The sequence below is a fragment of the Dama dama genome, chromosome 18 (genome assembly GCF_033118175.1).
Source record: "Dama dama isolate Ldn47 chromosome 18, ASM3311817v1, whole genome shotgun sequence".
NCBI lineage: Eukaryota > Metazoa > Chordata > Mammalia > Artiodactyla > Cervidae > Dama > Dama dama.
Window position 1 is genome coordinate 106,211,056 of NC_083698.1, and position 288,358 is coordinate 106,499,413.

The window sequence follows — 288,358 nt, forward strand, 5'->3', positions numbered from 1 at the left end:
TTAGTTTTTTAAAGAACCTCCATACTGTTCTCCATAGTGACTGTATTCTGCCCATTTTTTGATTGGACTGTTTGGTATTTCTGATATTGAGTGGTGTGAGCTGTTTGTATATTTTAGAGATTGAGCCCTTGTTGATGACCTTGTTTGCAAATATGTTGTTTTTTCATCTTGTTTATCCTGAGATAAACCCATTCTTACCTCCAAGATATTTTGCTCAGTGAAAAATGCAATTTGCAGAATAATGCATTCGTGTAAAGTACAATGTGCTTACAAAAGGCTGGACAGGACATGCATCAACAGTTGATGGTGGTTACCTAAGGCAGAGGAAGCAGAATGGGGGAAGTGGAAGAAGATAAGAGTGGGAAGAGGAGAGCTTTCCGTTTCATTCTATACTTACACGTGTCCAGAGCCATTTATAATGGAGACTGATTGTTTATACAGTGTTAAAAAAAATAATTAGTGGTCAGAGTTCAAGAAGAATAACTTGCTAGAGATTATCCACCTAGTAAAAGCAATTTAATGAAATGTTGAAATGTTAGTCACTCAGTCGTGTCCAACTCTTTGCGACCCCATGGACTATAGCCCGCCAGGTTCCTGTGTCCATGGAATTCTCCAGGTAAGAATACTGGAGTGGGCTGCCATTCCCTTCTCCAGGGGACCTTCCCAATCTAGGGATCAAACCCAGGTCTCCTGCATTGCAGGCAGATTCTTTACTGTCTAAGCCACCAGGGAAGCAATTTAAGTTACAATTTCAAACTCAGGTCTGGCTGGCTTAAAAGCTATAGACTTTAATAAGTTGTTCACCCAGCTGACCACCATGGCTGCATCTACTCAGGGCTATTCTTGAGGACTTGTCTACCATGTCAGTCAGGGAGAGATTTCCTTGAGACAAAGGATTAGGACCTGCTTTGCTTTTCCCAAGATACTGGTGGCATTTCTTTTCTTCTGAAACAATGAGAATTCTGGAACAGAACATAACAGGTTTTTATTTTGATCACCAAGAAACTCAACATCAAATCCAGCGTCTAAATCCCATATTATGGTGAGCCCTGGCGTCTCAGACAGTAAAGAATCTGCCTGCAATGCAGGAGACCCAAGTTTGATCCCTGGGTCAAGAAGATCCCTGGAGAAGGGAGTGGCTACCCACTCCTTTATTCTTGCCTGGAGAATCCCATGGACAGAGGAGCCTGGCAGACTACAGTCCATGGAGTTGCAAAGAGTCAGACATGACTGAGCGACTAACACCACTACTACCTTCAAGGTAGACATTCAGTTTCAGGCACAAAAGTTGGTTACACTGGGGTCCAGACTCACACCAAAATATGGCTACTGAATCAGACTCCCCAGGTGGGGCTAGATCTCCTTCAGTTGCCTCAGCATAAAGTCAGGGTTCATCCTAACAGGCAAATGATCAAACTTTAGTGTACCTGAGAATCACCTGGAGGAGAAGGGGACAACAGAGGATGAGATGGTTGGATGGCATCACCAACTCGATGGCCATGAGTTTAAGTAAGCTCCAGGAGTTGGTGATGGACAAGGAAGCCTGCAGCCTTGCTGCAGTCCATGGGGTCTCAAAGAGTCGGACACAACCGAGTGACTGAACTGAACTGAACTCACGATACAGATTCCCAAGCCTCATTCCCACAAAAAGACCTGTACATGGATGTTCATGATGGTTTCCCCAAAGCAAACTACCTAAATGTCTGTCCACAGAAGAACAGATAAATAGATTAATTTGTAGAATGGAATACTAAATTAAACAGGAGTAATAAAATAAACAATAGAACTGCTGATATACCCAACAGCTTTGTCACTAAGCCAACTCTTATATGAAGGTCAGAGAACCAATATGAGTCCTGCACATTCGTGGAGCCCACTCACCCTGGCTGAGTCAGCTGCTGCCATGCTGGAAGGCCAGTCTGCCAGCCCTGGTGTGGCACTAGCCTTTGAAGAGACCAGCCACTTGGTAACAGGTTGACCACGCTGGACCATTTCCCCCTGGAAAGACAGAAATTCATCTTGCCTGGGATTCCACGTATGGATGTTCCTCCCCAGCCCTCAGTGCCTCAGGGTAGCACTATTATTCAAGGATTTAGAGGGCTTAATCCTCTGAAATAAAATCTCTCCAAACAGAATAGAATCTAGGGATCCACTTGACAGCAAAGGAAATGCAAATGACCATGAGAACCAATGAGACTCCCCCACGACCAAGAAGCCACTGGCTTGGCACTTCCCTGGTGGCACAATGGCTAAGATTCTGTACTCCCAATGCAGGAAGCCCAGGTTCAATCCCTGGTCCTAGAACTAGATCTCACATGCCACAGTTCAGTTCATTTCAGTTCAGTCACTCAGTCGTGTCCGACTCTTCACGATACCATGGACTGCAGCACACCAGACTTCCCTATCCATCACCAACTCCAGGAGCTTACTCAAACTCATGTCCATTGAGTCGGTGATGCCATCCAGCCATCTCATCCTCTGTCGTCCCCTTCTCCTCCTGCCTTCAATCTTTCCCAGCATCAGAGTCTTTTCCAATGAATCTGTTCTTTGCATCACATGGCCAAGGAATTAGAGCTTCAGCTTCAGCATCAGTCCTTCCCATGAATATTCAGGATTGACTTTCTTCAGGATTGACTGGTTTTATCCCCTTGCAGTCCAAGGGTCTCTCAAGAGTCTTCTCCGGCACTAGTTAGAAAGCACCAATTCTTCAGCGCTCAACCTTTGTTATGGTCCAACTCTCAGATCCATATATGACTACTGCAAGTAGGAGTAGACAGACTACCTGACTAGACAGACCATTGTTGGTAAGGTAATGTCTCTGCTTTTTAATATGCTGCCTAGGTATGTCATAACTTTTCTTCCAAGGAGCAAGTGTTTTTAATTTCCTAGCTGCAGTCACCATCTGTGGCGACTTTGGAGGCAATAAAATAACATCTGTCACTGTTTCCTTGTTTTTCCATCTATTTGCCATGAAGTGATGGGAACGGATGCCATGATCTTACTTTTTTGAATGTTGAGTTTTTAAGCCAGCTTTTTCACTCTCCTTGTTCACTTTCATCAAGAGCCTCTTTAGATACTGTTTGCTCTCTGCTATAAAGGTGGTGTCATCTGCATATCTGAGGTTATTGATATTTCTCCCAGCAATCTTGATTCCAGCTTGTGCTTCATCCTTCCTGGCATTTCGCATGATGTTCTCTTCATATAAGTTAAATAAGCAGGGTAACAATATACAGCCTTGACATACTTCTTTCCCAATTTGGAACCAGTCTGTTTTTCCATGTCTGGTTCTAACTGTTGCTTCTTGACCTGCATACAGATTTCTCAAGTGGCAGGTAAGGTGGTCTGGTATTCCCATCTCTTGAAGAATTTTCCACAGTTTGTTGTGATCCACAAAGTCAAAGGCTTTGGCATAGTCAATAAAGCAGAAGTAGATGTTTTTCTGGAACTCTCTTGCTTTTTCAGTGATCCAATGGATGTTGGCAATTTGATCTCTAATTCCTCTGCCTTTTCTTAATCCAGCTTGAACATCTGGAAGTTTGTAGTTCACGTACTGTTGAAGCCTAGCTTGGAGAATTTTGAGCATTACTTTACTAGCGTGTGAGATGAGTGCAGTTGTGTGGTGGTTTGAACATTCTTTGACATTGCCCTTCTTTGAAATTGAAATGAAAACTGACCTTTTCCAGTCCTGTGGCCCCTGCTGTGTTTTCCAAATTTGTTGGCATATTGAGTGCAGTACTTTCACAGCATCATCTTTTAGGATTTGAAATAGTTCAACTGGAATTCCATCATCTCCACTAGCTTTGTTCATAGTGATGCTTCCTAAGGCCCACTTGACTTCACATTCCAGGATGTCTGGCTCTAGGTGAGTGATCACACCATCCTGGTTATCTGGGTCATGAAGATCTTATTTGTATAGTTCTTCTGTGTATTCTTGCCACCTCTTCTTAATATCTTTTGCTTCTGTTAGGTCCATACCATTTCTGTCCTTTATTGTGCCCATCTTTGCATGAAATGTTCCCTTGGTATCTCTAATTTTCTTGAAGAGATCTCTAGTCTTTCCCATTCTGTTGTTTTCCTCTATTTCTTTGCATTGATTGCTGAGGAATCTCCTTGCTGTTGCTTATCTCTCCTTGCTATTCTTTGAAACTCTGCATTCAAATGGATATATCTTTCCTTTTCTCCTTTGCCTTTCTCTTCCCAGGTATTTGTAATGCCTTCTCAGACAACCTTTTGCTTTTTTGCATTTCTTCTTCTTGGGGATGGTTTTGATCACTGCCTCCTGTACAATGTCACGAACCTCCATCCATAGTTCTTCAGGCACTCTATCAGTTCTAATCCCTTGAATCTGTTTGTCATTTCTACTGTATAATCGTAAGGGATTTGATTTAGGTCATACCATTGAATGGTCTAGTGGTTTTCCCTACTTTCTTCAATTTAAGTTTGAATTTTGCAATAAGGAGTTCATGAACTGAGCCACAGTCAGCTCCTGGTCTTGTTTTTTGCTGACTGTATAGAGCTTCTTCATCTTTGGCTGCAAAGAATATAATTAATCTGATTTCAGTATTGATCATCTGGTGATGTCCATGTGTAGAGTCTTCTCTTGTGTTGTTGGAAGAGGGTGTTTGCTATGACCAGTGAGTTCTCTTGGCAGAACTCTGTTATCCTTTGCCCTGCTTCCTTTTGTACTCCAAGGCCAAATTTGCCTGTTACTCCAGGTGTTTCTTGACTTCCTACTTTTGCATTCCAGTCCCCTATGATGAGAAGGACGTCTTTTGGGGGGTGTTAGTTCTAGAAGGTCTTGTAGGTCTTCACAGAACCATTCAACTTCAGCTTCTTCAGCATTACTGGTTGAGGTATAGACTTGGATTACAGTGATGTTGAACGGTTTGCCTTGGAAACGAACAGACATCATTCTGTTGTTTTTGAGACAGAAAATGCCACATGTCACAACTAGAAATTCCACTTACCGCAAGTAAAAGATCCCACATGTCCCCTCCCTCTTGACCCTGCCTCCCATACCTGTGGCTGATTCACACTGATGTAGGGCAGAAGCCCACACAACTCTGTAAAGCAGTTATCCTCCACTTCAAAATAAAAAAGATCCCACATGCCGTAACAAAGATTGAAGGTCTCATGTGCCGCAAGTAAGACCCAGCACAATCAAAGAAATGAATATGAAAATCAAACAAACAAGCAGAGAGGATAGAACCAGTGCTACTGGAAAGGACAGCCACGGAAGATTTACAGCTGTGTCCCTCACTGGGCCCTGCTCTTGGCTACAGGCAGCCAGCTCTTCCCAGGGGCAGCCCATGTCAGAAATGTGACTAGTCCATAGCTGTCAGTCTTTTAAAAATGGAAAACTTCCCTTTAAAAAAAATAAATTTATAAAGCCCTTCTTCAAACAGATTTCTGGGTAGACATCCTCAGGGTTCAGCAAAGACGTGAGCTAACGTGTAATTGTGGTGGAGCGTAGTGGGGGAAGTGGTTCTCCCCGAACCCAGGCTGGAGTTGAAAGGCCACAGTGGCAGGTGTTTCCCACTTTTTAAGATTCTCTTAACCCCCCTGGGCAGCTGCACAACCTGCCGCCCAGTCTGGGGCCTCACTTGTTTGGATTCTGAAAACAACATGCTCTGCCCTCTTCCCCTTCCTCTCCTCATACCCAGATCCTGACTCTGAGGGTTGTTTTTTGGTTTTTTTTTTAAATCCTGACCCCATCTATCTGATCTTCCTCCTTATCTCAAGTCACAATCTCTTCAGTTTGCAAAGTTATTTGCTCGCCGAGTCTTCTGAAGGCTTGTTTTCTAAGGAGTTAAACATCAAGTATATAGTCAAAGCTATGGTTTTTCCAGTAGTCATGTACGGATGTGAGAGTTGGCCCATAAAGAAAGCTGAGCACCAAAGAATTGATGATGCTTTTGAACTGTGGTGTTGGAGGAGACTCTTGAGAGTCCCTTGGTCTGCAAGGAGGTCCAACCAGTCAATCCTAAAGGAAATCAACCCTGAATATTAATTGCAAGGACAGATGCTGAAGCTTCAATACTTTGGCCACCTGATGCCAAGAGCCAACTCATTGTAAAAGCCCCTGATGCTGGGAAGGACTGAGGGCAGGAGGAGAAGGGGACGACAGAGGATGATGGTTGGATGGCATCACTGACTCGGTGGATGTGAGTCTGAGCAAACTCTGGGAGATAGTGAAGGACAGGGGAACCTGGCGTGCTGCAGTCCATGGGGTTGCAGAGTCAGACATGCTTAGTGACTGAACAACAAAAGGTCAGGTGGCTCCTCAATATTCCTGGAGCGGGGAGTTAGGATTTAGATGACAAGAAGAGGGAACAGAATAACTTCCCGCTGTGGTGGGGCCTCTTTTCAAAGCGTGTGTGTTCTCCGGTTCCCACAGGTGCCTGCCTCTGGGTCTTAAAGTCACATTGCTCTTAGCTGTGTCTGAGAAGGAGGACGATTAGAACTGTCTGAAAGCCTTTTTTCTTTTTCTGTAAGTGACTCTTCAGATTCAATTCCATAACATAGGAAACTGAAGAGCCCCAACCTCAGAAAGATAATTACGTAAAAGCTAGAGCTCATGCCATCTCTATGCATGTTATGATTCCCTTATCTCTGAGTGAAGTAACTTAATTAGTAACTCAATGAGCTTAATTGGTGTGTATTAGAAACAGAAAAAATAATCACTAATATGATTGCTTGGAGCTTAAATGAAAGCCTAGCTCTGCTCTTTTTTGAGCTACAATTAATTTGTGTTTGTTGTGAAATATGAGTACCTTTTGAGTGCATCAAAATACAGAAGGGGTTTGAATGTGCAGAACTGTACTTGCAGTTAGGTATGCCAGGGGGCGCCATGGCCCAAGATTTACATTTTACTCTTGAATCCTCTGGTTTTGCGTAAAGCAATTTTAAATAGTATTAGCCCAGAATGTTTTTAATAAAAATAATAATAATAAAATGTTGTCTTCTAAGGGCTTTCTGTTTTCTTTGTACACATCCCCCTTTGTTTTTCTATCTCCTATTCACAATTGTCCCATCTTTCCCCTCTCTTTCATTCTATATTATCTCCCTTTTCTAAAAAATTACGTTATCTCCCTCTTTTATTAGTAGTTTGTCCCTTTACTTAACCTTTCTGTAAATCCAGTACCGGGGGCTGTAACTCTTCCTTTGTGAGATAACATATGTGCTAATTATATGCTAATTATTAACCAGCAGAGACTGCCCACAAGAGCACACATCCTGAAAATGGTATCAATCAGCACGCCCGGAAACAGAGTTTGTGAGCCAGAGGTTGGAATATGTGTTCTGTTAAGTGTAGGGGTACATTTGAGAGCAGTCAGATGAAGCTTTTGGAATTGAGGCCACACAATAAAATTCAGGTCACATAGTTTGTATGGTTGGATCTCAAATGCCCAGCCTCTTGTGCTCAAGAGGAACTCCCCAAAGGCTGACATGGTGTCACCTCACTTCTTGGACCTGCATCTCCTAACTTTGGATTATATGATAAAAATGAGTGCTGTCGCATCCACAAAGCCTAGGTTAAATTGCAAATTTTACCGGGGCAAGAAAGGACCTTTTTTGGTTTCTTCATTGGTTCATTGGCATAAATTAGCATATCATGACGTCTCAAAGAGCTTCCCTGATGGCTCAGCCGGCAAAAAAAATCCACCTGCAATGCAGGAGACACGTGGAGAATCCCATGGACAGAGGAGCCTGGCGGGCTACAGGCCAAAGGGTTGCAAAGAGTTCAACATGACTGAGCGAATACACACACACGCTGCCACCTCAAAAGGCAGTGGGCTTCCCTGGAGCACAGAGCTTCCCTGGAGCACAGAACAAACAGATTAATGGGGAAACAGAGACGGTGGGAGCTTCCGGCAGGAGAGGAAACGCTTAATCAGGTGGCGTGCCTGATCCCAAAACTAGGAGTAAGAAGAGAAACCTGGTTACAGGATGGGACTGTCCTGATCCCAGAGAATGTGCCACTATTTTCCTGGTCAAGAAGCAGGGAAGAGGTTTATTTTTCTATTTTCCCTTCTCCACCTCTACCCTGATATCCTCATCTTCTGTCCTCCTTTTCTCTTGGCTCTCTGCTCTATTTTTGTCTTAGAAATAGAGGTTCACAGAACAATAGATTCATCATGGATTCACAGAACAAGAGATCTGGAAATGGGACTTCAGAGTCACCTCTTTCAACCTCTTGAATAAATGATCCATGAGCCCAGAAAGGTAGTGACTTGCCATGCTAAGTAGTGGCAGGGGTGTATTTTGAATATAGCCCAAAAAACTGGGGCTTTTTCCATCAACATTATGCTGCCTCCCTCTGGAAGAATTTTTAGGACAACGAAAAAAATGGTAATAAAATATTATACCCTATCAGGAAAAGAGACAAGAGGTAGGAGAAGGTGATCAGGAAAATAGGAAGGAGAAAAGGAGAGAAAATCAGATGGATGGAGGGATAGAGACAGGGGATGTACTGAGCTACAATTATTACACCACCTAGTACTAAACTAAACCAGTTAAAATAATGCTGGGGATTCTATTCACCCCAGAAAAGCGAGAAATGTCCACAAAACGATTTGCACAAGAATGTCCATAGCAGCTTTATATATAATATTCAAAATCTGAAAACAAACCAGGTGTCCATTAATAGGAGAAGGAACAAACAAACTATGATATAGATGTTCAGTGGGATGCTGATATTCATATGAACAAGGATGAATCTGGCAGATATTATACAGAGCAAAGGAAACTAGACCCCAAAGAATGTGTACTCTATGATTCCACTCATATGAAGCTCTAGAACAGACAAAACTAATCAGTAGTGGAAAAAAATCAGAAGAATAATTGGCTGCTTTTGTGGGGGAGGCATGACAGTGGTGGGGAAGAGACTTGAAGGGAGCTTTTTGATGTAATGTTCTGCTGTATATCTTGCCAAGGGTTTGCGTTACATAGGTGTACGTATTTGTCAAAACTCGTGGAAAAATGTACTGAAGATCTGTGCATTTCATTAAGTATAAATTTTATCTCAAGAGAAAGAAAACAATACTAAGTTAATGTTATGCATGCAAAGTGTTTGGGGGAAGGAATATGGCAATTTGCTTTGAAATGTATAAGAATAAGATGAATTGATAGATCAGTTCAGTTCAGATGCTCAGTCGTGTCCGACTCTTTGTGACCCCATGAACTGCAGCACACCAGGCCTCCCTGTTCATCACCAACTTCCAGAGTTTACCCAAATTCATGTCCATTGAGTCAGTGATGCCATCTAATCATCTCATCCTCTGTCATCCCTTTCTCCTCCTGCCCTCAATCTTTCCCAGCATCAGGGTCTTTTCAAATGAGTCAGCTCTCTGCATCAGGTGGCCAAAATATTAGAGTTTTAGCTTCAACATCAGTCCTTCCAATGAACACCCAGGACTGATCTTTAGGATGGACTGGTTGGATCTCCTTGCAGTTCAAGGGACTCTCAAGAGTCTTCTCCAACACCACAGTTCAAAAACATCAATTCTACGCTCTGCTTTCTTTATAGTTCAACTCTTGCGTCCATACATGACTACTGGAAAAACCATATCCTTGACTAGACAGACCTTTGTTGACAGAGTAATGTCTCTGCTTTGTAATATGCTGTCTAGGTTGGTCATAATTTTCCTTCCAAGGAGTAAACATCTTTTAATTTCATGGCTGCAATCACCATCTGCAGTGGTTTTGGAGCCCAAAAAAATAGTTAGCCACTGTTTCCACTGTTTGCCCATCTATTTGCCATGAAGTGATGGGACCAGATGCCATGATCTTAGTTTTCTGAATGTTGCTGGAGAGATAAAAAATATGTGATAAAGCAAGTATATAGTAAAATGGTCTTTGTGCAATACAGGTGGTGGGTGTCTAGGTGTTCACTGTAAAATTTTTGCAACTTTTCTGCATGTTTGAAATTTTTCATTAAAAAATGGTAAGGAAAGCTCACTTAAGGACATAGTACATTTTTTTTTTAAAAAGGAAGATTAAAATGCTGCACATGAGGATTTTTATCTGGATTTTCCCTGAACATAGGCATGTGGAGGGGCAGTGAGGAGAGAAACAACATTCCTTGATGAATATTTCTGGACGAGGCTTGTGAGCTAGTGAGCCAAGCTTTCCTAAGTTTCTCTCCAGCCTGTTGGCACTCCTTCCTTCCTGCCTACATTTTCTGTCTTTCTCATATTCCCCATCACTTGTAGTCAGATTTGTGACAGTACAACCTTAGTATTTTATCACTTGTCACAACCCTGGGTCATTGATTTTCAAGCAGTCCACATGCCACCAGCCAGCTCTGCTCCAGCCAGATACTAAGTCCTTCAAGTTGCTTTCAGAACACGAGTCAGCATGCAGATCTGAGCCTGGACTGGGCGGTGCTGGTTTCAATGGGCAGAATTACCTCATGGTCTGGGGCCCTGGGAGTCAGGACCTTCAGGGCTGCAACGAAGATGAGATGATCACCCTGGCATTGGCAGTTGCCAGCTCACATTCACAAAAGTTCATTTTTTTAAGCTATGATAGTAAATCAATTCAATGGATTTTACATTCTACTTAGTATGTAATTGTCTTTATTTGTAAATATTAATAATGTTAAAGTCAAATTCCACAGATAAAATCCTCTGAAACACTTTGTCTTTTAACAAAAATTGGCTGGAAACCCACATATATTTAATATATAGTTCATGATAACTATACATGTGTAAAAGAAGCAAAAATCACATTGGCTAAACTCCAACCTGTGACCTTCATGGGTGGGAAGGTCATGATGCCATTGAGCATCATGATGAGCATGATGAGCATCATGATGTCTCAGGGTATGGACCAAGACATTTTCCTTGGATTGTGATACTGTCTTTCTGAACATTTCTGCTGAGGAAGGAACTGTACCTTTCCTTTGATTGGTATTTTTCTTTTTCACTGTGAATTAAGGTAGTGATACTGATTATACAAACCAGATGTAAAAAGCATCCTCTTGTCTTTACAGGCTCATACAGCTACCTAGTAGTGTGTGTGAAAGTGTTAACAACAGTCGTGTCTGACTCTTTGCAATCCCATGGACTGTAACCTGCCAGGCTCCTCTGTCCATGGGGTTCTCCAGGAAAGAATACCGGAATGGGTAGCCATTCCCTTCTCCAGGAGATATTTCCTAATACAGGGATCAAACCCAGGTCTCCTGCATTGCAGGCAAATTCTTTACCATATGAGCCACCAGGGAAGCCCATAGCTACCTATGTGTGTTATACATATTCAATAATCTCCTGAATGACAAAATTCAATGTAAGTAGATAATAGATCTTACCATTAAATCCCCATTTAAACCATAACCCTGCCATCTAAGGAAACAGAACCACTAATTCCACAGTAATATAGGACAATTATGGATTATGGTAACTAGTAATGCTCATTTTTAAATATTTGGTCTCTTGACTCTAGATACCAGAAGTGAAATAAATACTCTGAAGTAATTTGTAGAAGCTACTGTTCTCCCAAGATATGATGACATAAATGGCTTCTTTCCAGTAAGAATTCCAATAAAATTCTCATGTGTAGAGTGTATAAGGCAAGTCCCAAACTACCTGAATGTCTGGCATGCCCAAAACATTCCCCTGCCCTGACTCATTTTACACAGAACAATAGAATCATGATGTAAATGAGAATCATGAAGCTCTTTGCTTGTAGTTTCCCAAGGAACTTGCCACATCTGATTTCTCACTCATCACACCCTAAACATGTGATGTTCCTTTGTGCCTGCATTTTGAACATGCTGTGCCCTCTGCCTAGAAAGCCTATCCACCCTTAATCTGTTTTGCAAATCCTCGTCATCCTTAGGAACGCATCGTAAATGTTACCTCCTCCGTGAAACCTATCCTGGCTCATACAAACAGATTTAGGTCATTCTCCTCTGTTCCTCTATAGTTTCCTTCTTTTATTATTAATTTATTTTCCTATTTATCTGTTTCTTTGGCTGCACCGGGTCTTAGTTGCAGCACATGGGATCTTCTAGGTGTAGCAGTATGTAGAATCTAGTTCCCTGACCTGGGATTGAACCCAGAACCCTACATCGGGAGCATGGAATCTTAACCACTGGACCACCAGGGAAGTCCCCTCTATAGTTTCTTGATCATACTGTTGTTATAACACATACACAAGCCTATTATTTGTTTACATATGTAATTATTTGTCATTATTTGTTTATATCTCTCTTTACATTAAACTCTGAGTCCACGAACATGTCCTATTTTACTTTGTCCTCAATAATAATGTGGTACAAGGAACACATGATGGTTGGGAGACTGTAAGAACCAATGACATTCTGATTCCTCAGTTATAAACTTCAAGAGCATGGATGCATCTGATCCTTGTTCATTTCTTATACCTTCCAAGGTAGAACTCATTTCCTTGCACATAGCAGGGAAAAAAAAAAAAGATTGAAGGAAAGATATGACTGCAAAATTGGCAAAATCTTTTTTTCAGCTTGTCCTATACTATTTTAATCCAGATTACATAGTATTTTCACTATATATCTATCTATATCTCCATATTTTATAGCATTTTCACCAAAAAGGAAAGAATAACTAAAAATTTTTCCAGATGTATATAAAAGATAAGAGGAGATTTAAAATCTAGATCATGGATGGCTTTGAAAGTCCCACACTCTGTCCTGTCTTACTAGAGGTGTCCAGATTTTCAGGATCACAGAAGCCATTTTCCCACCAGTGTCTCTGGTAAAAGTAAGTTGGAGGTGAATGCTGTTTGTATCATCTCTCCTCCACATCTTGGCCTCTTTTTTTTTCCCTATCCCCAAGGTGTAGAGCCAAAATCATAAACTGGCAGCCCAACCACAAACCTGTTTTGCTCACACAGTGTTTTTATGTTTTTAAGTTAGCTGCCAACATGAAAACTCAGATACCAGCTTCTCTCAGAAAATCCTATCTGGACGATTCCCACCCCTTGTCCCATGTGGCAGTGATCAGCTGAGCTGAGTAATAGGGGTCCCCGTTAATGGGGACAGCTTCACTCATTTGCTGAGGGCTTCCCATGTGGCACTGTGATAAAGAATCCACCTGCCAATGCAAGAGACCCAGGAGATACGGGTTTGAACCCTGGGCAGGAAAGATCCCCTGGAGGAGGAAGTAGCAGCCCACTCCAGTATTCTTGCCTGAAAAGTCCCATGGATAGAAGAGCCTGGTGAGCTAGAGTCCTTGGGCTCACACAGAGTCAGACGTAACTGAGTGACTGAGCATGTGCTGGCGCCCCAGAGCATCTGAGGGTGCCTCTTGGTGTAGGGGAAGCTGCAGGCTGACACCAGACAGCAGACCTAGCGTTGAATACCAACCCAGAGTCAAGGCTTTGGTTAACCATCCTCATTCTTCTATAAGACCCCATGGGGAACTCGTACAAGTCATGGCCCTCTTGGGGCCTCAGTTTCCTCATCAACCACCTGAGGGTACACCACCCCTCCCCCAGACCTCACAATTATAACAGCTACTAAATTCCATTGTTCCTTAAGCTTATTTGAATTGGATTTTCCTCATTCATTATCAGAAATCCTCTTTTATGACCCATTCTCCTAGGGAACTGGTTAGAAAAAATCTAAGACATCTTTAACTCGGTTTTCCTAGCATTCAGTTCATGACCAACCTAGTGAATCCTATTTCCATCATAGTCACCATCTTTTCTTCACTGTCCAAGCTAATATCATCCTCTACCTTTCTCAAGCATTTGTGGTAGCCTTCTAACTGGTCTCCCAGCCTCCAGACTTTACCCATTCCCCTCACTTATATACCACTGTTAGACCTATTTTCCTGCAGAATAAATCTCAGTATGTAAGTTCCCTCTTTACAAAGTTTCCACAGGTACCCAGGGCTTCCAAAATAAGAAATAAAAATTCTTTATTAGTTTGGCAGGTCTATCATAACAAAGTACTACAGACCAAGTGACTTGAACAACAGAAATTTATTTTCTCACATTTCGGAAGCCTGGAAATCCAAGATTTGCATGCTGGCAGGGTTGATTTCTTCTGAGGCCTCTTTTCTTGGCTTGTAAGTGGCCATCTTCTCCCTATGTCTTCATATGGTCCTCCCTCTGCATGTCTGTGTCCTAATCTCTTCCTGAGATAAGATTGTATTGCTATAAATTTCCCTCTTAGAGCTGCTTTTGCCTCATCCCATAGGTTTTGGATCATTGTGTTTTCATTATCATTTATCCCAAGGCATTTTGTGATTTCCTCTTTGATTTCTTCAATGATCTCTTGGTTGTTTAGTAACATATTGGTTAGCCTCCACATGCCTGTTTTTTACAGTTTTTCTTTCCTTATAGTTGATCTCTAATCTCATAGCATTGTATGCAGGAAAGATACTTGATATGATTTCAATTTTCTTAAATTTACTGATGCTTGCTTTGTGGCCCAGTATGTGCTCTATCCTGGAGAATGTTCCAGGTGCACTTGAGAAGAATGTGTATTCTGCTACTTTGGGATGGAATACTCTGTAAGTATCAGTTATGTCCATCTGTTCTAACATGTCATTTAAGGCCTGTGTTTCCTTATTGATTTTCTTTCTGGATGATCTGTCCTTTGATGTAAGTGGCATATTAAAATCTCTCACTATTATTGTGCTACTATCAATTTCTCTTTTTTATAGGGGTTAGCACTTGCCATATGTACTAAGGTGCTCCTCTTCTTGTAAGGACACCAGTTGTATTGGATTAAAGCCCACCCAAACAATCTCATCAATCTCATCTTCATGTTCAACCAGATATCCCTATTGATATAGTTTAATCCTCAGAGCACAAAGTTTGTACCTCTCATAATGCACCCTATTTCTGCCTTGTATGAAATTAGCTTCCAGATTTTTTCCCCCACATTTCTTTTTTTCCCCCTTTCTCTTCTCCACATGCAAGCAGATAATCCATTCTGTGTTCATTGCCTTAAAAGAATGTGATAAAGCAGAAAAGCGAGAGGAAAAAGGTTTCCAGTATAACATAAATGGCTCACAGTAAAAACAAAAGATTTAGAAGGAAACATTACTTGTCATAGTAAGATTCCCCACCTCACCTGCTTAGTCTTCCCATATCAGAGGGTTCTCAGGGCTAAAAGTAAAGATGGCAGGGGGACCAAATGAGGAGAACCAACATGTCAATTGATTCTAGAGAAAGGAGGCATTTTATACACACATAGAACCTTGGGAACACAGAGTAAGAAAATGAATGAAAAAAGAAAGAAAGAATGAATGAATGGTGTGTGTCTTACTCAATTCAGGCTGCTATAGCAAAATATCATAGACTGGGTGGCTTATAAACAATAGGAATTTATTGCTGACAGTTCTGAAAGCTGGGGTGTCCAAGTACTGATAGATCTAGTACCTGATAAGAGCCCAAACTCCTCTTACATGGTCCTTACATGGTGGAAGGGGCGTGGGATCTCTCAGTGGTCTGTTTTATAAGGGCACTAATCCTGTTCATGAGAGCTCTTCCCTCATGACTTAAAGACCCTACCTCCTAACACCATCACCTCGGGGGTTAGAATTTCAACACGTGAATTTGGGGGAGACACAGACAGACCATCGTGGTGTGTTTAAGCATGCTGGGAAGGGGCACACTGATTACTAGGCAGCCTAGAAAGGCCTAGAGTAGTAGAGAATCAAAATGTTCTAAAGGGACCATGCCAAGCAAATGAGCATGTCTCTGAGGCTGCTGGCATGAACTGGTGATGCAGAACTATGGGGCCTGTGGATGTCTCTATCTGCTGACAGATGACCTGGAGGACCATAAAGACAGCCCCTCCTGATGCCTTAGGATTATGTAAGCCCTGAGAATTATTGTGACCAAAAAATGGTGAAAGCCTCACTGAGTTTATTCCAACTTGGTAAAAAGTAGGCTCAGAACCGAAATCAAGTTAAGGAAAACTAAAGAAATTGTCCTTTCTTCCCTGAATTGAATATGAATACTTATACCCCCAAACATTTATTTATGTTTCAGTCTGATCCTTCTGACTAGACTATAACAGAACAGTGACTGAAGCTCTGTTACCTTCCCATCCCCTGCCATTGCTGTCTCAGTAACTTACCCAGAGTCAGTACTCAATAAATATATTTTTAAGCTGATTGAACTGATCAAGTATAGGTTCAGAAGTGTACAACAGGGTTGGATAGCCAATGGCAAGAAGACAATTATTTTTGCTTTATGGGGAGGGCCCCAAATGTTTTTCATATTTTCATGAGAAAATGAAAGAGTTGCATCAGTGGTCTGGAAACATCAATGGAATTTGTTTCTCTGGCATACAGAAGGTTGTTTGACCCCAGTGATTGGAAGGAGTTGGCAGGGTCTGTCACTCATGGTCAGAGAATACTTACATTTTTGGAAAATTGAACCACAGAGTTTTAGAACTGGAAGGGATATTAGTCGAGTGAGCCAACACCCTCTCTTATAAGTGGGAAAAAACTGAAGCCCAGAGATATGTGGCAAATGGCCCAAAGTAACAGAGTCAAAGTGAGAGCCAGATAGGAATCTACCCCCTCCTTCTCCCCATTTCCCATTCAGCTGAGCCTCCACGACCTGCCCCTTCACCCAGTCTCTTGCAGCCCCTCAGCTCCCTTGCTCCAGTGTCTCCATAGTTCACCCTCCCCAGCCACCTGGAAACACCTCAACTTTGACCGAGCCAAGGTTTCTGGGCTCTTGGTACACTAGGCTGCCAAACTCTGCTTGAGAACACCAGACAACCTCACAGACTGGTGCCACCATAAATTCATGGCTACCAGACCCTATCAGGTTCTTCAGTGCTCCCAGCAACCTGTGAGTCCTGCCCTGATCCACCCTCACAGTCTCCACTCTCATTATTTCAATGTTTCTACTCTCCTCAAACTTCTGGCCACACGACATCTCCCCTTTACACGCAGTCCTACTAAAATGAATTCCTATAACAAGAAACCCTTGATCCCTGTATGATTAGACCATTTAAGACAGCTTTTCTCTTGGTTTCTCTACACGTCCTGCTCTACCAGTCCCAGCTTCACTCACATGACTACCGCATCCTCTTAATTATAGGACTTCATTAGTCCCTGGTGACTGGTGAGCCTACCCTTATAAACGGTCGCCTCCCTCTCCCCTGAGGAGGAAAGACTGTTGCCATGTCCCGCTCTCCATCTGCCATGCAAGGTGGAGTGTCGCTCCAGGGCCCATTGCATAAGATCCCCTGTGCAGGAAGCCACTGATGTCTCTGTTGCTGTCTCTAGGCTCTTCACTCTTGAGTCTGGGCAGCCGTGGGGTTTGCACAACCATGGAGTAGGCAGCCCAACAATCTCCCACCACCAAACCCACATAAACATCAGCATCCACACCCTCCCTTCCCCCCCACCCACCCCCCTCCCCCAGTCTGAAGTCAACTCTTCCACCCATTTCTGCTCTAAGAACACATTCCTCGCTTTGTCCTGCCTCTGCTCCATCTCTCACTTCTTTTTCTGAACTACTTCCTTATCATCAGCATGTGGGAGATGCTCACAGATAGTTCCTTTATTTAAAAATCAAGCTTCCTCAGTCCCTGTTCCCTATGTTCTTTTCCCGCAACCGCCTACCTCCCTTCTCCCTTCTTGAGTTATCCTCACTCACCGTCTCATTGACCAGCACCATCTGGCTGTTACTCTCATCAACTCCAACTGTTTCCACCAGGAACATCCTCACTGTCAGATCCAATGGAGCGTCCAGCCCTCCCCCTCTCAGATAGCGTGATGAGGCTCAGTCCCTCCTGCTCTGGAAGAGCCTCTTAGTTCTTGCTCAGCCCATTTCTCTGCTTTCCTCACACTTCTCAATCCACATCCTGTCAGCCTTTTACTTTCTTTTAATATTTACTTTTATTTATTTAGCTGCATCAAGTCTTAGTTGTGTCACACAGGGCCTTGTGGTGGTGGTGGTGATGCATGGGTTGTCTAGTTGTGGCGTGTGGGCTTACTTGCTCCCCAGCATGTGGGATCTTAGTTCCCCAACCAAGAATCAAGCCCGTGTTCCCTTCATTGTAAGGCAGATTCCTAAACCGCTGGACCACTAGGGAAGTCCCCGTCAGTCTCTTCTTCAAGTTTTCTGTGTCTGTTCTTTGGGGGTGCTAAGCTATCCTCTCCAAACACCCTAAACATTGTACCAAGGCAGTTGTATCTACCTCAATTATAATCTAGATTGTGCTTCTGTGTGCTTAGTCGCATGTCCGATTCTTTGTGACCCCTTGGACTGTAGCCCACTCGGCTCCTCTGTCCAAGGGGATTCTCCAAGCAAGAATCCTGGAGTGGGCTGCCATGCCATCCTCCAGGGGATCTTCCCGACCCAGGGATCGAACCCAGGTCTCTCCCATTGCAGGCGGATTCTTTACTGTCTGAGCCACCAGCGAAGCCCAAAGATATTCAGCAGGTCGCCAGTTATACAAATTGGGAACACAGAGCTGAAGATGTAAATTTGTGTTTCATGTACATAGAATTATATATGTAACCATACTGACATAATTATATCTATATACAAAATCAATGAAATCAAATATGGCTTTTTTTTGTTTTTTCCTGCCTTCACACTAGAGTATGAGGTCTTCGGGAGCAGGGATCTTATTCTGTTCACTGCTGGATCCCAAGAGCCTAGAAGAGTATCTGGCATATGGGACCGTCTCCATAAATATTTGTTGAATGAACTCATTGGTGCCAAGGCTATCATTTTCTCACCACAGGTATCAGTTTTCTAGGTAGCAGGAAATATTACAATTCATTTTGGAAATTGGACACCCAGCAAATCTTCTTAAAATAACATAATCTGTTCTTGTTCAAAGACCTCTCACCTTGAGAAACCTTGTATAATCTTCCTAGAAGACTTCTATACATTCTATCCTCTCTGCTGTAATATATCTTCATGGAAAAGTCTCCAGAGGCCCTTAACCTTGGAGAAACCTTACTTGTTCTTTTTATGGAAAGAGCTCTGACATAAGAAACGCCTGTGGGCTACTTTAACCCAAAATAATGACCTTAATCAAGCTTGACAACCCATTCTACTTAAAGTTATATATGAGGTTCAAGTGAGTAGTTAGTAAATTAATTACAGATTTAACTTGAAATGGTCCTTCCTAATGCTTTTGCTATAATGGCTTGGGATATTACATAGCCTTCATTGGTTTTAGAAAGTAGAAAAAGAGAGTTTCTTCCATTTTAGAATGTTCTTTTAAAATTTCTTTCCTTAGGCTAGAACAGATGAGAGCCAAAAAGGGCATGTGTCACTAATTATTATGATTTAAGCATTCATTCTTTTCCTATTAGTGTTTGCACATCTTTTTGTCACCCAATTCTGTTCTCTTTAATTCTTCCCTTCTTTTCTCTTCCCTCCGTCTTCTTGGAGGGAAAATAAAAAGGAATAGTAAAGAGAAAAGTGAGGACTTTCCTAGTGGTCCACTGGCTAAGACTCCGTGCATCCATGCAGGGGGCCTGGTTTCGATTCCTGGTTGGGGAACTAGACCCCACATGCTGCAACTAAGACCTGGTGTGACCAAACAAATAAATAAAATATTTTTTTAAAAAAAGAGAAAAGTGTAAAGTATATCCATATATACAGATGTGGAGGGAGAGAGCTCTCACAATATATTCATATATGGAGAAAGATGAGTTAGCATATATATGTATATAATCCATTACTATAAATGTATATTGTGTGTTTATATGTGTACATGTGTATGTATGTGTATGTATATACATAAATACTTATTGTGTCCTAATATGTTTATTACTTAATTTCCAGGGTCATCATCATAAATGGGTAAAATTTCTGTAGATCAATATGAATATATGGATGTATATATGTACATGTAGGGCTTCCCAGAAGCACTAGTGTTAGAGAACCAGTGCAGGAGACATTAAAGACGCGGGTTTGATCCCTGGGTCAGGAAGATCCCCTGGAGAAGGGCACGGCAACCCACTTGCCTAAAGAATCCCTTGGACAGAGGAGCCTAGCAGACTACAGTCCTGGCAGCTACAGTCCATAGGGTCACAAACAGTTGGACAGAACTGAAGCAACTTAGCAAGCACACACGCACGTATACACATATGTACATTATGCACGTTGCACAATATATACATGTAATATAGGCATAAGTAAATAACATTACATAATAACGTGTGTGAATACATTTATATATATATATGCACATATAAGTATATTCTATATGTATTATGTGTGTATATTATGTGTATGTACATAATGCATGTGTATCTTACATATGTATATTATGTATACATAATATGAATATATATCCATATGTTCATATGAATCTATGAAAATTTTACCCATTTGTGAAGATGACCCTGGAAATTAATACACATGCTAGGAGCTACTAAGTATTTATGTCCCTAACAATATCACCATACATATTCATTTGAATTTTTTTAATATATAATTTTGTTTATTTATTTTTGGCTGTGCTGGGCCTTCATTGCTGCACAGGCTTTTCTCAAGTTGTGGCGAGCGGGGACCATTCTTTAGCTGTGGTGACAGGCTTCTCATTGCTGTGGCTTCTCTTGTTGCAGAGCACTGGTTCTAGGGCGTGCAGGCTTCAGTCGTTGCAGCTCCTGGGCTCTAAAGCACAGGCCCAGTAGTTGTGGCCCACGGGCTTAGTTGCTCCGCGGCATGTGGGACCTTCCTGGGTCAGGGATTGAACTCGGGTCTGCTGCATTGGGAAGCGGATTCTTTACCGCTGAGACACTATGGAAGCCCTGAATTTTTTTCCCAAAAGATCTCCAACCTTTTGGGAAATGTTGGTAACCTTTTTGTTTGGTGTAAAGTTGACACATTCCCAAAAACTGTCCTACTGGGGCCAAAGTGAGTTAAAATCCAGATTTGAGGATAATTCTTTCAGACCACCCTAAAAACCTAGAGGCACCTGAGAATACTACAAAGACAGGCCCAGACATCCTAGGGAGGGGACATCTGGTCCGTCTTGCCTAGTATACCCTCATGTGTCCCCAACAGATCTCCATGCAGCCACCACTCTGAGGACAGAAGCAGCTCATTTATTGCCATTGTGGGAAGAAATGGAGAAGCCATACATCTTAACCTCCTACTGGCCAGTGCCCCTCAGGCAGCAGGCTGTGTCTGCCTGCCCCTCACCTGCAGGAAGGGCTATACTCCCTCTGCGAGTTCAGCCCACTAGCAAGGAGGGTAGAATGTTTAAGTGTTTCTGTGAAGCAGAAGACCCAAGTTTCTACGGAATTTTATTATTAATTAGCTGTGCAATCCAGGGCACATCACTTTCCTTCTGTGAACCTCAGTTCCCCTCAGTCAGTGAAGAGATTTGGACTAAATTATCTCTAAGCTTCGTCTTAACTCTCCCATTCTGTTCTAACTTTCTAGGTTGTCATTCATAAATGGGAAAATATAAGGTTACCATCCGTCTAGTTTCTAATTCATGTGGTAAAAATGTCTGACCAGTTTAATTAAAGATAAGTATCTTTTGTACTGAATACAAAATTAGGACTCTGGGAGATGTGAAAGTAGCTTCAAACCAAAAGGAGATCAAACCAGTCAATCCTAAAGGAAATCAACCTTGAATATTCATTGGAAGGACTGAAGCTGAAGCTTCAGTACTTTGGCCACCTGAAGCGAAGAACTGACTCATTGGAAAAGACGCTGATGCTGGGAAAGATTGAAGGCAAGAGGAGAATGGGACGACAGAGGATGAGATGGTTGGATGGCATAACTGACTCAACAGACATGAATTTGAGCAAACTCTGGGAGATAATGGAGGACAGATGAATCTGGCAGGCTAGTCTATGGGGTCACAAAGAGTCAGACATGACCGAGCAATGACTAAACAACAACAAAAAGTAACTTCAACAGTAGTCAACATTATGAAAAGGGAAAATCCTGGAGCTTAATATTCCTCTACTAATGAGATCTTAAGTGGAGGAAAAGGAACCAAGGGAGTGGTGTGTAGAACAGCTTTCCTCACCTCAGGAGTGGCGAAAGTGACAGAAATGAGTGTAACCTGGCATTCCTGGAACTGTTAGGACAGGCATATAAAAAAGTCTGGGAGAAACTTGGTGGGGGATATTGTGGAAGACTGTCAATTCAATATTGATCTATGTTTGACTTATTAAACCATGTGCTCCCTTTGCATTTGGGGAAAAAGATAAATAGTTAATGAAATAGTAAGTAAAAATGACTGATAAAAGTCATTACCACTATCAGTTTTGGTCACACTCCTACAGGGTTTATTTTGCTCGAGTGAGAACTACCTAGCATAATCTCATGTCTCTTCTCCCCTGACCACCAGGAAGGAAAAAAAGATCTTAGAGTAAGACATAACTAAATGAAATCCTGGGCTTGTCCCACCCTGCCGAGAAGAGGGGAAAGCCATCATCATTTTCTCAGTGTCTCCTCTGCATTCCCTTCATAGTACTCAAGTCATAGAATCGTGTACCTCCCGAGCACTGGATTGAGAAAATCATTCTCTTACCAAGGTGAGGAACAAGAGTTTTTGCCAAAGTAAAAGAAGCATCAGCATGACAAAAACATAGCTGAAATTCACTAACTAGTCTTTCAAAGAGAGCCTTAAATAAATTTCCATCCACTATATTTTTTTTTGCTGATTTTAATTAATTATTGGCAATGTTGCTGGCCACTAACTATTAAAATAGGGGGAGGGGGTGCAGAAGGACGGTACCAAAGTTAATATCCCTAATAGTTCTATCACCTGGTGTAGAAGTACTAGTTATCTCCAGCATCTGTTTTACCCATCTGCTAACAGGAGTCAGCTTGTAGGTCAAATCCAGCCAGCCACCTGTTCTTGTAAATAAAGTTTAATTGGCACACAGCCATGAGCATTCATATCCGTATTGTCTGTGGCTGCTTTCCCACTGCAATGGCAGAGTTAAGTAGTTGAGACAGAGATCATGTAGCTCAGAAAGCCTGAAATATTTACTACCTGGCCCTTGAGAGAAAGAGAAGTTTGTCAACCCTTGTTCTATAATACTAGATCATGCAATTTTAACCTCGGTACATGGCTGCTTGGAATAGAGACTTTATTTTTGTACCACACTGCAGTTATGTCTGATGTCTAAGGGTTGCAATAAGAGGTAAGAGCAAGTTGGGCACGATTTCATCTTAAACCATGAGAAAAGCTTGAACACAGAGGCCACGCACAGCAGAGCACCAAGGTTCCTGGTCCTGACACCAGGGAACAGCATTCTGAACTTGGACGTTCGGCCCAGATTTCTAGAAGAGAGAGAAAGAAATTCTTACTTAGGGTTTTTGTCTCTCATAGAATCTGATCCTAATATATGGAGCATGACAATTTTAAACATAAAATGTAGCTAAAGTTAAAATTTTTTAATTTATTTTTAATTGAAGTATAGTTGATTTACAATGTTGTGTTAGTTTCTGGTATAAAGCAGCGATTCAGTTACATATATGTATATATACATACACATACACACACTCTTTTATAGATTCTTTTCCATTATGGTTTGTTAGAATATTGAATATAGTTCCCTGTACTATATGGTCAGAACTTGTTGCTTATACATCGTAGATATAACAGTTTGAATTTACTAATCCCAAACTCCTACTTTACTCCTCCCCATCCTTTTCCCCGCTGGGTAATCATAAGTTTGTTTTCTATGTCTGTCTGTCTTTTTCTGAAATTTATTTTATTTTTTTAAATTGAAGTAAAGTTGGCCTTCCCTGCTGGCTCAGACAGTAAAGAATCTGCTTGCAATGCAGGAGACCCAGGTTTAATCCCTGGGTCAGGAAGATCCCCTGGAGAAGGGAGTAACTACCCACTCCAGTATTCTTGCCTGAAGAATTCTGTGGACAGAGGACCCTGGCGGGCTACAGTCCGTAGGGTCACAGAAAGCCAGACGCGACTGAGGGACTAACAGGTACATAGTTGATTTACATGTTGTGTTAGTTTTGGGTGTGCAGTGATTCAGTCACACATGTACATACATCTTTTTTTTTTTTTTTTTGATAGATAAGAAGTGGATTTATTTAGAGAGAAAAACACAGGAGCCATCTCAGGAGAGAGTGCCCTGAAATATATGGCGTGGTTAGTTTTTATGGGCTGGGTAATTTCATAGGCTAATAAGTGGGAGGATTATTCCAACCATTTCAGGGAAGGAGTGGGGATTTCCATGAACTGGGCCACAACCTGCTTTTTGATCTTTGGTCAGCCTTGGAACTGTCACGGAGCTGGCAGACGTGTCACTTAGCTTGCTGATATGTTTCAGTGAGCGTATACTGAGACTCAAGGTCTAGTGGAAGTCAACTCCTCCACCACCTTGGACCTAGTTGGTTCTAATCAATTTATGTCATGTCCTTGGGCTATGTCTGTGTACTTTTATATCTCTATTTTATGTCTGTGTGCTATGTGCTCGGTCATGTCTGACTCTTTGCAACCCCATGGGTTATAGCTTGCCAAGCTCCTCTCTCCATGGAATTTTCCAGGCAAGATACTGGAGTAGGTTGCTATTTCCTTCTCCAGGGGAGCTTCCCGACCCAGGAATCAAAACTTCGTCTCTTGTGTCTCGTGCGTTGGCAGGCAGAGTCTTTACCACTGTGCCACCTGGTAAGCCCATATTTTATGTCTATATGCTTTTAACATTTCTGCCCTGCACCCTTCCCTCCTGTCACGTTCCCCACTCAGAGATTTTACTCCCATAGTCTTATAGGAAGCCTAGTGGTGGTGGTCGGTCTTCTATAGCTGCTTCAAGGCTGAGTAGGGGCATCAACCCACCTGTCTGGGAGTAAAATCTCTGGATGCCTGATCCAAGGGCTCCAGGAGCAAGACAGCTCCTTGTTTTAATCTGTGTGGGCTGGAATCCCCAAATGAGCCATCATCTTGTTGTGGAAATGTTATAACTGCTTCCTTAGCTTTCCTATGAATCTTCTTAATGAAGCACTTCTTGTAACAGCATCAGAGTACAAAAATAACTATCTATGATTGACAAAAGACTTAAAAGACACAGTTAAACATCTGATTACTCGATAAAGATGCGTGGTTACTGTTGTGACATACAACATTTTAAGATAACTAGAACCATAGCCTTATACCAGAGCATATTGAAGAGCTGACTCATTGGAAAAGACCCTGAAGCTGGGAAAGATTGAAAGCAACAGGAGAAAGGGGCAGCAGAAAATGAGATGATTAGATAGCATCACCAACTCAATGGCATGAGTTTGGGCCTGTCCTTCACCATCTCCCAGAGTTTGCTCAAACTCATACCATTGAGTCAGTGATGCCATCCAACCATTTCATCCTCTGTCACCCTCTTCTCCTTCTGCCCTCAATCTTACCCAGCATCAGGGTCTTTTCCAATGTCAGTTGGCTCTTCGAATCAGGTGGCCAAAGTATTGGAGCTTCAGCTTCAGCATCAGTCCTTCCAGTGAATATTCAGGGTTGATTTCCTTTAGAATTGACTGGTTTGATCTCCTTGCTGTCTAAGTGACTCTTGAGAGTCTTCTCCAGCACCACAGGGGAACTTGCCAGGCTGCAATCCATGGAGTCGCCATGAGATGGCAAAGAATCAGACATGAGTTAGTGAGTAAACAACACTATCCAAATTTTAGAAACTTTATATAATTCTTAGGATTAGAATTATATCAATAGCATTCATCCATACAGTATATTTTTAAATAAGTTTATTGTTTATATGGTAATGCTCTCTATGCAATTTAACATACTAAATAATGCTGCTGCTACTGCTAAGTCACTTCAGTCGTGTCCGACTCTGTGCGACCCCATTCCCTGGGATTCTCCAGGCAAGAACACTGGAGTGGGTTGCCATTTCCTTCTCCAATGCAGAAAAGTGAAAAGTGAAAGTGAAGTCGCTCAGTCATGTCTGACTCTTCGCGACCCCATGGACTGCAGCCTACCAGGCTCCTCCGTCCATGGGATTTTCCAGGCAAGAGTACTGGAGTGGGGTGCCATTGCCTTCTCCGATACTAAATAATACTAGTTAAATATTTCTCTGAGATGCCTCAGGGGCCCTCTGACATCCCAAAGTTAGCTGAAAGTCCAAAGAACCTTAATTAAAAGTTGATATTTGGGACGTTTGTCAAAAAGTTTTAAAACACTTAGTCAAATAAGATCATAGTTCACTGTAAGACGATACTTATTCCTTTACAGAAGTTATAAAAGACCGAGCAAATACAGATCACTTAAACGCAAAGAAACTCATACTATGTTATTAAAAGAAACATTTCAAGAAAATTTTGGAGGAGAAGCCAAATCCAGTCTGGCCCCATCCCACTCCCAACAAAATCCATTTATCCAACTTAATTTCATCTAGTCTGAGAAAATCCTGATCATGTACAACTCTATTTTTTGTTATTCCTTTCATTTTCTTTTACTGAAAACATACATCTTACTTTCCTCAAAAGGTCTTTTTTCCACTTCAAGTTGCTTTTCTTGCTGACACATTTGTTGCAGATATAATAAGGTCTTGTTTGATCTCTGGTAAGCCTCAGTACCACAGAAGTATTATACTTATCATTTATGACTCTAAAACATGTCTGTATTAATCAAACCAATAAGCTTAAGCCACCTTCAATACCAGTTATCAGTGTAGTACTGAATATTTTCCAGGTGACATGAGCCTGAAATTCATTTTGACCTGATTATTTTCTACTTCTGAATTTACTTTCTTTTTTTATTGAAGTGTAGTTGATGTACATTAGCTTCTGGCGTACAGCAAAGTGATTAAGTTATACATGTACATACATCTTCTTTTAGATATTAAAAAGATTTTTAAAATTCATCTTCCCCAAGCAAAACACACATGGATCTGCATTCAAGTCAAGAGAGATGATACTCGAGCTTCTGAAAATGATTCCAGGTAAGTGATCTCCAGACCATTCAGTAAGAGCATCATGATGGAGAGATGGCGGTGCCCATTGTAGGCATCTAAGGTTTTATTTTTATAAGCTGTAATTTCTCAGTTTATCATCCTCATCCTTAATTGGGTGAGGACAGGATGTTATTTCTTGTCATTATAATAGCTATTAAGCAAAGTTGTCACGCCCTAAGTAATTGAGAATGTCAGATGCAAAACATGGGCTTTTGAATGTGTGTCACTGCAAATTAACACACATTGGTGGTGGGAAATCAAGGAAATATTGGCTCCAATTTGACGTCCCCCTCTTGCTGTTTTTTGCCTTTGCATCTTCATTGTCTAGTGGAAAAGCTGTTCCATCACGACAGGCAAGACACCTGTGGTGACACAGCGGGTATGCAACACATGTTTTAGCAAAATGCCTTTTTATTAATTTAATTAGCACCTCTGATCACAGGCTGGTGATGCAAGAGCTAGAAGCTGGGGCATGAACTCTACAAAATTGCCCCTCCTCCATGGTAAATGTCTCTGTGGGTCCCAGTGGCCTGTGTCTTCTTACAGTGAAAAGTCACCTGTCGTTTGCCTCTTTTGTCACCTCCTGGCCTTACCACTGTCTCTCACGCTTTCAAAAATGAAAATAAAAGCCCTTCTAAAATGTGGCAATTTATCTACATCGTTGTTTGTTTTTTTTTAATTTGATCAGAAAATGTTTGAGAATTAGAGAACACTGGGAAGATGAAGGTTTAACGTAGAACCACAGGAACTGGGACCATGGATGATACCAATGCAATTGCCTTTCTTTTTTTGAAGGTAATTTTATTTTTCATAATGATGCAACATATTTGACACAGGATATGTATATTTTTATTTATTTATCTGTGACTACTCTGGGTCTTCGTTGTTGTGAGCGGGCTTTCTCTGGCTTCAGCAAGCGGGGTCCACACACTAGTTGCAGTGCACAAGCTCTATGGTGCTGAGGCTTAGTAGTTGTGGCACACAGGTTTAGTTGCCCCTTGACTTGTGGAATCTTCCTGCACCAGGGATCAAACCAGTGTCCACTTCATTGCAAGGCGGATTCTTAACCACTGGACCACCAGGGGAGCCCAGGATGTGTATATTTGATATAGCAGTTATCTATAGATACCTAATATCACCATCTACCTACAGTCACACTCTAGGAAGGTAAGGGGGGGACTTCCCTGATGGTCCAGTGGTTAAGACTTCATGTTTCCACTGCAGCAGGTGCAAGTTCAATCCTTTGTCAGGGAACTAAGAATCCACATAGTGCAACAAATGCTGCCGCTGCTGCTGCTAAGTCACTTCAGTCGTGTCCGACTCTGTGCGACCCCATAGACGGCGCCCACCAGGCTCCCCCGTCCCTGGGATTCTCCAGGCAAGAACACAGGAGTGGGTTGCCAGTTCCTTCTCCAGTGCATGAAAGTGAAAAGTGAAAGTGAAGTCGCTCAGTCATGTCCGACTCTTAGCGACCCCATGGACTGCAGCCTACCAGGCTCCTCCGTCCATAGGATTTTCCAGGCAAGAGTACTGGAGCGGGGTGCCATTGCCTTCCCCGAGTGCAACAAATAAACAACTAAAAAACAAACAAATAAATATATGTATATAAGGTTTAAAAAGAAAAAAATATAATGGGAGACCCAAAGACACCCTGGGCCAGAGCATTCCGAGGGGATTGTGTTGAATAGTCTCTTACAATAAATCAAAGCCAGAATCATGAAGCCAAACTTGAAGGCTCACTAACTCATGGAAAAGATCCCAGCAGTACAGAAGGAACTGTCCAGGATTAAAATACTAAATGCCCCCTGTATTACAGGTGAGGAGCTTACCTGTGACCGAACTCATCGTAGATTTGGGTGGGGTCATTGCAGCAACCCCTCAAACTCTCCGAAAGAGGAAGCTGAGACCCAGAGAAGGGAAGCGTTTTGTCCAAAATTGTGGGAACGTCTGAATTTGAAAGCAAAACCTTGATTTCTAATACAGGGCTCTTCTCACAAATTGGGCATATTCTTCTAGCCTGGAGTTTTGTAACCGTTTGAGGACCCTGAGTTTGACTAGGGTTATGTGATGGGTTTTCACAGCACGGAGAACATCCCCGGAGAACACAGACCACCTCCTTTCGTGGCGTGTGGACAAGGGTTAGGACAGTCACAGCCAAAGCCTGGTCATCAACACAGTGGGCTTCAGGATTCACAGATCTGCCATTCAGAGATTCAGTCATCCAAGGGCAATCAGAGAAGTCTATTCACTTAGTGATTTTGCTAACACAGGAATTTGAATCATGTGCTCTGCCAGGAAAATCTCTTGGAATGAGTCTGCATTCACTCCCAGCATCAACCCATCACCAGATATGACTTTGTTACTCTCTTATTGTACATGAGGGCTCAGAAACAATCCTGGAGTGATTCTGAGAAATTATTTTCACTGTAGAAAACTGCTCTTTAAAGGGATAGAAAGTCAGTTCAGAATGACTCAGGTGAAAAAAATAGGAGAGAAATGATCGATTCCTATAACTGAGAAGTCTAGGCTATCATAGTATCAGACCAGGTAGATTTTGATGTTGAAAGACGATGTCATTAAGAATCTTTTTCTAGGGACTTCCCTGGCAGTCCAGTGGTTAAGACTCTGCACTTCCAGTGCAGGGGCGCAGGTTTGATCCCTGGTCAGGAAACTAAGATCCCACATTCACGGTGTGCCCCCCAAATTTTAAATATATATGAGCAATGAGGATTTACTATATAGCACAGGGAACTAGATTAAATGTCTAAGAATATCGTCCATTTCTGTCTTTCCATTTTGCTGTCTTCTGTGTTAGCTTCCTCCCCCAGCAGTCTCTGTGTTTGTGATGACGAAGAGGCTATCTGTCGCCAGCTACTAACTTACTTCCTGCTAATGCAGGGACCCCAGAGGTGTTACTGTCACTCACTGTTTGCAGCATGTTCCCACTGCTGGGGTTGGAGCAGGTGCTCACATGACTTGAGCCATGTGAACCAGGATGGGGAGAGATGGGTACAGTGGGGGATGCCCAGCAGTGCTCTGAAAAATATTTAATGATGAGCCCTGAGGGAGGGAGGCAGGGGGTCTTCATTTGTACTGTTTGCCGATTTCCACGGTGAGAGAGCAGACACTCTCACCAGAGCAGATTTCAAGCTGCCCAAGTGGTCCCTGAACGAAGAGTTGGGAAGAGAGATACAGGAGCACCCAGGACATAATGTTTCTACCCTACAGAGAAAATAAATGTAAGTGACCTCAAGGCCATCAGTAACATGTAGTAAAATAATTAGGAAGTGACGTGTCTTGAGTATGCATGACCTTTGTTTTTATTTAATCAGAAAGTTATAAAATCTAATGTTAAGTAGTGATGGTTTTCCTAAAGGAAACCAACCCTGGATAATCATTGGAAGCACTGATACTGAAGCACCAATACTTTGGCCACCTGATGCGAAGAGCCAGCTAATTTGAAAAGACCCTGATGCTGGCAAAGATTGAAGGCAAAAGGAGAAGGGGGTGGCAGAGGATGAGATGGTTAGATGGCATCACCAAATCAAGGACATGAGTCTGAGCAAACTCCAGGAGATAGTGAAGGACAGGGAAGCCTGGTGTGCTGCAGTCCATGGACTCGCAAAGAGTCAGACACAACTGAGTGACTGAACAACAAATAGCAAATTGACAGTTTATGACAGTTGACAAGCCACCCTCTTGAAGCTTTGATGATTCGTTCTTGTGAGCCAGCTTTAGCACACCAATGCAAATGCTCCAAAAGGAGAAGCTGTCTGTTCCCATAAGGGAGAATGGATGCTGAGACAAGAAGGATGCCTGTCACATATATTAATAAATGAGAGAGAAGATTTCAAGCGAAAGTTGAAAATGGGCTCTACTGGACCTTGAGATGCAGAAGAAAAATTTTAATTCTTATCAGAAACATATTTTGAGAGAAAATCTTGGAGAATTAAGGAGGCCCAAAGATCTCGTGTGTGTCTACCCTCATAATGTCAGGAGGTATTAGGTCATGAGTTGTTCTGCAGCCTCAGTCCTAAGGGTTGGTGGTTTGGAGCAGGGGGCAGACCCAAGACTGAATTGTTGCAGAGATGGGGTTGGGCGGGGCGGAGTAGCTGGAAAAAGAACTTCTCAGTATAATGCTCCCATCTATATCCTCCTTAAAGGTTGAAGTTAGCAACTGAAATGAAATGCAGGAAAGTCCTTTGGAAATTTGTGGGAGTCTGGATTGTAATTTTTCAGAAAAAGGCTTCCCAGGTGGTAAAGAACCCACCATCCAATGCAGGAGACACAGGAGATACGGGTTCAATCCCTGGGTTGAGAAGACCCCCTAGAGGAGAGCATGGCAACCCACTCCAGTATTCTTGCCTGGAGACTCCTCATGGACAGAGAACCTGGCGGGGTACAATCCATGGGGTCACAAAGAGTTGGATGCGACTGAAGTGACTGAGCACCCACTATATGACAAACATCCTCTGTAAAGCCGGTCCTCACTAACTCAGAATGCACTGATCTCACCTCTCTGAACTTCTGTAATACTTAACTATGATATAGTCTACATTGTGATTATATACGCTCTCATTTTCTTATAAAAATAATTGTGGGGGAAATCTTTATCTTGCCAAGTGTATTATTGCCGCCTTAACATTTATTCTTATCGCCAACAATGCTAAGCACAAAAATTAAACACATAGATTATGTTTGATAAAAGTGGATAGGAAAACTGGACTGTCTACTAAATTGCTGCTTACAAAAAGATCTTGTTTTATGAAAAGGCAACACTGACTTTGGTAACCAGGATAGTAAGTTATGTGTAAATGGTGCTTCTAAACCCTTGAGGGTGCCTGAAAAATAACTTATTCACTTTGAAATTTTATCAAAAATGCTAACTTGGTTTCAAACATATTTTACAGAGATGGTGTCATGGTAAAAAGACAAATTGGACCCTGTCTGAATTAACTCAAATTTTGTATTGGACCTGATTAGGTCCAAGAGGTTACACCGTAAATAAGAATTCACAGTAACAATTCTTTTAAAAAAATAGTTTTACTTATTATTTTTGTCTGTGCTGGGTCTTCGCTGCCGTGCGGGCAATCTCTAGTTGTGGCGTGTGGGTTTCTCATTGCAGTGGTTTCTCCTGATGCGGAGCACGGGTTCTAGGGCGCTTGGGCTTCAGTAGTTGGCAACACATGGGCTCAGCAGTGGTAGTTCCCTGGCTCTAGAGCACAGGTTCAGTAGTTGTGGCACATGGGCTTAGTTGCTCCGGGGCAGGTGGGATCTTCCCGGCCCAGCGATCGAACCCGTGTCTCCTATGTTGGCAGGCGGATTCTTCACCACTGAGCCACGAGGGCAGCCTCCACCTTAACAATTCTCTCTTAGCCGGTCCCTTGTGCTTGCTGTCTACAGTGGAAAGCTGATCAAACTTGATACAGTCACAGAATTACACAAAGGTCCCTTCCAATAAGGTGGCATCAATTATTAAGAGATCACTCACTTCTGGGGGGAGAGTTTAAGGTGGGATGTTAATTCCAAATGGAATTTCCAAGTTGAATGGTGGGGATCAGCAACGAAGCAGTTGACACCATTTTACATACCTTTAGAGGCAAAGTCATTTTTTCTGGTAGGAAAACAGAGATAATTATCAGTTAATCATCTTAACTGTTCATACTACCTATTAGAAAAATCGTAGCGCCTCAAATGCTATAATTATAATGTCTTATTCAGCCTTCTGACTACATCGGCTCCCCAGACTCTCCCCCACCCCTCACTAAAATTGCTTCTTCAAATTATGCTTCTCAGCTCCTGGATGATGAAGTTTCCTAGTTTAAATTAGACTTATACCATGTATCTGAAGCCCTCTCTGCTTGGTTTTTATTTCCCAGTCTTGGTTTGCCAGCTGCCTTCAACAGATGGAAATTTGGCCCCTTAAGAAGACTGCATCTGCTGTGGTACCGTTAGCATCATTTCTTCCGACAGCCTGTTGAATCACATACATCCTTGTCTATAGACTGCTCAAGCCACACTTTAAACCTAAGTGTAATTTTAACTCCAAACACCATGTCTCAGAGAAGCAAATAAAAACAAGTAATTAGAAGTTAGCAACTGTTTCTGATAAGACAATAATTTGAAGGAACAGGGGGGAAAATGGTATAAATATGAAATTTAAGAAAGTTTATGTCAAACTCACAAATGTTGCTAAGCCTCCCCCATCCCACCCCACCCCACCCTCAGGGAAGCACAATATTATTAAATCATAGTCAAATAGTCCCAATAATCCAAGGACTCACAGAATATGTTTTTGCATATCTGACTCTCTGACACAGTTGAACCACTATGCCTTTAAATCAAAACTTTAAAATCATAATCATCCTCATTTGACATCTTTGCAAGATGTAGCGTATTAAGTTTAATTCAATCCATTTCTTAATGACTACTGTCATTCTGCAGTAAACCATCTTCACTGTACTGCACTGTTGTGACTGCTAGCACACCAGAACAAAAAATAAGTCTTGTTCATTTCCATTCAGTACCACAAACATTTGTGCATTTCACTCTCCAAGCCAGACATGATGCTGAGTTCTAAAAATAGAGTCGATGAAATCTGGGCCCTACTATATCCAGGGTTGCTCATTCTCACTAAAGGAATACGAGAGCATGTGGGATGTACCATGAATGGCCACAGACAACTGGCCTTGGAAATGAGCAAGAACCAGATCAGGAGAGAATTTGAACTTGACCCTGCAGTACTTTACACAGGGGACTAACCTGGTCAGGTTCAGAGTGCAGAATGAACCAAGTAAATTCAAACCTGGAGATGAGACAACTATGGAGAAGTCTGCTCCAGTCCCAACAAGAAATGAGCTGAGGTAGCAACAGATTTCAGAAGGTAGAACCAATAGGATATGACATCCATCTTAATGATGGAATAAAGGAGGAATCTAGGATGATTTCCCAATCCTTTGCTATGGCAACTAGGTAGATATGCCATAAGCCAAAATGGGAAATTCAGAAAGAAAAGGTTTGAGAGGAGATGAACTGAGTTTGGCTTTTCTTATTACTATTATTATTACTTTATTGAAGCATAGTTGATTTACAGTTCAGTCAGTTCAGTTCAGTTGCTCAGTCATGTTCAACTCTTTGTGACCCCATGGACTGCAGCATGCCAGGCCTCCCTGTCCATCACCAATTCCCGGAGTTTACTCAAACTCATGTCCATTGAGTCAGTGATGCCATCCAACCATCTCATCCTCTGTCATCCCTTTCTCCTCCCGCCTTCAATCTTTCCCAGCATCAGGGTCTTTTCCAGTGAGTGAGTCAGTTCTTCACATCAGGTGGCCAAAGTATTGGTGTTTCAGCCTCAGCATCAGTCCTTCCAAGGAACACTCAGGACTGATCTCCTTTAGTATGGACTGGTTGGATCTCCTTGCAGTCCAAGGGACTCTCAAGAGTCTTCTCCAACACCACAGTTCAAAAGCATCAATTCTTCAGCGTTCAGTTTTCTTTATGGTCCAACTCTCACATCCATACATGACTACTGGAAAAACCATAGCTTTGACTAGAGGGACCTTTGTTGGCAAAGAAATGTCTCTGCTTTTTAATATGCTGTCTCGGTTGGTCATAGCTTTTCTTCCAAGGAGTAAGCGTCTTTTAATTTCGTGGCTGCAGCTGATTTACAAGGACGAGGTATATAGCAAAGTGATTCAGTTTTATATATATATATATATATGCAAATTCTTTTCCATATCCTTTTTTATTACATTATTACAAGATATTGAGTATAGTTTTCGGTGCTATACACTAGGTTCTAGGGTTTGTTTGTTTGGTCTTTACGTGTGTCTTTATCTGGCCGTGTTGGGTCTTAGTTGCAACATGCAGGCTCTTGCATGAGACATGTGGGCTTCTCTCTAGTGTGGTGCACAGGCTTAGTTGCCCCAAGGCACATGGGATCTTAATTCCCTGACCAGGGATCAAACCTGCATCCCCTGCATTGGAAGGTGGATTCTTAATCACTGGACCGCCAGGGAAGCCCCAGTAGGTCCTTATTGTTTATCTGTTTTATATAGAGTAGTGCATATCTGTTAATCCCAAACTCCCAGTTTATTCTTCCTCCTTTTTTCCCTTGGGTCACCATAAGTTTGTTTTCTATGTCTGTGAGTCTGTTTATGTTTTGAAAATAAATTCATTTGTATCTCTTTTGTTTTGGATTCTGCATATGAATGATATCCTATGATATTTATTTTCCTCTGAGTTGGGTTTTTGGCTGCCCAGTGTGCAGGATCTTAGTTCCCAACCAGGGATCAAACCTGTGCCTCCTGTAGTGGAAGCACAGAGTCTTAACCACTGGAGCATCAGGGAATTCCCTGAGTTGGCTTTTTAATTCATTTTTTTGACAAATGTTTATCGGTCACCTGGCACCCAGCAGGTGCCAGGCACTGGGTTGGAGCTATGGACATGATAGTAGAGAAAAGAAGGCATGATCCCTGCCCTCTTGGAGCTTAGGAGAGAGGCTTACCTGAGTAAGCAGGTAAAGATATTTATAACTTCAAGTGTGACGACTTCAAGAACAGGGAAGAACATGGCGCCATGAGGGACGGTTACTGGGGAGTCTCACCTCTCCAGGGAAGTCAGAGCAGCTTCCTGAGGAATCTGAGTTAAAGAGTCGAGACAGGGAGCATGGGTGAGAGTTTGCTAAGTGAGGGAGGGAAGAAGGATGTTTTCGGAGGGAACAATGCCTGGGGACTCTTGGGTGGCTGTGTGGTAGGTATTTTCAAGCGACTCAAAGAAGACAGTGTGACTCAAGCAGGGAGGGCAGGAGATAAAACCAGAAGAGTGGGTCAACGCCAGGCCACAGAAGGCCCTGGAAGCAGGCCTGGTGTTCAGCCAATCTGCTCCAATGTAACACTCTTCTGAAAAGTGTGAAAGTGTTAGTCGCTCTTGTGTTTGACTCTTTGAGACCCCATGGACTGTGGCCCACCAGGCTCCTCTGTCTATGGGATTCTCCAGGCATGAATACTGCAGTGGGTTGCCATTCCCTCCTCTAGGGGATCCTCCTGACCCAGGGATCGAACCTGGGTCTCCCGCATTTTGTGCAGATTCTTTACCCTCTGAACCAGTAGGGAAGCCCAACACTCTTCTGAAGTGGATGGTAAATAGCTCCTGCGCTAAGCTCATAAGTACCGCTCCAAGATGCTGGCGTCTGTTCTGATGGTCAGTAACTGCACAGTGTTGGTTGCTAAATATTTAGATTTTTTTTTTTTTTTTTTGACTGCACCAGGTCTTTTAGTTGTAGCATGCAGGATCTTCGATCTCTGGTTGCAGCATGCAGGACCTTTCACTGTTCTTTATGAACTCTTAGTTGTGCCATGTGTGATCCAGTTCCCTGGCCAGGGATTAAACCAAGGCCCCCTGCATTGGGAATGCAGAGTTTTAACCACTGGACCACCAGGGATGTCCCTATTTAGACTATTTTGAATACAACCCCTGCTTATAGGGCATGTAAGAGGTTAGTGTTTATTCCGAGAATAATGGGATATCTTTGAAGATGGTGGCATGATCAGATACATGTTTCGAAAACACCAGTTCAATTGCAGTGTGAATAACAGATTGAGAAAGTGGCAAAGTAGAGACGGGGGACCAGTTAGTAGTCTTTTTTTTTATTTTTTTTAAAAGACGTAGAGTTGATTTCCAATGTTATGTAAGCTTCAGGTATACAGCAAAATGATTCAGCTATATATATTATATATTTTCAGATTCTTTTCCCTTATAGGTTATTACAAAATATAAAGGATAGTTCCCTATGCTATACAGTAGGTCCTTATTGATTATCTATTTTATATATTAGTATATTAATTAATATATATTAATTAGTATATATTAATCCCAAACCCCTAACTTATCCTTCCTCCCAGTTAATAGAGGGCTTCACAGGTGAATCAGTGGTAAAGAACCTGCCTGCCAATGCAGGAGACACAGGTCTGATCCCTGGGTTGGGTTGATACTCCAGAGGATGAAATGGCAACCCATTCCAGTATTCTTGCCTGGGAAATCCCTTGAACAGAGGTGCCTGGAAGGCTACAGTCCACAGGGTCATAAAGAGTCAGACACAGCTGAAGTGACTGATGATGCCTGCATGCCAGTTAACAGACTCTTGTTCACCCGGTCGTGTGTTAGGGTGGTAACTGGGGTTAAGATGGAGAGAAACAGGTTCAAGAGATAAAGATATCCCAGTCAAAATCCCAGCAGGCTTTCTTACAGAAATTGACAAACTGATTCTAAAATCTATAAGGAGACATAAAAGGTCTCAGATCACCAGAATGATTTTCAGAAAGAACAAAGTTGAAGGACTTACACTACCTGATTGCAAATCTTTCCATAAAGGTACATCAATTAATTCAGTGTTATATTGGCAGAAGGATAAACATGGATTTATGTATTGACGTTTTCTGAATTTCATTTTCCAGATTGTTCACGGCTAGTATGTTGAAGTACACCTGATTTTTGCATGTTGATTTTATATCCTTAAAATTTGTCAAATTCATTTATTAGCTCTAAACTTTTTTTGTGGATTCCTCAGAGTTTCTACATAAAACACCATGCCGTCCTTGAAGGGAGATAGCTTTACTTCTTTCTTTCCAATTTGGAGGTATTTTATTTCTCTTTATTGTCTGACTTCTCTTGGTTAAAATTTCCAGTACTGTGTTGAATGGAAGTGGTGAGAGTGGGCATCCTTGTCTTGTTCTTGATCTTGGGAGAAAAGCTTTCAGTGTTTCACCATTGACTATGTTGTTGTTTAGTCTATAAGTTATGTCCCACTCTGCGACCCCATGGACTATAGCCCCCCAGGCTCCTCTGTCCGTAGGATTTCCCAGGCAAGAACACTGGAGTGGGTCGCCATTTCCTTCTTCAGCGGATCTTCCCAACCCAGGGCTCAAAACTGCATCTCCTGCGGCTCCTGCATTAGCAGGAGGATTCTTTACTGCTGAGCCACCAGGGAAACCCCACTGGGTATGTTAGCTGTGGGCTTGTAATATATGGCCTTTATCCTGTTTATTTCTAGTTTATGAGGTGTTTTGTTTTTTTTTAATCATAGAAGGTATTGGAATTTGCCAAATGCTTTTCCTCATTTGTGTGTATGATGTTATGTTGTATAGGAGATGATCATGTTTTTTTTTTTTCCTTCATTCTATCACTGTGGTGTACTACACTGATTGATGTTCTTATGTTGACCTATTCTGGCATTCCTCGGGTAAATCCCACTGACCAACTGATCTTTGACAAAGGCCCCAAGGTAATTCAGTGGAGACAGGATAATTGTTCAATGAATGGTGCTCACAAAGTTGGACATGCTTGTGGAATAAAAAGAAACCTTGACCCTAACCTCACACCATAATAAAAAAAAAAAATATGTCAGATTTTCTGTGGGGCAGGAATTTAAGAGTGGCTTAGCTGAGTGGCTCTGGTTCAGGGTCTGTTGTGTGGTTCCAATCAGGAAGTCAGCTGAGGCTGCAGTCATCTGAAGGCTTGATTGGGGTTGGAGGATGCCCTTCAGAGATGGTGAACTCACGTGGCTGTTGGCAGGAGGCCTCAGGTTCCCACTCAAGGAGATTTCCTTGCAGCATGGCAGCTGCCTCCCCGCAGAGTACTGTCCATAAGAGGGAACAAGGAAGAACACAGCGTCTGTCACAGCCAGGTCTCCTATCATCACTTCCCATTTAGTCTGTCTGTTAGAAGCCAGTCACTGAGTTCGGCACACATTCCAGGCGAGAGGAATCTGACCCCGCCTCGTAGGGGGAGGGGCTTCCCTCGTGACTCAGCTGGCAACGGATCCGCCTGCAATGCCGGAGACCTGGGTTCGATCCCTGGGTGGGGAAGATCCCCTGGCGAAGGGAAAGGCTACCCACTCCAGTATTCTGGCCTAGAGAATTCCATGGACTGTATAGTCCATGGGGTTGCAAAGAGTTGGACATGACTGAGCGACTTTCACTTTCACTTAATGAGAGGAGCACAAAACCTTTATGGACATATATGAAAGCTACCACATGGAATATTACCTCCAGGGATGACTACAGTTCAGAGGTTGCCATCTCTCTGGGTAGAGAGAAGTGAGATACAGCACATAAACTATTGTACAGTTTTACCTATGTGAATAACATGTTTTAAAGAATGACAGCTGATTTTGGTAGCACCCATATCATTACTGACTTTAAAATTAGACAAAGAAGCAAAACTCTTTGTATCTTATTATTTTCTTTGAGGCTATCAATCAGGATAAAAAACTGACATACTCAGAAAATTCATCTCTCAACAAGGTGATACTTTCAGATAAACTTACTGAAAATAATCTTAATATACTTTATGTAATGAGCAGCGCCCTAACATACTGATTATCCATTATAGTTGCAATTGGAAATGTTTTAACATTATTCATTAGCATATTGAACTCCCTGTGTGTTAAGTGTGTATATATAAGGTAAAAGTTTTGAGAACTTTAAATCCAGGCTAAAGAAATTCTTGAGAAATCCTTTTCAGAACAATTTGTTTTGCATTCTTTTTTGACATCTATTTCAGTCCCCAGTTTCTGTTACTAAAAAGTATTCATTGAGTTCTGATTTGATATCATGCTTTTCCTACAATAACTATTCCATATTCAAATGTTTTGGCTAAAAAATTGCCCCAAAAAAGGCACCTGTTTTTTCACATGCATATAGCCTTAACCATTTCTTCTCTCTAAACAGCAAGAAATCCTAATTAATGTGAACATAATAATTTTTCTTCTACAATATTTCCATTATATTTAACTTCTTTTTCCCTGTCTCTAACATAGGATCAAGAATCTTTATTTTACCACAGGAGAAAATCTTCAGGATCTAGGACTGAAGGGTTCCTCGACTTGACATCAGAAGCACCATGCACAGAGTAAATCTGATAAACTGGAAATCATCAACATGAAAACCATTTGCTTTTTGAAAGACAAGAGGATGAAAAGACAAGAAGCCTAGAATTGAATGCAGCAGTGATACAAACCATAAGAATCTGTGCTTACCTTGGAGGTCCAAACAAAGTACTATGAGAATACAAAGGACAATGAGATTAATTTCAGCCAAGGAAATCTGGAAAGTCTGATGAAGTGAGAACCAAGCTAGGAATCAAAAGACAAGTCAGTAGGATTGTAACAGATGGACCCAAGAGTGAGAAAAGCATCTAAGATAGAATCAGCAAAAGCTAGAAGGAAGGAAGGGCTTCCCTGGTGGTTCAGTCAGTAAACAATGTGCCTACAATGCAGGAGACCTGGGTTCGACCCCTGGTTCGGGAAGATCCCTTGGAGAAGGAAATGGAAACCCACTCCAGTATTCTTGCCTGGAGAATCCCATGGACAGAGAAGGTGAAAGGAATGATACAGGTGTGGGAAAACATTGTAGTAAAGGAAAGGATGGGCTTCCCTGGTGGCTCAGATGGTAAAGAATCTGCCTGCAGTGCAGGAGACCTGAGCTCGATCCCTGGGTTGGGAAGATCCGCTGGAGAAGGAAATGGCAATCCAGTCCAGTATTCTTGCCTGGGAAATTCCATGGACAGAGAAGCCTAGTGGGCTATAATGGGGTCGCAAGAGTTGGACACAACTTAGTGACTAAACCATCACCACTACCAGAAGGAAGGAAAGCGCAAGAATGTTGATACCATGAGTGGCCCAGTGTAAATTCCAGGGTATGGGAGGAGCGAAGTGGGGAGTGAGCCTGGATAGGGGATTGGGGACAAATTATGGAAACCAGTGTTGTGGAGACAGAGCCCTGTTCCCAAATAGCTCACAGATAGAAAATGCTGGTTCTGGGAAGAGGTGCAGAGAATGCTCACAGATGTGAACTCTGGATGTCCAGAAAGATGGGATTGTTTGGCCAGGGGCCATCATGCAAGACGCCCATCTGCTCCTGCTGCAGGGGAGCCAGAGGGAGTTATGTGTGACACCTTCTGTGCACGCCCCCTTTTCTGTCTGCTGTCAGGCCCAAGCCTGGGTACCTGAGTCTGTCTGTTCCCCACGGGTGTCTCTTCCTTGCTTCTTCCCATAGTCATTCTCAGACCGAGGGTGGAGCTGGAGAGGCTCCTTACAGCAGCTAGTGGGGTTGACCCACTCAGTGCAAGATAAGAGCCACCCTGTGGCCCATGTCTGAGCTGTGGCATTGTAGCTGCAGGAGGGGAAAGTAAGTCAGTTAGCAAATGGTTTATGAAGTGCTCACTCAAGAAACACAATCACAGTCAATGCTTTATTTTTCCCAACTCTTGATACCCCGGGATTTCAAACAATCACAATATTTTTGACCATTAGAGTGTGTTTATACCTGCTCTTTACACCTCCTCGCCTAATTCTATCAGGTGCTTAAGTATCTGTGGTTCAAAGTAAATTTTACCCCACTGCCCATTTCTTCCACTTGGCCTTGCTGGCATGTTCAGAATAGAAATCAGTTTGCATCGTCCAGGTAGCGTAGGCTAATTTAAAGGCGAGTAAGTCAGCAAACTTAACAACGATAAGGGAACCAGATGGCTGGATATTTACCTAGTTCCAATCTTTAAGTAAAAGGCCAGGGTGGCTGGAAGGGAGAAAGAAAATATCATTGACAAAAGAATGAGAAAGCGGGACTAGCTTCCCACACAGGAGGAAAGTCTGAAGGCTTCCTTGGGATATTTAGTAGCTGGTTTCCCACCTGTCTTCTGTCTCTTACTCACCTACCAAGCTATGGGGCAGCTGGGAGGGCAGGAGGGGGTGTAATTCTTGTTCTCATCATGGTACACTGAACTACTTAAGCTCACAGCAGCAGACTTGAACTCGATGGCGTTGATAGAAAAGCCAAACACCTGCCAATGGCCTTGTCGCTGCTGGGGTGGAACAGTGGCTGATGACATTGACTTCAGTTTCTGGGACATTATCAGCAAAAACAAAATGTAACTCTCATTGTACAAAAAAGTGTTTGGTTCCTGAATTTATTCTGCTCTCAAAGCTAGCCAGGAGCTCCTTATCCAGATTCCAAATCTGAACTGGACTTTTTTAATTTAATTACATACATTTTTTTAAATTAAATTAAAAAGTTAAATACATTTTTTTCAAACAGTCAGAGAAAGTCTGCAAATTTGAGAGAGCTTGCTTCACTTCTCTTCCACAGAAAAAAAAAAACTAATGGAGTGGGAAGTAAAATAATTTCTCTCACAAAATGGTAGTATAATATCTTTTTTGATTATTATCTGTTCATTGAGAACTCAGGCCTACAGTCTCCTTTGGTGTTCATTTCTTTTTTACCACCAAAGTGAATGTTGAGTCATAAAGCAAATGACCTTTCAGACCAAGAAAACCTAGCTCTAAGGTCATTGGAATTTCTTCAATTCTCTGTACACATTCTCAAAATACTATTGCTTTTCTTTAAAAATGTATCATAAACAAATAGTGTTGAAGGGCTATAAAGTTTTTCTTGGCACAAATGTGGTATTGACCTGGAAAACACACTTCATCATTCACAACAAGAATGTCCTCTCCAATTTATGCCAATAAAAACTTGGAATAATCCAAGATATACTTTACATGTATTACATTACATACAAGAATAGTGGCTCTAAATTGGAAACCCCATTTTTGGCAATCGAAAAAGAAAGTTCAAGGTGAAAGGCAATTTCTCAGCGGACTTCTGGCCAGCATTTATGCAAAAATATCAGGATACAGTAGAGTAAGAAGAGGCGGAGGAAACCTCAGAGAGAAGATGACATGGGATTAGGGGTCCGGAGAATGACTCAGGGGGAAAGAAATAGTAAGGAGGACATTCTCAACAGAGGTCTCTACCAGGAGCCCCCACACTTCCTGGGGGGATCCCCTTGGGTTGTCACTGTGGCTGCAACCCAAGGTCCAGGAAGAGATGTGGCTGGAAGGGATACTGGGAAGGGAGGCAGAGGTCACGGTGTGAACATTATCATTGAATATCTTCCTTAGGGATGTGAAACCATTGAGAGTTTTTTGTTGAATAATGACAATAATATGCCAAATGCTGTGTGTCAGGCATCCAACACCATGAAATGCTACAGCCCACCTTTATTTTTTTTTATATTTAAAATAGAATATTTTATTTATTTTTTTCCATTTATTTTTATTAGTTGGAGGCTAATTACTTTACAATATTGTAGTGGTTTTTGCCATACATTGACATGAATCAGCCATGGATTTACATGTGTTCCCCATCCTGATCCCCCCTCCCACCTCCCTCCCCATCCCATCCCTCTGGGTCTTCCCAGTGCACCAGCCCTGAGCACTTGTCTCATGCATCCAACCTGGGCTGGTAATCTGTTTCACCCTTTACAGTATACTTGTTTCAATGCTATTCTTTCAGAACATCTCACCCTTGCCTTTTCCCATAGAGTCCCAAAGTCTGTTCTGTACATGTGTCTCTTTTTCTGTTTTGCATATAGGGTTATTGTTACCATCTTTTTAAATTCCATATATATGCATTAGTATACTGTATTGGTCTTTATTTTTCTGACTTACTTCACTCTGTATAATGGGCTCCAGTTTTATCCATCTCATTAGAACTGATTCAAATGAATTCTTTTTAATGGCTGAGTAATATTCCATTGTGTATATGTACCATAGCTTCCTTATCCATTCGTCTGCTGATGGGCATCTAGGTTGCTTCCATGTCCTGGCTATTACAAACATTGTACAGCCCACCTTTAAAAACCATCCTATACATGTGTACTGTTCCCATTTTACAGGTGAAGAAGTTGAGGCAGAGACCGGGGAAATAACTTTTGCAGGGTCCAACAGCCGTTAAGTGGTGGGGTCAACTCAGATCATCTAACTCCAGAGCCCATGATCTTCTGCTTCTCGAGGAAGTCACTATCATATTCTGGGGTGGTGGTGGGGAACACAACTCCATGGCTACATGGAGGATGAATTAGAAGAGAGACAGGAGGTAGCGAGACCAGCAGAAGGCCATTGCAGCAGCGCAAATGAAAGCTAATACAGGTCTTAATTGGATAGGGTTTAATGAACTAGTGGACGTGAAGGTTGAAAAAGAGGGCAGAATAAATATACCTGAGGCATCAAATTTTATGTATCTCTCTCTCCTGTTGGTTCCGCTTCTATATATTTGTATCTTTGGCGTATCTCCTATTGCTTCTGTTTCTCTGGGGAACCTTGACGAATACAGTCCTATATCACAAACTTGCGTAAGAATGTCTTCTAGAAGCTCATCCAGTGTGTGTGTGTGCGTGGTGGGGGTGGGGAGGGGGGAGGAGTGATGGAGTTGGAATTCACATTAGGCAGAGAAAAAGAAAGGTTTCACTGAGGAAATTCCATTTAAGGTAGACCCAGAAGAATGAATTGTACTGGGGTGAGCAATGATTCTCTTGTCTGTGCTGAGCTCAGTCGTGTCCAACTCTTTGCGACCCCATGGACTGTAGCCCGCCAGGCTCCTCTGTCCATGGGTTTTTCCAGGCAAGAATACTGCAGTGGGTTACCATTTATTTCCTCCTCCAGGGGATCTTACCCAACCAAGGATCAAACCTGCATCTCTTGTGTCTCCTGCCTGGTAGGCGGATTCTTTACCACTGTGCCACCTGGAAGTAAGCAGTGATTGCGGAAGAATAACTGATACAGAAAGTGTGGTTAGAAGAGGAAACACACAGAGACCATTCAGGAGTCCAGTTTGGATTTGGCTTGGTATGTGTAAGAAACCAGAGAGGAATAAGTCCATTGAAGCTGAGGTGTGGAGGGTGTTTTAATACTAGGAATGATGTGTTTGTCATTCTTTTTTGCAGGATATAGGGAGTCATTAAAGACTTTTGAGCAGGAAAGTGGCATCACTGGGTTTCATAGTGTAAACAATCCCCACTAATCCATGAGTTGGGTTCTAACTATTTTTTCAATAGACTATGTACCGGGAACTATGATAAATACTGTACGTATAGTAATAAAAAACACCTTCTCTGTATTCAAGAAGCTTATAACCTATGAGAGAGTGGGAAATAGAGAAAGGAAAATTATAATGCAATATAGACAAACTCTTCAGTAAGTATTAATACATGGTATAAAAGAATCACAAAAAGCAGGCACCTGATCCCCATGTGGGTGTGGGGTTTGGTTGGTGTGTGTAAGGTCAAAGTTTCCTGGGAGAAGAGATTTTAGGGCAATTTCCTGGAACCCAATAATTTTCTCACAGACACAAAGTCGAATCATTAGAAAATGAGTTGCAATTCCATATGGTCCAACCTGATCGAATGTTACCATGGTGTTCAGGTCCCCAAAACTCTAAAGCCTATTTGATTCATGACTGTCTCACAACAGTTTTTTTTCTGTCTTAAGGGTCCTCAAAACAAGAGGCTTAGGCCTTCTCAACGTGCAAAATCTGGACTTGAACAGATTAGACTTTATATGTCCTTCAGTCAGTCTCCTTTCCTCAGTCCCTTCTTTTGCTTATGGCTCTTCTCACCAGAACCTCTGACCCCAAGGCCTTCAGCCTGCCCTAAAGCACTGTCTATCCCCAAAACTTAATATGTCCCAAACCTTCCTTTCTTTGGCTGTTACCCTACACAGGTGAGAAAGAAGGCCATCTGATTAAACTAGTTAGTGCTGACGTGTGAATCACTTTTGATTCACCATGGGATTCCACCATCCCAGAGCTATGTGAGTCTTTAAGAGAGGATACTAGGAATCTTTCTTTGGTGGAATTCCAGACAATAAAAATAAGGCCTTTGTGTATTTGTTTGTATAGGCCATTTATCAGTCAAGAGTTGAGAAGGTGGGACTACCCATTCTGTATTCCCCATTCAGACATAGTTACTTTGTGACTTTGGTTAAGTAAATTTTTGCTTCCTATTTTTATGGCTAGTTACATTTAGTATCATCAAAATATTGTTTGGAATTTGGTGGACTAACATGACCTATGAATTTTTTCTAATGAATTGAAGCTGAAGATTAAAAACCTACTTCTTCAAAAAGAACTTACAACTCATTATCCTAAACAGAAGAAAAAATAGAAGAAATCGTGTATTATTTCATATCTTTCCTGATTGCTTCCTTTGAATGTTAAGCTGGTTGGATTACTCTACTTAGCATAGTACATGGGTAGTTATTTTCCTAAGAGAAACTAGTTTGTTTTTTTAAAGCATGCATAAAGTATACTTCATGATTTGGATTAAATAAGCAAATTTAATTGAAAAATCTGCTTACTTAGCTCCTCTTCCTTGAAATACATGATTTCAAAACAAGTAAGACTTATGTAATATGTCAACAATGCTAACACCAGAAGTTTTAAGATCATAACATTTGAAACTTTAACACAGGAAGGACTAGTCCATTAAATCAGTGGTTCCCAAACTCAGGTCACCAGATTGGCCCCGGATAATTAGATCAGCAACATCATCACTGGCAGTGGTGCTTTAGTCCTAAGTCGTGTCTGACTCTTGCAACCCCATGGACTGTACCCACCAGGCTCCTCTGTCCATGGGATTTCCCAGGCAAGAACACTGGAGTGGGTTGCCACTTCCTCCTCCAGGGGATCTTCCCGACCCAGGGATCGAACCTTATCTCCTGCATTGCAAGCGGATTCTTTACCGCTGAGCAACCAGCAAGAAAGTTCATGTTTAAGTTGTTATGTTCATAACAACCTCATATGAGATACTATTATCATCCCCAGTTCATAGGGGAAGGCACAGAGAGGTTAAGCAACTTGTTCAGAGTTACTCAGATAATAAGTAGTAAAGCCATGATATAAACTCTGACAGTTTCAAATTTCATCCCTTCCCCCTTCCCACCCAGTTTTGACTCAGTAGGTCTGGAATGAGCCCTGGAATCAGTGTTCAAATCCCCAGGTGATTCTGAGGCAAAGACAGGTTTGGGAACTCTCCTGTTAAATGAATTTAATTTGCTCTGGATGGCTAGTTCCTTACTCACATCTTGGAAACAATAGGTCAGATGGCTCATCAAGTGACATGGTACCCTTTCAGATTTGACTAGTAAACAGCTATTTTGGAACACTGTTCCCTGTTCTTCAGGCACAATACTGAGGGGTCTGGTGGAAATAATGCCTGACCCAGGAAGGACTACCTCCTTTAACGGCGCATGTAAGAGGTTGGCAGTTGGAAGAATTCACAAAACCCTGTGCAGAAGGTACAAAGTAGGCTTCCACAAAGTAGGCTTCCAGAAGTGGATGTGAGCTGGACATGAAAAAGTGAGTGTGATTTGCAGATGAAGGAAAGGAGGAGGGACCATTTCTGTTTGTTTCAGGAACAAAGGGAAGGAAGCATTCACAAATGGTGATTCAAGGCAGGTATTTGTGGGCCAACAGTAGGTTTAATAGGACGGGATGAAGTTGAGAGTTCCTTCTGGGAAATGGCTGGAAAAAATTTGGAGAAGTAAGTTAGGACAAGATTATGGCCAACTTTAGGCACGAGGTCAGAGTTTTGACTGAACCCTATAAACAGTGGGGAGCCACTGAAAAGTTTGAAAGGATAAAGATTCAATGATGAAGGCATCAGTTTGGAATGAATCAGTGGGGCTCAGTCACTGTGCAGGCTGGAAGGACAGCAGAGATGAGAACCAGGAAAACCATTCAGAAGGTTACAGGAACGATACAGGTGTGGGGAAACATCGTAGTAAAGGAATGGATTGACTCGCACTTGGGAGTCATTGTGTCAGGTTATGCCACCAATTAAGCTGTGATTCGGGTCAAACTGCTACTGTTGGAGTCTTAAGTTTTTCTTTGGAAAGTGAGTGTGATGATGATAATGTATGTCCCCAGACTGAGCCAAAATAGACAAAAGATTTCTTTAGGATGGTGACTAGCTCTGGGATGCAAGGTTCACGGGTCAATATACTGTTTTCAGGCCTGTACGACTTTGAAACCATGGGGTTGCAGAGTCGGACACAACTGAGCAATTGAACTGAACTGAACTGATGACTTAGAAAATGTCAGCGTTATCAACCACCAAATAGGGCGGTCAGTAAATCTCAACTGCACAGAAGACAAGAAAAAAAGGGGCTAACACTGTTTCAGGAAGTATGCTGGGATTATGAAGGAATTAGGGACTAACACTGTTTCAGGAAGTATGCTGTGACTATGAAGGAATTACTCTTCACAACAACCTAATGAGCTAAGTATTTTAATCCCCTTTAAGTTGGCTTAACCAAGACAAAAGATGGTAGTTTGAGTTTGAATATAAACCCGAGGTCTGCTTAAATTTAAAACGTGGGCTTTTTGAACTTCATCATTTTGTTTTAGGTTTGCAAAGTTATATTTTTCCTAATATTCTAGTCAAGACTATTTTGAATTTTGATTCTAACGTCTATAAGTTAATTACCCCTCCAAATGCTGGGTCATCTGACAGGGGGACAACATCAGTTTTGCTGAGATCGGGGAGAAGATGGAGAAGTTTTGGAGTGGAAAGAGAATAAATGGTTAGATAGGAGGCAAGGTAACCTGTGCAGAGCAGAAGTGGTACAGATGCAACCTGGTTATGAAGTGGACATAAAAGTCAATGGTGTAGCCTTAGAGCTAAGAATAAAAGTGCAGATGAGCGGAGAGTAAAGGCTGGAAGAAGTTAAGAACCGGGAACTGAGGCAATGAGAAGTGCAGAGGAAGGTAGAGATGAACTAAATCCTTCCATTAAGGAAAAACAGAAGTTGGAAGAAACAAACAGCAAAGGGAAAGTTGACCCATTCAATTCAAGTGTTAGCTGTGGTGAGTCACAGACAGGAAGACCATATTGAATGATGAGATGGGAGAGGACAGGTTAGGGAAACGGGAGATGAGCTAGCCTGTCCTCTGCGGAAAGCACACGGAAGTGAGGGTCTCAGAGAAACCATATATGTGCAGTCTCCCATATATGTGTACATATATATGTACAAGCCTTCCATTTTTACCTTCAGTCCTCCCATGTGCCCATGAGAAAGTTAAGTACATCTAAGCTTCAAGTATTTAGAAGTATAGGACATTTGTTGCTGTTCAGTTGCTCAGTCCTGTCCAACTCTTTGCAGCAGCATGGACTACAGCATGCCAGGCTTCTCTGTCCTTCACCATCTCCCGGAGTCTGCTCCAACTCATGTCCACTGAGGATATAAAGCACAAATTTAAAAATCCTTAAATAGGCTGAGATCACATACTCTGTCCTTAAGGAAACTGAGATCACATACTCTGGTGACAGGTACAGACAAATGCCGTACTTTCAAAGATAAAGAGTTGTTGACAGAAGGTCACATTTCAATAGGAGGAACCACATATACAAATATCTCTTTGATATTTCCTCTAAGAGACACCCATATTCCTCAGGAAATAGTGAGGGCTGTAGGAGTAGCCCTAGGCTCTGGGCCTAGCATTTCCACCCCAAGGTGATACTTAATGTTTTAGTTTTGGAGCAAAACAGGAAGTTACACTCATCAAGTCTTTGTCCCAGATAACCTGAAATCCTTCCATGCTGAATTGTTCATGGACCATGGTATTAGAGCAGAAGCCCCTCCATGTCCAAGCTTGCTCACCTGTGTCCCCCCCATAGGAAGCCAGGTGGCCATCTACGCTGCCAAAATTTGTATTTCAGGTACCCACTTGTGAGTTAATTTCAGATGAATGCGACGAACGACTCCGCAGCACTGGTGAAAACAGTCCTATTCAATAGTCATACCTCATCCCATTCATATATGTAAGATCTTCAATTCCATTCTTCATTTATCTTTACAGAGATTAATGGTAAAGTAAGTCTTTGTCGACGTTTGTTCAAAAAAGAGTGGGTTAAAGAGTTTAATGAGGGAAACTAATTTGATTTGATCTCCGAACCGATTTGAGAGAGACAGAGAGGCGCCGAGGAGCTGGGACTTTGAGGCCGATCCACGAGGCCGCAGGTGTCCTGGGGTTCAAGAGAATGGACGAGAATGGACGGCACGTTTCTCTGGAGTCTGCTGCGCCAGCCCTTCAGGGTCACTCGCCCATCTTTGACTTTTATCAGCCGGTCGGGTTATGGCTTTTGGTTATCCTCCCGGCCGGGGAGGTAGCATCCAGCGGGTGTAGTTGTGATCCGCGTCGGTTGAGGGTGTGTGTGTGTGTGTGTGCACGCAGGAGCGGGGGAGGAACGGCGGGCGTGTGAGACCCTCTGCTCCGGGGTGTTTTGGACCGGTTTCTCCTCAGGCTGGGGCCCCGACCTAGGAAGGTGACCACCACCCCCACCCTCGTTCGGCCCAAAGTGGCGGGAAGCCGGGTCCTCAGAGGCGGCCCCCAAGGCCAGGGAGGCTGTAAAACCTGGAGGAGGATCCGGTGCGCCCGTCCGGGGAGGGCGCGGCGTCCACGGCCAGGGGCCCGCGGGCCTTTCAGGTAGAGAGCAGCCCCGCGAGCGGGGCCTCGGCGGCGCGGGGCGGCGGGCGGGGTGGGGAGAACCCGGGGCCGGAGCACGGCGGGCGGGAGCTTTCCGGGCCCCTCCCGCTCCGCGGGGCTGGTGGGGAGATGGCGGCGACGGTTTCCCGGCCCCCCCGCCCCGGACGCCGATGGCGGAGCGTTCCGGCCCTCCCCCACCAGCTTCTCCACCGCGGGAGCCGGAGCCGGTGAGGCCGGGAGGGCGGGGAGCGGCGGAGGGAAGGCGAGAGGGCGGAGGTTGCGTGGTGCAGGCGGCGGCGGCGGCGGCGGCGGCGGGAGGAGGGCCGGCGGGCGGGCCCGGAGGAGGAGGAGGAGGAGGCGGGAGCCGTGTCGCACGCAGCTCCAGGCGGGGCAGCCCCGGCGGCTGAGGGACGCGGCGAGACCTTGGCGGGACGGGGATTTAACCGGGGCCGGGCCCAGCGACCAGGTGGAGACGTCGCCGGAGCCGTTTAGGCAGCCGGGAAATGCGGGTGAGTTGTCGGCGGCGCCGGGGCTGAGGGGAGGCGGCGGCGGCGGCGCAGGCCCGACCCGGAGCCGCGGTGTCGCAGTGACTGGGGCCGCGGCGGCCGAGCTCAGGCGCCGGGCGAGAGGCCTGAGGCGCCGAGCCGCGACCGGGAGGAATGGCGGCGGGGGCCGGGGCACTCGTGGGCAGAGGGCGCCGGGGGCGGGAGGGGAGCGAGCGCGCGCGCGCGCGCGGAGCCCGGCCCTGAGTCACCCCGGCCGGCTCGGGCCTGGCCGGGCCGCGGCCCCGGACGCGGGCTCGGGGCGGCCCAGGCCCGGACTACGCACTGGGGAAAAAAAAAAAAAAAGCCCGATTCATCGCGCCCGAGGCGGCGGCCTGGTGGCGCTCGCCCCTTTCCCAGCGCGACCCGGCTCGGGCCGCGGAGCCGGGCTCCGTGAGCGGCCCCCGGGGCGGTCGGGCGCGCGCGCCTCACCTCGCCTCAGTCGGCGACCCCCCCAACCACTGGGCGCCCGGACCCGCGCCCTCTTTCCCTCGGCCCCCATGGGGACCCACCGCTCCCCCGAGCGTCACTTGCCCCCGACTCGTGCTCTCAAGTAAAGTACTGGGCTCGCGCGCCGGAGGAGCCGCGGAGCCGGGCTCTCTCTGCTTTCCGGTTCCCTTGCCCCGCGGCTCCCGGGTTTCCCCGCCCGCATTGTTGCGACCGTGCAGGGCGCTATTATTGGGTAACAGTCGACCCTTTGCCCGGTTCTCCACGGGGAGCGGGCGCGGGGCGGCGCGCAGGGATGCGAGTGCGGCGGCCGAACCGGACGGAGCGCCCCCCCCGCCCCCCTCCGCGGCGCTCTCTGAGCGCCCGCGAGTCGGGCCGGGCCTGCGCCGCCGCCTCGGCGCGCCCCCGACCCTGCACCCGGCGGGAGCGCGCGCTGACCCCGCAGGTAACCCGGGCGCCGGCCGGCCGGCCGCGTGCAGGGGTCGCCCCACGCGCCCTTCCCGGCCCCCCGTGTGCTGTAGGCCGAGTGCTGGTGGTTCCGGGGAGAAACGCATGGTGAACGTTCCTTGAGCCTAATCCTCCAAAGTTGAGGGTTTTCTCCCTTTAGCGAGCTCTCTGCCAAAAATAGGATCCTCTTTTGGGATTGGATCACTGTCGTTGCTCACAGTTCGCAGCTGGAGTTGGTGGTGAGGGTGCAAATGAGGAATTGCAGTTAAGTATTTATTTGCTCTGTGTAATTGCTCTTCGCGAAGTGGCATTAAAACAGTCCAAGTTAGTGGAGTCAGGGGTCACGCAGTTTTGGAAATGCACTCATTCGAGTGACAGAAGGGAATGAAATTCACTTTTATTTGAAACCCCCAGCTTTTAGACTTCAGCATAGCTTTAGCAGTGTGCAAAAGCATGGCCAGTTGTAAGTTTAACGATTCATTTTGTGGCCACCCTGTCTTACCTGGTTTTCTGAAATCCTGCAGCGTTTATGGATTGTGTAGAAAAAATAGGGAGCATTGTTTAAGAAGCAAAAAAAAAAAAAAAAAAAAAAATTTTTTTTTTAATCTAAAAAATGTACACCTAACGTTCTCTTGATCTAAAAGTGTCCTTGGGTATTGGGGGAAAATTTACTTAAAAGTTCTGTTGCTTTCCCTGGTAAGTTGAAATAGTTGCAACACATTTCAAATTCTGAGGCATGCATACAGCATGCAGGAGACTGGCTTGCTTTAACTCTATTATGCCCATTTTTGGAGGTTTCTAGAGAGAGTGGTCATTAAGCTCTAGAGGGTTGGGTGAAATACTCTCTAAAAATATTTAGCTTTTTTTGTCATTGGAATCATCTTTTAAAAACTTATTTTTTTTAAACTTATTTTAACAAAAGGGGGAAAAAAAACCTTTAGCTCTAGTATTAGGGTTTTTCACCAGTTCGTACTATCCTCTCATCCCGACTCAGTGGACATGAATTTGAGCAAACTCTGGGAGATAGTGAAGGACAGGGAAGCCTGGTGTGCTGCAGTCCGTGTGGTTGCAAAGAGTCGGACACAACTGAGTGACTACAACAGCAGCTCTTAGGGCCACTGATGCAGGTCCTCGGACGCAGGCCCCCCTTTCCTGCTGTGCACCCACCACATGGGTAACTAACAGCCTGCTGATACCGGGTAATATCCTGCAGTTTCCTTGGATGTTACAGCTCTGTCGACTCATAGCTCTAATATACATATATTACAGACATGTTGACTCCTTTGTCTCTTACTGATTATTATCCTCTAGAGATAACTAGCTTAGTCTGGGTTGTCAATGCAGCCTTACTTCCCATACTTTACAGACTGAATTCCTTGAAGGCAGGACATAGTCTTTATTTTTTGCATCCCCAGAGGAGCATAGAACTTGGTCACGGGTACTTCATTTGCTTTCTGAATGAAGAAATCTGGAACAATTCTGATTTACACCCAGTGTCTGACCACCTCGGATTTTGGCTACAGAAGCAGTCACCGCACTTAAATTGGGTAGGAGTGCGAGCTTTTTTAATAAACTGTTCCTACCACATCCCCGGGAACTAACACAGAACTGGACGGAAAAATGTTCAGGCTTTCTTCGGCTCTGAAAGTTCAGGAAAGTGCCAAGAAAGCAATTTGTGAAACTTTAATTTCCTTCTTTTTCTTCAGAACTAGTTTTAAGTACAGATGTTTAAAATTTTTGTGTGTGTGTGTGTGTGTGTGTTTTAAAAACAAGATTGAGGTCTTTGCCTCAGGTTAAATGTTGCCGCCTTAGCTTTGAGGTGAAATCCTTTGGTTGGTTGAGACTCTTCCCTGTTAAGAGAGCTCTGACTCGGTCCTGGAGGCCCAGTGACCTTTCTCACGGGAGAGACCTTTCTTGGGTCCCTGAGTGCCTTTTGATCAGAAGTTCACTCCCAGTTTGCCCAGCAGGCATAGGATGCCTCTCTTTCTGCAAGGAAAGTTCAAACGAACAGGCTTTAGATTGAAGAATAGTTACTTGCCCTCCTTCAAATTTAGGGTGCCAAAAATTGAAGGAGTGTGTTTGTGTTTTAATTTTTGCTGTTTCAGCCCTGCATAGGTTCCAAGGCCATGGGCCTTGGCAGTTGAGTCCAGACTTAGAATGAATTTCGAGCTTTTAGTTACACCTGGAGAAAAGAATGTAATGTTTTAAGGACCAGTTTGAAGTTTATCTTGTTTTGTGTGTGTGCTTGTTTTGGTGGGGTGCTATTGGGTCATTTCTCAACAAATTGTTTTCCTTCATTTGTCTCTCAAAACTGAGACACGAATGTGAAATGAGGAGTAAACTTAAATAAAACCTTAAGGATTTTAAGCTTTGTAATCTGTCCGATTAATAATGCACACTATAAACAGGATTATTGTGATGTTTGGTGGTATTAAAATGTTTTATGCACAAGAGTACAGCTTCTAGAAAAAACATACGTGTGCTTTATTTCTTTCCGCTTGAGTACAGAACGTGTTGCTTGAGACAGAAGATGTAGGATGTTGTTGGATCTAGAGGTAGAAAACTTCTTACTTCCTTGTTTATAAAGTGAGATGGTTTTCAGTTGACTTCAGTTTCCTTCAGGCGTTCAGAGTGTGTGGATTCCATGGGAATGCCATAGCTTTTAATGTTCACAACATTTGGACCGCCCCATAAAGCGTAACCTTCTTCGTGTTTGAAAGCAGGGTTGTGACGCCCTGGCTTGGACCTTGGGGCCCTTGGATCAGGTGAGCGGAGTCTTCGCTGGGCCCCCCGTTGTGGCGGCCCCCTTCCCAGAAGTGGCCCCGCTGCCCTCTGGCTCTCCTTTGGCCTCCAGAACCGTGTCCCCTTCGCGTCACCCAGCAGGCTCCTGCTTCTGTGGAAAGGCCCCACTCAGATCCTGACACGCCATCTGGGCGGGGGGAGCCTTTCCTGGGCTCCCCGAGGCCCCGCCCGGTCACTGTCCGAGCACCTCACCTTGGCCTGGACTTGTGGTTTCTTTCTTGTGGTTTCTTTCTCTCGTTGGACAGACCTCTTGTAGGCGTGGGACCTTGTGACAGGCACGTGGCCCTCGTGCAGGCGCACGAGTTAACTCCAGTAACTCACACTTTGCTCCTAAACATCCTCCCCGCCTCTCGTCTGGGGGCTTCCCTGGTGGCTCAGGTGGTAAAGAATCCACCTGCCATGCAGGAGACTCGGGTTCAATCCCTGGGTTGGGAAGATCCCCTGGAGAAAGAAACGGCAGCCCTCTCCAGTATTCTTGCCTGGAGAATCCCATGGACGGAGGAGCCTGGCGGGCTACAGTCCACCGGGTTGCAGAGTTGGAAATGACTGTAACGACTAATACTTTCACATCTTGACCAAGCCCCTCGGGTTAGAGCTGCTGTTGTTTAATCCTCTGACAGCCTCTTGGGGAAGAAGCCGAGGCTTTGGGTGGTTAAGGTCAGGCCTCCTCGGTGGCCAGTTCAGTTCAGTTCAGTTGCTCAGTCATGTCTGACTCTTTGTGACCCCATGGACTGCAGCACACCAGGCCTCCCTGTCCATCACCAACTCCCAGAGTTTACTCATACTCACGTCCATTGAGTCGGTGATGCCATCCAACCATCTCATCCTCTGTCGTCCCCTTCTCCTCCTGCCCTCAATCTTTCCCAGCATCTGGGTCTTTTCAAATGAGTCAGTTATTTGTGTCAGCTGGCCAGAGTACTAGAGTTTCAACTTCATCAGTCCTTCCACTGAATATTCAGGACTGATCTCCTTTAGGATGGACTGGTTGGATCTCCTTGCAATCCAAGGGACTCTCAAGAGTCTTCTCTAACACCACAGTTCAAAAGCATCAATTCTTCGGTGGCCAGGCCTGAGTTAAAATGAGACGGTGACTCCAGGGCTCCAGCTTTTACCCAGGTATTCTGATTTATATGAAGGTGGAAGAGAAGAAGGAAGCAAGGTAGAAATGCTCTTCAAGATTGATATCTTCCTATTGATAATTAGGACAAAATTCATTATCCAGAACTGGGTTGCCTCCCAAGAATGAGCTTATTCTTCTTAGTCTTTTAGTAATGGGGGGACATTAAAGGAGAGTGATTGGACACTTGTGGGACAGAGGTGAACAGCTCTGGACTTTGGGACTGTCGTGAAGTGGAGTGAGATGTGACTCACTGGCCTTATAAAACCATTGAAGACTGTTCAAATCTAGTAAGCTGTGATTTTTTTAAAAAGGCCTATGGCAGAGAATACTTTGAAAAAGAGATTGTATGAAATGTGTGCATGTGTGTGTGTACTGCTGAAAATATTTAGAGTAATAAAAACGGTTGTGATTTTAGGATGGAGAACTTGTGTGCTTTTAAAGTGTCCCCCCACAACCCAGATTTTTAAGTACCAAAAGATAATGCAATTGATCTCAGGATGGAGGAGTCCCCTCAGCATATAACCCCAAAATCAGGAACCGTGAAGGAAAAGTCTCCATTGATTACTTGAGAATAATTAAACTTCTATATGTTAAAATGCCACAAATAAAATTAAAAACCAAATGACAAACAGAAAGAAATAGTGTACCTTTCAGGTAAATTTGCTTTCCTTACTACAAAAAGAGGGCTTATAGAACTAAGGTAAAAATACTCATCCCACCTCCTTCCCCACTATGGGGGGAAATGAGCAAACTGGTCATCTTTTTAAAGAGGGGTCAAGAAACAAAAATTCAGCTTTACTAGTAGTACTCCTGGGAAAGCAAATCAATGAGATACTGTTTGTTTTAAGTTTTGGCATAGATTGAAAAATAAGCCACTTCTGGTGAGGATATGAAGAAATGAGTCCATTCAGTCATTGCCTGAAAAAGAATAATTTTTTGCAAGAACCAGATTCTGTGTGTGTGTATGCACTTTGAAATATAAATAGCCAATCTACTTTTAGGGATTCAGTCTTAAGAAAATATAAAAAATGATGGGTTAATACTCTGCCACTGGTACACTATTTAATGCCTTCCTGTTGAATGTTTGTTTTCACATTTTGCTGTTAAGGGTTATGATCTCAGCATTTTTAGACAAATCTTTGCATTTCTGTAATTCTGTATTCGGTGAGACCACAGCATGCTATAGAACAATATATGTAATGTCTAAAATTTTCTTTTTTTAATGTGCGTGTACTTTTTTTTTAAATAAAGATAATAAGCCGAAATGTTTATAGTGATTATCTCTGAGTAGTGGAATTATGGGTTATTTTTAGTTTATTCTTTTGGCTTGTGTCTTTTTCCTCCAGTTTTCTACAGTTCACATGTATTTATAATGCAGTGGTTTAGCTTACGAAGACAGAAGACAATAGAAGCAGCGAGCCTGCTCTGAGCAGGATGTTTGTGTTCCCTCAGCCCAGTGCTGGGTCACCTGGGTGTCCACTCTGCTTGCAGCAGGTCCCTCCGCAGGTGTGCTGACGCGGGTGAAGGGTTAAGGGTGAGATATCTGACTGTTGGTTCTCCCTGCAGGGCTCCGCTTCCCATCCTCCCATCTTAGTCCTTCAGCTTCTCTGGATCCCCTCATACTCCATGCCCTGCGTGAAACTGTTTTAATTTCGTGAAATCCATTTATGTTTTATAATTTTGTTGAGTTGTAACTGGATTATGTACTAATGAATTGTCTTCAGTGTGGAAGTTTCTTTTTCTTAGCGATGCTGCGACCTTCCTATCTTTTTTTGTGGACTTCGCAACTCCTAGCCATAGTAGATGGGTGTTGAAACCTATTGTCATCATGCCTAAGAATGTGCATTTGCTACAAATTTTCTTGACACACATCATGCCATGGCTTGGAATATTAAAACGTTATTAGTGATTGAGAAATGTATCCTGAATGACACAAGCTAGGAATGCTCTTGGCCATCTGAGAGAACAGGCTCACAGAAACATGGCCCCGAGTAGCTAACATAGTTAATTAAGCCTGCCGAGGAAGCATTTGAAAGTCAGGATGTGGCAGGGAGGCCTGCTCTGGTTGGACTGGAGGGAAAGGTTTGAAGTGGGGATGAGGCTGAGAAACCGGGGAACGCAGAGTTCAGCCCCAAGTGGTGTCCCAGACATAAGGGCCGGAGGCACTTCCCCACCTTTGGGAACTAGGGAGCTTCGGTATGGGGGAGGGTGGGGAAGAAAAAAAGCCAGAGATTGGTTTCTTCTGACCACTCCACTCCAGTCTTAGCGGATCATCTTGCAATGTGGTAATAACCGCTCTTCCTCAGCACATAGAATGTGCCAGAGACTGGGGGTGAACCCACTCTGGCAGCTTTGAAACTGCCCCCCACCACCAGCCCCAGCTTTCTTCTTCTTGCAAGTAGACACCTTATTATGGACAGAAGTCTTTCTTTCACTTCCCAAGATAAAGGTAGCCTTGCCCACTTGATTCAGGAATGGTTTGCTAGTCAGTCATGGTTCAGAGGGTAAAGAATCTTGTTTGCAATGCAGGAGACCCAGGCTTGATCCCTGGGTCGGGAAGATCCTCAGGATAAAGGAACGGGTACCCACTCCTGTATTCTTGCCTGGAGAACCCCATGGGCAGAGGAGCCTGGCAGGCTACAGTCCACTGGGTCGCAAAGAGTCAGACACGACTGAGCTGAGCGACTCACTTTGCTTGCATCAGATAGAGGCGCCCGAAACCGGAGGGTGAGGACTGCCTGCCCTCAGGGGACGCGGAGTGCTGGCGATGGCGCGGCCTGGAGGCCGTGTCATGGGAGGCGCTCCTCAGCGGTCCGTTTGCAAGTGTCCCGTGTGTCGCTGCCTCTGTCCTGGGCAGGGGATTGTGTTGTGTTTGTGGACGTCTGCGATTTAGCCGGGCATTTATGGTGAAGCCTATCATGCACGTATCACTTGATACTCTGATGCACTGTTCAGTTCCTGTTTTTATAATAAAGCAACTCAGCTTTACCACTCCCTGCATTTTCAGTCATTTGATTTAGAGCAGTGTTTGCCCATCTATGTTCTCTGACATGTAAGATATTAGAATGGAAGTGAAGTGTTTGTGCACTTCAGTCATGTCCAACTGTTTTGCAACCCCATGGGTGGTAGCCCAGGAGGCTCCTCTGTCCATGGGACTCTCCAGGCAAGAAGACTGGAGTGGGTTGCCATACCGTCCTCCAGGGGGTCTTCCCGACCCAGGGATCGAACCTGTGTCTCCTGCATTGGCAGGCAGGTTCTTTACCACTAGTGCCACCTGGGAAGTCTATAGAAGGGAAGATGTGTGAGTAAATGCATTTAGGAAATGCTAGGTTGGATACTGAGGAGCTTTTAATATGCTAATGAACGTTGCTACTCTAATAGGGAGACTTCTATTTTATAGGAAATACATATCTTACAGGGTCTGTGTGCATATATGAGGTGGTGGTGGTGGTATTCAGTTGCCCAGTTGTGTCTGACTCTTTGTGACCCCACAGACTGTAGCATGCCAGGCCTCCCTGTCCCTCACCATCTCCCAGAGTTTGCCCAAGTTCATGTTCATTGCATTGGTGATGTTGTCCAGCCATCTCATCCTCTGACGCCCTCTTTTCCTTCTGCCCTCAATCTTTCCCAGCATCGGGGACTTTTCCAGTGAGTCAGCTGTTTATATCAGATGACCAAAATACTGGAGCTTCAGCATCAGTCCTTCCAGTGAATATTCAGGGCTCATCTCCCTTAAGATTGAGTGGTTTGATCTCCTTGCCGTCCAGGGGACTTTCAGGAGTCTTCTCCAGCACCACAGTTCAAAGGCATTAATTCTTGGGCGTCTGCCTTCTCCACAGTCCCGCTCTCACAATACCACTGAGAAGACCATAGCCTTGACTATACGGACCTTTGTACCCTTGGTTTAATAATAGCATCTGAGGGAAGAAAACCCTACTATCGTGGTAAAGAATATGTGCTGCTTTGTGGAGACATACCGATTTTAGAATCAGATGTGAGAAATGACATGCCTTGCCGCGGAGGGGGGGCCAGGTGTGGAGTAGACGCCGTGTTTGCCTCTTCGCTCTCAGGCAGAGCGTTGAGCGTCTTAAAACACCCGAGTTCTCAGGAGCGGGGCGGGGAACGCGGAGAGCAGGATCCTCCCGAGTCCAGAGTTAGACGCGTACTTGTCTAGAAATGGTTTCTGCCTCACTTTATTCCTTGTCTAAGTATAAACCCGAAGTGCTATTATAGGAAGTGTCTAAACAAAATGTTTTTTAAGCGCATGGGCCAGCGTTAATCCGTCCTCACTACCGAGGAACAACAGCAGGATCTCAGCCGGTGTCGTTCACATTTTCTTGGAGGTGACATACTTGAAAGTACTTTTTAAACCTGGAAAATGCTGGTTTGTAACATTTAACTACAAAGATGTTTCAGAACTTGTTAAAGTTTATAAACTGCAGGAGTTTTCAAAGCTCTCCAGTCCATTGAACACAGACCTGGCTTCTCCTAGGTCAGGTTCCCCGAGCTTGTTTTCTGATATTTACGGGCTCCTTTGTGTTTCTCGTTCGGTGGTTTCCAGGGTGAGAATGGGATGCCCAACCAGGTGTGTTTTTCAGAGCACTTTTGGCCACTTTAAGGAAGGGCTGTAACACGCAGTGTTCCCAAGCTTCTGGACCAGGATCGCATCGTTTTTTCTTGAATCATCTTGGCCTTCGCTTGTTAGATCCTCTTTGAGGAGGTGGCTCTTTGGCTGGGTTCTCTGATCTGGTTCGCTTTGCTGTGGGGTTTTTCAGGTATGTTCTGGCTGGAGCAGTTCTGACCTTTTTCGAGGGTAGCTGGTTGCCTCCTGGCTGAGCCCACCGCACCCCCCCAGCCCTGCGCCCCAGGCTTTCTCACTGCCCGCAGGGTGTCCCCGTGGCCCTCCCTACCCTCCCAGCCTCCCCAGCCACGTTCAGCGTCTCAATTTACAGCGTTGTCTCTGAGAATGTTCCATATTAAGTGATTGCCAAGTCTTATTAGTTCTTCCTTCAGCATGTTCTGTCCTCAGCTCTGCCTTGTTTGGGTCTGTCCCCAGCTCCCCTTGCGTGTGTTCAGGATTTGTCCTGACTCCCTGACTACAGGGTCTGTCCCCAGCAGAGGTTGACATCACCATGACCGGCTGGAGGAGGCCCTGCACTCCATCCTCGCCAGCCCTTCTCCGCTCGTCCGTCTCTCACCTGACGCTCAGAAAATTCCCAAAGTCAGACGTGTGCCCAGTGCGGATCTGCGGCTCTTCTCCCTCGGAAGTGGCTGGTGCGGGGGCTGGCTCTTCGTCTTGTCCTGGTTCTTCACGCCTTCTACCCATGAAACAATGCAGTTTCAGTAGGGCAAACCAGTTTGGGGAAGTTCTATTAATTTTGAGATTTAACCTATAATAAATTACAAATGAGAAATGTCCTTTTGATAGGCTGACTCGTGGAAAATGTCTGTGATTAAAGAATTCACAGGTGTTATAATCAACAAACCGTCTGAAAGTATGGATGTGGTGTAAGGTGAACATCCTCGGCTTTTCCTGGTGGATTTATAGGTGAGTGAGTATGTGTCTAACTAGGACAGTGGATTCCCTTCATAGTTTAAAATAGTTTAAAGCACATTCAGATGACTCCTTGGCAGCAGTGAGTCTAACTGTAGTTCTACATTAAAAAGAGGGTTGCCCCCTGCCCCCAAATGCAGAGGAAGATTTGTGTGTTTTATTAACTGTCTAGTAGAGACTAAGGGTGTGTGATCTGAAAAAATCAGTCCTAAAATGTGCTTCTTTCTCCATAGTTCATTGCATTTGTACTTTGCAGTAAGTTGATGTGTTTGCAAAGTTTTTGTATCATTTTGTGAAGCTCATGTCCTCTAAAGTTCCCTCTCTTATATATGTGAGTACTTGGTAAACTGAAGGAAACCTGCACTCTGTGATTTTGATGTTCTTTTAAAAAGATACTTTATTTTCAACTGGGAACATGATTTGATGGTTTTAAAAATAAGCTATTTGAAGCATAAGCTTGAAAACTTTGCTTGAGAAAATATATACAAGTTCAGTTCGGTTGCTCAGTTGTTTCCGACTCTTTGTGACCCCTTGGACTGCACCACGCCAGACTTCCCTGTCCATCACCAACTCCCGGAGTTTACTCAGACTCATGTCCATTGAGTCGGTGATGCCATCCAACCATCTAATCCTCTGTCATCCCTGTCTCCTCCTGCCTTCAATCTTTTCCAGCATCAGGGTCTTTTCCAATGAGTCAGTTCTTCACATCAGGTGGCCAAAGTATTGGAGTTTCAGCTTCAGCATCAGTCCTTCCAATGACTATTGAGGACTGATTTCCTTTAGGACTGACTGGTTGGATCTCCTTGTTGTCCAGGAGACTCTCAAGTCTTCTCCAACACCACAGTAAATTAGGTGAAATCAAGAATTTTGACAGACATTACTCTGAGGCTTCCTCTGCTAAACTTGAACTTGACTGTAAAGAGGATAGTACCGCCCCCATCACAGGTAGTAGAGATCAATACCAATCTCAATATGTAGGCCGCTCTTTATTCTTACTGTAGAAGTGAAAGGAGCTGCTTTTGTCTCTTCTGTCCCTAAAACAGTAACCTTTAAAAAAATCCAGTACTTCTACAGTGACCATAAAAACAAGTTAGTGCAGATTATGAAGGAAATTGACTACAAGTTTTTGCAACTTAAACATATGACTAGGATCAGTTCAACTAAAAACAAACACAAGTGAAAAATGCCAGAAGCTTCAGTCAGTTTCAGAATCATTTTCTTAGGTGAAGCTGTTACAGGTTTTACCAAATTTTTGCCTTTGTTATAGACATGGCCAGCTTGTTTTGAGTCGGATTGGGGAGCAAGGCTTTTTAAAAATCCCCCACCTGCCACCAAAAAAAGGAAAAAACCTTTATTGAAGGTTATCAAATAGGATGTGTTCAGGAACTCAGAAGACTTACTCAGATAATTGAGAGACTGAATTTAATCTGTTTGTCCTTGATAGGTGGAAAGCCCAGGTTTAAACACAGCACTTTTAGTGTGTTATGTATCTCCTCTTATCCTTTGCCGGATATTTATAAGTCTCTGACTACTTGATGTTGTCATAGCTGGAAAAGATATTTTCAACAGGACACGTTATCATTAAGTCAGGCTCAGACAGTAAAGAATCTGCCTGCGGTGCTGGAGACCCATGTTGGATCCCTAGGTTGGGAAGATCCCCTGGAGGAGGGCATGGCAACCCACTCCTGTTCTTGCCTGGAGAATCTGATGGACAGAGGAGCCTGGTGGGCGACAGTCCATGGGGTCACACAGAGTTGAACACAACTGGGCGGCTTTGACTGCACATGTGCATGGGGTGGGGTGGGGTACAGACCCCTCGGAGCAGTGGGTGCCTCAGGCTCTTCACCACCCTGCGTGGCCAGAGCACTGTCCAGGCCCCTGAAAGATGGCGCCAGCAGATCTCTTGGACCTCAGGAAGGTGAAGGAATGGGTAAACTGTATTCAGAACAAATCAAATGTGAAAGCTCCAAATCAGATTGAGTGTAGAGGAGGGACTGTGTATTCTTTTTGAACCAATTTGTAGTGAAGTGGGAAATGTCTTGAAAATTCACTTAGGTAGAGAGAGCTGCTGGTCATGAGTTTTGAACTTAAGGTTAATGTATTTGGAGTAGGGGAATGAAAAGGCTTGAAACACCCAGATTAGCTGAGTGATCTTGTTCACCTAGTGACGTGGTAACTTTCAAAATCTGCTGACTCAGCAGATGGTATTTCAGGGCCCAGCACTGGCCAAGTACAGGGCGAACCATGTGCCATGTGGGGAAATCTGGCTGTTGGCGGAACAGGATTGTGAGACCTGTGCGTTGAAATGTTTCATGGAGACGAAAGTGACTGTCTGTGTGGTAGCATCCTTTACGGAGGAGGAGAGACCTGTGTCGCCTGGTCGTGACGTGCCATGCTGCCTCCCCGGCCGAAGGCGTCTAGACTTCACCCTCAGTGGCCTGCAGCTGTCCCCCGTGCTGCCAGCGTCCTGGTTGTCTCAGCAGTGACGGCAGCCTGCTGTGTGTTTCTGCCTGTGTTGGTCTGGGTCCCGACGATGCTGTGGCACCAGGACAGCAGTGGGTGGCCGGGGTGCAGACTCAGTGGATCCCTCCCAGCAGCAGCTCACCCACCAGCTGGGGTCAGAAACACTTTGCCAGCTGGTATTTTTAAAGCACTTTTTTTTTTTTTTTTAACGTGCATTTGGTGGTGAAACCAAAGAACCAGCTGAATTTTAAGAGTGAACGAGATTTCAAAGAAAAGCTGAACTTTGAGCAACTGCCTCTGGCTGGATCCCCGGGTCCATCAGAACACGAGGCTCCCTGTCTTCTGATGGTGGGTCCACTTTGGTGGCAATTTGGGGAGATACCCCTGGTGTTCGGTTGTCCAAGAGTATTGTGCAGTTTGCAGGCAACGTTACTTCATTTTGACTTAAAAAATAAGCACTCTAAGTTTGATATTTCCCCCTGAGTTTTTGTTGTTTTATTTAAATACTGTGTTGAGGTTTCAAAGACATCTGATAACCTTTGTTGTTCAGTCGCTAAGTCGTGTCCAGCTCTTTGCGACCCCACAGACTGCAGCACACCAGACTTCCCTGTCCTTCACTATCTCCCAGAGTTTGCTGAAACTCAAGTCCATTGGGTCGATGATGCCACCCAACCGTCTCATCCTCTGTCACCCCCTTCTCCTCCCACCCTCAATCTTTCCCAGCATCATGGTCTTTTCCAATGTTGAAGTTGGAGTGCTAACGTGAAAAGTAGCAGATGCTTACTATGTCTAGTACCCTTAACAGTTTCTTTGCATGACTCATCTGTGCCTCACAACTGCCTTGTGAGATAGGTAATGTAATCACTGCAGGTCATTATAGGCATTATAAGTTAAGGAATCTGCCCAAGCTTATGTGGATTGTAAGTTACAGAGCCAGAAATGTCCCCTCGGACGTCCACGTGCACTTTCGTGTTAACTGTCTCGAAGAGTCTTGTCACCGTGTGCTTTTTGAATTGTTTCTATAGTAAGAAGTACATTTCGTAGGTTAACTCTATACATACACAGACATAACTGAATTAAAGATGCTCTGAGTAATACTTGTTATGTTCTATGAGCTCTTTTCTTTTTCAGTTTTTTGAAAAGTTCCAGTTATCACTGACTAAGCTGGTTTCACGGCCTACACATTAATGGATTGCAATCCTCAAGTTTGAAAAACATGCATGGTGTAGATAATCATTATCATATGTAATACTTTTTTTCCCCTTGTTTTAAAGTGAATGAAAATGCTTGAAAATGAAATACATGCAAGCAGCAAGCTAGATCACTGAATTAATATGCCTATGATAGCATTGTGCTGAAATGGAGAGTCCTGAAACTCGGTCCTTAACAGTTAAAACTAGTTGATGTGGACAAACAAGTCAGTCTGTATAGTCAGTTCAGTCCAGTCTCTCAGCTGTGTCCGACTCGTTGTGACCCCATGGACTGCAGCACAGCGGGCTGCGGTCTGTATAGTACCTGTTGAATATCAAGTGGTTACGGTCATCTTCAAGCTTCCCTGGTGGCTCAGACGGTAAAGCAGCTGCCTACAATGCGGGAGACCTGCGTTTGATCCCTGGGTCAGGAAGATCCCCTGGAGAAGGAAATGGCAACCCACTCCAGTATTCTTGCCTGGAAAATCCCATGGATGGAGGATCCTGTCATGCTACAGTCCATGGGGTCGCAAAGAGTCGGACACGACTGAGCGACCTCACTTCTTCTTCAAGTTTTCCTAAAGTGTATACCAGTCATGCTTGTGTCAGTGCACTGGAAGTCACATAGTCATTAGGGTAGGAAGGATGTATATACCGACTGAATTAAGAATCAGCTTTAACAATACTTAAGGCTTTGAGTGCTTTTGTGTAGATTTTTAGGATTTTAAAAGACCTATTAATTAATTATTCAAGTACCAAAAATAAAAATTCTATCCTAATTCCTACGATGTTCTTAGGACAAAATTCCATACTTGATGACATCCAAAATTTCTCATAGTTATAAAATTGTGCGTGTGTTCTGGGGACTGAGTTGAATTAGCATATTTCTTTATTTGTATAATTAAAAGGGCAGTGATCTCAAGGACAAGGTAGCTATATTCCGTCATTTAGTGTAAGTTTAAGGACCTAGTAATTTCAAAGCTTCTGCTAGTTTTTAGAAAGTAGGAGATCTCATAGAACAAGCCCATGAAGCTTTAAATTCGTTTGCTCACATCCTACCCCAGAATGGCGGCTCCTGGGCGTGGTTCTTCACTTCCCATGCCATCAGTTTTATAGTTTTAATCGCCTATTTGAGTAATTTCTCTTAAATTTTATACATAATGTAAATGGTGTGCCTCCGCTCACCCCCATTTTTCTCAGTACTGTTACTGTGCTGGTAGAAAATGAAATGACATGTAATTAACATGTTCTAGTATGCCTCTCTGTAGTCCTGTATGCTGAAGACCTGGATAGGTTTGGAGGTTTTTTAAAGTATCATCAGTGATTTAGATGAGTCCCCCCAAATATTTGGAGTCACCATTTACCCAGTATTTCTGGAGCACCTCCAGTGTGCCAGGGCACTCACTGTGTTTGGTGCTGAGGATTCAGCTGTGAATTAGACCCCTGCCTTGGAGCCACAGTCTTCCCTGGGGGCTCAGAGGTTAAAGCGTCTGCCTCCAATGTGGGAGACCCAGGTTCGATCCCTGGGTCGGGAAGATCCCCTGGAGACAGAAATGGCAACCCACTGCAGTATTCTTGCCTGGAGAATCCCATGAACAGAGGAGCCTGGTAGGCTACAGTCCACGGGGTCACAAACAGTCGGACACGACTGAGCGACTTCATTATGTATCTATCTATTTGGAGCCGCAGAGCAGAGCCCAGGAATCAGAAGTATTACTTTTATTAAGTCTGAAGGTTCTGGGTGAGAGATTTTGTTTACAAAGAAGAACTTCAGTTATTGATATACTTTCCATTTTTATATTAACAGGTATAAATTTGAAATCCACTTATTAACATATCCATTATTCTAGTAGCAATAATTAGCAAAAGCCTGATTTTCAATTAAGAAAAATGAGCAAATATAGTATTTAATATTCAGCATTAGCTTTTTGTTTACTCAGGTTTTCTAGATTATAAAATGCAGGTTATTTTATGAGCAAAACCTAAAGATCAAAAGTGAGCCTCTACTTTCATTTTTTTGATTTTTTTTTTTAAGACTTTTTTTTTTTTGTTTTTAAAGCAGTTGTAGGTTCCCAGCAAAACTAAGAGGAAGGTGTAGAGATTTCCTGTATCCCCCCTGCCCCCACATACACAGACTCCCCCATTATCAGCATCCCCCACCAGAGTGGTATATTTGTTACAAGCAAACCAACATTAACACATAATCACCCAAAGTCCATAGTTTACATTAGGATTCACTCTTGGTGTTGTATGTTTTATGAGTTTGGACAAGTGTATAATAACATGTATTCATCATTACAGTAGCATACAGAATAGTTACATTGCCCTGAAAATCCTCTGTGCTCTGAGTATTTATCTCCCTGCCCCTACCCTCCACCAAGTTCCTGGCAACCACTGACGACTTCTTGTGATGTGTGGTTTAGTCCCTCAGTCATGTCTGATTTTTTGCGAACCCATGGACTGCAGCCCACCAGGCTCCTCTGTCCATGGGATTTCCCAGGCATAAATAGCTGGACCATTTCCTTTTCCAGGGTGTCTTCCCGACCCAGGGATTGAACCCACCTCTCCTGCGTTTGGGCAGATTCTTTACCACTGAGCCACCTGGGCAACTTCTTACTGTCTCCTTAGTTCTGCCTTTTCCAAAATGTCATAGAGTTGGAGTCACAATATGTATAGTCTATGTATCCTTCTCAGAATGGCTTCTTTCACTTAGTCGTTTGCCTTTAAGGGTCCTCCATGTCTACTCATGGCTTGATGGCTCATTTCTTTTTAATGCTGAATAATATTCCATGGTCTGGAGAGACCACAGTTTTATTTATCCACTCACCTCCTGAGGAACATTTTGCTTGCTTCCAGGTTTTGACTGGAAAAAAGGCACTATATGAATTATGAAGAAAGGCACTATAAACATCTGTGTGAGGGTTTTCATGTGGACATTAGTTTTCAACTCCTTTAGATAAATACAAAGCAGCACAATTAATTGCTGAAATGTACGGTCAGAGCGTGTTTAGTTTTGTCGGAAGCCCAAAGTGGCTGCACCATATTGCTTTCCCACCAGCAGTGAAGGAGCGTTCCTGTTGCTCTTCTCTCTCACCAGCATTTGGTTTTTGTCATTGTTCCGAATTTTGGCCATTGTGATAGGTGTGTGGGCGTCCCACGTGGCACTAGTGAAAAAGAACGCTTCTGCCAATGCAGCAGACATAAGAGACTCGCGTTGGATCCCTGGGTCGGGAAGATCCCCCGGAGAGGGGAATGGCACCCACTCCAGCATTCTTGCCTGGAGAATCCCATGGACAGAGGAGCCTGGCGGGCTGCAGTCCATGCAGTCACAAAGAGTCGGACACGGCTGAAGTGGCTGAGCATGCGGTAGGTGTGTAGGGTGTCTCATTATTTTAATTTGCGTTTTCCTGGTGATGATGTTATGTGGAGCAGCTTCTCATGTGCTTGTTTACCACCTGTATTTCTCCTCTGGTGAAGCCTTTGGCCCATTTTTTAACCAAATGGTTTTCTTACTGAGTCCTAAGAATTTTTGTGTATTTTGATTAACAGTTGTTCATCAGACCTGTCTATTGCCAGTATCCTCTCCCAGCCTGCGGCTTGTCTGCTTGTTCTTTTGACAGTGTCTTGCTCAGAGCAGACCTTTTTCATTTCAGTGAAGTGCAGCTGGTCAGTGATTTCTTTCATGGGCCCTGCCTTTGGTGTTGTGTCTAAAAGGCCACACCTTTACCCTAGCTCATCTAGGGTTTCTCCCACATGATCTAGGAACTTTATAGTTTTACTCTGCTTTTATTTTTAAGGAAGGCTTTGCAAATATTACATGAAAAATGTTCAACATACCAAAAGTGTCCTTGCATTTAATGGATTTTAATCATTTTTCTGACTAAGATCAGATGAATTAGATGGGTTTTTAATGATCATCTCTTACTATGGTTATTTTTTAAGAAGGAAGGAAGATCACCATCAATTGGGGAGTTCCTACTAGGAACCAGCCATAGAAGTAGGCCTTTTTACTTACGATGTCTTATTTAACAACTCTGAGAAGTTGGCATTTGGATCTTTAACTTCAACTGAGTTCTCAGAATTAGCACTGGCATTGAAGGAACCAAGTGTTCCCCTTCTAAGTGAGTCTGACTAGTCATGCTCCTTGGTTTTGGAGTCTCGCGAAGGATTTGTCTCCTTGTTAAGAAAGCTGAGCGACAAAGAATTGATGCTTTTGAACTGTGGTGTTGGAGAAGACTCTTGAGGGTCCCTTGGACTGCAAGGAGATCCAACCAGTCCCTCCTAAAGGAAATCAGTCCTGAATACTCATTGGAAGGACTGATGCTGAAGCTGAAACTCCAATACTTTAGCCACCTGATGCGAAGAACTGACTCATTGGAAAAGACCCTGATGCTGGGAAAGATTGAAGGCAGAAGAAGGGGATGACAGGGGGTGAGATAGTTGGATGGCATCACCGATTGATTGATGAGCAGAAACGATACTGGCAGTAACTGTCGTGGAGTAAGGAGAATATCTCTGATTTCCTGGTGTCAAAGTCAGAGGTGGTCCCAAAACCCCTGTGGTCCGCCACCTGTGCTCCTAACTAGGGGAGTGAGATAGGGTCAGTCTGAGGTTACAAGGATGCTGTGTGCGCTGACGAGCCGTCATTCAGTGCTCCCAGCCTCTCTGGGCGGGCTTCAGGTTGATTTCCTGTCTTCTACCGTGAATAAACTTGAGTTTACAACTTCTTGTCGTTTGGGGCCACTCTATATTGGGGGATAGATTGCTAGAAGTGAGATGACTGGGTGGACAGGTCAGTGCACTGGCGGTGTTTTGGATACAGCCGATTACCGCCTACAGAGTGAACACCTCCACCAGCATCAGTTCCGTCGTTTTGACGTTTGTCATGTAGTGTCTGTCAGATTCTGGAATTCAGAGGTGCATTTTTGGAGATCTCAAAGTCCAAGTCTGAGAGACTCTTCCCCTCCAGGTTCCTCGCTGGCGCCGCCCCTTCCGCCCTGCACGTCTTTAAGTTAATTTCACCGCGCTGAGGCCTCCTTTCGTCCCACCTCCACGGAGCTATCAGCCAAATGTTTCTAACATCACATCCCTGCCCTGGAACCTTGCAGGACTCTGTTGCCCACTCGGAATAAAGGCCTCGCATCCTCTTACTACAGACACCCCCTCCTCTCTCGGAAGCTCTAGCCCGAGCCCCCAGAAACTCAGCATCCTGCCCTTTGCTTTTCTGCCTCCTGCTCTTCCTGGGCAAAAACCCTCAGATCCCACCTGAGAAGCATTCAAAGCACAGACTTTGTAGAGCCTTCTTGGACATTGTAGTCTGGAGTGACTTCTTCCAGACCCTCCAGACTTGTATTGCAGTTTTACTGTATCTTCACTGGGGCAGTAAAACGTCTCTGCCTGGTGACAACTCTTCTGGTACTTCAGCTGTCTTTAAATATTTTATGTTGCAGGAGAACTTGAGCCCCTCTGTTGGTGACATATTAGATGGCAGTTCTTAAAGCTTTCTTTCCAGTGGAACACCCAGTAATACTGCTGTTCATGCTAAGGCTCCCGCATATCCAGAACCTGGTCATTTTGTGAAGATCCATTCCTTGCTGTGAGTGACCTGAATTCGATCCAGAGCGATTTGTGCTTTAAGGCTGTCTTTTTTTTTCCTTAACAGTTTTATTGAGGTATAATTCTCATAACATTCACTTGTTGTAAATGTATAATTCAGTAATATTTAGTAAAATTAGGGTTGCGCAGTCATCACCACAATCCAGTTTTAGAACATTTCCTTTACCCCAGAGGATCCCTTTGGGGCGAGGCCTGTCTCCTGTCACTCTCCACTCCACCCAGTGGCTCCCCCAATTCTCCGCCCCCAACAAGCAGGAGTCCACTTCCTGCCTCTCTTGTTTACCCGTTCTGTACATTTCATGTAATAAATGGGATCATGTAACATGTGTTCTTCTGGGATTACAGAGGATGAGATGGTTGGATGGCATTACTGACTCAATGGACATGAGTTTGAGTCAACTCTGGGAGTTGCTGATGGACAGGGAGGCCTGGCGTGCTGCAGTTCATGGGGTTGCAAAGAGTCGGACGCGACTGAGCGACTGAACTCACTGACTCACTTAGGCTAATGTGTTTGAGGTTCATGCGTGCTGTGGTGTGTATCAGTACTGCATTTTCTATTGCCTAAGTGTATTCTTCTGTACGACTATAGGATATCTTGCTTATCCGTTCACCTGTTGGTGGGCATTTGGGTTGTTCCACTTTTTGGCTTTTATACGTAATGTGCTGTGAACATTCGTGTACAGGTCTTTGGATGGACATATATCTTCTTTTTTAGTGGGGGGTAGATCCCTAGTAGTGAAATTCATGGGTCATGTGGTAGGTAAAGAATCCGCCTGCAATGCAGGAGTCACAGGAGATGGGGGTTCTCTCCATGGGTGGGGAAGTTCCCCTGGAGGAGGGCATAACAACACACTCCAGTATTCTTGCCTGGAGAATCCCGTGAACAGAGGAGCCTGGTGGGCTACAGTCCATAGGGTCACAAAGAATCAGACACTACTGAAATGACTTAGCACAGTGGTAAATTTATGTTAACTGAACCTAGTCTTTAAATGGCCCGAATGTTTAATTACTAGCTTTGAGTAAAGACATAAACAAGACAGTTTGAGCACTTATGATTCAGGCCTTGGGAACTTGACTCTGAAGTGATTGAGAAAAAGCAGAACCCATTTCCCATCTGTGTGTGTATTTAGATTCTCTTTATAGGATTTAATGGTTTTGAATGACTAAGTGGAGACAAAACTCAGCTAATGTTCCTAGAAAGACATCTATTAGGATATTAATTGGAATTTTTTATGCTTTTGTCAACTTTAATTGTTTGAGCTTAATTGTAATTAAGCCCTTAGTTCTATATAGAAATGGAATAATACACATTTACATTTTATAAGTAAGTGTACAAATTTCAATAATGGAGGTCAGGTAGTAAATGCCTTTCCTGGTGATGTACAGATAGAACCCTAAGTACTGAATGTACAAATTGTTGGTCTACATTTACAAGATATTAACCCTTGTTCTGGTATCTTTAAGAATACTTTGATTTAAAACGTTAAACACTTAAATAATTCATATTCAAATACTAATAAATAAATATACAAATAAATAGGGATGTGAATATGAGTAAATATCCAGTTCGTGAATTGGCCAGATCTTCCTTGACCTATTGGTTTGCAGTCCTTTGGGCCCGTCATCACACACTGATATCTTGAAGCTTTCACTTGTGTTTTTGCATGGTTCCTGTTAAGCCATGTTGTAATCTCAAATTAGAGAGTACATCCTAGCAGCACGCTTCTTAAGGAGGTGGGATAGCAAATCTCCGCCTTCCTAAGAAAAGAGCATGGAGGGATGAGTGATGGAAAGAACACGGCTTTGGAATCCAAATATTTGGGTATGAATCCTTGCCACTTGTTACCAGAGTGGTTTTGGGCAAATTATCGAACATCTCCAAGCCTGAGTGGGGCTTCCCTGGTGGCTCAGTGGTAAAAGAATCCGCCAGCAATGCAGGAGACATAGGTTTGATCCCTGAGTCAAGAAGATCCCTTGGAGGAGGAAATGGCAACCTGCTCCAGTATCCTTGAAATCCCATGGCCAGAGGAGCCTGGTGGGCTACACTCCATGGGGTTGCAAAGAGTCGGACACAACTGAGCGCACGCGCACATGCGCGCGCGCGCACACACACACACACACACACACACACACACACACACCTGAGTGTCCTCATTTGTAGGAAATAGTACTATCCAAAGAATATGGTTATTGTAAGGATTCGGTGAGGAAAAAGCATTACAGCTCCTAGTGGCCCGGGGTCTAGCAGTGAGGCCTGCAAGAGAATACTGGGTCCTCTCTTTACACTGCGAGGAAACGGACAGGAAACAAGCAGTCCCACCGCATGGACCCTGTCTGGTCGTGGGTGCGGTAGAGTGTAGACGGTGGTCGTGGAATTACTCACTTAATAGAATGAGAGGCTGCTTGTGTTTTAGAAGTCAGTCTGGGCACCACGGTGGGGGGTGGATTGGAGCAGGTGAGACCAGGGAAGAGACTGATGTTAGTGACCCAGGTGAGATAATAATGACCGCCAGACTCTTAAGGAGCTGTTGGGGATATCATGAGAGGTGGGTGATTCAAGAGAGGAGGAGGGAGTTGATGGAACTGACTTTGCATCAGGGGTGAGAACAGGAGAAACCAAAGCTGACCTCTTACCAAGATAGGGGGATACAGAGGGAGGCTTAGTTGGAACGTGGACCAGTCAAGAGACTAAGCAGTGGCCCTTAATTTAAGGTGAGGGTGGAGGGACTGGGGAGGGAGGGATGGTATATGTGAATTGAGATGGGTCTGCAGCTAGGAGGGGGTGCTTTCATCACCTCCAGGATTTTGAATTGGACAACCAAACCTTCTTTCTGTTCACCAAGGTAAAAGAAAGGTGGAGAGGGAGGTGTTCTGTTTCATTCACGTGAGCGTGTGGCCTCTGGAAGGTCCAGGAAAGGAGAGAAGGAGGGAGAGTTGAGTCAGGAGCAGATTGGCGTGGCCAGTACACAGAGGGTCCACGGCCACGGACCAGGAGGGGAGGGGAGCCTCACCTCGTGTGCTGATGGCTCCTGTGACTCCTGAATTATTGAGTGAGACTGTAAAAGTCTAGTAAAATCCTGCCCACTACTATGCAAAGTTTACAGCCTGGGGGCTCCGCGTTACCTTATCCCAGCTATGCACATCAAACCCAGGTTTCAGATGTTCAGTTCAGTCGCTCAGTCGTGTCCGACTCCTTGCAACCCTGTGGACTGCAGCACGCCAGGCTTCCCTGTACATCACCAACTCCTGAATTTTACTCAAACTCATGTCCATCACATCGGTAATGCCATCCAACCATCTCATCCTCTGTCGTCCCCTTCTCCTCCCGCCTTCAATCTTTCCCAGCATCAGGGTCTTTTCCAATGAGTCAGTTTTTTGCATCAGGTGGCCAGAGTACTGGAGTTTGAGCATCAGTCCTTCCAATGAACATTTAGGACTGATTTCCTTTAGGATGGACTTGGTTGGATCTCCTTGCAGTCCAAGGGACTCTCAAGAGTCTTCTCAATACCACAGTTCAGATGCTGCGTTCATTTAAATCATTAATGGAATTTAAGAATTTCTCAGTTGGTGAGTTTACCAGTCTCAGTTCTAAGTGGCACTGAGATTGCTTGGTATGCACCAACCAGATCACGATCAAATGGCACAGTATTTCCAGGGGTGTAAGTGAGAAGGTACTGTGTTTTGGTCCCATCCCCTCCCACATCCGTGTCCTGAACTTGACCACCTCCCTGCCAGGCCCCATCCTTTTGCTTCTCTTTCTTTTTCTACCACATATGTTGTGTAAAAAGCTGGAATCAAGATTGCTGAAAGAAATATCAATAACCTCACATATGCAGATGACCCCACCCTTATGGCAGAAAGCAAAGAAGAACTAAAGAGCCTCTTGATGGAGGTGAAAGAGGAGAGTGAAAAATCTAGCTTAAAAGTCAACATTCAAAAAACTAGGATCATGGCATCTGGTCCCTTTCATTCATGGCAGATCGATGGGGAAAAAATGGACACAGTGACAGACTTCATTTTCTTTGGCTCCAAAGTCACTGCGGATGGTGACTGCAGCCATGAAATTAAAAGACGCTTGCTCCTTGGAAGAAAAGCTATTACCGACCTAGACAGCATATTAAAAAGCAGAGACATTAATTACTTTGCCAACAAAGGTCTATAAACTTAAAGCTGTGGTTTTTCTGGTAGTCATGTATGGATGTGAGAGTTGGACCATAAAGAAAGCTAAGCGCCAAAGTATTGATGCTTTTGAACTGTGGTGTTGGAGAAGACTCTTGAGAGTCCCCTGGACTGCAAGGAGATCCAACCAGTCCATCCTAAAGGAGATCAGTTCTGAGTATTCATTGGAAGGACTTACGATGAAGTCTCCAATACTTTGGCCACCTGATACAAAGAACTTAGTTGTTGGTTTGTTTTTATTTCTTCTGCAGTATATTTAAGGTAAATCCCAACCATGCTATCATTTCATCCACAAGAGTATTAATCTGGTGAGGCTTGGGGGTTTTGTTTTTAAACAGGAGCCAGTAAACCCCGAGGCCCGGTGCCTCACACAGCTCCGAGCCGGCGTTCCAGGCTGTCAGGGAAGCCTGGACCCTCTGTCCTGTGTTCTGTGTGTTTTTACTCTCAAATATAAAATGGTATCATTTCGTATGTATTCCCCTGTCGCTTTCCCCACGGGACTCTTTCGGAAATTCATCGTGTTGGAAGAAGTGGCCAGAGTGGACAAGCTTGTGTGTGGTGTGCTGTGCGACTGTCCGACAGCTTATTTGTGACTTCTCCTTGTGGTGAACTTTCATGCATTTCCTGGTGGGCACAGGCAAACGTTCTTCTCGGTATAAATCATTGTTTTACCATCTGTTTCATTTCTTACGTGCCATACTGCAGGTGGAAGCCAGGGACTCTGTATACTTTTACTAATTGTTAGAAAATAAGTAATTACTAAGTAATACGCAGGATCATTTCAAATTTTAATCAGATTTAAAATGTTATTAAACTAGAAAAGCCAAATTTAGCCTTGTTTTTTCTTTAACAGTGAATTTTGACTGTATTTTCATTAACTCTAAAAATGACTATTTTTAAAAGATACTGTAACAGCTTAAATCCATGCTTTGTTTTGATTTTTTTTTTTTTTTTAACATTTTTCAAAAGCAGTCACCTAACTGTGGACACAGTTGTGGTCTTTCTGCCCCGTGTCATGTATTCCTGTTACCACTCTGATCTAAATTATTTCTGCTTTGTTATTGAACACTGTTCTACACTGGCTTGTGCAAAAGCATCTGCTAAATGTGTTTGGTCTTAATTTACAGGAACAGAGGCAACTACTAGGACCACCTTAATAGACAAAAGTGGTATCTGGATTTTTTTTTTTTTTTTTTTTAAATATTTGAGGTGAAATTGAGCAGGGGACACAGTTCTTTTATTACTTTTAAATCTGTAGGCTCCTCCCCTAGAGTAGAAATGTAGGTTCATTAAGGTCTGAATCAATGTTCCTGTCTGTTTTGTACTTAGGGCTGGTCGGGGCAGGGGAGTAAGGTGTTCGGAGAAGTCAGGCAGCCCAGCTGGTGAGACGCGGTGAAACGCGTGGCCCTCTTCAGTTCAGGGGCCCGGCCGGCCGGGTAAAGTGGAGGCCACCCCTGAAAGCAGAGAGGAACCCCCGGTCCCCTCCATCGCTGACGCCCCACCCCGTCCCCAGGCACCCAGCCCCCGCCCGGCCTCCCTCCTCTCCCCGCCTCAGTTCTAAGTGCAACCTTCTGGAATCCTGTTCCCGAGAACTCCTCGGACGCCTCTCCAGCCTCCGGCCCCCTGCTCCTCCTCAGAGGCTGCGCTCCGAAAGCCGTGCTGGGGCCGTTGCGGGACCCCTACGTCCCTCCGCGGGCTCCCGTGAAGGCGCGCCGGCTCTGGGTGCTGCCCGCCCGGCCGCCCCGCAGCGGCGCCTCGGTCTCCGCGCCCAGCGCCCTTCCCGGTGATGGTTCCCGGTGCCGCCGCCTCTCACTGCGTCCAGCCCTTCCCGGGCCGCGAGGAACGCGTCCCCGGGCAGCCGCTTCACGCCTTCAGGGCCGGAATGCCTGGAGAGTCTGCGTTTCTTTTTAAGTTGTGATCAGAGAGTAGTTGCTCTGCAGTTTGTGTGACTGCGGTGTGGCACAGTGCCCGCAGTGTACACACACACATGTCCCCTCTGCTGGGATTTCCTTCCCTCTCAGGTCACAGAGCAGCGAGGAGAGCGCCCTGTGTCTTCGGCGGGTTCTCATCAGCTGTCTGTTTTCTGCATAGTCGTGTGTTCTGTTAGTCCCAATCCCCCAGCCCATCTGGCTGCCCCTTTCTCATCTCAGTCGCTCTAAGTATTCTCTAGATCTGTCTCTCTGCTTTGCAAATAAGTTCATCTGTACTGTTTTTTTTTCTGTATTCCACATATAAGCAATATTATATAATATTTGTTTTTCTAACTTCATTCTGTATGGCAGTCTCTAGGTTTTTCCACGTGTCTGCAAATGGCACTGTTTCACTTCTTTTTACGGCTGAGTAATGTTCCATTGTGTATATGTACCACATCTTTATCCGTTCCTCTGTTGACGGACATTTAGGTTGCTTCCATGTCCTGGATGTTGTACATAGTTCTGCAGTGGACGTTGGGGTTCACATGTTTTTGAATGTTGGTTGTCTCCAGGTATGCCTCCAGGAATGGGATTGCTGGGTCATATGGTGGTTCTACTTTTAGTTTTTGAAGGAACCTCCGGTACTGTTTTCCATAGTGGCAGTACCAGTTTACCTTCCCACCAGCAGCGAAGCAGGGTTCCCTTCTCTCCACATTCCCTCTAGCACTTAACTGTTTGTAGATTTTTTGATGATGGCCATTCTGACCAGTGTCAGGTGTATAGTTTTGTTTTGCATTTCCCTCATAATTAGTGATATATTGAGCATCTTTTTATGTGTGTGTTGACCATCTGTGTGTATTCTTTAGAGAAAGGTCTAATGTCTATTTAGGTCTTCTAGTCATTTTTTTATTGGGTTGTTTGTTTTTTTCATATTGAGCTGCATGAGCTGTTTGTGTGTTTTGGAGATTAATCTCACGTCTGTTGCTGTCTCTCTCAACCCACTCCAGTTTGATTCCTCCTGTTAAAACCATGGTAACACCTGCCTTGCTCGGGTCCCCAGTGTCTTAGATAGAACTAAGGTCAGAAGCTACATTTCAGATACTGTCATTAGGATGAAAATAATAGCTCACATTTATCACACACCGTGTTGCCACTTTCAGCCAGGACCCTCATAGATGTTAAGTGATTTACCAAAGATCATACAAGAAGTAAATGCAGCGACTATGTGAGGCCCAGACAGCCGTCCCCTTTTCTGGCCTCCAGCATAGGTCTTGTTGTTTTTGGCTGTGACTTTGCAGGTACAAACTCTGTGGGTTCCCCACCATCTAATCTGTCTCTAAATGTTCCTCAGGCTTCAGGTTGGGCCTCTCTCTGTGATTGATGGTGGTTCCCACTCTCTAGTGCCCGTCAGAGATGAGCCTCCACAGTCCAGCCTCCAAGGACAGGTCACAAGCACCTCAACCTCCCTGGGTCCGAAAGCCAGTCTTTCCACTCTGTTATGTTCTGTCCTCATAGACAGGTCCACGGTCCCTTTATCATGTAGGTGCACGTGAGTGTTTGTTGTACACACATCACCAGAGAAGAATCCATAGGATTCTGTGCTTCCCGTTTTCAGCAGTACAACTGTTAAAAAGTCAGCACCTGGGAGCTCTGATTTGGATGCTAGGGTGATGAACAGTGGAATATTTTACGCTTCCAAACCAGTGAGGCATATTTTGTTAAGCGAGTGAGGTTTATCTCATTATTTAGTGAAGAAAGTTGTAGAACAATGCGTGGTTGATCCCAAGAAAGTTAGGTCTCTGTAGGGATCAGCCTTCCTTTTTTTTTTTTTTTTTTTTTAATGTTGTGTTTTCTTGAAACATTAGTGTTTTCTTGAAAATCCAGACCTGAGGTGTATTCAGGGGAAAAGATGCTCTAGCCAAGTCAGTTTGAGTGGGAGATGTTTTATACTGTTTTTATGACAGGAATTCATAAGACATGTTCACTTATGAAGGCCTCTGAACTCTTGTAGCAAGCAAAATATTTAGCTTCAGTAAAGCTATCATTTCCCCAGATTCGCTGGATGATCTGTTCAGTTGATGCTCCGGTTAGTGTCTACAGACATCTGTCATAAGTGCTCTTTTAAGAAAGCCCTTTCCTTACTAATGAAACTGAGTTACTAATATCAAAGAGGATATAGCTTTTAGGATTCTTGGAGGTTGTTTGGTTAGTTCATGCTTGTATTCAACGAAAAAATCTTATGCACCATTAATCTTGAGAAATAGACTGTTTGATTAGTTCACAGTTTGAAGTGTTAGAACACTTGTTTTAATACTGATTCCATTGGCTTTCGTATCCCTTTGGAACAAGTCTCTTTCATGAGGCAAGTCCTTGAATATCCAACCTCCCTTCTCCTCCTAGACATCTTTATTTTGAGTTCCCCTACTGTATCTTAACTTCGCTGGGAGAGGGAAGGGTGAAGTGAGCAGCGCTGTGACTGGCCCAGGCTTCTGAGGCCAGGGCTGGGGTGGGATGGGACAGCAGGCTCTGCCCACCCATCTCTGCCCTGGGTTGGTTGCATTTTGTGCCTTGGTTTCCTGTGCATCCAGTGAAAGGAGCCAATCTGCAGTTTCTCTGTCTGAAAACTTGAGTGTTCCTCCTGGATGTTCATGACCACAGTTGGAAACCCTGTGATGCCAAGGAGTCACTGTAACAGTGCTTTTGCCCGACTTTCTAAGTATATATTTGGTTTAGTTGTGTTTTTTGTTTTTAGTGTCTCCTGGCTTTTTGGACATCCTAAGTTTTATGGCTGTGGGATGTGAATTATTAGGAAAGTATTTTTATCCCTTACCCCAAAACCATTTCAGCCTCTGACTTTTCATGAGGTCTGCCTGAGGTTATTGATAGTTTTTGATGGCCTGGTTATGGGATGAAGGGCAGGTGGTTTGTAAAGTGGTTTTATTCCTGAAAATTCCATACTGGCAGATAAGTCAATCTTTTATGGACACTCGTGTTATTGAATTTTTATTCCAAACAGTTCACTATCAAACATCGAGGGATGTATCCAGTCAGTTCAGTTCCGTCGCTCAGTCGTGTCCAACTCTTTGTGACCCCATGGTCTGCAGCACACCAGGCTTCCCTGTCCATCACCAACTCCTGGAGCTTGCTCAAACTCATGTCCATCGAGTCGGTGATGCCATCCAACCATCTCATCCTCTCTCGTCCCCTTCTCCTCCCGCCTTCAATCTTCCCCAGCATCAGGGTCTTTTCCAGTGAGTCAGCTCTTTCCATCAGGTGGCCAAAGTATTGGAGTTTCAGCTTCAGCATCAGTCCTTCCAGTGAATATTCAGGAGGGACACATAAGCAGATGAAATCCAAACACAGCCCCTCGAGCCCACCCCAAGGTGGGAACTCTATCACCAGAGCATCCCCTGTGCATTCGGGCCCCACCCACGTGCCCCTTCAGGGAGGGGCTGGGCTCCCAGGGGGCCTCCAGCTGTAGGGCTCTCCCTGGCCTCCCCGCCCGGCGCACTTGCGGGCACTGAGCCCCCGGGAGCAGAAGCACAGACTGTGCCGCCCCGTGTGACAGTCCAGGCAGCGCCGGGCGCCCAGCTGCCTCCCGGGCGGGGGCCACCTCGCCGTCCACCCAGACTCTGTCCCGGCATTTGCTCCAGGGATCCCAGCCTGTGACCAGCAGGTCAGCTGCTGTCAGCACACGGCCTGAGTTTGAAGACATTTCTCTGATGTTCGTATTTTTAACCTTTCCTTTTAGATGTAGTCTTCTTTCTCTGTTGTAGTATAAGTGATAAATGTTAAATATATAAATGGGAGGCTCTCTGGGGGGTATTAAAAATATAAGATAAGGTTAGAATCTTTCAGCTTCTCAGTTAAGTCAGTAACGGCATGTGGATTTTTGTGACCTGTGTAAATTTTGGATACTCAGTGAGGACAACTAGGAAACGGGAATGACTCATTTGAAAGGGAAAACAATAAAGCACCTAAAAGCAGAAGTAAGATACTTTGCTGAATTTTCACCACATGAGCTGAGATTTGGCTGTGGCACCAGATTCCCACGCGTAGAACTAGACAGAAAATGTGTGTAATAAAGTAGACTTGATATTTTAACATGAGAGATTGTGTTTGATCTTGGAATACCAGTTGCTCTGATACAGTAAGACTCATAACTGGAATCAGATGTACAATAGGAGAAAGAAAGAGCACATTGGGGTGCTGATGTTGAATGGGGACAAGGAGGTCATGTGGGGGAACATCACTGACCATTTTATTCGGTGTACCTTATTAAACTTGCCCCTGGGGTGGAAGTGAGGCGGGATGATAAGTGCCTTGTTATTTTTGTTGAGTCTGTCAGTCGTGTCCAACTCTGTGACCCCATGGACTCCAGCACACCAGGCTTCCCTGTCCTTCACTACCTCCAAAAGTTTGCTCAAACTCATGTCTGTTATGTTGGTGATGCCATCCAGCCATCTCATGCTCTGTCACCCCTTTCTCCTCCTGCCTTCAATCTTTCCCAGTATCTGGCCCTTTTCCAACGAGTCAGCTCTTCACATCAGGTAGCCAAAGTATTACAGCTTCAGCATCAGTCCTTCCAATGAACGTTCAGGGTTGATTTCCTTTAGGATTGACTGGTTGGATCTCCTTGCAGTCCCGGGGACTCTCAAGAGTCTTCTCTAACACCACAGTTCAAAAGCATCAATTCTTTGGCGCTTAGCTTTCTTTATGGTCCAACTCTCACATCCATACATGACTACTGGAAAAACCATAGCTTTGACTACAGGGATCTCTGTTGGCAAAGTAATGTCTCTGCTTTTTAATATGCTGTCTAGGTTGGTCATAGCTTTCCTTCCAAGAAGCGTCTTTTAATTTCATGGCTGCAGTCACTGTCCACAGTGATTTTGGAGCCCAAATAATAAAATCTGTCACTGTTTGCATTGTTTCCCCGTCTGTTTACTATGAAGTGATGGGACCAGATGCCATGATTTAGTTTTTTGAAAGTTGAGTTTTAAGCCAGCTTTTCCACCTTCATCAAGAGGCTCTTTAGTTCCTCTTTGCTTTCTGCCATAAGGGTGGGTTTATCTGCATATCTGAGGTTATTGATGTTTCTCCCAGCAATCTTGATTCCAGCTTGAGCTTCATCCAGTCTGGCATTTTGCATGATGTACTCTGCATATAAGTTAAATAAGCAGGGTGACAGTAGACAGCCTTGATATACTCCTTTCCTTCCCAATTTTGAACCAGTTTGTTCCAGGTCCAGTTCTAACTGTTGCTTCTTGACCTGCATACAGGTTTCTCAGGAGGCAGGTAAGGTGGTCTGGTATCCCCATCTCTTTCAGAATTCTCCACAGTTTGTTGTGATTCACACAGTTAAAGGCTTTAGCGTAGTTAATGAAGTAGAAGTAGATGTTTTTCTGGAATTCTCTTGCTTTTTCTATGGTCCAGTGAATGTTGGCAATTTGATCTCTGGTTCCTCTGCCTTTTTGAAATCCAGCTTGTACATCTGGAAGGTCTTGATTCACATATTGTTGAAGCCTACTTTGAAGAATTTTGAGCGTTACCTTGCTAGCATGTGAAATGAGTGCAATTGTGTGGTAGTTTGAACATTCTTTGGCAGTGCCCTTCTTTGGGATTGAAATGAAAACTGATCTTTTCCAGTCCTGTGGCCAATGCTGAGTTTTCTAAATTTGTTGGCCTATTGAGTGCAGCACTTTCACAGCATCATCTTTTAGGATTTGAAATAGCTCAGCTGGAATTCCATCACCTCCACTAGCTTTGTTTGTAGTAATACTTCCTAAGGGCCACTTGACTTCACACTCCATGATGTCTGGCTCTAGGTGAACGATCACACCATCAAGGTTATTTATAAGACCATTTTTGTACAATTCTTCTGTATGTGTGTGTGTGTGTGTGTGTGTGTATATATATATATTTTTTTTTTTAGTTTTTTATTTGGCTGCTCTGGGTTCTAGTGGCACGTGGGATCTAGTTCCCTGGCCAGGGATTGAACCCAGGCCCCCTGCATTCCGAGCTCAGTGTCTTAGCCAGTGGACCACCAGAGGAGTCTATTCTTCTGTGTATTCTTGCCACCTCTTCTTAATATCATCTGCTTCTGTCAGGTCCATACTGTTTCTGTCCTTTATTGTGCCCATCTTTGTATGAAAAGTTCCCTTGGTATCTCTGATTTTCTTGACGAGATCTCTAGTCTTTCCCATTCTATAGTTTTCCTCTATTTCTTTGCATTGTTCATGTAAGAAGGCTTTCTTACCTTTCCTTGCTATTGTTTGGAACTCTGCATTCAGATGGTTGTATCTTTTCTTTTGTCATTTGCCTTTCTCTTCTTTTCTCAGCTATTTGTAAGGCCTCCTCAGACAACCATTTTGCCTTTTTTGCATTTCTTTTTCTTGGGGATGGTCTTGATCACTGCCTCCTATACAGTGTCACAATCATCATCCATAGTTCTTCAGGCATTCTGTCTATCAGATCTAATCCTTTTAATTTCTTTGTCACTTCTGTATAATCGTAAGGGATTTGATTTAGGTCATACCTGAATGGTCTAGTAGTTTTCTCTACTTTCTTCAATTCAAGTCTGTATTTTGCAATAAGGAGTTCATGATCTGAGCCACAGTCAACTCCTGATCTTGTTTTTGCTGACTGTATAGAGCTTTTCCATCTTCAGCTGCAAAAAATAAAATCAGTCTGATTTTGGTATTGACCATCTGGTGATGTCCATGTGTAGAGTCATCTTTTGTGGTGTTGGAAGAGGGTGTTTGCTGTGACTAGAGTGTGTGTTCTCTTAACCTTTCTGGCATGTGACATCTTGTGCACACCAAGACCCAGTGGGAGGAGAAATTCAGCTATTTTGGAGAAAGGATGAGGATTTCCAGGAGCTGGGCTGCCGCCCACTTTTTGGCCTTTTCTGGTGGTCCGTGGATCTGTCTTGGCGCCTGTGGCTGTGTCACGTAGCGTGCTGAGGTGTTGCAGTGAGTGTGCCCCGAGACCCGCGGTCTAGTGGAAGCCAGCCACCCGCCGTCCTGGACCTAGCTGCTGCTAACCAGTTTGTGTCGTGGCCTTGGGCTGGGTCATTCTTTTAAAGGTTGTGTGCCCTGCCCCCCTCAGTCTCACTATGAATCCAGAACACCCCAGTTCCTCTCAAGTGGGGTGATGGCATGTACCACGCAAGGTCGAGAAAAGGCAGATTGAAGTCAGGAAACATTTGCAAAGTGGTTGCTGAGGTGTCAAGTTTCTTAAAACTAAGAGGATTCATGCTTGTGTTAGACATTTTTATGTATCACTTTTGGACGTACCTATTTGGATGTATGACATAAAGTGTTTTTAAGATTAGGAATGATGTTGTGGTTTCATAAAATATTAAGCCCCGTAGCTTAGGTTACAAATATCAGAGTTGATTAGGCTTCAGAAGTTCAGGCACTGTCCACTCATGTGGCTGCCACTGTCCTTAAATGTGCCTTAGCCCGCAGAGAGCTCCGCGCAGCCACTGAGGCGCTGGGTGCACTGAACCCTCGCAGGCCGTGACACCCATTCTTAGTATTCCAGACACCGTGTACCTCCCAGCATTTATTTTCTGGAGCCATTGAAGTAATTCGCTGTTTCCTAGTTTTACACCAGAAGTACTTGTTTAAAAACCACCGCATTTTGATGTAATATGCATAGACATTCCTTGAAGTATGTCTGTAATGTTTTATATTGGAAAGTACTGACTTAACACAATATTGGATAGCTAACATTCTTTATCTGTGGATCCATAATCCTGAGGCATTATAAATTGTATTTTGCAGTCGCTTCATACACTTAGAGATAATAGCCATTACCACTTGTCAACCCTGATAGCTCCGTTGGTAAAGGATCTGTCTGTATTGCAGGAGACCCCGGTTCGATTCCTGGGTCGGGAAGATCCGCTGGAGAAGGGATAGGCTACTTCCCTTCAGTATTCACAGGCTTCCATGGTGGCTCAGCTGGTAAAGAATCTGTCTGCAATGCAGGAGACCTGGGTTCAATTCCTGGGTTGGAGAAGCTATCCTGGAGAAGTGAAAGGCTACCCACTCCAGTATTCTGGCCTAGAGAATTCCATGGGCTGTATAGTCCATGGAGTTGCAAAGAGTCGGACACGACTGAGCGACTTTCACTTCACTTCACTTCGCCCCTTGTCAAGTGTTTACTGTGTGTTGGATAGACCTGCGTCTATTCTGCAGACTAGGAAATTGAGACTTAGAGCAGTGAGAAGTCACTTGCCCACGACCATATATCTGTAGGTGTGGAGCTAAGGTTCAAACCCGGGTCTCCCTAAATTCAGAGTACATTTTAAATGTTGATAGTTCTTGCCCAATTCCCTCCTTAAAAAGGAGTGACTGGGGATCCACTGGCAGTCCAGTGGTTAGGACTGGTGCTTTCACTGTCGGGGTCCAGATTTCAGTCCCTGGTGCAGGAAGTAAGATCTCGCAAGCTGCCCACTGCCCCTCCTCCCCCCAAAAGAAGTGACCATTCCCCCTCACTTTCAGCCTCACCACCATTTGTATTTTTCCAGATGCTAAGTGAATTTTTTTTTTTTTAATTCACAGGTAACTGATGAGATTGAACATTTGGCTTTTTTGTTAGCTGTTTGTGTTGCTCTTTCTGGACGTTTCCTTTGCCTTTTTTCCTTTGAGTTTGTCTAACTGTTATGTAGGTCAAGTAATGTAGTTTAAGTTGTGATGTCTTTTGAAGACCAGCAAAACAGCATGTTAGTTGTGCTTGTGTATAAGTTTTACCAGCTCTTCTCGGCGCACTCTAATAAACATAATGATTTTAAACTAAGCGTCTACGTACGCATATCACACAGACCATGTACTATGAAAGTGTCGTCACACAGAAAGAGAAAGAATCTCTGGATCAGAGTGCAGAGGCATCTGCCAGGGCCTGCAGACCCAGTGTTGCTCTCAGCGTGTGGCCAGCATCCTCTCACACTACCCCCGCCTAATCAGTTCCCTTTATTTCTTCTTCAGGTTGGCCTGCGATGAGATTTCATTCTCTCCATTCAAAGGACATCATTTCTGAGCCGCTGTGAATAACTTTGGAATGATAACTGTATGTTTTCATCTGATGGAGAATTAGCTGAACCTTGACCAAGGATCGCTGCACTGGACGACTTGAGACTCTTACTCACCATGTCATCCAACCGGAGTCAGAACCCGCATGGGCTGAAGCAGATCGGCCTCGACCAGATCTGGGACGACCTCCGAGCCGGCATCCAGCAGGTGTACACCAGGCAGAGTATGGCCAAGTCCAGATACATGGAGCTCTACACGTATCCGCCGCCGCCGCGAGCGCGCCCAGGGCTGGGGGCCTCGCTGGGCCAGCCCGGGGCGCGTTAGGGGTGTTACGGCCTGTTCTCTCTGCAGTCCTCCTAGGATAGAATCAGTAAGGTCGGCTTTTAGCCTTCAGAGTTAACTCATTCACTCTGTCTGCGTTTATGAACAGAGGTGAACGTGGCTGCTTGGTGGTCTAAAGCAGTGCTCTTCAGCCCAGGAGCCTCTCGTGGCTCATGGCTGTTTCCATTTGAAATCATTAGTCGTGGTACCCGTGTTCTAAGCACGCAGTAGGTAATCACTTCTACCAGGGCAGGAAGTTCTGTGGCAGGGCGCTGCTTACTGCTGGGGGCTTGGGTTTCTGTATTGTCTGGGGCTGCCCTCACGCAGCGGGTCAGGGTGGAAGAGCTTGCGTCAGAAGTGGTCTGGTCCACAAAGCCCAAAATATTTACCATCTGGTTCTTCATGGGACAGGCTTGCGACTCCCATGTAAAAGGGTCACCACATGGAGCAAAAGTTGCATTGTTGTGGCCTTGTTTTACAAATACGGTGTCCAGGTGGTTCACTCTGTATGGTCCCTGATAGGTGCAAGGGACTGCCTTGTGCTAGAAGGTTGTGCTGTCTGGTGTATGCAGTTGGCCCTCCTGATCCACGGAGGCAGAACCCCAACTGGACTTGCCATTTTATGTGAGGGACTTGAGCGCCCACAGCTTCTGGCGTGGGAAGGTGGAGTGGTCCTGGAACCTGACCCCCACAGGTACCAAGAGATGGCTGTGTGTGTACACCAAGGCGTACTACTTAACTTGTAGAATTTCTCGAGTCCATTCAAATATCAGAAATTGCAGTTGAAGCTAGCTCACCAAAGGGCGGATTAAGTTTAACATTAATTTGAATAGGTATGGAACTATATGTCTATCTCTAAAATGAACACTTATTGTGGGTATAGACCAATTTTCATAAATACATATATACTTACACTGTAGAATACTTCAACAGATAGCTGTTTTATTGAGTTATAATTCACATACCCATAAAATTCACCCTTTTTAAATGTCCAGTGCAGCAGTTTTAGGTGTACTCACACATTGTGCAACCGTAACCGCTGTCTAAATTTAGAGGCTTTTCATCACCCCTAGAGCAGCTAACTGTGCACCCTTGCTAGTCACTTCCCATTCTGTCCTCCCCCCAGTTCCTGGCAACTGCTAACCTACTTTCTGTTTCTATGAATTTGCCTATTCTGGACATTTTACATAAATGGAATCACACAGTGTGTGGCCTTTTGTGGCTGGCTTCTTTCCCTTAGCATAATGTTTCCAGGCCTCATTCTTGTTGCAGCACGTGTCAGGACATCATTCCTTTTTACAGCTGAATTTGATGCATATTCCATATTTTGTTTATTCATCTATCAGTGATGGGTATCTGGCTGTTAGGAACCATATTATAAATATTGTGTGTGAGTTTTTGTGTTTTGTGCAGATGTGTTAAAAAAACACGTGTATATATAGGAGTGGAATCATTGGGTCATGTGACATGTCGAACACTTTTAAGGAGGTCATAATCTTTACAAATGAGAGGATATTGATCCCTTCAAGAAGGTTGTGGCTTGCTAGGTGTGACAGGTTTTGTGGTGGAGGTTTTTGAGGTGTGGTTTTTGGCTTTTTTTTTTTTTTTTTGGTTGGTTATTTTGTTTAATTCTTTCAGTCCTAGAGCTAAAGATGGTGATTCCAGTGATGAAACAAGGCCCTTGGTTGGATTTCTGCATGCCAACAACAGGGGAGTGCTAGAATAGAAACGATGAAAATATAGTTGCTAGTTTGTCTCCAGGGAACTTATAAGTTTTCATTTTTGACCAGCCCAGATTGGTCCTTGTTCAGTATAATGTTTTGGTCTTAGAACTGTTTCTCTTCCTCTGCTTGCTGCAATTACTAAATTCTTTTATTCTATAAATACAGTTTGTCGTTTTGATGCTTTCCATTTTAATTTTTTTTTTTTTCAGGAATAACTCTTGAGTAAGATTCTTCTAGTTCTGTCTGAGAACATAATAGTTTCATTTACTTAGTACATTTATTAAGAGTGGAGAATCTGCCACCCCTGAACTGTTGCTGTAAAACTGCTCACCAAACCCTCCTGGGTTGTGAGGGCATGAGCCCACCGTGCCCCACTTTGCTGGCAAAGCAATAAAACTGTTCTTTTCTACTTCTCCTCTCCCCCCGCAAAAAAGAGATTGGAGATTCTGAACTTGACATTAATTCCTTAGGTGTTTGTGAAATCAGAGCTGCCATTTGAGTCCTGGATATCAGACACCGTGCTGGGAACCATCTACATCTGGTTGGAGGCTTACATCAGTCACCCACGAGGGCGGGTGGTAGTAACCCTGGTGCAGTGCTGTCGGAAACCCAGTCTCCCAAAGCTTGGGTAACTTGCCTAGTTGTTATAGCAACCACTGGGCAGTGATGACGCTCATCTGAAATTCTTAGTAGCCTGACTCTAGAAACTGCCTTTATCCACTCTGTGGCCTTCAGATTCTGTATGTGAATGAGCCATAGTTCTCAAAATATTTTCTGTATTTTCCTTAGGAAGTTCCAAAAGAGTCTGATCAACCCTTAAATATTAACTTTTAGGATATAGACGAAAGAGAATGTCTACTTGTGTTTTTTAGTTGAATTACTGAAAATCATAAAATTCTGCTGCCTCCTTCACCTGCATTCTTTAACATCAGTGTTATTTTCCAGTACAGAGGAGCTCAAGTCATCTGGCACATTTTTCTAGAACGCGTCTTCACTTCCATTCCAGTCATTTACACACAGCTTTTGGAAACTGTCGCCGTACCACGGTTCTATCTCAGCCTCAGTTTACATAACAGTGTTTGTAGAACTTTCTCTTTCGGGTGTACATTCAGTCTCCATGTAACCGCTCGGCTGCATCGCCCTTTAAGATAATCTCCCAGGGCTGGTGTTCAGTGACGGATCTTCTAACGCTGGCTTGTGAGGTTGTGTTTCAGGCTGGGAGGTACTTTGGGTCCTGGGGAGACGGAGCAGACTGCATCCTCCTGCTGCAATCAGACCAGGGCCGGTGGAGGAGGCCTGGCCGGGAGAAGGAGAAGGGGTCCTTTCTCCATCGTCACTGTAGACAGCAGCTCACAGCGAGATCTTTACCCTCTGTTTATCTTCGAGAAACACTTGACACATTTTCTAGAGAAAAGTAACCAACTTCTGGAAGTGCAACTAGTGTTCCTAGAGCCTTTAGCAACCACTGGCACTCCCTGGTGCTATAACAAGAAGTTGGGTTATTATACAGCGTAAATGTTTTTCTTGATTTCTCAATTTAGAGTAGCAAAAGGAAGAGAAGGCAAGTTGAGGAAAGAGCAGGGGAATAAGGTTCCAGAGCACCTGAGTCAGAAAGATCTAGTTCAGTTATTAATAACTTTGTTCCCAGCCATTCAGAAAGGCTTCTCTTTTCCCCTTAAAGTTCAGCCTGTCGCCCTGGCTCCCCACTGGATGGCGGTTAGCAAGTCTGGTTTTCCGTGTTGGGTATGTAGAGTACAGTGCAGCAACTTTTTTTTTGTTTTTTCTTTTTGGAGTAAAATATAGGAGTATGTTCTATGCCGGTGGGTAAATAATAGTAGATTTCCTTTCTTTTGAACTTGAAATGGGTAGTGAAGTTTCCTATTCGGTTTCTTTCTTTCTTTTTTAAAATAATTCATTAGTTTACGGCTGTGCTGGGTCTTCATTGACGCATAGGCTTTTTTCCCTGGTTGTGCCGTGCGGGGGCTGCTCTCTAGGTCGGTGTTGTTGGAGAGCTCGGGCTTCAGTAGTAGCTGCTCTGAAGCATGCAGAATCTTCCCAGACTAGGGATCAAACCTGTGTTCCCCGCGTTGGCAGGTGGATTCTTTACCACTAAGCCACCAGGGAAGCTTCCTGTTTGAGCTTCTTGACGCCACTGTGTTTCCATGCTCAGAGAGCAGGCACGGGTCCTGACTTTGGGCAGAGGGTGCGGTGTGATGGGGGGACCCCCATGGCGTACCCGGGAGCAGCCGGTCATGGCTCCGCTAGCCGGCAGGCCACCTAGTTAAGTTTGTTGGTTTTGCTAGGCCCCCGGTCTTCCTGCTTCTCACTTCCAAGTCATTCTTTTTTTTCTGAAGTCATTGTTCACCTCGAATCATAATTTTAGCTTCCCTTGGAGTCAGTTTAAATTTCTATGTTGAAGTCTTTGTCTTTTTCCTCTCTGCCTGCAGACGTTCTCAGACACTTGACAGGGTTTTCCTCCCTTTGGTGCTGTGAGCTGAGTTAGTTTATTCTGATTTCAAAGTTCCTTTTTTCCCTGGCAGTTACATTAAGGATGACATTCCTATTTCCTAGCCTGGGCTGCTTACCTGTCCACAAGTTGGAATAAAAGCATATTCCAAATTTGCAGTTAAGCTCTGTCCCCACAGTCTGCGTGGAGAAGGAAATGGCAACCCACTCCAGTATTCTTGCCTGGAGAATCCCAGGGGCAGAGGAGCCGGGTGGGCTGCTGTCCGTGGGGTCGCACAGAGTTGGACATGACAAGCGACCTAGCATGCACGCATGCATCGGAGAAGGAAATGGCAACCCACTCCAGTATTCTTGCCTGGAGAATCCCAGGGACAGAAGAGCCGGGTGGGCTGCCGTCTGTGGAGTCACACAGAGTCAGACATGACTGAAATGACTTAACAGCAGCAGCCACAGTCTGCGACTCAGTTCGCATCACTGGGGTGGGGTCGCTCTCCTCCCCAGAGCGGCTCCCGGGCCCCTGGCAGAGCCGAGAGCCCCCCAGGGCATGCGGTCCTGTCGCTGCTCAGCACCCGCCAGCTGGGGCGGCGTGTCGCCGCTGCCCTCACTCTTCTAGGTCGCCGGCTTCCCCCTCTGCCGGCTCCTCCATGGTGGCTGTGGCCGCGGGGCCGGTGTTCCAGGCAGCAGCCGCACTCCTGGCCCGCCTGCCGCAGGATTCTCTGTCCTGTAGAGAAACTCGGGCTTGTGGAAAAGCAGATCAGACAGAAGGAATGTCAGATTGTTTTCACAGTGCCTTGATGATGGTCCCAGTCCATCTTGAGGTAACCACGCAGCCAGTGAAGGTATTTGGACATCTGTCATCTTGTACTTTTTATTCCGGAGTCGTAACATTAATCCGGTTTTGCTCACCTAACAAGCATGGCTTTCCTCAAATAAACCTAAATGTATAGAAGTATTTTTTTCCAAATGTATGCAGCTCTTCTCATATATACATATATATATACATACAGATACATTTATCCATATTTTTAGAATAAGGCTCTGGAGGATATAACTGGTTCACAGACCAAAGAAATACAAAAGGTCAGTAAGCCTGTAGGAGAATTGTCAACCTCTTAATTGTTAAAGAAATGAAGAATTTAAGACATTTTAAACCTCTCAGGTTTGACAGCCGTTTTTAGAGAAATGATAGTAGCCAGTGCTGGCCCGAGTTAAGGAAGCTGGAGCTGCCACAGTCAGGTGGTATCAGTTTGCTGTGATCTTTCTGGGGAAGTTTAGAAATACACAAAAAGGTACTTTGGCCCACTGATTTTTAACTTTTAACTGTCCTAAGGAAATGTGCTGCGTCACTAAAGTCCTGTCCAACTCTTAGCGACCCCACGGACTGGAGCGCACCAGGCTCCTTTGTCCACGGCGTTTCCCAGGCAAGAATAGTGGAGTGGGTTGCCATTTCCTCCTCCATTTTTGTTCAAATTGTATGTGTCAGGGATTCAGAATATTTTGTATTTGGAAACAACGGGAAACAGCCTCTTTCTTCAACATTAGGGATTTGATATAAATGGCCATAAACAGCCATTAAAAATTCACTGAAGATTATTATTCATTGACATGTACAATGTCCCTAATAACGGGGAACACAGGATATGAAGTGGTTTGTGTGATGTGAACCCCCAGGACATCATCTGTGCTTCTGAAAAGCTTTACATAGCATGGGAAGTGTCTGTCCATAGTTATTGGGCTTATGGATGGTTTTTTAAAACCTCATCTGTGCTTTCTAGGCTTTCAGTATAGAACATACATTTTAAAATACAGTTGATTAGTTTTTGCAGGTTTCCCTTGTGCAACTAGAAGTCCTAGTTATTTCACTCACTTGCAAAATTCCTTCTGTCTTTCGTTACTGACACGGTACTGTTAAAATAGTTTTGGGGATTGAGAACCCAAATCTATCTTCCAGAGGAAACCCATAGAAATTATATTGGGTTGGCCATAAAGATGTTACAGAAAAACCCGAGTGAACCTTTTAGCCAACTCAGTAATCATATTGCGTAGTTGTCTCTGGAGGCAATTTTGGGGGTTTTATTAGTATAAACATGGTATGTTGAGCTTTCTTCTAAATTTGATTCATGGTGTGTATACTTAGAGCACTTTGAGCTTTGTTAAAACAAATTTTGTGGTTAATCACAGGCTGTTGTGTGCAGTTTTTGCCTTTGAAATAAATGTGAATTTATTTGCTTCGTCTGGCATATTCCCTTTCAGAGCTTGTACCTGCCACAGCCCAGAGAGAACTTGGCTCTTTAATAACTTTGCAGATGACAGTGCAGGGTGGGCCTGCCGCTCCTGCCAGCGGGTGCAGCTGGAACGTTTGTGGACACAGCTTTTAGTGCAGAACCCTTCCAAATGATGTTAATACAGGCAGCTGCTCAAATTTCCACTGTAAGTTCACTTGGATAAGAAGGGGTCGCAGAAAGTGGTTCTGTTCAGAAGGAAGGTGGCTTGAGTTTGGTAGTAACTGAAAGTCACAGATTGATTCCCCAGATGTGCTGACTTCATGCTGTAAGGCTGGTGCCCTGTGGTAACAGACAGGGGGGCCGCTGCCCGGTCATAAAGTGTTACCAGGCACCCTGGGCATCACAGCCAGGGATGGCGTGTGGTCACACAGAGGGCCTGGATGCCTGAGGCGGGGCGGGCACCCAGGCAATGTCTGCCTGAAGCTTCGCCTTCACCTGACCCCTTTCAGGGTGACTTGTCCCTACCAGTCACGTGAAGAGTGTATTTTGGCAAATGATGAAGCAGTTGTGGGATGCAGAAGAGTTGTAGGCCTGTTTCAGAGGCAGGCCCAGGCTCTGCTCTTGATGGCCAAGTGTTGCCAGAGACCCCAGGTGTCTGCCTCAGGTCCCACTCACTGTCCCAGTCTGACGGCGGCACCAAAGGAACCCTTCCAGGGAACCTTTTGAAAACAAGGTCAACGTTTTAAAAGTCCGCGGCGCGGGCTTGTCAGGCTCTCGCTGCCCTAGTGTAAAACAGCCAACCCACTGACTCCCGAAGGCGGCTTCTGTTTGATTGCCCCCGTTTCCTCCTCATGGGTCCCCAGGCCAGCTTCTCAGATGAGGACCAGCTGGGCTTTGGGCTGAAGCTTTCCACAGTCAGGCACAACTACCCATTTTGTGGCCTAAAACTTACTTATAGAAAAAACTGCATAGGCTTGAGAGTAGATCCCTGTGGGCGCTTTCTGCTATGTAATTTTTGATTTTTAGATAATCCTGTTGTCAACCTAGGCATTTAACAGGGCGCACAGTAAAAGGCACACATCCTCCCAGCCGCCTCCGCCCACCCCGGCCCATCAGTCTCTCCAGGGTGGTGTCGGCCATGCCTGTCCGTCTGCACACGCGTATACAGAGACGAGCGTTTGTCTGCAGCCTAGGAGCGCCCTTTAACCCCGTTCCCAGGTTTCAGTGGCCGTGTACCTGGGGTGGCTCCCTGGTCGTCGGGCCTGCAGGGAACTTGCTCTGAGTCCTTCCCTGAGCGTGAGGCCCGGTCTTGATGCAATACTGTTTTCTGCTGGTGTCTCACCAGGCGGAATTGTTCCTGTCACTCTAGAAACGTGCATCTTCATTGGAGACCATAGAAAAACGCATTCTCCTTGATTCCTTTGATAGCATGTGCACGTTAATTAGCCGTGGGGTTGCCTTAGCCATTGGTTCTGTTACATAAATGCCATTAGACATGCTGAAGATAAATACTCTGAAACCAAAATTAATTTTGGCACATAGCAGTCTGGATGCAAAATATGTTTATTTTGGATAATTCATAGTTAGGTCATCTATTTAATTTTAGGATTCTGACTAAGTTATTGTTAATTTTGTGTTCTATTTTATTTTTATGTTCTGTAAATACTATTCTGGCTTGTATTTTTCTTTATTCTGTGGTGTTTCAAGTATTATAGGGCTTCCCAGGTGGCTCAGATGGGAATTGGCCTGCAATGCAGGAGACCTGGGTTCAATCCCTGGCTTGGGAAGATCCCCTGAAGAAGGGAACAGCTACCCACTCCAGTATGCTGGCCTGGAGAATTCAACTGCACGACTTTCACTTTCTTTCAGCTATTATAAGCTATCTCAAATGCCTTAAAGCAGTGGAAGGGGGTGTGTGTGTGTGTGTGTGTGTGTGTGTGTGTGTGTGTGTGTGATGCAATATTTAATAGTCTCATTTCATTCATTTGAAAGTCTTTGATGATGGGCAATACAGACAGCTATTACTGCAGAGGAGATGCTCAGAGGAGGGAGGAAGATATTGACACTACTGAAGTTGGAAGGCTTCAAGAACTAGTGGAAGCTAAGTGAACCTCAAAAAATGAGTATAAATAAGGAGGAAAAAATGAGAAAAGGGAGAAAGCCTTGCAGAGTTTTGCTTGAGGGAGAAAGAGGGATGTGAAGTGGGAAGTGGCACCACGAGAAGGCACGAGGCTGGCCAGGAGTAGATGCTGTCAGACTGGCCGCCGGAGTTAATTTCACCGGCTTTGACACAGGACGACTCCAGATCATGGTGAACCTTGCAGACCAGGTAAATGTGTTTGTTACCGTTATTTTTTGAAAGCATTATAGGTCCACAGAGATGGATATATGACTTGAGAATCTGTGACTTTAGGAGGAAGAATCTGGAAGCCAAGTGGAGTTAATACCGGAAAGAGATCAAAGGCACAGGAAGACCAGCTTGTTCTTGGCAGTCCAAGTGCGATGTTGTGTAAGTTCTGAACTAGGGTAGTGGTGATGGAAACAGGAAACAAAAGGAGCAGATTTCTGGGCTTCTGGCTGAAGGTGAAATTTGTTTTGACTTTCCCATTGGTGGCATCACTAAAATGATCATCATAAAATCATTTTAAATCAGTGAGGACAAAGAATGGCAGAGAGATGAGATGAGAAATTTAACCGTTTGCTTGTTCTTTTTCTTTAACGCAAAGCAGACTGAGTCGCCGCACTGATCACCGGGGTGTAGGAAGCCTCACTTTAGAGGGAGCGTCCCCAAGGAGGGTCTGGGGACAGCACCGCCGGCCCTGTAGGACCAGAGAAGCTCAGAACCTGAAGGCTCCGGTTTGGCAAAAGGTGGAGGGCTGAGACTGGGCAGTGCTGGGAGGGGAGGGATGGATTCAGAGTCTGCAGACCTAAGAGCCTGTCACTTCCCTCTCCTCGTCGAGTGTAGAACCCCTGACAGCTGAGAGCCTGTATCCCAGGCAGAAGACTCGCTGCTTCTGTTTAGGACACACAGAATGGGAACATCACGGAAATTTATAAACAGGAGGCCTAGCACAAGTTGGGATGAATAGGAACTAACAACCGTGGCTGTGATGGAAAGTTAGCATTTAAGTGACTGGTCCGTCATTGTGTATCAGAACACTGCTGGTGATGCAGGGACAGAACAGTTCTCTGGAAAAGTTGAACAACCTGAAAAATAAATGCATTTGTCAACACAGAAGGTGAGCTGTGCAGAGCTATGGCCCACCAGCCTCCCTCAGGCCAGTGGTATTTCCAGTTGGTTTTTTAGTGCCTTATCATTTTGAGTACTAAGCATTAATAGTGTTTGAAAGAACAGAATACACATAGAATAAAAGAGAACAGGAAGGAACTGACAATACAGGGAAAAGAAGAAAATGTTTTTAAAAGTAACATTTTTGAATGTTAGTCGCAAAGTCTGAGATGAGAATCTCCTCATGGCAGTAAGTTAGGAACAGGACACTGAGAAAAGAACTCACATTTGCAATTGCAACTCGGGTTTTAAAAAGAATAGTAATAGAAGGCCCTGAAGGACATTAAAAAGGAAAGATACGAGGGCAAGTAGCTTTGCAAACAGAAGTAAGCCAGGAGGCCCAATATCTGACTACTAGAAATGCTAAAGAAAAGCAGGGAGAGAAGAGTTTTTGAATTTATAATAGTATTAATAGAGAGTATAAAGTAACTTCCCAGAAGTGAAGATGTTAAATCACTAGTGCTGAAGATAATAAAGGATGAAAAGATGGATCCTACAAACAAAACCGTGACGTTTCTGTACACGGAACTGAGAGACCCAGCAGTCTGTGGGCTGAATGGGGGGCGGGACAGAGTTCCTGGATTAGCGCTGCCCAGAAGGTGCAGAGAGCAGTCAGTTCAGGCTGGAGCTGGAAGGATGGGGTAGCTGTTGCAGTTATTGCCAAAATTCCCTGGTGGCTCAGCTGGTAAGGAGTCTGCCTGCAATGCAGGGGACCTGGGTTCGATCCTGGCTTGGGAAGATCCCCTGGAGGAGGGCATGGCAATCCACTCCAGTGTTCTTGCCTGGAGAATCCTCAAGGACGGAGGACCTGGTGGGCTACAGTCCATGGGGTTGTGAAGAGTCAGACATGATTGGGTGACTAAGTACAGTGTTAAGTGAAACCCAGCTTTCAGTTACCAAGAGTAGCTCGTCCTTATGAAGAGGGCTTCCCTGGCGGCTCAATAGTAAAGAATCTGCCTGCCGATATAGGAGACACAGGACACTCAAGTTTGATCCCTGGGTAGAGAAGATCCCCCGGAGGAGGACATGGCAACCCACTTCAATATTCTTGCCTGGAAAATTCCATGGACAGAGGAGCCTGGCAGGCTACAGTCCATGGGGTTGCAAAGAGTCGGACATGACTGAGCACACACATACACGTGAAGAGGCACAGTTAGGGAAAATGAAGGTAATTTAGCAGCTCAAATTGGAGAAGGAAATGGCAACCCACTCCAGTATTCTTGCCTGGTGGGCTACAGTCCATGGCGTCGCAAAGAGTCGGATACAGCTGAGCGACTTCACTTTCACTTAACAGCTCAAATATTGAAATAGTTGGAGCCTAGCAGCCTGTCTTAGGCCATCAGTCTATCACAACATAGTTAAGAGCACTGTTACAGTAAGTCTAATAAATAAAAATAATAAAAGGACCAAAGTGGTACATAGGCATTTGCTCAGTAGTAGGTAAATGACTGGCTTTGTAGCTTTGCTTCTGGTTTTAGGTAGTAAAGCATTTCTAATTGTCTAGCTAATTGGGCTTCCCTGGTTGCTCTGTGGTAAAGAATCCGCCTGCTAATGCAGGAGACTGTGGGTTTGATCCCTCTGTTGGGAAGATCCCTTGGAGGAGGAAATGACAACCCAGTCCAGTGTATTCTTGCCTGAGAAATCCCATGGACTGAGGAGCCTGGTGGGCTACAGTCCTTAGGGTCACAAAAGAGTTGGATACGACTTAGCAACTCAACAACAACAACAACAAATGGCATCAGAAGTTTAGGGTTTTTTATGTTTTGCTTTGAAGGTTTTTACATGTTATTTTCTGTCTTGGAGTTTTCAACCTTTTATCATAAAAAAATTTTACAGTCAAAAGAATTTTACAGAGAAGACCCATTTTACTGGACTTGCTCAATCACATATCTGTCTGCCCTGAATCCATATATCCATCCATCCATTTTATTTTGTGCATTTCAGAGTAAGCTATAGACAGCAATACACTTCTCACTAAATGCTTGAGCATGTACATCATTAGAGTTTGAAATTTGCTTATAGTTTCCAGTAGAGAAGCTTTGACTAGCACATTTGCCTAAGTAACCCAAAAACCTATCCAGATAGAGGACGTCTTCATCCTGTGGAAGGTTCCTTGATGCTTCCCAGTGCATCCTGGCCTCCCCCACGGCGGCCACCATAAATTAGTTTGGCTGTTCCCAGGAGTTCATCCAGAGGGCAGTAGAGAGTATGTTCCCCTTCGTGTAAGGCTGCTTTCATTCAGGGCGTTTTTGAGATTTATCCGTGTTACCTAAGGGGCAGTAGTTTTCTTCCTTTTGCTGAGTAATATTCCATTGTATGAATACCTCAGTTCCTTGATTCATTCTTCTAATGATAGATACCTGGGCTGTTTCCCATTTTTTTTTTTGGCTATAGCAGGGGGAAAACGGTATCTAAGTGGCGATCTTTTGGGGAGCAGAATGCTTTTATATCCTTGGATCAACACAGAGCAGTGGGATTGCTGTGTTGTGTATTAATGGTGTCTTTGACAGTGTTAGAAACTGACCCACTGTTTTTCCAAAGCGGCTGTATCATTTTGGAATCACGTGAGCAATGTTTGTGAGTTCTCGTTGCCCCACAGTATTGCCAGCGCCTGCTTGGAACGTCATTCTCTTTAATTTTAGCCATTCTGGGGGTGTGTGTCATGCTATCTCATGGTTTTTATTTGCATTTCCCCAATGATTAATGAAGTTGAGTCATTTTCATATGCTAGTTTGCCATTTGTATGTTGTCTTTTGTAAGGTATCTGAGTCTTTGGGGGTTTTTTGGGGGGATTACTATGCTTTTTATTATTGAATTGTAGGAGTTTTCTCAGACTTGTCTTGCTGTTTCCTCCCAATCTGAGGCTTGCTATTCCTCTTCTTAATGGTGTTTTTGAGTGAGCAGGTACTTTATTGTGAGGAAACCTGATTTGTTTATTTTCCTTTACACTTACCTCCTGTGACCTATGAGAAACCTTTGTCTGGATCACAAAGATGCTGTTTCCCTCTTGAAGCTTTGTGGTTGGGGCTGTTCAGTTGAGATCTGTGATCCATCTTGCGTTAACTTCTGTGTGTGGTGTGAGGCAGGGCTGGAGGTTGCTCTTCCTGCCACGAGGCTCTGCAGTTATTCCAGAGTCATTTGTTTCCCCCAGAGGGGCAGTTTGGTGCCTTTGTTAAAACTAACTGACAATGTAAATGTGGTTTTGTTACTAAAATTGTTTCGTTGAGATGTGTCCAGTGTAAAGGGATGGTGTATTACTACTTTGATTCCTTTATATTTTGTGAAGTGTGGCTGCATCTGTATTCATGTGGGATTACTGGTTGCTGTTTTCATTTTTTATAATTTCTTACTGTAGCATTATGAAAATTCTTGAAGTCAGATAGTATGTCTTCCAACTTTGTTCTCCTACCCCAGGATTTTTTGACTATTCTAATTCGTGTTTCTCTATAATAAATTTTATTGTCAGTTTGTCAATTTCTACCCTAAAAATTGCTGGATTACAATTGGTATTGTGTTGAATTATTTTAATAGCAGTCTTATTGAGATATAATTCACATGCCATACAATTCATCCATTTAAAATGTTCATTTCAGTTGTTTTCAGTATATTCACAGGTATATTCAATCTTCACATTTTAGAGCATTCTCAACATCTCAGAAAGAAGCCCTGTACCCTTGAGCTGTTACTTCCTTAGTCCCCTACCTCCCTGCTGATCTACTTTCTGTCCATAGATTTGTCATTTCTGAAATTTCATGTAATGTAATCATGTATGACACATGGGCTGAAGCTTATGCCCCAAAATTCACATGAAGCCCGGACCCCAGTTTTGCAGTATTTAGATGGGACCTTTAGGGAAATAATTAAGATTAAATGAGGTCATAAAGTAGGGCCCTGATCTATAGGATTGGTGTCCTCAAGTCTTAAAGACCCCCAAGACAATATTATAAATGTTAGTTTTAAATCATTTTTTGTATTTTAAAGAGTTAAGAAAAATAGTCTTTTGTATTTGCACAGCTATTTATTATTTCTAATGCTCTTCATTCTTTTCTAAAGATCCAGGATTCAACCTAGTATGAATTTGTCTGTACCTAGAATTTAAGTCTATACTACATGAAGGCTCTTGATTTTATTTTATCTGAAATTACCCTTATTTTGCCTTCATTTCTGAAGAATACTAGTTAGCACTGCCTCGTGTTTTCCATGCCTGAATAGTTAATGGTGAGGGTGATGCTAATTTGCCAATGAAAGTAGAGTTGAACTCTGGGTAGAAATTTTAAAAGAGCGTTTAAGAGCTCCCCCACCCCCACCCCCCACCCCCCTCCACCCCAATTAAAATTTTGCCTTTCATTCTGTTCTGTGAGGCCCAGAGTTCCTTGCCTTGTTTGAAGGTCCTCTGAGGAGGTGAGGCTAAAAGGAAATAACGGTGGGGTGAGAGCGTATTCTTTGCACAGAGAATACTTTGTGAAGAAGAAGGAATTCTGTGGTTAGAAGTTCTTAAATACCCTAGCCCTGCTTTCCCAAAAGAATGGTTCTTTGATACCTGAAGAGATACGTAAACTTTATCTATATGTCCAAAGGAACCATGTACTGAAACGCTCATTTCTAAGTTGTTAAGTTCTTTCCACTTACTGTCTTTTTAACACCTTTCTGCCTTGATCTCTGGATGTGCCCTGCCCACTGCTTCCAGGGCCGCGTGTCCGGCACGGCCTGCTTATTGTGCAGGCTTCACCCCCTCCCCCGAGCCCTCACCCCACCTTGTTAGTCTGCAAACTGTTAAGGACCATAGAAAGAATCTGCCCCAAAAGAGAAAACCCTTGTAATATCAAGCAAGCTCAGGTTCAAAACTTAGAAAACGGATGAGAGCAGATTAGGAGGAAAAGCCGGTGCGGGGCTGTGGACAGCTCTCCACGATGCTGTCACTCTCGGTGTCCAGAGGAGGGCGCTGTGTGGGAAACACGCGTCGCCTTCAGGGCGCACAGGCCCAGAGGAGTGAGGCTGTGTACAGCCTTTGAGAATGAGTCAACCAGTTTATTTAACTTTTCTTTATTCGCTTATAAGAATGTTGTGATACATCTTTTTACGTCTAAACCACTGATCTTTCAGGAAGTGAATATAAAAATTCCACCTAAGAATGCATTATGTCAGATTATAATTGGCAGTATTTTCCTAATGGCAGTATTTACTTAATGATGCATATCGTGAGTGGAGTCTTGGATTTGACTCCAAATATGATTTTGGTACATATATTGCCGTTTTTATAACCATTCTATATCCCGTGACAGTGTTAAAAGCTGCACAGTATATCAACAGGTAGATCCAACAATATATGTAACTAATTCTTTGTGTTTGACAAATAGGTTGCTACAAGTTTTTTTTTACCATCTTCAGCAATGCTGTCATAGTTTGCTAACTAAAGTAATTGTATACTTCCATGATAATTTCTGTTCAGTAAATGCTTGTGAGGATAATTACTGTATCAAAAACAATGCACTTGAAGATTTTTGAATATTTGCACATTTTAGTCCAGAAAAATATGTGGCAGTATGAGCTCTGACCCCAGTGAATAGATGCTCCCGGTTCCTGCACTTGTTTGTCTGTTTTTAAGACTTGTTACTCTAATAGCTAGAGATTGATACATTGCCAAGAAAGAGAGATCAGGCTGATCTAGGTAACCTAAAAAGTTCCCTGGAACCAAACACCTAGAACTGGGTGCTAGGTAAAATGTGAAAGGGAGTTAGAAGTTTAAGTGAGAGTCTTGGTCCACGGGTCCACGTGAACAAGTCAACATGTAGAACAAACAGCAGAACTAGAGCCTCAAGAACTAACAGAAGGGCCTTTAGAGAGCACTTTTAAAAGTGTATTGAAAACAATTAGTGATAAAAGAGTCCAGAATGTAAAGGGACAAAGCACCATGGAAATAAGACAGAATTCTAAAGAAGTGGGGAACTTCTGCAAATGTAAAATAAAGTTATTTAGATAGATATTTCACTTTTGAAAGAGAATCACTTAACCTGATATGATAGGTAGATCAAAAAAAATTAGAAAAGTTTGAACAAAGATAAAGTGATGGATGTAATGGACATAAATTGAGATATGGAACTGAAATAAAAATGGTCAATATACATGGTGAAACCTCCAGGAGAAAATTGAACGTGGCTTAGAAATGCTTGAAGAGGAAATAATCCAAAAATTTACCAGAATTGGTGAAAGCAAAATACTATGCGTGTCGGATTTTAAGTTACTGTCATATGGATATGATGTATAACTCCAACATAATAAAAGAACTTCCATGGAATAAAGAAACTAGTGATCCAGTGTAAGGGGGAAGGGGAGAAAACGAGAAGCATAGAGAAAAATAATGAAAATAGAAAATGCAAGATAAGATGGTAGAAATTAATCCATACATCAGTATAAAAACAGTGAAAGCTTAAAACCAAACTGAAACAGTTTCCTTTTTTTTAAGTTTCTTTTTTAAAGGTAAATTTTACTGTGGTGATTTGCAGCAGATAAACCAAAACATAGATACATAAAAGTTGAAAATAAAAAAGTGGAATACAGGTACTTGAGAGAAATTCTAAGCAAAATATAGGAAAACCCATATTAACATCAGATATGATAGATTTTTAAGACCCTGTTGTTAAGAATAAATGCGGTTACTTCCTTTTTTTTTTTTTTTTTTTTTTTTGGTTACTTCCTAATGATAAAAAAGAACAAGTCACCAGGAATATAATTCCAATTTTGTATGCTTATTAACAGGGCCTCAAAATATATGACAGATATTTTAGAGAATTATGAGACTTAATTGGCACGTCCATAACTGAATGGAGGGATTTCAATAAAATTTTCTCAGTAATTAATAAACAGACAAGTCATTGACAATATAGACGATTTGAAAAACAAACCTACCAGCTTGCTGTAACAAGCCGTTGTGTCCAACTTAGAGAGTGGACATTTTCTCAAGCATTTGTAAGGAAAATCATCATGTATTCACCTATAAGTCTCATATTTTAAAGAAACCACCCAAAAGGTAATATTCTCTGATTAATTTTAGCATGAAATTAAGTTTTTTTTTTTAAGGTTAAAAAAATACTGTTGAAATCTAAATTCTAAACTCTGTCAAGATAACTAGTAATGGAAAAAAATAAATAATAAAACTGATTAAGGAAAATATCAGACTTAGGTGATGCAGCCAGAGGGGTGAAGAGCAGAAAATCTACTGCTTATATTAAAAAGAATGAAGAGGAAAAATGACGAAGCTACTCAGCCAAACAAGGATTTATAGAAAGCAAATGTAAAGGAAGAAGTAAATTTAAAGGAATAGAAATATAAATACAGTGATGAAAATTAATACATTTTAAACTGGCTCCTTAAAAAGAGTGGACAAGCCTCTGGCAGAATTAAGAATATTTTAAAAGGGGGACCATTAAATAGGCATTTTTTTAAAAGAAGACTGAACTGGGCAGTATACTTAACCTCTTGTGAAATGTTACAGGGAAATGTACACTCACTTTTCTTCCTCACGTTGTACAGTTTTACTCAAGGTGGATTAGGAACCAGTGTGAAAATCAGATTTAAAAGAAAATACAGTAAAATATGGAAAAAATTGGAAACTGCCAAAAGATCATCAGGAGTCTAGCAACAGCAGAAGGGATTAAATTACTTTTTACTATAGAGTATATATTACACATGGACTGGTCGTGTGTGTGCTCAGTCGTGTCCCGCTCTTTGCATCCCCATGGACTGTAGCCCGCCAATCTCCTCTGTCCGTGGGATTCTCCAGGCAAGAATACTAGAATGGGTTGCCATTTCTTCCTCCAGGGTGTCTTCCCGACCCCAGGGATCAAATCTGACTCTCTTGCATGTCCTCCATTGGTAGGTGGATTCTTTACTACTGCGCCACTAGCTGAAACTATGTTGTCAGAAAGAATTGGCAGAAGCAAATGTATGATTCGTTATAATTTTTTGTAATGTAAAATTTGAAAGCATGTAAAATAATTGCATGTATCGTTACATGTTTAGTTAAATGAAACTCGCTCAGTCCTGTCCAGCTCTTTGCGACCCTATGGACTGTACCCGCCAGGCCCCTCTGTCGTGGGATTCCCCAGGCAAGAAGACTGGAGTGGATTGCCATTCCCACCTCCAGGGAATCTTCCCGATCCAGGGCTCGAACCCAGGTCCCCTCATTGCAGGCCATTTCTTTACCATCCGAGGCGCCAGGGAAAAACCCTATTGTTACATGGTGAAGTGTGAACCGTTCATAGCGATGCTAAACACTCATAGACATTTGCCCTTAGGGAGGGGGAGGAGGCGTGGGACTGGGGAGGAGCGCGTCAGTTACACTGTTCCATTCAACCAAAACGTCGAAGGGGATTCGGATGGAATGAGTGACACAAGCGTGGGCACACAGGAAGGTTTGTGCACACTGGGTCGTGAGTTGGAGACAGCTGGTTGTACGTTATAACCTGTGATTCTCTATTTAAAATATTTAATTAAGTGACTTAGTGTTTTATGACAACAGTTCCCCTGGAGGAGGGCGTGAAGCCCACTCCAGTGTCCTTGCCTGGAGAATCCCACGGACAGAGGAGCCTGGCAGGTTTTGGTCCATGAGGTTGCAAAGAGTCGGACACGACTTAGCGACTAACACTTTCACTTCACTTTCTTTGATTATCACAGAGATTGAGGCATTTCTTAGGTTTTTGGCCTCTAAACTACTAACACATGTTTCTTTTCTAGCCTTTGGATTTTCAATTGGAACCCTTATGTTTCTTTAGAGATGAATTTTTTTCACCTTGCTTTAATTTACCTTAGTTTATTAAAAATAGTAAGTTTAAATGAAAAAAAAATAAAAATAGTTTAAGATAGTTCACCAGAAGTGTTTATGACTTTGCTTAGAAAGGCCTTCTCCATCAAGAAAATATTTGTGTGTATTTGTTTTATTTTATAGCTTCTGTTTGTATATTTTAATTCTTAATCTATTTGTAATATATTTTGGGATGTGAAATTTTTAAATCACCCTTTGCTATAATGCCATTTACTCAATAATCTTTATCCACTGACTTGAAATAATCTTTATATAGAAAATTCTTAAACACACCAGAATATTTGGTTTCATGGTTTTTCTGTCTGAATAAGTATCGGTATCTTAATTTTATCCAAGGTAGTCCCATGCACAGAGGAGCCTGGCAGGCTACAGTGCCTGGGGTCGCAAAGAGTCGGACACGACTTAGCGACTAACACGCACAAAGTGCATGCAGATGAACTGAAATAGTAGTAAAGGTTATGACGAAACAGCTCTCTCCATAGTGCATGGGACTGCTCCTCTGTGATTGGTCAGCCTTCGGCATCCCTGAATTTCAGCTGTGATAGAGGACTCCATCTCTTGAGCTACTGTGTTTTCTGCTTTTTATTAAATATTTTTCATTTTCAGAGTGTCATTCATTTCATTTCAGTCTCACAGTCGTATCTGATTCTTTTCGACCCCGTGGAAGCATGCCAGGCTTCCCTGTCCATCACCAACTGCCAGAGCTTATTCAAACTTGTGTCTGAGTTGGTGAATGCCATCCAGTCATCTCATCCTTTGTCATCCCCTTATCCTCCCACCTTCAGTCTTTCCCAACATCAGGGTCTTTTCCAGTGAATCAGTTCTTCACATCAGGCTGCCAAAGTATTAGTATTAGCTTCAGCATCAGTCCTTCCAATGAACACCCAGGACTGATCTCCTTTAGGATGGACTAGTTGGATCTCCTTGCAGTCCAAGGGACTCTCAAGAATCTTCTCCAATACCGCAGTTCAAAAGCATCAATTCTTTGGCACTCAGCTTTCTCTATAGTCCAACTCTCACATCCATACGTGACTACTGGGGAAACCATAACTGACTAGACGGACCTTTGTTGGCAAAGTAGTGTCTCTGTTTTTTAAATGTTGTCTAGGTTGGTCATAGCTTTTCTTCCAAAGAGCAAGTGTCTTTTAATTTCATGGCTGCAGTCACCATCTGCAGTGATTATGGAGCCCCCCAAAATGAAGTCTGTCACTGTTTCCATTGTTTCCCCATCTATTTGCCATGTAGTTTGGTTAAATCCACTTATAAATCATTTTAAAGGTTTTGGATATTTTTATATTTGTAACGTATGCTTCTGGAAATATTCATAGCTTAAGCATCATAATAGACTATGGTCATAGCCTTTTGTTTTTCCTGAAGTGGATAATTGCTTTTTTTTTTTTTTTTTTTACTTGCAACTTTCTCTCTGTATCATTTGCCACTTTCCTTACCTTCTGATCCACTCTGGGGACAGTTTCCCACAAGGTAATGGCATTAGATGATCTGGAAGGTCCAGAATTCTCTTGGTGACTTCCTCCAGAAACTGCCATCCTCATAGCTGGCTGACTCTTTGCTTTATTGGTGTATAAATGGGATCTTTACTTTGGTGCTAACAGGTTTCTGTTGATACATGGGAACATTGACACTGCAGTATCTTGTAAGCAACTATATTTGTGTTAATGACTGTTGACATTGATGATGCACGTTGATTTCCTTGACTTTTCTCCAAGTCACGTTTATAACTACTGCACGAGTGTTCACCAGTCAAACCAAGCTCGAGGGGCTGGTGTCCCTCCTTCTAAATCGAAAAAGGGGCAGACGCCGGGGGGAGCTCAGTTTGTGGGCTTGGAGTTGTACAAACGGCTTAAAGAATTCCTGAAGAATTACTTGACAAATCTTCTTAAGGTAAGATGTTTTACATTTATACTGAACATTTATAGTAGAATGTAGAAAGATAAAAAGTAGTGAAATAATGATTGTGAGTTAATTTTTCATTGTTCTTGGCACCGACAGGTCTGTGCCTGAAGAGGTGCTGCTCTTAGGTCGTTTGCCCATTATGAAGATGAAACCTTCCTAAGCCATATTCTGTTAACTTGTTAGATCAGAAGTTTCTGATACCTTTCCCTAATATAGTGCTTTCCTTAAATTACTGACCATTTGGTGTTTGGTGGTTAGAAAGCGATGAACCTATTAATTTAAAGCACATAATTATGAATTCAAGTTACCTATGTGTATTTTGAACCCACTGTAATATTCTGTATTAAGTGTATGAATGACTAGGGTTATTCAGCCTCTGGTAATCACATTTTTCCAACGTCTTCTGCATACGTGTGAATAGAGATTTTTGATTTATACAAATAATGTCCAAAAAACTCCAGCATGCTCCAGATTTGTTTTTCTTAATATATTTTGCAAGGTAACTGGAAACTTGAACATCATTTAACAGAGCAGAGTTGAGTGAGCACAATCCGGACCAAGGCAGTATCTTTTTCACATTCCCAAGCAGTCTTGATGAAGCTACTGTGTCCTCCTGGCTCTGATTTGCAACACTTTGTAAAAGAGAACACTGGGATTCATTATTCTTTAGTATCGAAGTGACAGTGTGTTGTGTTGTGAAAGGTGTTGATAAGCCTGCCGTCAGCGATTTTTTTTTTTTTTTTTTTTGCGTTTTTATAAAAGGTCATCTGCTATCATCCAGAAGAGATTAGCTTTATGTGTTGGGTTCATCCCTTGTTATTTAAATCTAAATGAACACAAGTTTGGTTGTATCAAGATATGGCCAGGTTTCCATGTGGCTTGTTGGATCATTTGTGCACCCGTGTGTTTCTGGAGCTTTGTTCTGTAGCTTTTTATTCTGCCAGCTGGAGGGCCCAAGGCCCCAAGTTCATGGAGGGGCTGCCTACCACCACCACCACCACCACCCACCAAGCTCCTCAGATTTCTCTCCTCCTGCAGCACATTTTAATGATATAACGCCCCATTTTTAAAGGGTAAGGTGTCATTTGTAGATGTCATTAATACCTAAGAAAAAATTTCAAGTTAGTTTCCTTTGAATAAAGATTTGTGTTTTAAGTTGTAGAAATTTCAGTAAAAGTAATTTTTATAATTTTTAAGTAAATTTAATGAAGAAAGGAGATACATTAGAAAATGGAATAGTACTGGTCCCATGATTAAATTGTTAATCGGATATCTTTTTAACAGAGAAATTATCAAAAAATAAGGGATTTCCTTAACCTATCCCTATTGATGAATATAAAGGAATTACCCTCATATTCTACAAGTTCAGTCTTTTACAAATGTATATGCATATTTAATACTGTGAAAAACTTTCCAGTTTGAGATGAAAGAATTTTTGTTAAAATTCTCTGTAGTCTAATCCTCACGAGCTACATTCTTGTGAGAATTTGTAGTAAGTGAGTATGTTTTGTGTACAGAATAATTTAAAGAACCTGTCTATCTAAAACCACGTGCATCAATATATCTTAGTGCAATAGATCTGTTCTAGTGAACTCTTATCTTGATAAATTAATCATGTGACGAATTAGTCATCTTAAAGCTTGGTTGCCTTGTTTCCAGGACGGAGAAGATTTGATGGATGAGAGTGTGCTGAAGTTCTACACTCAGCAGTGGGAAGACTACCGGTTTTCAAGCAAAGTGCTCAACGGGATCTGTGCCTACCTCAACAGACATTGGGTTCGCCGCGAATGTGACGAAGGACGGAAGGGAATCTATGAAATCTATTCTGTAAGATTTGACCACACACCTTTCAGGCGTGTGTTTTTCTTGGAGATGTTTCCTTTCCAGCAAGGGATCTAAGCAGATAGTGAGCAGCTTTCAGACTAGCGAGCTAATTTTCTTTGTTTTAATTTATCAAAAAACAGCCCTTGGATGTTTTGTGGCAAGACAGAAGAAGGATGAGGAATTGGAAGTTCTGAAATACAGCCTGCACGCTTCTGCAGTTACAGGTTTAAAAAGCCGACCGTGGGGCTGAGCCTGGAGCTGGCCCCGTCTTAGCACAACAAGCCCTGCAGGCACAGCGGGTCCGCTCCCCGGGACTCACGCCTCCAGAGTCAGCCCTTGTGGCCTTTTGGGGTCAGGGAAGCTGCTTCCAGGAGCGAACTGTGATGTGAAATTCCATTCTGCCCACTCACTTTAGGAAGTAATGACAGAGAGTTCAAAATTGATGGGTTTTTAAAAGACTGCAGGGAAATGAATTCTGAAGAGGCAAAGTCTGGATTGTTAAAACATCTTCATAGTAGGTTTCTTCAGTCAAGGAAGCTTTTTCCAAGGCCCGTTGGTTTTCAAAGCGTGGTCCCCAAACCCTCAGCATCATTGTGACCTGGGAACTTGTTAGAAAGGCAAATATTTGGGCCTTAAGCAAGACTTGCTTAACTAGATGCTCTGGAGGTGGGACTGGCCAGTGTGTTGTTAGCAGGCTCTCCAGGTGGTTCTAATGCTCGTTCTAGTCTGAGAACCAATTAAGGGAGGACTTAAACCACCAGAACAGCCTCTCTGTTCATAATGGGCTCGGGTACACAGACAGTACCTTTTTTGAATGGTGTTAAAATGTCAGTTCTATTGCATAGTGAGATTATCTCCATACCCACGAATGCTACTGTAATAGCAGTGCTTTGTAGCTTTACAAGTTTGATTAAAAGAAAAATGTAATGTACCATAGATGCATAACAAATTTTTATCATTTGTATAGCTCAGTTTCTATACCGAACTGTTAACTGCTGTTTAACAGTATTTTGTTACATAGCTTTAACAAAGCTTTCTAAGGTGTAGTGTTGATTTGAGCCTCACGTAGTTTACCTTTTCTATTAAAAATAACTTCTTGAGACTGAAAAATTGTCTGTGGGAATCAGCATGATTTTGATTTCCCCCTGACTGAAAGCACCATATGTATGCCCTATAGTGATGTCACAGGCTCCTACAAATCATTACGGTCTTTAAACTTTTTGAACAGTTTTCAAAATTTGACTGCTTTTTTTTTTAACTTTGAAAATTCGTAGTTTCTGCATCCTTAAATGCTGTAGTCAGTTTGGAAGTACACTCTGCACCACAGTTCTTAGCAAAGGCCAGTGGACACCCGTCTGGAAACAGTATTTCCTCTGCATGCTCTCCCACGAGGCTGTTGAATTCACAGTTCAAATACCAGTGGACACATGCAACGGTTCTTACACAGTGATCTCTTGTTGCATTTTCCAGAATCTCCAGGAGATGGGGATGCTTTGTCATGAATTATAAAGTTTTCCCTTTTTCCTAATAATTTTTGTTTCTCTTCAGTTACAGAAGGTTGTCGGTTTCCTTTCAAGTCAACCAGAGGACATAAATTAATTTCATTATCCACATATTGAAGTGATGCAGCAAGACTTTCCCCCTGATTCTGTCCCTCTGAACTTCCTCTGGCTTACCTTTGGTCCTGCTCTCTTAATCTGCCTTTCTTCCTTCAAAGCGACCAGTTATCCAGAGTTAAATCACATCTGTCTTATGCTGTCTCAAGTTAGAAAAATGTTTGGAAAAAGTTGTTTTTGAAGGTGTAGTGTCTTCACTAGAAGTTGATGGCCGCACACGGCGTGTTCCCTGCCTCCCTCCTGCACCGAGGAGGCCTGGGGAGTTGGAACAGAGGGTGTGCACCTGGAGAGTTACTTCCCGAACCTTGCCCCCCAGGGGGCATTTCTCCTGAAAAACTAAGACTCTTCCCTTCCCATCAACTTCTTTGACAGAATAGTTCCTAATTCTGAAGTCACCTTTTTATTCTAATAGAAGACTTGGGTATACAGTGTTCATATCTTATTAAAGATATTTTCTCTTAAATACTGCTTTCATGCTGCCCTTTTTTGGTAAAAATTTTTCATTTTGTAAATGAAATTTACATAGAATCTTTTCAGAACTGCATGTATAAACCTAGTTTTATCTGTGGTTAAATTTGGGAAAAAATAAGACTGATAGCATTTATATAAGTGTCTCAGCAGTTATTGAGTATTGAATTCCCTTAAGTTTGAATTTAACTGAATAATACCTCAACAGTTTAAAAGCCATGTATGAATTAATATTTCCCTCTTGGAGGGGGGGAGCATTTTATAGTAATCGTCTGACATACCCTCTATGAGAAGTTCCAAAAACTTTTTAAAAAAATGCCTCATATGCACACACATAAGTAAAATGGGAAATTTGAGTACTTTATGTATAATAAAGGTTTCCCAGGTGGCACAGTGGTAAAGAATCTGCCTGCCAATGCAGGAGAGACAAAAGACTCTGGTTTGACCCCTGGGTCGGGAAGATCCTTTGGAGTAGGAAGTGGCAACCCATTTCAGTATTCTTGCCTGGAAGATTCTTAGACAGAGGAGCCTGGCAGGCTACAGTCCATGGGGTCACAAAGAGTTGAACACAATTGAGCACACAAGAAAAAAGAGAAGTTTTTAACTCAAGACAATGGCTCTCTGATTTCATCATGATTTTTTACCAAGTTTATAATTAAAAATATTGATACATATAATCTGGGATTCAGGCTGTCTCCTAGAGCTTTGAAAAAACATCATAAAAGTATAGCCATTTAATACTGTTGCTTTTTCTTTTCATTCAGCTTGCGTTGGTGACTTGGAGAGACTGTCTTTTCAGGCCACTGAATAAACAGGTACCTACTTGTGTGTGTTGTGTTTTCCTTTTAAAACCCCTTCCAGGTGTCATACCTTAGCCATTGTCTTCCTCGCTCCTTTAGAATGTCCTCAGAGTACCTCTCATCTTGCCTTTGATGGATTTAAATGTTTAAGAGCTATGTAGTAAAATAATACTGATGCATACCATAGTCTGTAATCTACATGTCTCTTTCCTACATCTGTTCTGAAGGTAACAAATGCTGTTTTAAAACTTATTGAAAAAGAAAGAAATGGTGAAACCATCAATACAAGACTGATAAGTGGAGTTGTACAGTCTTATGGTAAGCAGTTTTCCCTTTAATTTAGTGAAAGTTTTGGTATCAGTGGCAGTGATAACAGTGATGCAACAGATTTGCTTTCAAATAGTATTATCAAGAATGTTGTTAGCATTTATCAACGTCTCATAATTCTCTTTATGTCAGTGTGATTATGTTTGATTTTACCCATTACAAAGATTGTTTATCTTCATGCCTTAAGGAAATTTTGACGGACTAGACATTTGACATTTGAATTATTTTCTTTTCTGGTTTCACACTGAATTACTGGATCTATATACCTGTATAGACTGATGACTAAGCACTTATATATGCTTAGAGTGTCATTAATGGAGCTGAATGATAACCAGAAATCTGTATCATCTTGAACAACTGCCATTGAGAAGCCAATAAAGTAATAAGTGTTTTAAAACTTAAGTAATAGTATATTTCTTTGAAAGTTTACAATTAATCATTCTTATTATTTTTAAGCTTTAGAAATATTAAGATGTTCTCTTAATGAACTTCCTGAGAACTTTGAAGCATGCCTGGCTGTCGGTCAGAATCATTTGCCTTTGTGTGTCTTAGTTTTTTTTTCTTTTATGCAAAATGTACTTAACTACCAGAAAATAAGTTTGCCTTTTGCCCTGCTATTTTATTCTTACCTTTTCAACATAACTTAAACTGAAAGCTACACCTCAAGTAAAATATATATTCCTTAAAATATAACCAAAATGAGGCAGTTGAAACATAGTTCGTATTTATTTCCAGTGGAGCTGGGACTGAATGAAGATGACGCCTTTGCAAAGGGCCCTACGCTAACAGTGTACAAAGAATCCTTTGAATCTCAGTTTCTGGCTGACACAGAAAGATTTTATACCAGAGAGAGTACCGAATTCTTGCAACAGAACCCGGTTACTGAATATATGAAAAAGGTAAGCTTAAACATACTTAAACTAGGCTTAAGTTAAAAGTTACCGCTGCTCAAATAAATTACTCTTTTTATTCTTTTACGTGCAGCTTCCTTCAAAATCATTTCTTGGGCACTGTTAGCCAGTAGTGTTTGTAGCAGGTGCAGATGGTTTCTCCAAGTTCACTAAGGAGCTTGTATAAATTAATTTAATAATCGTGGCTCATGTTCTCCTTACTGTGTGGAGGATGTAACTGTTAAAGTTTGAATGACATACGTGTCTTAAACACTCTCTCCTAGAATGTATATGCTCCTAGAATGGCAGCCATGGTCTTATATCAATGAAAAAATAGTATTTAAGGAACAAATTTTTATCTGCAAACTTTAAGCTTTCTACTTTTTTGCTTCTGGGATATCTCCTAAAAATCTATTTAACACAACCTTCCAGTGTGTATTAGAGAAGTCCTTCCGAAAGAACAGGATCGAAATCTTAGATGAGAAGATTGGGGATTGGTCTCTGCATCATAAATCTTCTACATTAAGTGATGTCACAGTGCGGTTCTACGAGAATTATTCTAACTTCCCTTCTCGGAAATGGCGGTGTCCCAGACTTAAGCTAAGAGGAGTGACCTCAGTCGGGTCAGCAGACTCTCTGTGAAGGGCCAGATGCTAAATACTTTAGACTTTGTGCGCATGTGTTCTCATTTGCAACTGTTCAGCTCTGCATTGTGGCGCAAAAGCAGCCGCAGCGACATCTAAACCTCGCTCCAATACAAGTTTCCTTCCAGCAGAATTTTGCCCCCAGGCAGTAGTTTGCCAACCCCTGACCTAGACAGGCAAGGAGACTTCCGGGGGTCTGGGGCTGTGTGTCTGACACCCACTTTTCCCTTTATTCTCTGTTCACTTGGAGAGCAGAGTCACTTTCTCCATGTGCTGACACCAAAAGTCAAGGAGAGCCACAGCTCCCCTGTCTAACCACATAGAGAAAGTCCTCCTCAATTTGTCCATGACATTCCTAGTACATTTTCCCACAAGAGATAGTAATTATAAGTGGGCCTTACAAGTCTGAAGTTGAAAGTCCTTGACAGACAAATATCTGATCCTTCAAAACCTAACAGAAGTGGAACCCTGCAGAACTATTATACTTGGGAAAGTGATAGTTCTTTGTGTATTTATAAGTTAAATTAGCTTTCGTGTGCCGGTCTGGAAGCCAACCAGCTTATTGAGAGTTGGGACAGCTGCCTGAGCAGTTAGTTTTAAATCTAAGCACTGATTTTTACAGTGTAGTTTTCATAAACACATCTTTTATTGAACTGTACTATGTATGGTGAGTCTTTTAAAACCGTATATGTTTTTTAAAAGTGTGGCCTTTTCTCAGGGTACAGATCCACAAGTGTGGTTCAGGCCTTTTCATGTCATGGACTTCTTAGTGAGTTGCAGTTACCTGCTGGCCACACCGAGGAAGGTGGTAGTGCTTTGGTGCGTGGAAATCTGCTCTGTAGACCTACGGTTTCAACCCAGTCTGAGCCCTGCCTTCAAGGGAGAGTGCTACCTGCATCCTGGCTATCTTAGATGGGCTTTCTTGGGTTAAAGGTTTGGCCCAAATCTGGTTGGGTCTTAGCAAACATGACAGCCATTCCATTTGAAAAATCTGTCATGTAGAGATTCTCTGGGCTTAAAATTGGAATTTAACCATCTGAACAGTGCTGCTATTACCACTAGATGTAGACTTGCATCTCAAACTGGGATATATGTCTAATCGAAAATCCCCACTCCACCATTTACCAGGGGTGACTTTAACCACCATTTACTAGGGGGTTAAAATCATGTTGAAGGCTGTTCCTCAGTTTCCTCCTCATTTGGAAAACGGTGGTACTTTATCATCATCATCATTATGTATTTTTGATGTTTGGCCATGAGTATGCACTGATAATATACAGGATAAAATATGGAACATTTTATTCAACAATTTGAGAAATTATGTTTATATTCAAACACTTATTAGGAAGTAAAATACAAAACTCATGAATAGCATTGAGATAAAACATCAACTTTCAAGAACTACTCTCCTTTTAGCAGCCAGTTTGGGCTAGATGTACAGATTCTCTGGGGTCTGTGTTCCTTTTTCTTGAGTTGTCCTTGAGAGGAAACAGTTGAGAATCTCTGACTTCCCTTCTCCTGATGGCGTCGACCAGGGAACAAGCCTCAGCCGCATGAGTTTCAGTGTATCTTACTGTCTCATGTGATGGAGTCACAGAGAGAATATTTGACCTTTCTCGGTTTCTAATGTCATTTTTTTTTTAAGATTTAAAAACAAAATATATGTTATGAATTTGCTTACTGCTTTTTGATCCATTTTTTCATTTTGTTTTTCCTGTATATTGATCCTAATAGAATTAATAGAGACAGTCTTTGTTTGCTTAATTTTATTTAGTCCTTTTGAATTTGTACTCTGATGTGATTATCTGCCAAGTACAATGGTGATCATGAACTTATTTACTGTCAAATCAACAAAGAATGTAAATCACTGTCCCTCCTAAAACCTAATGACTTCATATCCAGAATTTTGGGCTTTTTGGTTTCCCCAGTCATGACACTTTACTGTAGTCTGTGAATGTGGAGAATAGCATTATGTCTGAACAAAACCAATGTACATACCTTAATTTGAAAATACTATATTGCTAAATGATGCCAAAACAATTATAATAGCAACATCAAAGATCACTGACCAAAGGACAGCTTAACAAATAATAATAATGAAAAAAGTTTAAATATTTTGAGAATAACTAAAATGTGGCCCAGATACACAGAGTGAGCAGATGCTCTTGGGAAAATGGTGCTGACAGCCTTGCACAGCTCAGAGTTACCACAGACCTCCAGTTGTTGTGTAAAAAAACAAAACCAGCACCAAAGCAAAAGAAGGAGGTCGGCCTGGGGACAGTAGTCCCTGCTTGTTCACAGTTTCAGTCACCCACAATCAGCCTCTCTCTGACAATATTGAACGAGAAGTTCCAGAAATAAGCAGTCCATAAGTTTTAAATTGCAGAGTATCGATAAGGGTATTGCCCCCTAAAAGTGTGAAGCTGCACATATCTGTGGGAAGAAAATTGATGTAAAGACGTTTGGATGGTTAATCATGATAACCTCGTTGAAGTCATTTGAAGAGGACTTGGAAACAAACATATAGGTTACAGAGGAAGGTACACACCAGGGACCAGTAAATTGTGGTTAGCATTCCCTCCCCACCCCACCCCAAATCAAAGGACCCCTTCCCTTCTCTTGTTTTCCTCCTCATATCAGGTAGGGCAGGATTGTGAGTTGAATTTGTCACTATTCTTGTTCTAAAAAGACGCAAGTCCAAACCGTTGACCTGAGTTCACTCCCGCAGGCGGAGGCCCGCCTGCTGGAGGAGCAGCGGAGGGTCCAGGTGTACCTTCACGAGAGCACGCAGGACGAGCTCGCCAGGAAGTGTGAGCAGGTGCTCATCGAGAAGCACCTGGAGATCTTCCACACGGAGTTCCAGAACCTGCTGGACGCCGACAAAAATGAAGGTGAGCCGCTGAGATTCGGAGCGCATGGGTGTTTATTGAGATCTGTGATTGCGAAATTGTGTGAAGGTCTAGACTCAAGAGTTAGCGTTACCACACCAGCCATTCTTTAAGAAAGTTGTGTGTGTGTGTGTACCTTGTGGTGTGTTGATCTCAGATTTCTATAGTGTGTTTTGGGTGTGACTTTGGAGGAAGAGCATCTTTTCAATTTGATTTGAAATCTGACTTATTCCATACACTTTAGCATTCAGTGATGCTGCCACTGTTTTGTACATGTGAGTATGTGACTTTTATGCTGAAAATTCTTAGAGATGAGAAGGCTGCTGTTTTGCAGAAGTATTTTCCACACCCCTCCCTTGTTTTCCTGGGACGTGTGAGGAGCTCAGTAGAAGATTCGTGTTCAGACGCAGGACTTTTCTTCTTTGGTGCTCATAAATCAGCCATGTGCCATGCATATATTAAGTGATGAATGTGGGGGCCCTTTTGTGACTGAATTGTTTGTATAGTTGAGAAGGATATTCATAAATACTCCTTAAATGTATTCATTCTTGTAAATACTGATTATGTTTTAGGCGTAATCAGTTTCTCAATCTTGAATCATCACCTGTAGTTCCTGTTCATCTTTTTTCTCTTGTTATATCAGTAGTTTCTCCTGGCAAGGGGGAAATATGCTTTCATAATCACATGACTTCATTGTTACTTTTGGCTAAATATACATATGCTAAATATAAAGTATTTGAGTATAATTAAGTGCAATTGATTATTAGGTCTAAAAACATGGTGGTTTTATTTCACTGTACCTTTCATCTCTGTAAATACACATTAAGTGGGATGGATTTGCAAAGTTTGTTTTGATGCGTAAATGTGGCACCTTCTTCTTTCAGATTTGGGTCGCATGTATAATCTTGTATCTAGAATCCAAGATGGCCTGGGAGAATTGAAAAAACTCCTGGAGACACACATTCATAATCAGGGTCTTGCAGCAATTGAAAAGTGTGGAGAAGCTGCATTAAATGTAAGTACTGTTCAACCGAACACCGGTCGGACCTAACCATTCCCGTGCGTGGACTGCTCAGGCGTCCTGCCTCCACCTACAGGTCTAGTGGGTAAGACTTTAGTGGACTCTCATAGAGAACCATCTACTGGCTCTTTAAAGTAGGAGTTTCACAAGCGTCTTTGTTTAGTAAATATCTCCATTAATTCTCCTCTGGCACTTCTTAGGCATTAAGGATGTTATATCTTGATTTTTTTTTTTTCCCTTTCATTGTTTCTCTAAATTAACATTCGTTGCACTAGAAGAGAGCGGATGATTCCATGGAAAGAAGAGGCTGAAGCCTCCCAGAGGCCCGGCTCTGCTCCAGGGCCACAGGCTGCCCCGTGCGGGAACTGTGGTCTGAGTGCTGCCCTCCAGTTGGAGACCTCAGGGCTGTTTGCCCTGGAAAGGCCCTGAAATGTATGGCATTTCTCATACAACCTCCATCCCCACTGCCACCCCCACTCCAGGAGGTCCCAGAGTATTTCTGCTGGGTTTTCTATAATTCAGTTGTTGATTTTACATAGGAAGTATCGCGTGTTTCTGAGAGACAGGCAAGTTGCCTTCAGGTTTGTCCCTGTTGTGAGCTTTAATTTCAGTAGTGTTTGGGACAGCTAATGGAGAAGAAAAGCTCCATTCCAGAAGAACACAGTTGGTTCTTCTGCCTCAGTCAGAAAACTTTTTGTCCCTGATATTACTGTGTTTGGTGTAAAGTATTTCGAGTCTTTATTTTCCTGTTAATCTTTGGGGGCTCCCTTTTCCACTTTTCATTATGGGGCTTATTACTGCATCACTTGTTGCCACATCTGTGGATTATCAGAGGGAAGAATGTGAACACACCTTAGACTTTTACATGGCAGGGGACAGGCTTGGTGGAGAGTGCTGTGGAAGCGGTCTGCAGGTTTCAGGGCGAGGTCCCAGCAGTGAGATTCGCAGTGCCGTGGGGCCCCTGCACACAGACCCCGGGGACAGTCCGTCTGGGCTCAGATCCAGCTTGGCTGTTCACTAACCGCTCACCGCACTGCTCACTCGCTTGTCCTGTCCGTGGCAGTTAGGAAGAAAGACTAATGATGGTGACCACCTTCTAGAGAGAGGTTTTGTGAATAAAGAATATTTAATGCTCATAAAGGGCTTCTTACATGAAAGTCCGCAGTGCTTAGCAGTGAGGATTGCAGTTTTTGCCCGGTACACAGTCCTGTTTAACTGTTTTTAATTATGTAAAAATTATATAATGATTTTTCTTATGTCCAAACTCTAAATATTTCTTGTTGAAGAGCCTGGCACACAGACACAGGTACACACACATGCACGTGCACGCACGTACATGAGACTCCAAAGGGGCCACCTTGATGAAGTTATCTTTTCAATAATGTAAGGTTTTCGTAGTTATTAATTCAAAACCCGGTTTAGCTGTAAGGGCAGGGTAGCCATCCATTTGGCTGGAAAGCATGTTTTACTGCTAATAAATCTGATGTAGGCTGAAATTTTTACAGGCTTTAAGTTTGTAATGTGAGTCAAATAATATTTATGTGTTAGAAACATCGGAATGTCCTTAAGAATTTTCTGAAGGCATATTTTTCGTCGTTAAATAGATTTGAGAATCCCATGTGTTCCTGGGTAACTGATGCCCAGGGAATTCCCCTCATGGGGTCCCCCTCACTTCACCCAAAGAGGAAATGGCGGTCCTCCCCCCGTGAAGTGTGGCTGAGAACCTGAGCACACGTGCTGCTTTTAGACGCGCTGCGTCTTGTACCTGCCGCGCCCCCAGGCCGGGGAACACTCAAGAATGAGGCTGGGGATCAGGGCTCCTCTCGGGGGATGAGGGCTTCAGGCCGAGGCAGCTCGGTGTGGTCCAGCCCACCACGGTCACGGGAGATTCCAGCGGAGGACGAGAGCTGTCGGCCTTCAGAGGCTGGTGACCGAAGGCAGGCGTGCCCAGCCAGGCCGCCCGCGCCGTCGGCATGCTGCATGGAGGCTCCTGGAGGACTTCAAAACCTTGTGCACCAAGGAATCTTCAGGGATGGGTTTAAACTGCTTTAGAGCTGAACAGCGGATCAGATCATTGTTTTAAAAGGCAGGTTTGTTTCACAGGCGAGTCACCCCACGTCTGGCCTCTGGACGGAAAGGAGAGAGTGGGCGGCCGGGTCAGTCAGCACATTCCAGCACATTCCACGTTACGCTTAGGTAGAGGGGCCGAGGCCCGACACATGTGCTCAGTTGCTGGCAGTGTAGTGACGGTTTGCAGGAGAATGGTCAGATACAGGAGGAGACTTGAGGGGAGCAGTCTGGTAGCAGAGCCCACACCTTCAGGTTCGTTTACAAAGATAGAAGTCCATGGTGTGGTCGGCTGGGTTCTTGGTTTTATCTACCGCAGCAGCCAGCTGCATGATGGTGGCTGTTGCTATAACTCAAAGGGCCAAGGTATGCTGCAAAGAAAATTGAAATGATTTTCGTTTATTCCGCAAGGATCTGTGGCCTGGCTCTGAGCCCAGGGGTCCCCGTGCGAGGTGCCTGTCCTCTGTGCTCTCCTCAGGTCTCAGCTTGTCTTCTCAGACTCCGTGCCCGCCTCCACCCTTAGCTCAGCGGGGCAGCTGTGGGCTCTGGGCCCCTGCCCTCCCGCTCCGCCCCTGGCAGCATTCGTCCCCTGAGATGGAGTCATTTTCTACTGAGTCTGAACCAGCCGTGGGTCTTCACACCACCATACACGTGCCGCGCTGAGACCTGCCTGGTTCTTCTCTCTGCCTAGATGTGTGCCTTCTTTTTTGCCCCGTGTATTAAACACCTTCATCTTCCAGTACCCTCAAATGCCGTTCCTTCCCCAAAGCCTTTCTCGACCACCCCTTGGAAATAGCATCATGTTGGACTCTTTACATGGCGTTCACACTCCTTACATTTTAGATGTCTGTGTAAATGTCTCCTGCAGAGGTGGCTTTATCCACCGGCGTGCCCTCAGCCCAGCACCGTGCCTCGCACAGAATCGGGTCTCAGTACACTTGGACCTTCGTGATACTCCTCTCTGTTTCCAGCAGGGTTCAGGGGGCTTACCCAGTATGTAAAAGGCAGTGGGATAAATGAAACAGCAGCAAAATAAGGGCTGGAAACACAGGCGAAGCTGAGTGCAGAGTAGTGAATGGTGCTCAGAGTGCGTGCAGTGAGGTGGTGAAGGCTGGTCTCTCGATAGAGGTGGGTCACGAGTTTGCCTCCAGGGTTTTCCATCAGTACAGAAAGCTCTCTGGAAAAGAAGTTGGCAGTACTGTCATAAGGAACAAGCCCTCAGCTCTGAGGAATGACTCTTATCGGCATTCAGAACTGGTAATACCTTTCCTAATGGCCCATCTAAACTGAGCACCAGCTATGTGGAAAGTCATCCACATACAACGTAAATACAAAATAAAACTGTATCAGGCCACTGGATGGCTTTGTAATTTCCCCTGACACCAAAACTTTATAGCAGAATGAAGTTCAGGAAAAGAGTCAGTGCAGACTTGTAAGTCCTTGCTGATGAATACTTGATGGTGCAGTTGGTTTCATGTTGAATTTTTAATTAGCGCTCCATTCTGCAGCAATCTGGGTGCTATTGTTCTCCACAAAGAAGGTTTCATAAGTCAGATATAGAGAATGTTTCAGTACTGTCTTCAGGGCATAAGTGGCAACAGATAAGCACAAAGTCCTCTTTGAAACCATATCTTGACTGAGTGTCTTCACTCTAAAACTGGACCTGAAATAGAACCCAGCAAGAGTGGGCTTGTAGATACTTTGATGTCCAGCGGGGCTGTCGGTCTAACAGTGGGAGGTTGGGCTGCAGACCTAGACTGGGGCACAAAGTTGTCAATGTTTATTTGCAGGTTTGGGGGAAAAAAAATGTTCTCCTGAGATGGAAAGGCATTTTCAGGAGCGGCCCGGGGCTGCTGGCTCCAGGATCGGGAGTGACAGTGCTTGTAAGAGGAGTACTTAAAATGGAGAATTTTAAAGACAGACATAAAATCAGGGAGCTCTGACAAGCATGTTTTTCAGTATAAGACTAAGGGGTGAGTCTGAGGCCGTATCAGACTTGTAAAAAAAAGTTCTGTGGTTTGGGTTGAGAAGTTGGCTTAGGTGTAATTATAAGAGCTGAATTGTGTACGAATTTACCCCAGAATAAAAAGTGACATGGTGCTGGGTGCTTCTGGCAGATGTAAGGTTAAGTGACATATCCAAGATTCCCTTTCTCTGGAGTAAAATTCCCAAATATAATAACTTAGTCCTGACTCAACGTTCCTTTGGATGGTGAGAGAAGAGAATGATCCATGCAGAGCCACACCTGCTCAGGAGCGGGGTGTGGCTTCGTCTAGTCCAGGGGGATGGAGCACTCAGCCTCATCAGGCCTTCTCAGAGTACAGAGCGGGTGGGAGGAGGTCCTCGACCAGCACTGCTGAACGCTGGCCAATGGATTATGGTGTCTGATTTTACTATTTATCATTTTGGAAGTTTTCCATCATAAAACTTAAACAGAAAGAAAAAACACACGTACTAGTTTTGATGCAGTTGATGTGGGAAAAGAGAGAGGGGCCCAAGGAGCTGTTTTAGGATGAAAGGAAGCAGTTTTGCACGGTAAATCCAACTGACCATTTTAGTCACAGAGAACTGACAACATGGTGACAATGCGGATTGGTCCAGAAACCATGCAGTTAAGCTTGCCCACTCTGTCTTGCCATGAGATGAAGAGAACAACCTTTTTTTCTGAAGGAAGAAAAATACACAAATAAATGTCCATTTTTAGTCTGTGATCACCAGGTTCTGAGGAGACTCACTGTGTCCTTCGCGTAACCAGGAAGCTCCCTTCTCTCCTCCACCTGTAGGGGGAAACCTCAGTCCTTGCTTCCACAGGGAGCCTCCTCTTACCCAAATCGGACTTTATCCCGCACACCGAGCTCAATTCTGGCTTAGCCTTGCTGTGCGTCCGCCCACCCTGAAGTGGCCTCGGCTGGTTCCCGGCCCAGGCCGATGAGACCGTGAACTCCTCTCGGTGTCTGAGCTCATGCCCGGCAAGGGGGGCGGCCTGCGCCGCACCCCACAGGATGCTGACCATCGTGTGGTGGGGGAGGCCTGCCGTCCAGGGCTCAGGGAGGTTCCCTGAGAAAAGATGGATCCATGATTGGCAGCCGGGATCCCACACAGAGCTACACAGACCTACACAGACCAAGAGTCTGCTGGACAGAGAGGGGGTGGGGTGCAGGTGACCTGAGAGGGTGCCCCGGGCTGGCCAGCCCAGGGAGACCCCGCAGGCTAGGTCAGCGATACGCCTTAATTCCAAGGACAAGAGGAAACCAGGTTAAGCGGTGCAATAAGCCTGAAACTGACAATATTTTCTTTCTTTTCTCCTTTTTTTTTAAAGTGAAATTGCTCCCATGTGCAAAATGGATTAAAAGGAAGAACTGTTAGCATGCCAGTTAGGCTTATCAAGAGTGGTTCAGGTAGAAATGATTCAGCTGCTGACAGGGACGCAGAGAAGGAGTGAGGCAGTTAGACTCTGTGATGGGCAGGGTTCGTGTCGGACGATGGTTGAAGGGGGACAGTGAATACAGGGGCAGGTTTTACGGTTCTTTGTGATTTTGAGTATATCTGAATCTTTTCTACAATAAAACGTTGACAGAAAAGAAATGTAAATAGCAATGCAGAGAGCGGCAGGACCAGGGGGACGGTCAGGCCGGCTCTGATGTGCAGAGTTCAGGAATCCCCCTGCATCCACGGCAGGTTGTGTGAGCTGAGTGGGGACATCTGGTCTGGAGAGCAATGTGCCAGCCACGGGCAGAAAGATGCCCATCACGTAGGAGTTGGATGAGGTCCCCCCAGGGACCAGCCTGAGCGGTGTCGTGTTTCTTGTATGCAGAGAACTCTTGCGTAGTAAGAGTAATCACGCAGATTGCTAAGTGCTCCATTTTTTTTTTTTTTTTTAACATCCAAAATTCGCATCTCTATGTTCTTAAAAAAGCATGCATTTCATCCAGCCGGCGTTTCCTCTGCCCTCACCTCTCTTGCTTTTGTGACCCTGCCATCCGGGGCCCTTGGAAACAGCTCCTGCACATCACCATGTACCTCCTGGTTGCTAAATCACTCAGCTTGTGAACATCTTCTCCTCCATCTGACACTGCCGATGGCTCCTTCCTTCCTTAAACTCCCTCCTCTGTGCTACTCCCGTGTGTCCCTGTCTCCATCTGCCCTTGGCAGGCTCCGAGCTGGCTTCTCTCTGGATCTCAGAAGCTGATTCAAGTCTCCAGGGCTCAGTGCCTTAGCACAGTCTTCCCTTCGGGTGGCTCAGAGGTTAAAGCGTCTGCCTCCAGTGTGGGAGACCTGGGTTCGATCCCTGGGTCGGGAAGATCCCCTGGAGAAGGAAGTGGCAACCCACTCCAGTATTCTTGCCTGGAGAATCCCATGGACGGAGGAGCCTGGTAGGCTACAATCCACAGGGTTGCAAAGAGTCAGCAACTTCACTTCACTTCATTCACACCCTCGCTCCTCACCAGCCTGAAGACCCTAACTGGGTCTTCTCCTGTTAGCCGAAAGGATCTGTAATTGGAATCTGAAGATTTCTGTTCTTTTAGAGATCTGTCTTTCCATGGAGAGTTCATATCTGGCATTTCTTGGGACTTTTATATTTTTTCCAAATCCTGGATCTGAGAAAAATCGGAAGAAATGAAGAAGACATGTAGTTCTCCCGCAAACATAGAGGCTCTGTGTGTTCAGAGGACTCCATCGATGAGGGTGCAGAGCAAGGGTAGGGGTGCTGAGGTGGGAACTCCGAGCTTCAGGCCATCTCTGGGAACCAGGCTGAGGCAGAGGGGCGGTCCAGTGGGTCAGCCTTCCTCCTGGACAGTGCCCAGTTATAAATGTCTGTGTGTCCTCCTCTGCTCCTAAAAAGCAATCATTCTTGCAAACAAAGTAAATATTAATCTGTGTCTATTCATAATACACTTTATATCAATCCTGTAAGTGACGTTCCAGAAAACAGCAAGGTTTGGAAGCATATTAAGTCCTTAAATTGGCAGTTTTGACATGTGATTCTTTGTAATGCTGCTAACTTTACTGTGTGATAGTGTTTGCTGGCATTTTCCAGTGTTTGGGTACTCGTTGGAGGTTAAAGATCTTTGTAAATACTTTAAAAGAACCAATGCCAAGAGAAAAACAGTATAAATGATGAGAAATAATTTGACATGAAGTCAGAAAACAATCTAAAATCTGAACTGGCAAAAGCAGTATCAATTTCAATGGCAAAACCAAAATTAAGTCAAGCGGACAGTATTTTCATTTTTAAAAGAAATGAGTTTATCTGAAGTAAGACATGTGCCGACTGACAGGTACAGTCTTGTGAATCAGACCATTAATACAGAATGCAAGAAACTTCTACACCTGGAATCATTCTTCTGAAACTAAGAGCAGGATTGTACAATGAGACAGTTAATGCTGTGTGTGTGTGTTCTGAGTTTTAAGATAGAAAAATTTTTAGACATTAAATATATGTGACATCTGCTTTCAATATTTTAAGTGATTTTTATTTGGCAGTTTTTTGTGTTAGGTTCCCTTTTAACATTTTATCAAATATCTGCCCGGTAGAGGCCACTTTACATGTCACCAAAATGAAAATCTTGTCACAGTACTTTTATTCATAATAATAATAGACCTGGCATGTTTATTATATCTTTAAAAACAGAAAACCTCTGAACCTCCCAGTGTAACCCTATCACAGAAGAATGATTTAATGGCGACCCAAAATCAAGTCGGGTGTCACAGAAACGCAGAATACTTGGAATTGGGGGAGTTCTGGTTTCTCATTCCTGAACCGGAGGAGAATGCCCGTCAGGAATTGGGGAGCGCTGGCAAACCACTGACGCCTCCCGTTGGTGACGTGCTGGCCGCGGAGCCCCCGCTCGTGCGGAGCCCGTGTCCAGCAGCGCCGCCTGCCCAGCCTCTCCCTGGGCTCTTTCATCTCTGAGACTCTCAGGAGCAGGCTGCCCGCATCAGGCTGGCCGGGTGCCTGCCCGTGACTTTGTTTCCTAGCCTCTAAGAGGGGAGGCCGACAGCCCCAACCCCGCAGAGTGACGGGTCAGGCCTGCGAGTTCAGTCCGCCCTCTGACACGTGGCCAGCCCTCGGGGTCGGCCGCTCTGGTCTTCGTATGACCCTGGACTCTCTCCTCCGGCCCGTCCTTCTGCCTGCCTTCGGCAGCGCTCCCAAAGCCTCCCCTGAGTCTGGTTCTCACATCTTTCTGTTCTGTCCAAAGACTACCGGTGGCCACCCTGCCGATCGCCCGGTGCACTGACGGTCTCCAGGCCTGGCCTTTTCCACCCTAGTTCTCTTTGCTTGTCCTCATCCGTCTTCAGATTTCACGGGTGTACTAGTCAGACCCTCACTGCCACATGCGACCCGCCCCTGTCCTTGCCCATGTGTCCTGAGACCTCTTGCATTGCCTGCTCAGCTACCTCTAAGTAACTTATTGACGGGTTTCCCCGCCAAGACAAAGTCGAGAATATGAAATTTTCAACAGCAAAAGTAGACAAAACAAAGCTGTCGCTTTGAAAGTTTGTTTTGTGTGGTTCCTTTGAATTTTCATATAATTTGAAAAATCACTTTTTCGTGTAGCTCGGAATTAGTATTTCATTTCGAGTGCAGAGAATATATTTTCGTTTCTTATATCTATAATAAGCAGAATGTCCTATGTGTTTTGATGATGGGATGTGAACTATTTCTTGATCTTATTTGTTAGCATCTTTGAAGAAGGATGCAGATCTTTTGGAATATTTTCCAGTAGCATGTGAGTATACAGTCTAGTCCCCAGGAACTAACTCGTGTCTGTTTTTCCCTTTACCCAAGGACCCCAAAATGTATGTACAGACAGTGTTGGATGTTCATAAAAAATATAACGCTCTGGTGATGTCGGCATTCAACAATGATGCTGGCTTCGTGGCCGCTCTGGACAAGGTAGGTGTGCTGACCTGTGGCTCCGATCGGGACTGAGCGGATGGCACACTGGTCTCTGACTGTGTTTCTGTGATCTGCAGGCTTGCGGTCGCTTCATAAACAACAACGCAGTTACCAAAATGGCTCAGTCGTCTAGTAAATCCCCCGAGTTGCTGGCTCGATACTGTGACTCCCTGTTGAAGAAGAGGTACTAGTGCCTTTGTGCGTTCTCTTAGTAACCCTGCTTAAAATCTCAGCCTCTAGATGAGGAGTTAAAATTTCTATTACGTGTGTTACATTGTAATTTTTTTGTACCTTTTGAGAGAAGTACTGTAAACCAAGTACCTTCTTTGTCTTCCTGAAAGTCACTTCATGTTACGTGTTACGTGCCCAGTTCACATTTTTTCTTATATTTCTAATGTCTGTGATTGTAGACGGTGTGAGCGTGACCCTCCTAGCTAAAAGGCTAAAATTTGGGGCTCTGTCAAATGAAAAACTTGCGTATTTTAAATACGCAGGCACTCTGGCAGGGCTTGAGTTTGTTTGGCAGAACAAACAGCTGCTTTTTTAGCCATTGTCTTTTCAGAAACGGTCTCATCGAGTCTGTTGATAGACTGTTCTTTCGTTAAGGCCGCTGATGCAGACAGAGCGGCCGAGAGCTCCGAAGTGCCGCTCTAATGAGCGTGCGTTAGTGACTAAACGCCAGCGGGCACCAAGGGAACCTTTGAGGAGAGGGACACGGCCCCCGCCTCTCCGGGAGCAGCAGGCGCTTCTGAGCCAACCGCTTCGAAGCAGGAGTACCTCTTCAGAGTGTGTTTGCTGGTTGGGTCATTTCAGATGAATTTATAGGGATCTTGTTTATCGAGGACTCTTGGAGTAAAACCTTTAAATTTTTGTCCTGAAATCACTTTTCAATTTAATATTTGCTCATAGACCAGCGTGAACAAATCAGTTGTTAAAGGACAGCCATCTGTTTTGTAGACATAATGACAAGTGGACGGAGCACTGGGGAGGCAGTTTAAAAAACCCTCTCACTACCTTTAACTATTAGGCCATTGGACAGCCTTTTATTTTTTCAAAGTTGAGTTAAAGCATATTGAGGAAAGCAATTAGAAAAGTGAAGCTAATTTACTTACATTTAAATGGGTTATCTTAAAGGAAAACTTGATTCAGAACGTTTTGGGAAACTTTTAATTTTTATTGTGGATATTCTAAATGATTATTTGGAAGAATAGTTTATGAAATAGAATATAAGATTGCCAAATTGCCACAGGTTAGAAAAGCTAACCTTCCTTCATCCACATGCTGATCTGAAAAAGAACTCACTGTTTGAACCTCATCTGATATGGTAGTTTGGCAAAGAGGTGCTTGTTTAGTAAACATTTGCTGGTTTGTTTTATTAATAAAACACCGTGCCTTTTAAAAATTTTCAGTTCCAAGAACCCAGAGGAAGCAGAACTCGAAGACACGCTCAACCAAGTGGTAAGGTGCTGGCTAGTTACGTTGGTTTTCAGGAACTCTTTCTCTGACAGGTGGCTTTAAGGTTATGTTTATGTGGCGTCTGGAAAGTAGTAGAATCACTCGTTTTTTTCTAAATCTGATTTTACTTCCTATACTGAGTCAGTGGTTGTAGCATTTGTACCTTTCTCATTAGTACTAAGTCTAGACCAACTTAATGTGATTTAAGGAGTTGATGACAATATTAAAGATTATGGGGGCAGTATTTTCTGTCATTTTAAATGTCAGCATACGGGGTGGGACAGAACAAGACCCACGTGTTGCTTCTCGGCCTGTGGCTGGTTCTGGTCGTAAGGCGTGTGTGTGCCCTCTGGCGGCTTTCCAGATGGTGGTCTTCAAATACATTGAGGACAAGGACGTGTTTCAGAAGTTCTACGCAAAGATGCTGGCCAAGAGGCTCGTGCACCAGAACAGTGCGAGCGACGACGCCGAGGCGAGCATGATCTCCAAGCTGAAGGTAAAGGCCGGCTTCTCCCAGACAGCGTGGCCTCGGGCACCGAGCCTCCTGGGCCCTCCAGGCTGTCGGCCAGGCTGAGCTTTCAGCTGTGATGGCTAGGTGTGAGCTCTGCCCTGCACGCTGAGAACCCCCCACAGCTGTCGAGACACATCCAGGCCCCCCCAACGGTTGTCGAGACGCGTCCAGGCCCTCCCCCGCCCAGCAGTTGTCAAGATACATCCAAGCCCCCCACCACAGTTGTCGAGACGCGTCCAGGCCCCCCACCACAGTTGTCAAGACGCGTCCAGGCCCCCCACCACAGTTGTCGAGATGCATCCAGGCCCTCCCCTGCCCAGCAGTTGTCAAGATACGTCCAGGCCCCCCACCACAGTTGTCGAGACGCGTCCAGGCCCCCCACCACAGTTGTCGAGACGCGTCCAGGCCCTCCCCCGCCCAGCAGTTGTCAAGACACATCCAGGCCCCCACCACAGTTGTCGAGACGCGTCCAGGCCCCCCCAGCAGTTGTTGAGACGCGTCCAGACCCCCCCAGCAGTTGTCGAGACGCGTCCAGGCCCCCCACCACAGCTGTCGAGACACGTCCAGGCCCCCGTAACAGTTGTCGAGACGCGTCCAGGCCCCCGTTGTAGGACTGCCTGTGCTGTCCCGACACTCATACGTGCGCCCACGTGCACACACACACAGCTTCCCAGACACAGACACGCACACACACACACAGGCCGCTCTGTGCGCCCCCAACCCTGACCCGCCCACTCCCCCCCCACCACCAGGAATCACTCCACGTGGCGTGGCCTCCATTCGTATGTTTCGTTAGTCTTGAGCAAGTGGGGCATTTTGTATTTCTCTGGTCTTGGTCGACCGTTAGTAACCCCACGTCTGCAGGAGGACAGGAAGCGTCAGTGTTAGCTGGCTATTGAGCATTTATTTCTTAATTCAGCTCCCGCTGCTCCTGGCCTCTCAGGTGCTAGTCCATGTTTTACGGCATATTTCACTGTGACCGGAAATGAGTTAACGTGAGTGTTCCTCGGTGCGGGCTGCTGTGGCAGAATGCCGTGACTGAGTGGCTCAAACAGGAGAGAAGTGTTCTCAGAGCTCTGGAGGCTGCTGAGAAGCCCAGGTCGAGGTCCAGGCAGCTCAGGGTCCAGTGCGGGCTCTCCCTGCACCTTCCCTGAGGACACCCAGCCGCGTCCGCACCCAGCCAGCTCTTCGGTCTCTTCTCAGGACCAGGCCACACTAATTCCCGCATAGAGGTCCACCCTCAGGACTGTTCCTAAACTTCCTTCTCTCCCCGTGGCCCCGCCTCTGAGTACCGTCAGCCTAGGACTTCAGCACAGGATGGGGGTGGAGGGGTGGGCAGGTCAGTCCGCAGCAGCGCGCGAGAGCGCAGACAAGCCGTGTCTTGGCGTTCTCCTGCAACGTCAGAAATCTTTGCTCCTCCTGCCCGAGTTGTAGTCACTGTGTTCTGTGACAGTTGCTGACGGTGCTGTTTACAGCTGTGTAGGTTTTGATAGTGTATGGATTTTTATCAGTGCATATTTATACCGTGGGATCCTGTTGCAGCTTTAGTACTGCCCTTCAGCGTCTGCCATGTGTCTGCTCCCCATCAGACTCCCCTATATACATCTCGGTCTCTGGAGAAGTTAATAAGGCAGTTGTCTGGGTTCATTTCAGCAAGCTTGTGGTTTTGAGTATACCTCTAAACTTCAGCGGATGTTTCAAGACATTGGTGTAAGCAAAGATTTGAACGAGCAGTTCAAAAAGCACCTGACGAACTCCGAGCCGCTGGACTGTGAGTATCCCCGGGTTCCCGAGCTTCCTTGACCTGGCAGGGCTCTGGGAGGAGGTGGCGCTCTTCGTAGCAAATGCGAGAGACGGCAGCTTTATCAGAAATTCAGGGCCAGGCACACAGGAAGTCCTCCCCCCACACACCGCCCGCCTCCTGCCTCCTGTGTGATGACAGGAGGTGACCGCTGGGGAAGGGGGTTGGCGTTCCCCGAGGGGCTGAGCCGGCAGGGGTCTTGTGTTCAGGCTCTGAGCCCTGACCCGTCCACGGCTGGCGTGGCCGCCTCACCCTGGCCGGTCGCCAGCTCGGGGCACCACTTAAGTTTAAGTTAACGTTTTTTTCACCTTAGTTTGATTCCATTCTAGCAGTTTCTCCCATTATAAGAAACTGCCTTGGCTGTACAGATGACCAGTGCAGCCTGGCTCCTGCCTGCCGTTGGGGGTCAGGACAGGCTGGCATCTGGACACACAGAGGCCCGCTGGGCTCCTTCAGGGTCTGACTGCAGCAGGGGGTGGCAGGTTTCGCTGACATCATCCATGGTGATTCTCTGTTTTTAAATGAAAAATGAGGCTGTGCTTTGCCCAGATCAAAAGCAGCATTCCATTGTAGAACTGGACCGTGGTGCCAGCAGACTTGCTGTCGGCCGTCTGCGGTGGTGACGCGATGGTCTAGCTTATGGATTGTGTGTTAGATGCACGCCCTCTTCGTGCTGCATACGGAGTCAGCAGCGCCACACGAGGCGCAGTGAAGTCGGCCGACTCGGGCTTCTCGTTGTCTTGAGTTTGGGGCTCTCAGGCCATCCAGCCTGAGGAGCTCAGGTGTGCCCTGAGTGGACTGAGGTTATTGGTGGCAGAAAACCAGAGCAGATGAAGCCAAACAGGCTCACCATGTTATAATTCTGAGCTAGATGAGGAATGAAAGTCTCTCTCTTTGCAGGGAGAGAATTTGTGGCTCTTTCTCCCTTTACTTCCCAGGTGGCTCAGAAAGTAAAGAATCCGCCTGCAACGCAGGAGGTCCCTGGGCTGGGAAAACCCCCTGGAGGAGGGAATGGCAGCAACTCCAGTGTTCTTGCCTGGAGAATCTCATGGACAGAGGAGCCTGACGGGCTACAGTCCCTGGGGCTGCACAGTCAGACACGACTGAGCAACTAACTCTTACCCTTTACTAAGTTTAGTTGAAATTTAATGTGTTTCATCCTTAGTTTTATATTAAAGCAGGATTTTCATTTAGTGTGTTTTTCTTTTAATAAAAAGCAATTCAAGTTTACCTGCTCTGTTGGCATTTTCCAGTTTATAAGGCTAATGTATTCCTGAATTTTCCCCCTCCCTCAGTGGATTTCAGTATTCAAGTACTGAGTTCCGGATCATGGCCCTTTCAGCAGTCTTGTACGTTTGCCTTGCCATCAGAGGTAAGGATGGGTTCCTTTTCTGTTCCCTTGGTGTTGGGCAGGGGTGAGAAGGGGCACCTTCGTGCCGTCGTGCCTGCAGAAGGCCTTCCTGCTAGCCGAGCCGTGCCCAGGCAGCCGTGAGCACTGGCCGGGGTGGGGTGAGGAGGTGGCACCCCCGGCCCCACTCAGCAGCGATGGTTACTCTCGGAAAGAGGGCCTTGTAGTTCTGTGATGAACGTCGTGGTGGTCCCTACTTGTCCTGAACTAGAGACTTGTTTTTTCAATACTTTCAAACGTGTGTAAATTAATGGACTTCTGCAAGATAATAAACACTCGATATTTGTATTTCACTTTTATGTCAGCATTTTGTCCTGTAAACTCAGGCCAGTGTCTGTGTTTAGAGATGCTGACCGTAGGAGGCGCTGAGGTACGTGTTTGACGAGTGCTCTCCCCACTTTGTACGCAGCTGGAACGGAGTTACCAGCGATTCACAGCCTTTTACGCCAGCCGTCACAGTGGCAGAAAATTGACGTGGTTATATCAACTGTCAAAAGGAGAATTAGTAACAAACTGCTTCAAAAACAGATACACTTTGCAGGTAAGATCACTTTTTATTTCAGAGGTTGTTTTTTTTTTTTAAATACAAAATGAAGATAAAGATGAATTATAGAAATCCATCAATAACATGCAACAGAATCTAGAGTTAAGCCTTTGCAAAATACTACTGAGGTTAAACAACTTGGATTTTATGAGTCGGGGAGGTGAGTTCTTTGTGGCTAAGAGAGAAGTTACTCAATAATGCTGAACCTCACTTTTCTCCTCCACAAGAGTCGGGGAGAGGGTGTTAATGCTTGGACTTTGTGTGCGGTGTGAAGACTAAATGAAATTAAAGGTATTTTAATACGTGTTTGAGGGCTTCCCTGGTGGCTCAGCAGTAAAGAATCTGCCTGCCAGTGTAAGAGATGCGGGTTCAGTACCTGAGTCAGGAAGATAGGTTGGAGGAGGAGATGGCAACCCACTCCAGGCTTCCCGTTCTTGCCTGGGAAATCCCATGGACAGAGGAGCCTGGTGGGCTGCAGTCCATGGGGTCGCAGAGTGTCATTGACACACTTTCTGCTTGACACACACTGAGTGTTCAGATAGTAGCTTTAGAAGCTGGAGTTTTATTTATTTAATTATGATGATAGCTCTTTTCCTTTGACGGGGCAGTTTCATATTAACGGCAACCTCAGCACTCACTGCGGTGCTGAGCACCACATGATGACCACTGTCACTTGGCTTCCGTTTTATTGCTGAGAAGCCAAGCGTCAGCCTGACGAAAGGGACCTCTGGCTCCTGGCTGATAAGAGCCCAAGTTTCAGTTAAGATCTTGCCCCTTAAAGATTCCGTCTTGAAGAGGGTTCACTCGTGTGCTTATAAGCTTATAGAAGCAATTATAAATCTATAAGTGTTAAGAAACTTCTGACTGCATTTTGCAGACTCAGCCCGCTCATTAAACTTTCAGTAATTCTACTCTGATAAACTGAAGTGTCTGATACTCCGTTACACCAGGTCCAGAGGTCTTTATCAGCTTGAATGTGGATTTCTGTACAGAGTCGGAAATGACTAAGGCTACGTAGCAGCAGCAGCAGCAGCCCTTGAGCAGAGTGGGAGTTTGGGGCACCGACCCCTGGGCAGTTGAAAATCTGCACAAAACTTAAGAGTCAGCACCTCGCATCCAGCGGTTCCCGTACACCTTCAGATTCAACAAACCGCAGCTCTGTAGCACTGTCCTATTTACTGTTGGCGGGGCCAGAAATCCACAAATAAATGGACCCACACAGTTCAAACCCATGTCAAGGGTCCCCTATGCAATTGAAATTGTTTTCTTTATTCCCAAGTATACATAGAAGAATCTCTGAGTTCAGACTTCATTACCTAAAATTTCAGGCGCCCCCCCCCCTTTGATCAGTAGACATTATGTAAACTTTATTGAGATTATTTACATAAAAAGATACCCATCTTAAGTATTCAGTTTGCATCATTCAAGGGTCAGCTGTATTTACATAGACAAAACATGTGGAAGAAAGTGCAGAATCCTCAAGTGTCTGTAAAGGTGGGGAGCAGCGTCTTTCAGGAAGAAGCGGATCGTGGTGGAATTGTGAGACGTGTGGTATTCCCGCTTAATGGATCGGCTTTGCTTTTTGCGTCTATTCAGAGCACTGGTTTCTTAAGTAAGTTCTTGCGGGAGTTGCCCAGCATTTAACTCTTTGCTCTCTCTCCTTCGCATGGGGCCCTGAAGGCATCCACATTCCAGATGGCCATCCTGCTCCAGTACAACACGGAGGACGCCTATGCCGTGCAGCAGCTGACGGACAGCACCCAGATCAAAATGGTATTCCAGCTTCTGCGTCCTGGGGAGGGGCGGCTCCATGACCCTGAAGATGCTCTTCTTCCGGGGCTCAACACTTGACGTGTTAATCAGTGTAACATGTCCCACCCGCCACACACACATCCACATGGCACGCTGTTCTCCCGTTCGTTTAGCTTGTTCTCAGCCCTCTTTCCAGCTAAGCTGTCCCTTACTAAACTTCAGTTTTCACCAAATGTTATCCTTCCTGCTATTGAGTTACATTTCACATAACACAGAATTCACCATTTTATACTGCGCAGTGGTTTTTCACGGGGTTGTACAACCACCACCATCATCCAAGTCCAAAACGTTTCCATCACCGTAAAACGAAACCAGTACCTATCAGCAATAGCCACTCTCTACCTTCGTCCTCTTTTTGTGATGGAAAAACTATATTCCAGTATATGGATGGACCACATCGTGTCTATCCATTTATCAGTTGATGGACATTTGGGTGGCTCCCACTTTTTGGTTACTATGAGTAACACTACTTTGAACACGTGTGTAGGTCTTTGGGTGGACGTACTTTCAGTCCTCCTGGGTATAAACCTAGCTGCGGAGTTACGGCCGTGGTAACTTAGGTTGCTCTTTTGGAGGCACTGCCAGCCTGTCCCACAGTGGCTTCCGCAGCTGGTGTTCTCAGCAGCAGAGAGAGAGTTCCCCTTTCTCTGCATCCTTGCCAGCAGGGTACGCATCCGTTTGGTGGATATGAAGTGGTGCCTCGTTGTGGTTAACTTCATGTCCCCAATGATGTTTATGCCCACTTTTAATTGGGTTATTTGTCATTTTGTTGAGTTGTAAGAATTCTTCATATATTCTGTGTAGTAGACGCTTTTCAGATAAATGATTTACAGATATTCCCTCTATTCTGTGGGTTTTCATTTTCTTTATCATGCACATGGTTTTGATTTTGATGAAGCCCACGTTATTTTTCTTCTGTTGCTTATGCTTTTGGTGTCAATGTCTAAGGAATCATTGCCTAATCCAAGGTCAAAGATGGTTCTTCCCCTGTCAAATAAAAAGTCAAAAAAAGTTGACTTTTTATTGAAGTATAAATTAATACATTTGTTTCAGGTATACCTCATAGTGATTGGATATTTTTATACATGTTTTTCCCCTATTGGTTGGCACTGGCAACCTTGTCAAAAATCAGTTGGTTCTAGATGTATTTCTAGATCCTCAATTCTTTCCCACTGATCTAAATGTCTTTTCTTATGCCAGTACCACATTGTCTTTTTGTAGTAAGTTTTGGAATTGAGACGTCAAACTTTGTTTTTTATCAAGCTTGCGTTAGCTGTTCTGGGTCCCTCGTACTTCCATATAAATTTCAGAATTAGCTTGTCTGTTTCTGCAAAATAGGCAGTTGGAATTGTGATGGGGATTGCATTAAATCTGTAGGTTGCTTTGGGAGAATTGCCATCCTGACAATATCAAGTCTTCTACTCTGTGAACATGGATGTCTTTCCGTTTATTCAGATTGTCTGTAATTTCTTTTACCTGTGTTTCATAGTTTTCATTATGCAAGCCTTTTTACACTTATTTGGTTAAATTTACTCCTAAGTATTAAGTTTGATGCTTTGGGTAATTTACTCCTCTATGTATTTTATTAAGTTTGATGCTGTTGTTAACGAAATTGTAAATTCATTGCTGGTGTAGAGACGAACAGTCACCTGTTGGATCTTGTGTCCTGCAGTCTTGCTGAATGCATTTATTCTGGTACTCTTTATGTGGATTCTTTAGGACTTTTAAAATATGCAGTCATGTCATCTACAAACAGTTTTGGTACTTACTTTGTCTCCTTGGGTGTCTTTATTTGTGTTGCGTGATTGCTGTGGATAGAACTTCCTGTAGGGCTGAGTGGAAGTGGTGGGAACGGGCGTTCCTGACCTTGAGGGAAAGCTTGAGTGTGTCACTGTGAGTTCTTCTTAGATGCTGTTTACTAGACTGAAGACGTTCCCTTCTATTTCCGCAGCGTTTTGTGTTTTAGTGTTTTCATCATGAAAGAGTGTGGGCTTTGTTTAAACACTCTTGCTCCTCTGTTGCAATGACTGTGTGCTTTTGTCTATTAACATGTGTTATGTTGATTGGTTTTTTAAATGTTGAACCACCCTTGCATTCTTGGGATAAATACCACTTGGTCATGGTATATAATACTGTTTATATGCTGCTGGATTTGGTTTGCTGGAATTTTCTCGAAGATTTTTGCATCTTTATTCATAGGGAACTTGGTCTGCCATTTTCCTGTGATAGCTTTGTCTGGTTTCCGTGTTAGGGTAATATTGGCCTCATGGAACGTGAATTAGGAAAGTTATTTATTTTTGCGTCATGCTTCAAGTTAGCCCAGAATACATTTTCAGGTTCTAATAACACAAGAATTTGCTTCTGTGAACGTAAGAGTCTCTTTTTTTCCTTCCTCATTCTTCACCAGAAGGAGGAGACTAAAGTTACAGTGGAGGCTCAGGTTGCCCCCAGACTGCGGGGAGGGCTCTGCTCTGGGGAACCCCCTTTTCAGAGCTGAGTGGCCCCTCGCTGCTCTGTTCAGCCTCCACGCCAGCCTCAGCCAGCTGTTCTTGGGGCACTGACTCCCCCCAGGGTGGGGGGCCACTGCTCCCCACTTCCCTCTCCTCCACGAGGACTGTTGGCTGCTCAGTCTCTCTGGCTTATGAAGACAGCCTCTGCAGCTGTGCCCCCGGCGTGGCCACGTCCTCATCCGGCTCCAGGCTGTGGGCCGGTCAGCACACCAGAGGCCTCTCCAGCTCGCCTGGGCCAGGGTGGCCTTCCCCTAAGGGCAGGGGGGCGCATGAGTGTCCTGGCGGCTGTCCCACTGCGTGGGTTCCCGAAGCCAAGGCGCTAAAGGAGATCTGAGACAGGACGGGCCGCCCGCTGTCTGCACGCAGAGGCTGCCCGGGGGCGTAGGTTCACCAAAGCTGAGTCAGCAGCAGGGTCTCGGCGCCACCCCTGTCGTGTTCGTGAACAGAAGGCGCATCCAGGCCGGTGAAGCTTCTGCCCATTCTTTTCAGTGCTCAGGGTCCAGGACGCCCTAAGAAGAGGTAGTCCAAGAAGTCGGTCTTACATGCATTCTAGTCTTTGTTAGTAGAGCTGTCAGTTTGGATCCTGGGTGATCAAGAGCAGAACGGGGTTGTGGGCACTTTTCAGAGTAGGTTTGGGGAGCCGCCAAGGGGCACTGCCCTCTTTTTCCTCTGGACATATTCTACTTAGGTCACTAATTTTTCCCCAAAATTGGATTCTGTGGGATTGGCTGTGGTTCTTACTACAAAGAAAAAAAATGCATCTCCTCTTTTTCTCTTTAATGCAGGACATTCTGGCACAAGTCCTTCAGATTTTACTGAAGTCCAAGTTACTGGTACGTCCGTGTCCTTCGTATGTTAAGCTGGAAGAAAGCCGTTTCCTGAGATGATGTTCTAACAGTTGTTTTCTTACAGGTCTTGGAAGACGAAAATGCAAATGTTGATGAGGTGGAATTGAAGCCAGATACCTTAATAAAATTATATCTTGGTTATAAAAAGTAAGGAAAATCTGCTAAGTAGGTGGTCCTAGGCCGCAGACTTAGCCCCTGACCCCAAGCACGCACCCGGGTGTCCCCGCACACGGGGCTGTGAGCTCAGTTCAGGCCTCTGCAGGGGCCTTTGACCTCCTCTGGCCATCCCGGGTGCTTGTCCAGTTGACTCAGTTTTCGGGGTTTTCTTCATTTGGTAAAGGGCTCACCTCGAAAGCCTAGCCCTCTGTGCCCCCGTGTCTTGATGTTATTTCACTTGACAGAGTTTGGGGAGAGCAGGTTAAGGAGCTGAATATCCTGGGACACAGCCGTCCCATTGCTGGCAGCGTAGGACCCCCACTCCTTCGGGAACTAGGGGGCCTTTCACAGAGATGACGTGGAAACGGCCTGGGGAGGTGGGAGGTCATCGGGCATGCTCTCCATCCTCTGTCTGGGGGGACAGAGCACCTTTTTAAGACTGAAAACAGAAAGCAGCCTTTACTGCATGTCTTTGAAAGCAATAGTGATTGGTCTCCTCGATTTTCTTGACAGCAAAAAATTAAGGGTTAACATCAATGTGCCAATGAAAACGGAACAGAAGCAGGAACAGGAAACCACACACAAAAACATCGAGGAAGATCGCAAACTACTGATCCAGGTGACCCTGGGGGCCCAGCCCCTCGCGCGGCAGGCGGGCCGCCCACAGCTGGGGGGCGCTTCCCTCGGGCTGTGTGCTGCTGGGACTTGGGAGAGGCGGCCTGGATGATGGATGGTTCTGGGTGGAGTAGGTGAGATGCCCAATGAAACAGATGAGAACAGTGCGTCCACGAAATGGCAGGGGGGAGCGAGGGTCGTCCGGTGGGGGGCTCAGGTGCCGTCTGTGGCTTTGAGGACTGAGTTTCCTCATTTTAAAAGTGTGTTCTAGTTGGGTTAAATTACTAAAATTGCTGCTCACAAGACCAAAACACTTTAATGTTTGTTGTGTTGGCGCTGAAACCAGCAGATAGAATCGGCCCCCTGCGTCCTCGGACCTGCAGTGTTTGTTCCCTGTTCGGAACCCAGTCTCCCACACAGAGCGCCCCTGCAGGCTTGTTGCTCCTTCTCATTACAGATAAGTTCTGGTTAACACTGTGGAAAACAAGGTCTTTATTTCCTTGGTCACACAGGCGGCTATTGTGAGAATTATGAAAATGAGGAAGGTCCTCAAACACCAGCAGTTACTGGGAGAAGTCCTGACTCAGCTGTCCTCAAGATTCAAGCCCCGGGTCCCAGTAATTAAGGTACAGGATTCCCCAGCAGCAGGATTCAGTTGATTATCTCAGGAGACTTAAAAGAGGCGGTGACTGTCATGGAGGAGTTTGGCTTAGTCACGTAAAATGAAAAGTGAGAGTGAAGTCGCTCAGTCATGTCCGATGCTTTGCGACCTGTGGACTGTAGCCTCCCAGGCTCCTCTGTCCATGGGATTCTCCAGGCAAGAGTACTGGAATGGGTTACCATTTCCTTCTCCAGGGGATCTTCCCGACCCAGGGATCGAACCCGGTCTCCTGCACTGGGGGCAGACGCTTTAACCTCTGAGCCACCAGGGAAGCCCATGTAAAGTAGGTTTCCACAAAAGAAAACAGGCCAAATTCTGAAACGGTCGTTTTGAGACGTGGAAAATCCTCAGCATTCCGCTTGCTGAGCTTCTCGGAGTGAACAGTGGCCGGGAGTTTTCGGCACCCGCCCGGGAGCCTCCTGCGTGTGCTTAGCCCGGCGGCAGGCTCGTCCCTGCGGACGTGGCTCCTCTCGGGGCCCACGGGGGGGCCTGCAGCCCCTGGACGACGACCCCCAGGGTCGTTTCACACAGAAATTGGGCGGCCCCTTCCCCTTCTGAGACCTGAGGCAGGTTGAGGGGGGCGGTGGGAAACCCTGGGGTGAGGCGCCCCAGAGCGAGGGGGGCGCTGCGGCAAGTCAGACGGCGCCCCCCGCGGGGCCGGCCAGGGGCGCCACCCCCCGGAGGGGTGGGAGAATCCGTCTCTGTTCCGACGGTAAGTGTGCTTTTCTTCCCCTTCACGGCCTCTCCCTCCTTGGAACCCACGCCCAGAAATGCATCGACATTCTGATCGAGAAGGAGTATCTGGAGCGAGTGGACGGGGAGAAGGACACGTACAGCTACCTGGCCTGACCCGGGGGTCTGAGCGCGGGCGCGGCCCCTCGGCTGCGGACCCGGCAGCCCCGAGCACGGCGGCCGCGCCCCCGGACGCCCGCCCGGCCCCAGGCCCAGGCCCCCGGCGCGCGCGCGGGCCCCGGAGCTGCTCAGGACCGCCACACTTCACGTCTGTACATACGGACACCGACGCCATTTAACCTAATTTAAGACCGGAGGGGGGAACCTCCCGCGCCGAGGGCTGCATGCGTCTGCATCCGAATCAACCATTGGCCACGCGAGCCCCAGCTGCCGGCCGGGGCCCCTCGGAGGCCGGCAGTCCTGGAGAGCGGGTCTGAGGGACCCACGTGTAATCTGCTATGAGAAAACCATTTGTATAGTGTGTTTCATTTTTTAATGTGTGAAAATAAAGAAAATTAAAGGATTTCTGTACAAGTCGCATTGGGTTTTTGTTTTAAGTTTTACTAATTTCTATCTGTAAATAAAAGATATAATGATTGTGCAAACGGGCCTTCCCTGGTGTCTTCCTGAAGCCCCGAGGGCCGCCCTCCCGAGAGGGAACACGGTTAAGCTTTGGCCGTCCAAGCCCTTGCTCGCCTTCTCCTCCTGGAGCGTTGGCCGTCATTCCCGTGACCGCCTCCAGCAACCGACGCCCAGGAGCCTCCCTGCAGCTTCTCTGCGGACCCTCGTGGTGCTGGCCGGGCTGAGCCGGCCGCCTCCCTGGAAGCGCGGCCGCTGGTCACGGGCCTTCGTCCCGAGTCGGGCTCAGGGGCCACGTCCACCGCCAGCGCCTCCCTTTCGCCTCCGGCCCATCTTGACTCCGCATCTGTGGTCCGGTGGTTGGCTTGCAGCCGGGTGCGGTCACTTCTCAGCCTGAAGACAGATGGAACGGGAGGTGGGAACAGAGGCCCCCGGCCTGTTTAGTCTTTTGGGCTTCCTGGGCCATATAAACCACGCATGGCTCTCCAGAGCGGAGGTGTGGACATGCTTGTCAACACCTGTGCCATCTCTACCTGCCCTGAGGCCTGCTTCTGAAAGCAGGGCCAGAGGAAGACACCCAAGCTACTACGTCCTTCCAGTTTTTTGGACCAACCTGGCACCTAACAGGTTAGTTTTTTACAATTTAACAGTTAAACGGGTTATTGAGTAATAGACTTAAGCGCTTGTCTAACGGTTTCCATGTTTGCTTTAGTATTTTCTAACAGTCTTATAAAGAGCTCCAGTGTATGCACCAGGCAAAAAACAGTGCCACCCCCCACTCCCCCCCCACCCCGGGGAACCCCCACCACCCCCAGAGCCTCTAGTGTCCTGGGGCTCCAAGGACCACCTAGAAACTGCCCTGCGAATCTCCGGCTGTGAGCTGAGACCACAGCTCAGCCTCTCCTGGCAACGGTCCACCTGCCCCTGGGGCAGACGCACTGTTAATCCCCACAGCCGCTTGCCGCTTGGGTCTGAGTCCCAGCAAGAGTAGGAAGGTAAATTGCTTTTTTTAAAAAAATTTTTATTGGGAGTGCAGTTGATTTACAATGTTGTTTTAGCTTCAGGTATACAGCAAAGTGATTCAGTTACACCTGTTCCCACTCTAGATTCTTCTCCATACAGGTGACTACAGGGTATTGAGTAGAGTTCCCTGTGCTATGCAGGAGATCCCTGTTAGTTATCCGTGTTACATATGGCAGTATGCATATGTCCCAGTCTCCCAATTTATCCCTCCCCTGCCTTACCCCATCTTCACCATAAGTTTGTTTTCTACATCTCTAACTCTTTGTTTTGTAGATATGTTCATTTGTACCTTTTTTCAAGATTTCCACACGTGAATGATACTATATGATATAGTGTGTCTTTTTCTGGCTTCACTTAGCATGACAATCTTTAAATCTGTCCATGTTGCTGCAAATGGCATTATTTTGTTCTTTTTTATGTGGCTGAATAATATTCCATTGTGTCTAGGTACCACAACTTCTTTATCTATCCATTTACTGATGGACATTTAGGTGGCCTTCATGTCCCAGCTACTGTTAAATAGTGCTTCAGTGAACATTGGAATTCAGGTACATTTTCAGATTATGGTTTTCCGCAGATACATGCCCAGGAGTGGGGTTGCCAGATCACATAATAAAGAGCTTCATGGTCTTTTTTTTTTTTTAACTCAAGGATAATTGCTTTACAACATTGTGTTTGTTTCTGCTGCACAACAAAGTGAATCAGATATCGACCCCCTCCCTCTTGAGCTCCCCCCACCCCTCCCCCACCCCACCCCTCTAGAGAGGACCTCTGGGCCATCACAGAGGACACAGCGGAGCTCAAAGTGTGGTCCAGCAGCTTCCCGCCAGCTGTCACACACGGTGGGGTATCTGTGCTGATGCTACTCTCTCAATTCGTCCCACCCTCCCCTTCAAGAGGGAAGGGACCTCTTCATGGGACTTTGCTGACGTCTCTCGAGTTCCTCCAGGATGAAGAGTGTCCTTGGTAAGACCGAGGACATCCGTGAGCAAAGGCGGACTGGAGGTGGGTGGTGGGAGATCCCCTGTACGTGCCCCCCACCCTGACCCCCTCACACTGGGTGAGTCCTATTTAATGGGTGTGGAATACAGTTCCAGACTTCGTGCCTTCATTCCACAAACCACATCCTAGCCTAACAAGAACGGCCGGGCCTCCAAATAAAAGCCACGAGGGTCGAGTTCCCCGGCATCCAGTGAGCTGCATTTTTCCGAACTTAAATAGTAGCTTTCTGAATCTGCCTAGGGACCGATGTTCAGCCTCTGAAGGCCGCCTAGTGCCCAAGCCCTCTGGGAAGTTCGCGCCCTGGGGAAGGGTGGTGGGTGGCAGCCTTGGCATAACCCACAGGGATTGGTCCACTGAAGGAAAACTGTGTTCCGGGCAGTCGCTGTGGTGCTGCCTCCTGACGGAACCATCTCTCTCCTAGAGGAGGGCAGGTAAGGTAGAGCCCAGGGCCAGGACCCCCTCTCTTCCAGGCTGGGTTCTCATGGGTCAAACCTCGCGCCTGCCTAGAGGCAAACTGCCAGCCGTCACTGGTCAGCACCTTTGTAAGAGGCAGCCAGGGACACCACAGCAGGAGATAAAGGGTCGAGAGGCACCTGAATTTAAAATATTTTTACTGAGTATTTTAAGATGGCCTACCTATTCATTGAGGTATCTTAATTTTCCTTCGAAAAGAAATACAAGATTTTGCCACACCCAGCTAAAAAATCAAACGTGCTGACTCATTTGAAGAAAATCCCCCTTACGTAAATCCTAAAAAAAATAAAATGAAGACTTTTTTTTTTTTTTTTTTTAGGAATAGCAACAACTTGTCTGGGTGATTTGATTCTAGACACATGAACCTCACCTCTCTAGAGGCAGAATGATGACTTGGTCAAGATAGGTGAGGACAGCTTTCTAAAACTTCTTTATGGAGCTTTGGTTCACATACAAAAAGCTGTGTGACTTGGATGTGTTGGACCACTTCTCATACCAGGTACTACACACACCCCTCCCTGGATCATTTGTAACAGAGGCTGGAGACACAAGTGTTGATTTGAGCTTATTCTGGTAAGAGCCCAAAGCCCATGCAACTTCCAACGGAGAGAGAGAGAGTGAGAGTGTGTGTGTGTGTGTGCGCGCGCGCGTGCACATGAGTGCACGTACATGCTTAGTTGTGTCCGACTCTGGTGGACTGTAGCCCACCAGGCTCCTCTGTCCATGGAGATTCTCCAGGCAATACTGGAGTGGGTTGCCATGCCCTCCCCCAGGGGAACATTTCCGACCCAGGAATCATACCAGGGTCTCCTGCATTGAAAGCGGGTTCTTAACCAGCTGAGCCACCAGGGAAGCCCTCTAATGGAATACTTAGGTTCTTGCAAAACGTCCACGTTTGAAACCTTTCTTGACGACCTACCTACAAATCTAAGAGTGGGCTTCCCTGATGGCTCAGCTGGTTAAGAATCTGCCTGCAATGCAGGAGACCTGGGTTCAAATCCCTGGGTCCGGAAGATCCTACCTGCAACCTACAAATCCAAATGACGCAATTTGTGCGTTGATTTCTGGCAGTGGTGGGGCAGTTGAACACCTTGGGCAGAGGTGGGAATCCAGAGTTGGAGTCATTGACTGGACACTGAAGTCTGGAGGTTGAGTGATCCAGACAATACTGAGTGAGAGTTAGGAAGCAGTTTCTAGGTAGAGGAATACTTTTTTTTATAAACTGCAAAACGTTGAAACTTTTGTCATGCGGCAGTTAGCCGGAGTCTAAGGTGCTGCCTGTACTTGGACGTCAGGACTGTGGTCAGACGTGTGGGTCTTCATGACCACTGGGGAAAGGCTTAGGGACCACAGACACTGACCCCCCTGTTGTCAGGCTCGTCTCAGTGGACAAGGTGCGATCCTCCTAAACCACGGCAACCGTGACTGCACCCGTACCCTGATGCGGTGACTCGCCCCACTCCCCCTTCTCTGTTCTCTTGGGGAACTAGACCCGCCAGGCTCGCAGTCAGTGACCACCTCGGTGGGAGAGCAAGGGGAAGAGGAGAAAGCACGTATTTAAACTTGGTGGTGTTCTCTGTGAACTGAACACGTTGTGTCAAGCTCTCTTCTTTCTCCCCCCATTCCAGGTAAAAGAAAATGCAAGCTGACAAGCTAAGGATGCTCTCGATCACGTGGGATGTGGCCATGGCTGCAGCCCAGGATTTCTGGTCAGGATCTCTGCATCTGTGAGGTCAGTGGACCGGTTCCTGGAGGTACGCTGCTAGTCGAGGAATGAAAGCCCACGGTGTGCAAAGCACACACACAGGGCGGTGCTCCCAAGCCCTGCCCTCCCATCGGGGACAGCTGCTGTCTTCTGCTGCAGTTGGGTCTCTGGTCACATGACGGGGAACAAACAGGCTTCATGGGGGCCGCATGCCAAGGGTGGGATGTGGCAGTCGGGCAAGCTCGGGGGCGACTCTACATGAATTGGTCAGCGATGCCTCCTGGGTGGAGTGCAGAGACCAGGTGTCTCAGCAGGTTGCAGGGAAGCTGAGGGGGACACAGGAGATGCACACGTGTCTTTTTCACTGTCAGGCCAAGGTGAATGAACTGTATTCCAGGACTCAGCTCACAGGCTTGTGCATCGAGGTAGCAGAAACCAGCCTTGTGCATGTTTGCGTAACTGGAAAAGGAAGGTGTTCTACCTGAGCATCCCATTCATGTTACAAATCAATGAAAACTTACTGAATGCTGCGGTCCTGGGCGCTCCTACCACCACCCAGCCTGAGGAACAGCTTCCCGGGACATTAAGGGTGTCTTATTCCATCAAGATCTAGAAGTAGTCTGGTTGTCCCTGTCACATTTCTGAAAGGCTGTATCTAGTGGGATTTAGCGCTAGATCGTTCGCAGGAATCTCCTGTCGTTTTGGAGAACGAGGTTCAGGGGGCGGGCACCTGCAGGCCTCTCAGCACCGGGGACGTGCCCCATCCACCCTGGTCTCGGATGCGAGCAGTGATCGCTTACTGTGTCTTGTCTCCTTAGCCGGTATGTATGGTATATGGTAACATGTTTGCAATAGTATTTATTAAAATGCCTAATACAGGCAATACGTGTTATACCCAGTTCCCAGGATGGCTTCTGACAAACCAAAAGGGTGAAATGTTTTTCCCATCACTCAGTGCTTTTCTAAAACCAGCTGGAGAGGCGGTGTAACAGATGACTACGACAAGGAGAAGTTCAAGTATTCTTTATTCAAAGTTGAAAAATGTACCACACTGCATTATTGCAAAAATTCACTGGTACAAAACACTTTGCAGCTGGTGAGAAGGCAATAAAAAGTTGATTTTTTTTAAACTCATTACTATAAATTATTCTTACAGTACTTTGCAAATTCAGAATTTCAAACTGCATTTTCTTTTTCTAAATCGCCCACAGTACTCGAGGTTCCTGAAGCTAAGGCCGCTGTTCCGAGAGGAGGGGGGAGGAGGTAGCACGCGTCAAGGGATCTCCATTTCTCTTTCGATGCCCACGTACTTCAGGGCGTCGGCCTGGCTGTATCTGAAACAGTGGGAGGAACAGGTGAGCCAGCACGGCACACACGAGCCTGTTACTGCTGGCTGCACAAAGGCGCCTTTGCAGAAGGGGTGCAAACATTCCAGCTACAAAGGGGCCAAGCTGGACAGAACTGGCAATAACGCCCCTTCCCCAGCCAGCCCCCTGCCCCTGAAACCAACTGCCCGGGAAGGCAGGCCCGCAGCGGGGCTGGTATTGAGGCCAAACACAGGGGGTGCAGAGCACCTTAGGGAGCGGGCCACGGGCCCCTTGAAGCCAGGACAGCACAGAGGCCAGAAGAGATGCCTGTGTGTGACTCTTGCCCCTGGGTGAGCCCTAGGGGTCCCCCAAAAGGAAGGTGCCCCAGCTGCTCCTCCTGGGAAGATTTGGGTTGGAAACAGCTCCACACAGGCCCCAGTGTAAGACACTTCTACACAAAATACCAAGCTTCTCGATGAGATGTATAGTCAGCCACAGGATTTGTTCAACTAAACATTCCTCTGACTACATTTAAATATTCTATAACTTGTCAATTGTCCCCAGAACTTGACAGTATAAAGTGCCAGCCGGACGCCCAGCGGCATAAGCACCCCCGCCCCGGGAGCCTGTGCTCAGCACCCTGACAGCAGGCATGGACCCTGAAGGTAAAAATGGAGCTTTCTGCGTTTTTTTTTTTTTTAACTTTCAGAAAGCATGACTTTATCCTGGAAACGCCATTACCCAGCACCGCCCATGGCAAATCACCAGCCCCGACGGAAGCCGGCCTCTGGCCAGAACTCAGCGTCCCGGCAGAAAAGCCCTCGGAGACTAGAAACCAACCTGTAATCGAAAAACAGCTCTTCACCAGTCTGGATGGCTCGCTTAGCAAAAATCCCTATCCTGTGATCGCCATTGACCATCATCACTGCAAAGAGAGGCATGGGGTCAAGGCATCAGTGAGAACGACCCAGGAGAGGAGCTGACAGTCGGGTAAGGAGCCCAGAACCACTCAGGACGCCCTGCGGGGACTCTGCCCACCTCGGAGCACCTACCTTTTGCATAGCAGTTGGGATTTACTGAGTGATTTGCAAAACGAATCTTGTTACCCTTACGGGTTGCATCCACCACAAAATCTAAAGAGAAAAAAATAAGCATAACCTAGCAAACAATTAGTTTTAAATCAATAAATACAAGGTTATTATGATTCTGTAAAAATATAAGTGGTTATTGTTCTTTAGAGTTTGCCTTCAAAAGCAAGTAAATCATTCAACCAAGTTCACCTGGTAAGAAATGACCTCTGGAAGAAAATGCTGCCCTAGGTTAAAAAGAGATTCTTCCCAACATCATAAATATCTTCAAATTAGTTTTTTTCATGTTACTTGTTATGAAACATGCAGACCACCTGTTTCAGTGGCGAGACCCCCCCTGAGCAGCACGGGTGTGAAGCGGGGACCCAACCACCCCGATGTCCTCCCCCAGGATCAGGGTCTGCACGCGCGTGTCCCCGTCCATCCTCAGGGACCCTCAGGGAAGTTGAGGAGGCGCTTCACAGGGCGGGGCTCCAGGCCCTCCCAGGCGAGAGGCGCCTGGGAGTGGTATCCGCAGCAGGAGGGACGCAGGAGAGTCAGGCTGTGGAGCGGAGCCAAGGATGGCTCAGAGCCCGGGCCGCCGCCGCACCCCCCGCCGCCCCCGGACAGTGACCACTCTCTGCACGCAGAACCCGTGACCGCCCACTCCCCAAGTTACACTCTGCAAACCTGGGGGGAAGTGAAACTCTCTCAGTCATGTCCAACTCTTTGCAACCCCATGGACTGTAGCCCACCAGGCTCCTCTGTCCAGGGAGTGCTCTGGGCAAGAATACTGGAGTGGGGATCATTTCCTTCTCCAGGAGATCTTCCCGACCCAGGGATCGAACCCAGGTCGCCTGCACTCCAGGTGGATTCTTTACCAGCTGAGCCCCCAGGGACGCCTTCCAGCCAACAGCCTATTCCTAAGCCCAGCCCCTTTCAAACAGCTGACACCGGGGACGGCTCATGTCATCTCTGCTGCTTCAGCCCCTGAGGTGCTGCCTGGGAAGCAGAGGGGCGCCGACCCCCCAGCGTACCGTTGTTCAAGTTGAACAGAAAGCTGCACATGTACTTGTCATACACTTTCCCTCTTCTGTCTGCTTCATCTTGAGAAATAATCTGAAAAGACAGACACAGGGTGAGGTGATTCAGGATCAGGTGAGCCTGGCAGAACACACCCAGCTCATCTGAAATGTTCAGGACCGTGACAACACTCAACAGAGGGTCACTGGCCAATTTCTCTTTGTCAGAGAACAGCGGTGGTTTTAAGGACTCTTAACTTAGAAATACTTCCACAGCTTTAAAGTAACTGCCTGGAGAATGTGAGTAACCTGAGTCTCTTTACTTGGTACCAAATGCAGCCAGCCCCAGGGTTTGCCCTAAATTAACAACCTAGAAAGGATGCTTTAGTTTATCAGGTAAGCTACGGATTAAATAGGAGAGATTCGTCGTCATAAAGCTCTTGTTCTCCCCTCTTTTTCCTGGGTGATAAAAAGTGGAATGTGACCAGGACTGAAGCGATGTAGCTTTCAAGCAAACCAAACCCACAAGTCTAAGCTGAAAAGATGCTTTATATTCATTTCTAATCAAACCCAGTGGACTTGCCCAATGAAAATCAGTCCAAAGCACATTACAGGTGATACCACGCAAGCACAGTGGACATCCCGCTGCCTGTGACTGACTGGGGGGCCCGGCCTTACCTCTCCACAGTATTCCGAGATGAATTCATTTTTCTGTACAGGGTCTTTGATGAAGATCCCCCAGCCTGCGACATCAGACGGTGCCAGCAGTAAATGCTAGAGAATAAACACAATCGTAATCAAAGGAGAAAGAGGCTGGACAGATCAGACCACAGGATGAACCGGGTGATTCAGCCACAGAGGGGCGTGGGAGTCAGCGTCCCCTGTATGACCAGAGGGGCCAACAAGCTGCAGAAGCCACGTTGTTTTTTTGTAAACCCAGTACAGAGCCTAAGTGTCTGCCTCAGAGGAAAACGGTGTCGCTGAGCTGGTCCGCATGTGTGTCCCCAGCCATCCTTCAGCCTTGACCCCGACTCCGCCGGCAGCTTCACAGGCCGCCTGCGCCCCCTCCGCCTCCCCCGGGCCCAGTCGCCGCCCCTCCTGGTGGGTCAGCAGCCTCTACTCCTCCCGAAGCGCTGTCCCTCCTTCCAGAGCACTGTTCCACAGCCCTTCCTCACGACAGCACAGAAGCCCAGGGGCCAGCACTCTGGGCTCAGCTGGTGCCAAGGTAATCACTGCTGTCAATTTACAGACAGACTGTGTTTGGGAACGAAGCCCAAGGCCCTACCTTTTCATCAAGGCTGACTATCATGCTTTCATTCCACATTTCTTATGTCTTTAAAGGAGACTCCCTGATCCCCAAACTCCTAAGCTGTGCTTGACCCGGCCTACGCTCCCCTGTCAGGGCAGTTAACCAAGTACCTCCTTGACCAGCAAGATACTGTTAAGCAAATGAAACCTAACTGGGAAAAAGATATCTACACAGTTTTCTGTTTGAGGAGGTAAAAGATGTCTAGAAAGATGACAAAGGAGAGTTTTGTTGTACAAGAGAGGAGGTTTGGGATTGGGGGAGAAATGAAAAGCTTTCAGGGCTGAATGGGGTCCGTGGGAAACGCTGGCTTCACTGTGACGTGAGGACCTGGATTAAAACCATCTGAACGCCGGCCACCACCACAGCCAAAGAAGTAAGGCCAGTGTCACAGGCGACTTCTGGCCAAGGAGGACTGACAGGGCCGTCTCGGCTACACCGCACACGAGTCAGCACCCTGCGAGCTGACTGCGCCGCGCGGGGCCCGGGGCTGGAACGCCTGCTCGGAGCCCGGCTCCTCTCCTTCTGAGTCTCAGAACTCTGGGTTTAGGGATTATTCCTAATTCACGCAGTCAGGACGACGAAGCAGTTAACGCACACAGCGCTCAGACCAGGGCCTGCACTGTCAGTTCCGTCCCTCAGTCATGTCTCTGCAACCCCACAGACCGCAGCACGCCCGGCCTCCCTGTCCCATCACCAGCAAACCCACGTCCATCGAGTCGGTGATGCCATCCAACCATCTCATCCCCTGTCGTCCCCTTCTCCTCCTGCCCTCAACCCTTCCCAGCATCAGGGTCATTTTACTGTCATCGCCTCCCCTAAAAACCTGAGATAACTAACCCAGCAGTGCTGTTCGTTTCTTACACTCAGCAATAACCCCCTGGTTGGGACGACTAGGCCCTGCGTGCAGCGCCCTCCTACCTTCTTGGAGCCCCGCTGGATGCTGCAGTTCTTGCAGGACACGTTCTTGCTGTCCCAGTGGTCGGCCGCGCCGCAGGTGAGACAGAGGTCGGGGTCACACTCGCGGACGGCCAGGTAGCACGGGCACTGCTTCGTGTTGCACTGGGCTTTGCAGCGGCAGCCGGGGAAGCGGTTCTGACCTTCAGAGAGACGCCCCGTCAGGGGAGAACGGCCCAGCAGCCTCACCGAGCCCGCACGGCCCCTCACTCTCCCACCGTCGTCACACGGGAGGGGAAGCGAGAGGAACGTCAGAGCCATCCACGCGGACGCCGACCGCCGCCTTCCTGCTTCGCCGCTGGTGTGAGAAGCGTACTTACAGTGCAGGGACTACACGTGCGGCGAGGCGGGCTCTGGACCGCGTGACACCCAGGCTTCCCAGCCGCTCTCAGTCAGGGCTCTAGGGGCCCCCCTGGTGTCCAGGCTTCAGTGCACAGTTACCGTCCTCACCCGGATGCCACTACATCCTTCACTGTGAAGACCGAACCCACCTAACTCATGATAATCTCTAATGTCCAGAAAGTATTTGGGAAGCCATTTCTAGATTTGCCTTCCATTCTGTGCCAACTCTACTATGATTTAAAAGTTAAATGATCAAAGACAGTACAAAGCTCCTTTAATGCACGCTGGCCTCACCTGCCCGCTACCTGCCTCAGCCAGGAGGCAGGCTGGACACTGGTCCTTGGCTCCACACAGGCTTGTGGCGGGAGCGAGCTTCCCAACGGAAACAACGCGGGGGTTGCCATGATGCCCTGGTGTTGACTGAAGTTAGTTTTAAATTCCTGACCAACAGTCAATTTAATTCTCACGCAATGACATCAAGACAACAAGTACTTACACTCTGAACTACACTGACAAAACTTTTCACAAAAATTTTGTGCTATCACACAAGGGCACGAGCTGTCGCAAGGCTGCCGCGGGTGGTCACAGGGTTGATAGTTGTAAACGTGGTTGGAGGAGCCGTCTGCACAGACAAGAGCACTGCGTCAGTCCCGAACGCTGCGAGGTGACCACACGCCCAACAGGCACACGTTCCCCCTGTGACCTGAGCTCGGGCTTGTCCTCGCTGTGTCCACCTCACTCTCCCATCTACACGCCCCCCGCCCGCCAAGAGCCAGGGAGCCCCGGGCACCGTCACACCTCAGTCAGGCTCCCAGTTCTCCTCTAGCCACCAGAAGGCCTCCATCTAAACTGGTTTAAGGCACACAGTCAGTTCTATCTGAACACCCCAAACTCTAACCCAGTTACTATTCTAAGACACATGAGGAAGAGACAGGAGTTCCCAAGGACACTGAACGGGAAGATGCTGACCCTTCTTCAGCTGGATCTTCCTGCAGTGTGCCGCCCACAACCTGCAAAACACAAGCAGACGACAGCCCCTGGTGACCCGGGCGCCCTGCAGCAGCCAGCCCGCCGCGTGCCGCCGTCCGCTCTCTGCGGAGGGTGCGGACACCGCACACTCTCATTTCCAGAGTCGAATCATTTCAACTGAGCTATCTGGGCAGAAATAATCCAAACAAAAAATGCAAACGTATCTACTAAAGCTAAATTATTAAATTACGTATCAAAGAAAAATATGAACACGAAGACGATTTGTGAGGTATAATCTAAGTGTTCCCTTACCCAACACCCAGCTATGCTTCTAAAAACCCCAGAAGGGTTACAACAGTGCATCCAGGGACTCTCCATCTCCGTGCACCGGGGTCAGCCTGCCGCCTTCACTGCACCGTCCTTGCTCCGCCAGGCTGACCACGGGGTGGCCGTGAAGAGTACCTGAGTCAATGCCACATGCCCGGCAAACCCGGGCTCTGGAGCGGGAACTGGCTCTGGAGCTCACAGGCTCCCAAGACACACCACAAACACTCGTGCCTTCACTGCAGAGGCTACTAAATAGTTCTCCGGAACGAAAATGGAACCTTGACTACAACTCAACACACCAAACCTACGGACAGCCACTGGGTCTCACAGAAAAATGGCAGCAACAGCCCGAGGAAGCCGGCCAGGCCGTCCCCAGCCTCCCCCCGGCACACTCACCGGTGTTTCCTCTTCTTCTTCCGGGGAGGGGTGTCCACGTCCTCGGCGGGGGCCGGCGCGATGACACTGGATTCTTTGACTCGAAACTCATACACCTGACAGGGGGCAGAGTCACAGGCCGTGAGGACCGTCTATGAGCACACCGCTCTCCTGCTCACTCACACACACGCTCTGCTTGGCTGTCCCATGGCGCTGCTGCGGTCACTCTCTGTTCAAGAGTCACGAGTCAAAGTCGCTCAGTCGTGTCCAGCTCTTTGCGACCCCCTGGACTATACAGTCCATGGAATTCTCCAGGCCAGAATACTGGAGTGGGTAGCCTCTCCCTTCTCCAGGGGATCGTCTCAACCCTGGGATTGAACCCAGGTCTCCTGCACTGCCGGCGGGTTCTTTACCAGCGGAGGCACCAGGGAAGCCCCAGGAGTCACAAGGCTACATCTAAATTCTTCTGGGTTTTTGAAACCCACTGCCACCTACCTGCAGCATCTAAAGTCAAGACTTCTTTCTTTCAGTTCCCTCTCAGTGGAAAAAAAAAGTTCTTTCAGATGAACAGGAACTTAATAACCAGGAATGTTCCTAGGCTGGACAGTGACCACACACTTGTCTGTCTGAAGGTCTCTGCTATTACCTTTCCCAGCCACGCTCACCTGCCGACACGTTTTGGTCCCGATGAGCCTGGCGATGGCACAGAAGTTGTCGTAGTAGGTGCCGATGAGGACCCTGAACATAGAGGCCTCAGCGCCGCTCCACTCCACGTTCTCGGGGGGCTCCGTGTTGGGCTTCATCTTTATTGGCGTTTGACACCGAGAATTCGCTTCTACAAAACCAAAGTTAATAGGCACTGCTCAGGAAGTGGCAAGTGGAGAAAGGGAGGGAGGGAGGCATGGAATGGCAGTCAGAGAACAGTGTTAGGATGCAGAGCTTGGGTGTGCTTCAGAAAACAGGAAGTGGATCATGTGTGAGAATACATGAAGGCTAGAAACTATCAGGAAGCTTTTCCCCGTGGAAACATGAGATGGGGCTCCCCTTAACACAGTCTTCTAAAATGAAAGCAAACGGGGTTCCACGGCTGCTGGTCACGGTAGGATGCAAGCAGCTGGAAGGACAGCCGGGAACGCACTAGTCAGGAGTTGGGCTGCTTTCTCCTAACCAACGCCACCCACCCACAGACCATCAAGAATGGTCACCTGAATGATCAAATTTCTTTATGCCCTGCCTGAGAAAACTGGCAAAAGGAAAACAACCCAGAGTGTGAAAATACACAGAATCATCAACTTTCAAATAACCCGGACGGACAGCACGACAGGCGAGGAGGGAGCCCCCAGCCCTGTCCTGGCGTCTCACTGCGCTGGAAACCAACGGCTCAGGAGAGCACCCGGCCCGGAGCCACCCGCAGCCTCACCCGAGGAGCTTGAGGTCTCGTCCTTCTTCTCCTCCTCGTCCTTGTCGTTGCTCTCCCCGCCCGTCTCAGCCCCCGCCTCCCGGTCGCTGTCCGTGTCCTTCGACTCCAGCACGTTGATGGTGGGGGTGCTGGGCCTGCTGCTGTTGTTGGGAAGCCGGCCTCTCCGGCGGCCCCCCGGGCGCTTCGGGGGGGTCTTGATCCGCTCGGCGGTGAGGGCCGCAGCGAACTCCTTCGCTCCCTCCTACAACAGCAAGAGTGGAGACATCAGAGTCAAGTTCTACAATGCGTTCTGGCAGAGGAGGAAGAAAAGGACTGGGTAAGCATGTTAGTCAGACTTATCAGTGTCTGCTTTTCATAGGCAGTCACATCTAAAGACAATCGTTTTCCTATCTGCTTTCCATGGTTTGAAGATTTGAGAAAGATAAGTATGGCTTCTACAAACTCAGGCAAGACAGTTCTGTATTAACTGATTATGAGTTAAGATACAGAATATACTTTAGGAAACACAGTCTATTTAAAAGTGAACTTTAAGAGGAGTCACACACCTAGTGTGCATCTAAAGTTAGCCTTTCCTGTCTCAGGGCTTTCTTAAGTGAACACTCGCTCCTCTATGGTCACGTCTGAAGTATACAAGAATACGGGACGGACACATGCGCCATCCGTCCCTCTTCTGCCCCTTTCTTCCTGTGAGGGATGCACAGCCCCAGGAAGACATGGAAGGACCCTGAGGGACAGGCAGTGAGGGTCACAGTCTGTGCTGCCAGGCACAATAACCCCGTCTCGGAAAGCATACAGCAACGGTAGGAGCATGGACTACAGACCACAGACACACTTTAGATGAGCCAAATAAAGTGCTGCCTTGTAAAGAATACTGTACAACAGTGCTCAAGAATTCCATTTTTAGTGGCAATAGAAGGGAGAAGTTTGAAAGCAGCCAACAGTTTTATACTTCATTCTACAAAAACCAAATTGCTTAAAAATAGGATACCTTCTGTAGGTGCCATTCAATGAATCTTCTGTCCAAAATCCAACAGGCAATATATACCCACTTAGTTCCTAGGTAGGAGTGGCTTGGTTCAAAGAGGGGAAATGGTAAAAATAAGATAGTACCCATAAAAAACAACTTTCCTACCTCATATTTTCCTAAACCCTTACCTTCTCTCCATCATTACAAAAAAAAAAACCACACACACACCCCTCATCTCCGGGACCTACACTAACACGCTGAACTACAGCGGGTCTACAGCTGACAGGAGGGTGACGGCTCTGAGCAAGGCTCGGAGACCACTGTGCTTCTGGGGCCTGGGCGGCTGCTCTGTGCTTCCTGTCCTCTAAGGCTGGCGGAAGGTACCAGAGTCTTGGATCCTAAAGAGCTGCACGCGCTGCTGAAGAGGCTAACACTGGTAGAGAATAACGCAAGGTAACGAAGGACGAGGATGTGCAGTAGGTACCAGCTACCGAGAACCGTGGCTGAGAAACCTCGCCTACTGTATGGCCAGTGACAGTACGGGAATGACAGCTCACCACTGACTCCACAGACCTCACGAAAATTCAAAATTCAGACTTCTCCACTCCCTCCAGAAGCCCCCGCACATGCTTACCAAGTGCTGGTAACAGTGGGGGCCACAAGGCTTGTTGTCAAGGGCCGTCTCCGTGTTCTTCCGCTTGTAAGTGTTGGGTGTGGCATGAAAAGCTGAAGAATAAAACAGACAACAGCCAAACATGAAGTAAAACAGTTCCTTTTTCATTCCTCCAGTTCCAAAGGAAAAAGGCAATTATACATCATCACACTTCTGCTAACACGTGGTTGACATTGTGGAACTTCCTTCACGCTCTTACTGAATACTCACCATGTATTTTCCTCAGCTCTCCCCCAAAACACCTGAGCCCTAATTATAAACATTTACTTGAGTCTTTAATGTCTCCATAGAAATAACTGACGTATCCTCTACACAGAAATGAGTTTCCTCTTTTCACCAGAAGAATCCTGACACCTACAACTTATTGATTTTTAAAGAAAGGTCAACCCCTAGCTTGTCAAATGAGGGAATAGACTGGGACACCGCTTGTTAAAAACCTGGGTTCAAAGACAGTGAGGACAGCCTCGGAAGTCAGTTTCTATGAACCACACACAATTCAAGAACCCAGGGGGAGCCTGCAGTCAGCACTTTCTGCAGGGAAAAATAGTAGTCAGATAAAATGGCTTTGGCAAGATATAGTGTTTGAAACTTAAGATGCCCAAATAACATAGCAGAGAGACTCACACTCCAGCACACTGGTGCCCTAACCAAGGATGAAAGCACAGCAGCTGGACTTGACAACCTGGGATGCTGGCTCCAGAGCACAAAGGCAAGTACCAGAAAAGCCCTACCCAGCATCACACAAGACACGAAGTAATGTGGATAAAAACAAGTGACAGATTCATGGAATAAATCATTCCAAAATATATATGTAAAAAGCCATACTTCTATCCATAGAACTTAAATGGGAAATGACGACAGACTGATGAGGAAAGGAAGAGAAAGGAAAAACAAACAGTTATGCTTTTAAAGTGGAAATCCAAGGCTCAGGTCCCCGTGTCAAGTATGTGAGTTGCTTTTTCCCAGAATAAGAGTCTGATACCATATGACTTATTTCACCCTGGACTGGCATGGGTGAGGGCCCCTAAAATGTCAACACAAAGGCTGAGCACACGGAAGGTGAAGGTCAAGTAAGGGGAAGGAGTTACATCAATCCAGACATAAGGTCATCATGAGCCAAAGGCACTTGTGGGCTTTGAGCCCGGATGTCTCCTCTAGCACGTGCTAGGTTTAGAGACTGATATTTTGCCGCAGTTCACGGAAGAAGACACAGATGTGTCTGTACACCCACACCCACACCCACACCCACACACACACACGCACACACTCTGGTCTTGAGAGAGAAGGTGTCACTAAGTCAGGACTAAGTGACAGTACATGGAGTCGCAAAAGCGTCGGACACGACTTAGCAACTAAACAACAAAAAACAGCAGCAATAATCATTTCACTTGCGCTACGGGAAGAAAATCTGAAAGGAAAGAACAAAAGGAGAGTCATCAGATAGTCAGTGAGATAGAACCATTACTTTAAAATGTGAGTTTTACCTTAGGTAATATAAATTTAATAAGATTTCAATAAACACACCTAGACCCTTTAGACAAACTGATTCTAAAATTTACATAGAAAAACAAGAATGGCCAGGAGATCTCGGAATAAAACCTCCCAAACAGACAGACTCAAGGAACAAGACCCTCGGATCAGAAGCAGAGCCCAGCCCCTGTGGTGACCAGGACCAACTGCAGCTCAGGGCAGCCCCAGAGGGACCTGCGGACAACGGTGGGAAACAGCAGTCCTGGACACGGGGGTGAGCTGGAGCCAAAATCCTAACAGAGCAAACCAAATGGGTCAAAGGGAGAGACGTTTTCAAAAAGTCTAAGCGTACTAGGGAAAAAGGTGAGACTCCCTTTAAAATCTTGGAGTAGGGAAAGCCAAATGATAGATTTAACTACTTCTAAAGGTTTTCTGTTTTTGTTTTGTTTTTTAAGTTTGCTACGGGATTTTTAACAAACTGGAAAGAAAACACTGCAATTCATCGCAAAAAAACTAATTCCCTGAGTATATAAAAAACTTCAAGATATCAAAAAGACCACCAAAGCCAAAAGGATAAAAAGAGTTCAGAGAAAATAAAACACAAGTCTCTTAATCATATAGAGAAATGCAAATTACATTGTGCTAGAAACCATTTTACTGATTCAATCAATAAGATCAAAGTCTGTTGTTTAACACACTCGGGTGGCTGGGCTCGAGGGAAACCGGCACTCTCACTCTGCTGATGGATCTTTAAACTGGCAGACCTCCACACGGCGGGTTGTTGGGCAGGACCTGCACGCAGCGGACCAGGCTACCCTGCGCCCGTGGGAGAGAACGCACGGGCCCACCACGCAGGGCGATTCACTGTGCGCCGTTCCCTGAGTGCTGACCTCCGGGGGCCGCATCTGACACGGGAGAGGACGGCACAGCCGTCCAGAAAGGATTCAATCTGCAAACCTGAGTCCAGAGGGGGGGAGCCGAGTCCAACGGCAGCACGTGAACAGGGTGGCTGGAAAAGAATGTGTGTGTACAACATCTGCCGGAAGAAACTACAGAGAGACACAGAAGAACTAAGAGTGGAAGCAGCTCCCTTACAAGGGAGTGAGGACAGGGGAGACTTTCCTGGACAGCTCTGAATGCTATTCTGAGATACACGCGTGTAAAGGACGACTGTGAAAAACAATAGCTAAAAACACAAGCCAGGTGCTATTATTTGAAGTATTTTGCACATAGAAGTAATAAATTTAATCCTCAAGACTGTATGTTATTCCTATCATACAAAGAACAAAAAGCACAAAATGCTATATTTAACGGGTATGTTTAGTCATTTATTTAATGACTTCTTTTACCCAAGAAAAACATATAGTGTGTGATCTTTTGTCAGAGTCAGGGTAAAGCAACGAACGCCTGCAGAACTGATAGGGCCTCACTGGGAGGAACGAGGGGAGCGGCGCGCGGCACACCCGTCAGGCCAGGGGAGCCGGCCTCAGTAAGCACAGCCCCCGTCTCGCCCTCTCCCCAGCATGAATGACAGCACGATGTGCAGGCTCAGGGTTCATCCAAATCACTCTGGAAAAGCGCAAGAAGATAACTCCTGTGATAATGTTTAAAAGGAGCGTCCTCCTGCCTTGGCTCATTTGTACAAAAAGGTTATCAAATGCTGCAGCCGCCAACAAGTTGGAGGGGACGTTCCACCGATTCCAAGAAGGGCTCCCACCAATTTTCTTGCTATAGTGATTTCTGAATGCAATTTACAGTATTCTTAAGCAAGAACTGGACATATTTTATAAAATGACCACGTGTAAGTAAGTAAAGGGGAATTAAATGCAATTCCAGACAACTTCCCTTGTGGCTCAGCTGGTAAAGAATCCGCCTACAATGCAGAAGAGGGGTTCTATCCCTGGGTTGGGAAGATCCCCTGGAGAAGGGAAAGGCTACCCACTCCAGTATTCTGGCCTGGAGAATTCCATGGACTGTATAGTCTAGGGGATCACAAAGAGTCAAACATGACTGAGCGACTTTCTCTTCACTTCACCTCAACTACTTCAAGGGCTGTGTGAAGACAAGGCTGCCAAGCCCAAGTAAGGTATTTCATAACCCTACAATGGCTGGGGTAGCAAATAGCTGGCTTCTGCAACTATTAAAACTATCAAATCATCCATGTAAACTACGTCAGGAGCGTGGATAACAACAGCGAGGACGTGGAAGATACAATGATAATTCTCAAAGTCTACTTCAAGGTTTTCTAACTTAAGATAACTAAACCACTCATACTTCACACACACACAACCATTTCCAGACCAAGATACGCATCACATAACAAATTATGTGCTATAAAAAGTAGATAGAGCAAAAACTCAAAATGAGGCAAGATGTAGTTGCTTGGGCAGGCTAATTAACACTACGAGGTACCACTGGACAGAGGGAAAAAACTACAAAAGGTGGACCCAGGAACTCTAAAAGGACAAAGCAACATGAGCCACCTTAGCACAGGGACAAAGGTGTTAGGCCACAGATGGCCAGCTGCTCAGAAGTCTAACAGAAAAAGCTAACCTGTATTAAGTAAACCCTTCTTATTAGGAACCAGGAGGTATGAAATGTATTCTCACAACGCATGCCTCCCAAGTCGCTGGTACTCTTTAAATTGTACTTATACCTGGAAAATGTACTAAGAAACCTCATTCTCCAGCAGAATCAGAAAAATACAGGAGTATCATATGTATAAATTTCATTAAGAACATTTAATGCTTTACCTATATTCAAATGCAGGTGTTTTTAAAATCAACTTATTTAGAGGACCCTCTCCCCGACTCCAAACACCAGACTTAACACTCAACAGATAAGAATAGATACATAAATACCTTTTTAGCAACCTGTGTGATCTTAGTACCCTTGGCACTGAAAGCTCAGGGTCCTAACTACTGAACTGCCAGGGAATTCCCTTTAGTCAATTTCTTATTTGACAAAACCTGTCCATCAGCATGGAGAATGTTGCTCTGGGCTACCAGCTAGTTCACAGTGGGTTTCATTACAAAACCACCATAAGGTTAGCATGTATGGAAAAATCACTGGCCTGTATTCCAAGTTAGGGGAGACAGTAGTCCCAACTTAACATGTGCAAAAAGACTTCAGAGCAACCTCAAGCAACAAATTAAAAAATACCAATACTTTGATTCTAACATATTTTTCAGTCATAACTGTTAAGATTAAATGACAGATCCTAGTGGTAACAGATGACAACACTTTCCAAGTTGATTTAACACATAATTCCACAACAAAGATAGAAAATGAAAACGTACAATAACTGCACTTACGATGTAGGAAGCAGTCATATTTAAAACACCGCCTACAGAAAAGCGTGTGAAACGAATGCAAGCTCTGCTCCCTCTGGACAGACTTGGCGTTCGGCCCGTCTATGTTGGGGGTGCACTCAGGAGGGAGCGCGCCCGGGAGCTGCTGCTCCGTGAGTTCTTTGTACCTGACGTCAACCGAGAGAAAGGCACGTGAGGGTGACACCAGAACCACATTCTTGAACACAGAAGTTTCCACAAGCTTTCTATGATTTACTTTGGATATTTTATCTTGCCTAAAACACAGAAAAGGGTCTGGCCTACAGCAATCTTCATTTAGATGAAGAGCCAATTACACATTACACATAGTATATCAAGAAACATTCACAGATGTTATTCAGATCTGTCATGAAAAATGTTATTATATTCATTAAAACAAAGCAAGCATGGCAGTAAAATTTCTGTGGGTGTCCAGAGAGATTTCCTCTTACACGCACTCCTATAAATTGTGTGTGTGCGCACGTGTGCACACTCACACACACTTCCATCTATGATGAACGCAGCCCAGGGTACCACAGACACACACACGTATCCGTCCGAGTGTCCCGCAGACACTGAACGCGCAGAGCAGCAGCTTCACCAGCTCCACCAGCTCCATCTCTAAAAACCAGAATGGTGAGTCACGTGCCACACACAGCAAGGCCGTCTCCAAAGAGCAAACCTTACTTTTCCTTTAACTCTTCCGCTGTGCCCTTATCTGGAAACATTGAGGAAATAGCTTCAAAAATTTTATCAGAAGGAAATTTCCGAGGTGGACGGCTTTCTTTATCTAAACAGGGAAATGAGAAAGGAAAAAAGAATGAAAGTGAACAAGCTCACCAATGCTTCCTTTTGTCTACACTTAATGCGGATTTCTCAAGAAATTACCAATTCTGTGTCTCTCTCACTTCTAACCTATTTTACAAGTATCTGGAATGCTGGTAGGTCAGACAAAACTCAAAATCAAACATGCAAAGTTTCAAGTGCACCGGGAGGCAGAAAAACCCAGGCTCTGATCCCAGCTCAGCACCGCCTGCTGCCGTGACCCTGCCCCGTCACTGACCCCCCGCACGTGTCATCTGTGAAACGAGGGCCCACAGGATCGCTAAGGCACCGATTCTGAGAACAGGACGCTTCTCTGAAACTGCAACTTCCCCCAAAATTCTTCTATGCTGACTTCATAATGAGCTTTGTCAAGTCTCTTCCAACCCCAGCTCTAAGTTGGGACCCTCTAATTTCTCTGGTGATCCGTAATTAGTGTGCAAGTTACAGCATGTGCCCTGGGGTCAGTCAGAGCTGGTTTCCAAAACAGAACTTTCTGGGTTCTCTTTCTTCCCAATGCTGTGATCTTAAGTTACTTCACCTCACTAAACCCATCTCAACTATAAAGTGGATCTGAGGATAAAATCCACTTTATTCCATATGGAATATTAGGAGGATTAAATGTCTATATACATATAAAGTGATATAAATTGACAAGTGTATGACCTGCATATAGTCAAAAACTGATGTTACATATTACAGTAATTACGATAATTGTCTAGGGAAACCCAAAACCTGTACATTCCTTTGCTAGCCAAGGAAATAAAAGACTCACAAGTGTAGGATGAAATGTTACAAACAGTATTTTAATTTTGATTATACTACCCCTGATGTGATATTTAACAGAAGAAAAAAGAAGGGAAGTTTACCTGTACTTTTTTTGAAAAACGCTGTTATGGCTACACACAAACCTAACAAGACAGATGTACCTTCTCGACTCTCCTCTAGATCTTTCTGTTTTTCTTCTCTGTCATCAGGATCCTCTCCATCATCATCATCATCATCGTCATTGTACTGACCAAGAGCGTTCACCAGCTCCACAAAAATTTCATCATTTATAAACCCACATTCTGAAAGTCATGAAATCAAATATCAGATACACACAGAAGTACACCATGCTTTTTTCTAATTTGTAAGAAACAACTGCAGCATATCAATCAGCACTGTAACACCACAATTATTATAAAATTTGGGAGAAAGGTCATTTCCAGGACTGGCCTAAGGCAAAGCTGGAAGTAGAATTTACCCTCAACACCAGTCATTTTCACAAGTTTCCAGTGCCGGAGACCACAGCCTAACTCTCCAGAAACTAAATATGGCCTTCGCCTCCTTCTAAACAACGTATCCACCAGACTGCGCTGTCCACTTGTGAAGAGACCACCCGCCTGCCAGGCACTTTAATGGTTCTCCTGTTAAAGCACGAAGCTGTGATTCTAATGACAGGACTTTCAGGTCCTGTGGCGGCCTAGCAGAGAAAGTCATTTTGATCACAAGGCCTTTTGGAGTCCATGTTACATAAGCAGGGCTCTAATCCTAACCCATTTCATTGCTAAAGAATCTTAAAATCTATATACCTTGAAACAATTCTATTTAATTTGCATGTGACTGACAGCTTTTTAATAACCAACTATGCATAATTTCCAAGTGGCAAATACAATCCTTCAATTTAAAAATAAATAGGGAAAATACTGAAAATTTTAGCCCAGGCCAATCCAGCAGTTTTAATTTTTAAAAAATCTTTTTCATACTGACGTTTGAAAAAACAAATCAAAATATCAATTCTCTGGCCCCTTTTCCAAGACAATAAACACATGCCTCACCTCTATCCCCGTGTACTTTTCCATCATAATTTTTTATTAGTTCTTCAATGAAAGTCCCATCCTGGTCTAAAACTTCATCCCCCATGTATGGAATGTTATGTAAAACAGTTTCATCTTCCACCTAAAAGTGAAAAAAATAAATATATTTAAAAAGTAGACACATCCTAAGTTTTTTAAAAGCAAATGTAATATAACTGAAATACAGTATTTTTTCATAAGCAGATGTCCATACCCGTTTTCCAGATCTAAAATAATAGCTGACTCTAAAAGCTACAAAGAAATAAATGATGCTTCTCATCAATATCTGAGAAAACTGTTTACAGGAAAAAAAAACTTAAGAAAAAATACTGTATTATGGAATCAGTCACTACAATTTACCATCACTTCATGTCCCTCTGAGACAGGAACACGCCACAAGTTACAGTGTGGCCCATCACCCATTTGAAGACGTGTTCCTGCTTCAGACATTTAAAAGCATCTCAGGGTCGACAAAATACAGCTTATCAAAGCCAACCATAAATAACAATGCCCCAAAAGGAAAAAAACTAATTAAGTGAGGATTTCCAAACTTCACTTGATCAACTTATTGACAGTCAACATAATAAATTCTAGGCACGTAAAATATAGATGGTTCATTACAGGTTATGCCAAAAGGATTTACTCTCATTCATAAAATAGGAACATTCTACAATAACAAAATGCTTCAACGCTATGAACAAGACATATCAAACCTGATAGTGCTAATAAAGATGACAGATGAGATTATATCAAGGTTTGGAAGATACCAGGGAAGAAAGAGGGTGCTGGTTGAGCAGGAAAGGGCTAGTCAAAGAAAGTTCAGAGAGGACACAGGACTTCAAGAAAACAAGGGACAGGAAGCTGATGTTCTTGGGGGAAGAGAACTTTCAATAAAAAAAGTTAAAGAGTAATTATAGATAAAGACACAACCTTTCTGAAGTCCATATCTAAATAAGGAGACTAATTTAAAACAAGGATAGGTCTCAGTCTGAAGAGGCCTTTGAACAAGGTATTGATTAAAAACAGAATTTTAGAAAGAAATTCTGGTAACAGAACAGACTGGCTAAGATTGAAGAGAGGAAACGGCAACTATTTAAGTGTGAGGTGCCTCAGGCTGGCCCATGACTGATACAGAGGAACAGGCTGGGAAAAGGCCGGGACACACAGGAGCTGCCAAGTAGGAACACACAGGAAATAGGAAAAAGCAGGGAATTTTTCAAACAATTCTTACATAACAAATCTAGGGCAGGTGCAGAGTTCATAAAGATAATGGTACCTTTGACCAACAAAGAAAAGGCAGACTGGGAGGAAAAGTGCACATGGGGTATAAAATGAAAATGTACATATTAATACACTGTTCTATTCAGAGACAACCTCATATACAACTACTGAGTCTAGCTGCCAGCACACCTCACCAGCACTAAACCCCACTTAAAACTGGGAAAGTTCATTATTTTGGACACAAGCCAAAATTAGATGACAGCTGGCTATTTTTTGTCTTCACAATTACATCCATAAAACCTTTGTACTGTAGGACATACCCTAGCCATAAAAAAGAAGAGTCTGCCTAATCTGGCTTTCATCACTAGCAAAACCCATGTCTGATTCATAAATAATACTGACAACTTCGGAGGAGGAGATGAATTACGACTGGAGGGTTGATAGAGACACACTACTATCCATAAAACAAGAGGGACCTATACTCAATACCTTGTAATAATCTATAAGGAAAAAGAATCCAGAAAGGAATCAGTTTGCTATGCACTTGAAACTAACACAACAGTATAAACTGACTATACTTCAATTTTTTCAAATGGTTAAAAAGATTTATTGCCAAGTTTAAAACACTATATTCCTTCAGAATTTCAGTCTGTGAAAATATGAGCCCTCTCAGAAGTTCTTGCAACATGATTCTCAAACCAAATGTTTTTGAATAAAGCCTTAAATACACAAATCTACGCAATGGCAAAAGAGAATCTCAAGTTTACCTTTAAGCCTCCACTGAGAAAAGTTACTGAGGATGTTATAAACACCTATTTATTGAAAAATCCAGCAGGCAATTCTCTAAAGTAGGCTCACCAAGGACTTCCATCAAGATTTCAATAGCCCTATTATTTTATATAGCAAGTAAACTATAAAACCATGTATTTTTAATTTGACAAAACAAGTCAAGAATGCACACTTTAACTTCTCTTTTGTTCCATCCTCTCCTTGATCCTACTTCCATAAAGAATTAAATACTAGCATTTCATAACAAAAGCTATTGTGCCAGTGTTATCTGTGGAAAAATAACCTTATACTGAGACTATTTCATAGTGTAATTATCAATTAATAACATGCTGCCTAAAACTGTTCTAAATAATAAGTTCTCACTTAACAAAATCTCAAAGTCAGACTGAGATTACAGGATACTAACATATTTAAGAACAAGAACTATAAGCTTCATCTTTTAAATATATTTTAAATCCCAGGTATGGTTTTTGCTTAATACTTTCCCTTTGGAGGGCTTCCACGGTGGCTCAGATGGTAAAGTGTCTGCCTGCAGTGCAGGAGACCCAGGTTCAAACCCTGGGTTGGGAAGATCCCCTGGAGAAGGAAATGGCAACCCACTCCAGTACTCTTGCCTGGAAAATTCCATGGACTGAGGAGTCTGGTAGGCTACGGACTATGGAGTCGCAAAGAGTCGGACACAACTGAGTGACTTCACTTTCACTTTCCCTTTGGAGAATGTTACTTAAAAGAAGTAAATAAAAGCAAAAAAAAAAAAAAAATTAAAAAGGACTAAGAGCAACATCAACACGGCTTAAAAATACATATATTAACCGGTTTAAAAAAATTACTCCAAGTGTTCCCATTTCAATAGCTATTTTTACTTATACTATCTTGAAGTATTTCTACAAACAAAACTAGTGGAGGTGACAGAATCTCACCGGAGCTATTTAAAATCCTAAAAGATGATGCTGTGAAAGTGCTACACTCAAAATGCCAGCAAATTTGGAAAACTCAGCAGTGGCCACAGGACTGGAAAAGGTTGGTTATCATTCCAATCCCAAAGAAAGGCAATGCCACAGAATGTTCACACCACTGTACAATTGCACTCATTTCACATGTGAGCAAAAACATGCTCAAAATCCTTCAAGCTAGGCTTCAAACATAGACAGCATATTAAAAAGCAGAGACATTACTTTGCCAACAAAGACAAACTCTGCCATCTAATCAAAGCTATGGTTTTTCCAGTAGTCATGAATGGATGTGAGAGTTGGACTATAAAGAAAGCTGAGCACTGAAGAATTGATGCTTTTGAACTGTGGTGTTGGAGAAGACTCTTGACAGTCCCTTGGACTGCAAGGAGATCAAACCAGTCAATCCTGAAGGAAATCAGTCCTAATATTCATTGGAAGGACTGATGCTAAAGCTGAAACTCCAATACTTTGGTCACCTGATGCAGAGAAACTGACTCATTGGAAAAGACCCTAATGCTGGGAAAGATTGAAGGCAGGAGGAAAGGGGGACGACAGAGGATGAGATGGTTGGATGGTGTCACCAACTCAAAGGACATGAGTTTGAGCAAGCTCCGGAAGTTGGTGATGGACAGGGAAGCCTGGTGTGCTGCAATTCATGGGGTTGCAAAGAGTCAGACACAATTTAGTGACGGAACAACAAAATCTTGACTTACCTTGACATGAAAATTATGCTTTGGTTAAAAGAAGTAATTACCAAATAAGAAGACACATTATTTACATACCATGAAATTCTGCTGTAGAGGAGACCAAGAATACATTATTGGTACTGAAGCAACTGCATTCAGAGTCTTTAATGGGATGACTTGCGTTGGAAAATCCAAATCACTGGTCACTGAACACTAGAACAGAAAAAATAGAATTGACTCCTAAGAATAAAAGGACAACCTGAAGCCTCAGTCATCATATTATAAAGAGATGCTGCCTACTTACATCATTTTAAAAAGTAAATTTCTTTACCTGAGACAGTAAGTTGGTAAAAACCAAAAAGCCATTCTCTCCTCCTTTACTTAGTGACCAAAAAAGCTTCAGATTTTGAAAATTTTCAAAACCTTCCAACACCTCCCATATTTACCAGTACCAGTAAGAATCAAATATTATATTTATGTTGGCCTCAGATTAACTGCTCTTTGCTTTCACCATAAATTTCCTACCTCACTGCTTAATTTTGCTTACATCTCAACCACATGAAACAATAACATAAATCTTACTAAATAAGAATTTAGAAACTTGTTAGGTTCACCTTTATCTTTACCTTCCCTTTTTAAAAAGTCAAGTGTCTGCTGATATTATCAGATGATACACTAATATAAAAGGTAGTAGATGTGAGTTTCAATCACAACAAAATGGATTCAAATTAATTCTGCAGAAGTGTAATCCCTAAACTATTAATAACAACAGCTGATGTCATTAAGCACGTTCTATGTGCTAGGCACTATTCTAAACACTTACATGTCTCATATCAGTCCTCATCACAGCGCTGTAAGATGGGGACTATTCTTAGTGCCCATTTTACAGGTGAGAAAACTGAGAGAAAGGATACGTAACTGGCCCAAAGTCAGACACGAGTCAGGGCTAGAACTTAAGCCCAGAAAGTCTGACTCTGGAGTCCCTCTTCTTACCCAATACACACACTGTCAGGATACCACATCTCTAATACCAGTTAAGTGCATATATTCCCCTGAAACATTATACCGTATTTCATCCAATTTACAATGACATGAATTTTAAAGCACACCATTACCTTCTGTATCATTAAGAAAATAATGTTGCCAATTAAACTATAACACAATACTTTATCATAGTGACTCTAAGATGCATGCCAGTTTCAGATGTTAAAATGTTTAGAAGTTTGCATCTTTCACTTGATGAAATACGGTAAAGATCTGTGTCCAAAGACCACAGCACTTCACCCTGTCTAGGAATCCAGCCTCTCTTAAGGAGCTCCAAAACCCATGGTCAGGTCTCCAGAGCCATCTCAAAAATGCCCTTGACAAATAATCCATGAAAACAGAGCAAAAAGAAGTAGAATTGAAGTAGTAAAATGAAACCAAAAAAGTCATATCTATACGACACACATAATTATTAAGTGTTTCATTTTTATCAAAGAAGATTTAAAAATAGCAGGGCTAGATTTGGTGAAATCAGAGTGGAAGTCTTTGGCCTCCAGGCCCACCTGGCCCTCAGCATGTCCTCAGGCCAGGAGGACAATCTTCCAATAGTCACAGTCACCCAGCACAAAAACAGTTCCTTCCTCAGTGGAAGGGAAGGTTTAAAGATAGAACAGTTAGGAAAAACTGTGACAGTGGTTAATCCATTAATTTGCTTTCCAAAAGGGCAAAGATCAAAGGTGACACTAGAGAGCTCATGGCTCAAGTAAGTAAGACAGTGTGAACAGTGACTAAGCTCCAGAACCCGCAGTCCTTCCCCGTTTCCTCCCCTGGCCTCTGACACCATCCCTCATGCGTCCGTCCAGTAATCAGAGCAGTTAACATTTATTGAGCACGTACTATGTTGCAGGCACTGTGCTAAGTGCTTCATATGCATTACCGTAACCACTCCTCATCTTAGCCTTTGGCATCGCGACTGCACGAGGAGGAGGCAACTGAGGTTCAAAGAAGTTAAATAACTTGCCTGGTCAGAAAGACAGTCAACTGCCAAGCCAGGATGGAAGCCTCAGTCTGACTGCTACACCCGGGAGCCTCGTCCGTACGCTCCAGCCCTTCCCGGGATGCTCGTGCCATGGGTGCTATACGCCGAGCATCTTCTCCCCCACCTCCTCCTCTTCCCCTCTTCCTACCACATCTTCATTCCTTCTTCTTAAGTTACTTAACCAGCTAACAGTGGGGCAAAGAATGGCTGAAACTACAGAATAAAGTGATATACACTGTCCAGCGGTTTTAAGTTCAAAACAATTTCAGTCAGTCCTTGCAAAACAAATTGGAGTTTTTGAATTTTGTTTTACATGTGGTGGAGGCAAATTAATTCAGTGACTTTAATTCAGAAGACTGGTCCCCTTTAAAGCCTGGGGGACAAGGGGGAGCGGCTGCCTCTCCAACTCCGGCAAACCCAAGGTCACACTCGGAGGAGGAGGGACAGCTGCGTGTCCTACTCAACCACCAGACAGGAGGGGCACGAGCCCCGCCCCGCCGGGCTGCCCGGCGTCGTGAGGATGCTGAGTCCACTGAACGAGGTCACGTCTCCGTGAACACACAGAACTTAGAGAAGCGCAGAAAATGAGATGGCAGAGGCTGCAGCACTGGGTACTGTCTCCCACCCACACCTGCCACACCCTATCACCTAGACCTCAATTCTCAGCCCTCAGTGTTACCAAGGGGCTGGAGATACCCTCTCTGAAGGCAAAAGTGGCTGTGGCAGAGCGTGGTGCTACGTCTGCCTCGCAACAATACTCAGCACAGTGTCTCAAAAAAGAGTAGGCACTCAAAAAATGTTCCCGGAATGAACCGACTGCATTTGCTGACTTTTCCCCGATGGAGACTTCGACTTCCATTTCTTTTAAAGCTACGAGAACACCTAAGTAACAAATCGAAGGTCTATACCCACCTCGTTATCTATGCATTATCTCTAGAAACTCTATCCCATTCTTTAACTATTAACTAAAAACCATATCCCTTTCGTTTATGAAATAATATTCAAATGCAAAAGCATTTGCTGGTAAAACAAGTTTGGGAATTCTTATTCATTGACTTACAGGAAAATTACTCAAAAATCCCAGTTACTTACCAGTAACTTTTTTTCTTTGAAAATGTATCATCCTTGACAGTTTGTTATCAAGTCTCACATCACTCAGAGGACTGAATAGGACTTTGACCTCCTGGGTCTCCACAGCCTTTTACCTCATCAAAGCCTTGGGCTCAGGAACTCACTAGGAGACCTATATATCAACCAATGAAATTCTCTAATTCTAGGTCCAACTTGAGGATCACACAAGGAAGCTGTTGCAGGTAATCCATCAACGATGGTAAAGAAAGAAAATGACTACATGAGTTATCAAGGATGCTACATTTTCAGAGAAACACAGCTTACTGGTAAGTGACCAGGTTCCTCTGAGGATGGATAGACTTACATCAACCAGCTGGTACAATAGGCGACTGTGTGGCTGGACCACTGGGAGCTGGAGAGGGAAGTCAAGCCAAAAATAGGAGTTGTAGGAGTACACAACCAAACTGAGACTCTTGGCAGAAGGCTGGTTCCAAGTAAAAACTGTGTTATGGAAAATCGTAGAGGGAAGAGCAGGTGAGTGGCCTGCAGGGAAGGGAAAGAAATTAACACACCCTACTACGTGCCGAGCACTGTGCTAGACTTTACCAAAGTTAACTTCTTTAAAATTCACCACTACCCTAGGAGGCAGGTATGACTCCCCCTCTTACAGTGGGACGTCCCAAAGGGCATGGCCACAGCCGTCCGGACTCTCAACAGTCTTTACATTAGGAGGGTTGAGGCCAGCTTCCGTACAGTGAGGGGAAAAAATACACTCGGTTAACCAAATTAAAAATACTCTTGGATCCTGGTTGGTCCACTCAATTCAAGCCAGAGACACAATGAACTGTTGACATTGTCTAATATCCTTTAGCTTTTCCGAGCGAAAACAATAAGGACTGTCTCACATCTAAAGTGCAGGAAAGAAAGTATTGGCTGCCACCCAACTCCAGGGGAAAGCTGAGGGTGATTTCTGAAACTACTCATATTCCTCACGGTTTCAGCAGAGACAAGATGATACACCAAGTTTTAAATTAGCTAGCCCTCTGGTGAAAATGATAGTGTACATAACTTAATTTCAGACTGCTTTCATGTGAAGGAAGTACTGAAGAGAAAACTGGAATGAGGTTAAGTATCAAGTTTGGGTCAAGAAAAGCTCACAGTAGAAGTGAGCTCCTAACAGGGGTTAGAAGGATTAGGAGAAGGGTGGCTAGAGGAGGGAAGGGTGGTCAGAAATCAAACATCCTGATGAGATCTTGACACAAAGACCTTTACAGTTAATAAAAGCAGCTAATCAAGGTCGTGGGAGCTAAGGAATACAAGAGTGGTTCAGACCAGACTGTAAATTATTTCCTGTTCTGGTGCTGAATATGTGTGCTGCAGAGCCGCCCAGACTAGAGGAGAAGCTCCGCCTAGCGACACGAGGCTCCTGCTCTGAGCTCACTTGAGAACAGAAAGATGTCATCCTACAAGCATCCTCTGGGCGGGACACGGGGGCATATATAGCATTTCACAGAGAACAGGTAACAACAATTACCTTCACATTACCTGTGAAGGGCAATGGCAGGATGTTGGGACCTTAAAGCTCCTCCCTGCATCTGAGCTCCTGAGTGAGGAGATCACAGATCTATAAATCTAGTTAGTATAGTAACTGTTAGAAACCCAACTCTGGTCTGAGTCTGAAGGGGGTTGTAAGGGTAAATAGTCCCCTCTTAATCTGCAGTTCTGCTAAAATCCTACAGATCAGAAGCAGAACAATTAATAGTCACAGGACAAAAGTTGGCAGGACCACAAAAACACCCAACACAGCGTGTAAGGCAGGTAACCAGAGTCCTGCTTGTCCGTGAGAGGCAAACTCAAGTACCTAATTCAGTAAGGGTCCTATGAGAGGTAAATAAAGATCACTTCTATCACTGAAAAAAAAAGGAAAGAAAAGAAAAACTAAGAAGCAGAACAAAGAATAAAGCCGGTTTCCATCAGCTGGGGCAGCAGGGGTTGAAGCGGAACCAGGACAGTCCCAGGACCTCGGTCTCAGAAGCGCGAGCTCCGCGCTCAGGTGCTGAGCTTGCTCCGTGGCCGCCAGACAGGCCAATTCTGCTGATCTTTGCAAAACAGAAGCATGACTCTCCCCAGCTGCTCACAGATTCATCATTTAGTGAATGACGCTAAAACAACAGAGCTAAACAGAAAAAAATCAAAAATGAAATCTCCCCACTTACTCTTTATACAACAGGAAACTCCTAATAGGGTAAATGATGTTAAAACACAAAAATGAAAACAGAACTAGAAGGAAAGATGGGTAATCTATCATCTTGAAGTGAAGAAAGGCTTTGTCAGCCTTAAAGAAACACAAAAATCAAAAGAAGAAACTCTAATTAACTACATATACATTTAAAACTTCTGTACAACCAAAATATATCAGAAATAACATCAAAATGGGGAGAAAAAGATCTGCAGAACAGATGATTAAAACCTAGTATTTATAATATAAAGTCCTTAAAAATCATAAGAAAAAGTTCAACCCAATTTTAAAAGATCTGAGCCCATAACAGCCAACCCATAAAAGAAATACAAACAACAGATACTTAGTTTTGCTGAAAAAAGGAAGGCAAGCAAACCGCAGTAGTGTTTTACCTATCACACTGACAAAGGTTAACATTTTACGTTGGGAAAACAGAGAAAGCCCTACTATTATGAGTTGGTGAAGAGTGTAAACAAAAAACTTTTGGGGATCAAAAACTTTGTTAACATCTATTAAAATGTTATATACACATATCCTCTTGACCTAGTAAAACGTTTCTAGAAACTTTTCCTACAAACTTACTCAAAAGATGTGTAAGAATACTCACAGAAATGCTAACTGCAAAAGGGAAAAATAAAAACCTAAGTGTTCATCAGTTATGAACAGGGCAATCAATTATGGCAAAGCCACGGGACCAGGCACTTGCACTGGTGAAGAATTGTAAAGTGACGGCCCCAAGTGGCAGACATGTTTTATCTGGGAATAATTTTTTTAAAATAAAATACATCATCATTATTACTAACATGTTACAGAAAAAGAAATCTGAAAGAATCAAAATCACAAGGGTTCAACTACAGGGTCCTTTGTCTCCTGTTTCATATATTTCTGTGTTACTTGAATTTTTACAGTTAATGATCTTCTTTTTATAATGATCTTCTAATTAAGAAAAAGATTTTTACAAAATTTCACTAACCCACAGATATTCCCGGGGGCTTCCCTGTGGCTCAGATGGTAGAGAATCTGCTTGCAATGCAAGAGACCCAGGTTCGATCCCTGGGTCAGCAAGATACCCTGGAGAAAGGAATGACAACCCATTCAAGTATTCTTGCCTGGAGAATTCCATGGACAGAACTCTGGTAGGCTACAATCCATGGGGTCACAAAGAGTCAGACACAACAGAGCAACTAACAACACACAGATATTCACATTAGCTGGTAAGAAAGTACCTTATCAATTGCCAAGGTAGCTCATGAAATCTACCCATCCCTCCCAAAAGGTACTCAAATTATATACTTTTACAAAATCTAGTAAGAGCAAACAAAACAGAATCCTAAGCAGTGGATTTGTCAATCCATAATATCAAGCTAAATTATGACACAAGTTCTAGGCCTAAAAAGTGTTATTTCTTCAGAGCAACAACAATTTTTAACACTGTAGACTAGACAAGCATTTCTTTGGGCTTTGGTTCATTCTGTTTGTTTTTAAGACAATTGTCAAAATTTGGTTTTGCATTTTGAGAAGAGACTTTGATCTTTGTAATAGTCAATTTAACAATTTTTAAAACCCAAACTGTATACAGTGTTCTCACAGAAAAACAGCAAATTAAACACAACTTCTGCTAATTAAACACAACTTCGGCTAGTTTATTTCAGATCACAAAATAAACATTTGATATTTTTGAAAAGTTCACTTTTAAAGTTAAGATATATCATCTTAAGTTTCAAATATGAACTCAAACGTAAGTATATGATATATCTTTAATATACAATAATAAAATAGAAACTCAAACAACATACGTGATCTTTCTTTTCTTTAAATAGTCTTTTTGGAAAAGCATAAAATGCTTATATTAGCTTCCTTTCAAAAGAAAAGTAACACCTCCTTATGGTTACTGAAGTAACGTTCCATCTAGTTCCACTGAAAGAAAGCCAGAAAGAAAGCGAAGGCTGTCATGATTTGAAAAAGTTACATGGGCAGGAAGGACTGGCAGAGTTAATACAAGACTCAACCAACTAAGGGTTAAGAGAGACAGACAGCAGCAGAAAGCAACTAGAAACCAGTTCCTTGAGGAACCAAGAAAGGACGGATATGCTCAAGCTGAGAGTTAAGACACTCACGTGGGAGCACCCCTCACCTCTCTCTAAGACATGAGAAAAAGGGCCCAGCTCCTTGAACACTTGCTCAAATGCTGAGCAGGACACACTGGTCCTCTAACGTTCAAGTTCACAAAGGAGAGAAAGCACGCGACTGTGCTGGAGTGAGGAGTAAACAAGATGCCAGTACACACTGGGTACACCAGCATGTCATTTTTCTTTGCATACAGTAATTTCTATTTACAATCAACTGACAAAAGTACATGACCATGTCAATAAATGATGCAGTCAAGTGTTTACAGGTAAACAAGTTTTTTCTTCCCCTTCAATAAAAAATAAGCCCAAATTGCAAACTCATGAAAGAACTCATATGTCCTGCATTACAACAGAAGCCTCCCCCTACAAAAAAAATTCATTTGCGAATATCAAGTGATAGGTGATGAACTTAAAATTCTAAGATATCACTAGGAAGAGCAAACCTGTATGTATGGAAAAGTCCAGTAGACTTTTAGTTCTCCACGAATGTGGGAACCTGGGGGTCCTTCTGATGCTGCTTGTATGTTAAACATTCTGAAGAAGCCCCACTCCTTTCATAAGTAAACAAGACACAGAATTCTTACAAGAACACAACATTCTCCTGGAAATCTAAAAATGCATATTGGCAGGATATTTTTAAACTACTACACCAATCACACCAGTTGCCCAGAAGATGGACATCATTTGAGAAAGCCTCCCTTTCAGTCACAATTTGTACAAGTAAAAAAAAATCTTGATATGAAGAATCAATGAAGAGGAAAAGCGCCTTGTGGTTTTTAGCAAGAAACGGAAAACGTACAAAAGAAATGCATTAGTAAGAACTGCAAGAGTAACTCAACCAGCTTCTTCATTAAAACTGGAAAAACAGACACACTACAGGGCATGGCCACTAACATACAGGCTTAGAGAAGATAGAGTTCTTTACTGACTGATAAGACAAAGTAATGATGTTACCAAGAAAGAAGTTTTTGATAAACAGCCACATGTTACAGCAATATGGTGTATATCCCTTGGCCTGTAAGTATCATTTAATAACATTTTTATGCTGAGCGCTCCTTAAAAAAAGATAAACTGAAGCGCAAAGGAAATAAATGTAAAGTATATATATTATAGTCACTATCTTCAAGAAGTCAGGAGTATTTTCTAAAAGAAAAAACAGACATACTCTGTACTAAAATCCTGTGGGCAACAGTTTAGGTTCTGCAACTTCAACACCACAAACTAAGTAGCCGCGAATCTCCTAAAAGCACTCGTGAAGGAAACAGCAGACTAAAGATGTGGCTGCAGGTCAACTGCAGGGCTCCTTGAACCCAAGTCACTTCATCAGATCAGAAAGTAACCTTGTCAGATTTTCTTTACTAAAATAACCTAGATAAAATTGGTCATTTTAAAACTGAGCGTATCACCTACCTTCTACAAGTACAAAAGGGAATAAAGTATTTGAGTGAATGACTGAAAACTGTCAGTGAATCATCATCATGCTCCAAGAACTTAAACTGAAGACAACCCTTTTATAAAGGATGAGTTTATAAAGATAAGGACTTAATTAAAGCAGTGTCACAACAGCACTTAACAAATGTTCAAAGAAACAGATTTTTCAGGTGTCTGGGTCAACAGGGCAGTCCCAAATTCTGCCAAGCCTTCAAGCCTACTGCAAAGAAAGTCTTTGCAAAACAGGCTAACTTACCTATTTTCTCCCTGCTTCTGACCTAGTTGACTCCAACTTTCAAAGCATAAAAAGGAAACTGATCTATTTTGGAAATGCTCAAACTGAAGAAAAACTAAACAGAGATAGAGTCTTATCTGAAAAGTAAGGAGACTAGACAGAGATCATTAAAGTCCTTTCCAGCCCTAAAGTTCTATTATTTACTATGATAACACCAAAAAGCTTATCACAAACTATATAAATCTTTAGCTTCCAAAAGTCAGTGATGACGGTTTTAAAGGGGGTGGGGGGCTAGGAGGAGTATAAGATGAATCATTTGAAGCAGAATCAGCTGTCAAGAGACGCTCAAAAACAAGCGAGCCTGACCAGGTCAGAGCTCCAGGCAACAAACCCTGAACCCTGAGGCTAGGGGTTTCTTTCCTCCTTTTCCTTCCTATTTTGTGAAAATATTTCTTCTCAACCAGTATGGAGTACTAAGTTTAAAAACCACTTGTTTTTATCAAAATACTAATTTCTTCTTACCATTTGTCCCATAAGCTCAATAAAAAGTTAGGTATCTTTACATTCAATGACTTTTATCTCTACTAACAAAATTAAAAGCAAAATTCAATTAGTAAATATTCATTTGAATAAACTATACTCTTTGATTAACACCAAAAATTGTATCATGAGCAATTCCAGTTGTACATAAATAACGAACTTCAATAATTTCTTAATGTGTCTGAGCAAAGAGTACTCTTTCAGGCCCACATCAGATCACTAGAGCAAGGAAACTGACTTTAAGCCCTCTAAGTTACGTTTCCTCACCCGGGAGTGGAAAAGGGGCAACACAGCCATCACAGTGATTAAATCACAACAGACCTAGTGCCCTGCCAGAAATCACCACTGCTGCGACTTTTATTATCAAGGCAGGCCGGGCTTTTGGCAGCATTTTGAGATTTGTAATGGGTGGCAAAAACAAGTGTTCCATGCATTTCCTACTTTATTTCTTCAAATTTCTAAGATTTTTCTCTCTGGGGAGTAAAAAACAGAGGTTTCTTTTTCCTTCACTTCAAAACTTTCAGAACATCACCAGACAAAACTTGCAAAAGAACTAGTGAGAGGCTACATCCTGATCCCTTTTGAGGATGTTCTAACCAGCACAGAAAGGAATCTCTTTCACCTTTAGTTATGAAATATTTAGTACATTTTATTTACATATGTACATTAATAAGTACATATTAGTAAGTCATTTACCTCAATGTGTAGGTCCTGACCTGTTCCATGTGACTGGAAGGTGTTAATACTTTTTTTCATATAATACATTTTATACAACTGCAAATCAGAGCTTAAAGAGCTGTCACCCGACAAAATTTATAAATAACTAAGAATCATCCCAAGCCATTTTTCACCATCAAGACCATGAACATCATCACTAAAACCACTTCTAGGACCATATCTGTAGCACTGACCAGTCCTTGAAGCCAGTCCATCACATGACCTCAACAGGCCTCATATGACAGCAAATTACTGCTTAATTATCATAATACCATATTGAAAATGTCTACTCGTTGAAAACATCATTTTAGAACAAATTCATTCCATTGTTTAAATGCATCCCATGTTTAGACACCCAGGTCAACAATCATCTACTCCGTGGTGTAATTTAAATTTCATCTCACTTTCTTCCCTCTTTCTGCTTCCATGCCTGTTCAGGTAGCATTTCTTATCATATGCCATGTCTTTCTGTATAAAACTGGCACTTAAGTTGAAACAACTTAACCAAAATCCTACTGATTGGTTCATACTGTGTAAGTTTCTGCCATTTTCTCTTCATCTTGCTACTACTACATTTTAAAGTGTTACCTCATTATAAACCTACCATAGATTTACTGCCTTCCTTGGAAAACAGTAATTTTTTGGAGTGATTAAGATCTACTTCATTCATCCAAAAAAATGCTATTAACAAATGAAATTCTGACCTCTCAACCCCAAGTTCTGAAATTCCCAGTGAGCCTTAGAATTTAAACAAAATGTGTAATAAAATGCTTGTTAACTCCATGAGTATGCATGAAAAAGAAACATTCTTCCAGCATGGCTAATTCATAAGAAGGGGGAGAAAAAAAGAAAAGTGTGGGTCAGAAAGCCGTGCTCTAACTTTTGATCTGATGAGGACATTTAAGAGTATTTTAAGTTCTTTTTTAATGCATAGTCTTACAAAGTCTAGGGATCTATCTAATAACAGTGAGAGTAGAATTCTAAACATCAGAGCTCTGTTATAGGAATAACTAGAAGCCATTAGCAGTTGCACATTAAAGAGAAACAGCAACAAAACAAGGGACATCCAAGATCAATGGTTCCCTCTCAATAACCAACCAACATTCCAACAGCAAAAACCAAAATGCACTGATAATTTGAACAGCGCATGAGTTCACCAACCTCCCTGGTCCCGCGCAATGAGCTCACAGAAGTCAGGATATGCACAGGCTGGATTCTTCGCTGTTTCCACTCTTGGTTTAAGATTTCTGTTCTTTCCAAAATTTTCTGACGATTGGAACTAAACATACTCTTTTAAGAAAAAATGAAGGAGAGAAGAAAAGAAATTGTTCATTGTTAGAAAATTTGTAACATCTCTAATGAAGGTTAAAATTGCATAATTCGTCAAAAGTACCAGGGATATTCCTTCAAAAGCATACGGATTTTACACTAAAATGTGGCTTCCCACATTCAAATAATACAAAAACACAACATTTATTATTTTACTGAGAGTAGAAGGGGAACAAGAAATCATTTTTGTCCTTTGTCAACTGTGTACATATCTTTTTTAATTACAAAGACTTCAGGAACACAGTACCATGAAACACCCCTTTATGCTTGGATCCTAGGTCTTGTCATGCAGTGCACAAAGCTATACTGAAAAGATGGTGATTGCCAAGTAGGCTGAATTAGACTAAAAACTTATCATTTCACTATGCGCATGGTATATTTTTATGTTAGTTAAGACAGACTGAGGACCTCAACTTCCAAGCTTCCATGTCTCTTACAGTAAAAAGGCCACTTTCCCTCTCACACTAAAGCTTATCTTGAGGGCTGTACCGCGTGCTCCCAGGAGGCAGAGGGTACCTTGACTTCGTCAGCGCGCCTGAATCTCTTGAGCTGCCGCAGGCGCATGTACTCTGACTTTACGCGCTTCCGCCAACACACTGGTCCCTTCTCAGACTTCTTCCCAGTCTGGCCCATGATTATTCTAAAAGCAATGGTTTCATATTAAAATTGCTGATCTGACCAGCCTGAATATGATCACTTGTGTTTTAACCCCCAGCAAACTAACCACCAACTAAAGAAATGACACATAATTACGCTCTTGGTATTTGCAAGGAGGGTGCTCATTTGTTCTGGGTTGTGAAGTCCTTAAAAACATTTCATTCCGGGTATAAATTTTTATTTAACATAACTTTTCAAAGACATTTTTATATACAAAGATACTCCACTCCTAAACTGCAGTCATTCTACCAAAACAAGACCCATTACAGGAGTTAATTATATACAGTAAGGAGCTATGAGATTCACACTTGTGGAGTGAAATAAAAATGTAGACACATGTTCTAAGTTTTTCATCATTAAATTAGCTGATATAGGCACAAATAAATGACTGGAAGAGAAATCCAAAAAAGAAGTAAAATCTGCATACAGCACTAAAGGTAGAAAATATACAGAACAATATATGATACAGGTACAAATTAAAGTATTCCCCCTACATGCACTTTCAACCATGCTTCTCACCTTCAACACGGCGATGCAAGTCTGGTTTTACCTGTGGCCACCTTTCCTCCCATGTGGCCTCCCAGAGAAGGCAGGGACTCAGAGGCTCTGGAAGCCCGTTACGTGTGGCATGGGCTCAGCCTGCGGCCCACCAGGTGTCCAGTTCACACTACAGAGTCTAACAAGTGTCCTCTTCTAGAACATTTTCTCAAAGTGCTAGAATTGTACTTGTATCTTCAAAAGATTAGAAGGACAGTCCTCTGTCGGATGGCACAAAGGGGCAGCGCTGGGGATCTGGGCTTTACTTTCTCTAGGCACAGAGGAAGTCATGGAGGGTTCTGAGTCAAGTGGAAGGAAGACGTCCACTGTGGAGGGGCCCGCTGGCTGCAGCAGTGACAGAAGGGGCTGCAAGAGAGCCAAAGGCAGAGGTGTGGCCGGGGGGTGGGGGGACACGCTCGTACAAGCCCACCGGGGAGGACAGCAAGGGAAGGGTTTCAGTCTGCGGAGGCGGCTTTCTGGCCTGAGTAACTGAGCAGTTTCAGCACCTGTTTACATACAGCCCTCAGGCACAGAGAAAAATGCCTAAGGAGAGGAATCAGAGAAAGAAAAGGAGTCCAGAGGTCAGTGGAACTTTCTGTAGGAATATTCCACCACCAAGCCAAGACAGACAACGCCAATGGTGGATGATTCAGGCTGAAAGCGGAGCAAAGAGAGCAAGTGATAAATGACTAGTAAGAATTGGACGATGAACGGAACACAGAACCTGCCTTGTGGAGCTTATAGCCCACCTAGGAAGGCCTGAAAGAACAGACTTTACAATATGAGATAAACACGCAAAAGTACTGGGGTTGAGGGTGGGGGAGTCAAGTAAGGAGGGGTAGAAGGAGGGCAGAAAAGTGACAACTCAACCTTCACAGCTGAGGCGATTTCAAAAGCACAGAGAGCAGGCGCTAAGAGCAGGAGCCAGGGGTCGCCGGCAGACCCTGCAGACAAAGGCACCCCAAACAGGTGAAGAGCCCAACCACAAGAACTGAGGGAATGAGAAGAATGAAGAGATTTCAGAACTTCAGATAAAGACAGCTGAGTGAGGTCAGAGATAGGATGAGTCCTGTAAAAGGGTCAAAGTGCGCCCTTGCCTGGGGTGCTGAGTGGAACACTCCTGGGAGCTGAGGAGACTAACCTCCACAGCTGACCCCAGCTTGGCAGAAATGAAGAACCCCAGGAAGAAATGAGGAAGAAGGTGAGGCCGGGCCAAAGGACGCCCGAGTCTGGGAGAAGCTAAAGCTCTATTTAAAAAGTGACTCTGTGGCAATTTTTTGCTTTCATATCTGTGGTTAAGACAACAGATGGGCTCAGGTGATTCTATGCAAATCATTTTCAGATATTTGGCACTTCAGAGGCCTACCCAAAAGGGGGAAATATCAGGTAAAAAGGGATTATCACCACTTCATTAGCTCATAAACTCATCACCACTACCGCCTCCACAAATTCTTGGTCCCCAGCAGGCGGTGGTGGTGCCGAGTCCGATGAACCTGCTCTGGGAGCATGGCTCTTGTCCTCACTGATGTCCAGCACAGTTATCACTACAGTCTTTAAGGTGCATTTTTTCTGTCATGGTGAAAAGGCATCATCAGTTAGCACTTCATGTTTTCAACCCTGGAATAGCTTCCAGAGTCTGTCAAGACAGAACCAAGGCTGTAACTAAACTACCAAGTCTCACAATCAACAACAGGACGCTTCAAAGCTTATTTGAAACCAACATCTCCGTAAGAGGGCGTGTGTGGATACGTATCCACGTTTATAAATTTCACAAAGCTCTCCCAAATAATGAAAATGAAGGTTTTTAAGTCACAGAATGATCTGGTAAATATGCACAATAGACAGGAAAAGAAAATCATGATTCATTCAAGGGGAAATTATCCAAATATAAGGTTCATGACCTCTGAATTAGGATAACAAATAAAAGTATACAGACTGCTCCTCAAAAGTATAGGGATAAACAGGCAGACCCATGAAAAAATTAACAAAACTTAAGGGACCATTAGAAGGATGTTTTACATAAAACAAGCTCCCTCCCTCGGCACTGACAACACATTAAAATCACATTTTCATGTTCTTCACCCCACTTCACCCCCACTGGAGGTTCCTCCACCTCAAGAACAGCTTTTCTTCTTTGTAAAACCCCAGGGCCTGGCTGTATGCCTGACAAACAGATTTTAAAACAAACAATAAAACCAAAAGGCAGGTCTACTGACATGTGCGGGTCACGAGCCGCAGTGCCACGAGGCATGAAGGGAAGGGGCTGCCGTGCTGAGCACGGGGGGGGGGCGGGGGGGGACACCCCATCACGAGAAACCTGGGAGAAGCCGAGTCTCGGGGCGGTCAGGGCCCTGTGGCCCTCCTGCCCTGCAACAAATGAAGAGATCCTGAGCGTAAAACCCGGAGCCTCCAGGATTCCCTTAAGGAAGCTGCTCCTGCCTGAGACACCTCATCCAAACAAACTGGGTACCAGCACCCCCCACAGCTGGCTGCAGACACCCAATCCCGGCAGGCCCACCCACCTCTAGGCCGGCAAGCAGAAGCCTTCAAGCCTTCAAATTCGAGCTCCCCCAGCCCCTGCCCACCCTGAAAGCAGACAAATGAGTCCTTCTGACTCCTTCCCACCACATCTCAGCCCAGTAAGAACTAAGATAGCGCTCGGAGTACTCATGGATTAGCAGAAAGGAAATTTCACTAAAATGACTTGCTACTAAATGGATGGGGATGTGGGAGAAATCCAGTTTTTAAATTTCTCACTCAAAAGATCTGTTTAGTCTCATAGATGAAATGACACGAATATGATTTTTATTCCAGAAAAAAAAAAACAGCTTTTCTTATTCAAAGCAGATATAGCTCAAGTCCACCTGTATACAATGAAACTAAAACGACAGTTATATGCTTTAATTCAAAAGACAAACCAGGGTATGGCAGGGGACCATCCACAACTTAATACAATGTCGTACAGCCTGTCAGGACTACAAATACAGAGATTAAAGAAACTAAAGTAAGATTATACATAGTTCAGAGTCTGTTTTATGAGTCAACCAAACCTCAGTTGTTTTGGATCAGGCTTTCTGCCACATGAGGCACAGCAGGGATCTGAGGTATAGTCTTAGTTCTGCGTGAGTGAACACAAGACAGGGTCTGGCCCCATGTCCTCAGGGTCCACAGCAGCGGGCCCAGGAGCAGACCTACTCCACCCCTGCCCTCGGGTTTAGACACCAAGACACACCTCCACCTGCAGTGACTAGGCCACACAGCCCAGGAATCTCATTCTTGTCTATCAGGTCCAGCCCTCAGCCACTTGTGAGGGGCCTTTATTACCTAAGGTAACATTCCTGCCCCTCCTTACTCAGCTGAGGAATTTAAAAAAAAAAAGAAGGAAAGAAAAAAGGTTCCCTGGGCATTTTCGGTGCCCTTGATGCCCTTCTTTAAAAGGTTTTTCATTCCTAAAGGATTTGCTGCATCAAGGCATTTGCCATCTACTCAGTTGCTGAGTTATGCTTCTACTTATCTAAAGAAAATTATACATTATGTGTACTACTTATCCTTCTCACCTAATTGCGTTAACTTTGACTCCTAACTGAAGACTCGACTGAGGAAGGTGAAATCCAAACTCAACAACATTTAAGTACTACAAGTGCAATACTCTCAATGTCCTTCCCTAAAGAAAATTGCCAAGTTTGAAAAATCACCAATCTTTAATAGTGCTTTTATATTTAAAACACTTTTGAGGGCAGCTCAAAGTAATATAGGTAATATAGTAATATAGTCTCACTTACCTATTTATCTTTTTAAGTTAAAAACCAGTTTTAATAAATTCAAAAGTAAATTAATGGTAAATAAGATTTTGTAGGTTAGGATTAGGAGAACTTAGACTTATAGATGTGAACTCTTGGTAAGAGATAAAAATTACCAAAGGGAAGTAGGTCGTATGCCTGAAGAGCTTCACAGAAAACACCCCCATGAGAAGCAGACCGGGAGCAAGGCGTCCAAGGGAGGCAGGCACACGGAGCTGCTGCCTGCGCCCCCATTCAGGGGATTCATGAAAACGAGCAGACACTACTACATATCACCGCCCGCCCCAGCTGGGCAGAAGGGTGCCCTGGTGAGTAACAGCGCAGGTTATGGGCGCAGGGCACAGACGTGGGCCGCACGCTCTCCATATCCCACCCACAACTTAAACAGGGGCGCATGCACGGCCTGCAAAGCCAGTCTCCCTGGGCTGGACCCAGCTTTCCCAGAACCAGCTGTGTGAGAACCTGGCCAGGTTCCCACATCTCTTGGTGCCTCCCTGTCCTCACGCCATGAGGAGCATCCAGGTCACAGGGCAGTCCTGAGAAGCCCGCTCAGGTCAGGCACTGCCCAGCGCCCATCAGAGTAGGCGCGGCACCAGGGAGGTCCTGCCACCATCACCCACAGGTGAGGGAGAGGAGGATACAACACCCAGAGAAAAAGTCACACGACAGATGGGTGTGAAAAGTCACATTCTCACATGGGAGGCTGTAGGCAAGTAAATAAGAACAGAACGGGATTCCAGGGATCTCAGGAAGGAATGCAGACCACACAGCGGATCCAAGTGAATTGAAACCTCAGGAGATAGGCCCATGGAAACAGGCGGGCTAAAGGAGCCCACCTAGGAAACTGTGGAAATCTGTGTTTCAACCGGACAGAAGGCGGCTGAGGACGAAAAGAACTGGGCAGAAGCACTGTCCTCTAGCTCAATTTCCTCATGGGGAACCAGGGCCAAATAAGGAAGAGGCGGTGATGGACCAGAATCGGGGACAGCCGCACGAACTCTGAGAGACGCAGAGCATCCCCGGGTGAGCTGGCGGGCGGGGCCTTTCCCAGGCCACGGAGCCCAGGAGCAGGACCCCACGTCTTCTTCCCCTGGATCCCATTCTCTGGCATAAGGAAGCCGGGCTCTGAGGAGACGGCCGTTTGAGGGCTGGGACCAGGAAACCAGGAGGAAAGCCTGCAGCAGAAAGGAAGGGAGTACTCTGAGGAGGAAAGGCAGGAACCAGACTGAAGGACTCCCAGGGGCCAGAGCTGCAGCGGTGTTAGCTGCAAAGGAAACCACAACAGTATTACAGCCAAACTAACAAGTATCCATGAGTCCAGGAGCGAAGGACGTGGAAGCTAAATAAGCAAATGGGGGTAGGGGGCAAGTCTTCCTTCCACGGAATTCCAAAACTGGGGTGGGCAGGGTCCCAGTGCAGAAACCAGCGACACCCCCGTCCGGGTTATTAGCTCACCCTCTGCCTGCACCCCATGACACCTGCCACATACAGGTACACATACAGAAGGTACTCATATCTTCCCCCAACCTCACAGCCTGTCACTTCAGTTAACGCTTAAAAATGTATCAACCCGAACTGAAGAATATTTCCACCAAACACCTGACCAATAAGTTAGGTTATGATAACAGGGGAAGACTGAGGAATTGTTACTGATCGGAAGAGACTAAGGAGACAGCTGAATGCAACCTGGTGTCCTGCGGCAGAATAACTAAGTAGGACACCTGGTGATATCCAAATAGAGTCTCCAGGTTAGTTAACAGCAATGTAATAATGGTTTCTTAATTATTGACAAATATACCATGATTACAGAAATCTAAAATTATTCCAAAATAAAGTTTCTTTTTTAAAGAAGAAAATTAGCTTATACAACAACCTAAAGGTTTTCATTCTAAAAGCACCTTTTTTAAATGATAAACTGAACAGAAGTATATTAAAAATTAAAATGCTATGTAAAATGTTAAATAGGAAAAAACAAAAAATATACACAGATGGAATTTGAGGGGGAAATTCCCACATCTAATTCTACTATTTAAAAACAAAGACATTACTTGAGTAATATAAGGGAGGGGGGCAATCTCCATATGAGCTTATAAGATGGTGTCTACTTAAAAAGATAATACAGGCTATAGGCTATATTAATAAAAATACAGACTCTGAACCAAGGAAAGTAATTGTTCCACTGATTATACACATACTGATCAAAGAAATCAAACAGTTCTATAAAATTCAGGTGTCGTGTACAACTAGTCCTGTTCAGGATGAACAGAGAAGCATGTCTCTGACCCAGCTGGGAGATAGCAGTAAACACCTATCACAGAAAAGAGCATCTGAGTTTGGAGTTTTAACAGAGAAGTGTCAATACACATTCACCGAGTTATTCAATATTTACTGAACATCTAGCACATTCTAGGTACCCTTGTAAGAATGGAAGGCTCAGAAATAAATAACAGACAAAAACCAATGATCTTACAGAACTTAGTCTATTGGGATGGAAACAAATCAAAAACAAAGAAAAATGTTTAGTATGTGAGATGGTGTTGAGGGTTGTGGAAAAAAACAACAACAACCAAACAGGAAAGTAAGGTGAGCCAGGTCCGCTGGGGCTAGCAAACACAGAGCCCTGCTGAGGCGCTCAGCACCCAGTGCGGGGTACAGGCCCACGGGGCGCAGAGCTCACCAACCTGCATTCTGTTCCCACCAAGCCACTCGTAAAATGTGCAATAGTACTTTCCAGTAAAGACTCCAAAACTAACTGATTCCGTATCTATCCAGAGCAGGCTTCAGTGACTCCACAACGCTCCAGCGATCAACACAGCTCTACAGAATCTCCAAGTGGCGTTCAAGCGGGCATTCAAGGACTGCTAGGTGTCACAGCTCAGGTGAACCACTAGGTCAGTTATCCTGAACAAACAAAGACTAAACGTTAACAGCACTTTATAACACATACATGCTCTCTTTGTTAGCATTATTAAGCCAAATTAAAGAAATAGATTGGCTATTCATGTTAACAAAACAGCATCATTAAATATGTGTTGCTGATTTGACTGTCTATTTAATCTGTCAGTTTGCTTTGGTGATACCATAAGATGTTTATATCTGTACATTTTTAGAGAGCATATAAATAAAGCTAAAGTCAAAGCTAAACCCAACAGTTGCATTCAACATTCAAGGTTGAAAAATATATTAGAAACTGCATTACTGAAGTAATTTAGGAATAAAGTGATAAGAACTTCTGACTGGGTTGGTAGTAGTGTGAATGGAGAAAATAGACAGCAAGAGACCCTCTAACATTTAAAACCCTGATGCACTCAGGTGGAGAAAAAACTGAGCAAAAGAGATTAAGACTCCCTAAGTTGGCCACTGCAACCACTAAGAATCCGAACGCAGACCCAGACGGAGACATTAATTACTCACATAGCAATCAGCAGCACAAAGCGCAGGCAGGACGTTCTAAGGAAACACGACACCGTTCATGAGCTAAAAGGGTCTTAGGACACCTTGAGCTTATACAAGGTGTATCTACTGATATTTTTCATATTAGAAATGTAAAACTGAGAAAGTTTTAAAACATATTAAAAAAACCAATAGCAAGTCTGTCACATGATAATATAACATGTAATGTTATTATAAAATGTTAATGTAACACATTTTATTTTTAAAAAACTATTTTCCTTTTTTAAAAAATTAATGAGGGGTACTGTTTTACATTTTTGCCAATTCTTTAAATATCTGTCTTAATAGCAAACAGCTGGATTGCCATATCTGCTTCTGCATTCAATCTGCTCCAACATGCTGTTTTGGTTGAAGAAGATCCCTTCCCAAACAAACACTGGGCTACAGCAGGGAAGGGCGTCCGCATGGCTTCTGAGCTCATGGGCAATCTCATGCTCGGACATTACTCCAGAACTGTTTTAAGAGAAAAGTGACCAGAGCAGCGTGAGATTCAACCTCACAGATGCTTTTCCTCAAGACAACCTCTATCCTTCTGTAAGCAGCGGTTGTTGCTTAAAACATTAGTTGCAATGAGGGATCTAAAATTGTATCAATAAACGTTCCTACTCTGCTACATTAAAATTCATTGGTCTGTCTCCTTTGACTGCATCTTTAACCCATGCGTGACTTTATAATATCATTTCCTCAATTTGAAAAACACTGGTCCACTGAGTTATGCAGATTTTCCATAAGTTCCCATATTTCAAAAAATCATTTGTTTGTTAAATCCACTGATGTCATCAGAAAAGTCTTTAAGTATTTATTGGAAAAGCTGTCAACCTCACCATGACAGATACCAAGTTTTCTAAAAATTCTAATTTTTGCTGGAAAACTCAAACATTGCCACTGGCAACAAATAATGGTCAGTTGTTCTCCATCAAGTGACAGGCTCACTTTGTTGAAAAACGTCTGCCCCATACCCAAGCTGGAATAATCACTGTCTGTAAACCCCTCTTTCAAGTGAAAATGGCTCCGCGTGAAAAAAGCAGCTGGTGCAGCCTGGAACTCCATCACATAAGTGCGGCTCCCAGAGACCGTCGGACTCTGGCAGCGTCGAAGCCCTATAGATGCACATTCCTTTCCTGTAGCACAGAATATTAAGGTATGTGCACTCAGGATCAAGAGTATATAAAATTAGTAACTGCTTTCACTTCATTTCACATTCTCAAAAAAACATTTTTTTTTAAACTCCAAGTGCCACAGTGCCAACAGTCCTTATCTACCACTGCTTTTCCGCCACTGGAGCAGATGTCAACAAGTAACATCTTAAATTACTACCAAAATTGTTTTTTAAAAGTATCTATTTGGCTGGATCAAGGTCTTAGTTGCTGCATGTGGGATCTGGCTCCCTGATGCCCTGCCCTGGGAGGGCAGTCTCAGCCCCCGGACCACCAGGGAAGTCCCACCCCCTGCAGCCACAGAGCACACTTGGAGAACAAGCATATCCAGACCATGTGAATCAGAAATCCCAACAGTACCCCAGCTTTTCATCTGCCTAGCAGAGAGCCTGGAGCTGCCATATATTCAAATTATATTTCCTAAAAGACAAGTTTGTAAGAATGAAAGCCTAGAAATCACCATTTTGTAATTAAAAAAAAAAAGGCAAACAAAAAATCTCTGTGAGAGCTTCGCTGGTGACTCAGTGCTCAAGAATCCGCCCGTCAATACAGGGGACACAGGTTTGATCCCTAGTCCAGGAAGGTCGCACATGCCACACACAGGGCAACTAAGTCCGCGTGCCACAACTACTGAGCCCACACGCCCTGGAGCCTGTGCTCCGAAATGAGAGAAGCCTCCACACCACAGCGAGCGTAGCCCCTGCCTGCCACAACTAACGAAGACCCAGCACTGCCAAAAATAAATAAAAAAATTTTAAATCTATGTTAAAAATATTTAATGAGGGATACTTTGTTGTAACTGTCAACTACAGAATACAAAAGAAAGGCTGCCATACATCTGTGCCAAATTAAGGGACTAACATTAACAAAATTTGTCTTAAATTGCTTGCTTTCATCCGTCTGTCCTACCCTTCACCCTCGCAGGAAGGTATCATCCCTCATCACCGTTTCTCTTGTTAACCCCCTGCTTTGCTTCCCCCGAACAACCCTACCCTTCTGACCAACTCCCCACATACTCACTGGCACTTTGCCCTACCCACGTAAGAGAAAGATAAAAGTAAATATCTTGTCCCTTTTCACTTTCTAGCATGCCTCTGTTTTTATTTAAAAGGGAGAAAAAAGTAACAAAAATACACAAGCTCACTACTGCTGCATCCAAACAGTCCGCCCAAAAGACTTGTGAAAATTTACAAAAAAGAAATTTCTGAAACTTCATTTTGAAGGACTTGGGAAAGCCAGGAATAGAGGTACTATCCACCAATCAAAATCAATTTATAAAACATTCTGAAAGTGCCAAACACTTAAGAGACACGAGTTTGCAAGATACAACAGGCACCTTAGTGCCTAAACTTCAGCAGATCATAGTCACACAATCACTAGTACATACAACTACAGGTGAAAAAGTATTATGAACAGCATTTGTATCAATATGTTTTTTAGGAACCAAATGTGCCATGACTAGTGATAAGGGAAACTAAAAATTCAGATCCCATTTGTAGCCCTGGTTGGAGCCCAGCTAAAAAGGCACAGGAAAACTACAGTAATGTAGCAATCTTAGGTGAATGATAGAAAACATTAACTGAACTGCTTCAGCAAGAGTAAGTAGACTCTGCAGTAATGTATTTTCTACAAAAGTCAGGTCATCTTCCTTTCAGCAGAAGAGTAAACTAAACCCCGGAGTCTACAGACCACCATTCCTATGTTATTCGAAAATCCTATCCATTCACAGACATGTCTTAGAAAAGAAATGGCATATAAATTTACACCAGGTGGAAAACTGAACTATCATAAAGGTCTTAACAGTTTGCCTGGACAACAGATAATACAGATTGATTAGCTAAACTGACATCTAAAGGGTGAAGTTCTCTTTGAAAACTGTACAAAACCTGTTTTTAAGAGCTAAAATCCCTTCATTCTCTTAGGTACTATTCAGTTTACCGAGACACTGTTGGAGAGGAAACAGAACAAAAACTGATGCACCAGAAATTAAAACTGATACACAACTCACTGTAATTCAAGGATGGGACGTGGGACACGTATTTCTTCAAAACTCCTTTTAATACTTCCTTAGAGGAAGTCTATTCTAAATCATGTCTCAAATAAGCCAACACCCAGTACACATTTAACAACACACGCTGGGGAAAGTTTTCAGAGAAGCCCACTTGAGGTAAGTTATCCCGGTGAGCATTAGGCGGGTGACAGGACTCTGCCACCCAGACTCTGCAAGGCCTTGACACTAGTCAGCCGCGCAGGGCGCCAGGGCACCCTCACAGCACGAGCCCATCCGTGCAAACCAGCAACTGTGCTCAACAGACGGACAGTGACCTGTCCTCACACTGGAGGAAAGATGGGCTGCTCTGGGGCCTGAAGAGAAGGGATTTGCGCTACAATACCTTCCTAGAAATTCTCCACGGGCAATTCTGCCAACATACATGTCTGTCACCTGAGACACTGACTTTATGTCTTAATCCCCAAACAAAATTCCCTCTATATTCTTTTTTTTTTTTTTTTGGCTGCACCACACAGCAGGTAGGGTCTTAGTTCCCTGACCAGGGATCGAACCTGTGCCCCCTGCAGTGGAAGCACAGAGCCTTAACCACTGGACCACCAGGAAAAAGTCCCCCAGTTTCCTCCATATTTTGAAGACAGTATCATAAAATGGACTTGGCAGTTCAAACTACTAATCCCTAAGTATTTACAGGCTCTCTCAGAATTTCCAGGCGTTCTACAATCAAGTAACCCTTACCTGGAGATTTCAGCACTGGGGTTCGTGTCCACCACAAGGGGATAAAAATGTCTGTCAGTGCCATTTCTTTAGATCATGGACAAGACTCCTCAGAGACCCTTCAGAAACTCCTGGGGTTCATCTCCACCCTGAAATTCGTTCTCTTGCTTAAAAATGTAGTAGTTTTGGGCCAACATGGAAGTAAAAGAGATAGGGGTCATGATGAGCTCTAAGTCTTTTCATGACTTTCCCATACTTAAGGTTTATGATAAATATAAATATACTGCTGAAGTACAAGGAAATGCCTAACCCTTCAAGTGTTACTTATAACCAGTGATATTTCCAGTATTTGTTACCAAAGTAAATTGTCTATTTAATTATTTTATCACCATAACATCATGTGCTGTACTTAGTCACAAAGTCGGATCCAGCTCTTTCCACCCCATGAACTGTAACCCACCAGGCTCCTCTGTCCATGGGGATTCTCCAGGCAAGAATACTGGAGTGGGTTGCCATGCCCTCCTCCCTCCAGGGGAATCTTCCTGACCCAGGAATTGAACCTGGGTCTCCTGCACTGTAGGCAGATTCTTCACCCTCTGAGCTGCCAGGGAACCAGCTTATAATTAGCATTAGATGTTTTAGGAATGGGAGAAGTACACAGAACAACTCAAATGCCAGCTAGAAAGCATCACAATCACCTGTGAAGGTAATATGAACTCACGTCCAGTATTTCTCAGTCTCCAGAGAAACAGACATAAGTGCCTACAGTAGCAAAGCACTGAGCATGTCAGTATTTGAGCTAAGAAGCCTAGAAGCAGCAAAACCCTATTCTCTAAGGGACCTCTGTCCTTGTTGTATGAATTGAGGCAAGTTACTTAACTCCACCAAGTTCCTATTTCTTTATCTATGAAAAAGGCAAGTGGTAGGTCCTAAAAATCACAAGCTGCTCAGTTTGTTTGCTCATCTCAGTCACTAAGCAGTGGAGATCCACGAAAGCTACTTGCCAAGGAAACACAACTACTTTTAGATGATCATCATACTGTTAAAAGATCATTAAATTCATCCTAATAGAATCTTTTATAATATTCAAAGAACAGGTAACTATCTTCTCATTCAGCAAATGCTATATTTTTTTTAGAATAATTATAATGTATGACTTTCAATAAATTTCAAAAGTAAAATGATTGGTTTATAATTGCATAGATATTAGGCACAGAGCAGGCTCGAAGTAAACAGTAGCTAGTAGCATGACTTGGAAGCACACGATAGCTACTCACGCACCTGTGAACAGTGTATAGTGAAACTTCACTACAGGCACCAGCATCAAAAACATACAAAAGCTGCTTTAATGATGATTGAGATTCTTTCAATAAAGAAAATCAACTAGTTTTTGTCATTTTTTGTGTTTGGCTTACAAAGCACTTAGGTCTTTAGTATCAAAAGCCAAGGTACTAAAACAGATAAAACAGTCATGATGTCTTTTTGACACTTTTTTAAAGCTTACTAGAAACATCTTGATATGCTATGTATGAATTTAGTGTGCATAAATTCAACAGAGGGATAAAGACCATCCTGAGGTAAATCTGCAGAATCATTATTTTATATTCCTCACTTATTTCCATGTTTCTCAAGCTAACTTTAATCAAGAGTATATTATATTTATAAATTAAAGTTGCACAATAGTACCTGACAGCAGGTAGCAAAGTTCACTGGGTGATACACACAGTGAAGGAGAACAAAACTCACTTTTGAGACAGACTTCTGAAGCCTCTGCTTTAAAGGGTAGAGTGCTATTTAAATAATTATTTACTGAGTTGCTGCTAAAGAAGAGAGGCCCAAGTTTTCAATTTTATTGATCCTAAATCAATTTGACAAAATGTTATTTCTACCTGCTATGTACAAGACTTTTTTCTAACCTCTCCCATGTAGATGAGGAGACCAGAGCTTCACGTGAAGGGGAGAGGGAGAGAGAGAAAGACTCAACAGCAGCTTGAGATGTTACAACGGTGCGGAAGGGATTCCAGAAAGACGACAGAACAGACTCCACGTGAGGCTTCCTGGAGACGAGGAAGAAGACCAGCTGAGCTCAACAGGGAAGAAGTACAAGAAAACTCTTGAGAAAACAGCTAGTTTACTGTGTGACTGGTTGAGAGAGCTTAGGCTGTTTCCGAGATAGCCTGGAACACTAGCTTCAGGAGTTTCTCACGGAATCGACAGCCATGGAAAACAACCCACCTGCAGTGGTGTACAGCACCCAGCAGAAGCCCTGGCACTTTTTTTTCTTTATTAAAGAAGAGACCATCTCAGGATGGTCTTTATCCCTCTGTTGCATTTATGCACACTAAATTCATACATAGCATTTCAAGATGTTTCTAGTAAGCTTTTAAAAAGTGTCAAAAAGACATTATTTTGTATAGTGAAGAAAAACTAAAAATTACTGTGGGAGTAAATCAGGTTTTGAGCAAAAGAACTGATATTTTGCAGAAATAAAGCAGTGAACAAATCAAGTATATATAATCTGAAAAACTATTTGATTATATAACAACAAAAAACTACTTCACTATCTAAACAGGTAGACCAAGCTTGACAATTTTATTATCACTTCTACATAACCAGATACTAAGATCAAAGTCACTTTTAATATTCCCATTTATCCTCTGAAGAAAAAAATAAAAGCAAATTGTTAACTCACTAAAAAATGGAAAAGGTCCAAACTACTCCAAATGAAAATTTAAAGAATTACTAAATATTATCACTTTCAAATTTTAAAATTCTCCATGCCACATAACTCACACACCTAACACCATCAAGATAAATATCCTTTTCATGTTCATGTTTCTACAAACATGACATTTTGTTATATCAAGAACTAAATGACTTGTGAATTAAGAACAAATTTGTTTTCACACAATTTTACTGAATTTAAACATTATGCTTCTAGTGTTATTACTTAACTTGATCTATAGATTGTCAAAAATACACAAAATCAAATAGGAAAATTTGGAGAAAACGTTTGGAGAAAAAAAAATGGAGAAAATTAAGGAGAAAACATTTCCAATATATACATTTGACAGAGACAGTATACCCAGAATACAGAGACGCCAATTTTTAAAATGGGCAAAAGGTTTGACTGAAAAGTACACACAAATGGCCAATAAGCATGTAAAAAGATATCCAGCACTGTGAACACTTAGGAAATGTACATCAAAACCACAAAAGGATACTCAGCACTCATTAGATGCCAGTGACTTAAACAACAGACGTCAGTGAAGACGGAGCGGAACCGCAGGTCCCAGGCAGACACCACCACCCCAATTCCACGCAGGATGGCACAATTGCTCGTGGAGATGGCCTGGCAGTTTCTCATGTAGTTAAGTCAGTATTTACCAAGTGACCCCACAGTCCAACTACAAGTCTACCCAAGAGAAAGGAAAAGATCCATCCACAAAAAGATTGCCCAAATGGTCACAGAGGATTTACTATAACAAGAGCCAAAAGGGACCAGCCCATTCAGCAAGCAATGAAGTGAAAAAAAGCACAGGATGTTCACACATGGACTACTACTGAGAAATAATGACTCCTGAAACAAGCAACACAGATAAACCTCGAGAACACGCTGGATCAAAGAAGCCAGTCACAGAAGAGTATACCCTGCATAATTCCATTCACATGAAATTCCGCAACGGGAGAAATCTGATCAGCAACTGAGAGAATGACGGGAAAGGAGCGTGAAGAGCTCTGCAATGGCAGCAAGGTTACATCATGGTTGAGGTGACAGTCACACAGATGCTTACAGCTGGCAAAACTCTTCCAACTGTACCCTTCACATGGATGGATCTTAAGGTATATAAGCTACACTTCAGTAAAGCTGATTCTGTACCCCCCAAAAACAGACACTTCTCTAGAAAGCAACTAGGCAACACCTATTAAAACCTGCAATGTGCATAATCTTGACGTGCAGAGGTTCAAAGCTCCATAAGGATGTCCCCCCCCCCACTCAGAGGGCGAGCACAGAACCCACACAGACAGCTGGTTCACTGCCTGACAACACAGAAGCCGGCACAAGGCGTATTCCACCTAACAGCCTGCGAGCTTGGAGCAAAGGGTGGTACACTTCTGCAGAGTCGGGTGGTTAAGCACTCGAGGCTTGGCAGGCCACAGCCAGTCGCCTTGCATATTCTTTGGGGGGTTTTGTTGTTGTTTTACAACTCTTTTAAGAAATGCTAAAATCATTGGTAGCTCAAGGGGCCTTACGAAAACAAAAAACAAGCGCGCGCTGTGCGTGCGCACGTACACACACACACACACACACACACACACACACACACACACACCCTCCAGACTGAGAAATCAGGGCTTTGAAGCCCAAAGGCCTAAATTCAAATCGGTAACCTACCACTGACTGGTAACATAATCCCGCCATCTCTTGTCTTTACAGTGTCCGTGTAAAATAAACGAAAGCACTTAAAACCGTGTCAACCACAGAGCAAGCTTTAAAGAACTACCAGCTTTTTAAAATGAAACAGACCTCTGTACTGACCTAAAATAATTATTTTATATCAAAAGAACTTAATCCTGCTTTTGTAAAATACCTAAATACATGTATAAATATTGGGTTGACCAAAAAGCCCATTCTGGCTCTAGCAGTGCGCTTAGTTGTTCTTCACTTCATTAGAAACAATTCTGTTAGATTGTACTGTGACAGCTCTCATATCAGTGTGCATTTAAAAAAACTTATCAAAACTGGTCGATTTTTTAATAAAAGATTTTTTTTGTGTGGACCATTTTTCAAAGTCTTTATTGAATTTGTTACAGTATTGCTTCTGTTTTATGATTTGGTTTTTTTGGCCCAGAGGCATGTAGGATCTTAGCTCCCCGACCAGGGATTGAACCTGCATCCTCTGCACTGGAAGGAAAAAGTCTCAACCACTGAAGAGCCAGGAAAGTCTCAAAATTGGTGTATTTTTATGTAGCCATTTTAAAACTGAAGATGGAAGACAAAAGGAATATTTTCGGCAAACTATGCTTTATTACATTAAGGCAAAAACCCAACTGAAACACAAAAATAGAATTTGTGCAGTGTATGGAGATGGTGCTGTGACTGAACGTATCAAAAGGAATTTTCAAAGTTTCCTGCTAGAGATTTCTCACTGGACGATGCTCTAATGTCTTAGATCAACGTTATACCACTCGAGAGATGGTCAATAGTCTCAAAATAACCAAATCAAGCACTGAAAATCATCTGCACCAGCTTGGTTACGTTAATCACTTTGATGTTTGGGTTCCACTTAAGGGTGAGGGGGGGATGGGACCCATTACCATATTTCCATATGCAACTCTCTATTGAAACATAATAAAAACGTTCCATTTTTAAAACAAATTGTGACGGGGGATGAAAAGTAGATACTGTACAATAATGTGGAACAGAAGAGATCATGGGGCAAGCAAAATGAACCACCACCAACCACACCAAAGGCCGATCTTCATCCAAAAAGGGTGAAGTTGTATATATGGTGGGATCAGAAGGAGTCCTCTATGATGAGCTTCTTTCAGGAAACCAACTGATTAATTCCAACAAGTACTGCTCCCAGGTGGCTCAGTGGTAATCACCTGCCAATGCAGGAGATGCAGGAGAATGAACTTCAATTCCTGGGTCGGGAAGATCCCTTGGAGGAGGAAATGGCCACCCACTCCAGTATTCCTGCCTGAAAAATTCCATGGACGGAGGAGCCTCATGGGCTGCAGTCCACAGGGTCGCAAGGAATCTGACACCACTTAAGGATAAGTATGCGCGCGCCCACTGCTCCCAATCAGAACAACTGCAAGCAGCGTTCCACAGAAAGCGTCTGGAATTAGTCAACAGCAAACCATAACCTCCCATCAGGATAACCCAAGACCGCACGTTTCTTTGATGACCAGGCAAAGACTGTTACAGCTTGGGTGGGAAGTTCTGATTCATCCACCATATTCATCAGACATTGCACCTTTGGATTTCCATTTATTTCCGTCTTCACAAAATTCTCTTAAGGGAAAAAATTGCAATTCCCTGGAAGACAATAAAAGGCACCTGGAACAGTTCTTTATTCAAAAAGATAAAAAAGATTAGGGGAAACAGAACTATGAAGCTGCCTGAAAATAGCAAAACACAGTAGAACAAAATGGTGAATACATTGTTCAGAAAAGTCCGTGGTGAAAATGAAAAACGTGTCTTTATTTTCACTTTTTAAACTGAAGGAACTTTTTGGCCAAACCAATATATTCGCATGAATACACTGGAAAGTTTGGGACAAATACACGGCAAACTGTTAAGGGAGACAGAATGGGGCTACAGGGATCAAGAAATTTTCACTTTATAAACATCTAAATTATTTCAGTATTTTAAATTGAATACATATTGTCTGTTTTTTTAAACAGCAGACAGTACTGTTTAGAAGTAAACAGATAAATCATATGTGGCACCATTTTCTTTATATACAGATATTTAAGTTTGGGAAGTGTTTAGTTCCATGAAAGTACATCTAGTCTTTAAAAAACAATACTGGCACAGTTACTAAGAATCACTTATTAAACAATTTGTGCCAGGTGTGGTTCTAAGGGCTTCACATGTATTAATTTATTTAATCCTCTCCACAACCTTATGGAATGAATGCTTATCATTAAGACACCAATTTACAGACAGGGAACTTAGACTTCAAGGACAATGTGACTCCAAAGACCACACTCAAAGCTCCCGTGTCCTCCCCCTAGAGTGCACACTATTACAATTCTGGCTGAAAAAAAAAAAAAAAAATCCACAAAGACATCTCTTAGTCTGGGGCATAGATCCCATAAAACTACAATTCAGTTCAGTTCAATCTGAACTACAATTTATCTACTTTTAAATATAATTTTCTGATTGATTCAAATAAACTCATTCTTCTTGGAACCCATGCCTCTTCAATCATCCAGAAGACAAGTAGATAACATGGAGCTGATAATAGGAGCCAAAGAGAATATAAGTTTGGATCCTGCCTGCAAATTCCTAGCTGATAATCCTGGGCAAATTCTTAACCCTCTACACCAAAGCTTACTTATCTGTAAATATTTGCAGAGGGTGCTGTTGTTGTTAAAGTTCTTTTAATTGTAAAATATACATAAAATTTACCATGTCAACCATTTTTAAACACATAATTCAGTGGCATTAAACAGAATCAAAACATTGACCTTCCATGTCCAGAGCTTTTTTCACCTTCCAAATAGGAGCTCTGTCCCAATTAAACACTAACTTCCCATTCCCCTCTCCCCTCAGCCCCTGGTAACCTCTTGTTCCACCTTCTGTCTCTGTGAATTTGCCTGTTCTAGCTCCCTCCTATAAATGGAATCATAAAATTGTTTCCTTCTGTGTCTGGCTTCTTCTCCTTAACATAACGTTTTCAAGTTTCACCTATGTTATAGTATGTGTCAGTATGTCATTCCTTCAATAGTTGAACATTCCATTGTATGTATATGACATGTTTCGGTTTATCCAAACCTCTGATGATGGGTACAAGGTGGTTTTCACAAGAATCAAAAACAAAGCATCTAATGTGAATGTTACCACAAATAAAAAACAAACCAAGCAAACGAATGAAGCATCTGGCAAACAGTAGGCTCTTTAATATTAATGGTTTTTTTCACTTCGTTTTGTCATATTTTTGCACCACATAGCAGGGCAATGGCAAGACAAAAACAGTACAACCATCTTACATATTTATCAGCTATGCCTTTTGAGATATTACTGGATTTACAACTACATTTATCATCTTAAAAGAATGATGAAGAGCACCCCAATAAATAATCTGTAATTACACTAACACTACTTTCTTCAGGTTTAGCTTCAAAACCTAGCTCAAGTTATTCCAACCAAGAATTCATTAATGGTAACTAAACCCCTTTTGATTAAAAGATGTATTCGTCCCCTAAGTTTCAGTATGACTCGATCAATTTCAACATAAATTAAGCAGACACTATATGCCAGGTATATCCAGATGATCCATCAAGCTTCTCTCTGGCTGCCTGAAATATCAAATATGAAAGCCAACAGTTACATCTAAAGTATATCCAATTTTCAGTATCTTAGAGTGTTAATAACTAGGAGAAACCGTGGAACTTGTACACCTTGATAACTATTTTTCATTGTAACCACTGCCAGTCAGGGAGAAAAATACCTTCCAAAGTTCTTCACAACATGAATATATCCTGTTTGCTTTGCAAGTTGCTTTGTCAAAACATTTCCCTACATTTTCAGGATTTCCTTTATTCATTCAACTATTAATCCCTGCTCTCTAGCAACTCAGGTGCGCAGAGAAAACTGAGAGAGAGCCCCTGCCTGAAGGCACTTCAGAGTGAAGGGGGGGACGCACCAGTGAGTGCCTGCAACTGGATACAGGCTACAGCAAAGGTACCAACCAAGCCCTTCAGAGACACGGAGGGCCTCCAGCAGGTGAAGCTTTCTCCGAACCTAATAAGCTGTTCCTCTCCTGCTCTCCCCAAACTGCACATTTCACCTGCCCACGTAGAATTTCTTCATCATTCACAATCTGTACAGACATAAAGACTGCAAGGAAGATCCATAAATCATTTCCAACTGACCCCAGAATGCATTAGATCGTCAGAGGACTTTTCCTTGCTGTTAGTGTTTTAAAAGCAGATCAACTTTCTTAATCACTTCTTTAGGCCAAGTGAGAAACTAATTCAGACTCCTGGAGCATGCCAGCTCAAAGCATGGGGGATATCCTGGAAAACCCCTTGTGACCTGGGGAAATCTGCCTACACATTTTTAGCGGTCAACACAAAGATAATCACTTTTACGTATGCATGCAAGGCAAAGCTGGTATAAACAGATTTGAGCTTTTTTCTTTGCCTGACTACACTAAATCAACAAATATGGTTTTTTATCACTGCTACTTAAATACATTCTCAATTCAAACACAAAGAATTTAAAACCAATTCCCCCCAAAAAACTTTTCAAACAAAATCTTGTGGCAAGTACAAAGATAGTAATTATCAATTATAATGTACACAAGATGGGAAAAACTGGAATTCTATATCCTAAAAGATTCAAATTTCTGCCAAAATCTGCGTAACTAGCTCATCTCGTAACAATGGGCAAGATTATCAACAGGACTTTTTAACATATAATTACCAACAACTAATATAAATGTAGACAATACTTAGGAACAGCACCTGGAATGTCAGTTCAGTGATGTCGAACACTGCAAAATGTGTAATAAAGACTTTTAGATTGCATTTCTTTGTCTCCATTTTTTGAAACCGTAAGATAGAAGGCTGCACATTAAATCAACAGATAAAACAATGCAAATAAGAAGAGTGCCTAAGTGTTTCTAAATTTCGTTCCTTTGAATACATTCACTTTTCACAAAAATTACTATTTAAGATGCCATTTTCCTAAGCGTTTCCAGGACTTGAAACATTACATTCTCTAACACATCTCCAAAAAGAGAATAGGATTCTTTATATTTAAGACTAGAACCCCATCTATTCCTAACTTTAGGGAATAGGAAATTAAAATGTATCTTGAATACTTTCGTTTTCTTGCAAATAAAATGATCAATAGTTAGGTTTACACACTTGCTCTACATTTTATCTCCAAACATAAAATAGTTACTAATGGTCATGAATGAAGAGTAATAGAAAATAAACTCCACAACCACCCCCGCGCCAGCTCCCTGGTGATCTAAAGGTTAGTATCCCACCCGCTCGATCTCAAACCCCCCTAGAAGTACAGACTACATTCACTGTGTTAGCATTAGTGTTTTTTAAAAGCTTTTTTAAACTGTTGTTTTAAATGTTGTTTTATGTGACATTGAAACGCCACAAAATTAAGCTGACAACGACCTTTAAAACCCAGCAACAAACCCTGCAGCATTTAAAACATTTTAAATACCAAAGACATCTTTATTTCCAAATGAATTAAAATTTTACAGATCCTGTGCGACAAACAAAGGAAGTTTAGCTTAACTGCGGACAGCACACGTTCGATTTCTTAAGCAACAAACATTTCTGCAGCCAGTCTTTTCTGACTCAACAAAGCTATTGTTCACGGAAAACAAGTCCAATTAATGAGAAACTGCTAACCATACTATCCAAACACACGTTTAGCATAAGCGTTTTCTTTGGACCAACTCTTTCTACCATCTCGTCCCCGTTCATCCCCTAGGGATTTGGGGAACAATCGCTCCTCACTAAATGACAGCTGATTTCGTTAGCACCTGTCGCCAGTATCAATTGTATCACACGAGTTGGCCAAAACAGCCTGGACAGGTTTTTTTGGGGTTTTTTTGCTAAGATGATGATTTCTTCAGAAAGTGGGGATTCACCAGGCGTGAGTTCACCAAGTTTTCCAAAATACCGCGCTTCTCGATCCCTCCCGTTCTTCACAAAGTGACCCTGCGGCACCGACTTTGGGGGGGCGGAGATGGGGGTGGGGGACCCACAAGGACGCGGGAACTCGACAGAAAGCCCTCCGTAACGAACAAAACCGGGGAGGTCGGGGAAGAGGGGAGAACAGCTCAACCCTTGCCTCAAACTTAACCGAGAGCCCCGCCGAGAAGACGGAGGCGGCCGGGGACCGCCTGGTCCGAGCGGGGCTCGGGGACGCGGGGCTCCGGGACGCGGGGCTCCGGGACGGCTTTCCGCGGAAATGTCAGCAAGCGCGGCCGCCCGAGTCCGGTCTCCGCGCGCCATCCCGGCCCCCGCGGCCCCGGGCCGAGCCTGCGCGCTCGCGGGGAGGGGGCGTGGGGCCGAACCCGCCCGCCCGCTCCCCACGCCCCCTCTCCCGCCCGCTGTCAGGCCCCGGTGTCACTGCCCCTGACTCGCGCCGAGCTCCCCCGAGACACAGTCCGTCCTTTGTCTGTGAGTGCGCACTCGGCGCCGAGGTCCCATCAACTTGTGTGCGTCCCGTCCCACCCGGGCGCTCCCGCCGCCGCGCCGCTCCACACAAAGGAGACCGGGGCTCGGGCGGCCGGGCCGCCCCGGGCACCGGAGCGCCCCCAACCCGGCCCCGGCGCCTCGGGAGGGGCTGGCGCGCAAGGGGACCACCCCCCACCCTCCGCTCGGCGCCCGCCCGGGCTCCCGCCTCAGGTTTCTCTGGCTCCCACACAGCCCGCCCGCGGGGGTCGCGCGGGTCGGCCCGGACCCACGGCCCCTTCCGAAGGGGGTGAGGGGCGGTCTCTTCTCACCCCCCACGAGCCCCAGGGGCACCCCGGGAAAGCCCGCTCGGGGGTGGGGGGAATTACCCGGACCGGCTGAGCGGCAGCGGGGATGTCCCGCCGCCGCCGCCCCACGCCGAGCTCCGGAGCCCGGCCGACCGGCCGGCCCGACAGCGGCGCGTTACCTGCGCCCCGCGCCCCAGCCCGCGCCGCTCCCGCGCGCCGCTCCCGCGCGCCGCCGCCGCCGCCGCCGCCGCCGCCGCCGCCGCCGCCGCCGGGGCTCCACCGCCTTCTGCGTCCCAGTGGGTGTCGGACGCTCCCGGACCGAGCGCCAAACCGGGCAGCCCAATCGCCATCGCTTTTATTTGGCCCCCCCTGTCCAACCAAGCGCCGCCCCGATTGGCGGGACGCGAGGCGGGCTCCTATCCAATCACAGGGCCCGCCGGGCTCGGAGGCGCCGAGCCAGCCCCACGCTGAGGCGCCCGCGGGACTCGGCGGGGCCGGGCCGGCGGCGCGTGCGCGCGGGCGGGCAGGCGCTGAGGGACGCTGCCGCCCGAGTGGAAGCGCCGCGCCGGCTCTTTGTTCTTTTCGCCGAACGCCCGGCGCCTCTCATGAAGGCGGCGGGTCCGGCGCTCGGGGAAGAAGGGCCTCCAGAGCCCGATTCCCCGAACCGCGGGCGGGAAGGCGGGCTGGGCGGGGTGGCGGGAACCGGCCGGAGGGCGGGACGGCGCGCTCGCAGCGCTTGGCGGGAACCGCCGCCTCGGTGTTCCCGGGCCGGAGGGGCGGGGCGGGGCCGAAAGCCAAGTTTGAACCAGTTCAAAACTCGGGGGTGGTAACGGTTTCAACCGCCGCGCTCTTTTTCACCGCGCGCGCAGCGGAGGCCCCGGCAGGCTGGCCGGCCGGTGAGCGGGAGGCGCCGGACGTGAGGGCCCGCAGCGCCCCATCTGCCGGCCAGACGCCCTCTACGGCCCCAGCTCCAGCCGGGCTGGTCTCGGGCGAGGAGCAGCGAGCCTCCCGCGCTCCGGCGGGGCCGGTGCGCCGTCCCCCGAGCCGAGCGGAGCGCCCTGCCCGCTACTTTGGTCTGCTGCTGCCCCTCGGCCGCTTGGCCCGACTCGGGTCCCACGTCCCGCTGGACTTTGGCTAGTGGATCCCGCAGTGCCCATCGCCTTAGAAACCCTGGGAAAGAGGGAAGTCACGATTATTTCAAATTCCTCATTCAGAGCGCCTTGTTAAGACCCTTTCCAGTGTTTGTAGTGCCAAGCACGTGTCAGCGTTGAAAATCATTTATCAAGGATGCGTGCCGTTCACGTCCCTCGCGCTAACTTCTCTACAAAGTATTACGATTCCAGCATTTTTCAAGTATTAAAAAAAAAGATCATCGGGTGAGCCTGTCTCGACCCAGAGGAGTTAGGAATATTTCACTTAGGATATAGTCGCCCCTTTTGATTTATCTGGCAGTGAAGTTAAGGTTATTCCGATTTTTTTTTTTAATAGGATGCAGCTATAGGGCAAAGTAACCCCCTCACCCACATAAACTGAGATTCCATATTGAGTTCTCGTGCGGAGCGGGGAAGACAGTCACTTACGAGCTCGAGTTAAAAGTCTAACGGAATCATGCTTTTAGTATTTTATTTAATTTTTAAATGACAAAGATTTTTAGTAACTAGTCGCTCGCTTTGTGTTCCTAGAGACTAGAACAGTCATTTAACCCGTTGATCTACCGCTTTTCCTAAGTCACCATTCCGTTCCTCACATATTAAAGTATGAAGCTGAAAGTCGCACAGTAGTGTCCGACTCTGCGATCCCATGGACTGTAGCTTGCCTTGCTCCTCTGTCCATGGAATTCTCCAGGCAAGAATACTGGAGTGAGGAAATCAAAAGACAGAAAACAATCATGTGCCCAAATAAAAGCATGAATAAATGATAATACGGCAAAAGCAACTTATGCATTTGAGTGCGTGTGTGCTCAGTCGTATCGGATTCTGCCCACCCTATGGACTGTAGCCCGCCAGGCTGTCCATGGGATTTCCCCAGCAAGAATACAGGAGTGGGTTGCCATCTCCTCCTCCAGGGCATCTTCCCGACCCAGGGCTCGAACCTGAGTCTCCTGCCTCTACATCCATTGGCAGGTGGATTCTTAACCACTGAGCCACCTGGGAAGCCCTATGCATCTGAGATGTAACTTTAAGCTAATGTAACAATTCTACCTGTCTTATACCGGACAGACATTCATAGTCCATGGTACAAGGCTTCCATCTAGACCATTAATTTACAATTGCTTAACCATTTACATCTCAAAAGTTAACTTTATGACTAAATCACTTATCAAATTACTGATTTTACCTTTTATATTAAAACAATGTGGGCATTTTTTAAAGAAAGATAAATTACATTAGCAGAGATTATAAGCAAATCCAAGCAATATACAAACACAGCATATCATGAAATGTCATGTGAGTTGCTAAGGCATTTAGAATCAAGAAATGATGTTGGATCAAGATGTCCCCCCCCCCAAAAAAAAAAAACCTCAGGAAAGGATATTTTAGCCAGACTGTAAAGAAAGCATAAGATTTAGATTGATGGGGTAGTGAGGGCACTTGAGAACGAGCATGTACTCCTCAGGATTACATAGAGTATAATTAGAGCTGAGAACTCCAGTTGGCAAAGAGTGAGAGAGCAAATTAAGAGAGCCAATATTGTAGAATTTATATTTACAATACATATTTATGTTAAATACAATACGACGGCTGACCTGGAGCAGGAAGTGGGGGTGCCAGTGGACTACAATAGTCTTAATTCAGGGATAACATTGTCCAGTTAAGCAAGATGTTTTAGGTTACAGTGTGGCAAAAAAAGAGGATACATTGAAAACATTGCCAAAAGACCTCATTATATATGGAGGACGTATGTTATTGTGCAACTCAACTTTGTATATTCATAAATACAGGAAAATTGGGAGGAAGAAGTATTTCATTTTTGATATTAAGAAAAATTAAAGATTTCCAAGCTGGGAAAGCAAGAAAGCATGTGTGAGCCCCCAGTTATCGGGTGTGAACCCCAAATTACTAAAGGGACCTAGGTGAAGCAGCAAACCAGGTTGAACACAAAGGTAGATATGAACAGTAAGAGTCACCAAGCATTTTTACCTCTGTGAAGATGCTCAGAGGACAGTTATGCTCCTAATGACAGGTCATCATGTCCTCTGTAAAAGAGAGATTCACTATTACAGGATAAAACCAAAAGGTGGAGAATTAAACTCTGAAGTCAGGATATAGCTCTACCTTATTCACTGCTCTTCTCCCAGGGCCCACCATTGCACCCGGTATATCACCAGGGTTTTCCAGGGGGAAGGACAGGAGAAGGTCAAGTGCAAAATTAAGGTTTATTGGCATCACAGAACTTCCCTTTCAAGCCCACGAATGGGATCTACTTCTCACACATTCATTTGTTCACCTTGCACCCAAATATGGAGGGCTTACTACGTGAAAGCACTGTTCCGGGGTCTAGAAATACAAAGTGAGCAAAACAAAAGTCCCTGCCTTGGTGGAGAGAAACAAACCATAAATTATACAGGCTATGAGGTGGTGGCAAGTACAATGGAGAAAAACAGCGTGGAAGGAGAGGAGTGTGTTCAGTTCAGTTGCTCAGTCTTGTCCGACTCTTGGCGACCCCGTGAACCGCAGCAGGCCAGGCCTCCCTGTCCATCACCAGCTCCCAGAGTTTACCCAGACCCATGTTCATTGAGTCAGTGATGCCATCCAACCATCCAACCATCCCCTTCTCCTCCTGCCCTCAGTCTTTCCCAGGAGTGAGTATAAATGCTGCCATTTTAAAAACGCTTAGTCAGGGACGGTCTCACTGAGAAGATGACATTTGAAGAAAAACTTGAGGACTTCCTTGGTTCAGTGCTTAGGACTCTGCAGTTCCACTGCAGGGGACATGGGTTCGATCCCTGGTTGAGGAACTGAGATCCCGAGTGTCTCATGGCATGGCCAAAATAAATAAGTAAATAAATAATTAAAATGGTTAGGGTCAACATTTATAAAAGAAGAAGACTGAAAAAAGGAAAACTTGGAGGCAATTCCTGATAAAGATGTTCAAAGCAAAAGGGATGGCAGGTACCTGGCCCTGACGTGGGCGACTGCCCGGTGTTCTGGGTGGGGTGGAGGGAGTCGAGCAGGAGGTGAGGGAGCACAGGCAGCTCTTCTCAGGCCTGTGGACACTGTGAGGACTTGACTTCAGCGACAGGATGGGGAGCAGAAACGTGATCTGATCATTCAAACGAGAGCCTTCTGTCTGCTGTGCTGAAATCAGCCCGGAGTGGAGCAGGGCCAGATCAGAGAGAACAGTCAGGGGTCTGTTGTCATAACCCAGGCAAGAAAAGATTGTGACTAGGAAAGAAAGTGGTGACGGGGAGCTGGTGAGAAGTGGTAGATCCCGGGAGTGTCTGGAAAGAACAGCCAGTAGGAGCGAGTAGAGATTTGAAGATCAGAGTTCAGTTTGGGACAGAGTGAGTCTGAGATGCCTGTTTTCAACCAAATTGAGTTATCAAGTAGGTGGTGAGTTACGGATGGGAGGAAACACTTGTCCTCTACCAATTTAGGACCGGGTTACCAGTGCCAGCAAATTAATTGATGGCAGATTAACAGGATAAATTTTTAATATGCCTGCAGGAGGACTTCTACAGAGAGAATAGTTCCCCAAACAGCACAAGGTAAAGGTTTATATACCAGCTTAACAAAGGGCAGGGGCACAGGGGAAGGTTAAGTCTTCCAAGGATGGAGGTTCTGATGAGTCTTGTTTAAATGATTTTTTTTTTTTTTTCTTTTGGAATGTCCCAGTGCCTGAAGTAAGTCACTTCCCTGATGGGAGACTTGCTGGGGAAAGGGTGGAGGGGAGGGGAGGGCATGTAGCTGACTCTCATGAAGCTCTTGCTTTAGTCAGATGAGGGGAGCCCGATAAGTTCTTTCAGCATCTGTTAGACTCAGATGTTCCCACTCTGGAGTCATCTTTATAGCACTTTGGCAAGGGGCGGAGGGTGGGGTGGGGGCAGGTTGCTGCCCTAGGACTTTGCTGCTGCACATGGACTTTCTAGTTGTGGCTCCCAGACTTAGTTGCCCCGTGGCACGTGGGAATCTCAGTTCCCTGATCATCAGTCAGCCCTGTGTCCCCTGCATTGGAAAACATATTCTTAACCACTGGACCACCAGGAAAGACCCTATACCATTTCTGTTATTTAAAAATTTTTTTTCATTACAGGAGTCTGGAGTTAGGGGCGAGGCTGTGCCTAGGAATGTAAGTTTAGGAATCACCAGCATATAAATGGTGTTTAAAATCAAGAGAATAAAGGCAGACAGAAAAGTTGAAGGTCTTCTTCTACTGTGACGTTTGTGGTGATGAGGAGACACCAATGAAGACAGAGGGAACAACCAGCCAAGTGGGAAAGTGCGGCAGCCTGGAAGCCTAGGTGTCTCAGAGAGAAGAGTAACCATTGCATGATAAGTAAGATGTCCAAGACTTAACCCTCAGATTTAACAACATGGAGGTCATTGGTGATGCTGAGAGCACACTTTCAGTAGACTGGTTGGAGTGGATTTCGTAGCGAGTGAAAATTGAAGATAGCAATTGTAGCCAACTCTCTCAAGGACTTTACTAAAAAAAAAAAAAAGAGAGAGAGAGAGAGAGAAAATGAGCTAGAACAGTAAGTGGGATTGAAAGATTTTAAGATCTTTAAGAGAAATACCACATTGGTATTCTGATGAAAGATCTAGTGAAGATGAGAAAACTGATGATTCAGGAAAGAAAGTGTATTGCTGGAGCAACATCCTGGGGTGTTAGAAGAGATGGAGTCCAGACCAGGTGAAAGGAGATGAGTCCTGGAGCCTGAGTGGAGGACTTGGCCTCTGCTAGGTCATGGCCAGGAGAGAAGGTAAACTACATGGTCGCAAATGCAGGTATGTGGGTGGATTTAGTGAATTTGGTACGTGTTTTCATATGACTGCAAAAGACATCCGTGGGTAATGACCTGACTGAGAAGAGGCAGTATGTATATGAGTATGCAGTTTGTTAGGGGGAAAAAAACTATGTTTAGACCATTATATTCCAGCGTCACATTTTTATCAATTCTCCCTTCTTGGTCTTAATGTCTCAGCCCTAACAGAAGTAGAAAACTGATTATTTTGGTTTTAGACATAGAGAATACACAGCAAAAGTGAAAAAACTAAAAGTTTTTGGAGGACAAATGAAAAGCCACAGGATATAAAATCTGTGTGAGAGCTTTAAGCTTGTCAACAGAGGGGCAGCAACTGGAGGCCTCAGAAAGATGACCTCTAATAGAGAACAAGAGTGGCCTTGTACTGCAGGCTGGAAAACACCCGGGGCTGAGGCTGGGGAAAGTGTGGCACAGAGGGCAAGCTTAATTAAAAATTATAGCATAATTTGGTCATGATTTAAATGAGCCTGACCTTTGCAGAACAAGGCTGAAATAGTCACCTCTAGAAAGCCAGAGGGGGAAGTGGTAGGCAGCCTCCAAAATGCTCCCAGTCATTACTGCCTCTTGGTGTTCACACCCTTGTGTAATCTCCCCTTGAGTGTGGCTGGACCCACTGGCTGATTCACTTCTAATTAATAGAATATGGCCACATGAGTAATGGGATGTCACTTCTGTAATTAGGACCACCCCCCCCACCTCCTTCTCTCTCTCTCTCATCTCTTGCTCTGCCTGAAACAAGCTGTCACATCAATTTTCTCTCTCATGCCTCTACCACCCTTAATTCCAGCCATATTGTATTGATACTACTCACTATCTCAAACACAAATTCAGCTAAATTGATCAGGCTGTTACCATTTTACTTTGACATTTATAAGAGAAAGTTGATCAGGTCGAATGGATAGATTAATATAGATTTAAACATTTAGGATATCTAGAAATTATCTAGAAATTATTTCAAATCCTAAAAGATGATGCTGTTAAAGTGCTACACTCAATATGCCAGCAAATTTGGAAAACTCAGCAGTGGCTGCAGGACTGGAAAAGGTCAGTTTTCATTCCAATCCCAAAGAAAGGCAATGTCAAAGAATGCTCAAACTACCGCACAATTGCATTTAGCTCACACACTAGCAAAGTAATGCTCAAAATTCTCCAAGTGAGGCTTCAACAGTGCATGAACTTCCAGATGTACAAGTTGGATTTAGCAAAGGCAGAGGAATCAAAGATCAATTTGCCAACATCCTTTGGATCATAGAAAAAGCAAGAGAATTCCAGAAAACATCTGCTTTATTGACTGCACCAAAGCCTTTGACTGTGTGGATCACAACAAACTGTGGAAAATTCTTAAAGAGGTGGGAATACCAGACTACCTGACCTGTCTCCTGAGAAATCTGTATGCAAGTCAAGAAGCAACAGTTAGAACCAGATATGGAACAATGGACTGGTTCCAAAGCGGGAAAGGAATACATCAAGTCTGTACATTGTCACCCTGCTTATTTAACTTATATGCAGAGTACATCATGCGAAATGCCAGGCTGGAGGAAGCACAAACCGGAATCAAGATTGCCGAGAGAGGTGTCAATAACCTCAGATATGCAGATGATACCACTCTTCTAGCAGAAAGCAAAGAGGAACTAAAGAGCCTCTGGATGAAAGTGAAAGAGGAGAGTGAAAAAGCTGGCTTAAAACTCAACATTCAAAAAACTAAGATCATGGCATCCCATCCCATCATCTCATGGCAAATAGATGGGGAAACAATGGAAACAGTGACAGACTTTATTTTCTTGGGCTCCAAAATCACTACAGATAGTGACTGCAGTCATGAAATTAAAACACACTTGCTCCTTGGAAGGAAAGCTATGACCAACCTAGACAGCATATTAAAAAGCAGGGACATTACTTTGCCAACAAAGGTCCATCTAGTCAAAGCTATGGTTTTTCCCATAATCATGTATGGATGTGAGAGTTGGAACATAAAGAAAGCTGAGTGCTAAAGAATTGATGCTTTTGAACTGTGGTGTTGGAGAAGACTCTTGAGAGTCCCTTCGACAGCAAGGAGATCAAACCAGTCCATCCTAAAGGAAATCAGTCCTGAATATTCATTGGAAGGACTGTTGTTGAAGCTGAAGCTCCAATACTTTGGCCACCTGATGCGAAGAACTGACTCATTGGAAAACACCCTGATGCTGGGAAAGGTTGAAGGCAGAAGGAGAAGGGGACGACAGAGGATGAAATGGCTGGATGGCATCACCGACTCGATGGACACGAGTTTGAGCATGCTCCGGGAGTTGGTGATGGGCAGGGAAACCTGGCGTGCTGTAGTCCGTGGGGTTGCAAAGAGTCGGACATGACTGAGCAACTAAACTGAACTGAACTGAACTGAGAAATTATCTGGGAGTTGTAAAGGAATCCAAGTATGAAACTGAGGGACACTTGGCCAAAATATGACTACAAATGACCCCTGGGTAAAATATCATTTTACAAATGTGAAATTTCTCCTACAAACGAGGACTGAGGATTTGGGGAAGTTGAGAACTGATAACTCTTACTTACCATTGACTTTGGACTATAACAAGAGAAATGATCAATAAAGACTAAAGTATATAATAGGAAAGAGAACATGGTTTTAGCAAGGGATAAGAGCTAAAAAGGAAAAAACAAAACTGATCACATGATTGTATACATAGATACTCCAAAATAATCTTCAGATATTAGAATTAATGAGTGAAGTTAGCAAGGTCACTGGATACAAGGTTAGTTTACAAAAATCAATTTCTATATACCAACAATAAACAAAGAGGAAATTAAACCCTTAAAGTAAAACCATTTGCTTTTTGAAAAACTAACACCTAATAATAAATCTGATGAAAATGCACCAAACCTATATACTGAATATTACAAAATTATATTGAGGAGAACTTTTAAAAGACCTAAGTAAATAGAATGTCATTTCTGTGACTTAAGAAACTGCCTAGATTCAACACAGTGCCAATCAGAATCCCAGGAAGGTTTATGGGGGTGTGAGTGTGTTTGTGTCTCTGTGTGTAACTTGCCAAGCTGATTCTAAAATATATGTGAAATGCAAAAGGCTGAGAAGAGCCAAGACAGTCTTGAAGAAGAAGAATGAAGCCTGGAGACTTCACTGCCAGATATCAAAACCTAGCTTTGCAAAGCTATGGTAATTAAGCCAGTGATATTAACACAAAGATGGACAAATGGACCTGTGAGGAACAACACAAACATCCAGAAATAGACCCACACCTAAAGGTTACCTGACTTATAACAGAGGTGACCAGCACTGCAGTGGAGAAGGGCAAGTCTTTTCAACAGTTGGTCGTGGATATCCTCAGGGGGAAAAATCTTGGCCTCTACCTCTTACCAGATGGGTTACTGATTTAAATGTGGAAGAAAACTCAGAGAAACATTGTTATGATCTTGAAGTAGGCATAAAGTGCTTAAACAAGATGCAGAAAGTACTCATCATAATAAAAAAAAATGATAAAGTGAACTATATTATAATCAAGAACTTCTGTTCTTCAGAAGACAACATTAAGATATTCAAAAGGCAGGCCAAATAATAGATCCACTATACTCGTATCTGATGAAAGCCTTGTCAATAGATCATATAAAGAACCCCTACAAGACAATTTGAAAAAGAAGACAAAATGTTAGAACGTGATCAAACACAACCCACCTTACACTAGCACTCTGAAAGAGTAAATGTACAAATGTCTAATAAGTATAAAAAGGTACTCAATTTCACTACTTGCCAGAGAAATGGAAATAAAGCCATAATGTAATACCACTACAGACATACCAGAATAGCTAAAACAAAAAGAAATACAGACGATACCAAGTGTTAGCAAGGATGTGAAACCGCCAAAATCCTTATACACTGAACCAGGACTATAGGACTATAAACTGATACAACCACTTTGGAAAATTGAGAGTTAGTAGCTGCAAAGTTTGAACAAACATTGAATACTCAATAAATAGCATTCTACTCCAAGGTCTACATCTATCAGGTATGTACATGTGTATGTATATTTACCAAAACACGCACACAAGAATATTCAAGGGCTTCCCTGGTGGCTCAGTGGAAAAGAATCCACCTGCCCTTGTAGGAGACACGGGTTTAACCCTGATCCAGGAAGATCCCACATGCTGCAGAACAACTAAGCCCGTGTGCCACGACTATTGAGCCTCTGCTCTAGAGCCCGGGAGCTGTAATTACTGAGCCCACGTGCCATAACTACTAAAGCCCGAGCAACCTAGAACCCATTCTCCGCAACAAGAGAGGCCACCACAAGAAGTCTGCGCATCGTAATCAGACAGTGGCCTCCGCTTGCCACAACTAGAGAAAGCCTGCACATAGCAATGAAGAGCAAGCACAGCCAAAAATAAATCAGTAAATAAAATTATATAAAAAACAAATGTTAAAAAAAGTGCCAGGACTAATAGGCACAAATCGGAAACATCTAAATGTCCATGAACAGTGGAATGAATAAATTGTGGTCAGTTTACAGAATGGACTACCCTACAACAATGTAAACAAACAATCTCCAACTACATACAAGTGAATAAGCCATTAAAAAGAATTTGTACCATATGATTTTGTTTATTTGAAATTCCTTAATGAGTAAAATGTACCCATGATGTTAGAAGTCAGGACAACTGGTTATCCCTGGTGAGCTAGTGACTACAGAGAATGGGAGGGTCATTTCTGGGTGCTCAGGATGTTCTACTCTTTGATTTGGGTACTGGGTAAACAGGTGCATTTCCCTTGGTGAAAATTATTTAAGCCATTTCTATTTATATGTTATCTTTCAATAATAAGTTTTCCTTAAAAATCAAGGAGAAGAGAAAGAGCCAGCAAAGAAGACTGAGGAGAGTAAACAAAGGTGGAGGAAAATCAGTGTCATGTCCCCAAAGCCAGGTGAAAACAGTTGATGAAGAAGAAAGAGGTGTATCCATAATATATGAAGAACTCTAACAACTCAACAATAAAAAAAACCAAATATCCCAAATGGTATAAATAATAGAAAGACAAATGAAGTGTTAGTTATTCAGTCAGGCCGGAATCTTTGCAACCCCATGAACTTCAGCCCACCAGGCTCCTCTGTCTATGGGATTTTCTCCTCCTATGGGATTTTCCAGGCAAGGATACTGAAATAGGTTGCCGTTTCCTTCTCCAGGGGCTCTTTCTGACCCAGGGATCGAACCCAGGTCTCTTGCACTGCAGGCAGATTCTTTACCAACTGAGCTACAAGGGAAGCCCGACAAATAGAGGATTTGAATAGCCATTTCTCCAAAGAAGACATGTGAGTGGCTAACAGCACATGAAAAGATGGTTAATACCATCAGTCATTAAGGAAATGCAAATCAAAACCACAATGAGACACCACTTCTCACCCACTAGTATGGTAAAGATAAAAAAATTAAAAAAGACAATAACAAGTGCTAGCAAGGAGGTAGAGAAATCGGAACCCTCAGACATTGCTGGTACAGTGTAAAATGGTGCAGCCATTTGGAAAACAATCTGTCAGCTCTGCAAAAAGTAAATCAGAAAGTGTTACCCTATGAGCCAGCAATTACACCCCTAGGAGCGTAATTTTCATTTCAGCCAAGAGGAATGAAAACATATAGCCACACAAAACCTTGTATATGAACATTCATAGCAACATTGTTCATAATAGCCCCAAAATAGAAACAACCCAAATTTCCATCAACTGATGAAAGGATAAAGCAAATGTGGTATATCCACATAGTGGAATATTATTCAGCAGTAATAGGGAATGAAATACTAATACAAGCTACAACATGGGTGAACCTCAAAAACATTATGGTAAGGGGGAGAAACTAGACACAAAAGGCCACAATCGTATGGGACCATTTATATAAAATGTCTAGAATGTGCAAATATACAGAGACAGAAGGTAGAGTAGTCATTCATTGCCTGGGCCTGGAGGGGGAGGAGAGGATGGGGGAAAGAGGAGTGACTGCTAAATTATACAAGGTTTTCTGAGGGACGATGGAAATGTTCTAAAATTAGATTATGGTGGTGGTGTAAACAGAACACTGTAAATATGCTAAAAACCACTGAATTGTACAGTTTCAAAGGGTGAACTTTATGGTATGTAAATCACTTCTCTAAGTTTGCTTTTTTTTTTTTTTTTAAAGAAGGAAGTGGTGATTACTCAGGAGAACTTGCTTAGGCACCCTTCTCATCAAAAGATCGTACTTCTAGAAAAAGGATATTTGCTCAGGTGGAAAGTTCCAGATGACTTATTTAGAGATAAAATAAATCCTCTATGCATTAATAAAGAAGACCTCTGAGCCATTGGTCAAAGACCTGTGGAAAGTTCTCCTGAATCAGTTGCTTGAAAATAAGGGCTTTAAGTCCCAAAAGGCAGTAAAACATTACTTGTCCTGGCATCAGACTTAAAAACTTTGAGGTGTCCACAAAAGAAAATACTAGAAGCATTTTCAACCACTGTACCTAAAAGGATTGAGAGAGAGATGGGGGTTGGAAAGGGAAAAGAAGAAGTTCTGCTGAAAAAAGGACCGCATCAGAGACCCCTCTGGTGGTCCAGGGGCTAAGACTCTGCACTCCCAATGCAAGGAACCAGGTTGAGTTCCTGGTTGGGGAAATAGATCCCACATGCTACAACTAAGACCCAGTGCAGTCAAATAAATACATGATAAAAAAAATTTTTAAAGACAGCATCAGAACAGTTTAGGCTAAAAGCTCAAACATTGAGAAGTGAATCAAGTGTTCAGATTCTCTGAAACATATACAATCTGGATAGAGTGAATCCAGGTTTTTTCACTGAATCCCAAGATGTTTCAATTAAAAAGTACTGCCTGCATTCTCTATAACATATAATGAAAACAATTAAGAATGACTTCATTTGGTAAGTAACAAGCTAAAGAACTCATTATGTAAAAATACAGCATAATTAGACAAACATAAAAGAGTTTAAAATGTTTGCATAAATGTTTAAAAGTCTGAGTCACACATGACCATTAATTTATTCATTCAAAATACATTTACTTAATGTTTGCTTTCGTCCATGCCCTGCAGGCATATAGCCAGTGGAGGGAGGGGAGGGACACACAGAAGGATTCCTCAAGAAAGCAAAAGGATCATTAAAAAAAAAAAAAAAAAACAAGCAAGCAAGAGGAAAGTAAGGGAGGGAGAGAAGGAAGGATGAAAGTATAAAGGGATGAAGAGCAGAGTCAGCAATGCCAAGAGATCAGGTTGGCAATGAGGCAACCCAGACCTCCTGCTCCCAAGAGCATAGTGACCTGGGTCCTTTCAGCAGCCCATTCCCACAACAGGTGGGGATGGGGTGTGTGTGTGCTAAGTCGCTTCAGTCAGGTTCGACTCGTTGCAACCCCATGGATCGTAGCCCACCAGGCTCCTCTGTCCATGGGATTCTCCAGGTAGGAAGACTGTAGTGGGTAGCCATGCCCTCCTCTAGGGGATCTGATTGGGTGGCAGGAAGTTAATACTCTTGGCCTCTAAAGGCATCATTATCTAGGATCTCAGAGGCAGTGTGTGTGACTAGAACCCTGCAGTCAGGACCAGGCTCGTGATTTCCTGAGTCTGGGATGGATGAGCGCCAACCCTTTGGCTAGTCAGTCTTCTCAATAACAAGATCCTACACCTGATTTCGTCCACTGTTCCAAGTCCACGGTGGTGCCCTCCTCAACCTCTTGCACCTTCTTAGTAGGTGTGAGCTGCAAGGTTCCCCACACCCCTCGTCCCCTCCAGCCCCTGCGGACAGATGGACAGTGCTCTTGTAAACATATGTGCTAACATACATCCAAGGAAGGCAGTTCCTCTATTGTTTTGAAGCGCTGGTTTTCTATGAGATTTCGGCAACCTTCTGACATGTCGCTTTGCAATTCTCCATGTTCTAATGACTGTTGACTGAAGACTTACTCCTACTATTCAAAGAATAGTATGTTCCAAATCAGTATCTTTAATATAAGAAATGTTTCCAACTGCAGAAATTCATCCCTAACTTGAGGAGAAAATATTTTCCCACTGATGAAATTTATCAAACTGGTGTATAATCTTCTAGGAAGAAAAATAGTAGCAGAGATAAAGCTTCATCTGGGAACCATATGTTTCAAAACTCAACTATTTCAAACTAAGGGCAATAAATCCTTGACAGAGCGGGTTCATTCTACAGTGTTGTCACACTCACACCACCTGTGAAGCATTTGCAAAAAGTATCACTGAACTTGGAATACTGCACTAGAAAATTGACCTCATAATTTACTTTTTGAACACTTTCATACACACACTATTCTAGGATAACCTTAACAGAATGACCAATTGCTTAATAGTTTATCTTATAAAAGAAAATAATGTGTAACAGTCAGTGTACACTGGCAGAAACTTCTCAGTAAAGACATTCATTATACCCATAATTTTATTATTTTTCATATCATATTGTTTTACAAGACAATGTCCTTTTAAATTAGGCTGGGTTCCAGCAGAAAATACTTTGGCCACCTGATGCAAAGAGCTGGTTCACTGGAAAAGACCCTGATGCTGGGAATGATTGAGGGCAGGAGGAGAAGGCAGCAACAGAGGATGAGATGGTTGGATGACATCATCAACGTAATGGACATGAGTTCGAGCAAATTCTGGGAGATAGCAAAAGGACAGGAAAGCCTGGTGTGCTGCCCGTTCATGGGGTCACAAAGAGTCAGACTTGACTTAGCGACTGAACAACAGCAACTAGCAGAAAGCGGTAAGGTAAGTTTTTTCTAAGGTATTGTCATTTCTACTCTCAGAGCATAATGATTATATGTGTTTTAATAGCATTTGCAAGAATCCACTCTAATGTCTGTTCCAGATAACTGTTTTTGTATACTGAATACCAAACTAGCATCACTTGTTTGTATAAACAAACCAATTCTATTCTATCCAGTGGCTAACTGGACAGGGACTTATGGCATCTACCTCTCTCTCACTCACTGTTATTTTCTATAACATTTATGTTTGAATGTTAGCATCATTGTTTTTAAATTACTGCCTTTTTTGCAGATCCAAAAGAAATGAAAATTGCCCACAGCCTGTCTTCCAAAAAGAACCACTTTTACCATTTTGCTGCATTTGCTCTCAGTCTTGAAAAGCAACATTTCTATTTAATTTAAAAACATTTTTTCTCTTAAAAGGTATACATGCTCATTCAAGAAATCTGTGAAATGTTCTTGATAAACTTATGTTTTTCAAGACATGCTCTTAGTGAAATACAAAGATCTGAGGAAACAGTACTTACATGTGTTGGGAGTACTAAGTGACAAAACCTTTCAGGAAGGCAGCGTGGCAGTATTTGTCATTAAATACATGTGTACCCTCTGACTAGAGACCTGTTTCTAGGGATCTTTCTTAGAAAAATTCATGTTTGCACACCTAAAGATAAAGATCATCAGTGAAACATTGTTTATAATAGAAAAATTTAAGGAATGACTTAATGTCTATCATAAGTGATTTAGTTAAATGAATTATGATAGAGGTATACTATAAATATGTATTTATTTTCATATACTATAAATAATATGCAGATACTAAGATGAACATCATTAAGTGAATAGAATTAAATTTATTTTTAAATTTCTTGAAGTAGAAATATGAGTAAACCCCCATATACTGATATTTAAAATTCTCCCAGATCCTATAAAAATAAAAGACAAAATTTAAAAAGTGGCAACCATGGAAATCAGATTATCCTTCTTTCCAGCATTCGTTATTGTCGCTGTCTGTTTTTTTTTTTAGATTTGCTTACTTATTTTTTGGCTGTGGTGGGTCTTTGTTGCTGCACACGGGCTTTCTCTAGCTGTGGAGAGCAGTGGCTACTCTTCATCGTGGTGTGCAGGCTTCTCGTTGCAGTGGCTTCTCTTACTTGGGGTAGTCTCTAGGCACTCAGGCTTTAGGAGTTGCCCCTTGTGGGCTCTAGAGCATGGACTCACTAATTGTGGCACATGGGCTTAGTTGCTCCCCGGTAAGTGGGATCTTCCTGGACCAGGGATCAAACCTGTGTCCCTTGCATTACATGGTGGATTCTTCACCACCGTCAAAGAATGAAAACAACGAAGACAGCCTAAGAGACCTCTGGGACAACATTGAACACACCCACATTCTCATTATAGGGGTCCCAGAAAGAGAAGCGAGAGAGAAAGCCCAAGAAAATATTTAAAGAGATAATAACTGAAAACTCCCCTAACACAGGAAAGGGAATGGTCAACCAAGTCCAAGAAGCACAGAAAGTCCCGAGCAGGATAAACCCAAGGAAGAACACACCAAGAGACATGGTAATCCAACCAACAAAAATTAAAGATGAAGATAAAATATGAAAAAGCAACAAAAACAACAAATAACATACAAGAGAACTCCCATAAGGTTATCAGCTGATTTCTCAACAGAAACTCTACAAGCCAGATGGGAATGGCACAATATATTTAAAGTGATGAAAGGGAAGAACCTACAACCAAGAATACTCCACCCAACAAGTGTCTCCTTCAGATTTGATGGAGAAATCAAAAGCTTCACAGACAAGTAAAAGTTAACAGAATTCAGCACCACCAAACCAGCTTTACAACAAATGCTAAAGGAACTCTTCTAGGCAGAAAACAAGAGAAGGAAAATGCCTACAAAAAATAAACCCCAAACAATTAAGAAAATGGTAATAGGATCATACATATTGACAGCCCTGCTGTCTGTTGTTCTTAATGTTTGTGTTTAGTGACTTGCCTGAATAAATCCTATAAGGATCCAAAAAAAGTCTCCCAAGACGCAGTATGAAATGAAAAAGGTAAATCATAAAACAGTAGGTATAGTATGATCACATTTCATACTATGAGCATGATATACACATACACACATATATACAAAGAAGGATGCACACAAAACTGTCACCGCTGAGGAGGGAGCATCACCCTCAGCTCTGTGTTGTCATGGCTGGCCAGACTCTTTACAATAAGACTGCATTCATGTATTCTTTCTTTTTTTTTTTTTTTTGTCTGCATTAGGTCTTAGTTGCAGCCTATAGGATCTTCAGTTGTAACATGCAAACTCTTAGTTGCAGCATGTGGGATCTAGTTCCCCAACCAGGGATTGAACCCGGGCCCCCTGTATTGGGAGTGTGGAGTCTTAACCCCTGGACCACCAGGGAAGCCCCTATTCTGTAATTTTAAAAAGCAAAACTGTACAATGCACTTCTTGATTAATTAGAGACCATATAATTAGAGACCATAATATTTTAAAATAGCCCTTCTGAGATTATAAAAGATATTATTATAAAATGTTCAGATATAAAAAATATATACCTCTCAAGATGAGAGATATCACCAGAGATAGTCTTTTTTATTTTATTCATATACATGTGCATATGTACATATAGATACACATATATATCTGTATAGCTATTACTTTAAAACAAAATTAAGATCATACTGTGTATATATTTTATATCCTATTTATTTCCTTTTTCTGTTGATTTATTCATTTAATGTTTTATCATGACCATGTCATATGATTAGAATCTGAAACATTATTTTTAATCATGAAATAATTAAGCATACAAAAAGCATGCAGACTCACACAGTGAAACTCCACGGACCCATCCACCCACCAGCTTCAGAAATAAACATTACAGATTATTAACCCCATTCAGGGACTTCCCTGGCAGTCCAGTGGTTAAGACACTGCACTTCCAGGGCAGGGGGCATGGGTTTGATCCCTGGTCCGGAACTAAGATCCCACATCCTGCCCACGGCCAGGCCAAAAAAATTAAAATAAAAATGTTTCCTAAAAATAAACAAACTCCTGACCCCCACTTGCAGGTCCTGAACCCCATTTTCCCTATTCTCTCTCCAGAAGTAACACCTCAGTTTGAATTTGGCCTTTTTCATTTCCACATTGGTTTCAGACGTTTTCCGTGTATGTTTGTATGGAACAATCTTATAGTATTGCTTTGCTGAAAAGCAGGTTTTTAATGCCTGCTTCATGTTCTGTGTTATAGAGACGCTATAATTATTTAATGTGTCCCTTAGTAGTGAGCATTTTAGAACAAAGAGCAGTTTTACATTTCCTTTTTATGTTAAGATTGAAATAAATTGCTACAAAAAGGTAGAGTCTCCTTGGGGAAAATCTGTATTATGTTCACAAACTCTGGAGCCAACCCCAGGTTTCCAGTGTCTTCTTTACTAGGCTCTGTTTTCAGAGCCTAGTTTGCAAATCCACAATGACAGGAACATTGCAGGCGTGGAGAGTCAGAGAAGCAGTGAGTTACAGCGGAGATCTTCCCACTTCTGCTCTGGGTTTGTGTCTCTCTTCCTGCAGACTCCGTCAACTTGCAGCCGACACGCTGAAAGCCAACGGCACGGGCTGTCTCCTTAGTGTCACGGAGCTGCTTGGTTTCTCTTTCCAAATTCAACTCTTTCTCCTTTATAATGTGATCACGGTACACCTCCTTTTCTAATCTAACCATACTCTCCCCTTCTCTCCAGACTAAGGTTCCCCAAATAAGTCAGGCAGTCTGTCATCTGACTTGATATTTCATCAACATGACAGTCACTTCTTGGAAGCCACCATTAAGTATATCAGTCACCAGGAAGTATGACAAAATAACAATACTTGTCTTTGAATAAACATGCTAGAATTTCTGTGTTCTCAACCAGCAGTACCCTTGAAGAAGGAATAACTTAACCCAGTCACTGCTCAAAATCTCTTTGGAAACTTTCTTTTGAAACCGCCTTCAGAAACGAAATTTCCTAAATGGTGACAAATCTTTTCCTTGGACAGCAGATTCTGTTTACAAAAGCACCTCCCAGAAGTTTGGATCCAGAGCTGGGGTGACGGACCTGAGTGCCACCGCTGGTGTGAACGGGAAAGGGGCACATCTGGTCTCGAGGCGACACCAATACGGCCACATAGGCTGTTGATGAAGTGTCCACGCTGAATGGTCAGCACTCTGGCCATCTTGGTTATAAAATCATTTGAACCTCACCCTGCTAAGGGCCTTGATCACCCTCCCCTTTCCTTTACCCATCTCCAAAGCATCCCCAAGATCATGTCACTCTTGTTAAAGAAGCAAAAATAAATGCTGGTTAAAGGAGTGACGGTTGGCATGAGTCACAAGAAAGCACTCCTGGGCTTAAGGAATGTGCTTTACTTTCTCCCGCTCATACCAAAATATTTTTCTTAAGAATACCCTTTTAAAAGGAATTAATTCATAGAACTTAAAAGAAATGAGACATAAGTGATTGCTGAAAGCGCTTAAAAGCTCAGATTCATTTTGTTCAGATAGATGAGCAAAGAATGAGATTGAATGCAGAAGAGTTAAATTCAGACACAGAAAAAGGCTCCCCATGGGCCTGAATTCTGGGGAGGGTCCTCCACTGTTGCTCTATGTGCTGAATTAACAGCAGATTTCCAAAAAGAAGGCAGAACACAAAGACTCAAGGAGAAGAAAAGAAAGACTTATAGGTGACAACGGGGACACGAAGAGCCACCTGCAGGCAGCTGTCCACAGGTAAGTGAGGGGCATCGTCCGGCACCTGCCGGGCAGGGGCAGCAGGTCACAGGGAGCAAGGCTTTGGGCTGCTAGTCCACTGGGGGCATCGCTGGCCCAGACCACACTGGTGTGAGAAGCCAATGATGCCAGACAAATTGGTGCTCTGGTCAATGACGGAGCTAAGAGTGTTCAAAAATTCACGTTCATTCTGTAATATGCATTCTTCTGCTAACAGTCAACCCAAATCCTCAGGATGCTGCACCCAAAAGCAATCTAGGTAAGATACTTTCTGAATTATGACACACGAAAATGTAGTAGAGACACATAATTTGTTTTATTCTACAGCATGTATATTTCATGGTGGTGGTTTGGGTGCAGTGACTTCGCATGCCGAACTGGACTCTGACAGCATCAGCTCCACAGTGTCTTCCCCAGGGGGGACAAGGAGCAGCCTGTGTCCTGTTAAGCAGGCAAGTCTTAGGTGAGACCAACTAGGTTTGATTCCTGGCTGCGTTAGCTGTGACCTTCAGCAGATCGGGGGCTTCCCTGATGGCTCAGACAGTAAAGAACCTGCCTACAATTCAGGAGAGCCTACAATTCAGGGTTTGATCCCTGGGTTGGGAAGATCCCCTGCAGCAGAGAATGGCTACTCACTCCAGTATTCTTGCCTGGAGAACCCCATGAACAGAGGAGCCTGGTGGGCTACAGTCCATGGGGTTGCAAAGAGTTGGACATGACTGAATGATTAACACTTTCTTTTTTTTTTTTTTTTTCAGTAGGTTGCTTAACCCAGGACTCAGCTTCCTTATCTGTGAGACAGGCATGATGAAAAGTTCCTACTTCACAGGTTTACTGTGAAGATACAAATGAAAGAATGCATGTGAGGAACATGACTACTATTTAAGTTATTGTTATAAATACTGGCCATTACACATCATGGATCTTGTAAATACAATTGCTATACAATTCCAGCATATGGAGACAATAAGCAACAATAATGAAATGAATTACCTTTAATGACTGAAAGAAATGGAAAGATAACCCATGATCTTTGATTGGAAGAAGTATTGTTAGAATGGTCATACTATCCAAAACAGTCTGTAGATTTAACTCATTCTGTATCAAATTATCCATGACATTTTTCATATAACTAGAACAAATTATCCTAAAATTGAACCCAGAATTGCCAAAACAATCCTGAGGAAAAAGAACAAAGCAGGAGGTATAACCCTCCCAGACTTCAGACAATACTACAAAGCTACAGTAATCAAAACAATGTGATATTGGCCCAAAAACAGACACATGGGTCAATGGAGAGAATAGAGAACCCAGAAATAAACCTACTCAGTTAATGGTCAATTTATCTTTGACAAAGGAGACAAAAATATACAATAGAAAAAGTCTCTTCAGCAAGTGGTATTGGGAAAGCTAGACAACTGCATACAAATTAATGAAATTAGAACACATCTTCATACGATGCACAAAAATAAACTCGAGTGTCTTAAAGACTTAAAAATATACATCATGAAACCATAAAATTCCTAGAAATGATCATAGGCAAAACATTCTCTGACATAAACTGAACCAATGTTTTCTTAGGTCAGTCTCCCAAGACAATAGAAATGAAAGCAAAAAATAAACAAATGGGACCTAATCAAACTTACAAGCTTTTGTACAGCAAAGGAAAATATAAACAAAATGAAAAGACAGCCTATGGACTGGGAGAAAGTATTTGCAGTTGATGTGACCGAGAAGGACTTAATCTCCGAAATATACAAACAGTTCCTACAACTCAACAACCAAAAAACAAACAACCCAATCAAACAATGGGCACAAGACCTAAACAGACATTTCTCCAAAGAAGACATACAGATGGCCAACAGGCACGTGAAAAAATGCTCAGTGTCACTAATACTAGAGAAAGGCAAATCAAAACTAAAATGAGGTACCACCTCACACTGGTCAGAATAGCCATCATTAAAAAAATCCACAAACGGGAATTCCCTCTGGGTCAAGTAGTTAGCATGCAGTGCTTTCACTGCCGAGGGCTAGGCTTCAATCCCTGGTCAGGGAACTAAGATCCCCCATGCCACATCTAAGACCCAGGGCAGTCAAATAAATACATACATATTAAAAAAAAAAAAAAAGATAAATAACTTCTATATTCCACAGAAATACTAGGTTAGCTCTACAAAGGTGCATGAATATGATAATGGTGGGTGGTGATTTTTTTTCTTATTTTTACTGAGGAATAATTGACATACATTACTATATGGCATGGGCTTCCCCTGTGGCTCAGCTGGTAAAGAATCTGCCTGCAATGCGGGAGACCTGGGTTCGATCCCTGGGTTGGGAAGACCCCTTGGAGAAGGGAAAGGCTACCCACTCCAGTATTCTGACCTGGGGAATTCCATGTACTGCATAGTCCATGGGGTCACAAAGAGCTGGACACGACTGAGCGCCTTTCACTTTCACTTCACTATATGGGCACCTGCTAAGTCACTTGTCACCTCTGACTTTTTACGACCCCATGGACTGTAGTCCACCAGGCTCCTCTGTCCATGAGATTCTCCAGGCAAGAATAGGAGTGGGTTGCCATGTCCCCCTCCAGGGGATCTTCCCAACCCAGGGATCTAACCCATGTCTCTTATGTCTCCTGCATTGGCTGGCGGGTTCTTTACCACTAGCACCACCAGGGAAGCCCGCATTACTATATTAGGTTTAAGGTATACTGCATGATGGTTTGATTTACATGTACCAGGAAAGGTTTACCACAATAAATTCAGTCAACATCCACCTTCTCACATAGATAGAGTAGAAAGGGATGGTGATCTTTTAAAAAGCCTTGTGAGGTCATCTTTCCAAGAATAATGTAAACATGTTCAGTATGAGGAATTTCACCATAGGACTACCACGCATCTCTGTTTCCTAAGAGTCTTCCTTTAATTCTTAGCTCTGTGGGGTTCTCGGAACTGTCAGGACAGTGTCAGAAGCTGGTCCTTTATTACCAACTCTCTTCCCGTCATTGTTTTCAATTCTTCCCCACCCCCTTCCTGTGACCTCAGATGTGACTTTGCAGTGTCCCCTCCCAGCTTGTAGTGAAGCCCATCTCCACTCCACGGATATTGGGTTTGGCCCTCTGACTCACTTTGGCCAATGGCATGTTAATGGATGTGATACAAGCAAAGACTTGAAACATACATCTGGGCTGGCCCTCTTGCTTCTCAGGCTTTTGTCAGCACCACAAGAAAAACATGTCCCAGCCAGCCTGCTTGTCCAGGAAATGTGGAGCAGACCTGCATCCAACCTTCAGCTTGAAGAAAGACGCAGTCAACCGTAGGCCACTCCAACTGACCAGACACCTAGGTGACAACACCATTGCTGTTTAAACCACTGACTCTTGGAGGGGCTTGTTACACAGCTAAAGCTATCTGATAAACTGCGAAGCCTCCACCTCTGGTGAACAACCGATAAAGCACTTTAAAAATATGCCCCCCCACACGTATATATGTGTGTGTGTGTGTATATATACAGATATATATGAAGTAACATATAAGTTTATATAAATGGCATAGAAATATTAATACATGTGACTGACTTCCCTGGAGAAGAATGTGCTAACTAAATTCAGTGGCTTTTTCCTTCCTCAAATTTCCTAAGGGACTTTTATATGTTGAAATGGCTTTAATGGAGTGTAAAAATAAATAAATAGAACAAAAATGCAAACCTTAATTAGTAGATTTGTCTTTTATGTTGGTATGTGAGCTATATGATAAAATAGCACAAATATTTACTGATACAGAAATGTCTAGAGTAAGCATCTGCCTGCAATGCAGGCCTGCCTGAATACTTCAAATTAATTCCTGAGACTTCCCTGGTGGTCCAGTGGTTAAGAATCCACCTCCCAAAGCAGGGGACACTGGTTCAATCCCTGACTGGGGAAGACCCCACGTGCCACGGGGGAGCTCAGCCCGGGCGCCACAACGACTGAGCCTGCACCCTAAAGCCTGTGCTCCGCAAGGAGAAGCCACCGCAATGAGAAGCCTGCGCACCGCGATAAAGAGTAGCCGGTCGGCACAACCAGAGAAAGACTGTGCACAGCAGGAAAGACCCAGCACAGCCAAAAATAAACAAAAATTTTAAAAAATTAATTCCCACTTTGGAAGTAGAAATGTACTCTCTTTGCCTATATAATGATTTCTGTTCATTGATCACGGTATTACTAACCAGAAATAAGGTAAAACCCACTATTCTTTATTTAAGGAAGAATACTGCTTAAGTTCAGAGGATCTCTTTTTTCACTCCTGATTTTTCCATATGTTTCCTGCATGCATATTTAGAAGGTTAGTATAATAATAGGGTTATTGTCATCCAATGAAAATATCATCTAGCTATAAGTGGTATATTTTTGAACAAACAGAATCAATTAATTTTATTTTAAGCTGAAAAGATTATTCACTGTATACACTAAGATGGCAGAAATCCTCCAGTAACTATAGCTTAAACCATTAGAATGTTTAGAAAGAAAAGAAAGATAGTGCTAAGTCGTGTCCTACTCCTGCAATCCCATGAACTGCAGACTGCCAGGCTCCTCCACCCATGGGATTCTCCAGGCAAGAATACTGGAGTGGGTTGCCATTTCCTTCTCCAGGGGATCTTCCAGACCCAGGAATTGAACCCAGGCCTCCCGCATTGCAGGCAGATGCTTTACCGACTGAGCTATGTGGGAAGCCCTTCAAATGTTTATGTTTACTTAACAAGAAACTCAAACATGGTCCATATCAGGATTGGCCTGCCAGCTTGCCAATGTCATTAGACATCAGAGATGCAGACTCTTTCTGCCTTTCCATTTTGCATATTGGCCTATTATCCCCATGCATGTCACCTCAAGGTTACAAGATGGCTGCAGCAGTTCCAACTATCACATGCAAGGTCAAGGCAAAAAGAAAGGGGAGGGAGGTGAGTCAGTCACTACTTTCTCATGTATAAAGAAAGCAAGAACTGGGAATTCCCTGGCGATCCAGTGGTTAGGACTTCATGCTCTCACTGCCAAGGGTTCCAGCCCGGGTTGGGGAACTAAGATCCCAAAAGTTGCAAAGCACAGCCAAAAAAAAAAGCAAGAACTCTTCAGAATGGTTGTTGATTCTTCTCACCATCAAGAAATGGAGCACATTAGAGGGTGCTAACAACACCCTCTCTAAGGGAGGCTGGGCAGTTGACAGTCTAAGGCAAGAGGATGGGACTGTCCTGACTGGTATGCAGTGTCATGAGTCACCCTCTCATGCTGGGCCCCCTGTCACCCTGAGCACAGTCAGCGCTCTACTGGCAGAAAGAAGCAGGAACAGACAGCATCTGCACATGGTCTCCCTGTCCTTACATCCCTTGTCTTCTTGACCTGATGGAAGCAGGGAAGCAGAAGACATGGAAATGTGGATTTACCTTTACTTTTTTGGCAGGGCAGCCTGAACTCTTCTGAGCAACTGAGTGAGCAACAGACTCACTACTCCCTACTCTCAGAATTTCCAAACGGCATTTTAGGGCATGTCCAGAGCCCCTGAGGGCTCACCATGGGTGACTCAGTTAAGAAACCAACCCACAGTCAACTCAACCTTCCATCACACAGCTCCTGGGTTCCACTCTGCTGTCTCAAGTATGTTGTATTGTGAGGGTAATGGCTGTCGATTCTGAACACAGCAGTACCTCATCTCTCTGTAAATAAGCCTGCGACGGAGGAAACCTGACAATGTCTAAGGTGCTGTAACAAGGGCTTCCCTGGTGGTCCAGTGCTTAAGAATTCACCTTGCAATGCAGGGGACGCCGGTTCGATCCCTGGTCCAGGAGGTTCCACATGCCACGGAGCAGCTAAGCCCAGGCACCAATACTACTGAAGCCTGTGTCCCTAGAGCCTGTGCTCCACACAAGGGAAGCCACTGCCGTGAGAAGCCCGAGCACCGCAATGAAGAGTAGCCCCCACTTGCTGCAACTAGAGAAAGCCTGCACGAAGCCACAAAAACACACTACAGCCAAAAAATAAAATGAAGATAAATAAATAACAAGAAAAAGTAAATTTTTACTCTTTTCATGGCCCATTGTATTGAAAATAAAAAGACCAAGCTTTAAAAACTGAGTTCATACTTCAAAGCATGATCATTATCAAGCATCTCCGTGCAAAATATTACACGGAGGGAACTGCATGGTTCCGGTTCCTGCTGCTGAGAACCTACAATCAGAGACAGTCTGGTGATAATCCCATTTGGGTCATGGAGGAGAGGCATGAATAATGTTACTAAGTCATTAAATAATACATGATGACTTTTAGAAGCATGAACTATTTTGAAAATACAAAGTTCCGGATCAGTTGTTAAGTCCTGCCTCCATGTTCCAACAAGTAAAAACCAGAGATCACTCTGATTGCAGTGATCAGGGTCAAGTACAAAAAACAGAAAGAAAGAAAGAAAGAGTTTTGTAGTAAGAAAAGCCCAATAAAAACATTATAAATTTAAAAAATAGATTAAACATCAAGGTCCTACTATATAGCACAGGGAACTATACTCAATATCTTATAATAACTTATAATGGAAACTAATCTGAAAAAGAATATATATGTAACTGAGTCACTTTGTTGTACACCTGAAACTAACACAACACTGTAAATCAACTATACTTCAATAATAATTTTTTTAAAAAGATTTTGAAAAAATGAGAGATCACTAATGATGCCCTACATCACATCTGATACTTTAGAAACACAGAAAACTGAATCAGCTTTTTGAAATGAGATGTAATTGACACATAACATTGTATTGGTTTTATACAACATGATGGTTTGCTATATACACATATTGCCTGTATCTGCTTTGATTATAAAATAAGAACAGTGATTTCACTGCATGGCTTGTGGAATCAGTATCCTTACTTTGGAGTCATACCTGGTACCAGTGTGAGATCAATATCTGATCATAACAGAATGGTGATTCAGAATTCTTAGGCACTCCATACACCTGAAACTAACACAACATTGTAAATCAACTATACTGCAATAAAAAAAATTTCTTAGGCATGCGTAGCCAGAGAAAAGGGTACATAAAGAGACTTTTCTAACAGAAAAGTGTAGAGGAAAGGTAAATTTTTTTTTTCTTTCTCCTGACTTCTCCACATGAAAGAATCGGCTCTTCCATTTTATTTCCTTTTTTGTCAGTGCAATAAAGTGGTATCATGTGCAACTTTATGCTTTTTCTTAAAAAAAAAAATCTAAGCTCCTGGTTCAACTTAGCACATTTCCTCTCTAACAACAGACATTCTCCACAGTTCCTCTTGGTCTCTGCGGGATCCTGTGCTTCGCACTAGTTTTGATTTTGTGGAGACCTGAATCATTCTGTAAGCAGTTATGAAATATCTCCTGTAGAGTCGTGGCCCAGGGCAGATGGAGGAATTAACTCAAAGAAGGAAAGAGCGCTCTGAGCTGTCTTATTTTCCAGCAGACAGCTGTCGACATGATCTTAGGGATCATCAGTTCTTCCCCCGGTTCACGGGTCAGCCCCCACAGCCTCAGCCCCATGGAGTGGGGTGTGGGCTCCGATTTCAGCCCAGTGGCCGCAAGATCCTATTTCCTTCATGGCTGAGACCCCTGATCTGAAGCAGATGCTCCGTGAAGGCTGCCTGCAATTCAACCTTCCTTCAGCCTCTTTATCATTTCCTTCCAGCTCCACCCCAGCTGCCCCAAGTTGTCTTCGAGTTGAGATAAATAACCCCAACCTTTACAGGGCTTCCTAAGGGTGGGGAAAAGGCTGGGATTCAAGGAAACCAGGAATGAAATATCTCCCGGAATGTAACCCCAAGTACAGAGACTTGACATCTACTTCCTTTTCTTTTTTTTTTTTTCATCTATATTTTCTCTCTCCTCCTTTGTAAACACAAACTTATAGCAGAAACCTGCCATTCTAGTATGTCATTTAAAATCTATTTTACTGTAGTTATTAAAGATGTCCCATATAACAGAGCTTGGGGTTCATTTCATGAAAATTTATTTCCATACATATGAACTAACAATTTCAAAGACTGCAGTGCATATAAAGTTAATAAACCTGAACACAGCTTGACAGCACAGCCATGCTGAAATCTACAAATTGAAGTCGCGGTTGCAGCCCAGACAGAGTCACATTTTAAAACCAGGTGGTTTCCTAATCAAATGTGTGCCCTGTCGTGAACAGTCTCGGTACGGGGTTGGGGCATAAAGGCAAGGTCAGAGGTCCTCAGGACGTCTGGGTAAGTAAGACGGCAGCAGGTCTAGATTTGGGTCCATGGAACTGTCCTGGGGATGGGCCAGAGTGGCCTGATTCAGAGCCACCCCGACCACATGCTTCCTATATGAGGACGGGAGGCTGTCCCTCTTAAAGACGTGGAAACAGTTCTCTGGGAACTCCCTGGCAAGCCTTGAGCCCAGAAGTCACCCGATGATATAGCTCCTGTCTACCTGACCGCATCTCTCTACTGCTTTGCCTGTGCCTCATCGGTAAGTGTCAGTTGCTCGGTCATGCCTGACTCTTTGTGACCCCATGGACTGTTGCCCACCAGGCTTCTCTGTCCGTGGGATTTCCCAGGCAAGAACACTGGAGTGGGTTGCCATTTCCTTCTCCAAGGGATCTTCCCGACCCAGGGCTCGAACCTGGCTCTCCTGCATCTCAGGCAGACTCTTTACTATCTGAGCCACCAGCATTGTGCCTCATCTATAATAGTGTGTAGTGTGAGTCGCTCAGTCATGTCCGACTCTTTCGCAACCCCAAGGACTGTAGCCCACCAGGCTCCTTGGTCCATGGGATTTCCCATGCAGGAATACTGGAGTGGGTTGCCATTTCCTTCTCCAGGGGATCTTTCTGACCCACAGATCGAACCCAGGTCTCCTGCACTTCAGGCAGATTTGTTACTGCCTGAGCCACCCAGGAAGCTCATTTATAGGAAACCTCTATTTAATGCTTGTTGAATAAGTGGCCTCCCCTGACTCTCTCCCCAGCGAGGCCGGTCCCCTAAAGCAGACCTCACTAGACTTTAATGAGTCCTTAAGTAATTAAGGATATTCTCTATTTCCCTTGAGGCAGGGGATCATCCCTAAGCCTCCATTCTCTGATACAAATCAGGACCATATGCTCCAGCCACATCTCTGTCTCAATCCAGGGACTCGTTTCTGTGAGGGGCTCCTGGGGTCAGGTTCCCAGGCCCACAGTCCACACTCCAGAGTTGATATCTGGAACTGTCTTCATCAGGTTTCTCCGAGCAAGGCAAGCACGTGACCTATAGATAGCATCTTCCGTCTATCTGTCTTACTGCCCTCCCCCGCCAGGTATCTTAATAATATCGTGTCCTGTATCCCCAAGAACATTTGATAAGAGCCATCGGAACAAATACAGATGCCGCAAGGGACTACTGTCCTATTCACTTTGATTTTACATCTACGTTCATGAAATTAATTCCTTCTGTGATGAGACTTATTCGTTTCTCACAATCACTATAACACCAAGCAGAGGATCTTTTCATTTTCTGTTATGATCTAGGCAATTCTATCTTTTTGCACCTAGAAAAGGCAAAAAGATTGTTTTGCAAAACATTCGAGAAGTTGAGGCAATTATACGGAATCTGGTCGCGTGATTTCCCAATTTCTTGGTAGCATTGTTGAGTTTTTGTTGCTTCCTACCCACCTCCAACACACCACCATCATCACCACGACCACCACTGCCCTTTCTCAGCTGTTAAAGTGTTATACGGCATGTATTAAAACTTTTGGGGTTAACTTTGAAAAAATGTTAGACAGGAAAAAAGTTGACAAAGCAGTGCATGACTTCCCTGGTGGTCCAGGGGTAAAGAACCTGCCTGCCAATGCAGAGGACACGGGTTCAGTCCCTGGTGCGGGAAGATTGCACACACCAAGGAGCAACTAAGCCCATGAACCTCAATGACTGAGCCCACACTTGCCCTGCGGCCCGTGACCCACAAGAAGAGAAGCCACACAACGAGAAGCCCACACACCGCATCTAGAGAAACCCTTGTGTGCATCAACAAAGACCCAGCACGGCCAAAAGTAAATAAAGGAAACAAAACAGAAAGGCAGGACAAAGAATTCCCAAGTCTCCTTCACTGATGTTCCCCAAATGTTAACATTTTACAGCATTCTTTCTCTCAGTAAACATACACATACACATACACATAAAGGGTACTCAATCACTGCGCATTGACCTATTTAGTATTTTGTGGGCATCGGATTATATCACTGCTAACTTTTCTTCTCTAAAGAGTCTATGATCTTACCACTTATGTATAAAGTAAGTCTTTTATAATATTTGTAATACGCAATCATACACAGTCTCAAAACACACGTAGCTGATCGGTTCAGCCCAGTGATAAGCTAATAGTTCAGATGTAAATATTTGGCATTTCCAGAGTAACGTATCACACTAGATGCCAAGTCATACAAGAAGTGTCTTGTAAATGGGACATGAGTGATGGTGAATGACCCCCACCCAAGAAATCAAACATGAGGGAAAAGAGATGCCCCATAAGAGGTAGATGAAAAAATCAGCTGGAGATGAGTCAGAACAGCCCTCCAGTAAAGGATTTACTGGATGGGATGTCCATGCCCAATGTACATGTCCAGCTGCTGGTCTGACATTCACACCGATGGGTCTCACAAGTGCCACAAACTGAGGTGGCCAACATCGAAGTCCTTAACTGCCTGTTTTCCTGTCTTCTCTCTCTGCTTGGTGATACTGTGACCAATTCTGAGACTTGGGATTCCTCTTCCATGAAATGTTCTTTCGTCCCCAGTTTCTAATCACTCACTAAGTTCTGCTCATCTGGGAGGTTGAGACCTCCCCAGGAGAGTGAGGAGTAGTCCAGGTGAGGGGCTGAGTGCCTTACATTTAGAGGGTCTTCATCAGGAGATGCCCAGAGATAAATATTTAAGGAAATTCAGTCCAGAAAGCTTCCTGGTGAAGCCCGAAGTGTGGGATATTTCTGTGGATGTAGCAGTTTCTGTTCCATTGTGTCATGTAAGGTTAGTGCCAGCAACAGTTACAGACAGCTTGGTGTGAAAGAACTTGGATGTGGGGCCCTACATGGATAGTCTGCCACCCCCAAGGTGGTTCCTCAGACTCGGGGACCATCAGGTCCCCTGGTGGTTTGTTGGGGCAGTAGTGGTTGGGGCTTCCCTGGTGGCTCAGATAGTAAAGAATCCACCCGCCATGCAGGAGACCTGAGTCTGATCCCTGGGTTGGGAAGATCCCCTGGAGAAGGGAATGGCCACCCACTCCAGTATTCTTGCCTGGAGAATTCCAAGGACAGAGGAGCCTGGAAGGCTATATTCCAGGGGGTCACAAAGAGTTAGACATGACTGAGTGACTAGTGTGCAAAAAGGGGTTGAGGGGTAAGGACCCTGGAGAAGTGAACTAGGAAACAGCCCACAGGACCTGCCTGCTTCCTCCTGCGCTCACCACCACGTTGCCAAGGGGTGGTTCCATGTTTCACTGCATTAAAGGTGAGCATTTGACACAGGCGTGTAGCCTAATCACTGCTTTCAGACACACTGGATCAGGTCAAGCCTAAGCTAGAAAGTAGTTAGAATAGGGATGAAAAAAGAGAGAAATCCTTCAGCTCTAAAGCAAATAGGGAAAACATGGAGACTGACAGATTTTATTTTCTTGGACTCCAAAATCACTGTGGATGGTGACTGTAGCTATGAAATTAAAAGACTCTTCCTCCTTAGAAGAAAAGCTATGACAAACCTAGACAGTGTATTAAAAAGCAGAACATCACTTTGCTGACAAAGGGTTTGTATTGTCAAAGCTATGGTTTTTCCAAAAGTCATATATGGGTGTGAGTGAAGTGAAAGTTGCTCAGTTGTGTCCGACTCTTTGTGACCCCATGGACCATACGGTCCATGGAATTCTCCAGCCCATTCTAGTGCATAGCCTTTCCCTTCTTCAGAGGATCTTCCCAACCCAGGGATCAAACCCAGGTCTCCCGCACTGCAGGCGGATGCTTAAGAGTTGGACTGTAAAGAAGTTGTGCACCAAAGAACAGATGTTTTTGAACTATGGTGCAGAAGACTCTTGAGAGCCCCTTGGACTGCAAGGAGATCAAACCAGTCAGTCCTAAAGGAAATCAGTCCTGAATATTCATTGGCAGGACTGATGCTGAAACTCCAATACTTTTGGCCACCTGATGCAAAGAACTGACTCACTGGAAAAGACCCTGATGCTGGGAAAGACTGAAGGCGGGAGGAGAAGGGGATGACAGAGGACGAGATGGTTAGATAGCATCACCAACTCAATGGACATGAACTAGAGAAAACCCCGGGAGACAGTGAAGGACAGGGGAGCCTGGCATGCTGCTGTCCATGGGGTCACAAAAAGAAACGACTTAGCGACGGAACAGCAACTAGAAACAAAATACTCAGGCCTTAAGGACTGAAAGTGGGAAGTGAGCAGGAGGTGCAGAAGTAAGCAGTTCACCCTGGTTGAGGCCCTACTGTGTGCAGGTGCTCTGTGTCCCATATTCGTATGAGGCAGCCCTCACTGGCCCCATCACATGAATGAGACATCACGCTTCAGAGAGGTGAAGTGATTTGCTCAGGGTCACACACCTAACTAGTGATGAGGTCAAGATACTCCCTGTTAACTTAAAACCTTTTTCTTTGCTTCTTAAGCAGCATGACCTCATCTCAAAGGAAATCTCAAACAAAAGCCCAATATGTAAACCACATCAGTTGTGGTTAGAAAGGGGTCAGAGAAAAGGCAAAATGATGGAGACAGTAAAAGGATCAGTGGTTGCCAAGGGTCTGGGCAGGAAGAGAGGCAGAAACAGACAGAACTCAGAGGATGCGGAGGGCAGTGAAAATACTCTGGGTGATATTATAACACTGAGATACACGTCATTATATGCTTGTCCAAGCCCAGAGAAGGTACACCATCAAGAGTGAGCCCTCATGGAGACTGTGTAGCTTGGGTGTTTATGATGTGTCCTGGACCACTCTGCTGGGGGATGCCGATAAGGCGGGAGGCTGTGTGTGTGTCAGGCTAGGCGATACGTGGGGACTCTTGGTCCCTCTCTCTCAGTTTTGCTGTGAAACTGAAACTGCTCTAAAAAATAAAGTCTATCTAAAAAAAAAAAAAGGATGAGGGTCCTTGAGTCTCTCCACCAGTCTCTCATCCCTTTGGAGGTAGGTCCCAAAGCAGAGACATTACTTTGCCAACAAAGGTCCATCTAGTCAAGGCTATGGTTTTTTCAGTAGTCATGTATGGATGTGAGAGTTGGACTATAAAGAAAGCTGAGCGCCGAAGAATTGATGCTCTTGAACTGTGGTGTTGGAGAAGACTCTTGAGAGTCCCTTGGACTGCAAGGAGATCCAACCAGTCCATTCTAAAGGAGATCAATCCTGAGCGTTCAATGGAAGGACTGATGTTGAAGCTGAAACCCCAACACTTTGGCCAACTGATGCGAAGAACTGACTCATTGGAAAAGACCCTGATGCTGGGAAAGATTGGGGGCCGGAGGAGAAGGGGACGCCAGAGGATGAGATGGTTGGATGGCATCACCAACTCAATGGAGATGAGTTCAGGTAAACTCCAGGAGTTGGTGATGGACAGCGAGGCCTGGCGTGCTGCAGTCCATGGGTTGCAGAGAGTCAGACACGACTGAGCGACTGAACTGAACTGATGCCACCAAAGGCTCAGCAAGGAGCTCCACCACAAGCCGTGTAAAAGCCATCGGCCGCCCCATCAGAGAACAACCCCTTCTGTGAAAACCCAAAAGCAGTTCCATACAGACACGTGGCACTGCTCTTTCTTCCAACCCCTCTGTACTCTCTTCCTGGTCTCCTCCTGCAAATGGACAGCAGGAACCTGTCTCCTGGAGGGGTTCCTTCCAGGCCTCACCCCACCTGCAGCCTCTCAGGTCACAGACAGCTTCCCCACCCTGTCAGAGGAAACGGACCAGAGAGGTAGAACGCGCTGCCGCAGCACTGCGGCCCAGGGATCCCTCAGGCCAGCCAGTCCATGGGAAGGAAAGAGTGTCTGGGGACAGACACGGCCAGAGTGGCACCGCAACCCAGCGTGCTGGCCCCTTCTGCAGCCTGGAAAGGAAACAGGAAGAGGAAGGACCAGAGTCTTCTTGGCTCCATCACCCCAGACTGCAATTTTTTTTTTCTTTCTTCTAAAATTCCTACTTATTTCTTTGTCTCAGCAGCCAACACAATGTGGACCGCTCCCCAGGAGATACCAAAGGCACTTTGAATAAAGAACTGTGAGAATTCTCCCTGAAGGAGAAAATGAAGCTTGCCTCATCTTCTGGGAATGTCTGAACACCACTCTAACCGTTGCTATAAATGATTCAAAAGCAAGGGGAGAGATGTCTCGTCTAGTCTCCTCCTCTGTGACCCAGGGGTGAGAAAGTTTCTGGGGAAAACTGAATTGAAGACACTCTTCTTGTGATTTAGAACCCCCTGGGGGCTTCATTAGGCCTTCTGGGTCTCAGGCAGCGCTGGCTATGGTGAAGAATATTTTCTACAACCTCACCTTGTTAATCCACGTTACCAGTGGGAGGCAATGGCTCAGAACATCTCCAGGAACTGTCCCTCGTCACTAAGGTCAGCTTCAAAGTGGGTTACATCTCCCTAAAGGGTATGAGGAACAGAACTCAGTGAAAGAGTTGTTGTGCCGATTTCCAGCCAGGGCCTCACTGCCTCTTTGGAACAGTCGTTCTTGAGACGCTGCCGTGCTGAGAGAAAACTGTGTCACACGTAGGTGCTCCAGTCTACAAGCCCAGCTGAGGCCCCCAACCAAAGACAGCACTGACTGTGGCCATGTGAGTGCACCATCTTGAACATCCTGCCAGGTAGAGCCTTCACGTGCGCCATCTTGGACATCCTGCCGGGTAGAGCCTTCACGTGCGCCATCTTGGACATCCTGCCGGGTAGAGCCTTCACGTGCGCCATCTTGGACATCCTGCCGGGTAGAGCCTTCACGTGCGCCATCTTGGACATCCTGCCGGGTAGAGCCTTCACGTGCGCCATCTTGGACATCCTGCCGGGTAGAGCCTTCATGTGACTCCAGTCCCAGCCGCTGAGGAGAGACCCCAGAGCAAGGAGGACACAGCTGGGCCTGACTAACCTGCAGAAACACAAGAGGCCTGTTCACTTCCCCGGGGCTGCCTTCCACAGACAGCTAGCTGTCCGTTAGCTGTGGGGCTGAAAACAACAGAAGTTCATTCTCTCACCATTTTGGTGGCTGGACGTCTGAAATCAAAGTGTCAGCAGGATTATACATGTGCAGACTCAGTCGTGTCTGACTCTGGGCGACCCCAACGACCGCAACCGGCCAGGCCCCTCTGGCCATGGGATGCTCCAGGCAAGAATACTGGAGCGGGTTGCCATTTCCTTCTCCAGGGACTCTTCCCGACCCAGGGATCGAACCTGCATCTCCAGCACTGGCAGGTGGGTTCTTTACCACTAGCACCATCTGGGAAGCCCTCAGCAGGGTCCTGCTCCCTCTGAAACCTCTAGGGGAGGATCCTTCCCTATCTCTCCCAGCTTCTTCTCTATCTCTTCCCAGGTGCTCCTCGGCTTATGGAAGCATCACACCAAGGTCTGCCTCCATCTTCCTGAGGCCTTCTTCCCTCCGAGTGTCTTGTATCCAGATTTCCCTCTTTTAAAAATTTCATTTATTTATTTGGCCATACCAGGTCTTAGTTGCAGCACTTGTGATCTTTAGTTGTGGCATGTGAACTCTCAACTGTCACATGTGGGATCCAGTCCCCTGACCAGGGATCAAACCTGGGCCCTCTGCATTGGGAGCATGGCATCTTAGTCACTGGACCACCAGGGAAGTCTCGATGTGGACCACTTATTAAGTCTTTATTGAGTTTGTTACAATATTGCTTCTGTTTTAGGTTTCGGTTTTTTGGCCTTGAGACATGTGAGATCTTAGTTCCCCCATTGAGGATGGAACTCACGCCCCCTGCATTGGAAGGTAAGGTCAACCCCTGGACTGCCAGGGAAGTCCCCGGATTTCCCTATTCTTATGAGGGCACCAGTGATACTAGATTTGGGCCCTGACAAACTCATTTTAACTTGGTGACATCTGCCAAGATCCTATTTTCAAATAAGGTCCCATTCCCAGGCCCCGAGGATTAGGACTTCAATATGTTTTTTCAGAGGATACAATTTAACCCATCACAAGAAGTGAAGGTAGATGTTACAAGCCTCTTCCTTTTGGAGAAGTTTGTGATGCAGTAATAGAAAGGTTGATAATAGAACGGGTTGACACTCCTGGTCCACCAGGCATGTGAGCTGGATGTCTAAGGGAAGCTAGCCTACAATGAAAATGGTGAATCTGCAGATAATGGCAGCTTTGTGAAGCTGTGTTTCACTTGGTTTTTGTATACAGTTGTTTCATTTTTTTTCTCTTCTTAGGGTGTTTTCTTCACTGATCTCCAAGGACTTTTACAAAATTCAAGGTCTTTATTCTAAGCCTATTCTGTACAGAGCAATAGCCAAGAGTCAGAAGACATGGGTCCCTCCCTGAATAACTGTATGATCCCAGGCCAATCAAGCAGTCTCTCAGGGTGGGGGTTAGTTTCATTCATTCAACAACCACTTATTAGAAGCCTGCAAAATGGTGGTGGTGGGTGGGGATCAAGAGTTCATACAGCCCAGCCTCTCGTTTCACAGACCAGAAAGCTGAACTCTGGGAGGGTAAGGACCTGCAGGCCATTAACGAGCCACAGTCATCAGCATTCATCTGCAAAATGATGAGCTGGGAACAGATTTTCTCAAAGGCTCTTTCCAGTCATTAAACTGATTCTAAAACCATGAATCTATATTTTACTCGTTTTAAATTAAAAAAAAAAAAATATTACATTCGATTCGGTTGCATGCATTTCTGAGACTCAGAAATTGCGACTGTAAAATTATGTCACCACAGTTTCCTTGACTTTGATGTTTATGAATTATGAAGCCAGTGAAGAGAAAGTTTCATCAAACCATCAAAAGCTAAAACGTTTTTTTGTACTTTCAATTTGCATGACTTTTGACGATCTTGTTTTTACTGATCTTAAGACTGTCTCCATCCATACCTTTAAAAGCCCCAGAATACCTCCTCATGGCAAAGCTGAGTCACGGGGCTCGTTTGCAAAGAGTTCAGTCTTGGAAAGTGTACTCATTGCCTGATTTAACAGAAAAAGTAATAGACTAATATGTGAAAGAAGGTCAGTATATCATATATTACTTATATGATATACTCAAATACACATATATCATATACCCATTTATGTATTGAGTATACTCATATCATTTTCTTTGAAAATAGGATGAAATCTCAAATGTTATACAGATAGATGTTGGCGTTATTTGTGGATTCATCTTCCAATTATGCCTGGTACCAGAGATTGCAGGCTTAATGATCTGTGGGAACATTTACATGAATGATTTGCTTTTGGAAAGGAAAGCACATCCTACAGTCAGATAGAGCCACAAAGCATGTGATGGGTAAAAAGATATTTTTACAATGCATCATGAGAGAAGACATGGATAAGTAAGGTTAACATACAGTTTAAGACAGCATGTTCTGCCATGGTAGTGAAACCTGAGAATATGAATTAAAATGAAAAAGTCATAAAATGGGGACATCCCTGGTTATCCAGTGGTTAAGACTCCAAGCTTCCACTGCAGGGGCTGGAATTTGAACCCTGGTCGGCAAACTAAAATCCTGCATTCCATATCGCGTGGCCAAAAAGATTTCTAAAAAGTCATAAAATGAGAAGGTGTCTGCTACATGATCAGGGCGCAATGTCAACCATTGTCAGGTTCCAACGGTGGGAGACTGAGAGGACCACTGCTTTGTTCCCGGGCACTCATTGGCTTCTCCCTCTTCCCAAACACTTGGAAAAAGTGCTTTTATAGCACTTGACCCCTGTGTGGTCATTACTAGTTTATAGCTCACATCTCTGTCTAGGCTGTGAGAGTCTATGTGAGAGAAATCAGGTCTGAAGTCTCTCTGTATACCCAGAGCCAGTACCCAGTACTCAGGGAACAGAAGGTGATCAACAAACCATCTTTCTCCAGCCCCTCCAACCAAGGGCAGCAAAGATGCTGGGGGTGGGCTTCTCTGGTGGCCCAGTGGTTAGGAATCCTGCCTTGCAATGCAGGGGACACGGGTTCAATCCCTGGTCCAGGAGGATCCCACATGCCACGGGCAGCTAAGCCGCAACTACTGAGCCCACATGCCCAGCTACTGAAGCCCCAGACCCTAGAGACTGCACTCTGCAACGAGACAAGCCACGGCAACAAGAAGCCCGAGCACCGCAACTTGAGAGTAGCCCTCACAGCAACAAAGACCCGGCACAGCCAAAACTAAAAATAAATAAAATTATATTTTTACAAAAAAAGATGCTGTGGGTGATGCATGCACAAAGAGGCAGCTGAAATGATGCAGGTTTGGAATAGAATGGATTTTCCCTCCCAGGCAACTCTAGGTAATTAACAAAGTTGTTACTCATTCATCACTTTCCCCATCCATCCCTGACTTCAGCGTGGGAACGTCTAGGCTCTGGACTGTTCACAGAGGTGCCAGAGACCCATCACCACCCGATCTGCAGCCTCCAGTGCAGCTGTCTTTCTAAAGCACCTGCCGCTTACTCAGAACACACCCTGAGAGCGGCGTCTGCCAGGTCCTCTGTCATAACTGCTTGAGCGAAACCCAGAGCATGACTCACTCACAGCAATTATGAAAGACAGGGAAGTAGTCTCAAGAGGGTTTTGGAGGCAAAGACCTGGCAGGGCCTCCACGCGGGCAGACCTCGGGTGTAACTGACAAGGGCCCGCGTGCCCCAACTTGTGGGGGGTGCCCCCATCACCCCCACCCCACCACCACCATTTCCTTCTTCTCCTCCATGAGCTGTAATTCCTGGAGATCAGCCAGGAGAGTGTTTCAGCATTGAGCCCACAGCCAACCTGCACCCTCTCCTTTTTCCTAGAACAGGAACAGGTGAGAGGTTCTGGTTCCCTGGAACTGGGTCAGCAAGGCTGGGGCCAGATGTGAGGCCCTGCCACTCAGGTGCAGACGAACAGGAGGACAGGCGCCAGCTGGAGGGCTGTTTTTTTAAGGTGGAGCTGGGATCTGTTGGGTGAGTTCCCTCCCAAGAGTTTCCTTCCAACGCCCGAGTTGGCTGCACTGCAGTGCCTCATGAGCACGTGAGAAGCTTCTTCATAAAATGTCTTTCTCCCTGACCGTTTTTGCCAGTGAACAGATAGGAAGCTGGTTCCGCTCTTCAAATAGCTTTTGTTGTTTAGTCACTCAGTCGTGTCTGACTCTTTGCGACCCCATGAATCACAGCACGCCAGGCCTCCCTGTCCATCACCAACTCCCGGAGCTTGCTCAAACTCATGTCCATCGAGTCGGTGATGCCATCCAAACATCTCGCCCTCTTCTCCCTCCTTCCTTCAATCTTTCCCAGCATCAGGGTCTTTTCTGATGAGTCGGCTCTTGGCATCAGGTGCCAAAGTATTGGAGCTTCAGCTTCAGCATCAGTTCTTCCAGTGAATACTCAGGGTTGATTTCCTTTAGGACAGACTGGCTGGATCTCCCAGCAGCCCAAGACAGCTTTGGGTCTCACCAAGGCACGACTTGCTCGCAGGTGGCCAGTTTTGTGGGACTTCTTTTTTTCCCTCCCCTCTGGTTTCCTTTCCCACTGTTCTCTGTGAAGAGCAGCTACTAAGGGCTGATCAGTACTGGCGGGACCAGTGAGAGGTTCCTCCCACTTGCAGTCCTTTCCACTTTACAGAGTCATCTCATTCAGCTTCCTCCGAAGAGTCAGGCCCTGCCCTTCGCTCATTCACAAGTCTGGCCTCAGAAAGTTCTTGCCAATCCCCACTTTTCTCAAAGGAGGAGAAGATGTGGGCAGTCTCGCCTCAAGCCCCTCCACCGAAATAGACTGACCAGCCATGCTCTGGATTCTAGGGACCTGGGTTCTGGGGGCCGGGTGCAGAGTCCTTTGACAGAGGGGTTCCAAGAGAGAATTAATCTAGGGGTGGGTGCTGCTGTGGGTTAGACAGTAACTTACTTACACTTAACCCACACAATAGCCCTACAAAGAGAGCCGTCTTCCCATTTCACAGATAGGTAAACTGTGGCCAGGATTATTAACCAGCTTTCCCAGGCTCGCAAGGCTTGGTCGTGGCAGAGTTGGGTTTCAAGCCTTACTCTGACCATCTGCAGAGAGTCATTAGTTCATGTTTCATTTGATTACATCACTAAGCTCCATTTTCCTGTATATTCTTTCCAGTATATTCTTCATGCAGAAGCCTCACAAATGTCAAGGATTAGATGATTCTGACTGCGATTTGTCAGCCACCTTCCTGGGCCAGAGTTCAAAGTGAGGACGTTAAGGGCAGTCTTCTCAGAGGCAAGTCTGTGGACAGGGGTCCAAGAATGTTACCAATCTGACCAGTGAGCTGTTTGCTCAGTCGTGTCCAACTCTTCGCAACCCCATGAACTGCAGCATGCCAGGCTTCCCTGTCCATCACCAACTCCCAGAGCCTACTCAAACTCATGTCCATCGAGTCAGTGATGCCACCCAACCATCTCATCCTATGTCGTCCCCTCTCCTCCCGCCTTCAATCTTTCCCAGCATCAAGGTCTTTTCAGATGAGTCAGCTCTTCGCATCAAGTGGGCAAAGTATTGGAGTTTCAGTTTCAGCATCAGTCCTTCCAATGAATATTCAGGGTTGATTTCCTTTAGCATTGACTGGTTGAATCAGTCAATCCTCAAAGTATCTCTAGGCGTTGCCAAATGTCCCCTGGGGGCAAAAATCACAGCGCCCCCTCCCCATGTCCCCCAAATTGAGAACCACTGTTTAAAAGCAATTTGACACAGGAACTTTATGTCTGTTCAATCTAATAATAAAAATATTGGACCCTGAATTTTGCACGTCTTGGTTGCTTTTTTAATTTCATCTTTGCAGTAATTCATTTTCATTGGTCTTATTAAAGCCTCTGTCTGCAAGGCACTAGGGAAATAAAGAGCAAAAGAGAACTAGGTTTTCACTATCAACAGTCTGTTCTAGGAGCCCCACTAGGGGAGAACACAGCAGGTGCCCGGACAGGAGAGGCCGCGGGGAGGAGACGGCCTGTGTCCCGTCAGATTCCTGGTCTGTCTTGACCAGCAGTTGTCATCTGTGAACCTGAGTAGAGCCTTTTAGCATTAAAAAAATTTGTTTTTACCATGTGGCAAAGGGACATGGTATAAAATTGAGAAAGTACCCCCCAGTGACACCAGTCCCCCTTAGGCTCACCAGCTTCATGTCGTGTACCCCCCACCCCCCCGCAGATGGACACACGTTCTTAGGCATGATACACATTCTTCCTCTCCCTTCGATGATGGGCTTGCTTTCCTGGTGAATCTTTTGCCATTTCAGACGGGGATGCGCAAGCGTCCCCGTGTGCGCAGGCAGGAGATGGGGTTGATAGATGATGCTGCAACCAGATTCCTTTCAAGCTCATGGCAGTACTATTTTTACTGTGGATGTCATCAACTTCGGCTCTGTGTGTTAATATATCTTTTCCTGATGACAAAAGCAATATTGTTTCTTATAAAAATTCAAATAGAACAGGAATATGTAACTCTAAATGTAAAAATATGTTATACTCTCGCTCTGCCCTGATCTTCACCAAAACCACTGTGAAGTTAGACATTTAGTCTTCCAGAGTTCTGTGTGTATATAGTGTGTGTACTTATGTGTGCATGTGTATACACACAACATATATACATGTGTAATCATATATACATATATAAACACAGTATATATACATATATACATGTGTATATATACACAGTATATATACAAATGTAATCACACATACAACATATATACACAGAACATATATACATGTATGTGATCATATATACACATGTAAACACAGTTATACATGTGTGTATACACAACATATACACAAATGTAATCATATATATATATAAACACATGTATATATACATGTGTGTATATACACACAACATGTATGCATATATAATCATATATACATATGCAAAAGCCCACATATACATATATACACACACAAATAGGATTATAGTGCATATTCTGCCCTGTAACTATCAAACTTAGATATTAAAGGTGACATACAAAAAGCCACTCAATGGTTTCTGATATTAAAATAAGAACAAATCAAAAGAATCTATTTGTAAAACAAAGAATTACTGAGAATAAATCTCTCCAGATTTCAAAAATGTGAAAACCACTGATGTGTAGCCATGTGGCAGTGTTTATTTCCTTGAAGTTCACCCTAAAGATTTGTTCTCATGCAGTATTTATTAAAATGTATGTTTTCTGTCTAACATTATTGAACAAAACAAATATTTCCTTGGACCAGCCTAACCATCATATTAACTGTAAATTGCATTATCTGAAATGCAATCAATACTCTTCTGGTATACAATGCTCCTGATGTATAATTCCAAACCGCATTAGTAGACGGAGAAACCTGCCTAAGATTTAACAGGCTTTGTCTTGTCTAGCTATTGTTCAGATTTCTTCATCCAAACAGTGCAGTCTGAACTGAGCATTAATTACCACCGAGAGCAGGGAAAATGTCATTTGAAAAAAGCCACCATTGACCATCGTAGGTAAAGAAATGGCATGTACAGGTTTGGGTACCAAGATCAAACATTCCCACACAAAATATACGTTTTGAGCAGGTTTTATAGTCTAAGCTCTGAGCTGGGCAGGTCAGTGATACAAAGATGGTTAAAACAGTGTCCTCCCTGGCAGAGATTTTCTTAGGAGATGACTTCTTTCTTTAAGAAAGAATCTACTTTAAAACATTCTATCATTTGGTGATTTAAGTTCATGTACCAGATAACAAGCAAAATTCTTTGCTTTCAAACCAGCATTTTTGTTACTTAGGTGCATATTAATATCCCCTTTTCAGTGTAGAGGTCTGTCATTCAACACAGGGGAGAATTTTTTTTAGGTTTCTTTAAAATGAAAATCTGTGCTAAATGGAATCTTCCACAATAAAATCAGATAGGCTTTCTGTAAAATAAAGCACAACAAAAAAGCACTGCATTTGAATGTGAGAAAACTATCATTTAAAAAGAAAGCCTCTAAAAATCATGTACACTGAGAATGCACGTATGTACATGAATCATACACAGCATGTAGTAAGTTCTCATGCATTTTTGTTGCTCAATTAACATATTAATAAGACCAGCTATACTCTTTAAATTCTCCTTTGTCCATAAAAGGCTTATTCACTTACTAGATCTGACTCAGAAAATGCCGACACAACCAGAAATGCCAACTACAAGAAGGAAATATATCTATTAATAAATTTATCCAGAAACCCTGATGGTAATTGGGTGTTTCACATCCTAGTCCTGCTAAATGCATGGTCGTTCCTGGAGTCTCAGGGTTTAGTGAAGTTCTACTTCACCCTCAAACCTCTATACCTATCAGATGTCCCTCTATAGCAATTTTTATATATTTTGCTTTAATTCCACTTCTGGAATTTACCTTTGTCTCACCAACTTCCTAGATAAAGAGGTAAGTGGACTGTCAGTTAGGCAACAACATCTAATATCTGATTTCTTCTTTTTTACTGTTTATTTATTTTTGGCAGTGCTGGGTCTTCGGTGAGGTGCTTGGGCTTTCTCCAGTTGTGGCTCCCAGGCTCTAGAGTGAAGGCTCCGTAGCTGTGGCACATGGACTTAGCTGCCTGCAATATGTGGGATCGTCCCAGATCAGGGATTGAACCAGTGTCCCCTGCATTGCACGGCGAATTCTTAACCACCGGATCACCAGGGAGGCCCCCAAGTGCTCTAACTTCTAAAAACACATCTTTCTCCTTATTAATCTGGGAACCTGGGCCAAGAACACCACTGTTGCTCTCACTGGAGACACCACCCGGAAATTTCACTGTTGCTGTTACCACCATGGCTGAAAGAACATTCCTATCTATACAGACACGTGTAAAACGACCCAAAGCGCTGAGTTTAAGGTGACACACCTTTGAGGCAAATTTTGAAATTAATGTTAACTCTAAAACATACAACTGAACCTTTTCTACTAGTTCTGAACTTTTCCCCCCTAACAGCCTTTATGCTAAATCTACTCTTTTCCCAGACCTTTATTTAAAAGACAGCCTTTAATCCACCCAAACTCTGCCTTCGATCCCAGGTCCTGGGGACACTGGCCTATTTGCTTTCTGATTCTGTCTGTCTTTCTCTGTATCTTTCGCTCTCCCATCTCTCCCTCTCCTCTATTTAAGAAGTCTTTCCTCTCTTCTTTTAGCTCCAGATGGTGGTGGGAGCCTGGCATTTCTTGAGCTTTCTCTGTTTTTATTTCTGACTCAAATGTTAAAGCCAAATATCTGTGTCCAGTGGGTATGCCAGGGAAGGGGACCATGGGGGCGGGAAGCCTGACTTCCTCTAGTCACTAAAAGAAGAAAGGCACTTGAACCACTGCCATCTAATTTGCTATAATATCCACATTTATAGGCTTTAGTTGCCAAGGTTTCCCTTCAGAAGAGACATCTAAGTGAAATCCTATGACAGTCAACTGACATCATCACATCTAAACTTGACCTCACACATCCACTCAGCAGACATAAACACATATACACATATACAGAAAACACACTCTCTCACACATACACGCTTACACAGTCACTCAACTTAGGAAGTTTCAAGCCTACAGAATTTCAAAAGACATCAGCCGCAGCAGCTTCAACTTTGTGGGCCGGCAAGATCCATGGGTGAAGAGTCTAAAGTGCTTTAACAGTCGCCAGGGGGTTGGTGCTACGGGCTTCCCAGATGGCTCAGTGGTAAAGAACCCGCCTGCCAATGCAGGAGACACAGGACGTGCGGGTTTGATCCCTGGGTCAGGAAGATCCCCTGGAGAAGGAAATGGCTGCCCACTCCAGTGTTCCTGTTTGGGAAAGCCATGGACAGAGGAACCTGGCGGGCTACGTTCATGGGGTCACAACGAGTCGGACATGACTTAGTGACTAAACAGCAACAGTGGGTTGGTGCTACAAGTTCTTGTCAGGAGGTCACCCCACTGGCACATTCCTTGGGGTGTCCGTCGTGGGCACCAGACCCTCCTCCAGGACTCTCCTGGTGCACCCTGTACTTCCCTTACCCAGGTCCATGTAGGATGCTTTTTAAAGCGAGGAGGGACATGAAATAAATCATTATAAGCTTGGTTTGGTGGGAAGACATGATGGGAAGTTTGGTTCCAGCTCTGACATGTTGTTATGGGGCTGGATCGTGTCCCCCCAAAAGACATGCTGAAGCCCTATTCCCAACGCTTCCAGAAGAATGTGACCTTCTCTGGAAACACAGTCTTTGCAGATGTAGTTTGTTAAGAAGAGGTCATACTGCAGGAGGGTGGGCCTTTCACCCAGCAGGCTGGCATCCTTACAAGAAGAGGGAAGAAGGCAGTGTGGAGTCAGACACACAGGGAGAGCCACGTGGTGATGAAGGCAGAGGCTGGAGGAGGGAAAAATTGGGGTGATATGTCCAAGGAATGCCAGACTGGCCGGCCACCACCAGAAGCTGGAAGAGACAAGGAAGGATTCTACCCGGAGTCTCAGAGGGAACATGGCCCGCATCCTATATAGACAATCTGACATTTTTCATAAGATCTTCACGTCGTCATGCTCTATGAACTTTGCACTTTTAAGAATTTGGTTGGGGGTTCAGTAGAAACGATGCATAGGGCTTCCCTGGTGGTGCAGTGGATAGGCATCCACCTGCCAATGCAGGGGACATGGGTTCAAGGCCTGGCCCACGAAGATCCCACATGCCACGGAGCAACCAAGCCCATGCGCCACAGCTACTGAGCCTGCACTCTAGAGCCCGGGAGCGGCAACTCCTGGGCCCACGTGCTGCAACTACTGAAGCCCGCATGTCCTAGAGCCTGTGCTCAGCCACAAGAGAAGACACCGCAATGAGAAGCCTGAGCACCGCAATGAAGAATAGCCCCCATTCACCGCAACTAGAGAAAAGCCTGTGCAAAGCAAAAAAGGCTCATCGCCACCAATATAATAATAATAATAATAAACCCTATGTGTAACTGCCATTTAAAAGTAGTTTTTATTTAAGTTTAGGACCCTTTCATTACCCAATTCTATAATATAATACAGGTCCTATGACAAATGAAACTGGATGTCACAGAGAAACAGGTAAGTTGTACCTCTAAAGCCAACAGCAATTCAAGTTCACATTTGCTACAAGGGCAAAGTCTGAAGGATTCATGAATGTTCTTTGTGTCAACCACTGCTATCCTATCCACGAGTTCAGTGATGAAAGTTAACAGCTTCCAAACAGAGCACAGACTTTCTGAAGAATCTAAAAGCTACAAATTGGACTTGTCATCAAAATAGCCCAGTTGACTGGATGTTACCATGCCTTTCTTGTTTTTCTGTAGAAAAGCAAGAGATCCTTTTAAAATCTTCTTTCCTCTGCTCTCTGCACACAGCCCTTCACCAATGCACCTTCTGAAGGTGTGTTGGCTTCAGCCTTCTTCTCCTTCCCCACCACCAGCAGTCTTACTTCCTGGCCTCTCCCCGGCATGGTACCCGCCGTCTGCTTATTAGACCCTGGGGCTCTCAGCATCTTCCCTGCTCCAAGCTCTCTGGCAAACTGGGGCTCTGAAAACTTCCAGCCCCAAATCTGGTTGGTTGTGTCCCATGAAATCAAGTGGGCTGGGCAGTTTCCCAAGCTGAAGATTTGAAGTATCATCCAATTCTCATGAGAAAAACGTGGCCATATCTGTGGCCAAAAATCAGGGGCTCCTTGGGCTACCTCCTCAGGGGTTGATCCACTCTCCCTCTGTGAATCCCTGGAAACTGTGTATGATGAGACTAAAGGATCATTTCACGGGGAGGAAGACCCATAATTTTCTCCTACATTCTCAAGGGCATGCTTGACTACATAAAAAAAATTAAAAAGTGTAAGAACCACTTGAGCTATTAGAATCTCTTCTGAGTTTCAACACTAGTCAGACTTAAATTTGTTATTCATTCTTTCACTCATTAGAATAAAGGTGATGGGACCCAGAGGTGACCTCTAGGATCAGATGTTTATCAGGGTAGATCACACGATGAGCAATGAGAAGGCACCTGTATAGCCAAGGCATCTTGAGAAAACGGTGTGGTTGCAATATGGTTCAAGGTCATGACCTTGGCTTTCTTTGCTCAAGCTGTTTTCAGCACTGCATTGTTAAGGGATGCTAAGGAGATGCTTATACACTTAGGGGAGAACCAGGCAGCACTTGCCTGTGAAACTGTGGGAGAATCCCTGAGTCTTCCTAGGTCATGACTGCTGTCAGCACATCGCCTTTCTCCAAAATCCCCCTCCTCCTCTTGACTTCTGTAGGGGCCAAAGGGTAACCCAGAATGACATCTCCATTTGGACCCTGTGAATGTGACTTATTTGAGAAAAGGGTGTTCAGTGATGTAATTAAGAATCTCAAGATGAGAACTTCCTGGACTGGGATGAGCCCTAAATCCAGTGACAAGTATCCTTGCAAGGGAGGAGAGGTAATGTGAGGATGGAGGCATGGACTGGAGAGGCGCCCCTGAAGACCAAGGATCGCCAAGCATTGCTGGAAACCACCAGAAGCCAGGAGAGAGACATGAAATGGACTCAGAACCTCCAAAAGGAACCAACTCCGCTCTCATCTAGATGTCAGACTTTTCAGCCTCCAGGGTTGCAGGGAGCACACTGCTGTTCTCATAAGCCGCCCATCTGTGGTCACTTGTTTCAACAGTCCTAGCAAGTGAATACACTGCATCCAGCTCCAGTTCAGTCGCTCAGTCATGTCCGACTCTTTGCAACCCCACGGACTGCAGCACACCAGGCCTCCTTGTCCGTCACCAACTCCCAGAGTTTACTCAAACTCATGTCCATCGTGTCGGTGATGCCATCCAACCTTCTCATCCTCTGTCGACCCCTTCTCCTCCTGCCCCCAATCTTTCCCAGCATCAGGGTCTTTTCCAATGAGTCAGCTCTTTGCATCAGGTGGCCAAAGTTTTGGAGTTTCAGCTTCAGCATCAGTCCTTCCAATGAACACTCAGGACTGATCTCCTTTAGGATGGACTGGTTGGATCTCCTTGCAGTCCAAGGGACTCTCAACAGTCTTCTCCAACACCACAGTTCAAAAACATCACTTCTTTGGCGCTCAGCTTTCTTTATAGTTCAACTCTCACATCCATACATGACTAGTGGAAAAACCATAGCTTTGACTAGACAGACCTTTATTGGCAAAGTAATGTCTCTGCTTTTTAATATGCTGTCTAGATTGGTCCTGCCTTCTTCCCTTTCTCTTTCTTGAGTCTATTCCCAACATAAGAGCCACAGTTAGAAGCCATTCTTCTGCTGGAGACCCCAGATGGCTTCCTTCCTCTCCGGGTCCTCTCCTCACCACTCTCTCCTCTTTAGCAGGGCACACTTCCACCTCCAGGAAACCAGATGGCTCATTTCCTCACACCCTTCAGGCATTTATTCAAAACCCCACCTCTGTGAGAGCGTCCCTAACTGTCCTGCTTAACACTGCACCTGGGGGCTTCCCGGGTGGTCCAGTGGTTAAGAATTCTGCCTTGCAATGCAGGGAACACCAGTTTGATCCCTGGGCTGGAAAGATCCCACATGCCTCAGAGCACTAAGGCCATGCAACACAACTAGAGGGTAGCACCTGCCCGTTGCAATGAGAGTAAGCCCACACACAGCAGTGAAGACTCAGTGTGGCCAATAAGTGAATATTTTAAATAAAATATGTGCTGTGCTTAGTCGCTCGGTTGTGTCCAACTCTTTGCAACCCCATGGACTGTAGCCCACCAGGCTCCTCTGTCCCTGGAATTCTCCAGGCAAGAATACTGGAGTCAGTTGCCATTCCCTCCTCCAGGGGATCTTCCCAACCCAGGGATCGAACCCATGTCTCCCGCATTGCAGGCAGATTCTTTGCCATCTGAGCCGCCAAAGAAGCCTAAATATATATTAAATTATTAAAAAAAAAAAAAAAAAAAAACCTGCACCAGGGACTTCCTTGGTGGTCCAGTGGTTGAGACTCCACATTCCCAATGCAGTAGGGCCCCAGGTTCGATCCCTGGTCAGGGAACTAGATCCCACAAGCCACAGCTAAGACCTGGTGCAGTCTAATTAATTAATTAATCATTTTTAAAACTGCACCTGCCACACACCCTAGCTGCCTGTTGCTTCATTTCCCCCTGTAAAACCCACTACCACCTAACATGTTACATCCTGTAGTTATTTATTTTACTTTTCTGTCTGTCCCCACACTGTTAGACTGTAAGTTCCATGAGAGTTTTAAGTACTTGATACACTTCTGCTGAATGAATGATGATTTAATGGAGGTACTTGATATATTTCTGCTAAATGCATGAATGAATAGAATGAGTAATGTTCATCCAGTGGAACTTTCCAGGCCACCTTTAACTCCTCCCTCTCAAGTCTCACTCCCCCCATTTAAATTCATCCAGCCACACTGATCACTCACTTCCAATGGCCTCAAATCCTAGGTCGCACTAGTGGTAAAGAATCTGCCTGCCAATGCAGGAGACAGAAGAGATGCAGTTCGATTCTGGATTGGGAAGATCCCCTGGAGTACGAAGGGCTTCCCTGGTGGCTCAGCTGGTAAAGAATCTGCCTGCAGTGTGGGAGACGTGGGTTCAATCATGGGGTTTGGAAGATCCCCTGGAGGAGGGAATGGCTACCCACTCCAGTATTCTGTCCTGGAGAATTCCATGGACTGTACAGTCCATGGGGTTGAAACGAGTTGGACATGACTGAGCAACTTTCACTGGAGTAGGAAACAGCAACCCACTCCAATATTATTGCCTGGAGAATCCCATGGACATAGGAGCCTGGTGGGCTACAGTCCATGGGGTCGCAAAGACTCAGACTCAGCTCGGCACAACACTCTCCTTTGGTCACTGCTACCACCACCATTTTGCCCAGTGACCCGTGAACTGGCTTCCTAAATAGCCTCCTTGCTTTAGTTATCCCCCAAGTACATCCTAAACTCCCTGTCATGTTAATTTTTCTAAAAATAGCACTTTGATAATACTTCTCTCTAACCAAAAAATAAAAGGAAAAAAATCACAATGACTCTGAAAGATGATATAATTATAAGTGATATTTATCTCCTTCTTTATACCTTTTTGGGTTTTTTCCTGATTTTTCTACATTAAAGGTATACTCTTCTTATCACTGGAGAAGGAAATGACAACCCACTCCAGTATTCTTGCCTGGAGAATCCCATGGACAGAGGACCCTGACAGTCCATGGGATTGCAAAGAGTCAGACATGACTGAGCGAACACTCCCTCCCTTCTTCTTATTATAAAAATTTATTGAAATAAATTTTCCAAATGGTTCCCTCTTGCCTATAGGAAAGCCCTCAATAGTGTGGCCCCCACTGTCCAGATGTTCCCTCCCTCTGAAACAGCCCACCGCTGGTCCAGATGTTCGCTTCCCTCTGGACCAGCCCCACCACACTCTGTGCAGACCAAGCCTGAACTCTGACCCACACTTCAGTGAGAAAGTCTCCTCCATCCCACAAAAGGAAACCAGATTGGCCAGGGCAATTCCAAGGCACGAGGGGCTTCAGAGGCAGTCAGATGGAAGACATATGTTAAAGTCGAAAATGGACCAGTAAGAGTCCCCAAAGGCAGACACTTGAGTCTCCGTTCTGTTAGTCACTCTCACATTCTGAAATTCCTTCTCCTCACTCTGTTATACTTAATTAGCACTTGGAATGTTGCACTGATTTTTCTCATCGCTTACTTCTGTAATGCTAGCGTGGTCATTGTACTCTCCTATTCAGCAAAGCAGAAGAATTCTGAAATGCAAACCCTCCTCTGATGATAAATGAAATTGATTTTTTAAAAAACCATTTGGATTCACTAGAAACAACTGCCTTTTAACACTTGTCTCAACTCCTACGTAATTATTTTTGGGGCTTTGGGCTAGGAAGCAAATTGCATTATGTGCTTCTAAAAGTATATACTTACAGAACCATCTGTAATCCCTTCAAAGCAATCTTTGCAAGTCACTACTGGAATACATAATGTTATAAATTCTATTAGATCATAGAATTACAGGGCTGAACGTGATCTAGAAAACTGACAGATCATAGAGCTGACAGATCCCCCACTGTCTTCAAAAACCACATCTAAACGAGGCCAGAAAATAAATGACCAGATGCATTTGTTCCAGGATGCCTCCCTGAGCTGAAAAAAGATCTTCACATTGAGCGAGATGAAGCCATAAACATTTGAATTTCAAAAGGGAACTGGGAAGAACTTTCCAGCACTAGGATCCGTGATTATTTCCCTGACTATGCACATTCGTAGGGATCACATGTAAATACTCTGAAGCCAGCCCCACCCTTTCCTCTCCTTTGGTCACTAGGTTATCAGACAGAGTTAGCTGGTTAGCTGCCAGGAGCCAAATCTAGGCTGCTGAGTTGACCCCCACCGGAAGTTCCCATGATAGAAGCCAGCAGGAAGAAGAGACAGACTATCTGTCATTTATATTAAAACAATGGCTTCTTATCACCAAGGCCAGGTTCATTCTAACTTGGGCAGATGCTAAGAAACATTCTGTATAGACAGGGTAAGAGCAAGTCAGACCCTGTCCTAGACGGAAATGTTTATTAAAACCTCCGTCTCAGACTTCCCTGGTGGTGCAGCGGTTAAGACTCTGCACGTCCACTGCAGGGAGCACTGTTCGATCCCTGCTGGGGGGAGTTCCACTTGCTGCACGTGTGCGCATGCTCAGTCGCGTCCAACTCTTTGCAACCCCATAGACTGTAGGCCAGGCTCCTCTGTTCATGGAATTTTCCAGGTAACAATACTGGAGAGGGTTGCCATTTCCCTCTCCAGGGGTCAACCCAGGGATCAACCCTCGTCTCCTGTGTCTCCTGCGCTTGGCAGGCAGATACTTTGCCACTGTGCTACCTGGGCAGCCCGCTGGCTGCAGTGTGGCCAAAAATAAAACGCCCAGGCTCACTCACCTTTGTTGCCACCACTCTCCCCACCCGCCGGCTGACTTTTGCACCTCCCTCCTCGGACACTCAGACCCACAGACCCTTCCACCACCCCTCAGTCAGAACAGTACAGACTTGCATTCACTCAGCACGTGTGTTTTGAAGCTCCTTCCTGCACTAACCGCTTCACCAGGCTGCTCTCTCTCATCGTCACAAGGGGGCTCTGATGGGCGTGCTCTGCTAATCCTCACCCAGCTGGTAAAGCGCTGCACAGAGAAGTTACATAACTTGCCCAAGGTCACAAAGCTTGTAAGTAGTAAATGAAACAGAGATTTGAACCCAGGTAGCCAGACTTTGGTGGCCGTCCTCTGAGGCTGCCTCATTCAGCCTCCTCGCAGGCCTGGTGCCTCTCAGTTGCCAAGAGCAATGGTACTGCGTGTTAGGAAGAGGTAGAAGGGACTGACAGAGTGAATGAGGAGGTGTCCTGATCTTGTCTGGAGCTTGGGAATAGTTTCTCCAAGGGTGAGGCATTGAATTTAGGGCCCGCAGATAGGAAAAGCAGCTGTAGAAAGAGGTAGGGAGGAGCATTTCAGCACAGAAAATGAAATCACTCACTCATTCACTCACTCACCCATTTCTCACTCACTCACTCATTCATTCATTCACTCACCCATTTCTCACTACTCACTCACTCATTCACTCACTCATTTATTCACTCACTCACCCATTTCTCACTCATTCACTCATGCACTCACCCATTTCTCATTCACTCACTCACTGATTCATTCATACACTCACCCATTTCTCATTCATTCACTCATTCACTCACTCACCCATTTCTCACTCACTCACTCATTCATTCATTCACTCACCCATTTCTCACTACTCACTCACTCATTCACTCACTCATTTATTCACTCACTCACCCATTTCTCACTCATTCACTCATGCACTCACCCATTTCTCATTCACTCACTCACTGATTCATTCATACACTCACCCATTTCTCATTCATTCACTCATTCACTCACTCACTCATTCATTCACGCATTCATTCTCTCACCCATTTCTCATTCACTCACTCATTCATGTGTGAGGCTGAAATGCCAGTGAATATTGCTTTCTTGCAGGCACTGCCATCCATGGCCTGTTCCCTGGGCAGGAAGCAGAGCTTGATGTTCATGTTCTCATTACCCTATAAATATTTAGTGATCCCTAAGCTGCACCACTGTTAACCTAGGGAATCAAGAGCTGCTGGACGCTGTTTGGCAAATGGATGAGAAATTTCCTTTCTTCCTGGGAGCTTCACATGAAGGCTACTCAGCAGGTGAGGCCAACTCCAAATGAAGGCCGTTGACGTGACTTCTTGGTCACTAATGCTCTTCTCAAGGAAAGAGGCCAGGGCTCCCGACTGGTGGTGTTCAGGGTGCAGAGCAACAGGTGAGCCAACGTCTAGGCACCTCAATACCCTGCTTTCTGGGGAGGAAGCCATCCAAGAGGACCAAGGGAAGTGATGGTTCAACCAAAAGCCCCCCCCCCCCCCGTGCCCCCCGCAGTCTGTGTTCGATTCACAGACTCAAAAACCTGACCACACAGGAGGCTTAAGTGATGTGTTCTGTGTTCTAGGCAGTGGTCACGTGGGTGTGCTCACTATCCACAAATGTATCCATTGTGCACATTCTATATCCTCATCACACTTGAATTTATGAGTTTATTTAAAACATCAGGCAATGCAGTTTGCTTTCTGGTTATAATAAGCATGACAGGGAAGGATTGCATTTGAGCTGGAAGAGACCTCTGAGTGTGACTAGTCTAGCATTTATCAGAGTGTGTTCCACGAAACCCTGGCCCCCAGAGATGCTCCACCAAGAAGAGATGGATTATGGGGCAAATTAACTTGACAGATGCTGCATGCTATTGACTTTAGGGAGAGCAGAGCTCACTGGTCTCGACACAATCCTGTCACCGTCACCTCGTGACTATCCTCCAGGTCAGCATCACAGGCTCCACATTCCAGGCACTAGCACCAGTATTTGCCCAACGGTACAAGCCAGCAACCGGGGCATCGCTTCTGACCCCTCTCTTTCCCTGACTTCTTCCAATTACATCTCCAGTTTTTCCCTCCAGTCCGTCCACTTTGGCCCCATTTTCACTATTATCCAACATCACCAGCATCTCTGATCTAAACACTATGACCCCCTAACAGTTCTGCCTCCATCAACCTAGTCTCTCCAAAGCAGCAGAAGGATCTCTGCAAAATGTAAACATCACACCCCTAATTAAAATCTCCAGTAGTTTTTTAATCACGCCCCACCCCCCACACTGCCCCCCTGGGGATAAAGTCCCAGATCCCCCCAAAGACCTCGAAGTTCCCCAGTGATGCAGCGTCAGGCTGGACTCTCAGCAGTTCCCTGTTGTCTCACTTAAGAGCATGTGCTTTCCTCTGGGCAGCTCCCACTCCAGCCTCCAGCTCGCAGCACTCAGAGGGCTCCCCCTGCTGTGGGTTCCTGACACCCCGTCACAACTTCCCTGGAACTGACCAGGGTTTGCTCCATGGCTGTCTCCTGCACAGAATGACCTCCACTCCAAAACCGTGTCTGGGCTTGGGGGCCTTTTCTCTCACGATGCTTGGCTTAGGAGGCATGCAATAAATGCTTCTGAATAAATAATAATATTTATCATTCAAATAAAGAAAAGAAATGCCCTTTACATTTTATGTAACACAGAAATTCCCAAAATTGTCTGCAGAATTTCTTTCTCGTTCAGCCCACCAGGCGTGTGGTCCTCAGAAGAAAAGTGGATCCAGCCCAAGTCTCTCATTTTACAGAAGATTCTGCTAGCCAAAGAAGCGAAAACAGAGACCCAAAATTATTTAGCATGTTAGTTCTTAAATGAGTGCAGTTTATCCTCAGAAAATAACCTACAGCATAGTAAAATGTAGCTATTTTTAACACTACCTGCAGGGGTTTTAAAGCCAAGAAATACCATAGAAATTAGAAATCTTAATTAAGATAAGAGGAAAGAGCCAGGCTAGGAAGATGAGAAGCTGGTTTCTCATTACTCACATTGAAATAAAATTGATTAAAGAGTTAAACAAAAAATAAGAGCAAAACCTAGAAGAAAACATAGGTTAATAGTTATGAATTATCAACAGGAAGGACTTTAAGCTTAAGAGCAATGGAAGAAATCACATAGGAAAAGATGTGACAACTGAAAATTAACCCGGGTGTGGGCTTTCTGGCCAGTTCAGGCAGGACTTCTTTCTCTATGTGTAAACATAACTGGCTGTAGCCCCCTAAATAGTTTAAAAAGAAAAGAGTATCATTAGCATAAATCCAGGAAACTATAAATGCTTTGGATCATAAGAAAGGAAAAAAGGGCACAGATGTAATGTTGGTCAGTTATCAAAATTTAAACTCTGGAAAATCAAACTCAATAGTCGTTAACAAATTACAGTGAACTTTTGAGTGCACATGATAAGTGCCAGGCATTAGATTACCTGCCTCTGGCCCCTGCAGTAACATCTTCTAGGGAAAGAAAGCTGCATGGGGTAAGGAGGAGCCCCGGGTACCACCTTTCACAGAATTTGGTACTGCAGGAAGTTATTTACTTTCTCTGATTTAACTGGAGCTCAAACTCCAATATTTTGACCATCTGATGCGAAGAACTGACTCATTGGAAGAGACCCTGATGCTGAGAAAGGTTGAAGGCAGGAGGAGAAGGGGACGACAGAGGATGAGATGGTCCATCAAAAGTCCAACAAAAGACGGGATAACAAGGAGGGGAAAATGAGTGTCCTCAGGTGTGCAATACTCATACATGCAGGAGCAATCAATGAGGAGTATAACCAGAGGAGCAGTTAGAATTTGGAGTTTATACACCTAACTCAATAGAGGAAAGAAAAGGCCAGTATGGGAAGAACAGAGTGTTTCCTTAGGGAAGGCCAATGGATTTTCAGGAGAACAAATAGGAAATAAGAAAGTTTGTGATAATGCTTGTCTCTATGGGTATGAGAAGCCTATATACCAGCTTCAGGGCCATAAAACTCCCCCAGTCAGGACACTTATGAGTAGGTCTGCCCCAAAGAGGAAATTTGTGGCAGGCTTATTTCCCCAAAATTGGTGCTTTGGGTCAGAAAAGGGAAACTCCAAAACAACTTCTTTCTTCATCTGTTGACTCTCAACAGTCCTTACCTCAAAATAATTTTATGCCAAAATAGCATATCCTGATTCCCATCGGGTCTGATAAATAATAAAGAGGGGGAAAAGCTGACATGTGCAACCAGTTCCTAAAGACATCAATACTATAATATAAATGAGATAATAAAAAGAAAAGTATAAATTATAATAGAAACTACAATGATTATTATCATGTAAATTCCCACCTTAGTCAAAAGACAAAAATCCCCAAATGTATAAGGATGTCACTAGAGCAATTATCCATGTCTGTAACAGAGCATTTGACAATATTTCTATATCTCTCTTAATCTACTAGACTCTCCTAGATTATATGTATTTTTAAAAACCATGAGTCAGCTAACTTAGATTTAGGGAATTTCTAAGCTTCTTGTATCATCATTTTCTCTAGGACAATTTAAAAATATCTTAAATTTGATGTTTTCTCCATTTTTTCTAAAATTCTCAACCCAGCGCTGATATTCCCAATTTCTCACATTTTTCTCACTAGTCATAATAGTTCATTAGAAAGTCAGCTTGGGGCTTTTTCTGAACAATTTCCTGGTTTTGTCCTTACAGGAAGAAAGAACAGTAAGTTACTAGGAAAACCCGAAAAAATACATTGAATAAGAGCTTTATTTTGAGTAAGTGCAGGAAATCTATTAAAGTTTCCCCAAAAGGAGTTTGTTTTTTAAACAGACAACAACCAAAAAAAGCAAAACTATCCTCAGAAATGATTCAGATGATGCCAAAATTCTAAAGGGTTTATTTCTTAAATCTAGCTCATATTTTAGTTTATGGGTTTAACTCATACCTGACACATAAAATGAGGTTCAGCCCCACTTCCTCAGCTGAAACCCTTTTCCTTAAGGAAAATAACTTCATGTTTTTGTTGGCAATGTTTTTTATGTGCAAAATACTTAGGTGTGGGTAATCTCTCAAGTTTATCCTTAGACTTTCATTATAAATATTTAAAACTTGGAAAGGTCACCAATGGTTTGCATTTTCCCAATCGGTTTTTGGAAATAAATACCCCAGCCCCTGTGGTAGGCTGAGAAAAGGTGAGTAATTTATGGGTTGACGTAAACCATTGAAGAACTCCCAGAATAGGGTTTTTAGCACACACGGGGTTTCTTGCACGGCAGCTTTACCGGAGGGAAAGAGGAAATCTTGCTGGAACCACCTGTTTGACTCCTGCTGACTCACTCTTAATCCCTAACCAGCAGAGACCTGAGTGTAGACGTACGGATTTCTTGGAGTAGGGGCTCCTAACGATGAGACGAAGGTGGGTGCCTGCCAGCGCTGGCGAGAGGGACCCGCAGGCCGGCGCCCCCTAGCTCGCCGCCGGCCTCCGCGCGCGCGCGCCGGGTTAGAGCGCACAGTCCGGACCGGCCACGTGCCCCCGACACTGACCCGACACTGACAGCGCCCTCCCGGCCGGCCGCGCGCCGGAGCCCCAGGCGAGCGCCTGACTTGGTTTCCTCGTCCTTTTCCGCGCGTCCTCCCCCGTGGGGCGGGGCGCGGGCTCCCGGCCAGGTGGGCTGTCCTCACCCGGGCGAACCTCCACTCCCACAGCCCACGTGGCCGGCGGCCACCGCCTGCCCGGCTTACTTTCATATTTAGCCAGGCGCTACCCACAATGCTTTTGTTTAAAAAAAAATGAAATGCAAAAGAGGTTAGCGGTTAACATAATCCTTACAAATACTACTTTTAGAAAGAGGGATTTTGGTTTTTTCACATCGTATTTAGTCGAGAAGTTGTTCACATCTTACTTCTCGTGGTTGCGACATGGGCCATGAAAAGTCTCCTTACTTAAAAAAAGTGTCTGGAAAAGAACTATAAATACTCAGAAACCTATTCGTGCCCGCAGTTGGTCCGAAAGCTGTGGGTTATCATATCTGTCTCCCCCCACAACCATGTTCGACTAACTTGTGTTTTGCCTTCATCAAGAAGCAGTCGTTGGTAGTTTACATAGATTAACTAAAATGGAAATTTAAAGAAATTTTTAGTTTATGATCTAAAAAATAAAATACTTAGGATGGCCTGCCTGAGACTTACAGACATAGAGAACAGATTTGTGATCGCCAAGGATAATGGGGGTGGGGAGGGAGGCGTTTGGAGTTTTGGGGTTAGCAGATGCAAACTATTATATATAGAACGGGTAAACAATAAGGTCCTACTATATAGCACAGGGAACTATATTCAGTATCCTGCAATGAACCATAATGGAAAAGAAAATGAAAAAAATAAAAGAGCCTGCTTGGTTACATTTCTTTTTTTTTTTGGTAAGGTTAACTTTACTGCAGCATTTATATATTTACTTTCAAAGTCCTTGGGGGAGAAAGCTAATGGAGTAAAAGCAACTTTGTTTTAATTCGCTTTAAACTTATCAGAGAGCTTATCAGTTTTTAGAAATCTTATATTGAAAACCGTTAATTCATGGTTAAACAGCAATGCATTTCTTATTATAAATCAGGAAAAAGGAAGGGGGAAGCCAATTAAAGAAGCTTCCTTTCAAAGCTACACTGGCATGATCTCATATGTCTGTATGTATATATAAATACACGTGTGTTTGTCGGTGGATAGAAAAAACCTGGAAGAGACATGCCACATTATTAACAGTGATTACATAACTTTGTGCATGCATGCCCAGTCATGTCAGCCCCATGGACTGTAGCCCGCCAGGCTTCTCTGTCCATGGGATTCTCCAGGCAGGAATACTGGAGTGGGTTGCCATTTCCTCCTCTAGGGGATCTTCCCAACCCAAGGATCCCACCCGAGTCTCCTGCATTGGTAGGCGGATTCTTTACCACTGAGACATCTTTGAAGCCCTACATAACTCTAGGGAGTAGGATTTCAGGTGAGGGCATTTAAAGAAACTTTCACAATGAAAAAAGGTATGCAAACAATGGTTGCCAAAAATTCAGTACATCTATAAGTGTCTGTGAATGAGTAGAAAATGAACTTTGGATTATTTCACAACAAACATAAAGCACATACATTCACAGACCCAGATGGAGACCCAATTTAAAACCACATAGGAAAGAAGGTTTCTAACTCTGGCAAGGCTTCCTGACTCCTCATGGATCCTTTCTGTCTGCCAGTTGTCAGCCATAGCTGTCTTCTCTTTGGTTCAATTGCTATGATTGGTTCGAGTTTACAGTCAAATTGAATCAACAGGTTCCAACACACTGGCTTTCCTTATTAGCAAAGAAACTTGACTGCTTTGTTTAGACATATGCACCCTCTATGGTAACTTTGTTTGGGGAAAAATTTGAAAAAAAAAAAATCAGAGAGGTAGTAGTAGTGTTAGTCACTTAGTCACGTCTGACTTTGCGACCCCATGGACTGCAGCCCAGGAGCCCAGGCTCCTCTGTCCATGGGATTCTCCGGGCAAGAATACTGGAGGGGTAGCTGTTCCCTTCTCCAGGGCATCTTCCCAAACCAGAGATCCAACCCAGGTCTCCCACATTGCAGGCAGATTCTTTACCATCTGAGCTATGAGGGAAGCAGGTTCTATGTTGACTGAATCTTGATAGATGACAAGGGCATCGTTTGTTGGTAAGGATGGTTCTCAGCAAGAGAAAACCCACAGTTCACACTCTCAGGCTGGGGCAGCTTGTTAAAAATGGGTGCTTTGCATCAGCCAGCCTTGTTGAACTTAATTCTAACTCCTGAATTTAAAAGCATTAAGATACAAAATCCCCAAATTCTAGCCAACTGGTAGTCTAGAAATGTTAGAGCACTAGAATCTTGCTCAGTGTTACTATCATAATAGGCATTTCCATGTCTATTTCAGATGACTAAAATATCTAGCGAGGTGAGGTCCATTCCAAGGGAAATGGACTAGCATTTGCTGATGCAATTTCAACCTATAACCCAGGCCAAAGATGACAATTATTAAAATGATGTTCTTAGTGTTAGATAATTTTTTTCCACAAAAGTATCTATATCACAGGGGGAAAGGTAACATCCCTACAAAACAATGACATTTTAAAAAACAATTGGAGAATATATATATATATAGAGAGAGAGGGAGGGAGACAGGAAGGGAGGGAAGGGGAAGGGAGGGGGAGGGGGGAGAGAGAGAGAGGTCTTAATGAAATTCGTGTCATCTTTCAACCCTGTCGCTTCACTTCATGGATTTATGCAATCATCTCCCCTCCCAGTAGTCACTGCTGTATATCTACCTCTCTAAGAGTTCAGGAGACCTGAACTTAATGACTCATTTCTAAGGAAACAAACAAGGCAAAAGTAATAGGGTATCACCTCCAAGATGAGTTTGAAAAATGACGGTGGATTCTACCAGGATTCTCTCTCTCCCTCTGCCCCTGTCCCCCTCATCGCTCTAGGGGAAGCCAGCTGCCCCAACACGGAGCAGGCCGACAGACAAGCAAGGAAGGGTGTTTGCAGCCAACAACCACTCTAGCCTGAGGCCGTGTGAGTGAGCCAACAGCCAGGCAGAGAGCCTGCAAGCAAGGAAGTCTCCCCAGGGGAGCCTTGCGAGGACCACTGCCCGGGCCAACACCTTCCGAGCAGCTGGGGAGAGCCCCTCGGCCTGAGCACCAGCCGCTGTACCCAGATTTCTGCCCCACGGATATTGTGAGAAAACAGATGTTGGCTGTCTTAAATTGCTGTCTGGGGTAAGTCTGTTAGACAGCTGTAGATAGCTAATACATGTCCTTCACTAAAAGCGCCTCCTCAGCTTAAGCATCCTTGGAAGCGTTGTGTTTTGCAAGTCGCCTTCAGGGTCCAAGTGTGAGCCACACAAGATGATGGACCGCGTTCCTATAATTACACCTTGTTTTTGCCAAGATCATCCGTCCCAGCTTGTTCTCATCATATTCACCATCCTTGACTCTGACAGACTTGGGGCTCTTTTCAAAAGCAAATCTGCCTTCCAAAGAGAAAGAGTCACTACCCCAAGGAACACTGAAAACGAAGATGGTTTCTACGGACAGTTTCACTTGCTTTCAGATACATTTTAACCAATGGCTCCATCATTGGAATAATTCTTCCAAGGTGATTATTTTGAAAGTCATTAGTACTTACTTCAGATATTTAATGCACAGATTACTCAATGAATGAGTTGTGCTGTGTTTTTACTTCCTTAGTATCTATCAAACGTATGCCACATCTGACCAATAACTGCACTGGGGACTTCCCTGGCGGTCCAGTGGTTGACTTCACCTTCCAATGCAGGGGGCTCCAAGTTCGATCCCTGGTTGAGGTGCTAAGATCCCACATGCTTTGGGGCTAAAAAACCAAAACATAAAAAAACAGAAGCAATATTGTAACAAATTCAATAAAGACTTTAAAAAATGGTCCACATTAAAAAAAAAAAATCTTTAGGACTTCCCAGTGGTCCAGTGGCTATGACTCTGTACTCTCAATGCAGGGAGTCTGGGTTCTATCCCTGGTCAGGGAACTAGATCCTACATGCCCTGGTAATGAAGATCGAAGATCCTGCATTGCCACAACTAAGACTCGGCACAGCCAAGTAATTTTTTTTAATCTCTCTGTGCAGTATTACCCCTGTTTTGCTGAGAGGAAACTGAGGCAGAGAGGACTTGCCTAAGGTACACAGAGTAGGAGTCTAATCAGAGAAGTCTAGTCCAAGTCTTTGCTGTCTTGCTTCTATTAATTCACTTTCTTTTCTACTTAGATCTCATATCATGACAAGCAACACAGTAACAAAGCCGAGTCAGTTTCTTGTTCATTGTAATAACATTTCACCTCTACTCAGATAATCCTCCAATTTGATGGGCTTAGAAAATGTCCAAAGTACCAAAGTGATGTTCCTTCCTACATTCTCCCATAAGGGAAGGAAAAAGAGACCAGAGCATCTGTCTTTGGTCAAATTTAGGAAGGTGTGAGTTCAAAGGATTTTTGTCTTTATGTAAAATCTGACGATTTTTTACATCAGTAACATATCAGACTTTGAGTAGAACTTTCCACGCATTTTTTTGGGTGTGGTATGTCTGACCGAAATGCTGACCAAGCTCACACTGGATCTGGAGTCTGGCTTCTGAGAAGAGGGCTTTGGGGCAGCCATCATGTCCGAGTCTTGATAATGGCTGACTCACTTTGGAGAGGGTTCCTTTACTGACAAACCTCCCTTTTTACTTTCTTTTTGGTCTGTGAGGGTGTACAAGCAGAGTGTATCTCCTCTGACTGTAACCAAGGGAAGTGTCCTTTCCGGTTTGGTTTCCTAGGACCCATGTCTCCCTTCTGGCTGCACCTCCTTCCTCCAAACCAAAGAGCCTTGTTGATACATTTACTTACAGATCCTTTGTTACCTTATAGTAATTTGTAAATTTGTTCCCAGGTAAAGTAGAACCCCTTTGTTGGTGGTCACGGGGCTTCCCTGACGGCTCAGCGGTAAAGAATCTGCCTGCCAATGCAGGTGACGCAGGAGACTCGGGTTTGGTCCCTGGGTCGACGAGAGACCCTGGAGGAGGAAATGGCAATCCACTCCAGTATTCTTGCCTGAAAAGCCCCATGGACAGAGGAGCCTGGTGGGCTGCAGTCCACGGGATCGCAGAGTCAGACACAACTAAGCACAGTGGTGGTTATGGAATTGTATTAGTTCCATCAGCCTCACAAGGCCTGGTACGGAAACAAATTGCTTATTTTTTTTTTATAATTAATGATTATTTTTTTTAAATGAATAGTTTCCACTTACAAGGAGCCATGTTATTAACTAGAGACAGGATCCAGGTTGGCTTCCAAAGTTAAGCAAGCACCAGGAGATGCTTCAGTTCCAAACTGCTAGGACCACCAGGGAGCCTCAGCAGGAAGTGAACCTGGCCACTCTGATGAGTTTCCGGACTACTCATTACTGGAAACTATTATTTACGAATGGTCACTTGATTTGCGTGCCTTTGTGTATTATTCTGTTGCTGTTGCTATTCAGCCCCGCAGTCGTGTCCGACTCTCTGCGACCCCATGGGCTGCAGCACGCCAGGCTCCCCTGTCCTTCACTATCTCCTGGAGTTGCTCAGATTCACATCCATTGAGTCAATGATGCCATCCAACTATCTAATTGCACGCAAGGACTTTCTTTGATTCGAGTGCACATTTTTTAATCTCTAAGAAACTGAATGAAAAAGGATTCTGTGAATCCATGAGGTCACCCTCGAGTTCTCCTCTTTTTCCATCCTTTATATGAAGGCATAAACACCATCACTTTGATAAGGAGATTAGCAACAAGTATTCACTGGGCCCTACCATTAGCAAACGCTTTGGCAGGGAATGCCCAAGAGAAACAACCTCTGTCCTCATGTAGCCAAGTAGATAATGTATGTAATTCATCTGCACAAGGTAATACCAAAGCATGATGTAAGGTTTCCAGAGCACAGTTTACAAACAAGAAATGTGAGCCTGGAGAGGTCAGGAGGCTTACCCAGAGATGCATAGCTGCTAAGTGACCCAACCATAATTCCACTCTGGTTTTCAGATCCTAAGTCGAATGCCCCTGTCCCAAATGAGGCTGGATATGCAGAAATATGCATCCAGCCTGAGGAATGTCCAAGGAAAGAGTGAGACAATGTATGGCTTGAATAAAGAGCTTTTATTGCATTTTCAAGAAAATTAAAGGGGCTTCCCTGGTGGCTTGGTGGTATAGAATTTGCCTGCCGATGCAAGAGACATGGGTTCGATGCCTGTTCCAGGAAGATTCCACATGACACAGTGCAACTCAGCCCATGTGCCACAGCTATTGAGCCTGTGTTCTAGAGCCTGGAAGCTATCACCACTGAGCCCGAGAGCTGCAGCTGCTGACGCCCAAGAGCCCTAGAGCCTGTGCTCTACAAGAAGAGAAGCCACCGCAGTGAGAAGCCCACCAACCACAACTAGAGAGTAGCCTCCTCTCACTGCAACTAGAAGAAAGCCTGTGACTAGAAGAAAGCAGTGAAGACCCAGCTCAGCCAAAAATAAAAATAATAAATAAGTAAAAGGATAAACACAATCCAATTTGCAAGTAGGTTATCCAGTCTGTGCAAATGACTAAAGAAAAAGAAACTTACGTAAAATTGTAGTCATGCATTTAGTAAAGAATGTTAATGGCAAAAATATATTTCCAAAGAAAGAACATAGGCAACTTCCGGGCGACAAGCGCTGATGGGAAGTCCATGCCACCATCCTGTGCGGGCGTCAGGTTCAGCAGGACGTGCTCTGGGCTAGCAGGTTGGAAGGCGGAAGCTGCAGGAGGAAAGGGGGCCCCCTACAGCAGGGACAGCCATCTCTGTGAGACCACACACAGTCACTTCAGTACCCAGAACAGATAGCTGGACCATCTGGCAGTAATTCCCACTTTAATGTTGCTTTCCTTGAAATAACTTGTCATTCCCATTTGCTCCTCTGGGAGGCAATTAGCAGGAGGACCCAGCAGGGGTGAGGTCACATGCCTGAATCTCCCTGCTTGCGTGTGTACTCGATGGATATTTTTGACTAAATGAAAACCATGTTCTACAGCATCATGTTCCAGTGACTTAACTGCTGATGCCTTGGTCTAAATGTCACATACAGAGAAAAGTTCTGAGAGCTAGGGATGGTTGATAAGTTAAAACCAAAGGCTGCCACCACTTTGATATGGACTGAACATTTATGTACCGCCCTCCAAATCTATACGTTGTGTCCCAATCCTGAATATGATGGTATTTGGAGGCAATGCCTTTAGAACATGGTTAGGTCATGAGGGTGGAGCCCTCATGAATGGGATTAGTGCCCTCTAAGACATGAGCGATGACCACTCTCCCCGCCACCTGAGGACACCGAGAAGACAGACGTCTGCCGGCCAGGAACAGAGCCCACACCAGAAATCAAATCTTGGACTTCCAGCCTCCAGAACTGTGGGGAATAAATGTGGTCTAAGTCATCCCGTCTCTGGTAGGTTGTTATTGTAGCCTGAGACACAGCTCATCACATTCCATTTCTGCCACTTAATAGGAGCGTGATCATGCACAAGTTAATATCGTGAGGCTCAATTTTCTCATTATTAAAATGAGTATAATAAAACACAGGCAGCTGGACTTCCCTGGTGGCTCAGTGGTAACGAATCTGCCTGCCAATGCAGGGGACACAGGTTCGATCCCTGGTCTGGGGAGATTCCACATGCCACAGGGGAATTAAGCCTGTGTGCCACAACCACTGAGATCGAGCTCTAGAGCCCGTGCTCTGCAACGAGAGAAGCCACCGCAACGAGGAGCCTGCACACCACAACTAGAGAGTAGCCCCCACTCACAGCATCTAGAGAAAACTGGTGCAGAGCAATGAAGAGCCAGGGCAGCAAAAAAAAATTTTTTTTAAATAAAATAAAGCACAGGCAGGGCTTCCCTGGTGGCTCAGTGGTAAAGAATCCACCTGCCAATGCGGGAAACACGGGTTCGATCCATGATCCGGGAAGATCCCATATGCTGCAGAGCACCTGAGCCAGCGTACCACAACTACCGAGCCTGTGCTCTGGAGTCCCGGAGCCGCAGCTATTAACACCAAGTCCATGTGAGGCAGCTACTGAGCCCCAGAGCCTGTGCCTCCCAGCAAGAGAAACCACTGCAATGGGAAGTCTGTTATCCCAACCAGACAGCAGCACCTGTTCTCCACAACTAGAGAAAGCCTGTGCAGCTATGAAGACCCATCACAGTCATAAAATAAATAAATACATCTTAAAAAAAAAAAAAGAAAGGTGATAAGCACTTCAAAATCAAACTTAGTGATGATTTTTCTGGAACTGACACCAAAAGCAAAGGCAATAAAAGCAAAAATAAATAAGGGGGTCTACATCAAATTAAAGGAAAAAAAACCTTCTGCACAGCAAAGGAAACCATCAACAAAATGAAAAGGTAACCTACTAAGAGGGAAAGAATATTCAAAATCATACATATGATAAGTGATTAATATCCAAACTATATAAAGAACTCTTACAACTCAGTAGCAAAAATATGAACAATCCAATTGAAAAAGGAGCAGAGGACCTGAATAGACATTTTTCCCAAAGAAGATACGCAGATGGCCAACATTTATTACTCAGCATCAGTAATCATCAGGAAAATGCACAACAAAACCACAAGGAGATATCACTTCACACCTGTTAGGATGTCTACTACCAAAATGACAAGAAAAACAAGTGGTGGGAGGGATGCAGAGAAGAGAGAACCCTTGTGCACTGTTGGTGGGAATGCAAATTGGCACAGACATGTGGAAAACGGTATGGAAAACGGTATGGAGATTCTTCAAAAAATTAAACACTAGAACTACCACATGACCCAGCAATCCCACTCTAGGCATTTACCCGAGGAAAATGAAAAACCAATTTAAAAAGATGACCTACATCCCCATGTTCACTGCAGTGGTATTTATAATAGCCAAGACATAAAAACAATTTAAATGCCCATGCACAGGTGAATGGGTAGAGAAAATATTATTCAGACATAAAAAAGAATGAAATCTTGCCATTTGTGACACCATAGACAGATCTTGAGGGCACTATGCTAAGTGAAATAAGTCAGACAGAGAAAGACAAATACCATATGACCTCACTTATATATGGAATCTAAGGGGAAAAAAAAATACAGAACTCAAATACAGGGAACAGAGAGATGGTTATGGTGGGTGTGGTTGGAGGGTGGGCAAAATGGGGGTCAAGAAGTACCAACTTTCAGTTATAAATTAGTAATGAGGATGTAATATACAGCATGGTGACTATAGTTAATACTGTATCATATATTTGAAAGTTGCTAAGAGAGTAAATTCTAAAAGTTTTCATGAGAAAAAAATGTGTAACTGTTGAAAGAGGTTAACTAAACTTAAGAGTGGTGATCATTTTGCAATATATACAAATACTGAATCATATACATTTAAAAATAATATAATGCTATGTGTCAGGGAGACAGTGGAAACAGTGTCAGACTTTATTTTTTTGGGCTCCAAAATCACTGCAGAGGGTGACTGCAGCCATGAAATTAAAAGACACTTACTCCTTGGAAGGAAAGTTATAACTAACCTAGATAGCATATTAAAAAGCAGGGACATTACTTTGCCAACAAAAGTCCGTCTAGTCAAGGCTATGGTTTTTTCAGTGGTCATGTATGGATGTGAGAGTTGGACTGTGAAGAAAGGTGAGCACCGAAAAATTGATGCTTTTGAACTGTGGTGTTGGAGAAGACTACTGAGACTCCCTTGGACTGCAAGGAGATCCAACCAGTCCATCCTAAAGCAGATCAGTCCTGGGTGTTCATTGGAAGGACTGATGTTGAAGCTGAAACTCCAATACTTTGGCCACCTCATGCGAAGAGTTGACTCATTGGAAAAGACCCTGATGCTGGGAGGGATTGGGGGCAGGAGGAAAAGGGGATGACAGAGGATGAGATGGCTGGATGGCATCACCAACTCGATGGACATGTGTTTGAGTAAACTCCGGGAGTTTGTGATGGACAGGGAGGCCTGGCGTGCTGCAATTCATGGGGTCACAAAGAGTCGGACACAACTGAGCAACTGAACTGAACTGAACTGAACTGATGTGTCAATTACACTTCAATTTTTAAAAATATTTTCAGAAGGAAATAATAATAGTACAACTTCATAGAATGATTAGGAGTGTAAATGATTGCCCTGAGCACAGTCCCAAAGAGCAAGAGCTCGATAGATGCTATTTAACTACTACAATGATAATTATGACTACCTGCTCTTTATTTCACAGGATATTTTTCTATATTGCAGAGATGAGCATTGTTTGGGTGTAAATCAAATGCTTTAAATCATATTATCTGACTTGTTTTGATGGCTCTACGGAGAGATGGGGCTTCCTCATGGCTCAGCCATAAAAAATCACCCTATAGTACAGTGGCCCAGTTTGCTTCCTGGGTCAGGAAGATCGCTGGAGAAGAGATAGGCTACCCACTCCAAGATTCTTGGGCTTCCCTTGTGGCTTAGCTGGTAAAGAATCTGCCTGAAATGCGGGAGACCTGGGTTAGATATCTGGGTTGGGAAGATCCCTTGGAGAAGGGAACAGCTTCCCACTCCAGTATTCTGGCCTGGAGAATTCCATGGACTATGCAGTCCATGAGGTCGCAAAGAGTCAGACACAACTGAGCGACCCTCACTTTTCACAGTGCAGGAGATGCAGGAGACCCAGGTTTTATCCCTGAGTCAGGAAAATGTCCTGGAGAAGGGCGTAGGCAACCCACTCCAGTGTTCTTGCTGGAAAAATCCCATGGACAGAGGAGCCTTGCAGGCTACAGTCCATGGGGTCGCAAAGAGCCAGACACAGCACAGGAAGAGATAAGGAATTGTACCTAATGAGAGCCAGGGTACCAGATGGGGCCAGCCTTCTACCTCTACCAGATCCTGCCCACCTGCTCCTGGTTTTACCCAGGTTTATTCTCAAGTCTGATCCTCCACACCTAGCCAGTCTTGGTCTCTCATCCACCAACTCTTTCCTCTACCCAGCTCTGGGACTGTGAGCAACCTCATTATCTGGTTTCACCATCCAGTCCTCTGCCTGATGAATGCCCTGAGTGAGCAAACTTGCACCCCCACCCAGTCCACCCGACCCTGGACCAGAACGTTGTAGTCAGGAAGTATCCTTGGAATGCAGTATCCACATAAATGCCACCCCCAGCCAAAGGCAATAAAACTTTCAGCAGTGACCCTTGACAATACAGGGCTCACAGCCTTTGAGCAAGGCCATTTTCCAGCTGGGTTTGTGGCTCAGCTGGTCAAGAATCCGCCTGCCAAGCGAGGGACCTAGGTTCGATCCCTGGGTTGGGAAGATCTCTGGAGAAGGGAAAGGCTACCCACTCCAGTATTCTGGCCTGGAGAATTCCATGGACTATATAGTCCATGGGGCTGCAAAGAGTCAGACAAGACTAAGCGACTGTCACTTGAAGCCTCAAGGACAAAGATAAGGATGGACTGAAGGTCCGGTGAGTCCCTGCCGGCCGCCCGGTCCAACCTTTGGGCCGGGAGGCACTACCATCCCATTGCACAGAGGAGGCAGGCGAGACCCAAGAGAGGATGCTTGCCAAATCAAGAAGGTAGGGTGGGGACAAGCCCACATCCCGAAGCCCCACCACGGCTGCCTGGAAGCAGGAACCTTCTAGCGGAGAGGTGTGTCCCAGGACACAGGTTTGGGCAGAAAGAAAGAAACTAGCACAGCGGAGAAACAAATAACAATTTTTTTTTTTTTTTTCAAACGGACAGAAGTTCCAGCCGGGGTTCACCTGCCAAACCAGAAACACACAAAGCGCTCCTGTCTGGGTCTGCGGCGGCCCAGCTGTCTCACCTGACTCCAGAGCATCCCGCAGAATGGACCGTCTCCAGGACAAGATGCCGAGGCCCCCGCTCCAGAGCTGGCCGTTCCCGGCTGCCCGCGGCTCCGCGCCCCCTGCCGGCCCCAGGCCGCATCCCCCCGGCCCCGAGGTCCAGATGGAGCCTGTTGGAAGAGAAGCTTCTCGATGCTGGGACCCACGACCTTCCCCAGGAGGCCGGTTCTGACCCGTCCCACCTGCCTTCCCTGGAGTAGCAGAGCCCACCGCAGCTACAGGCGGGCTTCTGGGGGGTTCCCCCAAGCTGTTCCCCCAGACTCTTCCAAAAGTCTTGGAAGAAACGCTGGGAAAATATTTCCGTGTGATCTTTTCTTTTTCAATTTGGAAAGAAACATTAAGACGACTTCAGCTTCTTCGCAGAAGGCCAGGACGCACTGGCGGCTTAGCTAAGTCCCTTTCCAGGGTCATTTCGGGTTGGGGATCCCATTTAGATCAGACCTAGGGGGTTATATGGTGGTATTTACACTATGTGGAACTTTGCTTACTCAGTTTTTCTTTTTTTTTTAATTGTTTACTTAGTCTATTTTTAAAAATTGAATGAAAGATTCTTTCAATTCTATGTTTTATAATTTTCAGAAGTTTCACACACACAGGATTTCATATAACCACCTAACAACCCATTTTTAATCTCCTACCCTATTTTGTCCCTCCTTCCCCTCTCCGCACTGGTGACCACTAGTTTGTTCTCTGTATCTATGAGTCTGCTTCGTTTTTGTTGCATTCATTAGTTTATAGATTCCACATATGTGACATCATACAGTGTCTTTATCCGTCATTCAGTCTGTTTTATTCTAACTGGCTGAGCTGGCTGCAAGAAAGGAATGCAATTCCTTATTTTTACATCAACAGCACTATAATAATACAGCAAAAGAAAAACAGACACATCCCAATATGTCACACTTTTGATTTTCAGGTGTTTTGCTTATTCCCATATAATTCTCCCATAGGTGTGAGCCCAGTACCATTGTTCTCCCACTGAACCTTACATGTTAAGACTTTTCCTTTGTACTACCCAATCTTAATAACTGTCTATTTTAAATCTGCACAATTTTCCATCTCTCAAATACATGCATAAAAACATACTTCATACATTTGTTGGGTGTGTTCTGGGGGAATAAGGGTTTTTATGACTGGGAGGAAGGGGTAGTTTTGGCTGCTGCTTCCCAAGGCAGCTCTGGGCGGACAAGGAGATGCAGAAGAGAGTGGTGATAAGGCTGGAAGAAGTAGACAAATGTGTCATAGTTTTGCAGGTAGCTGTCAGTATTCCTAAGGTTTAGATCAGATTTTCTTAACCTCTTGATTGGCCTTGGAGACTCATAACACTCTGACACTGTACACAGAATGTTTGGACACATGCCAATGTGTGCAACTTTGTGGACACAGACGCAAAACTTTCATCAGAGTGCCAAAGAGTGTAATGATTTTTGAGAGATTTTAAGAACTACTGTTTCAAAAGAATAGCTTGAAAGAGACAAGTCCCTATGGTCACTAAGTCTCTGCCAACCCCAAAGATGCATCTGAAGGAGAGCATTTGGGGATGACACACTCGTGTGTGTCTTGGGGGCTGGACATCACAGGGGACCTGTAATAACACACCTCCGTAATTATGAAACACTTAAACTGAAAAGTGTCATGGCAGGGGCACGTGAATAAAATTATATTGGCATTCAGAGAAGAAAAGAGCCCTTATGATTGAGGGGGAAAGAGAGACAAGAGAGGCAGTCTTGCTGGGAGAGATGAAGCCTCAAAAACACTTTTAGGGAAGCATGTGAGGTGTGGTTTGATGTGACGAGGAGGTGAAGGGCAGACCAAGTAAATGGTGGAGTGTGGAATAAAGAGGAGAAGTGGGTCAGGGCCAGAGGGTTTAAGATGTACCACTTAAAAACAAAACCTGGGGTTTCCCTGGTGGTCCAGTGGGTAAGAATCCACTTGCCAACGTAGGGGACATGGCTTTGATCCCTGGTCCAGGAGCTATGATCCCACATGCTGCAACCAAGCCCGTGCACCACAGTTACTGAAGCCCAAGTGCTCTGGAGTCAGTGCTCCGCTACAGAAAGAAGCCACGACCATGAGAAGCCATGCACCGCCACTAGAGAGCAGCCCCATCCTGCCGCAGCTAGAGAGAGCCCGGGCACAGCGGCAAGGACCCAGCACAGCAAAAATTCATTCATTCATTTAAAACCAAAGCCAGGGACTTCCCAGCAGTCCTGAGGTTTAGACTCCGGGCTCCCGATGCAAGGGGCACGTGTTTGATCCCTGGTGAGGGAACTAAGATCCCACACGCCCCGGGACGCTGACAAATAAAAGAACCAGTGAACAGAACGGCTACTTCTGTGGCTTCACCTGTAGCTTCATCACATCCTGGGTGACTCGTGACAAAACGCCAGGTGACTCTTCTCATCTCCCCAGCTCAGTCGATGCTCTGAGGGCCTCAGAGGAGCCTGCCCCTGTTCCCAAGACGGATGCCACTCAGGTCTCCTCTAGCATCTGGGGGTTTGGTGCTGCACCCCTCTGGCTGGCCTCCTACCGGGGTTCGTCCTCTCCTGCTAACACAGATTATTCACCTACCTGGTAACCAAAATACAGGATTCAAGTGATGAAATTTGATCCAGTCTAGCCCTGACTACAGAGCCCAAGAATTAGGCCTTCAGTTTAACCCTTAGATGACCAGGCTTTCTCCATCACCTTGGCACCTTCCAAGTGCAAACCGCCATGTACCCGACAGGGCCTCAGTAAACACTTGTACAATGACTAAAACAGCAAAGCAGCAGACTCATGTTACAGGTTTGTAAAATCTCATTTCTTACCCTTGCTAAGCTTCTCAGGCGGGTCGTCGGCAAAGATTCTGCCTGTAATGCAGGAGCCACAGGAGATGCAGTTTCGATCCCTGGGTTGGGACGATCCCCTAGAGAAGGAAATGGTAACCCAGTCCAGTAGTCTTCCCTGGAAAATCCCATGGACAGAGGGATCTTGGCAGGCTACGGTCCATGGGGTCGCAAAGAGTCAGACATGACTGAAGCAACTTGAGCACCCATTGCTAAAATCGTAAAAGAGCACTTTAAAGAAGTTTACAAAGAACTTTATGGAGATGTAAATTGTGTGCCATATTATTCAGTAATTTTTAGTAAATTTATGGAGTTACACAACCACCTCCACAATCTGGGGCTTCCCCAATGGGGCAGTGGTAAAGAATCTGCCAGCAATACGGGAAACACAGGAGATGTGGGTTTGATCCCTGGGTTGGGAAGATGCCCTGGAGGAAGAAATAGCTACCCACCCCAGTATCCTTGCCTGGAAAATCTCATGGACAGAGGAGCCTAGAGGGCCATAGTCCATGGGGTTGCAAACAGTCAGACACAACTGAGTGACTAAGCACACACACATGCTACAACCTGGTCCTAAGACATTTTTATTCTCTTCAAAAGGCCTCACGCAATAAGCAACAAGGGCCTACTGTTCAGCTCAGTTCAATCGCTCATCCGTGTCTGACTCTTTGTGACCCCATGGACTGCAGCACGCCAGGCCTCTCTGTCCATCACCAACTCCCGGAGCCTGCTCAAACTCATGTCCATGAAGTTGGTGATGCCATCCACCATCTCATCCTCTGTCATCCCCTTCTCCTCCTGCCTTCAATCCTTCCCAGCATCAGGGTCTTTTTCAATGAGTCAGTTCTTCGCAAATAAGCAACAAGGTCCTACTGCAGAACACACAAAAGTATAATCAATACCTTGTGATAAACCATAATGGAAAAGAATATGAAAAAGAATGTAAATATATTTACATTCTACACGTCACTGTATAGCAGAAATTAACACAACAGTGTAACTCAACTATAGTTCAATACAATTTTATAAAGGCTGCACAAGAGTAAATTTTTAAATGAAAGAGACCTACCTGGTGCTCTTTCACTGTAGCATAATTATTGCCTTTTTTTTTTTCATATTCCTTCATGGTTTTTGCCCAAGGGCAGCATTTGTTGCTGCTGCTGTTTACATAGTCACGTTCTCCTCCTGCGTTTTAAAAGAGGTATTGGTTTCTGTCCTGACACGGAGAGTTTTAAAAGGAGAAATCTTATCAGAGACCCGCTTAGACAAAGCTGACTAAAAATGCTTTTGGCCAGAGAAAGATTCCCCCTTAAATAACAGTCTCCTTCCCATCCCAGCCTTAGACAGCTGTCGACTGTCATTATAAATCAGGCTGAAAGGGAGAGGGGACAGCCTGGAGCTACGAGCAGCTCTAGGGGCTGGCTAGAGACAGCCTGCAGAGACAAGCCTGTGGAAGACAGGCCCCAGAGAAATTACAGAATTTAAACTTCATCAAAGGGTGTCATGGGATGACTTCCAGCATATTCTGAAGAAAAGCACAGGTATGGTTTTTCTAGTAGTCATGTATGGACGTGAGTTGGGCCATAAAGAAAGCTGAGCGCCGAAGAATTGATGCTTTTGAACTGTGGTGTTGGAGAAGACTCTTGAGAGTCTCCTGGACTGCAAGGAGGTCCAACCAGTCCATCCTAAAGGAGATCACTCCTGAATATTCATTGGAAGGTCTGATGGTGAGGCTGAAACTCCAATACTTTGGCCACCTGATGTGAAGAGCCGACTCACTGGAAAAGACCCTGATGCTGGGAAAGACTGAAGACAGAAGGAGAAGGGGAAGACAGGATAAGATGGTTGGATGGCATCACCAACTCAATGGACATGAGTTTGAGTAAACTCCGGGAGTTGGTGATGGACAGGGAGGCCTGGCGTGCTGCAGTCCATGGGGTCGCAAAGAGTCAGACACGACTGATCGAGTGAACTGAACTGATACATGCATGATGTCACAACCAAGATGGAGAATGGTCTCATCACAGCATAAAGTTCCTCCATGGCCCTTCACGGTCCCCCTTCCTCAACCTCCATCATAGGCAACGGCAAGTCCGCTTCTAGTATCATAGAGTAGCTTTCTCTTTTCTAGAATTTCATATAAATGAAATCCTGGTTTTTGTACACTGCTATCTGGGTTCTTCTGTTCATTATTGTTCTTGAGATTCATTCATATTATTGCATATGTTAGTAGCTTTTCCCTTTTACTTACAAGTAACTTTTCAAAAGTGTTTCTTTCTTTTTTTAAAAAAAAAAGATGTTTATTTGGCTGTCATGGGTCTTAGTGACAGCACGCGGGATCTTCAATCTTGGTTGCAGCATGCAGATCTTTTAGCTGTAGCATGCGGGGAATTTTTTAGTTGTGGCATGTGAACTCCTAGCTGAAGCATGTGAATTCTTCATTGAGGCATGGGGACTCTTAGTTTCAACATGTGGAATATAGTTCCCTGACCAGGAGTCAAACCCAGGCTCCTTGCACTGGGAGGGTGGAGTCTTAGCCACCAGACCACCAAGGAAGTACCAAAATATATTATTTAAGAACACTTTCTATCACCAGTGAAATTAGAAAATCAATATCAATTACCACAAGTGAAAGGAACCATAAATAGGAATACTTTGGAAACAAAATAACATTGTTAAAATTCTAGTGAGACACTGTTACAGCAAGAGGTACTTCCCCTTCACTTAAAAAAGAAGCTGAGCAAATGGGAGGGGTTAGTGACATATCAAATTAAGATTTTTCCTCCTTGATGTAATCAGAAAGATTGAAAGAAAGTTGGAAAGATATAACATTCTCATTATAGATGTGTACGTGTGCTCAGTTGTGTCCGACTCTTGGCGACCCCATGGACTGTAGCCCGCCAGGCTTCTCTTTGGGATTTTCCAGGCAAGAACACTGGAGTGAGTTGCCGTTTCCTTTCCCAGGGGATCTTCCTGATCCAGGGATCGAACCCTCATCTCTACATCTCTTGCATTGGCAAGCGGATTCTTTACCAGTAGTGCCACCTGGGAAGCCCCATTGGAGGGTCAGTGTTATTTAAGTCTGTGTACAATTCATACAAGTCTACCTACAATTCATATCCTCACATGGGGATATGTGCCCCATGCCTCAGGCACCCTCTTTCTCCCAGTTAGGAATATGTTGAGCTGCATGTAACGGGAAAGCCAGATCACAGTGGTTTGAACTCAATGCAGACTAACTGTCCTCAGATCACAAGAAGTGTGGAGCTAGCCAGTGTCCAGGGCTGGAGTAATGCCCCCACCGTGTGATCAATACTGCAAGACCGTTTCTCTTCATCTTATGCCATCCTAAGGGAGGGTGTCTGTACTCAAGGTTTCAGGATGTTTTTTTCCCACTCCAGGTACCAATCCCCATTCCAGGCAGGAGGAAGGGGTGAAGCGCGTCTTCTTTCTTTCTCTTCCCCCACCCCTTTTTAAATTATTTCGATCTAGTTTTACTTGGATTAGAGAAGGAATTCAGACAAATGCATGCATTCAGGCTGGCCTGTTAAACAGGTGTTGAATGCTTACATTTTGCCAAGAGAGGTCTGAGGCCAGAAAGGCCCTCCGTCCACATGAACTGGAGAATCTTTCAAATGTGGGAGAGATGGAAGTCATCTTGGACTGGTCAGCCTTTGGGGAAATCCCAGCCAGCCTACTTTGGCAAGTGGTCCCTAATAATTGCCCGAGAGAAGATAAGGATGAGGGTAGATGGTCAGAATAGTCATCATCAAAAAATCCACATACAACAAATGCTGGAGAGCGTATGGAGAGATGGAAACCCTCCTACATTGTTGGTGGGAATGCAAATTGGCACAGCCACTGTGGAGAATATAGTATGAAGATTCCCTAAAAAACTAAAAACAGAGCTACCATATGACACTGCAATCCCACTCCTGGGCATATAGCTGGAGAAAAACATGGCCTGAAAGGATTCACGCCCCCCAGTGTTCATTGCAGCCCTATTTACAACAGCCAAGACATGGCAACAACCTGAATGTCCATCAACAGAGGATTGAATAAAGAAGATGTGCTACATACATACAATGGAGAATACCCAACCATTAAAGAGAATGAGATAATGCCATTTGTAGCAACATGGATGGACCCAGAGAGTGTCATACTGAGTAAAGTCAGACAGAGAAGGAGAAATATCGTTAAGATATCCTTTACACGTGGGATCTAAAGAGAAGTGATACAGATGAACTTACTTACAAAGCAGAAAGGCACTCACAGACTTAGAAAATGAAGTTACGCTTGCCGAGGGGAAGGGATAGTTAGAGACTTCGGGAAGGTCATGCACACACTGCTCTATTTAAAACAGATGACCAACAAGGACCTACAGGATAGCACAAGGAACTCTGCTCAATGTTATGTGGCAGCCTGGATGGGAGGGGGGTCTGGGGGAGAGTGGATGCATGTGTGTGCACGGTCGCGTCCCTTTGCCATTCACCTGAAACTCTCACTACACTGTTAATTGGCTGTACTTCAATATGAAATAAAAAGACAGAAGGCTCTACGTCATCTCCAGAAGGCTCAGCCCTTCACTTCTCTCAGCCCCTGGTCCCCAGGAACTATCATAATTCTTCTTCCGATTTGTAAAAACAAAAATCTTTCTGTTATTGACTAAGCCCAGCGCAGCTCAATACTGCTCAAGCAGCAAAGGTCATGCCTTACAAAGTGGGCCTTTCTTGGTACTCACATTAATCATAATCTTCAACACACATTTTCCTCCATCCTTGAAACCTTCAGTTCATGTCAACATTTACTACTTTAAAGTAGGGACAATTAAAATTAAAAGTTGACAGGCAAAGATAAGAACTAAGACCTAGTGATCATTCTTGAACTCTTTTCATTTCTTTCCTTCTGGTGAATGTGGAATTTCTTACCTGGATTTTAGTGAGGGTGCTTATATCTAATTATTGAATGGGGTTTGATCCCAACAATTAAATCATCGCCAAAAGACTATTTTCACCATTTCATGGCAACTTTCACATCACAGCAGCAGTCTTCCTTAAAGGTGAAGGATATGACCATATAATATGACCATAGTACACTTGACATAATTATTTGACTTATTATAACTATCTGGGATTATTAAGAAAAGAAGAAAAATCTAGGTTATAACAAGTGTGAGAGCACAATGTATTCTTGCCTGAGAAGTTCTCTAGTCCAAACTCAACACAGAAGGTGGATGGAAAGTGAATTTTCTGTGTATTACTGCCATCTGCTGCTGCCTGAGTCCGGAAGGCATTTACAGATCGTAGGCAGAAAGACAAGCTTAAAAAAAAACAAAACCAAAGCTCACTTGGCTGACGTTAATTTTTTTTTTCTAAATATTTGGCACAAGTATGTTCATTAATTTTTTTCCTGTGATCCCTGGACGTCATAAAATATTTGTGAAGGACAAGAAGCTTCCATCTGGTCATTTGTCTATTTCCCATCATGCAACGATATTCATTTTGAATATCAGTTCGTGTTAAGCTGTTTAAAATTCAGGAAAAATAATAAGGCGATGTGTTGCTTTTTGTAACACTCTGCTGTATAGCTCACATAACATTACAACTTTTTGAAAATTATGAAAACAACTCAACCTAAGTTATTTGGTGTCGCTACTTAAGGGATTTATATAATGAAAGTGAAAGTGGTTCTCTCGGCTGGTCCGATGGTAGTGGGTTACCAGAACTTATTAACGTTAGTGTCACTAAAGTTGGTATACAACCCCCCACTGCTAAATTTGACTGGCTTTTTACTATCTGAGTTTGTATCCAACTTTTAAAAAAAAAAAAACAACTTTGCAAAATATTCACTTTGGAGGGAAAACATACTTAAATAAGTGCACTTATAACAACTAGGAACAATACCATTCTTTTTCTAAGTTTCATAACAAGTGTATAATATTTTTTAAACCAGAAATGCTCTTTTGCAGGTGTGATCCTTTCATTTGTACTTAGCCTGAATGGCAATTTCCTACAGCTTTTGGGATTGGGGCACACCTCTCATGTAGTAGCCACTGGAGATGGTGTCAGTACAGTGTTACTGCCAAGGGTTAAACCTTCCTGGCAGTGTGTCCAGGGCTCTTTTTTGCTCAGAAGTGGGGAGCAGTTTTCAAGGGACCCAGTACAGTCTGGCCTGATCATTTGCTCAGAGGACCAAGGCTCTCCTTGCCGTCATGGTTACCTGTTGTTTGAGCTGCAAACTCTTGTCAATGATCTATGTCTGTAAGCATCTCTAGGTAGGATTTAGGGATGAGAGCTAAGGTGAAGGGCAAAATGAGAAATCCACAAGTCTTTCTTTGACCCTGTTGTATTATATTTTGTGGTGGTTATTATTGTTTAGTTAATAAGTTGTGTCCGACTCTTTGAGACCCCATGGACTGTAGCCCGTCAGGCTCCTCTGTCCGTGGGATTCTCCAGGCAAGAATTCTGGAGTGGGTTGCCGTTTCCTTCTCCAGGGGATCTTCCCGACCTAGGGATTGAACCTTTATCTCCCGCAATGTAGGCGGATTCTTAACCCTAGAGCCAGGGAAGCCCTCTATTACATTTGCTTTAGTTCAAAATAGTGATGATCATTTTTTAAAATCATAAAACCAGCATAATCTTTCCTTTCTAAAGAATGAAGTTGGCCACTGGAGCAAAGCAAAGAAAATGACAGGGATGTTATCACTTCCCAAAACTCCTGACAATGGAGGGAACAGTACATGCATCTTTTTCTTTTTTCCACAGTGGAGGGAAGGGCAATGGTTGGCGGTTGAGTCGCTGGAATAGAAACAGCTTGAGTCTCCAGAAACAACCCTTTAGACGACCTGGTCCAAACCCAACATGATCTGAACTGAAGGACAAAGTGACAGGAAACAAAGAATTAAAGCAAATACTTGGATAATTGAGGCAGCACTCCATCGCTCCCCAAATTCTTTGCCTCTTGTATCTGAATAGTGTTTCCTTAGTTGCCTGGATCATGGCCTCTGCTCCTGAGTGTGTGTGTGTGTGTGTATGCACACATGTGTGTGTGCGCGCGTGTGTGTGCATGTGTGTTGGATGAGAGTTCCCGAGACTAGCATAGCAAGAGCAGTGTGCACACCTCAGGGACCTGTGATGAAGTGTGATAATAGCGCCCGAGCTGCTTCTCCTCGCCAGGGTTCGCTGAGGACTAATAATTGTGTTCATCTGGGTATCAAATGTCTGGCTCTCCAGGGACAGGATGGAAATTGACCCCTTGGAGAGACTATCCTTCTAGGGTCCACCTCTCTGACTCCCCTGCCCCATTCCTGAACCTGCCAACCACTGCCTCTGGCAAAAAACACCCTGCCTTCCCCTCTGGGCAGAATCCCCCGCGCTATCTTCATCCAGCTACCTATTGCCTCATGTTCTCCTTCTCCATCCCCATTTCTGGCTCCCCAGCTAGACAGGGAGGGTTTCCCAAGTTCTTTCGTCCGTGCAGTCCCAGCACCCAACCGCCACATCACAGGTCCATAGCAAGTGTTTGGGGAATGAATGAACAACGAAGTGATTAACATTGATTTAAAATTACTGAGGGTAATACGCAAAATTTTCCAGCCTCGGTCTCAAAGCCAGTTTATTCCTCATGGGTAGGTGAAGGAGGCTTAGGGCCCCTCCGGGAGTGGAGCAGGTGTTGGTGAATAATGGGCTTTGGGGGGCCGGTGAGGAAAGGTCAGAAGGGAAATTGACAGAAACTGATGCTGCCGAAGACACTGGCTCCTGAGACCAGATGTGTGCGCACAAAGCCCTCCCCTGACCCCACTCTCATCAGCAGCCCACAGAAGCACCTTCACCAGTTCTTCCCGCCTTCTGGAAGTGGGGGACAGGCCTCGGCACTGTTTCCTTTCAGCCTGGAGCCTCAGTCGGGGGCCCCTGTTCACACTGTGAGCTGCACTTGTCCCCAGAAGGGTTCACTCAAAAGTCCTGCATCCGCACTCTCATCTTCACCCACAATCCTCACTGCACTTCATCTCCAGAATAAAAGCCACTCAGAAAGGGTGTCTGTGCTTTAGTTTTCAGCTCTCCTGCTCCATGGAAGCATGGACACTGCAGGACACTTCTCAGTGAAGCGATCATCAGCCTTCTCTCAGAAGCAGTGTGTTTCCCTTTCCTTCTTAGCTTCTACAGGATGCAATCGTTTGCTCCCCGATGCACCAAGGAGCCAACAGCAGAGGTTGCACAGGGAAGAGACAGAGGTGGCTCCAGAAAGCTGGGTTCCTCTGGAATAGCCCACAACGTCGTAGCAGTATCTCCTTGCTACGGGTGAGTGATGCTTTGGAAAGAAGTCTGTGTGGATTCTGAGCATGACAGCCTACCTGTCAATTCTTTTCAGTCCCTGGCTGCAGGAGACAGAGGGCACCTCCCCGGGAGCTGGGAGCAGGCCCATCATGGTCATCACCATCCCTTGTAAAAAGATCCTGAGACAGTAGCCTGAAGAACATCTGGTGGATGTTGTGTAGCAGATACCAGCCCCTAGCCCCGCCCCACAGCAGACCAACCCTGTTTCATCCATTCATCCATCCCAGGAGTTCACCCAGTCCTGTCTCATCCACTTCCTCCTCAGATTATTTTGAAGCAAATCACAAACATCATATTTTCTTCAACCGCAAATATGTCAATATAAAATTACAAAGGAAAATCACTCTCTTGAAAAACATAACCACGATAATATGCCCTATCTATTTCACATGGGTTTCCCTGGTGGCTCAGTGGTAAACAATCTACCTGCAATGTAAGAGACATGGGTTCGATCCCCGGGTTGGGAACTTCCCCTGGAGAAGGAAATGGCAACCCATTCCAGTATTCTTGCCTGGAGAATCCCACAGACAGAGAAGCCTGTGGCAGGCTACAGTCCACAGGATCGCAAAAGAGTCAGACACACCTTAGCGAATAAAAGAAACAAAAAGTTAACAGCAGTTCCTTAATGTCATCCAACAGCCTTGGTATTTCCCTGGCCATCTCATAATTTTTGTCCAGCTTGTATTTTGAATTTGGATCCAAGTAAGATCCATACACCGTAATTGGTTAGCATGTCTCTTAATTCTCTGTAAAAAAAAAAAAATGTCAGATTCAACTTCCTAAAGTAAACAATTGAGTTCATTTTCATATAGTCACAAAGTTATGCAACCATCACCACCATCAAACACCAGAACATTTTCTTCATCCACATCCATCAGCAAACACTCCCCCTTCCCCTCCCACCCAGCAACCACTAATCTACCTTCTGTCTTTTAATTCTGTTTTAATCTGTAGGCGTCTCCTCTTTCTCTGTCTTATGCAATTTACTTGTTGAGGAAACTGGGTCATTTGACTGCAGAGTTTGCCCAGGCTGGCTTTCCCAGGTTGCTGCCCAGGGGTGTGGTTTTACAATGTTCCTTTGTTCTGTGTCTGCTGTAATGGATAATGAGATCTGGAGTCTTGAGCAGATTCAAGTGGGACTGGGGGGCAGGTACTGTAACTGTCTATAAAGAAGCACATGATGTCGGTATTAACAGCTGTTGTTAATTGTTGCCCAAACCCATTAATTCATCGGGGTCGCACAACGGTGAGGCTTTAATTCTATCTTCCCTTCTCATCTGTGAGTTGGCATGTCTCTACAAACAGGAACTTTCGTTCAGCAACTAGGAGGTTACTCTGAGGTGCAGTGTGTTGAACAAAAGCAGGGTAAATATTTGAATCCTTTCCTCTATTACGGTTGTGAAAATTACGGGTTGGCTCCCAAGCGTTCTCCAAAGCTGATCAGTGAGAGTTGGCTGTCTGGGTTCATTTTCGGTAGTATCATCATAAACTGTGCATTAAAAACCCATTAAATGGACTTCTCTGGTGGCCCAGTGGTTGAGACTCCACACTCCCAATGCAAGGGGCCTGGGTTGGATCCTGGGTCAGGGAACTAGATCCCACGTGCCACTATTAAGAGTTGGCATGCTTCAACTAAAGACCCTACATGCCATAGTGAAGATTGAAGAGCACACCTACTGCAATTAAGATCCAGCAAAATCAAGTAAATAAAAATGTTTAAAAATCCATTATAAATATGTGAAAGGTAGAATGGGTCCAGATTCTGGAGAACCTTAAAATCTGGCAGAAGAGCATAAATTATGGCATTCAGGGAGCACTGTTAATTTCTGACTGAGGTGTTACCTGGTAAAAATGGTGTTGAAGGAATAAGATTAGAACAGGCAGCAAAAGAGAGGACAAAAGAGTGGAGAAAAGGAATCCTTCCTACACTGTTGGTAGGAATATAAGTTGCTATAGCCACGAAGAAAAACAGTATGGAGGTTCCCCAGAAAACTAAAAATAAAATTACCACATGATTCAGCGATCTCATTCCTGGGCATACAGTCAGACAAAACTCTAATTAAAAAAGATACATGCACCCCTGCATTCACAGCAGCACCATTCACAACAGCCAAGTCATGGGAACAAACTAAATGTCCATCAACAGATGAATGAATAAAGACGTGGTACATATATACAATGGAATATTACTCAGCCATAAAAAAGAATGAAATGATGCCATTTGCAATGACACAGATGCAACTAGAGATTACCATACTAAGCACAGTAAGTCAGAAAAAGAAAGACAAATACCATATGTTATCACTTGTCTGTGGAACCTAAAATATGACACATATAAACCTATCTACAAAAAAGAAACGGACTCACAGACACAGAGAACAGACTGTGGTTGCCAAGGGGGAGGGGGTTGGGGGAAGGATGCAGAGGGAGGTCGGGGTTAGCAGGTGTCAGCCATTCTGTAGAGAATGGATAAAATAATAAGATCCTACGGTATAGCATGAGAAACTATATTCAATATCCTGTGGATATTGGGTATTTCAATCTGTCTTTCCCTGGACAAATCTCTTCACACTGGTGGCTTCAGCCTTGCCCACCTATGAGATCTGGTGTTCCCACACGGACATCTCACTCTAACCTCAAGCTTTCCAGTCCCAATCTCATCATCCTGACCATCTCCAGAACAGTCTCCCTCATCCAAAGTCTGGATAGCCACCTAGAGCCAGGCTGGATGACGGGAGAGTCCCAGCTAAAGGTGCCACCACAGTGGGGTTGGGTTAAGGAAACGGAGAATTGAGACGCCACTGGATTTATCAAGACGAGGAAGTAGTGACTCTGGAGAGAGGACAGGGATTTGGAGAAAGCCAAGCTCGTAGGTGCAGAATTCCATATTCACAGGACACTGAATATAGATTCCAATGCTATACCAAAATGGAAAAGAATATTTTAAAAAGAATGTGTATATATGGACAGCTGAATCACTTCGCTCTACAGCAAAAATTAACACAACATTGGAAACCAATTTTACTTCACTTTAATAAAAGATATTGAAAAGGCAGGAGTGTCAAGACAGACTCAGGGTGAGGGTAGGAGATGAATGAACAAGTCACAGTGATCAGAAAGGATCTGCTGCCATAACTTAATGAGAGAGAATCAGCTGAACAAGATCAGCAATGAGGAATAAAGGACACACCTTTTGAAGAACAATTCAGACACTGCAAGGGATTGACAGGGTGTGGGGAACACGGACGCTCAAGGCTCAAGCCAGGGGCAGACAGAAAGTGTCATTCCTTGGCTGAAAATAGGGAAGTTGGATGAGGGAGACAGTTCTGGAGATGGTCAGGACGATGAGATTGGAACCGAAAAGGTTGAGGTTAGAGTGAGATGTCTGTGTGGGAACACCAGATCTCATAGGTGGACAGGGCTGAAGCCGCCAACGTGAAGAGATTTGTCAAGAGAGAGACAGATGGAAATACTCAAAGGACTGGAGGAAGAAAGAACGGAGAAGGAAACATGGCCCAGCGCAGAGTTAGGACGAGCAGGGAGTCCCAGCTAAAGATGCCACCACGGTGGGGTTGGGTTAAGGAGGGCGAGAATTGAGACAGCCGCTGGATTTATCAAGACGAGGAAGTAGTGACCCTGGACAGAGGACGGGGGGGTTGGAGAAAGCCAGGCTGGTTGGTGCAGAATTCCATCAGCTGCAGGAACTCCATCCATCTCTTGGACCAGAATGCCCGCACGTATCACAGCAACACCAAAAGGATACCCTGAGTGCTGAGTCCACCGGTCTCCCGAGGATGCCATCAAAGAGCCTCACTGGGGGGTGGGGGGTGGGGCTGGTGGCTAAAACAACAGAAAGTGACCATCTCAAAGCTCTGGAGGCTGGAGGTTCGGAAGAGGTCAGCAGGGCTGGGTTCGCATTGACTCCCGAGAGGAGGGTCCTGGCTCGCTGCTGCCCGGCATCAGGTGCCCGGATGCCCAGCTGACCTTGGCTTCTCTGCCTGCAGCTGCACCTCTCCTGTCTCCGCCTGTCACCACGTGAGTCTGGTCTTCACACGGCATTGCCCCCCTTCTTATCAAGACATCAGTCATATGGGATTACGGGCCAACCCGACTTCTGTACGACCTCATCTTTACTTCACTAATGGCATCTGCAATGACCCTATTCGCAAATCACTCACAGTCACAGATGCCGGCCTTGGGACTTTAACATGTTTCGGGAGACACCTTTCAACCCAAAAGGGGGAACCAGGGGCAAAGCAAGGGGAAGTTGCGGAATGACCAATAGGGAGGGCTGGTGGCCGGGCGCCCTCTGCTGGCCAGCTCTTAGACATGCGCCGTTCACTCTGGGGGCCGCCGTCTGGCTCCAGCGCAGTCTTTCCCCAAACAAGGAAGAGGATAGACGCGCAAGATTCCAGTCAGCTCATTTATACCCACAGCCCGGTTCTGCTGCCCCAAGCTGACACTCAAACTTTTCCATCGTATTATAAGACAGTTGGGCTTCCCTGGTGGCTCAGTGGTAAAGAATCCGCCTGCCAGTGCAGGAGACTGGGGTTCAATCCCTGGGTCAGGAAGATCCCCCTGGAGAAGGAAATGGCAACTCACTTCAGTATTCTTGCCTGGAGAATCCCATGGACAGAATGGGCTACAGTCTATGGGGTTGCAAAGAGTGGGATATGACTGAGCGACTAAACTACAACATAAGAAAGTTCCTTTTAAAAAAAAATTATTTTATATTGGAGTATAGCCAATTAACAATGTGTGATAGTTTCAGGATATAGCAAAGCGACTCAGCCATACATATACATATATCCATTCTCCCTCAAACTCCCCACCCATTCAGGCAGCTATATAACATTGAGCAAAGTTCCCTGTGCTATATAGTAGGTCCTTGTTGGTTATCCATTTTAAATATAGCAATGTTACAAGATAGTTCCTTAGTTTATGCTCATTGATAGGTTAATTTCTAACAGGGGAATTTTTTTTTCTAACTTCCCTCCTTCTAAGAGTTTAGAAGACACCTCACTGTTACCGCAAGGTACCACCGATATCCATAACTCAAGAGTACAATTGAGAGATGGGAAATTAATGTCAATGTCCCCAGCAGGGCGAACAGCTGGCTTTTAGAGAAAAACTAGCTTCAAGGCCAGAACTCTGCAGACAGCAAGCTTTATAGTCTTGGCTCTGGTTGAAACTCAGTGAATCTCTTACTCTAAGTGCTTTGGTTTCTTTTTTTTATTTTAAATTAATTTTTTTAATTGAAGGATAATTGCTTTACATAATTTTGTTGGTTTCTGCCAAACATCAACGTGAATCAGCCATAGGTATATATATGTCCCCTGCCTTGGTTTCTTAACTGCAAGAGGATTAATTCTGTGATACCCACTCACAAATCATTTTACACCAAAGTAGCTAAACAGTGGTCAACCTTGAGTGGGCCTGTTTTTTTTTTTTTTTAATATTAATATAAAGACAAACTTTATAGAACAGTTTGAGACTTACAGACCATTGTGAAGACAGTACAGAGAATTTCCATAAACCCCACACCTAGGGCCCCTATTATTAACATATGACATTGGTAGGCTACACGTGTCACAATTAGTGAACCAATTTTGATATGTTCTTGTTAACTAAAGCTCCTACATTCTTACTGGCTAAAGTTCCTACCACTTCATGGATCACATCATTGTCATGGCAAAGGGGCTTGCATAGCTCAAGATAATGAGTTTAATTCAGATAACCATTATATCTATTACTGTGGGCAAGGATCCCTTAAAAGAAGTGATGTAGCCCTCATAGTCAACGAAAGAGTCCAAAATACAGTACTTGGGTACAATCTCAAAATGACAGAATGACCTCGATTCATTTCCAAGGCAAACCATTCAACATCACAGTAATCCAAGTCTATGCCCCAACCAGTAATACCAAAGCAGCTGAAGCTGACGAATTCAATGAAGACCTACAAGAGCTTCTAGAACTAACACCAAGAAAGATGTCCTTTTCATCATAAGGAATCACAATGCAAAAGTAGGAAGTCAAGCAATACCTGGAGTAACAGACAAATTTGGCCTTGGAGTACAATATGAAGCAGGGCAAAGGCTAACAGCGTTTTGCCAAGGGAAAGTACTGGTCATAGCAAACACTCTTTTCCAACAACCCATGAGACAACTCTACACATGGACATTGCAAGATGGTCAATAACAAAGTCAAATTGATTATGTTCTTTGCAGCCAAAGATGGAGAAGCTCTATACTGTCAATCCGCTTCATTGACTATGCTAAAGTCTTTGACTGCATAGATCACAACAAACTGTGGAATGTTCTTAAAGAGATGGGAATACCAGACCACCTTATCTGTCTCCTGAGAAACCTGTATGTGGGTCAAGAAGCAACCGCTAGCACCAGACATAGAACAACTGACTGGTTCAAAATTGGAAAAGAAGTACGACAAGGCTATATATTGTCATCCTGTTTATTTAGCTTATATCCAGAGTACATCATGTGAAATGCTAGGCTGGATGAATCACAAACTGGAATCACGATTGCTGAGAGAAATATCAACAATCTTAGATATGCAGGTGATACCACTCTAATGGCAGAAAGTGAAGAGGAACTAAAGAGTCTCTTGATAAGGGTGAAAGAGGAGAGTGGAAAATCTGGCCTGAAGCTCAACATTCAAAAAACTAAGATGCCATCTGGTCCGTCACACCATCTACTTCATGACAAGTAGAAGGGGAAAAAGTGGAAGCAGTGACAGATTTTTCTTGGGCTTCAAAACCACTGCAGACAGTGACTGCAGTCATGAAATTAAAAGACACTTCCTCCTTGGAAGGAAAACTATAACAAACCTGACAGCCTATTAAAAAGCAGAGACATCACTTTGCCAACAAAGGTCCGTCTAGTCAAAGCTATGGTTTTTCCAGTGGTCATGTACGGATGTGAGAGTTGGACCATAAAGAAGGCTGAGTGGTGAACTGATGCTTTCAAACTGTGGTGTTGGAGAAGACTCTTGAGAGTCCCTTGAACAACAAGGAGATCAAACCAGTCAGTCCTAAAGGAAATCAACCCTGAATATTTGCTGGAAAAAGTGATCCTGAAGCTGAAGCTCCAGTACTTTGGCCACCTGATGCTAAGAGCCAATTCATTAGAAAAGACCCTGATGCTGGGAAAGAATGAGGGCAGGAGAAGGGGACAACAGAAGATGAGATGGTTGGATGGCATCACCGACTCAATGGACGTGAGTTTGAGCAGGCTCCAGGAGACGGTGAAGGACAGGGAAGCCCGTCGTGTTGCAGTCCATGGGGTCACAAAGAGTCAGACATGACTTAGCAACCGAACAACAACAACATCAAAGCTCCTGCATTATTCAGTTTCCCCAACATCATTTTTCTAGCCCAGAATCCCCTCCAGGACGCCCCACTGCGTGTAGTCATCATGTCCCCTGAGGCTCCCCTTGGCTCTAACAGTTTCTCAGCATGTCCCCGTTTTTGA

General features: G+C 44.3%; 3 protein-coding genes across 13 annotated transcripts; 2 read left to right on the forward strand and 1 right to left on the reverse strand.

The window, feature by feature from the left end:
* Positions 1-50,068: 50,068 nt before the first annotated feature.
* Positions 50,069-139,369, forward strand: CUL1 (cullin 1). Of its 3 annotated transcripts, none has more exons than XM_061165998.1 (22): positions 50,069-50,194; positions 85,461-85,762; positions 106,079-106,253; positions 107,925-108,092; positions 110,938-110,988; positions 111,201-111,291; positions 112,036-112,199; positions 115,563-115,725; positions 116,607-116,737; positions 125,601-125,708; positions 125,789-125,895; positions 127,121-127,169; positions 127,531-127,662; positions 129,331-129,448; positions 130,774-130,850; positions 131,296-131,427; positions 133,111-133,203; positions 136,538-136,585; positions 136,665-136,747; positions 137,270-137,375; positions 137,884-137,997; positions 138,801-139,369. In XM_061165998.1, the coding sequence occupies exons 2-22, from the start codon at positions 85,623-85,625 to the stop codon at positions 138,879-138,881; spliced, it is 2,331 nt and encodes a 776-aa protein (XP_061021981.1). In that variant the 5' UTR covers positions 50,069-50,194; positions 85,461-85,622; the 3' UTR covers positions 138,882-139,369. The 3 variants fall into 3 exon arrangements, with proteins under 3 accessions (XP_061021981.1, XP_061021980.1, XP_061021979.1); XM_061165997.1 differs by lacking the exon at positions 50,069-50,194 and adding an exon at positions 50,291-50,421; XM_061165996.1 differs by lacking the exon at positions 50,069-50,194 and adding an exon at positions 50,546-50,703.
* Positions 139,370-144,555: 5,186 nt separating this feature from the next.
* On the reverse strand, positions 144,556-200,860 carry EZH2 (enhancer of zeste 2 polycomb repressive complex 2 subunit). Of its 9 annotated transcripts, none has more exons than XM_061166002.1 (20): positions 200,805-200,860; positions 177,618-177,741; positions 176,961-177,062; positions 165,484-165,600; positions 161,721-161,841; positions 160,830-160,970; positions 159,766-159,868; positions 159,064-159,227; positions 154,241-154,332; positions 152,640-152,880; positions 151,885-152,054; positions 151,241-151,335; positions 150,518-150,558; positions 150,045-150,170; positions 149,171-149,349; positions 147,622-147,717; positions 146,959-147,040; positions 145,907-145,987; positions 145,695-145,779; positions 144,556-144,881 (listed from the first exon to the last, which is right to left on the reverse strand). In XM_061166002.1, exons 2-20 carry the CDS (start codon positions 177,732-177,734, stop codon positions 144,821-144,823), a joined length of 2,214 nt encoding a protein of 737 aa, XP_061021985.1. In that variant the 5' UTR covers positions 177,735-177,741; positions 200,805-200,860; the 3' UTR covers positions 144,556-144,820. The 9 variants fall into 9 exon arrangements, with proteins under 9 accessions (XP_061021985.1, XP_061021984.1, XP_061021983.1 ...); XM_061166001.1 differs by having other exon boundaries at positions 159,049-159,227; XM_061166000.1 differs by having other exon boundaries at positions 176,934-177,062.
* LOC133073102 (basic salivary proline-rich protein 2-like) lies at positions 182,230-201,455 on the forward strand. Its single transcript, XM_061166571.1, has 4 exons — positions 182,230-182,403; positions 200,008-200,551; positions 200,666-200,795; positions 201,008-201,455. Exons 1-4 carry the CDS (start codon positions 182,230-182,232, stop codon positions 201,453-201,455), a joined length of 1,296 nt encoding a protein of 431 aa, XP_061022554.1.
* The last annotated feature ends 86,903 nt before the right edge of the window (positions 201,456-288,358 follow it).

Excerpts from the sequence above, each read along its gene's own strand:
- LOC133073102 (XM_061166571.1), top strand. The coding sequence starts at position 182,230 with ATGCCTGAAGAGCTTCACAGAAAACACCCCCATGAGAAGCAGACCGGG. Across the intron at positions 182,404-200,007 it reads CTGGGCAGAAGGGTGCCCTG|AGCCCCGCCGAGAAGACGGA; the intron begins GTGAGTAACAGC and ends AACTTAACCGAG. Across the intron at positions 200,796-201,007 it reads GACCGGCCGGCCCGACAGCG|CGCCGCCCCGATTGGCGGGA; the intron begins GCGCGTTACCTG and ends TGTCCAACCAAG.
- EZH2 (XM_061165999.1), bottom strand. The coding sequence starts at position 177,734 with ATGGGCCAGACTGGGAAGAAGTCTGAGAAGGGACCAGTGTGTTGGCGG. Across the intron at positions 150,559-151,240 it reads AAGAAGAAGAGGAAACACCG|GTTGTGGGCGGCACACTGCA; the intron begins GTGAGTGTGCCG and ends TGTGTTTTGCAG. Across the intron at positions 149,350-150,044 it reads TTGTCAGTGTAGTTCAGAGT|GTCAGAACCGCTTCCCCGGC; the intron begins GTAAGTACTTGT and ends GTCTCTCTGAAG.
- CUL1 (XM_061165998.1), top strand. The coding sequence starts at position 85,623 with ATGTCATCCAACCGGAGTCAGAACCCGCATGGGCTGAAGCAGATCGGC. Across the intron at positions 116,738-125,600 it reads GTGGAGAAGCTGCATTAAAT|GACCCCAAAATGTATGTACA; the intron begins GTAAGTACTGTT and ends CCTTTACCCAAG. Across the intron at positions 133,204-136,537 it reads ACAGCACCCAGATCAAAATG|GACATTCTGGCACAAGTCCT; the intron begins GTATTCCAGCTT and ends TCTTTAATGCAG.